This window comes from Hakea prostrata, chromosome 4 (genome assembly GCF_041222555.1).
Source record: "Hakea prostrata isolate BN-2017 chromosome 4, UWA_Hpros_2, whole genome shotgun sequence".
Classification (NCBI taxonomy): domain Eukaryota; kingdom Viridiplantae; phylum Streptophyta; class Magnoliopsida; order Proteales; family Proteaceae; genus Hakea; species Hakea prostrata.
This window is the reverse complement of record NC_142603.1, coordinates 49,362,041-49,571,852: the sequence shown is the minus strand read 5'-3', so window position 1 is coordinate 49,571,852 and position 209,812 is coordinate 49,362,041. Positions and strand designations below refer to the sequence as shown.

General features: G+C 37.6%; 8 protein-coding genes and 2 pseudogenes across 11 annotated transcripts; 1 reads left to right on the top strand and 9 right to left on the bottom strand.

Moving 5' to 3' along the window:
• Positions 1 to 7,913: 7,913 nt before the first annotated feature.
• Positions 7,914 to 28,955, bottom strand: LOC149019343 (bifunctional 3-dehydroquinate dehydratase/shikimate dehydrogenase, chloroplastic-like). Of its 2 annotated transcripts, none has more exons than XM_089153373.1 (11): positions 28,725 to 28,955; positions 28,335 to 28,576; positions 27,094 to 27,199; positions 20,213 to 20,431; positions 11,698 to 12,044; positions 11,322 to 11,385; positions 11,117 to 11,225; positions 10,893 to 11,039; positions 9,235 to 9,383; positions 8,492 to 8,654; positions 7,914 to 8,405 (listed from the first exon to the last, which is right to left on the bottom strand). In XM_089153373.1, the coding sequence occupies exons 2-11, from the start codon at positions 28,550 to 28,552 to the stop codon at positions 8,365 to 8,367; spliced, it is 1,563 nt and encodes a 520-aa protein (XP_089009499.1). In that variant the 5' UTR covers positions 28,553 to 28,576; positions 28,725 to 28,955; the 3' UTR covers positions 7,914 to 8,364. The 2 variants fall into 2 exon arrangements, with proteins under 2 accessions (XP_089009499.1, XP_089009498.1); XM_089153372.1 differs by having other exon boundaries at positions 7,915 to 8,405; positions 28,669 to 28,816.
• Positions 28,956 to 29,700: 745 nt separating this feature from the next.
• LOC149019342 (bifunctional 3-dehydroquinate dehydratase/shikimate dehydrogenase, chloroplastic-like) lies at positions 29,701 to 35,947 on the bottom strand. The gene is made up of 10 exons (XM_089153371.1): positions 35,704 to 35,947; positions 33,734 to 33,836; positions 33,112 to 33,330; positions 32,321 to 32,661; positions 32,018 to 32,081; positions 31,764 to 31,872; positions 31,410 to 31,559; positions 31,183 to 31,331; positions 30,344 to 30,506; positions 29,701 to 30,220 (listed from the first exon to the last, which is right to left on the bottom strand). The coding sequence occupies exons 1-10, from the start codon at positions 35,913 to 35,915 to the stop codon at positions 30,177 to 30,179; spliced, it is 1,554 nt and encodes a 517-aa protein (XP_089009497.1). The 5' UTR covers positions 35,916 to 35,947; the 3' UTR covers positions 29,701 to 30,176.
• A 1,248-nt stretch (positions 35,948 to 37,195) lies between these two features.
• On the bottom strand, positions 37,196 to 87,734 carry SYD (P-loop containing nucleoside triphosphate hydrolases superfamily protein). Its single transcript, XM_089153370.1, is given in 33 exon segments — positions 37,196 to 40,873; positions 40,989 to 41,231; positions 41,341 to 41,559; positions 41,665 to 44,703; positions 44,794 to 45,006; positions 45,090 to 45,147; positions 46,034 to 46,141; positions 46,250 to 46,347; positions 49,169 to 49,243; positions 49,339 to 49,417; positions 49,507 to 49,676; positions 55,962 to 56,069; positions 56,175 to 56,255; positions 56,366 to 56,482; positions 60,407 to 60,436; positions 60,438 to 60,497; positions 60,603 to 60,728; positions 61,227 to 61,440; positions 61,528 to 61,700; positions 61,826 to 61,922; positions 62,110 to 62,166; positions 62,376 to 62,419; positions 62,493 to 62,687; positions 62,805 to 62,985; positions 63,233 to 63,418; positions 63,573 to 63,670; positions 68,340 to 69,457; positions 69,529 to 69,593; positions 69,706 to 69,872; positions 75,417 to 76,989; positions 86,702 to 86,763; positions 86,866 to 86,980; positions 87,526 to 87,734. Coding segments are annotated over 32 exon segments (12,606 nt in total). The 5' UTR covers positions 86,971 to 86,980; positions 87,526 to 87,734; the 3' UTR covers positions 37,196 to 37,426.
• Positions 87,735 to 95,078: 7,344 nt separating this feature from the next.
• On the top strand, positions 95,079 to 156,429 carry DEG2 (DEGP protease 2). The gene is made up of 21 exons (XM_089153369.1): positions 95,079 to 95,451; positions 95,928 to 96,101; positions 106,624 to 106,677; positions 109,000 to 109,073; positions 109,211 to 109,274; positions 113,877 to 113,921; positions 115,251 to 115,358; positions 116,283 to 116,360; positions 126,480 to 126,546; positions 126,730 to 126,788; positions 126,972 to 127,071; positions 140,888 to 140,967; positions 145,138 to 145,194; positions 152,309 to 152,412; positions 153,261 to 153,348; positions 153,464 to 153,549; positions 154,898 to 154,922; positions 155,033 to 155,104; positions 155,308 to 155,358; positions 155,440 to 155,500; positions 155,580 to 156,429. Exons 1-21 carry the CDS (start codon positions 95,254 to 95,256, stop codon positions 155,822 to 155,824), a joined length of 1,890 nt encoding a protein of 629 aa, XP_089009495.1. The 5' UTR covers positions 95,079 to 95,253; the 3' UTR covers positions 155,825 to 156,429.
• A 1,622-nt stretch (positions 156,430 to 158,051) lies between these two features.
• LOC149019339 (superoxide dismutase [Cu-Zn] 2) lies at positions 158,052 to 162,179 on the bottom strand. Of its 3 annotated transcripts, XM_089153368.1 has the most exons (8): positions 162,028 to 162,175; positions 160,655 to 160,743; positions 160,000 to 160,101; positions 159,792 to 159,887; positions 159,564 to 159,595; positions 159,378 to 159,453; positions 158,526 to 158,579; positions 158,052 to 158,387 (listed from the first exon to the last, which is right to left on the bottom strand). In XM_089153368.1, exons 2-8 carry the CDS (start codon positions 160,728 to 160,730, stop codon positions 158,365 to 158,367), a joined length of 459 nt encoding a protein of 152 aa, XP_089009494.1. In that variant the 5' UTR covers positions 160,731 to 160,743; positions 162,028 to 162,175; the 3' UTR covers positions 158,052 to 158,364. The 3 variants fall into 3 exon arrangements, with proteins under 3 accessions (XP_089009494.1, XP_089009493.1, XP_089009492.1); XM_089153367.1 differs by lacking the exon at positions 158,052 to 158,387 and having other exon boundaries at positions 158,482 to 158,579; positions 161,973 to 162,179; XM_089153366.1 differs by lacking the exon at positions 158,052 to 158,387 and having other exon boundaries at positions 158,482 to 158,579; positions 162,028 to 162,177.
• A 2,012-nt stretch (positions 162,180 to 164,191) lies between these two features.
• LOC149019338 (histone H4-like) lies at positions 164,192 to 164,972 on the bottom strand (annotated as a pseudogene).
• A 7,806-nt stretch (positions 164,973 to 172,778) lies between these two features.
• LOC149019337 (G2/mitotic-specific cyclin S13-7-like) lies at positions 172,779 to 175,416 on the bottom strand. Its single transcript, XM_089153363.1, has 9 exons — positions 175,247 to 175,416; positions 174,787 to 174,937; positions 174,642 to 174,699; positions 174,325 to 174,543; positions 174,103 to 174,225; positions 173,769 to 174,017; positions 173,517 to 173,678; positions 173,242 to 173,426; positions 172,779 to 173,156 (listed from the first exon to the last, which is right to left on the bottom strand). The coding sequence occupies exons 1-9, from the start codon at positions 175,281 to 175,283 to the stop codon at positions 173,018 to 173,020; spliced, it is 1,323 nt and encodes a 440-aa protein (XP_089009489.1). The 5' UTR covers positions 175,284 to 175,416; the 3' UTR covers positions 172,779 to 173,017.
• A 360-nt stretch (positions 175,417 to 175,776) lies between these two features.
• LOC149019336 (putative indole-3-pyruvate monooxygenase YUCCA10) lies at positions 175,777 to 178,308 on the bottom strand. Its single transcript, XM_089153365.1, has 4 exons — positions 177,563 to 178,308; positions 176,994 to 177,227; positions 176,784 to 176,906; positions 175,777 to 176,094 (listed from the first exon to the last, which is right to left on the bottom strand). The coding sequence occupies exons 1-4, from the start codon at positions 178,172 to 178,174 to the stop codon at positions 175,930 to 175,932; spliced, it is 1,134 nt and encodes a 377-aa protein (XP_089009491.1). The 5' UTR covers positions 178,175 to 178,308; the 3' UTR covers positions 175,777 to 175,929.
• A 21,145-nt stretch (positions 178,309 to 199,453) lies between these two features.
• On the bottom strand, positions 199,454 to 200,079 carry LOC149019335 (putative indole-3-pyruvate monooxygenase YUCCA10 pseudogene; annotated as a pseudogene).
• Positions 200,080 to 201,476: 1,397 nt separating this feature from the next.
• Positions 201,477 to 204,486, bottom strand: LOC149019334 (putative indole-3-pyruvate monooxygenase YUCCA10). Its single transcript, XM_089153362.1, has 4 exons — positions 203,746 to 204,486; positions 203,249 to 203,482; positions 202,068 to 202,190; positions 201,477 to 201,916 (listed from the first exon to the last, which is right to left on the bottom strand). Exons 1-4 carry the CDS (start codon positions 204,355 to 204,357, stop codon positions 201,749 to 201,751), a joined length of 1,137 nt encoding a protein of 378 aa, XP_089009488.1. The 5' UTR covers positions 204,358 to 204,486; the 3' UTR covers positions 201,477 to 201,748.
• Between the last annotated feature and the right edge of the window lie 5,326 nt (positions 204,487 to 209,812).

Sequence of the window (209,812 nt, the reverse complement as noted above, 5' to 3'; positions counted from 1 at the left end):
CTTACAATCAAATCTTGAGGTTGTAGATTGGAAGATTAAGTATTTCTACAGAGAAACAAACAGTGTAATACTGTAATAGTTTATTTAACAAAATCTATAGCGAAGAAGCAAATGTTTATTCCTATACAAGCATGGCCGGCAGGAATGGTTAAAGAACTAGAAGGGGATGCATTCTGTTGTGTTGACCCCGTTTAGGTTTGTTGATTAAGAAGTCGACTAAATTGGGTGGTTGATGTGATCATAGAAATGTAACCAGCTTGAACATTTTTTTCTTCATTAATAATATTGATCTTTTATCTAAAAAAATTAGAGTAAATTGTACTGGCACCCCAAAATGATGGCCTTAAAGCACTAACACCCTACTTTATGTTTAAAAAGTACAAGGACTCCAAAATTAATTTTTTATTGAATATATTTGTCAAATTTATCACTGAAAACAGTTGAATCATTGTTTATTTTAAAAAATATCCCTATAATAAACGGTGTCTGAAAGGTTTTCAATGGCAAATTGCACAAATATATTCAATAAAAATCCAATTTTGAGGTCTCTGTGCTTTTTAAATATAAAATGGGGGTGTCAGTGCTTTAAGGCCTTCATTTTGGGGTGTCAATGCAATTTGCTCAAAAAATTATAACCATAAACCATAGTATAGCATACGCATACAAATCGGTGAACTGAGTTGTATCCGTCGAGTTCGTATATTTATTAATTTATATAGTCCATTTAATGCAACCCCTTGTCTAGTACTAAAGTATTAATCCCCAGCCCACTTTTTCCTTCTAGAGTAGTAAATCTGGACTTAGATAAAACATAAAAGAGAAGAGAAGAAGGGGAATCTAAATATCCTTTACCTCATGCACCTCATGTGTATTTACCTTTTTCGTTTTTGCTTTTTCTAACTCTTTTCTTATGGCTGTTATGAATGAAGAATTTCTTTACTTCTTGAGATTCTTTTCCAACATGTTACTAATAAGAATTGAACTTATCTAACCAACATAGTACTGAAACCAAGTGCATGGCTATATATATTGCTTGCATGTAGGAAGCCTTAATTGTGGATTTGTCTCTTTTACAATCGAAAAGATAACTAATGCCATAGATTTTCAATTTTACATGGTTGCAAAACTTGGTAATATCGACCATGAACAACACTAAAGGCTTCTCTATTATTGTAAGAAACCTAAAAATAAAATGATTTCCAGTGAAAAATTTACGCATATGGATCCCCCAAGTCGACCAACACTATTTGAGAGGTGTTAAGTTTGTTTGTGAAGTGACTAAAATACTTATCTACCCACACCCAGTCCCCACAACTTCACCCCCCCCAACCCCCCCCCCCCAACAAACCCCCCAAATGTCCGGTAAACCATTACTTTAAAACTAGATCCAATACTCACCCCAATAAAAGATCCCATAAAAAAAAGGTATCCCTATAAATTTTGTATTTTGGTGGGTCACCCATGAAACGATAAAAAACATGGAATATGTATTACTTGTTAAGTAGACATTCTAACCCAATTTCAGTTTTAAAAGACTAGGTATCCAAAGTGTCTTTTCTTAAAGATAGAGCACCTCATATAACCATTTATTTTTTTTCTTTTTAAAATCCAATTCTTCAGGCAGTTAAAAGAAATTGTTCTCCATAATATTTTTTTCTAATATATGAGACCATAAAAAACTGGAAAATAAAATAAAATATTTAAGCTAATCATTAAGAAACAACACCAGCAAAGTGAAATAGAAATATATTGATGTGTAAGTCATGCCTTTCACAAGTTAACTTCTAAAATATTATAAGGGAATCCAAATATCCTTTATTTCATGCACCTCATTTGTAGTTTACCTTCCTTTTTCTTATGGTTGATCAACATTAAGAATATTTTTTTCAATTTGTCACAAATACGAATTGAGCTTTTGTAACTGTCATAGTATTGAAACCAGACAGCTATATAAATTGCTTGTATGTAGGAAGCCTTAATTGTGGATTTGTCTCTTTTGTGATTGAGAAGAAAATTAAGGCCATGGATTCTTAAGTTTACAAGGCTACAAAACTTGGTGATATCACACTTTTGAGAGGTAGTGTAACGACATACTATTCGTCTGTTGAAAGTAACTAGGCAATGGAACACATCACCTTGTTGGGTTTTATTAAAAATAAGGAGAAATTTTTGTCCCACATCGGACAAGTAAGAAAAGAATGCAAAGATGAAACCCATATATAAGGAGATCTAAGCCTTTGGTTTTATTAATCCAAATTCATATCAATAAATGTTAAGCACTGTATTTGACTCTGGTTAAATTCCTTTGTTTATTTCATTGTTGGAGATGTAATGTGTGAGTCATGTGTTAAATTGGGTGTATTAGAAATGTGGGTTATTAGAGAATGTTATCTATGTGATTGCAAAAAAAAAATTTCATATAGTGATATTTTCTCTGGTTGTCTTTTAACAAAAGCTATGGTTTTTCCCTCAGTTTGAAATTTTTCATGTAAATTTTTTTTCTAATGTTAATTTTCTTCTTCATAGTTGTGCATCCATTCCCAACAAGTGGTATCAGAGCAAGGTTTGGTGGATTGTCGATGAAGGTGTGCGAAGATCCAAGAAAGAGAGAATTGATGCAAAGAGTACAAGGAAAGCTTCGATGGATTAACCGAAGGTACGATTATTTGGATTAGAGGTTGTCCAATTTTTTTTTTTTTCAATTGGTTGAATCGTTAAGGAAAGATAATTAAAAAAAGTAAGAAGAAAAAGAAAGGGTTAGAATATTAGTTCTTAGATCGCATTTTTCACACAAGGTGTGTGATGGAAAATGTATGTTGATGGATGACGAATTTTCGAAAAAACCAAACAAGAAGTTGCATCATAATCTTTTAGAAAGTTATTCGACGTGGGTGCATCATAATCTTTTAGTAAGTTATTCGACATAGGCTGAAGAAAATTCTTAGAATTGATTTATTTTAAGTGGAGATACTTTTTTTGGTAGAGTATGACTGTTGGTGAAGACAGTAATAGTTGATGTTATGTTTGTTTTTAATCAAGGTAGAGATTGTTGGGTTTGGTTATAAATAAGGAGAAGTTTTTGTTTCACATCAAACAAGTAAAAAAAGAAGGCAACGATGAAACTCATATATAAGGAGGTCCAAGCCTTTGGTTTTATTAATCAAAATACATGTCAACACGTATTTAGCATTGTACTTTGGTTCTATTGTTTGGAGATTTAAGATATGAGGCATGTGTATTAAATTGGGTGCATTAGGGATCTGGATTGTGAAAGAATGTTATCTATGTGATTGTAAAATTTTTTCACATAATAATATTTTTCCTTGTTGGTGACTAGGATATTCACTATAGGGTATTTTAGGTAAATCATTGTATATCCCTTTATATAAGGGCTTGTACTCTTTCATTTGATATCATGTAGTCAGAATTCTAATATGGTATCCAGAGCATGTTAAATCATCAATGTTTTTCTCGGCTTGTTTTTTGTGCATTTTTTTCCTTGGTTATTATGCAAATTTCACCTTTTGGTTTTTTGTCTTGTTCTTCACTATCTTGCTTCCTGTGCTAGTTCGTTTTTTTTTAATCTTTCTTTTTCACTTTACCTTTCTTGATAACCATCACTTTCATGTCTTGACTTTTCTTTTCCACCTTTTTCTTTTCATCTTCACGTTTCTTAATACCCATCACTTTCCTTTCTTGTCTTTTTCCTCTCAACCTTTTCTTTCTTGATAAACATCACTTTTCTTGTCTTCCGAAGTGAGCTGTTTCTGCAATCTTTTGTTCTTGGCCATGGCGTTTGAACCTTCAAGCTTCTCTGCGGCTCTTTACGCTTTTGACTCCACTCCATCTCTTTCCTTTGCTAATATTCATCACTATCTCTCTATTAAACTCTCTTCTTCCAACTACCCAGTATGGCGATCTCAGTTTATGCCCCTTCTGAGTTCATCTGGTTTTCTAGGGTTTATTGATGGATCAAAACCCTGTCCAGATCCGTTTCTTGAGTCTAATTTGTTCACACCTGTTCCAAATCCTGAGTTCTTCAATTGGAAACGATTTGATCAGATTCTTCAAAGCTGGCTTCTAACATCTTTGACAGAGACGATTCATTTAGACGGTTCATTCAGAGGTACTACCAGAGAAATATCGATTCGGTTTTCTGATTTGCGTGGCCTTCTGTTGTGTGAAAAAATTCGACAGGCTAATATTCTATATGATATTACAAATGCTTCGGCTCCGTTGGCTTCTTCTCTAGTCTCATCCCACCCTACTTCAATCCGTCCTAATCGCCTCTCTTTTTCTGGTTGCACTGCATATGGATTTCGTGGGGGTCGTTTTTCTGGTGGAAGATTTGTTCCTTCTGGCCGTGGAGGTAGGAGTTCTGGTGGATTGTTTTGTCAATTATGTGAAAGACCATGTCATGTGGCATGCTTTTATTATCATCTTTCAAAATATGTTGTTGCTGTGTCTTCGACGGCTCCTTAGGCTCGATTTGCCTCTTCAGTTATATCTGGTTCTTCTGCTTCAACTGGTTCTCTTCATATGGTAAATTGGATCCCTGATTCTGGTGCTACACACCATCTCACATCGGGTCTCAGTGCCATTAGTAGTCCCTCTGAGTATCTCGGCTCTGAGACAATATCGATTGGTGATAGTTCAGGTATGCTAATCAAACATGTTGGTACTTCAACTCTTCCTACCGCAACTTCTGCACTTACCATGAATGATGTTTTACATGTTGCTGTTGCGTCTCATAATCTTCTGTCTGTCAGCAAGCTAGCTAGTGATAATTCAATTTTCTTTGAATTTCATGCTCGTCATTTTGTGGTTAAGGATCGCTTCTCGGGCCAGGTCCTGCAGACCGGAGAGCTTAAAAATGGTGTATATCAATTTTGTGATGATCTTGGAACTGCTGGTTCTGTTATGGCATTTTCTGGTTGTTAAGGCGACACCGCAATTTGGCACTCTAGGCTCGGGCATGTTAATTTTCGCACTATGACTAGTGTCAGAGCAGGACCCCCGTTTCTATCATTAACACAATGTGAAGCATGAGCCATAATTAACACAACAAAACAACAATTGAGCTCTCATAAAGAAATCCATCCTTTTGCCTTTGAGATTCTTCTCCTTCCATGACAAATGCAAGCACGGATGTTTTCTTCTCTAAACCACTGCACATGGAAACTGTTGTTCTTTTCTGTTTACCTTATCTTTGCAAGAACTACAGGAGGAGAATTTTCACCCCGATAAACTAGATTCATCCAAAAAGAGAAAAAGGAAGATAAATCACTAATAGCAATAGCTACTAAGATTTAAAAAATGAATCCTTTTAGAGTTTGAGGACTAAAAGAATGCTTTTAATACCACCGACCCATTATCAAATGTGTACTAACAGTGAAGCAAAGAAAAAAATTCAATGGGTGATTTCCAACAACGGGTGGGGGAAGGTGGGGTTAGTGGTCGCCGGCAGAGGGAGGAGGTGTGGTGGTTTCCTACAGTGATGGATGATTTCGGGCGAAGTGCAAGAAGAAGATGCCCTTCACCCACCTAAAAGTTGGGTACGAGAGGGTAACTCGATCATTACACTACCCCTAAAAGCATATTTGTCATTCATATTCAAAATTTGAATGACTTGACATAATCAAGTAACTGTGGGTAACTCATAATTTTGAAGTGAGTAAACTATAACTTTGGGCGCTAAAAGAAAAAGTTGGGGCACTAATGTGGGGAATCTGGAGTTTCACTTCCACTAAAGTGGGTAAAGTATAAAAAAACTCTTCTTTTTTTTTCGGCCCAACAATCCACTAACCAATCGAATGGACACAAAGTTAGCTCATCTTCTTAAAAGCCTAGGGAAGTTGGATAACCCAAAAAATTTAGAGTATTTCAAATTTCACACTAATTAAAGTTAGAGGTTCTTTTTTTATTATTAAAAAAAATTGTGAGATTCTTCTATGAACATAGATGATTGCGTTCCCTTCATACCCCTCCACCACATATTTAAGAGAAAGATCAACTTCTAAGGGTTGATAAAGTAAACCATAAATGTTCAAATGTCAGTTTTCCTAAATGTATAGTGGAAGGGTATAAGGATTGAGGAGAGCACAATCATACCTGCGAGCAAGGGTGTCAATAAAACTACATTGACCCCGACCGGCCCAAACACGCCCTAAGCCCAGCTTGATCACAGACTGATTTTTTCAACCCGAAGGGCGGATTTGGATTACTAAGATAATCAGCCCTATCAGGATCAGGTCAGGTTCAGGTTCAGCCCTCAGACCAATCTACCCAGCACAACTCGACCGTGTGTTAATTTAATTTAATTAAAGTTATATTTAAAATCTAAAATGGCTTTAAATGAATCAAGTGTCCCTTTTGTTTTGGTAAGTTATAATTGAGTATCTCTTCTTTTTTGGTACGTAACAATCTTAGACCCCTAACCCTAAATATCTAAATATATTCTACAAATCTCACATTCTAAAATCAATAATCATGTATACTTTCCTTAGAGCAATCAATGATAGATACTTAGAATATATTTTCAAAATGCTTGCCTTAATAGGAGCAATCAATAATAAATACTAAATACGAGCAATCAATGTATGCTTTCCTTAATAAGAACAATCAATGACAGATACTAAATAGGAGCATTCAATGACGTCAATGTATGTTCTTCTTAATATAAGCAATCAGTGGTAGGTACTAAAAATATGTTTCCTTAATAAAAGCAATCAATATGTGCTTTCTTTAACAGGAAAAATCAATGGTAGATATTAAAAATATATTTCCTTGGTAAGAGCAATCAATGGTAAATATCTAAATATATTTATACAAATCTCACATTCCCAAATCAATAATCATGTAGGTTTTTCCCTAAATATACAATAGACTTCCACAAATCTTACATTCCCTTGATTGTGTGTGACTATAGGGAGCAGGGGCGGCAGCCCCCCCCCCCGTGGGAGCGAGCAGAGGCGAGCTTTGCGCCGAAAATTATTTTGGTGTACCCGATTTGCATAGAAATTCTTCATCCAATGGCCAAATTGCCTTTAGATATAGATGGTGTTGATTTATGTCTCGGTTGAAGGTTTTTTATATAAATATGTAACTCTCTTTCTCTATAATTGATTTTCAAGATTGTTGAAATAAGTGGACTGTTTGGCGGCCATGGATTTTTTTCCTTTCGGGGGTTTTCCATGTAAAATCTTGTGTTCAGTATTTTTCCTTTCTTTCATTGTGTGATTGTTACCTACTTGGATAGAGGATCCAAACGGTTAATTGTCTTTGACTCCGTCAGAGAGCTTCAACAAGATCGTATGCCTTATTATCCGTGCAAAGGCAAGCTAATCTAAGCTTTGATACTGGATAAAGATTTGAATGTCTCAAAGTACTAAAATTGATAGAAGAGCTCCTGAGATCTCCTACTTTCTCTTTGCTGAGAACAACTTTATTTTGTAAAGCCTGTTCAGCAACTTTATTTTGTAAAGCCTGTTCCATGGTCTATTCATGCAAAATATCCATGTAAAGAGAAATTTTCTGTAGTAAGAATACTTCCCCAAGATTAGGTTCTTAGCATTTCTTTTTTGTGCATCAAGGAGATTTGCCTTTGGGGCCCATCATGTAGGTGGAAATAATTCTTGTTAGTAAAACAAAAGCAGATCCTTATCCCTAGTGCTTGATAGAATTTCATTCAAGCTTGCTTCTTAGAAGAACCTTTATTTTCACAGAAACCATCTTAACTTCTCTGTCCTCGGTACATTTCCAACCTGCTACTTGTTATATTTCTTATTTCCCCAGAAACTATTTATTCTGTTTGCTTATATATTCTGGAAAGGAGATGGATTGGCAGAAGAGTATCTCTAATTCTATGATCGCAGTTATGGGCAGATTAGGATTAAGCTGCTGGGTAAATGCTATTCACTGAAGCTCTGTGACTAAAATTCGGACCGATATTGCTTCGGACATGGTTGCTCTATTGGGTTGGTTCTTAGAATCAAAACACTATCTGAACTTCAGTATCTTGTATGCAAAATTTCAAGCGAAAAGTAGAACAGAAGAATCTTGGCTTCTATAAAATTCAATGTTCAAAAAATGGAGGAGATTGATTAAATTTATTTAGGGCATATACTGAAATTCTGCTGACAATGAGGAAACAGAAGAATTACCATACACTTCTGCAGACCATTACTGGGAAGGTTGCTCCCTCAATCAATAGAAGAAAACTACAAAGAAAAGTTGTGGAGCGGGGTGGGGGAGATACAAGGGGAACTAACAGTTTCTACACAACCCAAAATCAAACAAATAAATTACAATGGGAAAGGGCTTCAGCTGCAATGTCATTATCTAATGAGGGCTGAACAAACAGAGTCACTTTTGCATCATGATTTCCCTGAACAGTTCTTTAGGTGCTGCAATTGGAGAAAAATGAAGAATCAAGGGCTGGATATGAAAGGAAACTCAGAGTTGTTCAAAGAAGAATGTTTTTCCAGCTTACCAGGCAAACCTGTGAACCTCTCATACTGCTCATATGCTTGCCCAATGAACATCTCCAACCCAGAAACAATGGTGGCACCAGACTCTTCTGCTTCTCTTAGGAGTCGGGTCATTCTTGGAGTGTAAACAGCATCAAAAACCAGAGAATATGAACTGAGACATTGCTGCCAAAAAAAAAAGTCTCTGTTCACTTATCAAGAAATTTAATGTCAACAGAAAAGGCATGCAAAGTCAATGATTATACATGACGGGCAAACACTAGCTTAGAACAATCTGCACAGACTCTTCCTTTCCATTATATGTAGAATATACTGTCAAGAATTTATGTCAGAAATCAAATCGATTAATCCTAAACTTTACCACTGTGTCATACACTCATACATAAGATTGTACCACCATTGCTCCGACTCAGGAAGACTTTTTAACAAGAAATGAACATAACCGAAGTGAAGAAAGACACCTACTATCCCACCAACAGCGTTTGTATATAGAAGGAAAGATGGAACCCAAATTTGTTAATCATACAAAAACAAAAGACTAACTTGATGCTCCTAACCATCATCTCTCTTGTTTCTACTTGTGAAAATTTCCTAGAATTCTTCTACCCGAAATATACTAATTTTCATGTCAGATACATGGAATGAAAATTACTAGGGGATGTATAACCAGGGGATATATGCATTTTACATAAGGACAAGAGGCAAGTGATGGATATGGAATATGGAAAGAGGTGTACCAACAAACCTTAGGTATGGGAGTCTCATCTACTTTTGGCTGCATTCCAATGGATGTTGTATTTGCAAGAATCATCCCATTCTCTGGATGGAAGTTTTCTAATTCTGCTATAGATATCGCTTCTGCTCCCACCTGCTCGGCCACTTCTTTCGCTCGGCCTTTATGGTCAAGAGAAAACAATGAATCACCATTGATCAAGATGAGCACAAATCAATGTTCAAATAGACAAAAATCTATTCTCATTATTATCATGGTAGAAACAAGCTGATGAATGCCTGGATTCATGGGCTCTAGCAATATTACTCTAATCTGCATACGGTTGAACAGCCTGACTAAAAGACAGCTAAATAATACAAATTGTTTATACAAGTGCCGAAAAAGAAAGTGGCCAATTGGAGCATGTCTATTTTCACAAGAGGACTAATTATTAGCTCTAATTTCCACAAAATATGTCGTTTTCGAGAGTTAAACGTCAATTCAATCTATTTTGGTGCTAGTTGTGCAATAAGTTTAGTAGATGGTGCAAGCCTTACGTAGTAACATGTCGATATGGCTACATGAACATATGATAAATGGAGATGCAAAAATCATGGTCTCAGTAATTATGATGAAACTATTCATTGATAATTGACCAAGTAAAAAAATCTTTAAATACTCACAAATACAAAATCTCCAAACCCCCCCCCCCCCCCAAAAAAAAAAAAGAAAAAAGACATGGTACTCAGCATAACACCAGACAATAATCCAGTAGAAACACAGACATATCTATTAATCTGTCAACTCCACCATGTTTACATTTTGGTCAAGACCCCATCTATGTCAAACCCACCAGTCAATTTCACCACGAATTTGTGGTGTTGTGTGTTACGTAAAAAGTAAACAAGAAAATGAGAAAACAAACTACTTGGTGTTGGCCTTTTATATTTTGCATATATAGGAGTTTTATATGGCTTGGTAAAATGTAGTGTATATAATTTAAGTAGGCATTTGCGTATATAAGAATTTTATGTGGCTTGGGACTATATAGCATATGTTGGTTAAGTAGGCATAGTTTTTCTCATTGCTCTCTCAAAAACATCATCAAATTAAAAAGATACAAAAATATGAATACATATATAGGAAAATGATGGTAAAAACATGTGAACTTCATATCTCACGATAGTTTCTTAGAGGATATTTTATGCTTAACTTATACTGAATATATACGTATAGTATCACAAGTAAGTCCGGATATTGTGAACGTGTTTGCTTCAATCAGGCACATGCATATGCCAGAGGGAAGAAAAAAACACCAAGGAAGGTAGGCATAGAGTGGTTTTGAGTGTTCATGGATGCAAGGCAAGCCATATGCCTATAATGCTGTGAAAAACAAGTCCTTTTCCATTAAAATTTGTTTCAACCATTCTATATGTCTAAGGCAACCTAAGAGAGGTGTCTAGTAAGGTTTCTTTTGGTGAAAAGTAAAGCTAATGAGACTGTGACACAGAATTGTAGCGACAAATCTCTATGCCAAGGATGGACTTAATGGTGGGATGCTGGGAAATGTAGGAAAACATCTCATGAATTCTCAGTTAATGTTTATTGACAACAGAAACAAATGGAGAAACTAATATAGCATTTCTTATTGAGAAAAACAACACGGAAAATGCACTGTCAATCTATCTTACCATAAGTGCGATTGGCAATTACAACTCTTGCTCCTTTCACCTTTGCACCATAAGCAAGTGCCTTGCCAGCACCACCAGCTCCAATGACTACGAATAATTTCCCAGATAAGGGTGAAATACTTGAATTGTTTGTAAGATGGGGAGAACCTGTAAAATAAAATAAGTAGATTTTTTTAGCAACGTGTGGATATAATCCTCCATTAGCTTGTAATGCATGATAAGACCTCTTAATCCATCCTCGATAGCGGTAATTGCACCAATATAATCCGTATTGTAACCAATTAGTTTTCCATCTGTTGGTCTCCTAATAATGCAATTAACAGCTCCAATAGCCTATAATGATTTGTCAACAGAACATATAAATCAGATACGAAAAAAAGGATTTCCAAGGTCTTCGTATTCAAAAGATGGGTACAGAATTCACATTACCTTGGCAACAGGATCAACCTCATCACAGCGCCTAAGTGCTTCCTCTTTATGAGGAATTGTACAACTACATTTCAAATTAAGAGAAGATAAAGAAATTGTCATAAGAAATTACGCAGAATTACTACTAATATGATTCTTAAAGAAAAATTGTATAAAAATTGAAGACAAATACTTAATTTATGAAGCAAAATCATTATATAAAACAAAAACTCTGACTAAAAAGAAACCAGCAAAAGAGACAACACAGACTCGAGCAACTAGAACTAAAAAGAAATAAATAATTGGAGGAAATATTCATCATACCAAAGACTACAGGGACTATTAATAACACTTCACCCATGTAAACTACATTTAATTCGTTAGAAGGAGCATGAACCTGAATCCCGCAAAATCGGGAGATGAATAAACATCAAAAAAATTTCCAACGTCATCCACCAGTAATGGTATGAAAACTCCATCAAAGCCAACTGCTTTAAATGCTTTATTGTAAAGCAGAGGTGATTTACTGTGCCCCACAGGTTTGCCAATAATTCCAAATACTTTGGTATCGGGGCCCAGCTGTCTGAAATTGTATAAATCCAATAGATCTTCGAGTGTTGGTTGCCCAGGAGCGGAAACCACTCCAGCCTCAACTGTACCAAAAGTAAGATATCCGCTGAATTTCGGGCAAAGCAATCGTGACATCAAACCCCTCTCACTCATTACCAGCGCAATTATTGGAACCTGAATTTCAATTAATGCATCATCTATAAAATGATTAAGAGGCATAATTACATAGAACATCTAAATATACGGTGAACATAGAAGAACAATAATCAATGGTATAGTTGTTATAATTATTCATAGAAGCAACTTCCTCAAACATGTTATGGTATTCAGTTCAACAAGTATCCAAAATTTAAGGCAACCATTTCCCCCTTTCAAATAGTACCAGTACTCAAGGATTGTGACAGTATGCTGCCTAACAGGCTGGGCTGCTTGTGCCGCCCAACATTCAGATGGTGCCAGCTGGACAAGGAAAATTCTGACCATTGATTTGAGCATGTGCCTTAAAACTGTCTAGGCGAAATTGAACCATATTGTATAAATAACAAGACCAAACCAAACTGTTCTTATTGTTGAAATGGAAGGTTCTCCATTTTATTTTCTCTAGGTTCTCTCATCAGATACTTAACTCCGCCAGTGTTTTGCTGCCGGTACCAAGCCCGGGTAAAGGAGGAGGGTTGGTGCGTCAGGTCGGCAGCCGGCACCGGAAAAAATCTAGCCAAACCTTTTTTCATGGATTCGACCTTATATGATAAAAGCTATGCTAGGGCGTTCCCCGACAAAAGAAGCGACGCGCTACACTATGGCCCGGGTGTAGTGGTAAGTGGGCAAGGGTTAGCTAGGGCGTCCCCTGTAAGCGACGCGTCGCATCAGCGCCCGGATGCGGTGATAAGTAGGCAAGGGTTCCCGCGCCGTGGACGAGTGCGGGTAAAGAAGCTAGTCCATAAGCATAAGCGTAGGATTAGATTGGCATCTTGGAACATAGGATCTCTAACTGGTAAGAGCTTAGAATTGATAGATGTTATGAGGAGAAGAAGGATTAATGTAGCTTGCATTCAAGAGACTAGATGGAGGGGTAAAAAAGCCAAAGAGTTGGATGACTTTAAACTTTGGTATACTGGGGATAAAACAAATAAAAATGGAGTCGGTATAATAGTGGATAAAGATTTAAAAAATGATGTGGTGGATGTTAAAAGAGTGGGTGATAGGATTATTGCTATCAAGCTTGTAATGGAGAAAGAGTTCGTAAATATAATTTGTGCATATGCACCTCAAGTAGGACTAGATGAAAGTCTAAAGCTAGAATTTTGGGAAAATATGGGTGGATTACTGCAAGGAATTCGTCAAGGAGAAAAGATTATCATAGGAGGTGATTTAAATGGACATATTGGAAAAGATCAAAGAGGATATGAGAGTGTTCATGGAGGTTATGGTTTTGGAGAAAGGAATGACGAGGGGATTTCAATTTTGGATTTTGCTACTGCTTTTGATCTATCTATTATAAATACTTACTTCAAAAAGAGAGATGAGCATTTAATTACTTTCAAAAGTGGACAGCATAGAAGCCAAATAGATTTCTTCCTAACTAGAAGGATCGATAGATTGCTTTGTGCAAGGATTGCAAGGTGATACCGGGGAAAGCTTAACCGCACAACATAGAATTGTGGTCTTGGATATGTGCTTAGTCCCAAGAACACATAAAAGGTCCAAGGTAAACTATCCCAGAATAAGATGGTGGAATTTGAAAGGAGAGTACTCTAAATCCTTCGTTAATGAAGTAGTCAAACAAGGAAAATGGGATTTTAAAGGGGATACCAATGCAATGTGGAATGAGATGGCTATGTGTATTAAGAAAGTGGCTAAAGATGTTCTAGGTGAATCAAAAGGAAAGATCCATTCTTATAGAGAGACGTGGTGGTGGGATAGTGAGGTTTAAGCTGCCATTAGGAATAAAAAAGCTAGTTTTAAGACATGGCAAAGAACTAAGGATGTTGAGGATCTTCAAAGGTATAGGTTAGATAGAAATGAAGCTAAGAAAATTGTGGGAAAAGCAAGGGAAAGGAAGTATGAAGAGTTATACAATAAGTTGGGCACAAAGGAAGGGGAAAAATCTATTTATAAGATAGCTAAGATGAGGGATAGGAAGAGTAGAGATCTTGACCATGTTAGATGTATTAAAAATGGAGATGGTAAAGTATTAGTTTGTGAGGAGGATATTAAAAAAAGATGGGAAACCTATTTCTCTAGTTTACTAAATGAGCATTCTTCAAGCACTTATGTTTCGGACGATTACACTTTTCTCCAAAGCACTGGTGTCCGAACTTATATTCGTAGAATTTCGATGTCCGAAGTAAAAGAAGCTTTAAGGAGGATGAAACTCGGCAAGACAAAAGGTCCTGATGAAATCCCAATTGAAGTATGGAAGAGCTTAGGAACCCATGGACTAGTTTGGTTGACTAAGTTGTTTAATAAGATTATGAGCACAGGGAAAATGCCAGATGATTGGAGGAGAAGTGTTGTGGTTCCAATTTACAAAAATAAAGGAGATATTCAAAGTTGTAATAACTATAGAGGCATTAAATTGATGAGCCATACGATGAAATTATGGGAGAGAATAATTGAAACCCGGTTGAGACACTTAACTATAGTTACGGAGAACCAATTTGGGTTTATGCCGGGAAGATCTACAACGGAGGCTATTTACTTAATTAGGAGACTTATGGAAAGGTATAGAGAATGTAGGAAAGACCTTCATATGGTATTTATTGACCTAGAAAAAGCTTATGATAGAGTCCCTAGAGCGTTAATTTGGCAAGTACTAGAGAAAAGAAGTGTTGCAAGTAAATATGTAGATATAGTTAAGGATATGTATGATGGTTCGGTGACTAGTGTTAGAACAGTGGGGGGACAAAGTAATGAATTCCCGATAACAGTTGGGCTACATCAAGGGTCAACTTTAAGCCCATATCTTTTTGCACGGTAATGGATGAATTAACCAAAGACATTCAAGATGAGGCCCCCCGGTGTATGCTTTTTGCGGATGATATTGTGTTGATTGATGAGACCCAAGTGGGGATTAATACCAAATTAAAATCATGGAGAGTAGCTTTGGAATCAAAAGGCTTTAAACTTAGTAGATCGAAGACAGAATATCTAGTTTGTAACTTTAGTCATGATCGGGCAGATGATGAAGTGGCGATACTTGACGATAAAGAGATTCCTCAGAGTGATTGTTTTAGGTACCTAGGTTCAATCATAAGTAAAAGAGGTGATTTAGAAAATGAGGTTTCCCAAAGAATTAAAATAGGGTGGATGAAGTGGAGAGGTGCATCCGGGGTCTTATGTGATCGGCGTATTCCATTAAAGCTTAAAGGAAAATTTTATAGGACTGTTGTCCGACCAGCTATGATGTACGGTGCAGAGTGTTGGGCTGTTAAGAAGAATCATATAGATAAACTCAGTGTAGCAAAAATGAGGATGCTAAGATGGATGAGTGGCAAAACTAGGATGGATAAGATAAGAAACGATCATATTAGAGTTGGTCTGGGAGTTGCTCCTATAAGTGATAAGCTTAGAGAAAGTCGTTTGAGGTGGCACGGCCACGTTCAACGGAGACCTATAAATGCTCCTGTTCGGAGAAGTGATATAATCCATATTGAAGGAACTAGAAGAGCTAGGGGTAGGCCTAAGATAACCTTAGGAGAAGTGGTGAGAAAGGATATGTATAGCTTAGGCCTTGTATCTAGCATGGCCTTGAACAGAACCGATTGGAGGGCAAGAATCCATGTAGCCGACCCCATTTAGTTGGGAAAAGGCTTATTGTTGTTGTTGTTTCTCTCATCAGATACTTCTCCTTCGCATAAACAATATCTCCTTTTCTACTAGAGCTAAAACCACATTTCTTAATTCACCACTATCACGCAATGAAATCACGGCCAAAAATAACCGGAAAAAAAGAAAAGAAAAGAAAAAGTACCCACAACAGAGAGAACATACAGGAGCAAGAAACTAGCGGATTTCTCCAATTTCCTTGCTCTCCCGGGGGGCCGGGGGAACTCAGAGAAGGAAGGCAAAGAAAAAACCTTCACTGTTGATTATTACATCGCTCTCTCTACTCTTTGCTACCATCCGCACACTCCGTGTTCAAACGCAACAAAGATGGAAAAGAAAAACCACCACGGAGAAGGTTGGCCCCAGAAGAAAACCAAAGAACCCTATTATGCTAGCTTCCATTACTATATATCAAAAACTAAAACAAGAGAAAAAGAAAGGGTTGCAAATGGCAGAAAGAGAAAGAAAATAAACCAAAACAAACAAGGCAGAAGAAAATTCAAGAGAATACTTTCCTCTCTAAAAAGGTAACTCCAAAAAAGGAGATTGGCAAAGCACAGAAGGTTCTTACTCCCTATAACCTGGTATTTCAGCAGTTTCGAATGTCCTACAACTGGTGTTGTCGCCGTGAGGAAGAGCAGAAACCAAGGTTCTTCAACTGGTTTCCTCTCAGCGAGGAAGAGGAAGAGCACAACATGGGTTTCAACGGTTTCTCAATTGGTTCAGTTTGGATTGTTTCTGGAATTTTAACTTTTTATTTCACTCAAGTCATCCTAATATGAACATGCTCAAATCAACGGTTTATACATTTTGTCCAGCTGGCACCATCTGAGCGACAGACAGCACAAGCAGCATACTACGACAATCCCTATGACTTGGCAGAGCTCAATTTCCCTCTGCTCCATGTTGTACATTCTAAAAACCAAATTACAAATATTTTCATACAACCTTATTACACACTATTTCCCATTATACCCATACAACAGTATTCAGACACAGGTATGAACATTAAAGAAAAAACATGACAGATGAAAAATCTCTAAGCCAAAAAAAAAAAAAAAAAAAAAGAGAAAGATGGACAGAAAAGGATTTCCCATCTGCTTCCAACAAAAACTCTAGACCAACTAAATGTTATAGACCTGATGTGGTTTTGGGTTCTGAAACCTTTAAATGGATTGCTATGGGTCCACAAGAATAACAGATGACTCATAATGAACGAATAATGACAGTTTCAAAATCTTCAGAGTGGTGCACCATCCTTCTGATCAGGACAAAAAGAATTGTGATGGAGTAATTAAAGTTCAAGACAAGCGCAACCTAGAGGTTACTTTTAGATTGGAGATAAAACAAAAAATCATTCTGGCACCAACTGTTATCTAAGCTCCTGATGGAAACCTAATTTTAGGGTTAGGGTTTCTTCGAAAGATTCCCTAAAATTTAGGGTTTGCCCATAATCTTCCAGCAACTAATCTCCAAAAGTCAATGGGATGATCTAGGTACCAAGGATGTCCCTAAAACATTTCGGAAGGTTTTGGGTAAGATTTGGTTTAACAAAACTAAATAGGTTGAAGAATTTGGTAAACAGAGAAATGTGAGATGGGTTAGAACTTTAACAAAACCCAAGATGGGATGATTTTCTGGGTAATAGGGTATCCAAACTTCCTAAGCAAGATGGGGAGGAAAACAGAAGCTTGTAGTTGGGTTGGAGAGGGTTTAGGATAACTCTTTCAGTGAAATAATTGATAAAGGGAATTTTAAGGTTTTGGGGAATGAGACTTGGATGCGGGATTGAAGTTTTTAGGCAATCTTTGAATTTTTTTTTTTTTTCCTCCTTGCTTTCTTTTTTTTTTTTTTTTCTTTCTCCTTTTTCTTTCCGTCTTTCTTGTTTCAGATATGCCGCATGATGCAGAATTAAAGACATATTTAAGAAAGAAAAGGCCCATTGGGTTAGGCCCATCAAAGGCCTAAAGCTATCACTTGAATCAGCCCATGGCTTTCATGGGCTAGGGCTGTTTTAGTGGGTTAAAGTTAACCCACATATGTATGCACTTCACAGTCTAAACCTAAGCCCAAGTTTAGTTTTTGAAAAGTCAATAAAAGGGATTATGGTTTGAAAATAAAAGAACTCATTGTCCAAGGAGTTTTCCTTTGTCAAGCAAGGTAGTAGTTGAGTTATTAATACGTAGGTGGTGTTAACTAGTGGTTGGATGTTACCATTAATGTTTATGTCTCTTTAAGATGCTATATAAAGAGACTTATGTAAGAGGTGAGGACACAACTCATCAATTGAAATCAAATTGTTTTGTTAGCATTCCTTTCCTATGGAGAGTCCTTGTGTTTGATCAAGGTAGGTTGGTGTTCGATCCAATCAATCCACCTTGCGGTGTGAAGCCCGGGTGTTACATTTTTATTCTCGATTCCCTCATATTATCCTCTCAGTTTCTTCATCATAGTTCTACCCCTGTTTTAAAGATCTATTCAGCCTCTATTGTTATGTTATTATCCTTATAATACCACTCTAGTTTCAGCCATCTTTCACGTCTGAATTATTTTTCATCTTAAGTCTATCAAATCTAAAATTAATTCCCTGTGAAAGGTCCTATGTGGCTACTGTTTTGATCAATCAAATACAGTACCACATTACCGTAAGTCAAAGAAAAGGGAGGGGAGGGTTGCGATGAAGCAATAGAGGGAAAGAAGCGGCAGCAGGGTATGGGAGAGGTGGGGGAGGGGCTGGGCAGTGTTGCAAGGGGTGAGGGAAGGATTTTAGGGTATCATAGGAGGCTGGGGGGTTGCTGTCAATGGTGCAGCAGCAAGGGGGAGCGCATTCAGGGTTGCGCAAACGGAGGAGTGGTAGGGGGGCCTGCGATGGTGGTAGAGTGAAGGAGAAGGGGGCTGGGGTTGTTTACTTGTTGAGCTACTGTAGTTTCGGGAAGAGAGTGCTAGACAGAAGATAGGTGCTGAAATTTGAAGAAGAATCTCACTCCTTGACTCAATCGTGACCCCCTCAATAAGGCCACGATCCTCAACTCAATTAATCTTTTTCAAAAAATCAGACTTAAGAGATTACAATGACTGCCTAGGCTTATTTATAGCCTACTAAAGACTCCAAACTAAAGTGGGATTCCTTTATAGATTAGGGTCACCCTTCCAATTGAACTCAACCATCCAAATAAAAAATTAAACACCTAATGGAATCACCTTGAAAATAGATTCCCCCCAAAACTCTAACACTCCGACAATAATAAAAGGAACTCTTCTTGTAAATGAAGACTGGTAAGAGTCTATCTTTAAAGAAGATTCATAAGGACTCAAGAACTCATCTTTAACTCAAACAGGACTTCTAACTAACCAAGACTCTTTTGAAAATTAAAAACTAAAATTCTGAAAATTAAATTCAGCAAGTAAACAGGACTGGAACGGACCAAACTACCCCTCTAGGAGGGTTCAGCCAGCCCTAGGAGCGCACTTGGAGTGGCCTTGGGGCCCACTCCAGGGGTTTCAGCCAGGGGTGGACCCTTGTTCAGATCAACCCACTTTAGGACTTGTCTGGAATTTCAGGGCTGGGATGAAACAAACTCTGCTAGGATTTTTCTCAAATATTAAATCCAACCAGTGGAACTTGAGAACATATTCAATATGAAACCATCCAACTGAGATTTTTGGTCAAGTGCCTAGCTCCCTGCTTTTCAGAACAACCAAATAACTGACCCAGTAATCAGGTAATAGTTAGAGATTAATTGATTGAAATAGACATGATTGGTGGTTCAATAACAAGACCCAGCTTTGACTTGGATTCTTGCTGTAAGAATAACATCAGGAGCCAAGGATATATGGTTTTAGTTTCCCAAATGGTAAATGTAACTGAAATAAAGAATCCTACCAGAATTACGCTTATACCCACCAGTGCTTATAATTTTCCTGTCTTGCCCTTATGCTTAGTTAGGGTTATTTCTCTATAAATATTGTGTGGCGTACGGAGATAATGCAAGAATTGACCTCAAACCAGGGAAATCGGTGGGAGAGATGGTAGCAGGATCAATAGAATAAGACAGGAAAAGATAAAAATTATGCTGTTTATAGGGGGATCTTGGGAATCCAGCCTCTCTCGAGCCTAGCTATCGAGAGGGATGATTCCCTCTCCTATTCCTCATAGGACTCCTTGTTCGAGTGTTATTCTGATTAGTTTAATTTCCTATTATGTGATAGACTAGTTTCCTAATCAGTCTAGGATTAGTTTTTCCATTCCTAATTGTTTTGGTATTTCATTTCATACTTAAGAGTAGGAGTTACTAAGATTGTAAACTACAAATACCCCATTGGGGCCTATGAATAAAACACAATTCTATGAGTACTAAACTCTCTATACTAGCAACAAATTAAATAACTGAATTCATTGCTTAATTGCTACTTTTCTTCTCAATTACATAAAATCTAGAAAAATTTGGTGGAATATATGAGATGAAGAAATCTCTAAGGTCATAAAAATTTGGTAAACTACATGCAGTACTTACCTGGGAATGGACGGTTATCTGGAATACGCGTGCTACATCCGTGATATCCAAGGCAGTTGTAGCAATTTTCACTATGTCTGCTCCAGTAGCCTGTATTCTAGCTACAAGGTTGGCAATATCTTCAACAGATGGTGTACTTTGATAGTTATGAGATGAAACGATGACACTGGCATTTTCTGGCTTTCTTCCAGATATGGAACTGAAGAATTCTTGAGCGACCTTCATTTAAGAAACCAAAGTTACAGTCACTAGAGTCTTGGAGTTTCTACAGCATATAAGGTAGTCTAAATTTACTCATCCATAGATATTTCTACACCAGTGATAGCTCTGCTGAGATCTAACCGATTCCATGCAGATGCATGTACAGCTTGCAAGTTAACTGTTTTATTATCTAATACTCATTTATTTATGAATAGAAGCTAGTGATTCAAATTAGCTGGCTAATTTTCTTAAAACTATTGGACAAATTTCATGGAAATAGGGTCCTCACCACTCTTCAACAGTTTAGATTACAAATTGCTTCATGCACAACAACTTGAATGATTGAATATTCAAAGATAATCTTAATTTTAAAACAAAGAAGAATTAGAAAATAAAGTAAGAACAGATGCTAATTAATCGACACGTTGATTCTTCTACCTCTTCAATATGTACCATCTCATTACTGCACTCTTCATGAACTTAATCACTATATACATTATTCAGGAGCTCAAACCAGGGTTAACAATGTCAGGCTATTGGATTGGGGAAACATAGGAAACAAAAATAGAAGGAACTCACATGTCACCAAACCTGAGGAACCACTGAAACCCTGTTTGGTATTGTCCCAACCAAAGTATAAATGTTTTGAAATTTATTGTCTATTCGGTAATTTTCAAGACATGCAAAGCCCACATGAGTGAGGAAACATATCAGAGATTAACTTAACGGACAATTCTGAGATTTATATACAAGTAAAAGAGAGACTACTTCATCTTCAGCCTCCTGACAGAGTAGTCGCAGCAATACCCAGTTACCAATTCAAGATAGATTCTCCTTGTTCAAAACAAAACAAACCTGGAAGGGACTAAACTCAGGTTTGACAATAAGCTTTAAACTAGATTTGATTCTTCAATGGAATCTCACAAGGGCGTGTCATGGGTCTTGGGATAAGGCTATGGAGTTTGAGGTCATCCTCTTATGGTGATTCTGTTCCTCAACTTCAAGGATGGATTGCTTATTTGCCAGAAAAATCAAGTCCTCTCTCAGCTGAACCCAGTTCTATGGCAGAATGAAAACAAGGAGAAACTGAGGACAGAAAAGGAACTTGAGGAGAAAAGAAAATAAGAAGAATAGGATAGCACTATAGAGTAGAAGACATAAAGAAGACTGGAAGTGGAGAGCTTGGCCAAAAGGGAGAAACCTGGATTTTTTTTTTTCTTTTTTCTTTCTTTCTTTTTCCTGGTTGCTGTTTCAGGGTGGGATGAGGGAATGGTTTGTGAAGGAGAAAAAGAGGTTTTTTTTTTTTGGGGGGGGGGGGGGGGGTGGGGGGGGAGTCACCAGCAATCTAGGCATTAACTTCAATTAAACTTCATCCCAGTTAAATTAACTTCACCAGCAGTTATTTGGTTATATGCATGGCATCGAGTAGCATAAGGAAGCACAAAACTAGGAACAAACAAGAAAATTAATAAATCAATCCAACATACCATGGAAATCCAAGTCCAAAATAAAGCATTTACAAAAAGTATCCCCAAGTAACTATATAAACCCCTCTTAACCCTTATTGGCTGGTATTGGTTTAGCTTGGTCTGGGTTTAGCAATGATAATGCAACTGCATCAGCCACACACAGCAAACATGTAGATGAAGTGTAGAAGGTTACAAATCTTTACAGATGGTTCTGGACAACTAGTTCCCCATTTGAAACCCATCATTGGCATTCAGGATAATACCCGAGATGGTTTTAAGAACCTAAAATAGTGTGACTACAAATGAATTTGTTTGGGTATCAGTAAGTCCAGTGGTATTCTTACATGCCAATTAGGGTTTACCAGAAGAATACAGAAAGAGGAACACAGTGAAAGAGTGGCCACAATTGAAAGAAAAGCATATCCTTACACACAAGAAGGAGCAAATGGTATGAATTACTTGCTAAAGAGGCGCAGGAATTTAGTTCATATCCATCTTTCCCTATCAACAAGAACTGATCAAAAAATCATTAACGAATCCTAGCTATTGGTCAAGACTGATAGTCAGATCTTGTAACTGCATTAAAAACTTTACACAGCAGCCTTATTTTGAAACGAATTAGATTTCAGATGAGAATAAGCAAACAATTACAATGCAGGATGACTAACTCACTTCTGTACTCAACTGAAAACAGCATCCACATTTTGAAATATAAGCACAAGCTGCACAACCACCACCACCAATAAGTCTTTGTCCCAACTAAATGGGGTCAACCATATGGATTTTTGCCTTCCAATCAGCTCTGTTTGAGATCACACCAGATACAAGGCATAAGCAATGCATATCCTTTCTCACCACTTCTCTTAAAGTTATCTTAGGTTTGCCCCTAGTTCTTTTACTTCCTTCAATATGGATAAATTGTTCACCCTACAAGGGCATTTAAAATCCTCCGGTGAACACGGTTGTGCCACCTTAAGTCTTTCTCATAACTTATCATTTATCAGAGCTACTACAGGACCAGTTCTAATATGATCATTCCTTGTCTCAACCATTCTAGTTTTGCCATATCCATGTTAGCATCCTCATTTCCGCTACTTGCAGTCATATAATGGGGGATGAGGGCCTTGCGCGCTCGGACCCCATTATCAATTATTAGCAAGGAGCTTAAGGCAACAAGTGGAAGGCTAAAATCAAGGGCCTAGCCTTCATCGTCAGGAACCTGTCGATCTCCCTCCAGTCTATTTCTGGGTCTTCCTCTTCTAACCAGTGTGGGCAGGTGTGTCCATCATTCCTTACCAAAGCATAAAATCTCCTTCCCACTCGTCTGATTCAAATGCATCAGAGACATCATTCCTAATTCCTATTCAACTGTCAAATGTAAATATTTATGAATGGAAGAGATTGAAGGCGACAAGCGGAAGGCTAAAATCGGGGGCCTAGCTTTCGTAAGGCCCCATCTAAGAAGAAGAGTTGATTCGTTTGGGTATTAGGAAAGTTGATTCCTTTGGGTATTCAACTCCATCAGCGACAGAGTACTTTTCATGTTCAAGGACATTTCTTGTATTGATTATTCCCAAGCATCCATCGAATGCATTCTTTGTATCCATATAACTACTTGCCACCTACGCTCTACCATCCTTTCCAAATATAGGAACCTATTGTAAGCAGTCTAAACTTCGATTTTTATTTCATTCTTCATATTGTAAAGGCAAGCAAAGCCCCTGAGTTTTTATTATATAATCCTTCTTAACAGCCCAACATCCTACGGATACATCATAACTGCTCATACAATGGTCCTACAGAATTTTCCTTTGAGCTTTAAAGGAATACGTTGATCACAAGAGACCCTAGACACACCTCTCCACTTTATCCACTCTATTTTAATTTCTTTCGAAAATATCATCTTTTATATCACCTTTTTCTAATTTATGATCAAGCAAAGTTACCTTAAATAATCGTTTTGTGGAATCTCCTTCTCATCAAGTTTCACCACCTCATTGTTTGTCCGATCACGACCAAAGTTACACGCTAGATATTACGTCTTTGTTCCACTTAGTTTAAGTCATTTTGATTCCAAAGTTGCTCTGCATAATTCTAACTTGGTATTAGTCCTTACTTGATTCTCATCATCTATCAAAATAACATCATCAACCAAAAGCAAAACTAAGGAGCCTCATCTTGAACGTCTGGTTAAATAATCCATTATAAGTGCAAATAAATATGGACTTAAAGTTGATCCTTAATTAAGACTAACTGCAATCAGGAATTCACCACATTGTCTCCCCACTACTCTTAAACTTGTCACCGAACCATCATACATATCTTTAACTATGCCCACATATTTACTTACAAGATTTATTTTCTCTAATACTTCCCAAATTAATGCTCTAGGGAATTTATCATAAGCTTTTTCTCGGTCAGTAAAGACCATATGAAGATTTGTCCCACACTCGATACCTTTCCATAAGTCTCCTAATAAGGTAACGAGCTTCCATTGTAGATCTTCCTAGCCTGAAACCAAATTGATTCTCCGTAATAGTGGTTTTTCTTACTAGAAACGGGTTTTAACTCTCTCTTCCGTAATTTCATAGTATGACACATCAATTTTATCCTGAACAAATTACACAGCACCCGCTATAAAGGGGGTAAGGGGTGTAAACGGACTGGATTCGGATCGGATAGTGGTAATACCATATCCGCATCCTATTATATTCGGACAGATTCGAATAATATCCTATCGGTTTTCGGATGGATTCTGTCAGATTCGGATGATAATCAGATATTTATTTTCTTAAGTAAATTCTTCTAAATGGGCATGAATACAAATTGAATACAAGTTTTTGACAACCTGTTTACATCTTTACCCTTCTATTTGTGAGGACTAGGTTGAAATTTAAGAATTTAACAACTTTGGTAGCTATTTTAGTAGAAAATCTAGAAAAATAGTCACATATCACAGGTAAAAAATTTATAAAAATAAGAATAATAATTATAAATAAGTAACTTAATGAATAATTTAATCGGACGGATAATAATCGGTAAGAAAGGGGTATACCATATCCGCATCCTATTACTAATCGTACGGATTCGGATACCCCTAAACGGATGCGGATGCGAATTCAAAAGCGGATTTCAGTTATCCATTGACACCCCTAGGTAAAACTCTTGACCACCTACTATTACCTCCTAAATTACATGGCACCCACACTTAAAATACTTAAAATTACAAGTTACCCACAGTTACATTTTCAGTTAAGTGGACGTGTAAAATGACCAAATACCCTTACTTGCATTCAACTCATTTAGAATGACCAATCTACCCTCATTTTAATTTTCTCACAGCCAAACCTTAGGTGGGCATCTTCTACCTATACCTCACCAGACCACCACGGCCAGAAATTGTCCCTACCGAAAAATCCCCTCTCAATTGAGAATCGAACCAACGGTGAATAAGAACTGGATCCATAGAGGTTAACACAAGTCGGAGAAGCTGATCTATGGAAGAAACTAGTAGAACTGGAAGAGAAACTCGAACTCGAGAAAGCAAAACCCATTGACGATGAACAACGAGACCTTCCCAAAGGTGAAACCGGTCTCTAAAACCCCTACGATTTGGTTCTAGAAGAGGAAACCGCCATTTCAATCTATTTTTGAATTAAAAAAAAAATCGAAAGAATCAAATCTAAGAGGGAGAAGGAAGAACAAAAGAAGAAGAAGAGGAGAGGAAACTTCTTCAAAAAGGCCCCTTTGGACTCTATTTTGTCAAACTTAGATCAGCTGAAGTGCCGCATTTATAGGGTATTCTGAGAGGAGAACTCAGCTGTAATTAGGGTTTCCATTCCCGAGTCAGGTTTAGGTTTCGGATAACCTAATCACCCAACTGTTAGTTTGTCAAGTTGAAACTAAACGTTAAAGTTAGGGGGGGGAGAGAGAAAGAGAGAGAGAGAGAGAGAGAGAGAGAGGGGATTTTCCGATACGAACAGTTTCCGGCCGTGGTGGTCCGGTGAAGTATAGGTAGAAGATGGGTGAAGGCACCCAAGGGTTGGCTGTGACAGAATTAAAATGAGGGTAGATTGGTCATTTTAAATGAGTTGAATGCAAGTAAGGGTATTTCAGTCATTTTACACGTCCACTTAACTGAAAATGTAACCGTGGTTAACTTGTAATTTTGAGTGTGGGTGCCATGTAATTTAAGAGGTAATGGCAAGTGGTCAAGAGTTTTACCCCCTTTATAGCGGGTGCCGTGTAATTTGCTCTTTTATCTTTTATGCCTATATAATTATTACAACTCTAATTATCATCTTTATTTTTGTAAATTGGGACCATAATGCTTCTCCTCCCTTCATCTAGCCATTTCCTACGCTCATAATCTTATTAAACAATTTGGTCAGCCAAGCTAGCCTATAGGTTCCTAAGCTCTTCCATATTTTTATTGAGATTTCATCAGGACCTTGTGCATTGACTACTTTATCCTCTTTAAAGCTTCTTTTACTTTGGACATCGAAATTCTTTGTATATATGTTTAAAAATTGGTGCCATGGCGAATGTTGTAATCAACTGAATCACAGATACCTGAAGTATGCCTGCTTAGTAAATTAGAAAAATAGGCCTCCCATCTGTTCTTGATGTCCTCATCACATAAATAAGAGCAAAACAGTAGGCAATTTTTACTGCAGAAATGATAGCCTAATAATAGAAATAAACAGCATAGATGCAACCAGTACTGATGGATTTCTACATGCAAATGCTTTCAATTTTGAACATGAGGATTATGCATGTACAGCTCATCCTACAAGCTCAATCTAGACATCTATAGCCTTTGGGCTTTTGTTATAACTAGCAATAATGACTTTAATTGGTTACTTCCTGTTAAAAAAAAAATCAGTCACTAGTAACCAAACTTGGACTGAATTAAATAAGTAAACCTTCCACTTCCCATTCTAATTTTTCAGGGAATAAAATGAGAAACAGAAGTGCCTTCATTTGCTTTAAAAAAAAAAAAAAAAAGGGAAAAGGTAAAAAGGTAAACCCATCAAGATATCAAGATATTTAAGTGAAAATGAGAAAGTAGCACTCAATGGAGCATATGTACTAAGGTTGTCATAATAGAAACAGCAGTATAGTCTTACAACTGGTTTTCGGAATAAGCAATGATATAATCTGCAGGAAAAAATATTACCATTACTGGGTACTGTAAACATAAAAAGTTACCTTAAGCTCAATGTCAATGTAATCAGCTCCCAATTCCATGGCTAAGCTAAGTGCATTGAATCGTCTTGTATCATCACCTTCATACTGACCACCTTCCCATTTTGGTCTGTGAAATATACTTTTCTAATTCAGAACATATATAAATGTTAAGACCTGAGAGATTAAACCTCAAATGTGTACTTAAGATTTTACATTAAAAGAAATGCATTAAGTAATTCAGAGCATAATAAAGCACCTTTTTCCGATACATGAAGTGTAGGGATAATATAGAGCAAAATATCAGCAACATCAAAAGAAGGACAAGCCTCTCAAAAACTTACTCCACCAGGATATGACTTGTAATATCCAGAGTGAAGTGTCATCATAAAATTATTTGAACAGAATATTTACCCCAGACACAGGACTGACTCATATAAATTCCCTTCAGAAATGAAAGTTAATACATATTAAAGGCCTTTAGAAAAACATGACATCAACCCACCCTTTTGATATTTAGTGTACCATATTGATGACTTTAGTGACCTAGGTTATCTGCGCTGGCAGTTTCATATTTCTCACCTCATTTGCATTCTATTATCAAATTTTTCCAAACAAAATTGATTCCTGTGTCTGGATCCATTGTTTGCATACTTCAGTGAATCAGGGTAAGGTTCAATATATCAAACTCTATTCAAAATTAATGATAGATCCTGTAAAGATAGTGGCATGCATTGGGCAATCAAAATTGGTGCTTCAAGGTTCGAAATGTAAACAAAATGATAATTGTTACATCAAACTGTTATCAGGCACAACACAAACTGCATTTATTCATCTCTGACAATTAAAATATTGGCTATACTAGCTTGCTATCAGCTATGAAGTGCACTCATTCATTTCTGACAAGTAAAATATCCTATTCAGAAATGAGGATAAGGAAGGGGCAAGCCTTAAAAGGAAAAACAGTGTCTGACGGCTCAACTGTGAATTTTCTTGGCGACATATATTATGTAAAGTACATAAGTCTAACCGTCATTTCTTACATCATATTGCAGAGGAGGATCAAAGACCTGGCTCCCTCCTACTGATTTAAAAGTGAGTGAAACCCTTACATTTAGAGGTTTAGAATAAAACCCTCTATTCAATCTGATTTCCCATATTGCCTTCTGTATATATAACAAGTAGGTTTCAGTTTGAGACAGGGGGCTCAAAAACCAAATGCTAGTACAGAATCAAATTACAAAAAACCCATCTTAGATTGCAACCTGTAAGTGAAAAGCGTTGGCAAAGGAGATTGCTTGATGAGAATTTCTAGATCTTGGCGAGGGTTAAAGTTGTTGAGAAAGTCCAACCGGACCTCGACAAGGTCAGCACCAGCGGTCTTGGCTTTACGCATCACACTCAACATATGTTCCACAGATTTCCCCATAGCAGGAGCACAAACCAGAGTTGAATTCTTCCCCATTGCTCCGCCACCCCCCATTTGAATATAACCAGAAGAAGCTAACTACAATCCAGAATATAAACATAAAAAAATCAGAAGACACAGAAAAATGGAATAAAAGCGAAGCAATAATAAACAGAAAGAAAGAGAATTACCGAGAGGCCATCGGAACCCATTTGAACAAAGCTGAGCTGAAGTGAGCTGAGCTTACCTTACAGAGAAGAAAGATGCAGATGGAGATGGAGATGGAAATGGGCAAGCATGAGAAGAGGCTGAGTGGGTTGGTGAGAATGGCCAGCGAAATGCAAGTTTGGTATATAACAGAGACTGTTCGCAGAATCGCAGGCTTTGTCAGAACATGCAAGTGGGGTGTACCAAAAAGTCGGGAGCTGCAAATAATCGGCAATTCCTCGGCTAACAGGGATTTGGTTGGTGGTTTGGTATAAATAAGGAACTGGAGGGACGGTCATGGAGACTCACGGGCTAACGGCCGTGCAGACCGACCGACAGCTCACCATGGACGGACTGATAGAGAAGACCTCTTTTACAACGCTCCCGAACTTTTATTGGTAGGTAGATGGGTAGCTGTGTTGAGTTCGACTACAATGCTACGTAATTAATGCTCGAAATATTTAAATCTCAAACGTCCTTTTCTCAAAAGTGTGAAAACATGCAATTGGAAATGTACGGTCAAAATTTCAATCTCGACCGTTCACTGCAGGTGAAGCAAAATTTCCAAACAATTTCCACTATATTTGCACAATTGACATGGTTCAGACTAGATCTTCAAGCCCAAGCCGAAGTCTAACCCAAACTATCGAAAAAGCTAGCCAACCTATGAATACAACAAAAGATCTCAATCTCTTTTTCTTTTTTCTGGTACAATTGAAGAGCCCTTTACCTTCTATGAATCAAGCATCAAGAGATCAAGTGTGAAGTGTCTCCTGAGATAATGATCCTTGTTTCATCTAGAGAGATGGGTTGCTGTATTCTTGATTTTATGTTGAATTTTGCAAGTGATGCTATTACAAATATCTTATAAATAGTTGAATGCATAACTATTGGGAGAATCAGGGGCTGTTTTATCTTAGAGATCAATTTACATATTTCTAAACTTATGCAAGAAGGTCCTAAAGGATATATTATCAAAGCCTTAGGTTCGATCTCTCAATACTCTGACATTGATTTCCAACAATTCTTACGACTGTAGATGCTTCATATGGTGCAACCAAAATTAAACTAATTAGACTTATTTTGAATCTTAAATAGTTTTAAGAACTCTTTTAAAGCTATCAATAATTTCGTGTGATATTGCCAACAGCTGCCGAAATTAAAAATCCGGTAAAACATTCATTTCTGGTTAACAAACCGTTCTGATTCTAAGCAAGAAACCATGGAGTTGATATACAGTATACACCATGGGCTTTTACCATCTTTCGACTCAAAACAGCCACTCTCAAGGACTCGAACCTGGGCATTTCCTTCACAGTCAAACATTCTTCCATTTTTGTAAGGGAGCTTCAGAGATGGTCACAGAGATTAACTGGCAAAAACAGGGCTGAAGAAAAGTTTTATTAATAAGATTCATAACTAAACAAGGTAGTTTATGGGTCACATGACAAAAGCTGTGCTGCTTTACAAATGAACAGGATAGAGTGACATGTCAGGAATGTGCTAGAACAATCTTGCGCATATAGTCTTCAGGGGCTGCAAATGGCACAGAAAAAATAAAAGTTAAGTGAAGGCAGCATTAACTTAAGGAGTTTTGGTTTTCAATTACAGGGCTGGGCATAGATCTAAAATAGGAATAGAAAGGATGGGCATGAGTACCTTCTTCACCAGTGAAGAGATTGAACTGACTAATCGCCTGCCTTATGAACATCTCAATGCCACTAACTACAATGGCACCGACCTCCTCAGCTTCTTGCAAGAGCCTAGTGTTTCTAGGTGTGTAAACTGAATCGAATACCAGCTCATATGCTCTCAATGCATCCTAAAGAAGCAGAAAGGTAACAAGTAAACAAGCTGTGATATAAGTAAGTACTATCATGTTTGGCCATTTGGGAACTATTATTATTGGTGAAGAACTATTTTGCTAAACCAAAATCGTCATCCAGGGAGGGGGGGTGTACTTTCGAGGTCCAACCAGCTCTAGCTTGTGAAAAAATGGGGGACATCACCATTGGCAATGTGTGTCATGATTAGACCATTTAGCACTTTGAAATGACTCATCGTGAGCCCCTTCAGTTAAGAGTTGGTCTCAGTGATTTTGGTGAAGAATTTCGGTAAATTGTCTCAGTCTAGGGCTTTCTCTCTGGTTGTTTGTTATAAATACATCTCTCATCTATTCAAGAGTATGTAGAAAATGTTTTAGGATGTATTTTTGCTTCTCCATCTTCTTTATGGTATAATTGTCACATGGCACATGGCTTTTTACCTAATAGACAATAAAAAAGAAAAAAGAACTACTATCAAAGAGCTCAGCCATGGTCGTAGCCTTTGGGTGCATCATATACATATATCCCTCGTGTGGTTGTGTGTGTGCACCTTCCCCATTTTTTGCATTTTTGCTATGGCTTTACTAACATTATTAACCTGACTTCAAGACTAGTGTAGTCTTCCTAAGTTTCAACCATGCATGCAAGTGCAATAGAGAGAGAGAGAGAGACCTTTGGAATAGGTGTTTTATCTGAATTTGGTTGCATGCCAATGGAAGTAGCATTTGCGAGGATCATCCCTTTCTCTGGGCAGAAGCTCCCTAAATCTTGAAAAGGCAGTGCTTCTCCTGAAACTGAAAGTGCTAGAGCCTTCGCCCTATCTACTTGGAAAAGTTTAGTTATGGCTGAACTAAAAAAATTTCATAATCATTTAAAAATAATAATTCTGGAGGCTTTACCATAGTTTCGATTAAATATGACAACCCGAGCACCTCTACTTTTGGCACCAAATGCAAGTGCTCTTCCAGCACCTCCAGCTCCAACTAGCACAAAAACTTTCCCAGCAAGTGGAGAAGTGTCGTGCATTCCCCAGTTGTCCCCCTTCCTTGCTGTCATTTGCAATTCTCACAATTGTTAATAACAGGTAGGGGCATTTAAACAAACACTGTTCAAAGAAGACCCCTATGCAGGGAATCAGAAAATGTCAAATTCACTTCACTAGAAGGATTAACTGTTCCAAACCTTTTATTAATGAATGGATGATGCAATGTACTGTTTTGATCATTTAGGATTAAATGATGAATTGATGATACCTCTTAATGCATCCTCCATTGCAGTTATAGAAGCCTCACAATCTGTATTATAACCAACCAGCTTCCCATCACTAGGCCTCCTTATAATAGTATTTACAGCTCCAATAGACTGAAAAAGAAGCATGCCAAACTTCTAAAATTAATACGGTTATCAAGTCCATGTTAATAAACTCTAGGTTAGTAATTACCAACTCAACATAAATCTATTTAACTAAACCTGAATGGAATATTTCTTGAGAGTAAATTCCAAAAACCTGAGCAAGAGGATGGACTTCATCACAGCAACCTACTGCTGCTTCCTTATGTGGAATTCCAACACTACAAGTACAATGACAAACGGCATTGGAGCCAAACATCAGGAAAAATCTAGAACAACATTATATTGGAAGCTAATGTTCACTATTCTTCACTACAATTGCTAGTTAGAACAAAATAAATTGTAAGGACCAAATTTACAAGTGCAGGCAAAGAAATAAATAAGATTGAGAAGTGAGTGGATATATCTAACTAAGAGGTACTCTAGTGCTTCTCTCTATAGATAAGTAAAAGTAACATACCTGAAACCTGCAAAGTCAGGCGATGAGTAGACCTCAAAGAATTCATTGATATCATCAACCAGCATGGGCACATAAATTCCATTGTACCCTGTATGTTGGAAAGCAGAATTATGCAGAATAGGGCCTTTGCTATGACTCACTGGATTCGAAATGAGGCCAAAGACTTTTGTGTCCATATTTAGATTCTCAACCTTGTAAACTTGTCTAAGGCTGATAATAGTTGGCAACCCCGGTACTGGTTTTCCACTCACGGATCCATAAACTAAAAAACCACCGAATTTTGCACATAATAGCTGACTTATTAGGCCTCTATCACCTACTGCAAATGCAATTAATGGCACCTGTATGTTCATACAATGAGATAAAAATCCAACATACACATTTCAAACATGGAAAAGCTAGCACAACTTCAAAGATCAAACAAAACATATCCTATTCTACTTATTAGATTTTAATAATAGAAAGCATACATAACAAGAGGGAGCAAGAAACTTGGCTGAGATGGAGAGAAATTCATCAGTTTGTTCAGTTTCTCTTCTATAATTGAATGGGAATGACTGTTTATAGTTACTTTCCATCAATATGGTCCTCAGCTAATTGATTTCATAGGGGGAAGGGGAGACCATCAATCTTTTCAAACTCCATAACTTTGTGATATATGTTTCACCTTCATACAAAATTCTTGAAATAGTGATTTTAGTTATCATTTGTTATCCTTCAATCCTTCAAAATACTAAACAAAATCATGATAAACAAAACTATAAGTTAAGAATTTGACAAACAAGAGTTACCTGACAATGTGAAATCACATGGAAAACTGACGCCACATCCGTGATGTTAACTACGTCAGTTTCAAGTTTGATGATATCAGCACCAACGGATTGGAGGCGTGCAACAAGATGGCCGAGTTCTTCTTTTGAAGGGTTCCCCACACTCTTATAGCTTGATACAATTATTTTACTATTGGACCTTTTGCTTGAATAGTCGCTTATCATGAAATCAGAAGCTACCTGACAAGTATATATAAACAAATAAATCTTTCATTTTTCTTGGGTAGACAGGAGGTTTAGAGTTAATAAAAAACCTTAATCATTGCATAGATTTAGATTAAACAAACTGCTGTTGTGGTTATTGGTTGATTTACTGACTAGAACTGTGATTATTTACTTCCTTCTTGTATTCTGTATAAGAAATTATAGGTGGATTTCTGATACTTGATTCATGTCAATTTTTATGCCATTGGAGCTCTGAAATTTTCTTTTAAAGGGAATAGGGAAAATAAGATCACACAGATTTATGGAAACTATCTTCCTAGCTATTGTAAACAATCCAACTTAAAAAGAAAAAAGATTACCTGATACACAAGGTTAGAATGCTAATGGAAAAGAAATGTGATGGACAGTTAGTTAATACCTCGAGCTCGATTTCGACGAACTCCGCGTTCAGTTCAAGAGCCAAACCCAACACACGAAAACAACTCTTCTTCTTCTGTTGATCGTCCACTGATGATTTGAGCCTGAAAAATCGCAAATTTTAAATATCACGCATGGAAAACAACAAAGCCTCAAAACGTAAGCCTGGTTATGGGCCTAAACGGTCTTTCTTGGGCTGGACTCCGGTTAACCTTTCTCAGGCTTTTCGCTCTTCTATACCTGATATTGGGCTTGGGCTTTGGGCTTCTCTTGTAGCCCACCCAACAGGCTCAAATGATCTTGTTATCCTCAACTCCATTCGAGTCACGACTTGGCGGAAATTGAACCGGTTGGAGTCAGGACTGGCAGAAATTGAACCGGGAAATTCAAGATGGGATCTATTACCCATCCATCAAGGTAGGGGTCTATCCACCTCACACCTCTTCATCACACATTATGAAGAGGCCTGCCTCTAGATTCTAAGCTTTTCGTTCTGAGCTATTGGGCATGCGCTTCTCCTCGTGCCCCCCAACATGCTCAAATGTTCATTTCATCCTCAACTAAATGGAGACGCTGGAGTCAAGATTCACAAAACGTCTTGGTACGTGAGTTGAACCAGGAAATTTGAGATGGGATGACAGGTAGAGGTCTATGTTCCCTGACACCTCTTCACCATACATTATGAGCACTCCCCCTACCCTGACTGGATGGATTAGCTTCGAGTTTAGCCATTCAGGTTTGTACCCACACAAGTATATGTAGGCCAGATCTTACCATCCATGTGGCAGCATGGATTTTACACCTCGGAAGTGGGTTCCATATCCCAATTAAAAATATAGATCTACCTACCGTTACCAAAGTATAGCGAAACTTTAGTACCTTAAAAAGCCAAACAAGGTCTTTAGTAGTCTGATTTGTTTTTCCTTTGCTTCTTTTATTCTTGTGTTTTCTCTTTTATATATTTTTTTACAACTTTTAAATTTTTTTTAAGAATTTATTAGTAAGTTTTTATGTATGGTATAAACCCGATAAGACCGGGTTCACATGGCTATGAGCCTATGAGGCCACACCACAACGGAATGGAGTTTCAAGAAGCTTAACCGTCTTGTAGCCCTAGCCTTGACCCATAAGTTAATCGTAAATTTTTTATAGATTTTTATTCTTTTATGAAGTATCCTAACCAATTCATAATGCAGATGTAATTGTGACAACATGTGCCGGTAGGGCATATTGTAGGAGAGATGGCAACAATTCATTTCCTTTCGATGGAGACTTTGATAGTGATAGGGCGTGATATGTTCCCCAATTAATCAAATTTGCTTCCAAAGATCTCTCACAAGGAAGCAACTATGTTGTGGTCTTAAAATGAAATTCTATGAAATTTTTGTTTGATAGTAATGGAAAGACCTAAGGAAGAAGAAGAAAAAAATTGTCCATTACAGTGGGGAAAAAAAAAGTGCTTATCATCTCAATTATCAGCTTCTCCCAAAATAACTTATTTACTTTAGAAATCCAATAACTTATTTTGATGATGCTGTTTTTTATTATTATTAGTATTTTTTTTTTTCAAAACAAAACTAATTATTTTGATGATTGGAACGTGATAGAAAACTTTCTAATGAATCGACGTTCAAAATCATTACATTCAGAGAAAAAAATGCGACTCAGCTGAAGTACTCGCAACAGAAAGTTTCATGAAAACGGAAATCGTGAAAACTTTGGGATCCTTTGTAATGGAGAGGAGGTCAACTCCATTATAAGCATAGCTAGTTATAGCAAATATGTTAAGGTTTAACCATATAAAATTAAACTCAAAACTGTTTAATGCTCTGGAAATACGCTATTAATTAAGAATCCAAATGCAAGAGTCAGCACCTGAAAGAGACGATCACAATTCACAAGCAATGTTCTTCGTTTTATGATGTTCTGAAGCTCTAAAACTATTAACAATTCCAGTGCAAGAATCAATACCTGAAAGAGACGATCACAGGCAATGTTCTTCGTTTTATGAGGTTTTGAAGCTCTGAAACGTTGGAGAAGGAGAAGGAATCCATTCGAAGCTCAACCAGATCAGCTCCTTCAAGCTTAGCTTTCTCCATGGAAAATAGCATTTCATTCGCTGTTTGATTCTCTAAGCTTGTACAGATAAGGAGTTTTTTCTTCAACGAAGCCATGAACGCCATGATTTCAAATCTTAGAGCTTACAAGATGTGTTGCCAAGTTGAATTAATATAAAAAAATGAAAACTGTGGGAAACTATTCTTCTTATAACTTAACCTTATTACCAAAATACCCATCATGACTGAGAAGATTATTGGTCGAAGAGAATGTAAGAAGGTAATTTCGAGTAGTGAATGATTAACTGATTAAGCGGTGCTGTGGTGGTGAAGATGTTATCATTTCCGTTCGTTTAAGGATGTAAATGGAATTAAACTAAAGACAAACCTATTTTATGCCATTTCACATTACAAACAAATGAAAAATCATTATTGAGAATGCTGATTGGTACGAGCACGAACAAAAACTAATCAATCCTCTTCGCATAGCACATGATATTTTTAATAGATGCCTCTCACGTGAATCGATACACAATTTGGACCACAACCATAAAAGGGCACTTGTCCAGTAAAGGGACAGATGTCTTTATTCCTACTGTCCATTTGGAATCTAAGATATCGATACGGTATATATATAAGATTGTGTTTTCCTCACGTCTTTTCACCAAATACGTGTTTTATCAATTTGTTATTCCCTTAAAAAGCATGCCTTAAATGTTAAATAAAAGTTGTCCTTACATTTCTCATCTGTTCGTCCCAAAAAAAACAAAATAACAATTCATTTTGACATTCCAACCACTAATTCTTTGTTCTCAAAAAGCCAAAAAAAATACCTAAATATTCTCAGAAAAACATTCATATAAATTTGCGACAGTACAACACACTTGTTCTCGGATCATGGTATGAGAATAGATCAAACGATATCTAAAGTTCTTACTTTTTATGAAATGGTAAAATACTCAGTAGAAAAAATCATCTGCAATAGATCAAATGATATCTAAAGTTCTTTTTTTCAGGTGAAAGATCAATGACCCGAAGAAAAAAAATTATCTGCTATACACAGCAGTATACTTTTACACCAAATCATAAGCTGGAAAAACAAAAAACCTATAAGACTTTTTTGAATTTTTCTAATTTAAAATTAAGCTTTAAATCTCAGCCTATGATTGTCTATGATTTAGTATGAAAGTACACTGTTGTGTACTATTTATGATTTGGCATAAAAATTCTCTGTTGTGTGAACTCTGCACAACAGAAAATGTTTTCTCAAGTCGATCATCTGTTGGTGTCAGTCTCACCAACCAAGCAAACTTATAATAGACATAATTACCATTTTTAGCGTGCTTTTTTTTTTTTGGTAAACATTTTTAGAGTTCTTTTTCTAACAACGCTCAAGACCACCGAAGCAAAGAGAAGGCAGGAACCAAAAATTGAGCGCTACTCGAAAGATTATATATACAGAGTGTCCACATTTTAAAGAAACCAGAGCATTTCATCAAGCTAAACAGCAAGAAGGATGACCAAAAATGCCTCCATTCTAACTTTTACAGTGAAACATAACAATTACAGTAAACAAATTTACACAATAAACATTTGAGTAAAACATACTTGTGTATTAACAAATGGTTGGTTGCCCCTTACTTTGCTTCATCATTTGGTCCAGCAGCCACCATCGAGCTCCCCATTGGGATGTTCTTGGTCACGTCATCTTTCTCTCTTTCACTCCCCACCTGGTCTGAGGACTGATCTCTGTCATCATCTTCAACCTTGCTACCCGGAGAAACATTGAGAGTAACACCATCATGACCCTCACCTGCATCAGGAAAACCCAGCTGAGACTTATCAGATTCTGGTCTGTGTACTTCGTCAATATTTCCGTCACACCTATCCGTATTGATTTGATCTGCTGCAGGAGTTTCAATCTCACAATGAAGATCTGCAAGAGTATCTAATCTGCTGGATGTAGCGGAGACGGATGGAATAGATTCTGAACGAAGACCATCTTTATTTTCATCCTCAGTAGACTTCTCCAGATTTAGTTCATTAGGATGGGCTTCCTGGCTAGATGTAAGAACAGTTGGCACAGTAGCACTACGGTCACCCTCAACTTTCTCATAAGGCAAATCAGCTTCTGAAGTATCACTGACCGATCCATTTTTATCAGAACCAACCCTTGTATTTTCAGCCTCAACGTGTAAGGCTTCCAAACACTGTCCATCACCATGAGAACCCAGTCCAAATGTGAGTTGAGTAGGCACAATACAGAGCTGCTCCCCAACTTCGGAAGCTTTCTCAGAGTACCCATCACCTTCAATAATAACAGCATTAGTTGCATCATCATGCACTAAGGTGTCACTGACCAATTTTTGTTCATCTGAATGAATGTCTTTATTCTCAACCTCAGGAGAATTTTCTTTATTCTGAGTCTTAGAAGAACTGGTTTCCTGATCCAATTTAACATCACGAGTATCCTGATACGATGGGAGCTGAGTTGGAACAATACTAGGACGATCTTCACTTTCATCGATTCTCTGATAGCACACAACACCTTGACTAAAAACCTCATATAGTATAGCATTGCCCACTGGGGAATCTCTGACCATTTCTTTTCCATCAAAGAGAAGCCCTGCACCTTCACTATCAACAGACGAAGCTTTCTCACCCAGAACCAATTTATCACCATGGGAATCCTGGCCAGATGCAAGTTGAGCTGCCACAATACCAGTATGATCTTCAACTTCATCAGCATCCTCAGAATTTACAGAATTTCGGCTAACAGAACCACCAACTTTACCATTGGATTCTGCAGCATTACCAGTTGATTTGTCCTCAACATCAATTGGAGCACCTAAATTTTCAGCAATAACAGAATGAACATCAAGTCCCAATTCATCACCACGCTTACCCAGGCCAGATGTGAGTTCAGTTTGCACAGCTTTATCTCCCAGATCCAATTTATCACTATGTGAATCCTGACCAGATGTGAGTTGAGTTGGCACAGTAACAGCATGGTCTGCAACCTCATTAGCATTCTCAGAATATGCAGAATCTCGAGTAACAGCATCACCAGTTTTAGCATTAGCCTCTACAGCATTACCAACTATTGTGTCCTCGGCATCAATTTGAGCACCAGTATTTTCACCATCAGAGGAATAAGCATCAAGTCCCAATTTATCACCATGTTTAGCATGGCCAGAAGTGAGTTCAGTTTGCATTGCACCAGGATGACCTCCAACTTCATCAGCTTTCTCCAAATATACAAGATCATGACTAGCGGCTTCATTACTATTATAATTAGCTTCCAAAGTATCTCTGAACAACTTTTCCTTGTCCTCAGAAGGAATCCTCTCATTTTCACTTTTGGCACACAAGGATTCCGGATCCAATTTTTCACCATCGATCTCCAGGGAAAATTTGAGTTCCGTTGGCAGAATTTGGTGATCATCTCCACTTTCACCAGCTTTCTTAAAATATACAGGATCTTGACTAACGGCTTCATTAGAATTATCATTAGAATCTGAAACATCTCTGATAAATCTGTCCACATCAGCAACAGGGACAACTTTATCTTCGACATCGACAGAATACATTTCTGGTTCTGTTCTATCACTTTGAGATTCCTGGCCAGATTTGGATTCAATTGGCAATGGCACAGCATCTGGATGATTTCCACCTTCATCATCTTTGTCAGAATAAACAGGGTCTTGATTCACAGATTCATATATTTTGTCACCATTACCTTCTGAAGCATCCATTACCAATATTTTTTCATCAGAGAGGACCCCTTTACTCTCACCCTCAGCAGAGCCTTCCAGATCCCTTTTATCACCAGGGGAATGCTGCCCAGATGTGAGTACAATTGGAACTGCTTCATTGTCAACCTCAGCAGAAGAGGTTTCAAGATACCTCCGATCACCAAATGGGGAATCCTGCACAGATACAAGTTTAATTGGCACTACAAGAGGATCTCCATGTCCATCAGCTTTCTCAGAATATATAGGACCTTGACAAACAGTTTCTTTGGTTTTATCGTTAGCTTCTGAAGTGTTTCCAACAGATCCATCCTCTGCAAAAGGAAACCCTATGTTTCCACTTCGAATAGAAGGTGCTTTCAGATCACATTCATCACCAACAGAATCCTCTAGAGATGTGACCTCAGTTAACGAAGTACCAGGATGTTCTTCATGTCCACCAGCACTCTCAGAAGATACAGGACCTAGAATAACAGCTTCATTATTTGTATTGACAGCTTCAGAAGTGCTATTGACCATCTTTTGCTCGTCAGTACCAAACCCATCCAAAACTGTTGGAATGCGGCTAGGTTCAGGGGGTGCATCACTGGGGACATCTCCATCATTGTCAACTTCCTTCAAATCTCTTGGACCCTGAATGATACCATCAAGTTCGACAACATTTTGACAAGGTCTGTCCAACTTGTAACCAGATAAATCCTGACCTGAAGCAACAACAGTACCTGTCTGATCCATATCAAAGGTCTGACGCATACCCATAGATTCATCTAGGCCAGAATTCTCAGCTTTCTCACACATCATAGAATCTTGATCCTCCCTTGTACTGCTGATATAAGAACTAGGGTTATCGTGATCTGAACAAGAAATCTGGGTGGATAATACAATATTTCCAGTATTAGGCACTTCAACTTCTTCACTTAGAGATGGCAGTACAGTGCTATCATGTTTCTCGGTCTCATCTCTCCCAGGAGCCTCTGAATTTGCAGAAACAAAATTATCAGAATCTGCAAAATCGATCAGTGAGGGATGGGAGATCTGCAGAACTGTTGGATGGATCTGACTAGATGTAAATTCAGTTGCGGTGGTATTAGGTAGCTCAGATACTTCACTTTGACCATGCACAGTAGGATTGCAGTGTATTGAATTATCTGCACTGTCAGAATTAGTAACTGTATGATGAGGGATAGAAGGATCAGTCTCTCGTTCATCTAGTTGCAAATCATCGCCACTAGCAGATATTGATGTGGCAGCATCATCCTTGTCTTGTACTTCACCCAGACAATGTGCACTAGTTCCTTCAGGTTCCTTCACATCATCACGCTCTGACTTAACCTGATAAACAGACCATCAGAATTACCATGAGCATCGGATAAATTCAGGATCTGCTTGTGTCTGAGAAAACTCATTTGATGAAACTTTAAAATTGGTGCAATATTAAGTAGATCACCTCAATTTGGTCATATGCCATCTCAGGTTTCTTAGAATAATTTTCTACCACAGGATGCTCCGAATTGGCAACACCATCAGGATCAGCATGTGTATCAGGATGAGGATCAGAGACCTGATCATCCACTCGACAATCCTCACTACTTTCGGGCATAGATGGGGCAGTATCAACTGCTCTTACATCATCACATAGTCCAGTAGTTCCTTCACATTTCTCCAAATCATGAACATGCTCTGGCTCAACCTGATAGAAAAGCATCACAAGAAGTAACATCAAAATCAGATAACTTGGGACCATTGGTGCAATGTTAGGTAGATCAACTACCTCAATTTTACCATGGCATATCATATACCTCACAACAATTTTCCGCCACAGTATGTTCTGAATTGGTAGAAACAGCAGGATCAGCAAGTGCATCGTGAGTACTAGGAAGATCAGAAACCTGCCCATCCAGTAGAACAACCTCACCACTACCACAAATAGGAAGTGCAGTATCAGGTTTTGTTTCACTCTGACAAAGTACAGTAGTTCCCTCAGGTTTCTCCAGATCATCAGCATGCTCTGCTTTAACCTGATAAGACAGAATTATCAGCAATAACACAAGCATCAGATAAAACTGAGGATCTGTTCATTTTTCAGACTGATATTGAATGGCAGCATTAGGTAGATCAAATACCTCAAATTGGCCATGCATTGTATTAGACTTATTAGAACAATCATCCACAGAATGCTCTGAATTGGCAAAACCATCAGGGTCACCATATGTATCCTGAGTAATAGGAGGACCACAGAGCTGCTCATCAGCCAGGGAAATACGGCCACTCCCATGCATAGATGGATCTGTATCACATTTTGTTTCACCCGGAAAAAGCACAGTAGCACCTTGAAGTCTATTTGCATCATCTGCATGCCATGGAATAACATGATCTGTTTCAGATGTAATACTACTACCAGTATTCAGGATCTCATCATCTGTTTGAGAGAGCTGGCCAGAAGCAATTTCAGTAGGAGTGGTGCCAGTTAGATTGGGTACGTCACCATCAACAAGTAAAGAACTGTCATCAGTATTGGTGGGAACAGAGACATGCTTAACCGTTTGAGAGGTCTGACCACTCCCAGACAGCACAGTTTGGGAAGTATCAACCCCTTGTGCCTCACCTTGACATACAATAGTTCCTTCCAGCTGCTTAGCATCATCAATATTCCCTAGATTAATAGAACCCACAGAACAATCATCTGTGCCACGGGGACCAGAAGAGTTGGGGATCTGCTGGACAGATGGATAGAGCTGGCTGGATGAAGATACGGGCAGGTTATTAGAAAGTAAGTGTGGCATTTCAGATAGAGAGCTTCCATCATCGGGTGATGAATTGGCTGTTATTGACCTCGCAGAGCTCCTCTCCAAAGAACTACTGGCACTCTCATAAATTGATGGCAATGTTTGTAGCTTGGTGCCCACATCAGGAGGACCAATCTTACCAGGTTTCTCAGTTGAGCAATTTCTTTCTGTATCAACACCAGTACAATCTGAGCTCTTCTCCAGAGAAATGACAGAAGTCTCCTGCAATATTGATGTACTTGGCTGTTGCACATTTTGGGAAGAAAGATTTGATATCTCCGTCAGCTTTGGCTTCTTGTCCAAAATGAAGTCAGACTCATGGCTGTGACCATCATTTTTAGTTTTAACTTCAGTTGGCTTCACACATGCAGCTGTATTGTCCACAGAACTGGGGGCATTTTCAGTCATTGGAGCACATGTTAAATGCAGCTGGTCTTCAGCAAATCTCTGATTAGAATTTTCTTCCTGGACAGATACCACCTTGGAATGAGGGACCTCCACAAATTGCTCAGAGGTCAAATTACTCTCTGTATTAGATTTTGGACACATGGAAACTGCAGATATCTCCTGCAATGTTGATGTATCTGGTGGCAGCTTGATCTCGGTAGAAATATCTGATTTCTCTGTCGACTTTGACCTCTGAATAGATATTAAATTAGGTACCACGCTTTCACCTTTGTCATCAATAAAATTTTCCACTTTCTTAGAATCATTATCTGGTTTATCTTTCAACGTGATGACTTTTGTGCTGCTCCTATTCCTTTCCGCCACCTGAGAACCCACCATGGGAGCAGGGTCTGAAGGTACTAAGACATTTGATCTCTTAATTGCAAGAGCAGCTTGCTTCATATCAGAGGCCCCTATATCTTTTCTTTTAGCGCCTCGCTTGACTGGGACAGGTAACTTCGACTTACCTTTATCAGCAGCCGATTTCATCTGATGCACGGAAGCAAGTTCTGGAGGTTTCTCATTCCTCACATTCTGAGTGCACATGCCAGATGCACTGCCACACTGCGCATTAGCTTCGCCGGCAACAACTTCAGCAGGTTTGATAGTAGGAAGGTCCAAAGACACAAGTTTTTCAGGAATTGAGCCACTGGTAGGCACTGTTTTTGAAGTGTCACGACTATGTCCAGCTTTCTGAGGGGATTGTGCTAAGACAGGCTCTGGGTTATCAGATGCTTTTTGCTTATCCACATTCCCCAAACGCTGGGATCTCCTCTCAATCAGATCTTGTGCCAATGCAGACACTGCCGGGGTGGATGAATGGGATACCTTAGGATCCCGCCCACCAGGTAGGACAGTGACCTTCACACCTTCTTTCTTGTTTGATGCAGCTGAACTTGTTTTTTCTGTTGAGGAGGTCTCAGCAGGAACTGATTTTGTCCCAGAAATGGGAACTTTCTCCGTTTTCTTTTCGTCCAAGCAAGGTCCTCTCAAGAATTTTTCCTGAGAAAAAGAAGGCATTTGAACAGGAACTAATTCAACCGCTTTTGGTAGCCCAGTGATTGGGTTTAACTCAAAACTAACAATAGTAGGCGCATTTGAAGTATTAGGCGGTCTACTGACTGACTTCTGTGTTGTGGAAGCAGATTGTTGAGAGCTGTCAGCCATAATACCCATCTCCTTTGGAATTCTGGAAATGGAGTTAAATTCAGGGCTGATGCCAATAGAAGCACTTGAAGTGCTAGAAGCTCTTACAACCTTTTGATTGTCATGAGATAAAGAACCTAGAGAGCTATCCAATACAATGCCTCTTTCTGTTGGCATTTTCTGAGGTGGAGCAACAGCTGGCGATACTGAATTCTGTTTCTTTCCCCTGCGCTTAGGTGCTTCTGAGTTACTTTGCGCCCTCGTGCTTTGTCCCTTAGCTTGCACAGGGACAGAAGGAAGAGGAGTAGTCACAAATGAACCAGTGGCAGCTCCACTGTTGCTGTCATGTTGTGTAGCTCCACCAAAAGCTTTTGCAGTGACAGAACCAGGAAAACTACCGTTTGGAGTGGGAGTAAGAGCAGTAGTGCTTCCACCTTGAGATTCAATGTCCGGTTTGTCAACAGTTCCAGAAGGCACAGGAACAACCCCTGAAGACGGGGAACTGTCTGCTTCTGCTGCTGCAGCTGCCACCGCTGCCCTTTTTGGCCTACCACGCCCTCGTCTAAATGTTGGTGGCAACTCTTTGCCTGGAAGATGTGATGGTTCTATGGAGAGTGATGGTGCCAAAGGTGGAGGATCTATGTTACTCACTCTTAAGGCAGTGGCATCCATTGCCATACCCTTGGGGATTGTTTCTTCCCTATGCATGGGAGACTCTGGGGGATCAACCTGACACAGCTTCTCAAATTCCTCTTCTGTCCATTGATCCTCGTATGAACGTACCTGAGGAAATCAAAGACAAACAATAAGATAAAGAAAAGAGCCTCCACATAAACAAAACTTTACTCCGAAAATCAGAAATAATCTACCAACCTCTCTAGCTCGTTTACCCCTGCCATAATGCTGGGTATCAAGTCCTCCAACAGACTCACTCTTTCGCTTTACCCCAACATTAGATGCTTCATATATCTGCATGGCCTGATAAAATGCCTTCAAGTCTTCCTCAGCAACAAGACGAGGAGGCATGGGAGGTAAAGGCTCCGAACTGTCATTATCCTGTCCCAGCATCAGTTTCTGCCATTCCGCCTGCAAAATGCCTCAGAGGAGTTATTCACTCAGAAAACACATAAAACCTTCAACCCATGATTTGTTGTCTCAATTGGACATACCATCTCTTCTTCCCGCCTTTGTCGGTCAACTGACTCAAAAACATCAAGTTCTGACTCACTGCCAATTAAAAAAAGGAGTTCAAGGTCAAGTTCCTAAAAAAAAAAGAGGGGGGTTCCTTCATAAGAAAACTAGTATAGTAAAACAATTATCTGAAAAAAGAAGGGAAAAAAATCAAGATCAACCACTACAATGGGAATATAAGGATTAGTAGACCAGAAGAATTGAACAAATATCATTAATCCTTTTATGCTAATGGCCCAAACAAAAGCATATTGAAGGATTTGTTTTCCTTTTCTCTTTCTCGGGTGTGGGATTGGTGAGAAGTAGTGGTTAACTTCATCTACTGAGTTAATAAGCTTTAATATTATGTTTTATTTATTTTGTTCGTCTGTCCTTAATTAATTAGCATGGTTCAAAGGCTTTCTCATTACCATTAACAAAACAGTGTCATCATCTCTTTCTTACTTTTCTTTCTTCTTCTTTTTTTTTTTTTTTGGGGGGGGGGGGGGGGATGGGAAAAGGAAAAGAACAATAAATTATTCTACTGAAATCTATGCAACCAATGCTACGTCCAAGTGCACACCACTGTACAATCTCTTTCTCTAGACAAAATGGGGAAATGGAAAAATACCAACTACCACTACTTTATCCAAAAACCCAATGCTGCAAAGGAAATCTTGCTAGCCACTGGGATGATAAAACCAGATGCTAGGTCTTAAGTTCCACGGGATCGGTCTTGAAAGTAAGGACTAGTGACTGCTGACACTGCACTATATTCATTCAACCAGGATTTGACATAGAAGATAACTTGGCAGGATCAATCTCATCCCAACTGCCCAGGATGTTCACTGAAAAACATGCCATAGCTGGTCCTAGCTTGACAAACACTGACACAAAAGCAAGACCACAGCCATAAAATAGCTTTAAATGTTTATCAGATCACCTGCGTGCCAAAATATGGTTAAGAGCATCATCATCCAAAACTGCAGCAACTTCTTCTTTCTTACATTCCCTCAGGAGTGCCTCAAGGTATTCTCTTCGATCTTCAGCACTGTGGTAGATATACAAAAGAAGGCTTCAGCCAAATATGAATAGATATTCTAGCAGTTCTCTAAGGTATATGAGGTATGATCTTTGATGAACAAGAATTCCCACTAACCTTGTATTGTTATCAAAAAACCCAGCAGTGATGCTCTGATTAGCAACACCAAGTTTATGCTCTGCCGAAGCTCTCACTTGTTCCTCAACAGTTTGAACCTATTCAGCATTTAAAAATAACTTTTAAAAATAGCAAAAGAAAAGAACAACTAGACATACAGGATGCTGCACCCACTATGCATAGTTTATGTTGTTCACTTTTAGCCACATGCTATGAACAAACTAAGAAGGATTAATATGGTTCAATTTTGAGGAGCTAGCTTTGATTAAGGTATCTGAAATTACTCTATATGGGCAAGCTTAAAAGTATGAAGAACAGTGAATAGCAAAAAATTCATTTCAGTTGAGTTGCAGGAAGAATCCTTGTACCAATCTACATCGAATGTAAAAGTGTTTAATCTTTACTTAAAGAACACCCCGTTGGCCAAGAGAATGTAAGCAAGGAATTTGTGGTCAATGAAACCCACTGCAACAGGCAAATTATTGGTCCAGATTCCTCATAAAATGGAAGAAAGATGAAATTTCTCCTATACTGCTGTTTTTCATTGATGTCAACTGGTACACAACCAAGGTTTAAAGTATCCCACAATACCATACGATACTAGCCGATACGTATCCATATTTGACCCAACCAATATGATACATCTCGATACATCTCTCCACTGAATTACACTAAAATACATTAGCTAGAGCGATACAATACTCGATACAAGACGATACATCTCTTAAAATAACCTGACTGATACGATACTCGATACCGATACTTTAAACCTTGTACACAACAAACATAATTTTCAGATAAAAAGCTCCCCGGATCCCCATGGAACCAAGCAGATCAAAAGAGTTCTTTTTTCTCATTTTCATTTTCTTGACAGATGAACACAGCATTGCTTCACCGACACCCTTACGGCCTTAATCCAGGCCGGAATTATGCTATAGCGTCAAAACAAAGAAAGCCTCTCCTTCACAAAAAAATGGACAGATGATGGATCACAGCTCCCCAACCCCCCCCCCCCCCCCCCAAAAAAAAAAATCAGTCTAATTGGACCCATAAGGTACTCAAAAGATTGGGTTGAATGGATATGTGACTGGTTGACAGTGGAGGTCATTCGTATGGCTTACCCCAACCCTATTAAACAAAATATACCTGTTAGGAATTCGGTAACTATAATCAGCTTATTGACTAAAACAAAAATCAGAATGAAGGGTATCGCAAGCACGAAGAGGGCCTGGTTTTGTATATTATTCCAGTCACAGGTTCTTGATTTACAGTAGATTTGAATAGCAATTAAGTCTGTTCTGCCCTACGTAAGTGAAGGTAGGATTACAATAAAAGTAGAACTGAAATAACCAAATCCAACACAAAAAGATTAATGGCAGAACAGCCCTTGCAACCGCCACTAGGAATAGAAATCCCAGCCACTGCAAACTTTAACAATCCCTCTCCAGCTGGAGCAAACAAATAAAGTGTTTCAGCTTGGAATAACAAGAACATATATCAAAAACTTCATCAATCCTAAGAATAAGTAGCAACAGCAGACACCAATAAACACTAAGAGAATTCATCCAAGAGATAATAAACAATTTTCACGTCAAACGATCCCTCCAACAATGAGAACAATATGTGGTATTAAAGATGAATCATATCCATAAGTATAGTAGCAACACTTACACCAAAAGCACTTCCCAAATATAAGACCAATCATAAAGGAATCTTCACAAACGACGTGAAACGTGCAGCTCCAATGTCCGCACATGTTGTCTTCTTATAAGGCAAGTAGTAGATAGCAGGTAGTAATTATGCTCAACCAAAGGTAGAAATAAAGTCTCAGACAAAAGTCTCAAAAGCAAATATAGGTTATTGTGAACCAAGTATGTAGGTAAAAAACAGTATAATTTATTGTGAACTAAGTGGGTACGTAAAGGACACTAAAGTAGCAAAAAGGCAATATGGGTTATTGCGGACAAAGTAGTTAGATAAAAGGCAATATGAATTCCTATGGACCAAGTCAAAAACACTTCAAACTAGTATACAATTATCCAGAAGATTATAGGTTACATTCACAACTCCACATAACATGTACAAGCAAAATTGCAACCAATCAAAATTTTTGTTTCTCATTTGAAAATTACCTTGATTGTGCTTGTGCTGACCGTTTATGGTCCCTTGAAGATACTTTAGATCTTCCTCATTCTTCCAGATCACCCTTTCATTTAACCAAGTTAATGATCAAGCACTTTCTGAACCACCCAAGAATCAAGTACTACTTGACTGTTCCATCATCCCTTCCCCATTACATAAATTTCCTTGAAATGTTCTCAATATAATCCATAACTCCCGGGTAACACTTAAAAAATGTTCCCAACCAGTTTACTTTTTGAACCCCAACCCTTATCACTTCAAAGTATGCTTATGTTTTATCAAGCCCATCACCTGTAGATTCAGTTAACTTATATATTTGACCTACATCACCATTAATACAAGGACAGCAAAAAGTGAAAGTGATTATGGAGAAACAAGAAAAGCAGGTAATGTCTCCTGGGTGCCGTAATTAACGTTCTTTTCCTCCTGGGTCAGAGTGATAATGAAATGTTTCCACATAGGAAAACCATCACTAGTTACCAAAGTAAGCCAGTCATCCCAGAACCAGGGCAACTGAAAAGCTCATTTCATGTAAGATGCCCTTAAAAAGAAAATGGAAAAAATGTGTGAGAAACAAGAAAACACAAACACATTTTTTTGGGGGGTAGAACATAAACCCATGTTCAAACACACGAAACAAACAACATGATGGAACAACCATAAAGCTGTTTGAATTATCAAAAGCTGGAAAATCCAAAAAAAAATCTTCATAATGGCATTATGTATGTCCGATCACAAGATTTGTTCATTAGTAACAAAAAGCAAGGAAATATCTACCGTTTCTAATCGCAGAACAAGCACATCCCTCTTTTGGCCAATGCGATGAGCCCTAGCTTGTGCTTGCAGGTCCACCTGAGCAAAAACCAAGAAACCAGAAAGCTTTACAGGAAGCAAATGTCTTGGTTACTGGACATAAATCTTAAAAGAAGTGAGCTTATATGTATTGCCTGAGGGTTCCAATCAGTGTCGAATATGATAACAGTATCAGCCGCTTGGAGATTCACTCCAACACCTCCAGCCCGAATGCTAAACCACAACAAGAAACATGGATGCAATTGTTGCAACAGAAAACTGAATGATACATGGACATATGTAGGGATTGATATTCATCTTACCTGAGCAAAAATATAAAAGCAGGAGAGTCTGGCTGATTGAATTTCTCAATAAGGGCACCACGTTCATTTCCTGATGTATGTCCATCCAACCGAAGATAACTGTAACGCTTCCAGTGGAGATAATCTTCCATAACATCAAGCAGACGAGTCATTGTTGAGAAGAATAAAACCTGCAGCATCATTAGAGTTGAATCAACCTGAATAGGGAAAGAAAAAGAGAATCTGCAGAATTATCAAACTCACATCAAGCTTCTGGACAATATGATCATTAGGGGCTCAAAAACTAAGCACAAAGAATCCCACAACTAGAATGAGAAATATATAACAAGCAGCTGATCATTTGAAACAGTGTCTAAGTATCATTATCAATTCATCAGCAGAACAACAATACAAACACAACTTTATCCCAATTCCCACCTGCAAAGACCAATGGTAATAAAACAGACAACATGAGAATACTAAGAACTGCAAAGCAGTTGTAACTAGGATTGGCTATCATATCAGAAATCAGACCTAAACTATGCATGTCTTCGCATATTTCTCCTATGCTCATTTTAAGTCTGCACCTCGCTCTTTTAGTACCTTCAATCTGAATGAAGTTGCTCCTCCAGGCTGAAGCATCCATAGGCCTCCATTGAACATGGCCACACCCGTCAGACGACATACTCCTAGCTTATCTTGAATGGGTGCAACTTCCAAATCAGCTCTAATATAATCTGTATTCTATCCTTCATGCTTTTCCCACTCATCCACCTCAATGTTCTCACCTCCAACATAAATAGCTTATCTACATGAGGCTTCTAAACGGCACAGAACTCGATAATGCACCATAGCTGGCCTTATGACTGTTCTGAAAATTTTCATTTAAACTTTAAAAGAATCCACTGATCACATAACAGTATAACACTATGGATGCACCTCAACTTCACAATCCTAGTTAATCTTTCTATGAGACATCATCTGTTATATTACCTTCCTCACTGAATATTTATCATACGTATGGTCTCATAAACTCTCACAGCCTCATTCTACACCATGTAGTCTTTTTTTCTTTTTTGGGATGAATACCATGTACTTTGTCTTTATTCCACTTATCTTAAAACCTTTTGATTCCAAGGTCGATCCCCATAACTCCAGTTTGGTACTAATTCCACGACGCAGATACACTAACCTGGACCAAACCACACCCAGTTGGGTATTCAGATAGAGATGAATCAGGTCCAAGTTAAGTCTTGGCTGTTGTAAGATATAAGAATTTATGTTATTTGGGAAAATAAAGCCATTTAGTTTATTTTATTATATTTATTTCAGAAGTTAGCTGCACAGGATATTTTGGTTTATGATTCTTTATAGTTTCCTTATTTGAGTTACTGTCCTAGATAGAGGGTTACTGTTATTTTAGGAGTCCTTTATTTTTCTAGATGCATGATGAAATTCTCTCATCAGTCATCAAAGACAAATTGAAGATCATATATTATGCTTTGAGAGACTACATGGCAGTGCACGTGCAGTCATTTCTCCCATCCCTTCCCTTCCTCTTATGCATTGTTCTACTCCCCTTCAATTCTAATTTCTTCAGGCCTCCACGATTCCAGTTTCTGTTCCATCCACTAAACAAGCTTAATAAAAAAACACACGAGGAACCTCAACTGTGATGTCTCAAGTTAATTTGTCCATGAAAAGCATAAACAGATAAGGGTTTAAAATCAATCCTTGAAGCAATCCAATTTGCTACTGGGAATTCACTACCTTGGGCCCCAATAGTTCACAGGTCACCAGACCATCAGAACATCAGAGACATATTTATTTATGTCTACTTATTTACTTGAAACCCTTTTCTTTGCTACCTCACACTATATTAAATCTCTAGGTACTCTGTCATAAGCTTTTCTAGGTCAATAACCTTTTTGCCCTTTCTAAACACTTCCATGAGCCCCTTAGTAGGTATACTGCTTATGTGGTGGATCTACAGGCACAAAACCAATTTGGTTGTCCAAAACTAAACGTCTCCTTTCTTGGGTGTGTTTCAATGACCCTTGCCCATGATTTCATAATAAGACTCATTAGTTTTATGCCTCTACAGATGTTACAACATTGGATGCCAAGTATTTCAACGCAACTCGGACAAAAATATCTGATGGCAGCGGTAAAGAGTTCATGCAATATGGGTAGTTTAAGAACTAGTCTATTAACTAGTTGCATTATTATGTATTTATGTAATGTTTGTTTTTCCCCTTTACCTCCCTAGGGAGGTGTACTTCAATTAACATTTGTGAAGTAATATAAGTATATTGGAGAAAATCACTCCAACACAACATCCTACCATTTCATATCTCCTCTTCGTCCCCTTCATCCCAACTCATCCTCTCTACCATTTTTTCTGTTTTCATAACTTCTAACTGGACAGAAAAGAAATTGAGAAGAGCAGAGATTGAGAGAGAGAGAGAGAAACAGACAGACAGACAGACAGACAAAATCTCACAAATATGTTTGGGAAGCGAGAAGATATGAGGCAACAACCTAATGATAATTAATTTTTCTCTGTTCAATCAACTTGTGGGTGTGCTCTAGCCTGAACTTATAGAACTGAAGACAGAAAATAAATAAAACGGAATCCTTATTGGCCCCAAGTTCATCAGCCGATGACGTTCTAACTTAAGAAAGTTCCTACTAAAAGAAGAAAAAAAGCAACTGACAAAGATCCTCCCTTCCATATGCATGCCCTGTGAGGAAAAATCCTATTCTAACCGGAAAAGAAAAACTAGAGAAATAACTCTAAAATAGATACCAAATAAGGGAGGAAAACCTCTTCCAGCGTGAGCTAGGATGGAGAATCCTCAAAAAAAAATTAGATAAGAAAACTAAATTACATCAGATTTTCAGCAAACAACTGAGCAATAAAAAAATAAGGAACTGGAATTAGAAACTATATAGGAGTCTATTACAATGAAACAAAATATAATTTCCAAAACTAAAAATAGGAACTCAACTAATGGCATCTGTTTACAGAATATACCACCAATATCCAGCAGCTAATCTTCACACCAGAAGTCCATATCTGCTCCCAAATCACTGTTCATGTGAACAATAACTCAGGTACTGTTCATGCAAACTGTAACTGTTATTCTTTTTTCTTTTTTTTTCTAACTGCCTTAATCCCTTCTATTCTTCTTTTCTGAGGTTGCCTTAAGAGATGCAACCACATCAACAAAAACTAGCCACATTATCAGACCAGGCTGCTGCTCACAGCAGTCACAGTCCACAACCTTGCTGGGCTGGTTTTGAGGCTTGCTCCTATCAGTACATGTAGACTGTTAATCTATATCAAACTCAGTCCATCATCTATTAATAGAGAGAAGTTCCACTGGACAAACTAACTCTAGTCTTGAACATAAATGCATCCAGTCTAGGTTTGGCATTGATACTGATTAAGGCAAATCAAAAGATGGTGACACAAGTCGATGGAAGAAGAGAGATTGCAAGATTGAGAAAAGAAAGGTAAAGTAGAATCTGTCCTAAATAGACACTTAGGAACTAATTCCAAAGAAAGATTGTTCAATGCTAACAACTGCGGTTAACACCTCCAACCCTCAACAATATAAATACCAGAAACCCTTAACAAATAAGAAATAAAATGGAAAGTAGAGAAGGGAGAGACAGTTTGAGTCTCTTAAGTCGTAACTGGGCCTCTCACCTCAAATAGGATTTTTGCCTACAGTGCTTCACAGCCATTCGCAAAAACTAGAAACTACTTTCATTAAATAGTCTTGACAACTCTAAATGGTTCATTAAACATATATTGGGTGTTGATATTTCAAGAGAAGGAAAGACAAAATAGGAAATCTCTTAAAATGAAATATTAAGACATACAAAATCCAAACAAGATCTTATCCATCGACAAAAAATATAGTAGTAGACAAACAATTAAATAAATAAAGCTACGAGAAAGAAACTTTAAAAACAGAAATAGAAACAACAGAAGAGCCAAAGTTGAAAGATGATGCTAGCATCTTTCCTACAAAGTAACCTGGTATCGAGGCCAGAACTGCTGTTTCAAGTGACCAGTGACACATGAACAATTCCTTCAAGTCCATCACACTTCAATCTACATCAGACGGGAAGAGGAGAGGGAAGTATTCTAATCTAACACCAAAAAAAACCTACACCACCTAACTAAGACCTAAGAAGGAAACCAAATAAATGAGGAAACCTACTTGTGTAGGCTCAGATGGAGAAGCCCTAACTAGAAAAAATAAATAAATAAGGAAATAAAATCTGATCAGATTTCTCAACCTGTCCAAACATCAGAACAATAAAGAAGTTTAAAAAGTGGCACACTATTTGTGTAGTGAACCTAGTGAGAAGGTTCCTGAAAATGAGGAAACTATAAAACCCCACATGCAAGACTGATCATGTTCACCAGTGATCATTTCAATGGTAAACAAAATCAACGAACAATTGTTCAGATCTGGGACCAAACCAGCCTAACTGCAGGATCTGTTATTTCTCTCCCAACCAAAACACCCCCCCACACACACACACACACACAAAAAAAAAAAGATAGAAAGAAAGAGGGAGAGAGAATACTACATGACAAAGACCATACCTGGATCCTTTGGAAAGTTATGCTTAAAAACAAAACAAAGTGAGACAACCAATAAGTAAATATCGATCGCCAGCAACATCTGAACTCCATCATAATCTTAATAGTTTGAATGTATAATTGGTTGCTGGCTAACCAGAATACCACGTTGCCTAGGATTTTGCCAATATGTTGGTAAGGATTGTGAATTCTTTTCATTTTTGGGGATAAAGTTTAGAATCAAAAGAGAATACAAAGAGTATGGGGATTTAAGATTTGTTGGATTTTGATTTTACCAAAACAGTTGCACTCCTTTTGGTATGAGTTTTGAAAAACAATCATGTTACAGACTAGTTCTTTGCAAAGTTCACTTGCTCCCTTTTATTTCAGAATGGGACCACAACTGGTATAGTCCAAATTCCTTAAATACATCCAAAAAATCAAAAACCCAAACTATCGCAGGATCTTTTTGGTTCCACTTCCAGATCTTTTATTAGTAAAAATGAGGATAAATTTACCAACAAATAAACCCGCATTCAAAGAGTGAACGTACAACTGGTACCTTATATGGGTCATCATACCCATACCAAATGTATTGAAGGGTAACTGTTTATGGGATGGTTCTATAACTTCTCCAAAACAGGTACTAGCATAGGTTGAGTGTCAATCATAAAATGCACATTTTAGTCTCAATTCGAACACCTTGAATTAGTCAGTATGATGTGGTTAATTCAATAAATCATTTTTGCTAGGTTGCTTGGATGTACAATGTAACTCTTTAAATGGAATTCTAATAACTAATTTATTTAACAATACCTTTTAAAACCCACACACACACACAAAAAGGTAACATTCCCATTTATCCCCCCTTAGGCTGTAGTTTATTATTTTTATATCTTACCATTGCCAAAAAACGAACGCTAATTACATACCAGATAACATGCTCACATTCATTTAGTACCAAGAAGCTACCAAGTTACCAATAATGTATGCCCAAATCGCATTTTAAGAGGAATAAACCAATACACATACCAGTTCTTGACAACCATGATTGAAAAATCCAGATCATGAACTTAGAGACCATTCCACTATTTATACTATAAAGAAAATTTGGAGAAGAAAATTAAACATGCCTGCCTGTTAAGCATCCCAATAGTCAACTTTATGGGAAAGAGCAATATGAAACATTAGCGAAGAGAAATCAATGTCCACTTTACTCCCGTTGAAATTCTTCGTCCCATTATTAGTATTAGGCTTCAAATAGTTATAGCACAACATGGAGCAGTTTTAAGAGTTAGCCAAACATGTGGTATAGATGGGACAGTTAAGAAGCTCTACAAAAGATATTAGGGTGTACAAGATTTCTAATGAGACCAAGGATAGAATACCTATCTTTTAATGTTGGATAGACAAGTTGTTTCCAGTTATTCACATTTTAGTCTTCCATCAATTTCGACTCTTTTAACCTTGCTCTCATCTTACTATGATGGATTGAGTATTTAGTCTTGAAGAAGACAAATAACAAATAGCTTCAGTACAAATACTACATAATTTGTCAATTACAGGTTCAAGGAAAAACTAGTAAAGATGAACCCACAAGACAGGATGTCACTAAGATGACAAAGGCTAACATCAAATTTAATTATAAGAGGAAGCAGTGCAGGGGAAGGTTTCCGCAACACTACTTTCAGAAGAATTTCCAAATATCCTATGATCTTGCTTTTAACTTGATTACACAATCAAGAAAGTTGGTAAAGATGGACCAACAAGACATGATGTCAGTAAGTGGCAGAGGCTAACATCAAATTTAATTGAAAGAGGGGGAGTGAGGGAATATCTCTGCAATGCTACCGTCAAAAGAATTTCCACATACCCTATGATCAGTCGCTTTTAACTTGGGTAATAACCTATCTAACATTTCAAGCTTCCCACAGAGTCTCACAACTGGTGGCAGATAATGTTTTGGTATTAAAGTATCAACCTGCAAAATATGACCAAATCAATGAGACAGCCATGTAAAAAGGACAAGAGACTCAATTATCACACTTCAAAAAAAGTTCTATGAAAGAACAACAAAAAAACATGCCTCCTCTGCATGAAGTTGGCTGAGGTATGGATGATTGCATATATTACGTAACTCCATCACAGAGTTGTGCACCGTCCGGCCCTGACCACAAAATACAATTATTATTTATCATATAGACAAGTACTAAGACATGAGTTCATTGCCGCAGATACTGATCAAGCCAAACTTTAAGTAAGCAGAAGCCTTTGAACCTTTGAACTTCCAATGGAACCAAGATTTTCTTCAACCCTCTTCATTAGAAGTTTCTGATAAGCAGAAGCCTCACATCTTACCAGTCTTTCAATCTTCTCAGGCAATTCATTTTCAACCTACCAAAACAGCATTTAGAAAAAATACTAACATCAAAACAGTGTAGAAGCTTTAGATTTCATAGAATAATATGATGCAAGACAAAATCCTCAGGCAATTTTTTTATTTTAAACAGAAAAAACTTTCATCAGATTTACTTTATGGAGAATGACACCCAAAATAAAAGGGCAGCACTAATAGAAAATAGATGGAACCTTATAAGATGAATGCAAAAGAAATCTTGATCTTGAACACAAGGCATCCAGATACAGAACCAAGTGAAAATCTTGCTTCCACGTTGTGTTTTCTTTACTTGCATGTATCATTACCATGAAAAGACCCACCCCCACCCCACCCCCAACCCCAAAAAAAAAAGTAGAAGCATATTGACAGTATCTTTTCCGGAACAACCCTAGAAGCATTACATTGATAGAGACAAAAAATGCAGATGCATAGCGAACAGAGTTTTAGGTCTTAGTTTTTTCCTTGGTTTCACTGGGCCACAAAACCAACTTTTCGTGGGATCTGAGTGAGTTGGAACACCTTTTCCCACCTAGACTTGAAGTAGGGTTTCAGTGGCCACATGGCCAGGATAGGTCCTAGAACTTTGAGTATACAACCTATTTTAGGACTTCTAAACACAATCGAAACATTAGTCTTTACAATTCAAACCCATAATGATACTTTAACCTACACTAGGTTGGTAGTTTAGCGGTGGATGAGCTCTACTTAGGCTATTCCACAAATATTCAGAACACATAATTACAAAACACATGTGAAACAACTTAATTAAGCATTAAAATTTTTTAAGAAATAAATAAACCATTTAATCAACAAAGTATAGGCATCTTATTCATTAACATAAATGATAATGCTTTGAGGGTTTAACAACAACTGTTAGAAACTTCAAAAGAGAAGCAATAAACAAATATAAGAGCTAGTATGTAACAACTTGATGTAACCAGGGTCAAAAGAGGCCCAAAAATTGGGGCCCATCCCCCTTGAGCATGGAACAGCAAAACCTGGCCTAATGCCCCTAGGGGTATTCTAGTCATTTTCCAGGCCCCTCCTTGGGGTGTCCTTTTTTAAATCCAAATCTTCCCCACCCCTTCTTCAATTCACTGAGTCAAAGTCAAGATGTTTCGGAGGCCTAGTTTTGAGGGAGTTCTGATTGGAATCTAGTTCAAAGATTCTTCTAGATAATGTTTATTCTAAAATTGATAATTTTTGTGGTCCTAGTTAGTTGGCAAGTAGTTAGAGTTCCACCAGTACTTTGAGTATTCCCTTTTGGTGGTTGAGTCCAATTAGGTTGTTAAGTTTTGGTCCAAGTCTAAGATCCTTTTATGTAAGGCCATATATAGCCCCCAAACTTCATTGTCAAATTCAGTTTAATATTAATACATTGAAGGCTAGGAGTCGTGGGAGACACATGACCTGGGTTGATTGTTTTCAGAATTTTCCAGCATTATTCTTGAGGTCTCCTTTAACTCAAAATGCAGCAGCCTCCTAAACCTGCAAGTAACCCAGCCTCATCCCCCTTCCATTCCATCTACTCTCCCCCTGTCCCTAGGCCACACAAGCATCTCCTAGCCCTTCCCTCTCCATCATAAGCCCCTACAACCCCCCCATCCCCTACCTGCGGCAGCTTTAGAACCCTTCCGCTACCCTCCTAGCTCTTACAGCAGCATTCCCCACCCTTCCCCCTTCTTCTCTTTCTTGCTGTAGGCCTTCCTCTCTCTCTCGACTCTTGCAACAGATCGGGGAGAAAAAGGGGAAAGAAAAAATAAAAAGAAAAAAAAAAGAGAAAGAAGAAGAACAACAACAAGAAGAAGACAAAGAAAGTACAGAAAAAAGAAGAAGAAATCAAGAATCTTCAAGAATTCTTCAAGATCCAACCAAGAACCCACCTTGCAGCAAGATTCCCTACCCCCTTCCCTCCCTAACCGCATAGCTTCAAACCCACCCCCCCCCCAAAAAAAAAAATTCCCATAGGCCTTCCATAATTTTCCCACCCCATTCCAAAATTATTAAAACCTTAATTCAACGCATCCATCTGATTCTGTCCTTTATTTTCCTATCCCACCTTAGTCGGGAGAAATCCTAATCTCCCCAATTATTATTCCCATCCTATTTAGTTAAGATCCAAAGTTTCCAAAAACCTCAAACCTAGTTTTCCACTTTTCCCTAACCCTCCCATAACCAAGGTACACAATATATTATCAATTTTCATCACCAAAAGCATCCCATAGGATTACCCATAAGTTTCCTAAACTCTCAAAACAAACCCATCAACAACACTTTAATCTTTTATTTGTCAAGTTACTAGCCGGTTCTAATAACAGAGGATCCTGGAATACATCACAACTCCAACCATTTGAGAAACCAAGGATTAAGGTCTCAACATTGAGGCTGCTTTCGACATCCAAAAACAGAGAGATGGCTGAGATGGGTCAAAACCACGTTGAAACTAAGAATTTTTTGGGGGTAAAACGTGACATATAATGGGGCTGGTCAACAACGGTCGAAACCAATGAAACTAGTTGAAATTACCAAAGCTACTGAAACTGTGCTGGTTGAAATTGGTTAAAGCTACTCATAACCTGGCATTTATAAATCAAGACTTCTGAAATACTGGTTGAAATTACTGAATTTTCCAAAATATTGCTAAAGTTTGTCAAGACCTGGGACTTTAAAACTAACCCATCGTATTGTTTCACTTTCTTAGGAAACTGAGATTCAACTGATATTTCAGCCCATCCCAGTCAAATCTTGAACTATGACTGAAAGTCTGAAACAAGATTCAAGCTATTCTAGGAATCTCCACGCTTTAATCATGAAGCTTCTCTCTTGATGTTGAAGCTTCAACCTTGAATTTCCAAGCTTAATCTTCAGTTGATGTGAGATTTGCCAAAAATGCACACCAAAACCCTCAATTGCAGGTCTTTTTCCTCCAAAACAGAGTGAAAGAGGTGAGATTCCAATCTAGATAGATATCTTGCCAAGAGAATGCCCTGTTATAGCCTTGGTTTGGTCCAACTTGAACTGAGATCGAGAAATAACCAAAGATTGCAGCAAGCTACCGAGATCGCAACCAAGATATTGTAAAAAACTAGTATTGCTTATTATCTCATCTCAAGACTTTAAGAAATAAAGTTTTTACAATATCTTGTGCTATGAGAAAGACAAAAATTCACTCAAAGCAAATGCACAGTAAGTACAGCACAAGTCATTTGCAATCCCTAAGACAATATAGAAGAAAGTAAAATGCGGAGTACTAACACTGCATTTTGCAAGCAATCAAGAAGTCAACTTCTATATTGTGTTGGAATGGCATGGTCACTCCATAACAATAATTCAACTTGAATATAACCTTACTAGTTGGGGTCTGTTACATGAATCATCTTTTAACTTTGATATTAGTAAAGAATCATGTTCAGGCTAATTCATACATTTTGGGTTAATAATTGTAATATGCTACAAGGGAGTATCTTTAGGATTTTTCTTCTTTCCACCCTATTCTTAGTGGCTCCTTACATTGATATGAACTGGATCCAGGATCACCCCAAAGAAGGCCTAGGGAGGTTCCATTACCCTGCAGTCATGCCAACAATCAAGGAAATTTCAGCCAACATAGGGGCAGTTTGGATGCCCCAGGTCGAACCCAACTTTATCTAAGTAGAACCAGAATTTTATTAGGATTCTAGTCCTTATCCTATTTTTTTTATTTGAGTTAGTCTTTGTTAAGTTATGAAAGAGTCCTAGTCTAGTTAGCAATTCCTTTACTTGCAGTTCAAATTCTACAAGAAGATAGTCCCACTCATGTATTGTAATTTGAATCATCCTAGGATGAGTCAAGTTAGAATCCTTGATAGACTGAGAGTCCTAAGGAAATGAAAAAAAGAAGAAAAAAAAAAAGTGATGAGCTTGGGGAACCTTGTACAAACCTTGTGTTTCAGCCTCCGGAGTACAAAAGGGTCGAAGAACTTGATGAAGTCGATTTATAATCAGAAGATTTTCCTCCTCAGATAGTAAAGCCTACTCGGGATAAGAATCAATAATGAAAGAAAAAGTAAGAAAAGTGCCTTACTTTTTAAATAATAATAATACACCAAAAAGCCTCAAACGAATGCCAATGCTTACTTCATCAGGTGAATTATCACCACTACTCTCAAAGGGTTTGTTAAACCACTGAGAAAAATCTTCGGATGAGTTGAATATATTTGGTAACAAAAAGTTGAGTAATGCCCACAACTCCTCAAGGTTATTCTGCATAAAAGACAAAGACACATAAAGAACCACCAATGGTATCCTTTTCCCAAAACAAACAGACATCTTGCAAATACTCAGGTAAAAGAGGGAAATTTATGACATGGCTGACTAAACAGAAAACCGCGATAGGAAGGGGCTAGAAATCACAGAATCAAGATAAAGGTGATGATTATGACAGTATAATCAACAAAACATAACATTATTCCAAAAAGGGTAAAACGTGATGAGATGAAGCAGGAAAAAAGAAGCAACTCATATGGTGTATATGCCAGCCAAGATATTAAGAAAATAACTTTATTTAATTACTTCTTTGGTAGAAGTATTTGATGAGGAGGTAAAATCAGAAGAAAAAAAACACCTATATTCATCTAGCTAAAAGTAAAAGATTTCATCATATGGGACTCAAAAGAGAACAGCATGACTCATCCAAGAAAAGGAGAAAATAATAGCATAAACTGAAAACAAGCCAAAGGCACAGATAGGTTTATCAGTTACCTGCAGAGGTGTTCCAGTCAATAACAATCTATGAGAGCTTTGATAGTGTTTCAAGTCTGTATTTAATTTGCACGAAGCATTCTTAATGCGATGACCTTCATCAATTATTATATAATGCCAATTTATTTTGCTTAATTTAGGTCTATCATGTTTGTTCATCAAGTACTCATATGTTGTCAGAAGGACATTGAATTTTTCTTGGATGATCCTTTCCCTGCAGGGAGAAACCAAATCAAAATCAAAATCATTATCCAAAACAATCCAAACGATAAAATAAAGTGAAAAAACGAAATGTCATTACTTGAATAACCGACGCCGTTCCTCGGGAGGTCCAGCGTATGCAATCTTGTTTATACCAGGGGCCCAGAAGCTAATTTCTGACTCCCATCCTGATAACACAGAAGAAGGCACTACCACTAAGAAGGGTCCTCTATCATTTTTTGTTTCCATTAGGTAACATATCAGAGCAATAACCTGCAAAGATGCAATTTATCAGATTTCCCTACTGGTAAACTAGTCCAAATCTGTGACAAACAAAGAACAGACCGTGGCGTACATCAAAGTATTGTGTCATTTCAGGATGATAAACCAGAAAATACCTGGACGGTCTTTCCAAGACCCATTTCATCAGCAAGAATCCCATTCAGATGATTGTTATACAATGATACCAACCACCTAAGGCCATTCATCTGGTACCTACACATCCAATCATTCAAATACATAAACATAAAAAGTAAAAACCAGAAGCATATCCCTGTTATCAACACCATCCATAAAAGTTATTAAAAATAATACACACAGAAACAGAAAATGAAAAGGGGGGGGGGTTTTGAAAAATGCAATCTAGAAGAAAACCCTGAAACAGAACCAAAATTCAACTTACTCCCTCAATTTCCCCCCCTGAAGAGAAGTAGGCTGCTCTGCTATGCTCTCTTTTATACTGCATTAGACAATGTTCCAATAGAATAAAATAAAATAAAATAAATGTTAAAAATCCTGATATTAATTTCATGAAAAAAAAAAAGAAAGAAAAAAAAAAGACAGCTAAACAGGAAAAGTCAGGCTTCAACAATAGTCCAGAATTGAAGTCAGAATAGGTATAAGAATTTCAGTGATTCAAACCAACGGATACTGGTTCGATTTAGATACCTATGAGCCATCAGATAGTACTTTTCATTGCTTTCCAGATAATGCTGCAAGAAAATTTTGAGTTAAAATCAGATATAGTATATTTCTTGAAAGAAAGTCACAAATTAGGGAACTTGCCTGTGCCTGGTCAGTCTCATCTTCAGTTTCAATAGAGATCTCATTCTTTTCAACAACATTTGCAGACCTGCTCTCATCCATCTCCATCTCAAAACGTTGTGCCATGGCTTTTGCATCCTGTAGTTTGGCACCCAGCTTCTGGAGATACTTTTCAGTCTCCTTGAGTAATTTATTAACACGATCTGACTTGGCATCCTATACAATTATATAGATGGAATAACACACAAAATTATACTCACCATTTTAAAAAAGAGTAAATAATTAGCATGACTACCCTAGAAGGACTAAAAAAGCATTACAGATCCACCGAACCTGAACCATTCGTAGGTACCCCTCCACATCATTGATCTTCAATAGATTAATCTTCTCACGCTGAATTCTGTCGATCTTCTCACGGTGTATCCGTTCCTTCCTTTTATGGAACTCCTTCACATATTTGTTGAAACCCTTCCAGCGCTCTCTCTTCATTTTAAACCACTCATCCATCCTCTCCCTAACAAATAAGTAACCTAGTTAGAGCTACCATACCAATACAAACATTAAATGAAGATTTATAAATGAGACCTGTACTTGTAACAGCAACAAAATCAGCTATTTTAAAAACAAAAATCTCTCTCCAGTCTTAGTAAAAGTGATTCTTAGATTTCCACATAAACCTTAGAACACTTTTGAACAACTGTGTGAGTGGAACATATTGATGAAAATAGATTAATAAATAAATCAAAGTCCAAATTACACACTTGTGAGCTTCTATTTCAGTAAAGAAGTCTTTCTGCCTCTCACGAATTCTCTTATGTCGCTCCTCCTTCATTTTCTGTTCAAATTTTTCAATCTGTTTTATACGCCTTCCATGTCTATATTTTTTGAATGCCCTAAGACGCTCCATGTCAGTGCTGATTGGTTTGAAGAAATCATGCAGAATATCACTGAAATAACACAAATACACTTTCAAGGGGAGGAAGAAAAGCTTAAAGCCATAAGCCACCTAGTTAGACCACAAGACAATACAAAATACAACTGAGTAAATAAACATAAGATAAGGACTTTAGAGATGCCAATTAGAATAAGATATTTAATTACCTCCGCATGCGATGTTGAAGCTTAAGCAGCTGAAGCTTTTTCAGTTCAATGACACTTCTTGTCTTGGCGGAAATGTCTTCAGATGAACTCACAGTTTCCTGCGTAAGTGTTACTGTGTTAGCACAAATGAAAGTTGAAATTGCAAATAGACAATTCTAACAGCCAAAAGCATATTCTTTCAATTCTCTCAGTGCATTTAATCAGCCACGGGCTTCAAGACTAGAAAATTCCATGTTCCTTCATCAGATCTTGTAGAGTCTTTAAGCTGTTAAGCATAGAGAATCCTCACTAGTACCAACACTTAATCCTGGTTTGGAGTCCAGACTTTCCCTGGTTTGCAAGATCTCTCCAAAACCTTATATTCTGATGTCCACATCATCCATCAGAATTGATTGAAAATTGTTGCAGATGATCCTTCCCTCAACTACTCCATTCAATCTGAATTTGGTTTCATTTTAGCAACTGGTTTGATTTTTACACACACATCCATAGCTTCTAATTTCATGACTTATTGCCTATGTTGATATTTGAACTAGTTCAGATCTAGACGCTTGTTTCAGCCTATTAAGACCTGCCTTAGACCCCTATCAGAGTGATGTAAACCCAATTTTAGGGCTCGGGCTTCTTGAAAGAACTCCCTAAAATTGAGGGTTTGCCAGAATCTTCCAGTTAATATCAAATCAGAATGGAATGGATAGTATGGTTAAATTTGTTATGGGTAGGTTTAGGGTAAGATTTGGTTTGCAAGACTAAATGGGATGACGGAAAATTTAAGGGTTTTATCAGACCCAAGATGGGATCCTTTACAGGGTAGTAGGATATCCAAAATTACAATAGGAACTAGGAAGGATGGGAAGGGGGCAGGGAAGTCTGTGATTGGGTGTGGGGAGGTTTTAAGGAAGGTTATGGGTTGGATCTTTGAAAGGGGAAGGATCCCTACTATTTTCTTCCTTGCTTTTCTTTCTCTTTTCTTTTCTCTCTCTTTCTTTCTAGATGTAAACTCAGATTTAGGGTTAAGGGTATTTTGGAAATTTTCCTGAATCTAAGGGCTACCCAGGAACTCCAGCGAAAAGGAGGACTGATTCAGGGTGTTTAGGGTATTCTATAGGTCTGAAGAACCCTGCCATAACAGTAATTCAGGTCCAAACTTTAACTAAAATTCAAAACTAGGGTTTGCAGGGAATATCAGATAGGGTGGGGGAAGACTGCACTTGTAGTTCTGCAATTTCAGAACTCGGTTTCACTGTTCTGGAATGTAGGTTAGGTTCAGGAATTGAAGTAGGTTCAGATTCAAAATTTCAAATTAAGTTGCAGAAGTTCCTGAATTTTTCTGTTTCTCTGAAATTTCGCCAGAAACAGGGGACCAAATGGAGAAGGTGGGTTTTTAGGGGGCTCACAGGCCGCGCAGGTTGGGGAAAGGGATTAGTAGGGTAGCAGGAAGGTGGGGAGGGTGCCTAAAGATCTGAAACAACCAAGGGGAGGGGTTTCTGGGGCCAGCGGCTGTCTGGAAGTGATGATTCTGCTATGCCCAGAACAGGGGAGAGAGCAAGGCGATCTCGCGGGTGGGGGAAAGGGTGAGGGAAGGGCTGAGGCCTTGCTGGGACTGCTACTCTACTTGACTGCTTTTAGGGGAAGGGACTGGGAGGACCCTACAATGGAAGGGGGAGGGAGTTCTAGGGGAAGGAAACTTGATTGCTGCTGAAATGGTACTTGGCTGCATGTGGAGTGCTTGAAACTTGCTGGAATGATGAAGAAGAATCTGAATTTGAACAAACTTTACTCAGCCAGGGCCCCCTCAACTAGGAAACCCTGATACCAAACTCAACAATTTTATTCAATCATCAAAACTCCAAATTACATAGAGAGTTGGGCTATCTATAGCCTTTACAAAGAAGAAGGAATTCACTCAAACTCAACTAAGACTTAGAGACCAACTTAACTACTTAACTACCCATTAAGACTTCTTGAAATAAAAGACTAACTTATAAGAGTCCTCTTTAGAAAAAGACTCCCTAACTAAATAAACCACAGCTACTTAATAAAGATAAGTTCTAAACAAAGGTGAACTCCTAAAAGATAAGAACCCTCTTTGTTAAAGAGTCGTATCTAACCCACAACCTAACCTTCAAACACAACTTAAATTAAGAAGTTACAATGGACTGGGACTCTTTCATAATTCACAAAATACTAACCAAAATAAAAATAAAATTAGATCCATAACAATTGAATGAGAGTCCATACGATCGGTCAAGGATTTTAAGAGGATCCGACGAGTGCGCCGGCAATGATTAGTGTAATTAATGGAGAGACGCGGATGATCGCGGTGGACATAAGACGGCCGTGGGATACTTTAAACCTTGGTTCTAACCAAACCCATCTTAAGCCGTAAAAGGGCTGGAAAATGACAAAAATACCCCTGCAGTATTCGGCCAAATCTGGATTGGACCTTTTGCACCTAGGTTTTGGGCCCAATTATAGGGGTGTCAAACTTGGACACATTATTTCTTTCTTCTTTTTTCTTTTATTTCTTTCTTTCTTCTCTTCTTTTTTCTGTTTCTGCTTTGCCGCAAGGAAGAAGAGAAAGAGAGAAAGGATGAGAGGGTTAGAAAGGGAAGGAGGTGCCATAGGGTGGGGGGTCGCCGGGAAGAGGTTAGAGGGAGTCGTAGGGGGTAGAGAAGGGGCTAGGGATGTCATTAGAGCCGGGGGAGCTCTTGTTAAGGTGCGACAGAAAGGGAGAGGAGTACTATGGCAACGCTGAACAGGGGAGGGTAGGGAAGAGTCTTGTAGGGTGATAGAGCCCTAGGATCACAGTATTATGCTATATTGGGAGGGGAATGATTTGCTGAATATTTGGCGAACAACAGTTAGGGAAAGAAATCAGATCTGGTCCTAAGAAGGAGGTTGCTGAATAGAGAATGATTTGCAGAATACTGTAGAATATTGCAGAATATTTACTACTGAATAAGAGAGATTTGGGGACAGACAGAATATTGCAGAATATTTACTACTGAATGAGAGAGATTTGGGGATATTAGGGTTGATTAGGGGATTATAAATAGGGATAAGATGTGACTAGTAGTTAAGGATTATTTATGTGAGTGTTTGGGCAGCCGTAGGCTGAGGGGCAGCAATGTGCTATGGGGGTGACTGGCACCATTGTAACCAGTTTATCATTGTTCTTCGTTATTCTATCAATTAAATAATATCAGTTTTGCATTCGATTCGTGGGTTCTTATCACAGGGGTTTGGGGAGGTGGGCGAAGGGGCTGGGGTTGCTGCAATTAAAGGGGAAGGGGTGAGGAAGGACCTGCGATGCCAGGGGAGAGAGGAGAAGGGGACTGGGGTTTGTTCACTTACTTGTAAGTTTGCTGGAATTTCTGGAAGAAGACAGAGTACTGGAGGAAAAGTGCAAGACAGAATCTTGTTGCTGATCTTTGAAGAAGAAACTCTCAAGTCTGCCGTGGCCCCCTCAACAGGAACCACGATCCTCAACTCAATTAATCTTGTTCAAATAATCAGAGACTTAAGGAAATACAAAGAAAGAGAAGGCTTATTTATAGCCTACTAAGAGGCTCCAAACGTAAGTGGGTTTCTTTTATAGAATAATCTCAACCATCCATATAAATATTGACAGATCTAATGGAATCTCCTTGAAAATAGATCCCCCCTAAGACTCAAATATTGAAGGAACTCTTCTTGTAAAAGATAAGAGTCTATCTTTGAAGAAGAATACCAATGACTCCAGAACTTACCTTCAACTCAAAGTAGACTCCTAACTGACAAAGACTCATCTGGAAATCAAAAAGAAAATTCTGAAAATAAAAATTAGTAACTAATTAGGTTTGGAATGGACCAAACTACCCCTCTAGGAGGGTTTGGCCAGCCCTAGGTGAGCCACTTTGGAGTGGCCTTAGGGCCCACTCCAGGGGTTAGGCCAGGGGCTAAGTTCTGGTTCACATCCAAGAGCCCCTGCTGTTCCCTAAAAAACCCAAGTTCAGTTGTGGCCCGAGACTAATTTCAGCTCAGATATACACCCTGACCCTGCTACTGGGATTATTTGTTGCCTGCTAGCTTAATTATGTAGGTTTAACAGGGAATAGATTGGACCAAATCTGCTCTTGTATTAGTTTGCATTCATATCTGCAGAATCATCCTTTACAACCTAATAGATCTTGATATGATTGCAGCTTCATCTGATCCTCAGAAACCATAGATTCCATCACCACATTCTTTCCTGAACCCAAAAAACCAAACCCTAAATTGCTAATATTCCAATTTCAACAATAATCCACAATCAACGAAATGCAAAACCTTCACTGATATCTCCTATGCCAACATAACCTCGTCCTACCATCAAACCTAGGTTCCACGAAACCCTACCCAGTTTTGACCTATACCCTTTTCAGACCAACCTGAGGTTATCAGTTCATTCTGGGTCCCAGATATTGGCTCCTACCAGGTTTCCCACCAATCTATAACTACATTATCAAGCCATGCAGATTCTATATCATCAGAAACCCAGTGAGATACTTCCCAGCCGGATACAAGACGCACACATGTACATAATTAAAACCAAAATCTAATATCAAACAAACATGTTAACCCGATTATAGGCTCAGCAACGTATTTATTTCACTTAATAGTGGAAACGTGTGGTTGTGAGCATTTTCCATAATGCATGGATGCAAAACATATATAATAAATACCATGAAAAATCTACAAGGAAAAAACTAGAATCAAGCAAAATGCATTATTTTCAAAGTGCACCTTCAATTTATCGAAAGAGGCATCAATTTTTTCCTCCATCTTCTTCTGTTTCAGAGCCCAATTTTCTTCCTCAAGCAGCTTCCTTTTCTGCCAGTCCATAATCCACTTCTCTGAGGTGGTGTACTTCGGAGATGGTGGAGTTTCAGTAAGTAATGATTTATCATCTTCTTCTTCCTCTCGAGATTTTTCGAGCATGGTGAGTGGATCCTTACTGAGATTAACCACCTTGCATCCATTTGAAGCAAATGGCTTTTGCATCACAGATCCCCGTTGATCATCTGAGCTGCAACTTTCACCACCAACAACAGAAGCATTGGAAAAACTATTTAAAACAAAAGGCTCAGATTTTGAACTGTGTATTACCCCCGTTGAGGCATACATGGTTAACGGATTCACATCTTTTGATGGCATTGGCATATGAGGTTCAAATCCTTTCCCTGAATGTCTACTCTGCTCTCTCAACAGGAAAGTAGATGGATTTTTATCTGCATATTGAGTTGATTGCATAACCGGAGTCTCCCCCTTAAACAATTTGTTCCCTCTATCATCATCACTATAATTTTGACAGTGATTTAAAGGATTTTCTTCTCTTTCTAAGACTTGTTTATTCTGAAACAAGGAAGTGGAGAGTGTTCCCTTAGCAGCCTCATTATGAAAGCCAATTCCTGTCCAGATTCGGTCCCTTCCCACTTGTGGATGCCCATTGTCAGGATCATCCCTATCATGAATGTTCTCAGATGATATCCTACTACCACTGTTCATTGGGGATTCAGGCTCCAACATCATAGCCACACCAACCTGTGATTCTGCTGTTGCTTGGGTAGGCATCTCAGGCTCAGGTTTTCTTGTCACAGATGGAATTCGTTTGCTTTCTTCAGTTAGCAGTTGACTCTTTTGTTTCTTTGTCTTCTTTGTGTTCTCTGTGTCCTTTGATGAGGTGTCCGTATCCATTAAACTTCCAGTAGATGAGGACCCTGGAGGAACTTTTCCAGTTTCTATTATATCATTTGTTCTTCCTGATGCAACCCCTACTTCAATACTGTTACTAGGCCCCATTAAGGACGAATCTTTCGATCTATGGTCAATTAGTTCCCTACGAGCTCCATCTGTGCTGCCACCTGCTCGAGTCAGCATGTAAATTAAGAAGTTGCCAATGTATAAAGGAAAAATAAAGTGCAGTAGTACTGACCTTCTTTTGGATGGCTTTCTCCAATCGCAATTTCAAGATGCAGTTTCCTAGGAACCATTCCATTTCTATACATAAAAAAAAGCTAATTAAGAGATTTTGATGAGAAATAAAAAAACATAGATCATTTTTTTAATTTTGAAAATCATAAAATTAGGTGCTTAAGGGTATGTGACATGCCTGAAGGCTAGAAATACAAGGCACTGGGCTCTAAGTTGTTTCAATTGCTGTTCCTTGAAAGGCATCCCAGAGAAGGAAGAAGGCTGAGATATTGGATTCTTTCCTGTATCTCGAGAAGAACCACCGTGGGCCATACTCATTTCCATGTTACTCTTTGTCTCGCAACCCTGTTGACATACCAATACCATCTTAACAAACTGAGAATTTGAAGTACAGATAACATAGCCAACATGCATGAAGTCATTTTCAGAACATCAATCATTGTTTATGTAGTAAGAGCATGGGAAAGTAGTTTAGTCAAAGCAACCAAAAGAATCTCACAAACATATCCTTTTCCCAAAAGTTAAAAGTTTTTTTCAGAAAAATAGGGTAAAAATGTAGTGGTTAGGCTTCAATATTTTATATGTCAGAAATCATAAACCCATATACCACTTCACAGAATCAAGTCAAATATCTTCTAATGACACATATTTTTACTGGTTCAAAAATTGGTTTCCGTGCAACAATTTTTCTGGGGAGAAAAATGGACTTAGGGAATGTTCACCTATGGAGTTGTGATTCAACACTACTACATGTAGTTGTAAGCAGTAACAGTTAAACATTTAACATCACTAAAGGATTTTCCTCCATTTGTAAATTGCAACTGCAAATTTTTAGTTGTTTTCATGTATTTTTTACGTAAAAGTGCATTATATTACAGTATGTGCAGCATAGGCCAAATTAGAGAAACATAAAACCACAGGTAAAACATAAAATGCTCAGCCTAGGTACAAACCAGAAGTAGCATTTTAATGTTTCAACAATTTAAAGGTTCCATAGTAAGTAGGGATTCTTAATTATGTTCTCCATGAAGTTTTGATTAAAAAAACCCTGGAAACTTGGCCACAAAAATGTCAAGAGATTTGACCAAAATTCGGTGGTTTCATGAAATATTTAGAATTTGACCTTGGTCAACAGCTACTACTGGAACCTCAGCAAGAAGTTTTCAAAGAACATCCTTGATGGCTCATGGTTGCCAATAACTACAGAAGTAAGATGTCCATGTACTGACAATAACTTGGGACTTTATTTGGCAGAACTGCAGCAGTCCCTCAAAAAATGTGTCTCCCAAATTAGGCTCCTTTCCTTTTTGCAGGATACAAAACCCAAGCATTTGACATGAGGCTTACTTGCAGAGGTGCAAATTTGGCTGTGTTGGCCGACCACTCCCTGAGCTGGCACAGGCCCTGGGATGAGATACCCATGCCCCAACTCCCAAGGACTGCTAATAGCTAAAAATTTATGGCTCTTGAGTCAGAGACTCAGAAAAGTGTACGGCCAGGGTTAATACCTGAGTTGAACCCCATCTCTCTTCCCATGGTCAGGCCCTGACGCAAGTCAGCCTGTGATCTTTCTGGCCGAGTCAAGGACTGGACCTACCTGGTCCTAAATAAGGAGACTCTCAATCAACCTGACACTTTTGCAGCCCTACTGCCTGATGTAGTCGTACAGTTGAAAGGGCACCCCCATGATCTGCAGTTAAAACAAGCTCCAAGACAAAACGGTTTAGGTTCGTTAGGGTTGGTTAAGACTTATAAGGAGATTTCTAGGGTTACAGGATATGTGGGATGATTTTTTGGCTATAGATGAGGCCTGGTTGATGTGGAAATTCCTATTAATCTCATATGGAATAACAGGGTGATGCTTCAAGGTCATTAAATTAAGTTTCAGTTGAAAAAAGTAAATTCTTCGAATCGGGGTTAGATGATGATGGTATTTTCTTTCCCCTTTCTTTCTTTCCTATTTACCTTTTTTTTTTCTTTTTTTCTTTTTTCTTTTTTCATTTAATATTGTGGAGAGGGGGCTGGATTGAACTAGGGTTTACTGTAATGTTCCTAAAGTTTGGTGAAATTCTAATGGTTAAATTTCAAAATATGGAAGATCTTGATCATAGGTTTCAAATCAAGAATCTCAAAATCAGACTGGTCAGAAATGTGTGGGGTTTCAGTCAAATGTCAAGGGCTGTGAGCAGGTAATGTGGTTGAAGTTTGAAGGTATCTTGCTGGATGGTTACAGGGTTTCTAGATTTCCAGTTCCAAAGTGATCAAATGAGGTAGAGGGATTCCAACAGAAACTAAAGGAGAGTGAGAAAACAGGGATGGGTTTTCTGGTTGCTGAATACATGTACATGGTTGTCAAGGTGACAAGGCGAGGCTAGGCAATAGAGGGCTAGTAGGCAACACCAAGCAAAGCAATAAGGCATCGCCTAAGCGACAAGGCGACACCAGGTAATGTAGTACTGTATTTGAATGATCAAAACAGTAGCCAAATAGGACCTTTCACAGGGAATCAACTTCAGATTTGATAGACTTAAGATAGATAAAATTCAGATATAATGGAAGGCTGAAAACCGAAGTGGTAGAACAAGGATATTGGTTTAAGAACAAGGACTAACTAGGTTTTCAAAACAACGGTATGTTGACAACAAAGTAACATGTAACACCCGGGCTTCTCACCGCAAGGTGGATCGATTGGATCAAACACCAACCTTCCTTGATCAAACACAAGGAGTCTTAACACCCGGGCTTCTCACCACAAGGTGGATCGATTGGATCGAACACCAATCTACCTTGATCAAACACAAGGGTTCTCCAAGAGGAGGAATGCTAGCAAGCAATTTGATTTCATTTCACAAGTTGTTTTCACCTCTTACATATGTCTCTTTATATAGCATTCTAAAGAGACATAAACACTAATGGTAACATCCAACCACTAGCTAACACCACCTACCTATTAATAACTCAACTACACAACACCACTAGTCAAAACAATAATGGAAACAGCCACCTACTACACCCCACTACTAGCTCCTTTTATTGACTTTTCAAAGCTAGACTTTGGCTTAGTTCAAAATATGTGGGCTGGTCTTCTCCCACTAAGGTAATCCAAGCCCATAAAACCATGGGCTCATTTTAACCCACTACAATAATCCTAGCCCATGCAAGCCATGGGTTGTTTTGGATCATATCTTTAGGCTTCGATGGGCTTGACCATTGGGCTTTTCTCTTCCTTGTATATGCTGCCAATTCTGCATCACCAGGTCACCTAAAAATGGGCCTAGGCGCCTAGGCGAACGCTTTGACAACCATGCCTGTATGAATCTGCCGAGGAGCTGGAGTAACAATGAAGATCAAATCCTCAACTAAAGAAGGGTCCCAGCTTGTCTCACCAAGTAACTTTTCACAAACATCTGGGAAATGAATCACCAAAGCTGTAACACTATTCTGAACTAGAACAGCAAAGACACCCGAATATGCAGCAAAGCCAACCAACTTTTGTGGGGTTTCATTTTTCTTCCTTTTTTCCCTTTTTCTTCTTCCTTTTTTCTTTTGTGTGTGTGCGCACCGGCGTGTGTGTGTCTTTGTGTCTGTGTGTGTATTTTCCCCCTACTTGAAATAAAAGGCTCAATTAAATAGAAAAGTGTAAAAGGACTAACTGCCCCTGACTTTAAAGCTGGGCAGAATTACAAAATTGCCTCCACCCAACCAAAATTTACTAGAAAGAAAAACTGGGAATGAAATACTTTGGTATGCTGGTGTAGTGCTGCTAGGCAGCAAGCTAGAGATTTCCTTGGGCACTAGGTGTAGGTCTTGGGACCTATGTCAGAGCCTAAATATATTCACCCAAAGAAGATGTGAGTCATGTGACAAGGAAAGGGACAACTATCAGGATTAAACAACAGATTAAGGGCCACAGCCAATGGAATCAAGATCAACCAACTTAACATTTTTTGCACTAACAGAGCACTGCCTAAATCAAACACAAAAGCTCTTTATAATTACACTTCAAAATTCGAAATATTATCATTAGGAATGATCTTCTATGGAACATGCTGAACCTCAGCCATAGACAAATGTATTTCAAAATAAGGAAATTTCACAATAAGATAGACATGGTAACATCAAACCTGAATCAAAAACTCAGGTTTGTACACACGGGTATGATTATTAACATGGCAGTCACTCTTTCTGTAGGGTGCCCAATTAAGCTTGTTGGTAATACCACAGGCATGCAGTTCATACACCTGTTGCTCAGCCAGCTGAGCCATTTTTTCCGTTAAACTCATTATGTATCTCTCAACCAGCAAAGGGGGGCAGCCATGCCATTCCAAGAAGAGCATCTAAAAGCCCACTCTACCTTTTTTTAACACAAGCAGTATCACTCTTCATCTACAAGGGCCTCAGTATCTCTTTATCTGGAAGTTGATATTCTGAAAACTAATAGAAAGCAATCTGCTTAATTGGTAGAACTGTAGAAGTAATATTGCTAATCTGCAACGGCAGGATCCTGTAGGCTGTTCATTGTACTGTTTGTTCCCTTCATTCTTCACTTTTTGTTAGTAACGAATATTTTGATCAACCAAAAAATAAAAGTAGATTCCAATCTAATTTCATGTCAACTTATAGTTTTCAGCCTTTAGGAACAGATATCCGTATCTTGGAATATAAGACACCAAAGGAAATCTAAGCAGCAGGAAAGACTTGTAAGTTGGGTCTCCATAAAACAGTATCTTTCAATTTCTTCCCCGGAACCCAACTCAAAGCATTACTGACCCACCTTTCCATACCATAGCTTGGCAGAGGTAAGGTAAAGATACTTGGCTCAGCCAGGCCTGGACTGGTTTGAGATTAAAGCTTCAATCAAACAGGAAACTTACAAATGCAACCCCACTTGTAATCCAGAAAGAGAATTTTCAAAAGCCAAGATCACAAATTAAATTAAGAGCAACCATCAACGTCAAGCTTGATCTTCGCCATTGGAGAGCTTTCACTTTCTTTGCAATAAACGAGTATGAAGATGAGAATGGAGATTTCCAATCTCTTAGGGTTCAGACGTCAATACATCGTCTCAATAATTTAGGTTCACACCATCAACAACCTCCCACAATTTTGAAGAACCTAGACCTAATATTTGAAATCTGAAGCTAAATATTTCAAAATCAGCATAGCATTTCTGATTTCCTTGGAGTCAAAATTTGCCAAAATTGGCAAAACAGCAAACACTCTTGAGCAAAAACCTATATAATTTTCTGGGAAATACTTATCTTCCCTGAAGTTCAAAATGCCCTCTGGTAAGATGTGGGACATTGTGCCAATGGAGGGGTAGTAGGATGGTTAGGAACCTGACTTCTCAGTGGAGAGGCGTGGGTTCAACCCCTACTGGCGGCATATGTAATATCCCTATCCCCTATATATAAAGCGCCTTTGTACCAAAAAAAAAAAAAAGATGTGGGACATTGTACAGCAGCCATCAATGGGCTGACAGACATTGGTGATTTCTAGTATTTGACTTTCCAATTGATCTCCAATAAATAACAGAATAGGAACTCCACCTTCATACATCTTTTCTAAATCCTTCAAGGCTCAAGCACAATCATCCTACTATAAACTGAGATACAACTCAAAGTATTTCTGATCAGTAAAATGTATATTCTGGTTACAAGTAAACAAACAGCTGATATCACATACTTCTATGAGTTACGATGGATACTAAGAGTATCTATGCAGAAAGAAATGGGCAGGGCACTAAATTGTCTTCTTGGAAAGGAATTGGTTAGCTTTTTTTGCCGCCAATAAATGAAATTTGATTATGGTATGGTCTTATACCTAATAAATAGGTCTTCCACAATATCATAAGGACAATTTTTTATAGAACAGAGAGCAAAGGAGTACCTGAGCAATCTTACTGGAATTCGTCATAGTATTTAAAACACCTTGATCCTCTTCTAAGACCCTTCCACTAGATAATGCCTCTTCTCGACGACCTGATGAACAAAATGGAGCATCCAGACCTTTCTCAGAAACACTTGGCACTACATCTCTTGTGAATCCTGGTTTCCAGTGTTCAGGATGAATAGCAACTTTAGCAGAAGCGAACTCAATCGCAGTAGATTTCATGGGCATGTCACCAGCCATCATGTCATTGCTCTTCTGCAGAAGCTGAGATCCAGAAGAAGCCTCTACAGTTCTCTCCATATGCAACTTTGATGCCAAATCATGATTGTTAAAAGAACTGTTAAATGGCACTGGAGCAGATAAACCTGGCCTTACCATTGGATATGAACCAAAAGAACCAGGCATGCCTCCATTAATGTTGCCAAGCCCACCCGAGATGGCAGTATTACCATGTGAGGTGTTATTGTGCACTGGTCCAAGGGACCTCCCCGTAACCCTTATTTCAGTCTCATTACCAAGAGATTCCTCTCCAATTTGTGGTGCCATTTGAGAGATTGAAGTTTCAACAGTTGAATTACTCGAAACAACATTAACAGGAAACATAGAACCTGGAGAATTTTCTGTTTGTATCCCAACTCTATTCTGATTCCAACCACCAGAATAGAAAATTTCATGCCTGGACGGTTGCATTCCACCTTTTGGTAGTCCTATGGCACCATGAGTGGAAGAAACTTCAGCCTCTTCAGGGTATTTTGGAGTCGGAGCCCAACCCATTGAATTTGAGGGTTTTGTTTTATCACCTGGCCTTTTTATTGAACTCTGGTTTTCTTGCTTAGTCCTATATATTGATCCTAATCCACTAGAAAATGATGACGGATTATTAAGGTGACCACTACTTTGAACAAGATTATGTTCACCAACTTTAAGAGTGAAACTCCCTTCAACATCACCCTTGTTCATCATATTCCCCTTCATCATATTAGATCCAATGCAAGGCCTATCATGTGGCTGGGGGTTGTCATTATGTGCTTCCATGGCTGACGCTGAATCTGCTCTCTTTCTCTTAGCACTAGCTTTCTTAGTATCTTTTTGACGTCCCTGTTTATCTGGTTTTGCTGTATCACGCCTTTCCTGTGAGTTTGCAGATCTGGTGTCAAGACTTGATGGACTTTCATGATCCAAGGATTTACCACTTCTCTGAGATGCAGATCCTTGATACGCGTCATGTCCAATGTTTTCAGCCCTGCTTGGCCCAGCAGGTGGCCTGTTTGGAACAATTCCCTCAAACCTTCCCATCTCATTCTCAGGAAAACCAGTTTTAGACTCTTTCAGAACCCCCATCCCCTGGCTCCCTCCATAAATATCATCTTTCATCTTCCCACTTGACCCAGGATGCCACGCACCAAAAGACATGTCACTGGGACCTACTGAGGACTTATCAAGCTTATCCTTGTCCACCGACCTTGCAACTCCAGAATCACCCATTTGTGTTCCACTAGTCATAGGAAGACGTGATGACTTCAACGCCTCAATGTCTATACCATTTTGATTGATTACAGTCTCCATGGCCCTGTCATGGAAAATATCAGATGAAAAGTTTTAGCAGAAGCTGAAAATAATCAAGGCATGGACATATTAAGTCATCCTCTAAAATGAAAAGGGCAGAGATTGAGTTCAACAGGCTTCAATCATCGCCAAAACATGCAGGTTCCTATTTATTTTTATAAATAATACCAAGCCAAGTAAGACTTCAAGAATGCTACAGCATGTGATATAAATGTAATTTGACAAATATGAGAGAAACTGATACAACTGATACAAACAAGAACTACAATGTGATTTTGCATTAATGAAGTAGTTCGCAAATAGTCTATTACTACTCAATAAATCATGTAAGAAGAAATGTGATGCAGGCCCAGATCCACAAAGAAGTCCAAAGGAAGAAGGCCAAGAGATCATGGCCTCAATAGACTCTATGTTGAATTTTAACTGTTTTAAGTTAATTGAATTAAACCAGGTTCAATGTTGATTTAATTAGAGTTAATTTGGTTGTCATTTGGTCCAATTTAAGTGAGGGTGGTGGAGTCTTTTGTCCTTATAATTATGCAATTAGACTATGAGTTCCACACATGGAAGGGTTATTCCCCATTAGTTACGTACTAGGCAGAGTTATTGAAGGACTGGCCTGGCTTTCATGCAAGGGAGACCTTTTCCTTTTCTCATTTCAGTTTCGAAGTCCCCAGAAAACTTTCTTGTATGGCTGTAAACAGCCCATATATAACACCCATGCGGAAGAATAAAGATAGATTGGGTTTTGCATGAACTTTGAGTGAAATGAAAGCTGAGAAGGATGCCATGTTCCTCTCTAGGAGGGTCAACAGGCTGGAGTTGGACTTGAATTATCAACCAAGCTCTGGGACCTTCTACAGCTGCTGGGCAGCCCAGTCTTGTTGGCCAAGCAATGTTCCACAGGGGAATCCTCAGGAATGCAAAAATTCTCAGATCTGGTAACCTTTCTTCCCCTTTCTATTTTTCATTTTCTTGTTAGTAGCCATTAAACCTGCATCCTATGGTCCCAGGCTGCCGCCTTTTGAAAACCCTAGTTCTCTTTCAGAAGAAGCCTTACTTTTAAGGATAACTCCCCCCCCCCCGGGCCCCAAAAGGCTGCTTAATTTCAGTTGACCTTTCCTAGCATTCCCACCCCTAGAACAGCCTGTAAACCTTGTCAGACCATTAAACCTGCAACTGCTGATTGCTTAGGATTTAACCATTAGAGTCCCTCCTCTTTCATAAGGAAACATCCACTTTAATAGTCCACCATTTGATCCTAGTTGCAGCCTCTAATCCTCAGACGTTTGACCTAGGACTCCTGATTTTGTTCTATTAACCCCTATCTTTTAGGAGTCTCCTACTGAAACTGAAATTCTAATCAGTCCTTCCTCAAACTATGCAAGTGGTTTCTATCAGCCACTTATGCTAGTCCAGTTAAGGCACAGAGACAGGTGATGTGTTATGAATTGAAGATGGCTATGAGTGTTTCTCAAGGGCCTTCGCTTGTGGTAATGGACTTCAATGATGTCGCAGCCTCGCAGGCATGTGGGAAGCGAAAGGAAGGGCACCGATATCATTGAGGAAGTGTACAGAATTCAAAGAGAATTTTAACAATTGCAATCTGATGGACACGGGGGCTACTGGTTGATGATTCACGTGGAAGAGGCCAAAGTGGAGCGGCTATAACAGTGTTTTTAGAAGATTAGATCAGAGTTTGTGCCCGGCTGATTGCAGATTGATGTTCCCTATTGCTGTTGTAAGGTTAATCCAAGGTTGAAATCCGACGACCACCCACTGTGCCTTACACATAAAGGCTTTCAGAGCACCATTATAAGTGGGTGGGATAGTGAGATGAAGCTTCTAGTGGGCTTTGAACAAGCCTCAGGATCATTTGACTCAAGTGGAATAAATCCTCTTTTGGTCGGCCAGAAACTACTAGGACGAGGTTGTATGCAAGATTAGGTGGCATTCAGAAGAAGTTAGTACTTATAATCCATTCCTTGTCAAGCTTGAGCAAGATTCGAGGAAGAAATTAGGGTAAATTCTTATGAGAGGAGATCCTTTGGCCCAGAAGTCTAGGAAGGACTAGATGACACAGGGGGACTGTAGCACCAAACACTTCCATCACTTCACCATTGCCAGGAGAAACAAGAATGAAGGACTTCAGAATGCAGATGGAGTTTGGGTGATTGAGCAAGATGCTTTACAAGAGCATGTAATTGGCTTCTTTAGAGCTTTTTGTTCACCAACTCGGATCCCACCACTGGTACGCTAGAAACTTCTCATGGCTTCCCTATTCTAGATTTTGCTTGGTTGTCTTCTCTTGCAAGTGGTGTTACAAAAGAAAGTGTACAGGGTCATCAAGCAGTTAGGCCTTGGAAACCTCCAGGCCCAGATGGCTTTCCTGCAGCCTTCTACCAGCACCCTTGGGACACTATTAGGAGCTTGGTTATGAGAATGGTATAGGAGGCCCTCATAGGTTGTAAATGCAAAGTTTATTGAAACCTGTAATAACAAACACCACGAAATTGCAAAACGAAATAGAAACAAAACGTAAACACATAGAGATTTAACATAGTTCACACACAAATGTGGCATGCTACATCCACAGGCAAAGAAGAAGAGTTTTTTGCTATATAGAAAAAGAACAGAAGGAGATCTCACAACCAATCGTCAAAGAGGCGTTACAAGCATAGAAAAAAATTCGAAGGAAACTCAAGTTTCAACCGGGTGAAAATGGGAAACCTAAGTGAGAAACTGGGAAATTTTGAGGAAACTTTGATTTTTTTCGTGCAAGTTTCGACAAGTTTTAGGGAATACTTTAGGGTGGGACTCTGCATTTAAGCTAAGTAGAGTATAAAGAACACATTAGCCACATGCGTTTTACTAAAAAAATCAATGTAGATATGTCATTCAATGTACCTAACATCAACATAGAGTTGTCCGAGAAGTACACTATAAACTTAACTACTTAAAGTACATAACATTCAATATATAATTTCTAACTTCAAACATCAAACACAAAGTAATTGAAAATAAAAGGAAAGTACAACTCAGTGCCAAGAGGAGTGCCTCGGTGGATCCTTCCTGTGAGCTGAGTAGTACTATGCCTGTAACATCCTCTCCTCCAACCAACAAACATAGACATCTCATGGCATTTTATGCCTATGGTTGTCAATGTAATCTACAACTACAACTTTATAAGTATGGTCATCGACATGCCTAAGATAACCAATCTAAGGGAATACGAAATTTGGATAGGGAAGTCCGGATGGAGGTGGTATTTGTCGTGGTATTTGGGGAAACATGAAAGAAACAAAAAAAAAATTTGGGAAGCTATGAAACTTGCATGAAAAAGTCTAGGTTTCCATGACATTTCCATGAAATTTTCCAAGTTTCCATGAAATTTCCCATGTTTCCCATGAAGTTTGGGAATTTTTTTTTTCTCATAAACCAGCTGGTCCAACTAGGTTGAACCAGGTTTTGAGGTTTCGACGGTTTCAATCATAACTTGGGATTTTTTTTGGATCCCTAGTTTTTCGTTTTAATGTTCCCAAATTTCGAAATTTCGTAAGTTTCGACCGAATTTTGTTCTATGGTTACAAGAACTCTCACCCGAAACCCTAATTAGAAAATCTCAAATCTCTCAATGATGTGGTAGGCGAACATAAGATACATATATATAGACTCCAATCGGGTAAACAAGTTGACCCATCAATTCGGGTAGTATTGTACCATGGGGACTCCGCCTGCACCCCTCCACAAACCAAGATCAGTGCTAGGCCCAAGCCCTATATTTCCACCACAGATCTCCACAAACAAGTCATTCGGTTCACCCACCAAAATATGTTGGTGCGGGTCCATCTCCCAAATTAGGTACAAAAAATTCAAATCAAAACATAACAAATCTCCACCTTGACATGAATTCTCCCACAAAACTTAATAATCTTCATCTTCTCCAATAGGCCCTTCACAAGCTAAGCTCTAGTGCGACCAATTCCAATCAAGTCCAAGCAATGTTTGAACTTGCCAATACATAAAGGCTTTGTCAACATATTAGCCGGATTGTCTTCAATACCTGGATATTGTCTTCAACAACTACCTCTCTAACATAGTGATACCGAACATCAATGTGCTTCATCCTCTTATGATACATTTGATCTCTAGTCATGTTAATAGCACTTTGACTATCACAATAGACAACAGTCACCTCCTTAACCATGTTGAGTTCTCCAATCAAGCCTCTAAGCTAAATAGCTTCTTTGACTGCTTCAGTCACTGCCATATACTCTACTTTAGTAATAGATAATGCAATTTTAGCCTATAAAGTAGGCCTTCCAACTAACCGCACAACCTCCCAAAGTAAACACATATCCTATGAGTAACCTTCTTTTGTCAAGATCACCTGTATAATCTTAGTCAACATAGCCTGTCAACTTGTCACCATTCTTCCCAAACTTCAAACACACACTAGGGGTCCCCTTTAAATACTTAAGTATTCATTTCACTGCTTCATAATAAGTTTTACCTAGACATGACAAGTATCTACTTACCACACTAACTGCCTGTCAAATGTCAGGTCAAGTGCACACCATAGCATACATGATGAAACCAACTGCACTAGAGTATGGAACACATGACATATAACTCACCTTTTTATCTATCTGAGGTGACAGAGCAGCTGAAAGTCTAAAGCGAGATGCAATTGGAGTACTAACAAGTTTTGCATCTTTCATGCCAAAACGCTCCAACACCTTCTCTATGTATTTTTGTTGAGATAGCCATATCTTCCCTGCCTTTTTATCCCTCTTGATTTCCATACCAAGAATCTTTCTTGTTGCCCCCAAGTCTTTCATCTAAAATTCAATGCTTAACTATTGTTTCAACCTGATGATCTCATCCATATCTTTAGTAGCAATCAACATATAGTAGCAAATATATGACAGAACCATCAAAAAGTCTTCTAAAGTACACACAACAGTCATACTTACACCTATTCTAACCCAAAGTAACCATGACAGAATCAAACCTCTTATACCACTCCAGGAGACTGCTTCAAACCATATAAGGACTTTTTTAATAAGCGAACCTGGTCCTCCTTTCCTTTTACAAGGCTGATGCATATAAATATGTTCTTCTAGTTCACCATGCAAAAATGCAGTTTTCACATCAAGTTGCTCTAACTCCAAATTATGCATAACAACTAAAGAAGCAAAACACAAATGGAACTATGCTTAACAACAGATGAACACACATCATTAAAGTCAACACCTTGTACTTGACTATAGCTTTTTGCAACTAGCTGAGGCTTGTATGTAGCATCTCCATCACCTGTGGTGGATTCTTTCTTCTTATAGACACATTTGCAACTAACAATTTCCTTCCCCTTTAGGCGGCTTCACAAGCTCCTATGTCTGATTTTTATAAAGAGACTTAATTTCCTCATTCATAACCAACAACCACTATAAAGAATCTACTGAAAAAAAATAGCTTCTAGTTATGTTGCAGGTTCACGGTTATCAATTGTATCTCCAACAGACAATGCATAAGCAATAATTACAGCATACTCATATTTTAGTGGTGGCCTAATGTTCCTCTGGCCTATTTCTGGCAATGTTGTACTCCTCTTCTTGTTTCCTTAAAGCACCTTTTTCTTCAGTAAAAGTGGATGGCAAAACTGGAGTTTGATTGTGCTTTCATTAAAGACGAATCATCCACATCAAACTACACCTTTTTCCTAGAATTTTTTTAACTTCCATCAATGTGAATATAGGTTTCTTTTCTAGAATTAAACATAGCAAACTCATCAAAAGTTACATATCTGCTAATAATAAATTTAGGATTATGTGTATTAGGACACCATAACCTGAATCCCTTAACTCCAAATACATATCCAAGAAAGATACACTTCTTAGCCCTAAGTTCCAACTTCCCATCATTTACATGTGCATGCAAGACGTTTAAAAATTTTTAAATTACTGTAATCAGCAGGATTACCAAACCATACCTCCTCTTGAGTTTTGCACTCAATAGTCGTGCAAGGAGACTTATTCACTAACCATGTTGCTGTGTTTCTTGCTTCCCCCCAAAACTCCTTGCCAAGTCCTGCATTTGATAACATACGCCTTGCCTTTCCTAACAAGGTTCTATTCATACGCATTGCAACTCCATTCTGCTGAAGTGCCTTTCAAAATTGTATGGTGTCTTGCAATTCAATCATCCTTCACAAATTATTAGGCCATTGTATGTTCTCAATCTTTTAATTTGCACCCTCTTTGCTTCTCAATCAAAATATTTCATTGCTTGAAAGTAACAAATACTTTGTTTTTGTGCTTCAAGAAGTAAACCCAGACCTTCCTAAAATAATCATCAATAAAGATAAGTAAATACCTGACACCGGTTCCCTTTGAAAGAAGCTTGGATGGTCCCCATAGATCTGAATGGATGTAGTCCAAAGTTTCTTTGGTCCTGAGAATAGCAGTACTTACTGAAACTGACTCTCTTCTGCTTCTCGAACACAGAATGCTCACAAAACTCCATTTTTCCTGTACTATGACCACACAATAGACCCCACCCCTTTTGCTCAACACTCAACCATCCCTCTTTTACTCATATGGCCTAATCTCATGTGTCATAATTTTGTAGTATATGAATTAGAAACTGATGAAGCTATTGCAACAGATCCAATGACTATAGTAGCTTGCAACGCATACAAATTGCCAACCTTCTTTCCTTTCATTAATAAGAGAGCACCCTTCCTGACCTTCATGACTCCACCTGCAGCTATGTATTCGCGCCCCTTTGTATCAAAAGTGCCTAAGCTGATGAAGTTTTTCTTCAACTCAAGAACATGCCAGACATCAGTTAGAGTTCTGATAATACCATCATGCAACCTGATTCTGATATTTTCCTTCCTAACTGTCTTTGAAGGAGAATTATTCCCCATCAATACAACTATACTTCGAAAAGACTCATAAGTAAAGAACCACTCTTGGTTAAGGCACATATGGTGGGAAAACCCAGAATCAAGGATCCATTCATCTTGTGATCTAACTTTGTCATTGAATACCAATAGCATCTCAAAATCACTCCCATCTTCAGCAACACTAACCTCTGCAATATTTTTCTTTCTTTGGTTGGTTGGCACCACCACTTGCTTCCTGTTAGTTTTGAAGCTTGTAGCACCCAAATTTGATATGCCCATTTTCCTTGCAATAATTACAAGTTAAGTTTTTGCTCTTTGATTATGACCTAGACTTCTTGTCACTGTCCAAATTCCTCTCAGTAGTTTTACCCCTAACCGTCAAACCAACACCTTCAGATTTTGTTGATGCCAATTCATCATCAATTTTCTGTTTACTCAGAAGATCCGTTTTGACATTTGCAACTGAGGTTGTCTCTACCATAGATTATGGTGTCTCTAAAGTGATTGTATGAAGGAGGCAGTGAACATAACAATAATAGGGCTAAATCTTCATCCTCAATTTTAAAATCTATCTTTTGCAGATAAGTAACGATAGAGTTAAAAGTAGCAATATGAGATTTGAGAAAAGTATCTTCACCCATACGCAAAGTATATAAATGTTGCTTTAACCTCAACCTGTTGGTGAGGGATTTCGTGAATGTACTACTTTCCAACGCTGACCACCTAGTCATTGTCTTATCTAAGAGAATTCTTGCAAAACTTTGTTCGACAGGCATAACTGAATTGCGGTGACGGCTCGATCATCCACACCACTCCAATCGTCTTCAGACATAACCACAGGTTTCTTTGTCTTTCCAAAAATGGTCTTTTCATTCCTTGCTCCGGACTTGCCATAAATTGAAATTGATGCTCCCGACGAATTTTCAATATCGTATTTCATTGATAGAAGACATGGATGTAAAAATCAAAAATAACCAGCTCTGATACTAGTTGTTTAAAACAAACACCACGAAATAGCAAAGCGAAACAGAAACAAAACGAAAACACACACAGATTTAACGTGGTTCACACACCAATGCAGTATGCTACGTCCATGGGCGAAGAATAAAAGTTTGCAAAAGGAGATCTCACAACCAATCGCCAAGAACGGCATTCCAAGAACTCTCACCCAAAACCCTAATTGAAAAATCCCAGATCTCTCAATAATGTGGTAGGCGAACATAAAATACATACATATGCATTCCAATTGGGTAAATGAGTTGACCCCGGGTTGATACAAATATATAGACTCCAATCAAGTAAATGGGTCGACTCATCGAGTCGGGTCGTACTATAACTCGAGGGCTTCACCCACCAAAATACGTTGGTGCAGGTCCATCGGATACAAAATTTGGGTTAGTACATAACAAAACCCTTTCTACTTTTATCCATAAAGTTGAGAAGCCCAATTTTGGCCAATATCCCTTTACAATGTCAGTCTCAAGATCATCACTAAGTGATACTAATAGGCTAAAGGAAATCATGCCCGGTCTGGTGTCACCCAATCAAGTCAACTTAGTGCCAAGTTGCCAAATATAGGAAAACATCATTATTGCATAGGAGGAGTTTCAATCGATGAGGAAGAAAGGGAAGAAGGGATATTACTAACTATTGTTAACCTCATTATTGCATAAGAGAACATCATTATTGTTACCCTCCTATTAACTATTGTTTCCTAGACTTTGATTCTATTTTGAGAGGTTTGTACAGCCAATTTTCAAGTTCCTGAGTGGAGCTTTTGACTTGGGATCCATTAAGGAGGGTTTTATAGTTGTTCCTAAGTATTCCCCCACCACCCACCCCCACTCTACCAACTCTCTCTCTCTCTCCCAACCCTCCCTCCCCCCCAAATTCTTTTCTTTATTTAGTGTTTATTTTTCTTATCCCTTCTCTCTTCTTTCTTTCTTTTGTATTATATACTAAGAAATCCAGATATGAACAAAATTTATTTATATTCCTTTCTCCTGCCCAACCAATAAGCAAATTGATACTAATTTTTTTCTTTTTAACTCTATTACCCACTCCCATATATTCAAGTTGATTAATCTACTTAAATCTAACCCTGCTCCTAATCAAAACCATAACATTGGCTTGTAATTATCTTTCATTTGTATCAATACATATATCATTGCATTTTGTTTATCAGCACCTCACCTATTTGATTACGAATTCATTCTTCAAGAATGACCAAAATTCATACCCTCTCATTGGATTGGGATTTTTTTTGCCTTGTATGAAGTATCTTAATAAATAGTGATTGTTCAAAAATAAATCACATCCACGTGAGGAAGTGAGGGGGGGACTACTTTCCATCACCTTTCTATACCTTCACTATCTGGACATCCAAAAAGTTATAAAGAGTTGGGCCTCCATATCAAGGAAAAAAGGCGATTGAAAGTAGTTTATTGAACATCCTAAGAACAGGTTACTCCTGCAGGTGTGAAGTGTGGAACCAAATCAAATTATTAACTAAAAATCATGAGTTTATCTCATGGAAGAGCTTACAAGTGGATCATATCTTTTCGCCCTCCCTAATGCAACCTTCAAGCGCTCATAAGTAATGCATTCAGATACAAAATAAATAAGCATTGCATCAACATACAAAGTTGCATTCTATACTATAAAACCTAACTTATTCCAAATAAATTTATAAAGTGAACGCAATATGCAACAGGCAGATATCCAATATGGAAAAATCCAAGGAAGACTATAAATCTCTAGAAAATATGATAATCCGGTGAGATTAGAGGAGCTGGAAATCATTCACCTTGATATCACTTGATATGGCAAGGACTGCTCCTTCCCACTCATTTTCATGTGCTGGCATATCTGATACACTCAAAACAAATAGAAAAATCTATGAATATATTATTCAGAAGGCGTCAACTGATCAATCAGCTAGCATTTTCAAGTTAACAGACTCAAACTTACCACGTATAGTTTCATTGCCAGTTTCGCAGGCTCGTCTTTTGACTCCTGAATAAGTTTTTGCAGAAACTTAGCTGCCTCCACTTCAACATGTTGTGAAGCTGCCATCTCATTATAACTGCAGGAAAAGAAAAGAAAAGAAGAAGAAAAAAAAATCACCAGTTTCGAATAAAGAGTGTAAATGGAAAATCTACCACCCGTACATTACAGGTCATTTCAGCTCAAATCATATTTCCTAGGGTTTCAGATACTTCCACAATACATTTCGGTTTTGCATGGCTCTCAAAATCGGTAATCCACAATTATCACAAGTACCTAGCTCAAGCAGATATTCCTGAAGACAAATTTAAAGGTGAGGGAAGCCGTCCAGAGTTTTGGAACCGATAAATCAGAGGAGGGAGGGGAAATAGCATACGTAAATTTATCACTGCTAAGCTGGTTGGTCACCAGGGAGAAATAAAACCCTACTCTAAACCAATAAATCCAGCAACGCGCCGGCGATGAACCAAAAGCAAATCGCCATGAATTTTCTTCTACCCACTAAGGAAGGAAAACACAGACGAAAACAAGAATTTGTCTATGAGAGTAAACCAAGTCAAAACTCATAGAAAAGCTAGTGAACTTCCAATGATCCGAATTTCAGAGAAAGAAAGTGAGATTTACCTGCAAAACGCGGATACGATCCACGCTCCTCTTGCGTTTGCTTATACTGCCTCTTCTTTCTTTTTGTGTTTTTTCTCTGTTTTTTTGGTGAAACGTTTGCTTATACTACTGCCATGAGGAAGGAAAAGGAAAGAACGAAACGGGCGAAATATATCTTTTCTTTTTTCTCTTTTTCTTTTTTTTCTTTTACTTTTTTTTAAGAGAGACACGGGCGAAATATAAAACACGGACGAAATATATCATGAAATCGTAACCCGCAAGCTATCAAATTACATGGCCTCGCAGGTTTTCCCACCGTAGATCCTCCAAATATCCGATCAATCAATACCACTTTGAGGAATTTGTCAGCATTTCAGATATGGTATCAGATCTTTCCCGGGTTGTATCAGAAAAATAAAATTCTTTTTGTAAGATCAGAAAAATAATATTCATTCATGTGGGATGTGGAGTATGTTGGTGCGGTAAGATGCATCGTAATGATTTTATTGTTTTGACCATGGAGGGTTTCTTACCTAAAATAAAAAAAAATAGACCATGGAGGGTAGCATAGTCAATTAGTCATTTTAGATGAGAAAAAGAAAGATCACAAAATTAACCAATATGGGGTTTAAGCCTAAAGGGCGTAGAATTTATCTTCATTTTTGCCGTAAGAAAATTAATCAATACTTAGTCAATGGTGGATTAGTAAAGTAGTTAAAGGCTCAACCTCCTACTGAGAGGTCTTGGGTTCACATCCATTCAACGGCATTAATATTTTCATCCTCATATTGGTATATAGAAAGCTCCTATTTCCAAAAAAAATCAAAAATGATTTTGCATATTATATTTTATGTAAGAAGCACAACAGCAACTCTTGACATAGCATCGAGGAAAAATGGTTGCGCCACCCATGTGATTTGTGGTCTTACAAAACTACATATATGCATAAATCATGCTATATAACTACCAAATTGGATCCACTTGCTAATGTAGTCAACACCACCACTTTGATTTCCCAAATCTTTACCATTAGGCTGCGTTTGTTTGCTGGAATAAATGTGGGGTGGGAAAATTATTGTAAAAAACAAATTTTTCCTACTTTTCCTTTAAATCTTAAAAGTGCATATTGTTTGATTGTTTTGGGTGAAAAAGTTAGACAATTAAATAAATTTGTCTCGATAATGTGGCAACCCAACTTTCTCACCTCAAACATTTTCAAACCCCACAAAATATATGGGACTTTATGGAAAAGTGTGAAAAAATAAAATGTGGAACCCACAATTAACACTTTTCCACACTTTCTTTTCTTTTCATTTCATTCTCCCTCACCCCACTACACATGGAGCCCTACATGTTTTCCCCCCCCTTTTTTCCCACCCCACCTTTGCAAACAAACGCAACCTTAAGGTAGTCGAATTCCATGATATTTACCTTAGTCTCCCTTCTACCTTCGGTAAATCTAGGCGAGAGACAATTAATTAAATCAAGGAAATACTCGATGCAAAAATCACAGGTTGCCAAGCAACCTTCTTTTCAGCCACAGAGAATGAAACCCTAATCAAGCATGTTGTACCTACTGCCTCTCCCCATGTATGTCTACCTCCCTCGTCCCAAAATGCATGAGCCCAAAATTAAATCAATCCATAAAACACTTTTGGTATAAAACAAAAACAAAGGGTCAAGTATTCAATTTTCTAGGTGAACAAAATGAGGAGGCTTAGGCTTTTTAGACTCATGTCTGTCTCTCTTAGCTAAACAAAGTGGAGGCTTCTGCACAACAAGAATAAACTTCGGGTTAAAGTTCTTAAAGCAAGATACTTCCTCAAAAATTATATCATGGAAGGACAAAAAGGGAGTAAGAATTCCTTTAATAGTTGGAGTTGCCTCCACCGTGGCCTTGATCTATTATGAAGAGGTACAAGTTGCGTTGTATCAAATCCTAGAGGAAGGTTTTTGCCAACTAAATGCACTATCTGAAGCAACATGTCATTTACCACTATATAACTTGAAGCCACTAGAGATACTATACTTTTTTTTTATTTTCTTTTCTTTTCTTTTTTTCTTTTTAATACGAAAAAAAGTTTAAAATTACTTAGGATAGCAACTACAAATAGTAGAAGTATCTATTACATTTAATGTCTTCTTGTATTATATGGAGGATTTTGATGCTAAATAGGTGAACCATTGTTGGAGTGTGGTATGACTAAACCTATTAAGGCTAGTACCCTTAATACAAAAAGTTAGATATACCAAAATCGAGACATAAGCTGTTGGCCAATTTTTGTGTTTCAGTGGCGAAAGTAGATCAATCACTTCTTCTTCATTGCACAATATCTCATATAGTTGAATATTGGAGAGTTGTGCTTTGTCTATTTGGTCCTTTAACCCAATCAAGAGTGCTTTAGTGGTATTTCCCTTCCCTAATCCTCCCGTGTTGACATACTTTAGCTGTCATTCCCAAAAAAATCCCACACTCCATCCGACATTGTTCAACTATGAGTTATGTACCCTTGCACACATCAAGATTGGTAATTGACTAAAGTTAGTCGAGCATTTACAAAAGTAGATATTTGGTTTATAAATCTTTACTTGTGTCCAACTGTGTGTGGTTTCTTGTGTTTTGAGTTTTAGATCTTGGATCCAATTTGAGATGTTATTTAAAACTCTATTGGGGTTGGGCACATTCTTATTAAAGATTTTGTTATTCCGTTATTTCCAAACAAAATAACATGTGATTATAAAGACCTATACCAACCATCTTTCAAATGATTTGTCAAGACTAAAATCAAGGATGAAAGATTTGCATAGGTCACTAATGGATGTATGTGTACGTCTTTCCGTTTTGAGTCCTAGAGGACCCACCACCGAGATCCTCTTTGTTCATTCACAAGAAAGAAATATATGCCAAAGAGATTCCTCAATTTCCACAAAGCTTGCATACAAGAGATATTGGTGTTCATTGAGCGATAATTGCCTTAACTAGTAGTCATGCATTTATAAGACGCCAAAAGAAAATCTTAAATTTGGGGTGTAGGGGAGATTTCCAAAAAAACTTCTACCATATGGTGAGAGTATTTGGTTGGGAAGTCATTCTTATTTGTATCAGGGCTTTCTCTACCTATTTGACAAAGAAATCTCCATTGCTCAAAATAATATACACCCAAGTATTAGTTTCATTGGATACGTTTATATTGGAAATATGAGAAAGTTGAAGGGTTCGAGGAAAAGGTAACCCCTGTTAACACTATTGATTGAATTTGCCACTTGATCCATAGTTGAATTTATTGCCCAAAGCTTGATATCAAGTGTTGTGTATATTTGATCATCTGGATTTTTTATCCATGGATCAAACCAAAACGATGTGTTAGTCCCATTACCTGTCTTTCTCCATACCATTTTTTCAAGTTTTGGAATGATCCCACAAATGCTATTCCATGTGTGAAAACCAGCCCTAAACCTAGCCTAGACACCTTGTCTATTTTGGGATAAATAAGTGTCTTGTGGATATTAGATCTATAAGTGGGACCCAGAGTTCAACGTGGATAGGTTTAGAAAATCCTAGAAAGTCAGGTTGGACATCTCCCTTAGTGTAGATCCGAAGACCTGAAGTAAAGGAAAAAGGCTTGTGGGCCATCTCAGTTGAAGACATGGTGTTTGAACCCAAACCCATAAAAAATTAATGATGGAATTCCCTATTTGAAAACCTTGTATAATTTGGAGATGAAATGCACCTTGATGAAGAGAAGATTGGTTGATGACCTTAGAGCTTGGTTAGACATGATTTGAAGGCATTTCTTTATACTATGTAAGTTATAGTTTGTGTGTCTAAAAGCTCATTCGATTTCGATACGAGAAAGGCCCTCAATTCCCTGACTTAGGCTTTGCTGACTGTTGGGTCGACTGGGTCAATCTACCCAGCCAATCAACCCAAGGATACTCAATTCGAGCAGAATCTTCTGTTTAGGTTTATATTGCTATATATACCATAGGACTTTGTATTTTCAGTATCCCTAGCCTCCAAAACACGTAGAGAACGAAATGAACTCCTCTCCAAACATCCAAGAGTGTGGAGGAAGATAAAACCATGCAACTTTCAAGTTCTCTCTCTTGTTCTTCAATCAAAGGTTAGTAATCACTCTAATATGTTATTGATTCATTCTTACTATGATCATTCTATTCTTTGAACTGAGATTATGAAGAAGATGTTGCATCCTTGCAATCATATCTTCTACAATCTCCATTCATTCTCTTATGCTATGATCTTCATATTCAATTCTAACCATGATTCTTATGTTTTCTACATGCATCTATAATCATATTCTTATTATGATTTCTCTAGCATTATAGATGCATCTCCATGATCATTCATACTCTTGATTTACTGTATTAGTCTACTAGAATGAGATTTCATCATCTTTAGTCATTCTTTTTCATTCACAGCTTGTTTTCAATGAAAACTATGATTTCTACCAAATTAGAAAGTATGATTCTAAATTAGTAAGTATTGGTTTTGATCAGTGTTTGATGTATAAACTATGCTTGATAGTCTTAGATTACTGTTTTAGAGATTCCCTCCAAGTTTAGTAGAGTTTCGAATCTCGTAGAATAGGTTTCGGATAAAAAATATAATTTTGGATGCGCACTGTTTACTGGGCAGTGCCTAGGTCGATTAGACCAATCCACCCAGCCAATCTACCCGCAATGACAGCAACTCCGTTTTTTATCCGTTTCGACTCCAATCTTTAGGAATTGCTTCTTATGACCTATACATGTTTTGTCAAGCTTGTTTAGGTGATTTTGGATATGTTCTCTAATATCTTATTTGAAGACTATAAGTTCGGATTACGAGGTGAGTATTCCAATTCACAATATGCCTACTTGCATGCCTTTATATATTATGACATGAATGCATGATTTAACTACTTATGTTTGGTTTCTTTTACATCATGATACTTCTGCAACTACAGTTGTGAAATCTAGCCCTATCCTAACCCTGACCTTGACCCGGAAACCCGGTTGTTTGTAGGTCCGAAGACCCAGAGTAAAGGAAGAAGCCAACTATGGACCATCTTAGTGGAAGACATGGTATTTGACCCATAACCCATGGAAGTTGATAATGGTGTTCCATACTTGGAAGTTTGTTCATAACTATAAAGGAAGTTGCAACTTGTTGAAGATGAGTCAAGTTGATGGACTTGAAGTATAGTTAGACATGATTCGAAGGCATTTTTCTATACTAGGCAAGCCACATGTTGTGTTGGGAGAAGCTCATTAGGTTTGGACTTGAGTTGGGCCTTCAATTCCTTGTTTGGGCCTTGTTGACCAGCTTGGTCGACTGGGTGGTCAATTGGGCCAATCGACCAACAGAGTCAGAAATTCGAGAAAATCCTCTGTTTAGGGTTTTTCACTTTCTATTTAAGTAAACTTCATATTTCTTAGTATCCTCTGCCTCCAAAACTCTCAGAGAACATGGGAAGACTCTCTCAAAGCTTTCCTTGATGAACTCGAAGAACTTTTGCAAGATCTCAAGCCTCTCAAGTCCGATTCTTCGATCTAAAGTTAGTGATCTCTTATGTGTTGTGATTTATCCTTCTATGATCTTATTCTTGATTGAGACTATGAAGAAGATGTTGCATCCTTGCAACCATCTCCTTCCATTCTCAAGGTTTAATGACATTACATTGATCTTCACCATGATCCTTGTAAAACCCTAATGAAACCATGATCTCCCTTTTCGACTCAATTTCTTAGCATGATTAGATCTGTTTTTTCATGATGGAATTGTATATGACTTCTGATTATCTCCTACTAGGATGAGATCTGATCATTTATAGTTTTCCCATGGATGCATAGTATATTTTTCATTGAAAACTAGGGTTTTTACCAAATTGGAGAGTCATGGTTTTAAATTGGTAGGTAGTGTTCTGGTCAATGTTAGTGGCTAATCTATACTCCTTCAGTGTTAGGTTATTGTTCTAAAGGTTTCCTCCAAGTTCCATAGAGTTTTGGATCTTGTAAATTGAGTTTCGGATCAAAATCCTTTTTTTTTGCTTCGTACTAACTCAGTTGGTCGACTGGGTCAGTAGACCAACCAATCGACCAAGCAAGTCAGTAGCTCTTTTTTTCACTCGATTTGATTTGTTTGATCTCCAATCTTTTAGGCCTATTTTCTAATGTTGTATCTATAATTGTTTAGGGTTTATTTGCTAGGTTTGGAACCTCTCTCTTTGATATTTGGATAATCATCAACGCTATTTAAGGTAACATAGATTGCGTGTATTATAGTTTATAATATCGGAAACTCTTAGATTCGCTACTGATATTGTACTTTATAATTATGATGTACTGCTGTAAGTACAGTAGCACTTTACTTATATTTTCTCTTTCATTACTCAAGTATATATGTATGTTGTTTAATGAATTGATCATGCTTTTACAAATTATTTTATACGATGAGATGTCGGTTATATGATGTCCCTCACTCTATCCGACTATGCATACCTTTTCTCCTTTCGCCCTTTTGAAATCAATCGATCTCGTCTTTGGCTATCATAAAAACAAATAACAAGCAAAAGCCTCTACTTGTCTCAGGCTCTCAGTTATCCTTCTCAATGTAACTTCCTTTTATTCCATTACCATATAGATGCTAATACAACTTATAACAGTTATCGGTGGAACTTCATTGTTCGTTTTAGTTTATAATGTGCATTGTAGTTTCAAATCATCTATTGTCGGTAAACTATTTGATGAATGATGTGAGGTTTTAGTTCTGCTGTATTTTTTCCTAATGAAATGATAACCAAAAGCTTATTTACCCTTTGGGCCCATTTGTTCATGTCTATAAATTAGACGGGTGGAGAAAAGACAAGAGGAATGTTAGGGCCGATAGAGATCGAGCCTCTTTGGACGGAATTGTTGAGGATGAGAAGAGGGTTGAAGATGGAACTGCTATTTAAAAGAGAAGGTCAAGGGTTGTGTTGCTGTTTGGTCAAAGACCATCAGCAACCACAACAACAATTTAGGGGTTGGAAATAGATTGCCTCAGTAGTTTGGGGTACCCAGTTGAGGTTCACCTCCACGAGGTGCCGCTCCGCCTCATGGGTTTGATGCAATAGTGAACAATAACGGCAGCATCATAGCTGCTGCTGCTATGAGAGGGCACCAGGGTCGACATCTCAAGGATCACTAGGATCACAGTGAAATAGTTCTTATGAGATTTCAAATAGACTCAAGATCGGGGGAAAGAAGAGAGAGAATGCAAAACTCGAGGAAGGGAACCCCGAGGGTGACTCACTAACAAAAGACCGACACTTCCACGTAGAAGGTCAGAGTTTCGAATCCCCTCAAGGCCAGGCGAACTGGCTATATTAATTAAAATTTCTTTGAAGATTAGTTAAGACGTGCATTTGACTTCATTGGACCTAGAATTTCCCCCAAAAAAGAAAAAAAAAAAAAAAAAAAAAAACCGTGGAAGGGCCCGGGGGGTGCCCATTTACAGTAGTTAGAACTTAGAAGGAAAGTAAAAGATGGAATACGGTGAAACGATAAATTCTTTTGGCTTTGGATCATTGAGGTAAGAGATTCGAGACGTCGCCAAGAGCTAGTCTAATCGAGCAGAGTGGCTTTGTTAAAGAGAAAGGATAAGGAGAGGGAGTTTATCTCTACGTCGTCACTTTTAATTTATATGTTCTCTGTTGTAAGTTGTAACTAACTTGTTCCGCTAATCTTCAGTTGCTACTCAGAGCTTCAATGGCGATGGCAGTCGCCAGCTGCTGGTTCTCTATGTGCACACTGAGCGACGCCTCTCGAATCCCTTCATTTGGCTGCCATTACGCCACTCCGCGGAGGACTTCATACCCAGATATACCTAAAGATAATAAATTCACGTATTCCAAACAGAGAACTCTAACAAGGTGCTCTTCCTCTAATGGCGAAACCGGAAAGGAGGTAAATGATACTCTAATCCCCATCTCTCTATCTGTGCTTGTCTTACCTTAGTATTGATATCCTAACATTTATTTCGTTTTTTCTTCCAATGGAGTTCTGGTCCCTTGTTAACAGACGCCCAAAAACAAAAGTCGATTTTTTCTTCTTCTTCTTCTTTTTCTTCCTGGGATAGGAAATCTCCTATCTCCTTCCCAGCGAAAGCAATGCTACACGTCTCTTGCACTTCTGCTTCACATAAATGATTGAACTCGCAAGCACATTTTGATTGATTGTTCCGTATATGCTTTACATGCCACTTGCTTCGGAGAGCTAATTCAGTTTCACATTATTAAAATTGTTTCTCAACCTATTCCACTTACTTCGCAGAGCTAATCCAATTTCACATTGGTAAAATTATCACTCAACATGGAACTTCTAATGAGAGCTTGGGTTAATCCAATTTCGTATTTCATACAAATTTTTGCATATGTGATCAGATGAAAGGTGTCTCTAAGAAGAAGATGGCAGGAAGATCAAAAGGTGAAAGGCCAAATTCAACTCCAGATGGGGATGGAAAGGAGACTGGTCGAATAAAATCCACAGCGTTTAAGTCGCACGGTGTGCAAAAAAAAGACAAGAAAGGTTTTGGATATGATCTTAAGGAGCCACAGGTATGGAATCCATGACTGGGAATGTTCATGGAGTGGTATAGTTTTATTGTAGTTCAGACTGAAGTTTTCTTTCTTTATTTAGCAAATTTCTGCTTCATCACATTGTTTAGTATGATGATTGCCCCTAGGGTAGGGAGCTTGGACAAATTTTACTATGCTCATGTCCATCTTCCACATTATTCATTTGGTATGGAATATTAAACAAATACACTTATGGCTGAGTCATTTTTCTAGCATATATTGAAGCTTACGTAGAAGATGGGGAGCCTTAATAATTGTAGGAAACAGAATGTTAAAACCTCTATTTTCAGCCAATTAGGAACTTCCAAGTTTGAAATCAAAACTCATTTGATTTTTATAATACTTGTTGCGTGTGTTTTGATGTACGTGTACTATGGCAATTATACGCTGGAGGTGAAGGATGCTTGTGTAACTAGTCTCCACAACCAGTTTAGGGTCTGTTGAAGGTGAGCAACTGATTTCTAGAGGGAAAGCAGAACTCCTTTACGATATATGGCTACAATTGTTTCAGTATCAATGGTCGGATTTCAATACTTGGACTAAAGACTCAAATTGTCACAGGGACTATATAACTCATCCTAGGATGATCCAAATTGCAAAATAAAAGTAGATCTGCGTTCCTTGTAATAAGTGGACTCTATATAAGGGAATCCTTCTCTACTTGTACTGGGGACTCCAACCCTAGCTGGGGCTCTTCAATAACCTGACCAAAGCAAAACCAAATTTGAAAACAAGAGTAGACCTGGATCCTACTAACATACTGGATCCAACTAAATGAATCCTTCTCTAATTAGGACTCCTAGCTAGACTAGGACTCCTAAATTAAAAACCAAGGATTCAAATTAAAAAAATAAAAGTATATCTAAAGTCCTAAGACTCCTAACAGGACTCAGAATTAAACTGTATCAGATTGGGTGTGCCTAGGGGACTCAAAATGACCAAAACACCCATGTTGGCTGAAATTACCTGTGGTACTGGTAATCTCTCTGGGCCCTCTTTGGGTGGTCCTGGACATCAGTTTGAATGCTTCAAGTCTTCCTCATCTAGTCATCTTATCTTTGTTTGAGCTTGTACTAGGACTTTGGTGTCTAGGAAGCTCTCTTTTCATCCTACCAAGCCTCCCTTGCTGAAGGTTAATGGTTTGGGAGTATAACCTCACCTTTCTGCTAGCCTGGTACTGCTGGATTATTTTATTTATTAATATTAATATTAATATTATTATTATTATTTTTGCATTGCTGCATGTTGAAGTTTGGCTTCTGTATTCTGTTTTGGTTTTCCCTGTTAAGCATTTCTGGGAGTGGTTGTGTCTCTGTTTATGTAAGAAAGTCTGCTGATCCTGCTATTTCCTTGGTTGTCCTGTGTTGATTCTTGGATCAAGTGTACTCTGTGGCCCCTAATTAATTTTTCTTTTCTGTTGGGTGTGTGGTCACTATGCCTGGGTCACAGATCTGACTCATTTGCAGTCGTTGGACCTAATACTAAAGCTGGTGTGAGTGGTGCCAACCATTGTCAAGCTGGAATATGCTAATTTCTTGGATTGGTCCAGTCGGTGAAGTTGTCCCTTAAATCCCTTTGTAGTTGAGGGAAACTTGGCTATATCACAGTTTCCGTCTATACTCCTAGTTCCAATGACCCTACCTATCTTAAATGGGAAACTGAAAATTCCATTGTAATGACATGGCTAATCTTCTCCATGAATCCTGAGATTGATCAAAGATTTATTGTGCAAGGAGACCTCATAAGGGATATGGGTGGTGTCTGCAAAACTTATGCTAGAGTCGGGGATTCAGCTGAGGTTTACCAACTTTACAAAAGGTCATTACTCTCAAATAGGACACTTTGTGCATTTCAGCTTACTAGAACACTGTCATTAGCCTCCAGGAGGAGTATGACTACTACCGGGATCTTTAGCTGACTAATCCCGATGATGAGGCCAAGCTGCACAAAGCTCTTATATGGAGAGGGTGCTGAATGCTGATTTTACATGGGGGTCTTCCTCTTGAGTTTGAACTTATTCGTGTTCAAATTTTGGGAAAGTCACCAGTTCCTTCTCTAAATGAGGTATGTAGCTATCTTCAATGTGAAGAGACTAGAAGGCTTTCTATGGAAATAGCTGGTGTCACCCCTTGACTGAGAGGTCTGCCCTTGTTTCTAGTTCTCCCGAAGAGGGGCCTGATCAAAGTTTGGGAGGAAGCCAAGGAACCACTTCAAGTTATCAGTAAGACAAGCTTAGGTGTGACCTTGTGGGAATCTGGAGCACAACAAGGACAGGTGTTCGGTCCTGGATGTCCTCCTTGGGGTAATTCCTCTAGTACACATGGTGGCAAAGAGGAGAAGCTTGGGAACAGATTGTGGCATTTGAGATTGAGCATATGGGATATAACTCAATACTTGGTGATCCAGATTGCCTACCTAAGGAAGATATTGTTACTTTTTGAAGGATGACATCTTGTCTTTGACTCCTTTGTACAGTCACAGGCAACAGCCCCAGTCCTCGACCTCCGCTCTTCAGGTCTCTACTGCCTTACCTAGTGCTTCCTCTTAGGTTATTGACTCAGGTGCATCAGATCACATGATGGGTATGTCAGTTTTTTGATCCATATTCCATTTGTTTGGGTAGGGATTAGGTTAGAGTTGCTAGTGGTTCCTTCCTCTTTCTCTGGTGAGGGTAGTGTCAGACTTAACTCCTCAATTTCTCTTATGTTCTTGCTGTCTGTAACTTTGCTACTAACCTCTTATCTGTTAGTCATCTCACCAAATCCTTGAGTTGTTGTCACTTTCTATCCCTCTTCTGGTGTTTTTCAGGCTTTGGTGACGAAGAGGGTGATTGGCAGTAGATGTGAAGAGAAAGGGCTTTATTTTTTTTAACCCCAATCACTTGCTACTCATACTACTGACTCTTATATGTGTGGAAAAAATTACAGCAGCATGGTGGATTTTGAGGTGCTTTGTCATCAACTTTTGGGGCACCATTCTTTTGCTGTTATGTGGAAACACTTACTACAATTATTTACTTATTTTTAATAATTATGGATATGATTATGGATATCATTGAAAAAGGAAGAAGAAAAAGGATCACAAGGAATACAAATCATGCACCATCATGAAGAATTTCAAGCATTATAAATCAAGTATTCTCCTCTGTGATAGGGTCCGCATGTTATGGAATCTTTGCCTATTATGAATCGTGATCCAAGAGGACTCCTCTTTTAATTTCAGGGGGAAGGAATGCTACATACCTATCTAACCTTATCTTGGGTTGGTTAGTTATTTTTATTTAGATAACTATGGTAACTACTTCTATCATGTTAATTCTATTTTATTTATTTAGTTATTGGTTTAATCCTAAAATTACATATAGCTTAAGTTATGGTGAGTAGTTAGGTGTGAGAGATGATACGAGAGTAATGGGGGGGATGGATGTAATTGCAATATTGTAGGATTAATTATCCTTGAATTCAGAATGAAAATATGAAAAAAAAAGAATATTAACAAATTTGCTCGTCGAGTAGGGAGGTAGTGGTTTCCTTGATAGAACCAAAAATCATCTATTTTCTCCCCTGTTTATCTCTTTCCCCATTTTATCTCATTCTTTATAATTTCTAAAGATATTTGTGCTCTTTAAGTCGTAATAAAATGGTCCTACATGTTATAAGACACTCATCCAATACATAGCCCTTACTAGAAAGGGGCTGTAGTTGCTAGTATGTTGTGCAAAAGCTACCCATTAACCATACATGCATACATTGCTTCTTTATAATTCTTTTCTCTCTCTCTTGTTATAAAATGTATGGCCATTCTATTAAAATGTTCTTTGTCTTATCTATCCGTTTGCATTTCACATTTAGACCATGTACATATCTCATGCCCTAGTTTGAGTAATTTAATGTTAACATTTAAAGCATTTTCATGACATTCATTCACTTGACAATTTATATAATTGATGCATAATTCGGTAATCTACTAAAAGTTCAACTTTACTAGAGTTTTTGTTCATGTAAATTTTTATTTCTTGTTACCCAAGTAAGGGTATTTATGTAATAGTGTTTTTTTTTCGCTTTATTATAAATGGAGGGCTTGAGATCACACTTATCAATTCAAGCCATTCTACTCCAATTGGCTTTCTTAATATGGCATCAGAGCCAAAAGTCGATTTGGAAAGAAAAAGAAAAAAAAAGAGAAGAAAAAAACACAACAGGGAAATCAATTCTCTCTCTTGATCTCCCTCTCTCTCTTTTCTCTTGCTTTCGTTGACGCTACATACTGCACCTCTGCCATCGTTGCAAGTCATCCTCCTCTGCCATCACCTATTCTGCTCTTGCACCATCTCTGCCAACGCCTAACCTTCCATTCACCTAATACCCATCGTTGTGACCATACTAGCAACCAGACCTGATATCAGCAACCATTGATCCCAACATTCCTGCAACCGTCAATTGAGGAACCATCGATCCAGCAACCATTCTACCTCCACCGCCTTATTTTGGTTTTTTTCTTTCTTCATCGAAAATGAGAAGCTCTTAACATGGACCAGACTAGCCCAACTTTAACCGAACCATTTATTGGTTTTTTCCCTCCTAACCTGCGGTTCTATTAGCCCAAAAATAGAAAGAAAAAGTTATTGATGTTTCAGAGGCTTCATTTGTAAAGTTGCATATTTTCAGGGACATAATTGTAAATTTGCATATTTTCAGGGATTTAAATGTAAAGTTGCATATTTTAGGGACCTATTTGTGAATTTGTATAGTTTCAGGGACTTATTTGTAAATTTGCATAATTTTACGGACCTATTTATTTATGCACCTTTTGAATCCTATTATTCCCTAGATTTGTTTGGGTGGTTTGGCTATTGCATTTTGCGACGTTTCAGTTATTTTGGAAGGGTGAAGACTGAAGAACTACAGGCAAAATTTTCAACATGGCAACTATTGATGATACTACTGCTCCCACTGGCTCCGAACATTACCCCACTCTTCATCCTCTTTTGGTAAGATTTGATGGAATAAATTATGTGATCTGGTCTCGATCTGATGATTTGACTATTGCTAGAAGGGGACTTGTTGGACACATTATGGGCGCCACTATCAAACCTACTACCACAGGTGTTTCACAGGATAAATGGATCTCGAATAACTCTCTTATTATGTCATTCCTTTTGAATTCCATGAATCCGAATATTGCCCGTGGATACCTATTATTTGATACTGCAACCCAAATCTGGAAGGCTATTACTGAAATATATGGATAGTTGGGGAATGATGCACAGCTTTATGAGTTACGAAAGAAGCTTCATAAGACTACTCAAAAGGAACTGACTGTGGCCCAATATTTTGTTGAGTTGCTATCTCTTTGGCAGTAGTTAGATCATTATGGGGATTATCACCCCACTAATCCAGATGATGTGGCTACTTATAGGAAGCACATTGATAAGATTCGGGTATATGACTTCTTGGCAGGTTTGAATGTGGAGTAGGATCAGATCAGAGTGCAAGTGTTAAGTCGTTCTCCCTTTCCTAAACTAGAATAGTCTTATGCCCTTGTTCAGTGTGAGGAAAGCCGTCGATTAGCCATACTTCATGCTCCTATTGTGGAGAAATCAGCCTTATAGTTTGTTAGCACTAAATCTGACTTGGCTAAGGAGATTGTCAAGTGTGAGCACTATCACAAACCATATTATACCAAGGCCAATTGTTGGAAGCTCTATGAGAAACCTGCTAATTTTGAGCAAAAAATGTGCACAAGGAAGGGGAAAACCGAAGGCTAATCTTTTTGAGATAGTTTCCGCAACTCCCTCTGCAGACATTGGTTTTTCATAGGAGAAGTTAGCTACTCTGCAACGTATTCTGTAGTCTTCTACTGCCGGTACAGTTTCTACTACTGCTTCCTCCACTACCTATACCAACTCCTACCTGGCTATTTTAGGTAAAACTTTTACAGGCTTCCATGTTTCTTTAGTTTCTGCTCTCTGGATCATTGATACAGGAGCCACAGATCATATGACATGTTCATCCTTTTTTTCTTTTACATTATGCTCCAACTTTCATAAAAGATAAAGTTTGAATTGCTGATGGCTCATATTCTTCCATTGCTGGAAAAGGGACTATTCAACATTCTCCATCACTTTTTTTGTCTAAAGTTTTACACATTCCCTCTTTCTCTACTAACTTGCTCTCTATCAGTAGTCTTACATATAACTTGAAATGTAAAGTGACTTTTTTCCCCATCTTACTATGTCTTCAAGGATCTGGTAACAGGGAAGGAGATTGGATGTGGTAAACTAGACAATGAATTTTATAAGTTGGAGCCAATTGGAGGATTCACTTATGCTCTGATTGCATCTTCTAATTCGATCCATTCGGTAATATCAGACCTTCATCAGTGGCACCGTAGGCGAGGTCACCCCCTTAAGGAACTCTTAAGAAAGTATTTACTGGTTTACTTTCTTCTTGTAAAAGGGATGAAATTTTTTGTGAAGCCTGCATTTTTGCGAAGCAGACTCGTTCTACTTATTTACCTTCTCTTCATAATAGAAAATCTATTTCTTTTGGACTAATTCATACTAATGTGTGGGCCCTTGCCGACTTGTTTATTACTGCCATAGGTACTTTGTTACTTTTAGTGATTGTCACTCTTGTTCTACATGGATTTATCTTTTAAAACAAAAAAAATGAGGTTTTTCGATGCTTTTGTGATTTTCATAATATGATTAAAACTTAGTTCAATGCCACTGTGAAGATCCTTCGCAGTAACAGTGGCACAAAATATATTGATGGTGAATTTCAGAGATATCTCTCTGACTTTGGTATAATACACCAGACCAGTTGTGTTGATACAACTGCCCAAAATGGGTTGCCGAAAGGAAGAATCAGCATCTTTTAAAGATAGCCCGTTCACTTATGATTGCTATGAATGTCCCTGATCAATACTGGAGTGATGCTGGAGTGATGCTATATTCACTGCCTCTTACTTTATGAATAGGATGCCCAGTAGGATACTTGGTTTTAAATGTCCTAATGAGCTTCTCGAGGGAGCCTTTTCTTTTGTTATTCCCCCAAAGGATTTTGGATGTGTATTATGCCAGAATCATAGACCACCAAAATAAGTTGGCTTATTGTGGCCTACGCTACATTTTTCTGGGGTATTTTACTACTTAGAAATGGTACAAATGTTATCATCCTCTTTCCAGGAAAACCATTGTCTCCATGGATGTAATTTTTAATAAGTCTTACCCTTACTATACACCTCTCTAGGGGGAAAGTCTTAGAGGAGAGGTGTTCTTTCCAACTCTAGACCTTTTTATCACACCACCATAACACAACTTAGGAGTTCAAGATGTATTTCCGACCAGGGGGAGACTTCGGGCCAGTATCCCTGAGGACTTTAATTCTCCCCTTCGTTTTGTGAACCATGTGAAGAACCTGGTTGGGGTAGACCACTCTTATGAGGCACACTATTGAGGTCTTTCAAAACCAGATTGACCAGAATAAAAAGATGCAGACTTATCAGAGGAAGATTTACAACCAACTAAAGCAGGTGGAGAAAGGTGACATGTTACCACCTCAATCTCTTGCTCCATAATAAGATTCCTATTGTTGTGAGAAAAAGAGTCAGATCTTGTACTCAACATCCCATAGCTAAATATGTTTCTTATAATTGTTTGTCTGACTCTTACCGTGCTTTTATATCCTCTTTATCATCTATATCTGTTCCTAAAAGTTGGCAGGAAGCCTATGTTGATAAGAGATGGAAGGTAGCTATGGTAGATGAAATGCAGACAATGAAGAAAAATAATACTTGGGAGCTGGTTACACTTCCTCCAGGAAAATAACCCGTGGGTTGCAAATGGGTGTTTGTGGGTAAACAAAATATGGATGGATCAGTCAACAAGTTGAAGGCTAGACTAGTTGCAATGGGATTTACCCAGACCTATGGGATTGATTATCAGGAGACTTTGCCCCTGTTGCAAAATTAAACACACTGTCGAGTTCGTTGTTTGTAGTTGTGAACAAAGACTGGAACTTGCACCAACTAGACGTAAAGAATGCCTTCTTACATGGAGAGTTAGAGGAAGAAGTCTCCCACATGGTTTCTCCGATGACAATACTACAAGGAAAGTTTGTCAGTTGAAGAGATCACTTTATGGGTTAAAATAGTCTTCTAGATGCTGGTTTGGACTCCTTCTAAAGGCAATGACTTTTATTGGGTACAAGCAAAGCAATGCTGATCATACACAATTTGTCAATAAGTCAGGTACTAACATCACACTTCTCATTGTTTATGTGGACGATATTGTCATCACTAGGGAATGATGGTGAAGAAATTCAAATGTTGAAGAACTTTCTTGGTAGAGAGTTTGAGATTAAAGATCTAGGGAAGTTAGAGTACTTCTTAGGGATTGAGGTGGCTCGATCAAAGAAGGGTATATTCCTATTCCAAAGAAAGTATGTCTTAGATTTATTATCATAAGTGGGAATGTTGGGTGTAAAGCAGTTGATACTCTTATTGAAGCTGGAGCTAAACTTAAGGAAAAAGAGGGAGAACCAGTGGACAAAGGAAGATACCAAAGGCTGGTAGGGAAGTTTATTTACTTGTCCCACACCAGGCCAGACATTGCTTATGCAGTGAGGATAGTGAGCTAGTTCATGAATGATCCATATTTAGCTCATATGAAGGCTGTTACTAGAATACTGCAATATTTGAAGGGAACTCTTGGAAAAGGAATACTTTTGTCACCCACTAATAATTTAAGAGTAGAAGCATACACTGATGTAGACTAGGCTGGATCCCGACAAGAAGTAAATTTCAGGTTATGGTACCTTTGTTGGAGGTAATCTAGTTACTTGGAGAAGTAAGAAACATAATGTGGTAGCTTTATCCAATACTGAAGCTGAATATAGAGCTATGGTTCGTGAAGTTTGTGAGCTACTATGGTTGAATGGCTTGCTAGAAGATATTTGAGTCCAAGTCCCGAACCTTATGATGCTCTATTGTGAAACAAGGCTGCTATTAGTACTGATAATAATCTTGTGCAACATGATCAAACTAAACACATTTGAAATTGACTGGTTTTTTGTCAAAGGAAAGCTGGAACAAGGGCTCAAGACTCATGTGCATGCCTTTTGTGAGGTCTGGGGACCAAATGGCAGATATTTTCACTAAGGGTTTGAAGGAAGGAGATTTCCTTCTTATTATAGGCAAATTGGGCATGACTAATATCTATGCCTCAACTTGAGGGGGAGTGTTGGTTGAGTTCTACTAGGTGTTCAACTTTATTTGAGTTTTTGTTCATGTAAATTTCTATTTCTTGTTACCCAAGGAAGGGTATTTATGTAATAGTGTTCAATCCATTTTATTATAAATTGAGGGACTTGAGAATCACACTGATCAATTCAAGCCATTCTACTCAAATCGGCTTTCTCAACACATACATCACACGAATTCATATCATGCTCCCCTGAGTCCCCTCACACAACGCAGATACATTGTATTATAATAAATAGTCAAGATCCCTCACTTTTGGCTCAACTTCTCTATTTCTTCTTAATTTCCTTTCGACTCACAGCTCCAGCAGCCCTGGGACTCATTAATATAATGTAACAACATCATATAGATTGTTTATCACTCTAGCTATGCAGCTCTTGGGGTACATAGGGGAATATATGGGTCAGGTACATTTTAGCTTCCTTGGGTTCTACTCTTCCCTACTGCTGGCTAGATTCTTCAATTAATTTTAGTATTTCTTTTCCATATGGAATTATGGATAGATCCAATGTTAGGAACTAGGAAGTTTCTGTCTTATTTTATTGTAGCCTCTTGTTGTAAGTCATAAATTGAGTTCAGTTAGGAGTTTGAGTCCAGTTGGGAGTTTGGTCTATTAGAGAGTCTTTATTAATTATGTTTTTTAGTCCCACATCGGGGAACATTGTACTTGCTCATTCATAACTATTATTATAAATAAAGCCCTGCCATGTCACACAGGACATGAGTCAAGATTCTCTCAAGATTTCAACACCTCTCTTATTATGAATATCATTGTGAGTGGGAGGTCTCTCCTATTCTCTTTTCTTTCTTCTTGTCCACTTATTCTTATTGTCTATGCGTCATTTATTGCTCTCTGTGACATAAGTAATACCAAAAGTAAAATATAATGACGATAAAGTGAACGTTCGCAGAAGTTTAAAAGAGGGGGTCAAATCCATTGAATGCCAATAAAATAATCATGACATGCTTGCTGGATGTTGCAGTTATTGTTAACATATTGCATCCCTAGGTTTTCTAAAATGATCGCTTTACCCACCGATGACTCACTCATTCAATTTCATGAGTAGGAAAAAGTATATGGGTTTAATACAGTAATAACAATAAGCCACCCATGTTTTTATGTTAGTACACCAGAATCCATTTCTCCATCTTGTTATCACCCATTGGTTATAGTTGCAGACCTTTGGCACTCCCATAATTATTAAGTTTGGATTATCCATTTGGCATGTGTTTTCAGGTTGGTGACTCCAGTAATCTTCAAGATGCTGCTTTCCTTAATGCTGTTGTGAAGGTATGGTTCGTAGGTTTCATTCACAGAAATTGCATAAATCAATCAATTTCAGTCATTCTGTTGACCAGTTCAAATATGTATTGGTTCATGTTTGCATCATGATGCATCTTTGCTTATGGTTCATCTGGCAGAGTACAAATATCAGACTGTTATAGCTTATCCAATCAGACTATTTTGGAGTACAAGTTTTCTTTGAAACTAGGTGAATGTGAACAGTAGGATGTTCCCACGCGCACCAGCTTGTGAATTCAGTAACAGTAAATGATGAAATTCCAAGCATTGCCTGGGAAAATGTGTATTGCAATAGTTATAATTTATAACAATCAAGTCAGCGTTGGGAATGGGTACTAATTCATATCTCCGTACTCCTCGGGATATGCCATAGTTAGTCATTCTGTATCAAAGGGCATTTGTATAATTTGAAGATATGGATTGTGAGAAATGAATATTTCAATTGGCTTAAGTTAGGAAAGACGTTTCTGTAGCAGTTCCTGCAACTGAGAAGATCAGAACAGCAGGGACAAAGAGGAGAAGGGAGAAGAAGAATGGGAAGAAAGAGGGAGAGAGCTTGCATACAGATGCTCCTCACTATGAGCCTTTGTTTATAATATAGCAAGCAATCTCAGTTTAAGATAACTTTCCTAAACTGAGTTACACTGCAAGGAAAAAGTAAATATCACATAAAATCTTCCCAAGAAGGAAACTATACATAGTAAGATTGCAATAAAGTTACTTGTCAGCTAAGCAACAAGGGAAGGTGGTAAGTAGTGAGAAAGCCTACACTTTGCGAAACCATTACTAGTGTGTACATGACCAAGAGTACTCCATGGTACCTTGGCCGTATGCAAGGTAGAGCCATTAACATTTTCAATTTGTGATTATGTGTAATTCATATATAATGCTGAGTATGGTCTGGATTATGCGTAGAGCTTGCGTCCTCTGACCAGTAATTTATGATTTGGATAGGACCGAGGTTTTATAGAAGATGCCTAAAGTTTCGTTCTTTACTGCTAACGGGAGTTTGATGGAGCTTTTGACTGGAGAGAAGTGAGAGAACCTTTAAAGAATGAAACTCTTGCAGGCAAGGTATGGAATTTCGCTCAACTCGGTACCTACTGTCGCTACCGAGATGTCTGAAATTTCGCAATTTCAGAATCTTTTTTTTTAGATTTTGACCTTCAATCTCGATGGGTTTTGGGGTCATTCTGGCCTAGTTTTTAGTGTCTAGCCTAAGTTGAGGCCAATAAACACGTTGGAAGTGTTGTTTTTGCCTAAAACCTAACCCAAAGTGATGTTCTTGATTGGGACATGCCGTACTGTATGCGAGCGAAATTGGAAGTCTGGAATGTGAATTTTAACCAATGTAAATATGGAATATTGCAAGACAACATAAGATGTTCATTAAAATGCAACAACACATACAAGAAGTAGAATTCAATATACAAGTATGTGTAGGGTTAGATCCATCCCTCGGGTTATGGAGGAGTACTTTTACTGACATAAGCATGCCATGACATGGTATGAATAAAGTTATCCAGATGTAACTAGTTATATTGGTCCTAATGGATAATCCAAAGATGGGAGTCACAAATGATGCACCTAATCCATCTCTATACCCATATGCAGGCATACTACTACAATCAGCAGATGAACCACTGTATGCTCCTCCATATCCATATCCATAAGCTTTGACCCTTGGAATTTTCAAATTTCTCCGGAATTTCGAGATTTCAGCAAAAATTTTGAAATTTCACCAAACTTACCGAAATTTCATAGAAAACTGAGACTTCATTATTTTGTTTCACCAACCTCTGAGATGCAGGTAGGTGCTCTGATAGGTGCTTTGGTGCAACTGTCATGGAGAAAATGGTATTTTGGGCCTAAGTGTGTGTGAATTAAGAGTTTTTTGTTTCTCTGGCCCAAAATTAGAAAGAGACAAGCCGATTTTTTGTGTAAGCTCCAGTCAGTGTTCTTTTACCTCTTTCTTCTGAAAGGTGTTGTGTAGTTCTTGGGTGAATAAAAAATATAAGAGATTTATCATTTATAGGTGATGGAAATTGGGATCTATTTTCCCCTTAACCATGTAGCAGATGCAAATTAATTTTGTGAGACTAAAGGTGTCTGGATGGTCCAACCAATCCATTCGGCAAATGATGGGTGCTTTGACCCTTTTTTTGCGCATGTGTTACTTCTAGATTTTGCGTAATCCAAAATTACAGATCCAAGAAGAGCATTCACCTAAAGATGCAATGTATGTTCCCTTTTCCCTTCATTGTCAGTATCTATTATTAATCTTTCAAGGTTGTTTCTTTGCTGTACTAGGTTTATTGCACTCATACAGCACCTGACTATTCCCTTCCCTGGCAAAAACAGAGACAATATACAAGTACAGGCAGGCATGTCTCAAGTTCAAGGCTATTAGTTGCTCTTGGTTCCACCCCCACCCCCCCTCTTTTTGGGCTTTTCAATCTTCTGTTGTTATTGTGTAGTGTGTTGTACTGGAGTATTTGCTGAGCTGTTACTGGTTATGCAGTGCTTTTATGATTGGAGATGGAAAACTTTTGACCAATGCCCATTGTGTTGAACATCATACACAGGTAATCTTGTACAGGTTACTTTCTTGTTTGTTGCCATGTTGTGGTTACTAGTAGATACCTGTTCTCAATATTTCTTAGATTCATGGACCAACTTCAATTCAATGGGATCCTTACTCCCTTACTTTTCCCACTGCAAACATTCTGTGCACTATTTGATCCCTAAACCTAGGAACCCTGGATTCTGATTTCTTCCTTGAGCAGCCATTTCAGAACCCAGAAGCATCTGTAAGAGACCGTTTGTTTGCAAGAGAGAAAGGGATGAGATAGTTAAAAGTGTGGGACTTATGTGAATTGGGGTGAGAGGACAGAAAAGTAAAGAAAGGGAAAGTAAAGGAAAAGTAGAATATGCGGTCTCTCAAGTTTATTTTTAGTTTCCATAAAATCCCACCCAAAATGGTGGGACTTCTTTTAGGCATGGGGTGGGAAAAAGTGGGTGCCACATCAGTGAACTAAACAAACTCAACCTCTGGGATTTCATGGGATTATTCCATCAAACATACAGTCTCTAATGGAAACTAAGGAGAATGCTGTACTTTCATATCCTTCACTTGCAATAAAAACAGGTGTAGAATTGTGCTTACTCTGTTATTGGTAAGCTACTATGTATTTAAAAGATCCATTAAATCCTCCTATGGTTTATGAATGAAAATAGTTTGCTTTGTGCAATGAGAAACTGTAAGACAGTAAGAGGCTGTGAGGTGAGAGAAGTCTGGGTGAGATGGCATTTTATCTTATTTTTCCACTTTGCTTCTCTATAGTCTATACAATACCCTGTTTGTCCCTCGTTTTGGTTTTCCTGGGTAACTGTGATGTGTATCCTTCAGTGCTGAATTGGCCTGTTTTCCTTTGAACTCAACCTAAGGTTGATAGATATGGGGGATGGGCCTTTGTTTAATATGTTAGTGTGGTCATGGCTCTATTCTATGGGCCCAAAATCAAGAAACTTAATATCTCCCAATCTATCCATCCAATATCATTAACACCTGAAGATATTATTCTGAGTATGAAATATAAATTCCTCTCAAGTTTTATCCCATTCCCCTAAGTTTTCATCTCGAATCTACCCCTTCTCAAGACAAGACCCTACAAAGCTAGCTTAACCATCAATGCCCATCAAACCAAACCAAATCCAACATAGGGAATTAGAACACAATTATTAGGAACCAATTGAGGAAACCATTTGTTAAAACCACCTATACACCCTAATTGAAACGCTAGTTTTGGGCCTGGAATCCAAGTCTAGCCCTACAGACCCTTGAACAACAGCTTATTCGAGTAGGGCTGCATCAGACTGAGGCTAACCAAGACCTCTATTTGGACTGCTGATCTCCATTAATACCATAGTTGTCACGGCAACGAGGCGATATGAGGCGGTTTAGGCTAGTTGAGGCGATGAGTCAACGAGGTGCCCTCCGAGGCGCTTTTAAGGCGGTTGAGGCGTTTTAAGTGAAATTTTTAGTGTACATCTCATTCACTCTAATCCATTATAAATCTATCATATCTTATATAATAAAAAAATTAATATTACCCTACCTCAAGTCATCCAACATACTACAAGCCACACATAGTAGGTCCTAAATAAAAAGTCGCGGGAAGAAACCAAGAGAAGAAGTCGCTTGTCGCTGGCCACTGCTTGCCGGAGTGTCGTCATGGGAATCGAAGAGAAGAAGAGAGGAAAAGAGAAGGAGATTAGGATTAGAGTGAGTGTGAGACTCGAGTCAAGAACTTATTCTCTTTCGATTTTGTTTGTTTTTATTTTTTTATTTTGATCCCATGTAGCGTCATTATAAATATGCATATAGGTTCAAACAATAGATACTTTACAATTGGAATCTAATAAGTAATTCAATATATGCCTTCAATTTGGCATATTTCATGTGATTTAAAAAAGAAAAAAAAGCTATATGCCTAAAAATAAGGCGATGCCGATTTGAGGCGTTCCGAAGGCACCTGAATGCCGAGGCGACGATTAGGCGACGCCTTAACAACTATGATTAATACCTCTATCAAGTAGCCCTAAGTTGCTGCTGCTGTTTGGAGGATGAATCTGTCACCTCTGGTTTGGGCGTTATGGGTTTCCTACTAGAATATCCATGGCGAAAATCTCCCTGATCAGCCATCAGAATCTGCCCCATCTTTTGAGGATCAAACAATCACAAAAGACCCACTTGACTGACCTATTTTGGTTTCTGAATTCTGGTTTGTGAAGTATGAGAAGTTTCCCAAATTCAACCTGATGTAAACCTGAATCTTGGGCTAGGATTAATTTGGGAAATTCCCTAGATTTTAGGGTTGCCCAGGAATTCCAGCAAGAGGGATGGATGTTTTAGGGGGGGGGGTTAATATCTTCTAGAGCTTCAGATAAGCCTACTGTAACTGAGAATCAGGTCTGAAACTTAGTGGTTTGAATTCCAGATTTGAAATTCAGATTTAAACTCAAATAGGGATAGGGTAGGTTTTGGCCAAGGTGAGGTTTGGGGTCTGTCTTGCTGGTTCTCCAAGTTCAGAGCTGAGTTTGAAGGTTTTAGAGGGTTTATAGTAGATCTGGTTTAACTAATTTAGGGTTTCAGAAGTTTTGAACATTCTGCAGAATTCATCCTAGGTGTAAGATGAAATGTAGAAATCTCTGGGTTAGGGGAAGTAGCTGAATGGGGAAGATGACAGTGGGATTATGTTCTAAGGCTTGGTGCGATCCTAGGGGAAGGGAAAGGGGTCTAAGGGGCCTGAGAGTTGGTCTAACAGGGGGGTAGGGGCTGCTGCTATCGCAGGAAGAAGGGGAAGGGGAGGGAGTGGCTACAGTTGCTAGGGGAAGGGGTAGGGCTGTACTTACTTGGAGGGAGGATTGAAGCTTAGCTGCTGCTGAAGTTTGGAGGAGGAGAAGAAGAACTAAAATCACAGAAAACACTGTCACAACCAGCTGCAGGTCACCCACCTTGGGATCCCACGATTTCTCTCAAAGCCTTTCTTCAATTCAAAAATTTCATTAACTCAAACTGTCAAACTACATCAACTAGGCTATTTATAGGCTTCAAAACAGATCTGGACTTAACTTGGGATTCCTTAGCTGATAAGGATCCAACTACTGACCTAACACCTTGGATTGGACTCTAACTAATTAAGGACAACGCTTAATCAAAACAGGTTCTTAAAGATAAGAACCCTCTTAGATAAGGAATCTTATTTTATCGACAGCTAATTAACTTCCTCTCAAACTAAAACTCTCAAATAACTTTTATTGGGACTCTAACGAACAAAAAAATAAGAGAAGGACACCACAAAATAGCTGGACTTATTCCAGATAAGTAGGACTTGATCCAGGGTGTGGATAATGACCAAAATGCCCCTGTGTTGGTTCCCCCCCCCCTGCGGGACTTGCCTCAAATTGCCAGTGGGCTTGGGCCCTCCTTCAGCCCTTTTTGGGCTGTCCTTGGCTGGTTAAATCACAACCCCAATCGAGATTCGATATATCTTAGTATTAGGCCATCACTTTTGGATGAGTTTGGATGGCTGCACTTATCCATCTTTACCTCCACTCGATGGTAGTATCTGGCCATAACCACCACTGTTACCGATCTTCCATAAATCAAATTATTTCCGGATTTAAGTTCTATTTCTGCCTGTGTCAGGTAGCTTCTTATTGATCTATATGGGCTGGGGTTATTTGTTATACGTGTTGGGTTTATTGAGAGCTTCAAGGGTGAAAAAGCCTATATATATGTATATATATATATATATATACACACCTGTCTGGCTTAATTCTGTGATCCTATCTGGAGTTTGTGTAGTACTGTAGTTCATATGTGTCTCTACATTATGCAGTGATTAAAGACAATCACACTATCCTTGGGATGTATGCAAATTCTTTTGCTGTGTCTACTGTTTTATCGTTTCTGTCATATATGTTTCATAATCTTCATCCTCATTCTCCTTGGCTAAGTTAACTTCACAGGAAAATATTTCATTTCAATGGTGTCCATGGTCGGCAAGTGATTTACCTTTTAGCAATGGTAAAAGGTTCAGGATGCCAGGGCATATACCCTGGTTTGAGTCTTGAGGATGGCCACTCTGCAAAAAAGTGCCAAAGATTAGGACCAGCTCCAAAGTCCAAACTCAATCCTTCTAGGACCTTGCATTTGCCTCTGAAAAGGAAAAAGAAAATCTAACTCCCATCTGATGCTGACAGTGCTTTCTACAGACCAACTTGTTCACTTCCTTCATCACCTCATTAATTACCCCAAAGAGACCTAGGTGTTCCATTTCCAGCCTTCTGTGCGATATTTTTTTTACTTGTTAGGCTTGCTTCTATATATATATTATATATATATATATATATCAAGGTTCTGGATTATTCAACTAGAGAGGCACATGGTGACAGTCTCAAATTGAAACTGTAATTATTCCCTTCAGAGAAAATATTTAAGGTTTTAATTATTTTAATTTGCTAGTGCTTGATGAAGTGACTGCACTCAGTAGTCAGTACCATATTTAGGAAGAAAAATAGACCGTGTCCATGTTCAATACATCTACAGGTGCTAATTGTATTTCACAGAACAAATTTTTCTTAATTTCTTGATGATCGTGTAAGGCGTTGAGTAATTGCAGGTCAAGGTGAAGAGAAGAGGAGACGACACAAAGTTTATGGCCAAGGTATCTACATCCTGTATTGTTGAGTTAAATTAATGTGATCAATTAAAGTAAGCCCTCACTCAATTGTATGGGGTTCCTATAATATTTTCTCAAATGATAGAATCATAGACTTTCATAATCATTTTCTTAACAAACATCCTCCTGAACTGAACCTTATTCCACTTGCACTTCGTTTTTTTTGAACTGTAGTTCTGATACTGACTCTGGTATGTTTTACATCAAGATTACCTGGGGACAGGCATACTGTTGTTATCTGGTCCCCTCTTAGGTTGCCTCTGTGGCGCCCCCCTTATCCCTAACCCCAACCGGAGGAAAAAAAAAAAAATCCAACCCCTTTTCCCCCCCTTCTCATGGCTTAGTAATGGATTTTCATTCACATCCTCCAGAAAAGTAAAAAAGGGAGTATTTAAGCAGTGCTACTCTGACACCATGGCTCTAAGTAGGCTGGAATGGTGAATAGGAATACAGGATTTATCTAGCCAGCTTACATAAGGCTACTGAAATTTGGCTGAGTAGTGTTGAAGTAGGACTGGAAATTAAAACCATAGTCCTTTTAATTGAGTGGTGCACTACTCTAGATTTTTTGATGAATGCCTCGCTAAAAGGCAGCTCCATCCTGTTGTTAACCTGTTACTTGACCTTGGTCAAGGGTTGAACCCGTTTTGTTAAGGTTATGATCCCCCACCTAAAGAAGGCTTTGGAACAATGTCTACAATGTTCTTGTGAGGTGCTCAGTAAGCTCAGGTCTCTGCTGATCCCCATTGTTACTCTATCACATTATGGTAGGAGTTTGGGAGGTATCCAATTTTGGTTGATTTTTCTGTTTGTCAACATTAGCAACAGCAACTCAGCTTATGCCAACTGAGTGGGTCGGCAACATGGATCCCTGTCTTTCACCCAGCTCTATTTGAGGTCGTATAGGATATAGGCCCTAAGCATGCATGTCTTTTCTAAGGTTGTTTTAGGTCTGCCCTAAGCTCTTTTAGTTCCTTCAATCGGGATTAAATCAATCCTATGTACTGGGGGCATTTAGAGGCCTACATTGAACATGGTCGTGCCACCTCAAATGACTTCCTTGTGGTTTATCACGTGTAGAGCTACTATCCAACCAGGTCTAATGTGACAATGCTTTACTTTATCCTTCCTAGTTTTGCTACTCATGCATCTCATTTCTGCTATACCAAGTATATCTATGTAATGCTTCTTTACTGCCCAATACTCTGGACAATCATATTCGTTATGCTTCTTTCTGTTTGTCAACCTATGAGCTTATAATGCTTCCTGAACTGATTTAGCCTGCAACTATTGCTTGGGTGATCTCATGTACAGGTTTTAGCTAGAGGTGTTGAATGTGATATTGCTTTGCTTTCAGTAGAAAGTGAGGAGTTCTGGAAAGGAACTGAGCCACTCCGTTTTGGGCAACTTCCACGCCTTCAGGTTTTTATCCTAGTTACTGTAGTAGTATTTGCAAACATTTTAGTAAATATTATTAAGACAATTGAAAGGCCCCTACTTCCAGCACTGCAACCTCCACAAACTTGGATACAGCACGCTTCCTTAATTTACTTAAATCAATTACCATCCAAGTAAAAATAGTAAGAAATTCAACCCCCATTCCCCCCCCCCCCAAAAAAAAAATCATCATCTGAAAAGAATGATTTAGCTGCAGTCATTCTAGAATATGTGATTAGTCAAGATTTGATTATGCAAGTATCTTTTTTGAAATATTTTTATATTGTATCAATAAGTCAATCAGTTAAAGAAACTTGCTCTGCATCTGCTATTGTAAGACGGTTTACTATTTAACTCGACTTATTTATGCTTTGAAAATACTGTTGCTTACATGGAAGGGTTTCCAAGAAAAACTGTAACAAGTATAAATTTCAAGTTTGCAACTCAGGTGGCGCTGTTGAAGATCAATAACTGTTTTGATAACTGTGTTGCTCAAGTCAATTATGGAGCCATGGTCTTAGGAGGTCTGTAATTAAATGTATTTCCTTGTTAACCCTTTAAAAGGCCATTTCTTATGTGTTTCAAATGCTTTTGTGAAAATGAAGAACTTGGGCTAAAATTACGAAGCAATATCAATTTGTAGCTTTCACCAAAAACAGTACCTCTGAAAGATAGGATCATTCTTTTTTGTCAAGGCTTGCCTACACACTCACTATTTTCTTGATGCAGACATAGAAGCATTAGAAGTGGGTCAGTAAGAAATAACAGATTCAAAGTTCATAATGCAATGATTAACATTGCCCATTAATTCTTGTTTTCATTTTTTATGGGCCTTGTTGTAAAATATTTCGTACTTCGATGCTACAGACTTGTATCTGGTGATAATATGTGATTCCTCCTGAATGGCAGGATGCAGTTACTGTTGTTGGATACCCATTTGGAGGAGATACTATATCAGTGACGAAAGGAGTAGTTTCACGAATAGAGGTATGGTCAGCGATAAGATTTTGATTAATGTTGGATCTTTGACTGATAAGTCACTTCTATTGCAGCTGGAATTTCTTGTGTTGTTTTTCCTTTGGTAGAATCTTGTATTTTTCTTTTGGTGGGCAATTTGTATTATTTTACATGTGGATAAAGCCTATCTACTTGGATGATCTAGTACAATCATACTTTTTTTTTTTTAAAATCATCCAGCCCTTCAGCCTAACTATTCCCACGGTTGTATCTGGATTCTTTGGGATCCCTCGTGATTCCAAATCTCTCTCCTTAGATCCTCTTCCCAGCTCATGCATCTCAACATTCTCCCCAATAGCTCTCCCCCTTTCCTTCTCTCTATCATCTATGGTTTCAATCGTGCCGCTGAGCGCACCCCCTTTGGGAGGACATCCGCTCTATCTCCTCCTCTGCTTTGGATACACCTTGGGGTATTGATGGGGACTTTGACATCATTTGATTTTCCCATGAGCGTATTGGAGGCTCGTCTCCGAACCTTGCCGCGATTGGAGAATTCAATGCATGTTTAGATGTTGCCGGTATCTCCGATCTTTGATGGTCTGGCCATCCCCTTACTTGGCATAATCTTCGATCTGGAGATGCCAGAATTGCCTCAAAGTTAGACCGATTCCTCTCAAATACCCCTTGGCTCTCATCCTTCCCCGCCTCCAATGCCATCATCTCCAACTCCAAGCTTTCTGATCATTCCCCTTGCTTTATTCACCTTCCCCCCGCTCCCAATTTCGTTCAGCCCAAAGCCTTTCAAATTCTTTGATATGTGGACTTTGAATTCTTCCTTCATCCCTACAGTTAAGGAAGCTTGGTCGAAGCCTGTCCATTGCTACTCTCTTCCTCTCATTGCCTGTGCTCACAGGCTTTCAAACACCAAGGAAGCTCTTCATTCCTGGAACTCGTACACTTTTGGCAATATCTCCTCTAATGTTTCCTCCTATCATTCTAACCTCCAGCGTGTCCAATCTCTCCTCCAAAATGATCGCTCCAATCCCTTCCTTGCTAAAGATGAAAAGGCCCTTTCCTTTGAGTTGTCTTCCCTCCTTACCTCTGAAGAAAGCTTTCTTCGCCAAAAAGCTAGAATCAAATGGCTCAAGCTTGGGGACTCCAACTCGGCATATTTTTCCCTCAAGGCTCGAAGCAACTTCAATTCTATCCCTTCCCTCCTCACTAGTAGTGGATCTTGGATTTCTGACCCTGCTAGCATCAAACAGAGGTAATTTCTTTCTTTTCCAACCTCCTGGCTCCGGCTTCCCTTCCCTCCCGCACCCCTCTCCCTCCAAACCTTATCAATAAATTCATTGATCCTTCTTCCGCCACTTCTCTCTGTGCTGTCCCAACAACGGAGGAGATCCTCCTTGCCATATTCCCATAGGCTCAACAAGGCCCTAGGTCCTGATGGCTTCAGTATGGGTTTTTTCCTTGCCTCCTGGGATATCATTGAGAACAATCTTGTTCAGGCCGTCCAAAGCTTCTTTTTCAACCCTTCTTAGCTCTCCTCCATTAATCAAACCTTCCTCTGCCTCATCCCCAAGAAGCTAGGGGCCTCCTCTCTCTCCGATTTTCGCCCTATTTTCCTTTGTAACCTTCTTTACAAATTCATCTCTAAGATCCTAGCGAATAGGCTAAAAAAAGCTCTCCCCTTCCTTGTGAGCTCGAATCAATCTGCCTTCATCTCGGGGCGTATTATTGCGGATAACATCCTTCTTTGCGTGGAAATTGTCCACGGTTTTGATAGTTCCACCCACTCCCTGGCTGCTCTTCTAAAGGTAGATCTTCACAAAGCTTTTGATTCCATTCTCTGGGATTTCATTAGTGATGTCCTCTCCTCTATGGGCTTCCCTCCCCCTTTTATTTATTGGATTGAGATTTGCATCTCTTCGCCCCGCTTCTCCATCATCACTAATGGCTCTCTTGCGGGCTTCTTCTCTTCCCATGTTGGAATCCACCAAGGTTGCCCCTTATCTCCCTACCTCTTTTCCCTAGCTCTAAAGGTCCTCTCCCGCATTCTCCAATCCAAAACGGACTAACACCTCATCTCTCCCATTCCCAAATGCAAATCCATCAACCTCACTCATCTTGCTTTTGCCGATGATCTTATGATCTTCTAGCAAATCACCAATCTATCTCCTCCATTCTCTCGGCCCTTTTGCTATTTGAATCCCTCTCTGGCCTCTGTGTCAACCTTGATAAGTCCACCATCTTTCTCTCTAGTATCCCAGCTCAGCTTTGAACCTCTCTCCTCTAGATCTCAGGCTTTAAACTTGCTCTTTCCCCGTTGTCTACCTCGGCCTGCCCCTCATTCCCAGTAGACTAACCCTCCACCACTGCCTCCCCATGCTTGATTACATCCACAAGAAGCTCCAACTCTGGAAGGGCAAGCTTCTATCCTTTGCCGGTAGAGTTGTTCTTATTCACTCTGTCCTTCAATCTTCGTCTCTACTGGTCGGTATCTTTTCCATCCCCAAAACCGCCATCTATGCTAGGGAAACCTTGTTCTGTGCCTTCCTTTGGAAAGGGCGGGAAGCTTCTCGTTTTCTCCACCCTATCTATTGGTCAACTATTTGTCACCCAACTTTTGAAGGAGGCATGGGAATCTGCCAAAATTTTGATGTTAACCTAGCTTGCCTCCTCAAGCTCATTTGGAAAATTGCCTTAAAGCATGACTCCATTTGGGTTAGCTGGGTCCATTCCTCTGCTCTGTGCGGATTCTTTCTGGACGGCTCCCATGTCCTCTAATCCCTCATGGATCTGGAGGAAACTCCTCTCATTGCGTCCCCTAGCTATTTCTGTTATTTCTATCACCATCTCCACTGGCACCTCCACCTCATTCTGGCTAGATCCGTGCATCTATTGGGCATTCTCTATAACCACTTTGGGCCCCGTAATGTCTATGCTTCCCGTATCCCAAAAAACACCCCCTTGTCAGCCTTCATCTCCAATGGCTCCTGGAACCCTTCCCCCTCCCCCTTCTCACATAGGTTTGGGATTCTCTTCCTCCTCTCGCTTGTTCCCCTCATGATCTCACAATTTGGCTCCCATCTCCCACCAAAACATTCTCCACCATCTCAGCATGGAATCTTCTCCGAGCCCATAACCCTAAACCCCCGTGGGTCCCCTTGGTCTAGTTTAAAGGTTTCATTCCGCGCCATTCCCTTACCCTTTGGAGAGCCTTCAACAATGGCCTTTCCACCCAATCCTTCCTTATAGCCGCCATATCTTAGTAAATCTCAACTGTATCCTTTGTTGGAATGGCCTGGAAAACCTTGAGCACCTTTTCTTCTCTTGCCCCTTCTCCAAATCCATATGAAGAAAAGCCTTAGCCTCTGTTTGTCCCTTGTTCGAGGCGTTCCTTTGGGTTTGCTCGTGATTGGTCTTGGATGGTGAGAAACTTTTCAGGCTCTTTCATTTGTGATCGGATTGGTAAGCTAGTTTTTTGTTCCTCCATTCATCATCTTTGGTGGGAACGCAATCTCGGGAGATGGACTTCCAAATCTTGCTCTTTTGACATGATTTGGAATGTCATCTATTTTGATGTTTCTTCTAGATTGATAGTTCTCCCCCACCCCCTATTGAGGATACCCCAAGGAACAGATTCATTGTTGTCTCTTGGGGTCTCAGCTCTTCTTTCCGGTCGTCTTCTTAAAGACCTTGTATTCTTGTTTTTTGTTGTTCTTTAATATAATTATTCATTCATCCAAAAAAAAACTATTCCCACGGTTCCATACGGACCCCACAACTGCATAAACCGGGTGTCATACCAGTGTTGAATAACCATCCTACTTTTGCGGAAAACAGTGAAGAGCACTAAAGAGCTCCATGTAAGTGGCCCTAAGGGAATGGGAACTTGAACTCTGGACCTGACGCTCTTAGGTGATGGTCCTTTGCCAACTTGACCATCCCTTGGGGTTAGGCACAATCCTACGGTATCAACATTGGTTACAAAATCTATAGGAACTGACTTTCTGAAGAGGACAAATGAAGTGATCAGGTCTGATCAGATATACGTTACCAGGTTGTTGTAACTTTTTCAGAAGGAAAAAAAAGAACAGAAAAAAAATAAATAAAATATAAAATGCAGAACATTGTACTTTTGCAGCAGATATCTTCAGTTGCACTCACCCTTGTTGGTTTCTGACGCCAAAAGGGAGCAAAAACCAAACCCCCCCCCCCCCCGGAGAAAGAAGGGGGGGAGAAGAAGAAAAAAAAAAAAAAAGAGGAGGGGAGGAGAGGGGGGGAGGGGGCCCCGGAAAAGGGGGGGGGGGGGGGGGGGGACAAAAAAAAAAACCCCCAACCCCCCCCCCCCCCCCCCTCTAAGCTGGAAGATAGATCTCATCCATGCCCAGCTTTGAACATCCTTGGACAGGCACAAGCTGCAAGAGGGCTTTTTACCAAACAAATCTCAAAGTTGATCACGAGAGTTGACAGTTGGAGTGGAAATTGACTTCTTCATTATTGTATACTGAAGAAAATGACAGTCCACTTCAATTCAATATGCTTTGTTCTCTCATGAAAATTGGATTACGTTTTGCATATCCAGTGCATGAGGAACACCCCACTTAGGATTCTGGGGTGGATTGCTATGTACACAGCCTTAACCCTGTTGCGGAGAGGCTGTTTCAATACTTGGAATTTGTTACCACTTGTCTACGATGGAGCAGACAAATAAACCTACCCTTGTGCCTGGGGTTGTGAATAACTGGTTTCCGAATTCCGAGTCTCTGACAATGTAAAATATGGTCTTCTCTGATCCTGTCATTGATGGTTCTCCAGCCGGGGTCTGCCCCTTTCTGTACTTTCTGTTTGGTTCATCATCTCTTAGACCTGCCTAATGGGTCTTTCATAGACCATTCCTCTTCTGGTCTTCAATTGTTGAACTGGCCCAGTGACTCTTGTTTGATCAGACCTCAGTTGACCCTAGCCCAACATTTCTCCCATTCCTGTCTGCTGGCATGACTCCATAATCGCTCCTCATTGCAAAAACCTGCCCCTGCCTACTCTTTGCTCTTTAGTTTGATGATCCAAGATCATGCCCATTGTTTCTGAATTTTTGCGCTGGTAAGAGTTTTTCTGTTCTGTTTAGTTGGGGTTCTTTCCTTCTCTTTTGCAGGCTCTTGCCCCTCTGCTGGACCTTGTAGATGGCTCATTTTCACTTGGTCTTTTCTGTTGCCAAACCATGAAAAGAGTCTTCAAATTCCCTTAGGTTGGTTCATTTAGACTGAAACTTACCACATGTATAGGGTGCATGATGTAACCCTGGATTATAGGGCAGGTTGAATACCTTTCTGTTAGGGGTGAAAACTCAGAGAACAGAAGGGATTCTAGGTTGATAACTCTGCTGTCAGCATCTGATACTAAGGTACAGCAGCCAATCCTTCAAATAACTTCCCAATAGGTTACTTAGGGTTGGGATCCTTGCTGTCCAAACCAGAATATAAATGAACAGTAATAAAACTTAACACACATTGAAAATACTCTGAGAGTCCTGTGGCTAGGGTTACGTTAAGCTCCAAGCCCTGGGTATTGAAGGTGAAGGTCTAGTGTTATGTTTGGACAGGATTAGCTCTGAAAATTTATGGAAAATATTCTGTTTTTAACAGTCTGCAATTGCAGAATTTTCCAAATAAATTAGGTCTTCTAATGTGTTTAGGACTCTTGATTAGGGTTAGGTGTGGATCGAAGGTAGGGTAGGGGCCTAGGGGGTGAGAATGCTAGTCCCAAAGGGGTTTAGGCTTTGGAATAAGGGTTGAGGAGATATTGCATTTCTAAGGGAACTAGGGTTTTGGGGTTTCAATGGAGAAAATGAAGTTGAGTTTAGAAGTAGGTAAGGGGGAGGAATGGTGCGATCCTAGGGGAGGGTTAATAGGGATGAAGGTTTAGGGAATATAGGACCTGGGAAAGGGGGAAGGCTGGAAGGGTTCTACTGCTTCAAGGGGGAGAAGAGGGGGAGGGAGCTTGCAATCGGGTAGGGTGGGGAATGGGTTGGCAATGGGGCTGGGTTGTACTTGTTTAGGAAGGGCTGTTGACTGAAGGGGCTGAGTTTAAGAAGGCTCTAGGACTGCTGCAAGCTTGAAGAAGGTGAAGAAGAAACCTGTAATTGCAGAAAGTTCTCAATTCCCTCAAATCCAGGTTGTTGACTAGCTTTCCACAGCTCCCAAGTCTCTGAAATTTTATTAATCTTCAACTGATTTGTTTGCAATGAGGTTGGGGCTTTATATAGCCTTACACTTGAGGGAAACAGACTAAGATCCTAGGAACTTAATTGGACTCAAACTGGGGAATCCACTTTGGATTGGGATAGCCTTTACAATTAAACAAACTTGTAAAAAAGGGATAATTACTGTTGCCCCCATGTACTATAGCTTAACTACTAATCAAACCCTGTTCTTTATGAAATTAATATTGCTCCTGTCACTTCTGACAGTGTTAAGTGGCTGTTAAGATTGGATATCTAATGTCTATCTTGCCCTTCATTGGAATTAAGAACTCAAATACAATACTACTCTCATTTTTAAAGACCATAATGATACTAGTTTTATCCTAATATACTTATCATGTTAGATTTTTATCTTTTAGATAATTGATTTTGGATTTGAATCCCAAAACATCATCGTCCCCGGAAACTCTATCCATTTCCTTCAAAATAAAGAACAACTCACCTCCTATCTTAGATATTGTCCAAGCAATGTTTGAAACGTTCATCCCAATAATCTGTTTCACAGTTTGACATACCCAACACAATATCATTGCTGTTACAGCCTGCTGGGAACAAAACTGCCATTATTCATCTCAATGCCTGGATCACATTTCTGTACTTGGACAGGTAAAAAAATCCTCCACTTAGATGAGAGACTGGTTCTTCACCAGCAAGTTTATCAGCATCATCTGTTAACTCAACACCTTCATCCACCACTTTTGGTTTCTCAATGGGACAAAAACCCAATATCTTGTCTCTTTAAATTGCAATTCACTGGTTTTTTTCTAGTGGTAAAGAAGAATTTTTTCCAATTCAAACACGAACTCTTCAGGGATCTCGCTACTTTCATCCTTGACAAGACCCTCCTCAAATTCTTTGGTTTGCATTTTTTCAAGAACAAACATAGGGTCTTCTTCATTATTGCCTTTGGAACGTTCATCAACCTCGAAATTATCCATCCCCTGTTCCTTGTTTCCAATAAAATCTCCAAAGCTGACTCCTTGCCTGGTGAATGGTTGCTTGCCTTTGGCAATGAAGCCTTGACCATGAATTCTTTGCTTTCTGACTTGCAGATTTCTTCAGGAGACAATGATTCTTTAACATGGGTAGCACCATCTTGATCCTTAACTAGCATTCATTCAAACAGACCATGAATCTTCTCCTTCTGCTTGTTGGTTGTCAGAGACCCACTTCCCTGAAACTTTACAGACAGAGGTTCAATATAAAAAACAACATCAACAGTGACAGACCTATTCACTTCTTCACCATCTTGAAGATTGGGACCGCTTGAATCCACTACAGAGCTCTCCTCTATATTACAAATCTCAGAGTTGTTGTTGATGATGACTGTGCTATCAGAAACCTCTAGATCAGTTACTTAATTTTCTTTGCTGACAGAGATCTCATAACCTTCTATCGGTTTCTCTTTCTCCAAATCCTCTGATTCTTCTTCAGGTAAGACTGCAATTTTTACTGCTTCTATTCTTCTTTTGAGCCAACTCATGTAATCGTTTCTCAGACAGTCTGGCAGATCTCACAATGAGAACTGGAAAACTGGGGTTTTTCCCCCCCGCTCTTCTCCAACCCATCAAAGTAACTGTTTCAGAAATCTCTTATTATTTTTGCTTTCAGTTTCAACTACTGTTCTGTTTTTGGGTTGGTACAAGAGAGCTCTATGAGATCTTTTTGGTTGCATCAAAGATTGATTCTGGGTTGTCTAACAATCCTTCAATGTGGTGAAGAGCTTTCAGCACATCAGCCATGGCTGCATTGGTCATATTCGCTGGAATCTTGTTCTTCTCGCAGAGAACTTGGAGTTCCTCCTTGTGAGATTCTGGAAATCCATTGCAGCTCATGATTTTGAAAGATTGCTTAGGGCCTGTTTGGTTACATGAGTCTGGAGATTTCAAATATCTAGAGATTTCAAATCTATAGATTTCAAATCCATGGAGTCATAATTTATAAAATTAAATGTTTGGTTGTGGAATGAAATCTGTGGATTCATCCTAAAATTTTGTAGATTTTTGTGAATGTGCAACTGTATAGCTTTTTTCAAATCTTTGGATTTCACCCCTTACCCATAAGTCTACATATTCACATTTTTAGTGTAAAAAGGTGAATCTCTAGATTTCATGAATCTCTAGATTTTTACAACCAAACGGATATAATTCTCAGATTCATGAATGGATTCATGTAACCAAACAGGCCCTTATGGGTTTTCTGAACTTCTTTACCTTACTGATATTCTTAGAGTCGTTGACAGGAAGAAGTGATGACCTTTTAAGAGAAAATGGTGGATTCAAAGACTACTTTTTCCCATAGTCAACTAAGGATAATAATGTGACTTGACATAAGTAAAGAAAAAACTTCTGGGTAATTTTGGGATCCTTAAAATATATAAGGATGCCATGTCTTCATTTAACTAACGGAGCTTAATGGTAAGGGGGCATTAGTAAATGTGGACAAACTTAAGGTTGGACGTAGTTTTAAAAAATATGGGGGATAAGATAGTAGTAGTTAAACTGTAGTACTAGGGGTAACAATAATTATCCCCCCCACCCCCCACCAAAAAAAAAGAAGCAATCTAGAAAGGAGTGTTCTTGAGATCTCCCAATAAAAAATACTTGCAAAAAAAAGTAACCAACTTCTCGAAGAAATCCTACTTGAAAATTGGATTCCATTGTGACTCTTACTCAGACAGGGACTCTTCAATAACTTGTTAACGAATGACTTAAAACAAAAATTAGATCTAGACTCCTTGTGGAAAGTGGAGTACAACTAAGGAAGATCCCTCTCTAACTGGCTTTCCTAACTAGATTGGGGCTCTAACTGGTTGTCCAATCGAAAACAGAAGGTAGATGTTGGATCCTAAAATTATTCTGGAATTAACTAGATCCTTTTTGTACCCAAAGGGTGTGAGAAAATGACCAAATTGCCCTTCTGAAGATTTTGCCAGCTCCTTGGTGCACCACCTGGGCCTAGTTTTGGGCCCAAATTCTAAGGGACCCTATGCTTGCTGGATCTGGTTAAGTCAGTGTGGCTTGTGTGTCTTTGTTGGTGCCAAGAAGTTGTCACATTATATATATGATGGCATCTTTAAAAACTTACCACATGTAAAGGGTGCAACTTGTTGATCTTTTGTTTGTGCTGAAGAAGCTGCCCCATTTTACATAGAGTGACAACTGTAGAAGCTTCAGTGGGTGTAGGTCCGAGAGCCATTATCAATGCAATTGGGCGGAGTTCTTAATTGCTAAGGATTCATTGCTGGATGGTAGTTCAGTTAGTTTGACTGTTCAATCTAGTTTGGATCTGAAAATGTTCTTTTGAAACATTTGCGCATCAATTTGAAAGGATATTGACCCATTTAATGATGCAAAGGAAAAGTGCAATTTCAGTCTGAGTAAGTTAGCTTTTCTTATCTATGCAGACGTATATACGTATGTATAAAACTGTAATCAATCCCATGATCTCTAACTAGTACTAGGTAGAGAGAAGAAGAAAGAGAAATTCAGGGAGAAGAAGAGAGAATAATTGGAGAACAAGGCTGGGTGATAGAATCTATGCATTCTACCATACCAGCAAGCATATATTTATAATAAACTGAATTAGAATTAGAGAAGGAAATGTAACTCAAATATAACTCTTTAACTCTTACGTAATTAAGGCTAAAGCTTTGTAGGAAACTCTCTTAGATTAGGACATTAATAACCAAAAATCCAAACCAATAAGGAAACCACTGATAACTTAAGACCCAAACCAATTAGGAAACCATGATAAGGGGACTCCTCCTGTTGTGTTACATTATGTTCTCTCATTATCCTTAAAAAAAGAAAAAACTGCATGCATCTAATTCAATTGGCAAGTAGGAAATATCTCAAGGTTCTTCTTGTTTGTTTTGCCAGGTTACATCTTATGCTCTTGGGTCAACTGACTTGCTTGGTATTCAAATAGATGCAGCAATAAATCCTGGTAGTTATGTCACCCAACTTTCGTTCCATTTTGCTTCAACTTCTAATTCTCCTATTGTGTCTTGTGGTTTTTAACCCCCACCCCAAGATTTCTTATAAAGGCTGAAAAACCCTATGTTCTTGATTTTTCAAATCAATTCCTGTAGGCATCTTTCTTCTTTGCTAATTAATTGTCTCATTGTAGGAAACAGTGGTGGTCCTGCCTTCAATGACAAGGGGGAGTGCATTGGGGTGGCATTTCAGGTAGATTTCCGGTGCACTAAAGCGATCATCCTCTCTTTCCATCTCCAAAATTTTCCATATTGTTCCCATAGACATGTTTGTTTAATTATAATTATGATTTCCAAACAAGTTCTCTTCTCCCAAAACAGATTATCTCCTGTTTTGGCTGTATCTATCACATTTCTTACGGGACGTTTCATTTAGGTTTACAGATCCGAAGAAGCTGAAAATATTGGGTATGTAATTCCCACAACAGTTGTAAATCATTTCTTGGAAGACTATGAGAGAAATGGAAAGTATACTGGTGAGGAACTTATCTCAAATTAGTTTCTTTCTGATTTGCTTGAGTAGCATATGTGATTCCTCGTCATATTTATAATTGGACTGCTGCATCCCTTTCTATAGTCAGTTTTTGGGATGTCTTGAACTCTTGATTGAAAATGAACTTCAGCCCCACCAAAAAAGGAGGATTTTCAGCAGTTGGGAAGACCTGTTTATACTTAATTATAATATGGAATTCCATAGGCTTTCATAAAATAGGAGGATACATGCAGATTTCCTATATGAATTAGAAAAAATTAAAGTTGTACTCTTATCACGTGAACTTTTTTTTTTTGGGGTGGGGGGTGGGGGTGGTTATTTTGTTTCGTTGATTGCTTTAATGATTTTCTCATTCACATTGCAGAATTGATCCTTAATTTGCAAATTGTTAATTGGTATCATTGCTGCACCTTTATTTGTTTTCTTGTAGTCTTGATATACATAATTAGAATAAGCCTTGTGCCAACTAAAATGAGGTCAGCTACATGGATCCTTCCTTCCAATCAGATGTATTTGAGGCCATACAAGGCCTAAACCATGCATATCTTTTCTCACAGCTTCTCCTAAGATTATCTTAGGTCTGCCACTAGCTCTTTTAGTTCCTTTAATCTGGATTAAGTCACTCATCCTATGGGGTAAAGACCTCTATTAAACATGGCCATGCCACCTCAAATTACTTTTTTGTAGATTATCATCTATTGGAGCTACTCCCAAACAAGGTTCAAAATCTTGGTTTTAAGGCTGGTTTCGGCTAGCCTCGGAACCGAGATATGGTCAACATCTCAGTGGGATGGGCTGAAACTAGTGAATTTTCCTTGTAAATTTTGGTCCCTTGTTTTGGCCCTATTTTGACTGGTTTTTTACCTGAGCTTTCACACACACCTTATTTGTAGCCTTATAAACACAATTAAAGCGCTTCTTTTGCATAAAGAAACAATGAAAGGTACTTGTTCATATCCCTTCTAATTGAGAGATTTATAATCTGTTCCTACAAATGCAAGGAGTTGTAAGTTGTAATCGATGAACGTTAAATGTTTAATACAATCAACACTCAATGAATTGATAATAAAGAACATGATAACCACAAACAAAAGAAGCAAAAATGAAACTTCTGCCAAGATCTCCACTTAATTCCATGATGACCCTCCATACTAGGATTACTCAAGAATTTTTAACAACATGGATTCATAGAGCAGGCCCCTAAACTAAAACTAAGTATATATTGATTTGAAGTTTGAACAACTAACATGTATTGTTGGGTCAACCATAAAAAATTCAAGATTTTGGGAAGAAGTGAAGAACACACATCCTTTCTTCAGATAATCTTTGGTCTGTCTTAATCCAGCAAATGAGGAAGAACCATAAAGAAGTGGAGGCATTTGAGGAAAAATAGAGGTTTTAATTTGTTGGTTGAGTTCTACTAGGAGTTCAACTCTATTAGAGTTTTTGTGTATGTAATTTTCTGTTTCTTGTTACCTAAGTAAGGGTATTTATGTAATAGTGTTCTTCCCGCTTTATTATAAATAGAGGGTTTGAGATCACACTGATCTATTCAAGCCATTCAAGTACAATTGTTTCTTAACATGGTATCAGAGCCAGTTAATTAGGGAAGAAGAACAGAGAAAGGAAAAAAGAAACGAAAAGGAGAAGAGCAGAAAAGTTGAAGAATCCCCCTGCACCACCACCGCCGCTGCCCTTCCTTTAATTGCACTACCATTGTCGTCACCGCCACTCTTGCACCACCATCGCCTTGGCCCTTCTTCTATCACTGTGATTTGATCGTAGCAATGTCAGAACCATGGATTCCTTTTTTAGGAGCCTTCTTCCATCGAGAACCAGAGACACTGAAGCCTTCTGCCATCATGCCAACTAGAGAAGCCTAAGCCTTCATCGAAAACTAGAGCAACCTAATCACAGAACCATCAATTATTTTTAACCTTCCACCATTGTCTTCCGCCGTCACCTTTTGTTGTCAAAAACCAAAGAACCAGATTCTTTTTTCAGCCATCGTTCTTTTGGTTTTTGAATCGACAATATAAAAAAGCCCTCTTTACAACCATTGAACCAAAACCATAGACCATACTAGACTAGACTAGGGGTTTGTTTGTGAATTCATATATATGTAGGGTCTCTTTAGAGAATTCACAGATTTTCAGGGGTCCATGTAGAAGTATCCATATATTATGCTGAGTTGCGATCTCTTTGGCAAGAGTTGGATCATTATGGGGATTATCACCCCACTAATCCAGATGATGTGGCGACTTATAAGAAGCACATTGATAAGATTCGAGTATATGACTTCTTGGCAGGTTTGAACGTGGAGTACGATCAGATCAGAGTGCAAGTCTTAAGTCGTTCTCCCTTTCCTACACTATAACAGTCTTATGCTCTTGTTCAATATGAGGAAAGTCGTCGATTAGCCATGCTTTATACTCTTATTATGGAGAAATCAGCTTTACAGTCTGTTCGCACTAAATTTGATCCAGCTAAGGAGATTGTCAAGTGTGAGCACTGTCACAAACCATATCTTATCAAGGCAAATTGTTGGAAACTTCATGGGAAGCCTGTTGATTTTGAGCAAAAACGAGCACAAAGAAAGGTAAAACCAAAGGCTAATCTTTCTGAGACAGTTTCCACCACACCCTCTGCAGACGTTGGTTTTTCACAGGAGGAGTTCACTACTCTGCAACGTATTTTGCAGTCTTCTACTGCCGGTACAGCCTCGACCACTGCTTCCTCTACTACCCATACAAACTCCTACCTTGCTACTTCAGGTAAAACTTTTACAAGCTTTCAAGCTTCTTCAGTTTCTACTCCTTGGATCATTGATACAGGAGCCACAGATCATATGACAGGTTTATCCTCCTCTTTCTTACAATATTCTCCAACTTTTGGAAAGGATAAAGTTCGAATTGCTGATGGCTCCTATTCTTCCATTGCTGGAAAAGGGACCATTCAACATTCTCCATCACTTTCTTTTTCTAAAGTTTTACATGTTCCCTATTTCTCTACTAACTTGCTCTTTATCGTAGTCTTACACATGACTTGAATTGTAAAGTGACTTTTTTCCCATCTTACTGTGTCTTCCAGGATCTGGTCACGGGGAAGGAGATTGGACGTGGTGAACTAGACAATGTACTTTATTTGCTCGAGCCGACTGGAGAATTTGCGTCTGCTTTGACTACATCTTCTAATCCGGTCCATTCGGTAATATCAAACCTTCATCAGTGGCACCGTAGGCTTGGTCATCCCCCCTCTAGGAACTCTTTAAGAAAATATTTACTGATTTGGTTTCTTCTTGTAATAAGGATAATTTTTTTTGTGAAGCCTGCATTTTTGCAAAGCAGACTCGTTCTACTTATTTACCTTCTCTTCACAATAGAAAACCTATTCCTTTTATGCTAATTTATACTGATGTGTGAGGTCCTTGCCAACGTGTGTCTATTACTGGCCATAGGTACTTTGTTACTTTTATTGATTGTCACTCTCGTTCTACATGGATTTATCTTTTAAAACAAAGAAATGAGGTTTTTCGATGTTTTCGTGATTTTCATAATATGATTAAAACTCAGTTCAATGCTACTTTGAAGATCCTTCACAATGACAATGGCACAGAGTATATTGATGGTGAATTTCAAAGATATCTCTCTGACTCTGGCATAATACATTAGACCAGTTGCGTTGATACGGCTGCCCAAAATGGGTTGGCCGAAAGGAAGAATCGGCATCTCTTAGAGATAGCCCGTTCCATTAAGATTGCTATGAATGTACCTGACCAGTACTGGAGTGATGCTATACTCACTACTTCTTACCTTATGAATAGGATGCCCAGTAGGATACTTCAGGAAGCCTCTTATTTTGTTATTCCCCCAAAGGTTTTTGGATGCAAGTGTTATGCCAGAATCACAGCCCATCAGAGTAAGCTGGCTCCCCGCGGCCTATGCTGCATATTTTTTGGGTATTCTGCTACTCAGAAAGGGTACAAATGTTATCATCCTCCCTCCAGGAAAACCATTGTATCCAGGGATGTAATTTTTCATGAGTTTTGCCCTTACTATACACCTCTCCAGGGGGAGAGTCCTAGAAGAGAGGTGTTTTTTCCGACTCTAGATCTTCCTATCACACACCAACACAACTTAAGAGTCCCAGAAGAGTTTATTGACCAGGGGGAGACTTCAGCCAGTATACCTGAGGACTCTAATCTTCCCCCTTCAATTTCTGAACCATGAGAAGAACCTAGCCAGGGAGAGACCACTCCTGTGAGACACACTGTTGGGGTCTTTCAAAACCAGATTGACCAAAATAAGGAGGTGCAGGGCTTACAGAGGAAGAAATACAACCGACTAAAGCAGATGGAGAAAGGTGATACGTTACCCTTGGCCCCGCTCCGATCGATTCTCGCCCTTTAAGGTATCTTCTTCTGATCTTCCTATTGTTGTTAGAAAAGGGGCCAGATCTTGTACTCAACATCCCATAGCTAAATATGTTTCTTATAACTCTTTGTCTGACTCCTAACGTGCTTTTATATCCTCTTTGTCATCTGTATTTGTTCCTAAAAGTTGGTAGGAAGCCTATGCTGATAAGAGATGGAAGGCAGCTATGGTAGAGGAAATGCAGGCAATGAAGAAAAATGACACTTGGGAGCTGGTTACACTTCCTCCAGAAAAAAACTAGTGGGCTGCAAATGGGTATTTGTGGTTAAACAAAATATGGATGGATCAGTCAACAAGTTGAAAGCTAGATTAGTTGCAAAGGGGTTTACCCAGACCTATGGGATTGATTATCAGGAGACATTTGCCCCTGTTGCGAAACTAATGGTTAAACAAAATATGGATGGATCAGTCAACAAGTTGAAAGCTATATTAGTTGCAAAGGGGTTTACCCAGACCTATGGGATTGATTATCAGGAGACATTTGCCCCTGTTGCCAAACTAAACACTGTCAGAGTTCTGTTGTTTGTAGCTGTGAACAAAGACTGGAACTTGCACCAACTAGACGTAAAAAATGCTTTCTTACATGGGGAGTTAGTAGAAGAGGTCTATATGGAAATCCCACATGGTTTCTCCGATGACAATATTGCAGGGAAAGTTTGTCGTTGAAGAGGTCAATTTAAGGGTTAAAACAGTCTCCTAGATGCTTGTTTGGACGCCTCCTGAAGGCAATGACTTCTATTGGGTACAAGCAAAGCAATGTTGATCATACACTATTTGTCAAGAAGTCAGGTACTAACATCACACTTCTTATTGTCTATGTAGACGATATTGTCATCACAGGGAATGATGGTGAAGAAATTCAAAAGTTGAAGGACTTTCTTGGCAGAGAGTTTGAAATTAAAGATCTAGGGAAGTTACAATATTTCTTGGGGATTGAGGTGGCTCCATCAAAGAAAGGTATATTCCTATCCCAAAGAAAGTATGTCCTAGATCTATTATCAGAAGTGGGAATGTTGAGGTGTAAAGCAGTTGATACCTCTATTGAAGCTGGAGCTAAACTTAAATAAAAAGAGGGAGAACCAGTGGACAAAGGAAGATACCAAAGGCTGGTAGGGAAGCTTATTTACTTGTCCCACACCAGGCCAGACATCTTATGCTGTAGGTATAGTGAGCCAATTCATGCATGATCCATATTTAGCTCATATAAAGGCTATTATCGAATACTACAGTATTTGAAGGGAACTCCTGGAAAAGGAATACTTTTGTCATCCATTGATAATCTAAAAGTAGAAGCATACACTGATGCAGACTAGGCTAGATCTCCAGACAAGAAGTCAATTTCAAGTTACTATACCTTTGTTGGAGGTAATCTAGTTACTTGCAGAAGTAAGAAACAGAATGTGGTAGTTTTATCTAGTACTGAAGTTGAATATGAGCTATGGTTCATGGAGTTTGTGAGCTACTATGGTTGAAAGGCTTGCTGCAAGATATTGGAGTCCAAGTTCCAAACCCTATGATGTTATATTGTGACAATAAGGCTGTTATTAGTATTTCTAATAATCCGGTGCAACATGATTGAACTAAACACATTGAAATTGGCAGGTTTTTTGTCAAAGGAAAGTTGGAACAAGGGCTCATCTGCATGCCTTTTGTAAGATCTGGAGACCAAGTAGCAGATGTTTTCACTAAGGGTTTGAAAGAAAGAGATTTCCTTCCTATTTTAGGCAAGTTGGGCATGACTAATATCTATGCCTCAACTTGAGGGGGAGTGTTGGATTCTATTAAGAGTTCAATTAGAGTTTGTATAGGAGTTAAAATAGAGTTTGTATTCATGTAAAATTATATTCCTTGTAATAGTGTACTTTCTACTTAATTATTAATAGAAGGCTTGAGATCATTGATCAATAAGCCATTCTACCACAATTGACTTTCTCAACACTAGCCTACTAAATAAATATACTTCTAGTTTTCATGTCTTGAAAGACTGCACTATTCACCATAGCACCAACATGTACATATACATGGAGAATTACAGTGTCCAAAGTAAAAGAAGCTCTCCGCAGGATAAAAGTAAGTAAGGCACTAGGTCCAAATAACATCCCAATAGATGTATGGAAGAGCATAGGAACCTATAGGCTAGCTTGGTGACTAACTTGGTCTTTCTTTCTTTCTTTCTTTCTTTCTCTTTTTTTTTTTTTTTTTTTTTTTTGGGGGGGGGTTTGAATAACTCTCTCCGAAGATCTGGAGATGTAGAGGATCAAACCCTGTTAATGCCAGATAAATGGAGGAGAAGCATTGTGGTACCAATTTACAAAAATAAAAAGAAAATTCAAAGCTACATTAAATATAGAAGCATAAAACCAACGAGTCATACTATGAAATTATAAAAGAGGGTAACTAAAACTCACTTGAGACATGTAACCACTATTAAAAAGAACCAATTTGGTTTTATGTTGTGAAGATCTAGAATAGAAGCTATTTACTTTATCATGAGACTTATTTAAAAAGGTATATAGAGTGCAAAAAGGATTCTTCATATAATCTTTACTGACCTAAGAAAAGCCTACAATAAAGTCCTTCAAGAGCTAATTTAGCAAGTATTAGAGAAGAGTAATGTTTCAAGTAAACATGTACATAGTTAAGGATAGGTATAATGGTCCTAAGGTGGTGAATTCCCGATCACTATAAGGATACATCAAGAATCAACTTTAAACCCTTATTTATTTGCACTTACCATTGATGATTTAACCAAATACATTCAAGATGAAGTTCATCAATGTATGCTTCTCATTGATGATATTGTTTTGATGGATGAGACACAAACATGGATTAATGCCAAGTTAGAGATATAAAAAACCAACTTTTTGAGTTAAAAGATTTTAAACTAAGTAGAACAAAGAAGGATATCTAGTGTGTAATTTTGGGCATGCTCGGATAGAAAATGAGGTGATAATACTTAATGAGGAGATTCGCCAAAGTTAAAAAAGGTCCTATAAAGGATGATGTTTATCAAAGAATTAAAATAAGGTGGATGAAGTGGAGAGGTGCATCCAGGGTCTTGTGTGATCGACGTATTCCTTTAAAGCTTAAAGGAAAATTTTATAGGACCGTCGTTCAACCAGCTTTGATGCATGGTGTAGAGTGTTGGGCAATTAAAAAGAATCATGTAGATAAACTTAGTGTAGCAAAAATGAGGATGCTAAAATGAATGAGTGGCAAAACTATGAAGGATAACATAAGGAATAATCAATATTAGAGTTGGTCTAGGAGTAGCTCCCATAAATTAAAGCTACTAGAAAGTTGTTTGAGGTGGCACGGCCACGCTCATTGGAGGCCTGTTAATACCCATGTTCGGAGAAGTGATATAATCTAGATTGAAGGAATCAGCAGAGCTAGAGGCAAACCTTAGATAACCTTGAGAGAAGCGGTGGGAAAGGACATGCATAGTTTAGCCCTTGTTTCTAGCATGGCCTCAAACAAAGTTGACTGGAAGGCAAGAATTCATGTGCCGACCCCACTTACTTGGGACAAGGCTTCTTGTTGTTGTTGTTGTATAAAGTATAATGTTTCCCAAAGAATTAAAATAGATGGATGAAGTTGAGAGGTGTGTCCGAGGGTTTTTGTGATCAACGCATTCCTTTAAAACTCAAAAGAAAAATGTTTTACGACCATCGTACGATCATCTATAATGTATGGCATTGAGTGTTAGGCTGATAAGAAACATCATATAGATAAATAGCAAGGTAACAAATATGAGGGTGTTGAGATGGATAAGTAGCAAAACTACGAAGGATAAAGTAATAAATAATCATATTAGATTATGAGCCTGGTTCAAGTTTTGATGAGATCTCGCCAAAATTTTGCTTTTGAAAAAACTGAGATGAATCTTGATAGGAAACAAAAAAAAGTCTTCTATTTCCGTTGTTTCAACCATTTCAATCCATCCCATGTCATATATTCTTATGTTTCAAATCTCAATCACCTCAACAGTTGCGCGAGCTTCCAAATTGGTTTTTTGAATTCTGTTAAGAAACGATTGTGCTTGAATGGCTTGAATAGATTAGTATGATCTCAAGCCTTCTATTTATAATAAAGTGGAAAGAACACTATTACATTAAATACCCTTACTTGGATAACAAGAAATAGAATAATTACATGAACAAAAATTCTAATAGAGTTGAACTCCTAGTAGAACTCAACCAACACTCCCCCTCAAGTTGAGGCATAGATATTAGTCATGCCCAACTTGCCTACAATAGGAAGGAAATCTCATTCCTTCAAACCCTTAGTGAAAATATCTACCACTTGGTCTCCAGTCCTCACAAAAGGCATGTACATGAGCCCTTGTTCCAGCTTTGCTTTAACAAAAAACCTGTCAATTTTAATGTGCTTAGTTCGATTATGTTGCACATGATTATTAGCAATATTAATAGCAACCTGGTTGTCCCATTCTAGCATCATAGGGTTTGGAACTTGGACTCCAATATCTTTTAACAAGCCTTGCAACCATAGTAGCTCACAAACTCCACGAACCATAGCTCTATATTTAGCTTCGGTACTGGATAAAACTACCACATTTTGTTTCTTACTTCTCCAATAACCTGAAATTTACTTCTTTTCAGGAGATCCAGCCCAATCTGCATCAGTGTATGCTTCTACTCTTAGATTATCAGTTGGTGACAAAAGTATTCCTTTTCCAAGAGTTCCCTTCAAATACTACAGTATTCTAGTAACAGCTTTCATATGAGCTAAATATGGATCATGCATGAACTGGCTCACTATCCCCACAGCTTAAGTGAAGTCTGGCCTGGCCTGGTGTGGGACAAGTAAATAAGCTTCCTTAACAGCCTTTGGTATCTTCCTTTATCCACTGGTTCTCCCTCTTTTTCCTTAAGTTTAGCTCCATCCTCAATAGTAGTATCAACGGCTTTACACCTCAAAATTCCCACTTCTGATAATAAATTAAAGACATACTTCCTTTAGAATAGGTATATACCCTTCTTTGATTTAGCCACCTCAATCCCTCGAAAGTATTGAAACTTCCCTAGATCTCAAAGTCTCTGCCAATAAATTCCTTCAACCTTTGAATTTCCTCATGATCATTCCCTATGATGACAATATTGCCCACATAAACATTGAGAAGTGTGATGTTATTACCTGACTTCTTAACAAACATTGTATGATCAACATCGCTTTGTTTGTACCCAGTGGAGGTCACTGCCTTCTGGAGGCGTCCAAACTAGCATCTAGGAGACTATTTTAACTCAGAAATTGACTCTTTAACTGACAAACTTTACTTGCAATATTGTCATTAGAGAAACCATGTGGGATTTTCATATAGACTTCTTCTTCCAACTACCCCTGTAAGCATTTCTTTACGTCTTATTGGTGCAAGTTCCAGTCTTTGTTCATAGCTACAGACAACATAACTCTAATAGTGTTCAGTTTCGCAATAGGGGCAAAAGTCTCATGATAATCAATCCCATAGGTCTCAATAAACCCCTTTGCAACTAGTTTAGTCTTCAACCTGTTGACCGATCCATTCATATTTTGTTTAACCACAAACACCCATTTGTAGCCCACAGGTTTAGGAAGTGTATCCTGCTCCCAAGAATCATTTTTCTTCATTGCTTGCATTTCCTTTACCATAGCTACCTTCCATCTCTTATCAGCCTAGGCTTCCTGCCAACTTTTAGGAACATAAATAGATGATAGAGAGGATACAGAAACACAATAAGAGTCAGACAAAGAGTCATAAGAAACATATTTAACTATATGATGCTGAGTACAAGATCTAACTCCGTTTCTAACAGCAATAAGAAGATTTGAAGACGATATCTCAGGGGGAACAATAGAATATGATTCTGGAGCAAGAGAATGAAGTGGTAACATGTCACATTTCTCCAACTGTTTTGGCCGGTTTTGATAAGTCTACACCTCCTTATTTTGTTCAATCTTATTTTTAAAGACTTCAATAGTGTGCCTCATAGAAGTGGTATCCCCCTGACTATGTTCTTCACATGGTTCGAAAAATGGAGGGGGAGAATTAGAGCCCTCAGATATACTAGCCAAAGTCTCCCCCTGGTCAAGAAACTCTTCTTGAACTCCTAAGTTGTATCGTGGTGGTGTATGGGAGTCTATGTGTGTGATAGGAAGGTCTAGAGTTGGAGAGAACACCTCTCCTCTAGGACTCTCCCCCTAAAGATGTGAATAGTATGGCGAGACTCATTAAAAATTACATCCATGGATACAATAGTTTTCTTGGAAGGAAGATCATAACATTTGTACCCTTTCTGAGTAGCAGAATACCCCTGAAATATGCAACGTAGGCTGCAGGGAGCCAGCTTACTCTGGTGGGCTGTGATTTTGGCAACATAACACACACATCCAAAAACCTTTGAGGGAATAACAAAAGAAAAGGCACATGGAGAATCCCATTAGGACATTTAAAACCAAGTATCCTACTGGGCATCCTATTCATAAGGTACGAGGAAGTGAGTATAGCATCACTTCAGTATTGGTTAGGGGCATTCATAGCAATCATAATTGAATGAGCTATCTCTTAAAGATGATGGTTCTTCATTTTGGCATCCCAATTTTGGGCAATCATATCAACACAACTGGTCTGGTGTATTATGCCAAAGTCAGAGAGATATCTGTACAATTCACCATCAATATACTTTATGCCATTGTCATTGCGAAGGATATTTACAGTGGCATTGAATTGAGTCTTGATCATATTATGAAAATCACAAAAACATAGAAAAACCTCAATTTTTTTTGTTTTAAAAGATAAATCCATGTAGAACGAGAGTGACAATCAATAAAAGATACTCATTTTTTGTTTTAAAAGATAAATCCATGTAGAATGAGAGTGACAATCAATAAAAGTAACAAAGTATTTATGGTAAGTAATAAACGCACATCGGCAGGGCCCCACACATCAGTATGAACTAGCACAAAAGGAATAGATTTTCTATTATGAAGAGAAGGCAAATAAGTAGGACGAGTTTGCTTAGCAAAAGTGCAAGCTTCACAAAAAAAAACTCATCCTTGTTATAAGAAGAAACTAAATTAGGAAATACTTTCTTGAAAATTCCTAGAGGGGGGTCACCTAGCCTACGAAGCCACTGATGAAGGTCTAATATTACCAAAATGGACCTGATTAGAAGATGTAACTAGAGTAGATGTAGATCCTTCAATCGACTCGAGTAGATAAAGTCCATTGTCTAATTTACCACATCCAATCTCCTTACACGTTACCAAATCCTAGAAGACACAGTAAGATGGAGAAAAAGTCACTTTACAATTCAAATCATGCATAAGACTACTGATTGAGAGCAAGTTAGTAGAGAAAGAGGGAACATGTAAAACTTTAGACAAAGAAAATGATGGAGAATGTTGAATGGTCCCTTTTTCAGCAATGGAAGAATAAGAGCCATCAATAATTCGAACTTTATCTTTTCCAGAAGTCAAAGAATAATGTAAGAAAAAATAGGATGAACCTGTCATATGATTTGTGGCTCCTGTACCAATGATCTAAAGAGAATAAACTGAAGAAACATGGAAGCCTATAAAAGTTTTACCTGAAGTAGCAAGGTAGGAGTTGGTATAGATAGTGGAGGAAGCACTAGTAAAGGCTATATTGGCAATAGAAGACTGCAGAATACGTCGCCGAGTAGTTAACTCCTCATGTGAAAAACTAACATCTGCAGAGGGTGTTATGGAAACCGTCTCAGAAAGATTAGCTTTCGGTTTTCCCCTTCTTTGTGCCCTTTTCTGCTAAAAAATAGCAGGCTTCCCTTGAGCTTCCAACAATTGGCCTTGTATGAAATGGTTTGTGACAATGCTCACACTTGACAATCTCCTTAGTCGAATCAGATTTAGTGCTAACAGACTGTAAGGCTGATTTCTCCACAATAAGAGCAATAAAGCATGGCGGATCAACGACTTTGCTCATACTAAACAATGGTATAAAATTGTTCTCGTATAGGATAGGGAGAATGACTCAATGCTTACACTCTTATCTAATCATACTCCACATATAAACCTTCCAAGAAGTCATATACCCAAATCTTATCAACACGCTTCCTATAAGTAGCCACATCATTCGGATTAGTGGGGTGATAATCTCCATAATGATTTAACTCCTGCCAAAGAGATTGCAACTCAGCATAATATTGGGCCACAGTCAGTTCCTTTTGGATAGTCTCATGAAGCTTCTTCCATAGCTCATAAACCTGTTCATCATTCCCCAACTGTCCATATATTTTAGTAGTAGCCTTTCAGATTTGGGCTATAGTATCAAATAATAGGTATCCACAGGCAATATTTGGATTCATGGAATTCAAAAGGAATGACATAATAAGAGAGTCATTCAAGATCCATTTATCATGTAACACCTGTGGTGTTAGATTCGATAGTGGCACCCGTAATGTGTGCAACAAGTCCTCTTCCGATAATAGTTAGGTAGGCAGATCTAGACCAAATTAAATAATTTGTTCCATCAAATCTTATCGAAAAATGATGAAGAATGGGGTAATATTTGGAGCAGTGGAGGCAATAGTACCATCGGTGGTTGCCATGCCAAAAAAAATGTTTGTAGTTCTTGAAGTCTTCACCTTTTAAAACAACTGAATGTCGCAAAATGGAATAGCTAGACCACCCAAACATATCTAGGGAGTTATAGGGTCCATAATGTAAGTAACACCATTAATTTTTTTCTCTCTCAAAAGAGACTCTTGGATATATGAGAAATCACAAATAGACCCCAGGGTATATGCAAAATCACAGATGCTCTTTCTTCTTCTGTTCACGAGGTCAAGGGGTACTTTTTCGATCTCTTCACTTTATCTTCTCCTTTGTGGGGGTGGCTTGTGGGGTCTATTCTGAGTTGTATTTGTTTTATGTAGCAACTTTAATAGAAAGGTGGGGAAATCCTTTTGTTTGGCAATATTTGAATCTTCATTCTGAGTTGGTAGATCTCTAGCTTGCTTGTGGATATTGTTGTGGGGTTGATGAGGTGCTTGTGGCCTTTTACCTTTCTTAAACAATTCTAGTAAAATCTCTGTACCAAATAAGAAGGGGGGAGGGGAAGCAGGACTAACATAGTGTCTACTTTTTTTTTTTATATTATATTCATTGTTATCGTTAAATCATAAACATCTAGAAATGCCTTTGTCATCTTAAGATTGGATACAGAATCATAGTATTGTTATGTGGGAAGTGGCTCATTCATGCATTAAGAAAGCTTAATTCCATCAAATCTCTCTCTCTCCCTCTCCCCTTTCTGTTTCATGAGCTAGGAATCAATGTAGTATTCTTTCCATTTCAGCTTCATGAGTAATGGCAAACATGAACTTTCAGGATTCCCCTCCCTAGGAGTCTTACTGCAAAAGTTGGAGAATCCAGCACTCCGTGCATGCTTGAAAGTTCCATCTAATGAGGTACACTATCTTAAGGCTGCCAATCTTGATACGCTCTTGTCAAATCTGTAGTTGTAACTTGTAAGTATTTTTTTTTTCTTCCTGTTTATCTGACTTCAGTAATTGAACTATTATTGAACGTGCAGAAAACAATTTTTGCTGATTCCATGAATAGTTTTTTTAACCTATCATGTTGTTGGTATATGAGCTTTCTGAGAGGTTGAAACTTGAAAGGGATATGAAGGATGGAGGTTCAGAAGGGCAGGGTGGGTATCTGCCTCTGTTCTGACATACATTCAGATAGAGGATTCTTTTGTGAAAATGCTGGATAAGTACAGAGAATGGAGGAGCAACAGAAGCCTTGGGTTTTTTTATGATCGACGAAGAAAAACATGGAAAGGAGACTGGGGCACATAATATGTGGGTATATGGGTACTGTTAGTGCTTGTAACCTATTCATCTACTACCTTCAAGCTCTCAGACATTAACATGCCTGCTCACAATCCTACTAAAGCTTGCAAGCTCTTGGCATATGAAGCTGAAAAGGCAAACACCAGTGTGAGCTTTGAAACTAGGCTATGATTTATTTGCTGACTTTGTCAGTACCAAATGTTTTCCCTTCCTTTGATGAATCAGTACTCAATGGTGTGTTCAACAGCATGTTGAAACCCATGGAGGGATTTTTCTCCCCTTTAGCGCAACTTTAACAAGTATGCCCCTCAGCTGTATGTCTTAGATAAGTCTGTATTTTGTTTTTAATTGTGAGCAGTTGTTTAGATACAGTCAAGTTTTGAAATCTCAGTTTGACACCGGTTGTGACCAGCCGCAAAACGGAGTTGGGGTCGAAATTTTGACCAACTCAGTGGAAACCTGGGATTTTTTCCCAGAACATCTTGATGGCTGGTCAGTGCTGCTTTGATGGGTTTTTGACTTGGGTTTTTGCATACACCCTATTTAAAGCATAAGTTACACAGTGGAAGAGGTATGTTTCATTAAAAAAGCAACTAAAAGTACTTAGTCATATCCTAGTAGTTGAGAGATGTGTGTCAGGTTTCAATAAATACAAAGAGTTGTAAATTGTAAGAAAAGTAGTATTTTAACATAACGTTTTAGTATAGACCAATTAGGGTTGTCCATCTTCACGACCACCGGCATTCCATGGTGGTGCTTTTTTTCCCAGAAACCAAACGACGGAGCCATTTGCCCCCTTCCTTTTAATTTCAATTTCCCCCCCTGTATAATGTGATACGAGTAACCCGGCTATCTCACAAATCACAATACCGATCTCTCAAAGAGGTGCCCCTAGCTCCAGGGACTGATTAACCCCGTGAGATGTCCGAAGCCACGTGACAATCTACTTTCAAAAGCAAAAGCAAAACGGAGAAACAAACAAAACAAAAGATACACATAGCCTAGTGAGTGAGGGTGGGATTTACCAAAAATAAGAGAGGGAGGGTGGGGAGAGAGAGAGGTTTGAACCAATAGATGCGTGGATATGAAGAAGAGATGGTGAAGCAAAGTACCTTCAACAGAGCAGCGCTGATGGAGGGTATTTGGAGGTTATGTTTAACCTTATAAGGGGAATGGTCCCAAGAAGACTTGACATGTAAAACTCATCCCCTATACAAAAACTGAAAAATTAAAAAGAGAAACTTCCGCTAAAAATCAGCTACCTAGTTCTGTATTTTCTTTCTTTAACCCTGCCCTTTTTTCATCTTCTTCTATTTGCATCAATTCACTAACCAGAGAAGTACAAAATACTACATGAAGAATTCGGTCTAGGAAAGCGTACAGTATTGGGCTATTTGATGGTCGAAATCTTTGAAATCCTAGAACCCATCAAGGACATCAAACAAGCAGATGGCAATATTACTTTCCCCAAAGTTATTGCTATCACCAGAATATATTTCTCCACCATTAATGGTGTCGTCATCTTCAAACTTTATTTGGAATCTCATCTGATTTTCTTTTGGAATCCCAAGCTTGTCATTCGATGCTTCAAGAAGACTTAGGTGGATGAATCCAAAATTCTCTTATTCGGTGCACAACAGAGAGTGAGAGAAGAACAGCTCAACTGCTCAACATGTCGTTGAATGCAAGTTGTCTGGAAGAGGAGACGACCCTTTTTTTCATAAGGAAAAAAAAAACTAAGATTAATTTTTTCCATTACTTAACTAAGGGTAATATTATAATTTGACAAAATGGTAAATAAATAATGAGATAATTGCAAAGTTCTTTTGGAGTTTTAAAAAAAATAGAAAGATGCCATGTCATCAGTTAACTAACGAAGCTTAACAGTAGGGGGCATTAGTAATTGTAGACAAAGTTAAAGATTGGATTAGTAATTTAAAAAAATATAGGGGATAAGGTAGTAATAGAGCTATAGTATAGGGGCAACAATAATTATCTCTTTTTTTTCTCTTTTCTTTTTTTTTTTTTCAAAATACATTATATGAAAATTAATTTTGAAGCCAAAAAAGAAAAGCACTCCACAAAAAAATGTTTAACAACATAAAGCCATAGATCATGCTTCTATGTTTAACATAGATTGATTAGAAAGGAAACAAACATTTTTCGATGCATCAACTATCAAGAAATCAAAGTTTTGGATGAATACACATGCCTAACTTCTTTACTCCCCAATAATCCAACAAAGTTTATGCTTGATGACAAAGGACTAAAGGAGTCTAGGGAATTGAGGGAGAAATAGGGATTTGAAGCCAAAAAGTTGGATCTTAGGTCGAAATATGTGGATCTCGTCCAAACTAGGTAATTTAAAGAATGAAGATGGACCAAAATGGTCAAAAGAGTCAAGATGATTGAGATGTGGTCAAAATTTCAACTGAGATGGTCAAAATTTTGGAGAATATTTTGGCCCCAAGGTTTGTCTCGGGTGGCAAAAAATCTGAACTTTCGGTGGTTTTGACTGAAAATTTAGACTATGGATACAGTAGAACTGTGATATACTTATCATCCTTTTGGAGCCTGGAAATAAAGAATACTACTTTTTTTGCCATTTCCCATACCCCACCCTACCCTACATAAGAAAAGATACTCAGGTTTTCTTCTCTAGTGCATGAGCCACATGACAAGGGCTGGCCAGCACAACTTGGCACAACTTTAAATTCAAGATGGATTTTAAGCATGAGGTCTTTCGCCAGAGCATACAGCAACACAGCCCCACCTGAGGCTTAATCTTTCTGAAAAGGGTAGCACTCATTCTCAGTCCTCAAATCCATGTTCTGAGATGGTGTGTATTGTTTTTAACTTCAGATGTTTTCTGTTGCTTTTCATAGTGTAATACTAAACAGGTTACAAGTATGCTTGAGATGTGCTCATGTTTTGATTTAGATACCTCTTAACTTGAAACTCATATTTGATCCAACTTGCTGAATTTTTAACCAAGCAAAGTTTAAACTCCTCGATACCCTTTATACATATGCTCATGTATACCTAGAGGGGAGGGGCTTGGTGCAATTGTAAGGTGACTCCGTAGTGAGGTTGTGACCATGTGGTCATGGGTTTGAGTCTGGAAACAGCCTCTTCATAAAATAGGGGTGAGGTAGCTTATGTTATGACCCATTCTCCCTATCCAAACCCGACAGTTGTAGGCTCGTGCTGTGGGTATGTGCTCTATACTCTTTGAACTACTCTCAACTTTATAATATACCTCATTTTGTCACCCCGAACAGTCATCAATATGTCTGCACTTAGGGTCAGACACACTTGTCTACATGCCCACAATGTGTTGTTACAGGCCATGGACAATAAGATGACTGTTACAGGATCGTAATGTGAAGTGGGACATGTATGGTCAAACTACAGGGGTGTCAGCTGCATTATAGCTATTTTATGTGTTTTAACTTATTATTTCTTAACTTCATAATTTATGCTTGAATGTCCTTTTATCTGTTATCCAAGTCATAATGAAGTGAGTAACTGATTAATTTATTTGGTGAAAGAGTTGCGTGCTTGAGAAGTGAACACAAAGATTTCTTTTGCTAGAATCTAAGAAGTTCTATGTTAGTGCACAACTGTATTAGACTACATTGTGAATTTCTTCTTTTTTTCTCTTTTTGGGAAGCAGTGCCTTCTGTGCAATTTCTTATTCCTACATTCATATGGAGATGTCAATCACTGTACCTATTGAACATCCTAATCATTTTATTGTTGCTGTGACTTCTGCTTCAGGGTGTTCTGGTACGGAGAGTTGAGCCCACTTCGGATGCAAATAATGTTTTGAAAGAGGTAAGCTGACTATTTTCAACTACATCCGGGATCTCTGAGTAGCAACAATAGTCAGTTAGCACAACCACTTGGAAGGAAATTGTTATTTTGTATGAGGGTACCCAAATAAATCAACTGCTTGACGACTTAGTAAATCTATCTGATGTCAGATCATGATCATTTTATGAAGACTTGTATTAAATAGATGGTCTCTATACAATTTGGAAACAGAATCTGAGATGAAAAGACAAAGGGTTGAAGTTAGTGGCTTTGGAGATTCAAGATCCGACTGTAAATGATGGCCACAGTGCTTCATTATACTTACTTCATGAAGGTGGGATACAGGAGGAACAATTTAGACTTTTAAGTCCTTCTAATACCCCAGTTCATCATTTGATATCTCTTCCAATAAAGTGCTGTTTTCGTTGGATAGTGGCTTCATTTAAATGGATTGGCTATTTCAGTTAAGGGGGAGGGTTAGTGTGACAGGTAGGCAGTCAGCTCTGAAAAAATTACCTAGTCAAACCCTTTTTACATGGATTCTACAACCTTACATGGTAAATGCCATACTAGGGCATTCCCCAACAAAATAAGTGACATGCTACACTATGGCCAGGGTGTAGTGATGAGTCGGCAAGGGTTAACTAGGACATCCCCTGCAAGCGATGGGTCGCGTAGGCTCCTAGATGCGGTGATAAATAGGCAAGAGTTCCTGGGATATTTACGAGTGTGGATAAAGAAGTTAGTCTAGAAATGTAGGAACAAATTGGCATCTTGGAACATGAAATCTTTGATAGGTAAGAGCTTAGAATTAACATATGTTATGAGTAAAAAGAGGATTAACATAACTTGCATTCAAGAGACTTGATGGAGGGATAAAAAAGTTAAGGAGTTGATGACTATAAACTTTGGTACACTAGGGATAAAAGTAATAAAAGTAGGTTGGGCATAATAGTGGATAAAGATTTAAAGAATGATGTGGTGGATGTTAAAAGATTAGGCGATGAGATTATAGCTATCAAGCTTCTACTGGAGAAAGCGATCATAAATATAATTAGTGCATTACATCTAAAGTTGGTTTAGATGAATGTCTAAAGTTACACTTTTGATAACATGTTGCTGGATTAGTGCTAGGAATTTGTCAAGGAGAAAATATTAAAATAGGGGGTGATCTAAATGGACATATAGGGGAAGATCAAAGAGGCTATGAAAGTGTACATGGAGGATATGGTTTTGGAGAGAGAAATCAGGAAAGGATTTCTTTTTTAGATTTTGCTATTGCTTTTGATCTATTTATCATAAATACTTTAAAAAGATTGGAGCATTTAATTACCTTAAAAAGTGGACCTTATAGAAATTAAATAGATTTCTTCCTAACTAGAAGGTTAGATAGACTATTGTGCAAGAATTGCAAGGTAATACCGATGAAAGCTTAAGTACACAACATAGACTAGTGTCTTACTCCACAAACTCATTAAAGGTTTAACTATCCTAGGATAAGGTGGTAGAACTTAGACAAACGTTGCTTGTATCTTTCACTAACAAATTAGTTAAAGAAGGAGAGTGGGAATTTGAGGGGTAAACTAGTACGATGTGGATTGATATGGCTTCGTGTATTAGGAAGGTGGCAAAAGATGTCATAGGTGAATCAAAACTTGAAAGGAAAATACAGTTCTTTTGAGAGACTTGGTGTTGGGATGGTGAGGTTCAAGTAGCCCTTGAGTAAGAAAGCTAGCTATAACTTGGCTAGAAATGAAGCTAAGAAAATTGTGGGAAAAGAAAGGGAGAAGAAGTATAAAGATCTATACAAAGGAAGGGGAAATTTTTATTTACAAGACAACTAAAATCAGAGCCATGAAGAGGCAAGATTTAGAATATGCTAGTGTATTAACAGTGAAGATGTTAAAGTTCTAGTACGTGATTACATCAAGAAGAGATGATAATTTTATTTCTCTAGCCATTCACCTTGGCACCAATTTGCGAACATATATACAAAGAATTACCATAAAGTTTTAGTACGTGATGACATCAATAAGAGATGAGAATTTTATTTCCTTTAGCCTACTAAATGAACATTATGTAATTGTGACTGGAATGATTGCACCATTCACCTTGGCACCAATTTGTGAACATGTATACAGAGAATTACAATGTTTGAAGTAAAAGAAGCTTTAAAGGAGGATGAAAGTAGGCAAAGTACAATGTCTTGATGAAATTCCAATAGAAGTATGGAAGAACTTAGGAACCTAGGTTCTAGTTTGGCTGACCAAATTGTCTAATAAGATTATAAACATAAGAAAAATGCTAGATGAATGTAAGAGAAGCCTCACGGTCCCAATTTACAAAAATAGAAATGTTCAAAACTGTAATAATTATAGACGTATAATACTGATGAGTCATACTATAAAATTATGGGAGAGGGTCATTGAAACTCGTTTGAGACAAGAAACCACTATTACAGAGAACCAATTTAGTTCTATGTTGGGACGATCTATAATGGAACCTATTTGCTTAAATAGGAGACTTATGAAAAAATATAGAGAGTGAAGAAAGATCTTCATGTAATCTTTATTGACCTAGAAAAATCTTATAATAGAGTACATAGAGCGTTAATTTGGCAAGTACTAGAGAAAATAAATGTTGCAAGGAAATATATAGACATAGTTAAAGATATGCATGGTGGTTCAGTGACAAGTGTAAGAATAAGAGGATAAGGTGGTGAATTCAAAATTACTGTTGGGTTACATCAAGGATTAGCTTTAAGCCCATTTTTTTATTTGCACTTCTAATGAATTATTTAACCAAAGATGTTCAAGATGAGGTTCCTTTGTCTATCCTTTTTGTTGATGATATTATTTTGGTAGATGAGATATAAGAAGGATTAATACCAAGTTATAATCATAGGTAGTAACTTCATAATAAAAAAGCTTTAAACTAAGTAGAATAAAGACGAAATATCTAGTGAATAACTTTGGTCATGATTGGACAAATGAAGTGAAACTTGATGAGAAGGAGATTCTAAACATTATTTTATACATTAACATTACATTATATTGCTAATGTCACATAACTGCATAAGACCTATTTTCACCAAAAGAGTGGTGCTTTGGAAGTCATTGAAACGACGACCCTTGTACTTTTCTCATGTGCACCTGTGTATGGACAATTCAATAACTTTAATGAGCATTTTAGCTTAGTAAATGAAATTATCCCTAAACCATACATATAGTAGCAAGAACCATATTAAAGGCATAAGTTATGATAAAAAGTTCAATTTATGAAAGAATACATGGAAAACAACACAACTAAGGTATTTCCAATAAAGTTGCCCATAGGCTTCTTTTCTTTTTCCCTTTTTCTTATTCTCTGGTCCTCAATGTGGACCTTTCGTTCAACATAGCACCTTGTTAGGGAGTGTATAATGGAGTATCTATGCCCTTCCATACTTCCTTTTCTGCTTGTATATACAATGACTCTTGTCTTTCCATTATTCTTCTTTCATGCATGAATTCTTTTGTCTTGATTTATGATGGAATCGATTCCGTTGCATAAACCTTCCCTTCTTGTATTGAAACGAATCATCGTCGTACTAAAAGGGTTGAGACCTTTCAATTCCTCACCTTTCCGTTGATCCCCTTTCTGCATAAACTCCTTCCTTTGTCTCGGTTTATGCTGAAATCAATCCCATCGCATAAACATTCCTTTCATGTACCGAAACAAACCACCATCGTACTAAGGATGATTGAGACCTTCAAGATCATTCACCCACATCTTTCTGTCACCAACAATCCTTAAAGGTTTCCTTATCTCTGTTCCTTTGGAACATATCTTGTCGCAAGAGTATGCCCTCTTGATGTATCGAAACATGTTGCCGTCATACAAAGGAGGATTGAGATTTCTTTGCCTTTATTGCGGTTGGTTTTCCCCTTTTGTTCCATAGTTGGTCTTACTTGGAGTTGGTGTTACATCATCTACTATCATCTTCCACTCTTTTAGCCTTTCAAGTGCCACACAGGAGGTACTTGTTAAATTTCCTCTATGATTTCGTGTAAGCCTATCCTTCATTCATTTAGTGCATCTATAGACAAACATGTAGGTGAGATCCTAACTCATGTTAACATGACCATGTCATTTTCAACCTCATAAACATATCTATGTCATTTCCATTCCATTAATATAACCATGCCATTTCCATTCCATAATGATGTCATAACCGTGTCATTTCCAATCCATATACATAACATTGTTATTGCCATTCCATTAACATAATCATGTCATTTCATTACATTATATAATCATAACATTCCATTTCATAAGCTTAACCATTTCATTTCCTTCTTATAAACATAACCATGTCATGACATTTTTATGCCATGAACATAAGCTTGTTATTTTACTTTTATACATTTATATTTATTTAACATTGAACTAATCGTAAAAGCATAAAGTCATACATCATTCAGGTTTCATTTCTACCCAATTATATACACATTAGGGGTAAGAATTCACTTACCTGCTATTCTAGTTCCCTCATCTCTGGGATTGCTCACGATCTGATTAGTACCTCGAGAAACTACGGAATCTCTTGAATTTCCACTTGCAAGAATCTCTTCTACTTTAGCTCTCTCTCTCTCTCTCTCTCTCTCTCTCTCTCTCTCTTTCCTCTTCCACTTTTTCTCTCCTCTCTCTTATTTGTTCCTTTTTATATTTATTCTACTTTATTCTTACAATTCCCTTGCCCTCCACATATAATTATGCATGGAATGGTGAGGTCAATGGGGGTGATGGGAGGGTGTGAGGTGTCATACTTCCTTCCCTCGACCCCATAATACTAATATATGTAATTATCAGTGTATATGATATTATATACTATGTATGACATAAATCCATGCATATATGTAGACACATCGTATAATTCCTTGTTGGTGGGTTTTATAAATCATTAATGGGCTTTAATTATGGATTTGTGGCCTAACTTGATTTCTCCTGTAAGACCTACTTGTGGGTCCAATTCTTAGTCGATTAGTTCTCCACCTATGGGTTCAGCCTAATTCCATCATATGTGGGGTTTGCAAATGGAAATGTGTTTCAGTCCAATCAAGGATTTAGATCCAATTTTATTTTAGATTTTTATTTAATTACATCTGGATTCCTTGACAATTTAAGTATGTCGGTGTCCTTGTATTGAGGCCAAGGTATTACCATTGGTGTCGGGTCTACAATCACTAGCATGATATTATAATTTATTGTTAACTCCCTCAATTAAGGTATCATGTGGTTCACTTGCCGGTTCAGAGTCATTGACTTAGGGTTCATTGGGTTGAACCAATTGATTATCTCATTAGACTGGGTTTCGGGGGGTGCATGTGTTACACCTTGGCTCAATCATAAATAAAAAAGGTGATACATTGGATGATGTTTTCCAAAGACTTAAAATAGGATGGATGAAGTGGAGAGGTGCGTCCGAGGAATGTGTATCAACGTATTCCATTAAAGCTCAAAGAAAAATTTTATAGGACCATCTTACAACCAGCTATGATCTATAGTGCAGAGTGTTGGGCAGCTAAGAAACAACATTTAGATGAACTCAGTATAGCATAAATGAGTATGTTAAGATGGATGAGTGGCAAAACTAGGAAGGATAAGTTAAGGAATGATCAAATTAGAGCTGGTCCAGTAGTAGCTCCAATAAATGATAAACTACGAGAAAGTTGATTGAGGTGGCACGACCACGTTCAATAGGGGCCTTTTAAATACCCCTCTACAGAGAAGTGATTTAATTGAGATTTAAGGAATTAGAAGATCTAGGGGTAGTCCCAAGATAACCTTAGGAGAAGTGATGATTAAGGGTATTCATAGCTTAGGTCTTGTATCTAGTATCAGTATGGCCTCAAAGAGAGCTGATTGGAAGGCAAGGAACCTTGTTACCTAGTTGGGAGTTGGGATAAGGCTTGTTGCTGTTGGTTATTTCAGTCAAGGGATTCATGAGATTGGTATAACTTGACAAGTAAGCAAAGCTCAAAGTGGAAGTATTATTCTAATATCTGATTGACATCTGAATTATATCCATAATCATTTTTTTGAGACTTTTTTAGGACTGTTTTAGACTCTCTGTATGATATAGATGGTAAAAAACTTCAACTGATTGGATAATGAACAAAAGCAGCAAGTCCTAGAAACTAGAAAGGTGGAGTGAATGAAAATGAAGGGCTGCAATGCTTAGATGCTGCAGACACCTTTGTTTTGTCATGCATATGTGTGATCATGGACCAACATTCTGAAGGTCTTCACTTCTATTTACTCCAGATATCCCTGGTAAATCTGTTTTACAGAGTGCTTACTCCAGCTATGTGCCTGTAGTTGACTTTGGCTTCATTATTGAACAATGGTTGGCCAAACCTTACAGGCCCTTTGTCCCCCTAGGAATAACTTGTTCTTATGTAATTATTAATTTTGGGTGGAAAACACCCTGTTCTCTTAAGGAGCTTGGTCAGCCAACCCCATCAACAGCGACCTGTGTATCCTCCAGTGGCTAGAATGAAATTTTTAGCTTGACATCTGGATGTTGATCTGTACTCATGGATCATGTACACAACTTCTCATATACTCATCTCTATTTGACTATTGGATAGTTATTCGTTCACAAAAGGCTTGAGGGGAAAAAAGGAAGTTACTTTGAGGCCACTACTGCAGGGTCTTGAAGGGGCAAAGGCTATGCAGCCTTTAACCCTAGTTCAGATGAGAAACTTTTTCCAAGATTTCAACCCACAAGCAAGGTTACAATAGCACAACGGCTACGCCAAGGCTTGGCCATGGATAAATATGGTTGGCACAACGGCTACGCCAAGGCTTGGCCACGGATAAATATGGTTGGTACTTGGTAATAGTAGATGGGGCAAAAAATGAACAACACTTGGGCATGCCTGAATTAGCGGGAGCCTTCTTCACTGAGATGCTCTTTTGTATTATTACTAATTATCATTTTTGATGTTTTAATAATCCATATGGTTGTCTCCTTTGGTCTTACATTTTCATTGGGCTTCTTTAATTCTTTTTGTGGATGTTTGCATAATATCCAGAGTAATCTCATCGTAAAACTTCCAAAATAATTCTTGTTCATATTGTGCTTCTCCAGGGGGATGTGATCGTAAGTTTTGATGATGTTCATGTGGGGAGTGAAGGAACTGTGCCATTTCGATCAACCGAACGCATTGCATTTCGCTACCTAATAAGTCAAAAGTAAAGTTCCTATGAACTGTATGACTAAGTAAAATTGTAAATACATTTTAAGTATTAGCTAATTTAGATTTTGTGTAAGGAAGTATTATTTACACAAAATTTCAGCCGCACACTGTTGAAACACTACTATAGTGGAAAATGACTTCTTTCATTTCCTGAACTTGCCTCATCTGATCCTTGTCTGTAATTGATCTGTTGCACTACTGCCCCATATGCCCTCTATGTCTCTCTCTCTTTATTTATTTATTTTTTCTAAAGACACTATATTTGTTAAAAATATCAATTAGATTAATTTTCTTGATTTATCTTTGTCAGAACTTGGACATTTAATGGCCCAGCTGGAGCAAAAAGTGCATCTTGTTTTCATACCCAAATTTCTAATTGTTTCATGACACTACACTAAATTCCATTTTGCTCAAGAGGACCATATGCTAGAGTTGTCAGTTAGTTAGAGGATTAACAAATAGCTTCTTGGTAGACTTGTCATTGCCATGCGCATTATCAAGGGACAGCTGACTGAGTTTGCAACTACCTAATTGCCTTGAAGAAACCACCTCAATTCACTAACATTTTAATTTGGTTTGATAAAATGGTGAATAGTGCAATGTGGATGACTGTATAATCCACTCAGATTATAGTATGTATTTTTCGTATGAAGAACTAGTTACACCTTTATAATGTGCATTCGAAGTGTAATAATGATTTAGATTCTTCTTTTACTACTTTGTTGGTTCCTGGTTCAAATTTGTAGATAGTTTACGTGATTTTGCTTCTTTACTTTCATTTCTATCATTTATATGAAGATCAAATAAAATGGTATCATGGATCCATTATGTTTGAATGATCAGGTTTATGGGCGACGTGGCAGAGCTTGGTATTATTCGGAACGGGACTTTAATGAAAGTTCAGACAGTCCTAAATCCACGGGTGCATTTGGTATGTCATCAGCACCTTTTGTACTTTGGTCAATGGTGTAGTAAGCGTTTTGCTTCATTATATTGCCATCTGAGTCTTGTGCCTAAATGTTAGTTATATTGGCAATGCCTTATAGGTACCTTTCCATATTGATGGAGGCCAACCTTCTTATCTGATTATTGCTGGATTGGTGTTCACGCCACTCTCAGAACCTCTTATTGAGTATGTCTTGATCTTGGCATTTAGCAGTCTGTTATCCTTGTGGTTTCAAGTAATGATAGCATTCTGTGTTAACTTTGTGGTTTCAATTACTGATAGCATTGGAAAGATGTATACAAGAGAAACAGTGGCATTATGTTGCAATAGGTAGAAGTAATAATTAAAGTTCACATCATGGTTTGAGATCTCAATCTCAGTCCCTCAAAAAATTGCGATCTTGGGAGATCTTGGTGAAAATCTGGTAAAAAGTCCAACCTCAACTCGAGCAAACTTGGGCCTGTCTTGGTGGGTATTAAGGCTCAGTTTGGGCTGAAATTTGGTATTTTACTTACTTAAGGTGGCCATAGATTTGTGAGAAAACAAGTGTATATATGGGTGCCAACTTGATCTTAACTTTGAAACCGATATGCTGAAGTAGTGATGCAGACTAATAAAACATGAAACACACAACTGTTACTTGACATAAATGAAAAGTGAACATGCAGACTTATAAAATACACAACCATTACTTGATATAAATGAAAATAAAAGTTAAAGTCAAAGTATGCATCAAAGATGTTTAATTATTCAAAATTTCACATTGCAACATTAGTGTACTTATAATTTACACCACGAGATTACAAGAGTGAAATCAAGGAGGCAAGTTTGGGAAAAACACTCTCCTTGCTTCAAGATTTGATTCAAAATCAATAGATCTTTGTTGTAGGAGAGCCAAATGCCCTGTTGATGCAACCTAGGTAGATATCCAGCCAAGTTTTTGGCAAAAGAAATGGCGAAATCACCAAAACTAGTGACAAGAAAGAAGCTATGTCGAGATAGGTCAAGATCAAGTTGAGATTGAGATATTTCAATTCATCTCGACCAAGAGGAGGCATTTTTAAAGGTGTGGTTCAACTGAAATCTTGGTCTTAGTTTGAGATCTCGGCCGAGATTTTGAACTATTTTGGTTTCACCTCGTATCTTGTCTTGAGGTCACGAAAAAATGACGGCGAGACCTCAAACTATGGTTCACATCAGTGTTCTCTTGAACAGTGTTTATGTGAACAGTAACTTGTAAACAGTATTTTTATGAATGTTATATTTCCTTTTCTATTGTTAGGTGTTAAATATTGCTATTATTTAGTTTTCTTTTCATATATAATTAGATTAGGACACTCCCTTTTTGGGATGTTGTAATCATGTTGTTATATATTGGAACAGTTGGGGACTTTGAGACCTCATGACACTACTTTCTAACACACCTCTCGCCCACCTCTTATTCTTCTCCTCTTCTTTTTTCCTGTTCAGTTACTAGTTACAGATCCATGGTTTGTCACAACAATATTTCTAACCAACTTGTTTTGTTAAACAGTGAGGAATGTGAAGATACAATAGGGGTAAGTAGTAAACAGTACAGAAAACCTTCACCTTCTTTAAAGGTGTTAATCGACAAATTGGCATTTTGTATTTATTGATTGGTGATTTTGCTTTTACTTTTGCTGGTCAGTTGAAACTATTGGTGAAGGCACGGTACTCAATGGCCAAGTTCAAAGGAGAACAGATAGTAATCCTCTCACAAGTTAGTGGACAACACCTTGAAAAATCTATATTTCTCTAAGATATTTATGGGCTTCCATGTGATTGAATCTTTCTCTGCTTCTCCTTATTGGTTGTGCGTTGGTGGGAATCATTCTATTCCTTTGTGTTCTGCATAGGGTTTTTCAAATTGCTGGTTTATCCTCCCAGTAATATTCATTGCTTGTTTTCCCCCTTCCTGCATAGGTGTTAGCAAATGAAGCGAACATTGGGTATGAAGATATGGACAACCAGCAGGCAAGTTCTAAATTCCCACTGTGAGTTACTTATTACGCAATTGATGTAGTGAAGAAGAATAACACAAGGAATGAATTTCAGGTTTTAAAATTCAATGGGACTCCAATAAAAAACATACAACACTTGGCACATCTTGTTGACTGTAAGCACCGATAACCTATTTCTTGTCTGATTTTTCTTTGATAATTGATATTCACTATTGTCTCTATGCTGTTGCCTAGCATGCAAGGATAAGTATTATGTCTTTGAGTTTGAAGATAACTTCCTTGTGGTCCTGGAACGGGAGGCTGCTGCTTTAGCCACTCCTTGCATTCTCAAGGGTTATGGGATTCCCTCTGAGAGGTCTTCAGATCTTTTGGAACCATATATTGATTCATTGGAATGTGACCAAGCAATGAATCTTGACATTAGCAGCACTCCAGTCTCAAATTTGGAAATTGGATCCGAAGGACTTCTTTGGGCATAAGAATTGAACATGTTTTTTAGCCAAATTAGTTTGCTTTAAGGGGAAGTCATTTCACGGCAAAGTTCAATCTTCAGAGAAACAGATACAACGACAAGATTTGAATCACCCACTGTGCCAGTGTGAGTTGCATTATTCATCTTTGGTTATTTCTTACTGTAATCCATCGGATCGGCAAATGAATCCACGGCACATGATGGTGGCAGCTCCTTGAAGGCAGTTTTTTGAGTCAACAATCAACAGAAGTCCTTCAGATTTCAAGTGCAATTATTAAAATGCATTCGTTTCTTACTGCAGTTCATAACATTAAACTGGTAGACATCATTGATTCCTCTAAATTCATATCTTCCCAATGTAGGAAAGTCAGATGGGAATGGATAAATCCTGGTGCTATGTCTGGGCTGGCTGTGAAGCTTTCTGTCAGCTTTATGTAAGAAAATTATGGAAGTTGTCTTATAAAAGTCAAGTTGCTGCTTTCCCCAAAATAATGAAGGCGTGTCTCTTTACTTTTATAACTTAAAATAGCGTCTTAGAATCTAAATTATTGAAACTCTTGGCGTCCATGGATCATCTCCATTATGTGCTTTGATTCTTCCCCTAAATAATGTACAAATGTGTCTGCAAATAAAAATTTTTAAATAATAAAGCAGCATAAAATCCCCTTCCAAAATGTCTGGTGGGAAAAACATCAGCAATTAAGAGTAGAGGATCCCAATTTGACTCCTAGTGCCCAGAGAAGCTTAGATGCCATATCAATCATGTACAAATCCAGTAAACACAACAGAACCTTTTTTATGTTAACTATCTGAATAGGCATGTAAAAGAAAACTCTAGGATGAGAATTTCTATTTGTTGAAGATAATAATGGTTAAAGAAAGCAAGAGAGAGAGACGTTGAGGAGAGAGAGAGTCTGAGTGTGCGTATGAAAGAGCACATAAATTAATAATTACATTAATTTACAATGAATTGGTATATAGCTTTATATAGAAACAGAGTCCCTCTTCATAGTGTTCTTGGAGTCCTTCTCTTTATAGTTTTAGGAGTTTTGTGGTTGTGGTGCTAGGACTCTAGTGTTTTAGATTACATAAAATATTGATTAGGAGTTTGTATCAATCAGTATCTCTTTTGGGTTGCCTAGTGTCTTTGTGAGTACCAATTGTAGAGTTCTTCTTGTATGTAATAACTGGTGTTTGTTCAATTGTGGGACTTCTAAAATCAGTAGAACTCTTGGAAGTATGATCAGCTGTGGAACTTCTAACAACAGTAGAACTCTTCGAAGTTTGATTAGTTGTGGAACTTCTAACAGCGATGGAACTCTTGGAAGCAATCCTAGCCGCATATGCTTGAGATGAAGTGGCGGCTAGGATGTTGGTTGATTTTCCAGATTTATCCTTAATACTATTGAACACACCCCACATAGAGGGGGGGGGGGGCAGAGATCAGCTATATTTCTGTTTAAGCCGAAGGTAGACTTGTAATTGGATAGCCAAAATCCGCCTCCGAATTCAGATTCGTATTTGTTGAAGGGAGTCTGTATCTGGAATTTTTATGACAAGAATATTTGTATCCGTCTACTAAGCAACCGGATTCAAATTTGAATGATTGCTTATCAGTAACCGGATAAAAAATTACCCTAAATAGAGGAAGGTATTCAACGTTTTTTTCTCTGAAAAGGAATGATAATTGGATTTAAAAACCGGCAATTGGTAATGGGATAGTTTATCAAATTGAATTACTATCGCATATTAGATAAAATTTCGGATTCGAAATTGGATGCGTTCTCTAAATTTCTGCCGGATTCTAATTTGGATATTGGTGTATCTCAACCAAATCCAATCCATTTACAGGTCAACTAGGTCTACGAAACTCAGATCATAGCAAGGTCCGGGGATCCAAATTGGATAGAGTAAGATTGGTCGATTCGGATCAAGACCAGCCAAGTCCAATCCCATTTCCAGGCAATCAATCTAGGAGTCCAGATCTGCGAAAGTGCTCCCCAAACGGGTTACCACCACAAAAAACAGGGGGGCCCAAGGGTGGTAATGGGAGGGGTTTTTTTTTTTTTTTTTTTACATTTTCAGTGGTGGGGCCCACCTCTTTTGTGGTGGAAAACCCGTCGGGGAGCACAGAGTGCTCCCCGTCGGGGGTGATGATCCAGATTCTCAATCTAGTACGTGAGATTCAAGGTCATTCTAACCTATCCTTGGGAGGAAATTGAAATCACCTTCAACAACCATGACTGGATCCTGTAGAAACAATAAAGGTTATTATTATAATTTTTTAAAAATTAAATTTCACTCTCAAATCTTGAAATTTTTTTGTACGAAGGGGTGACATCACAATTCATAGAATTGCTATTAAAGAGAAGAACCCTAAAACAACAGTGGATGAAACACGAAAATTACAATTTTTGAACACACCAAATGAAAGAATAAACACTGATTAAAATGATTGTTCACTACTTTATTCTAAGTGTCTTCTTCACAATAATCTTGCCATCTCAAAAGGAGACATTTTCTTGGTACATTGTAACAATCCGCAAATCAACCTTGGAGACCAATAACACCTACAAAAAAGTTTATCACAGTAATTACTAATTAGTACCAAATGAGTTTCAGGAGCAAATATAGTTCAAAAAATGGTTTCCTCTATGAAAGTTTAGCACCATAATTGAGTTACAAAGCTGAGGGTATGCTGTCCTTACCACAGGCAATTCTTCCACCAGCATTCCCAGTGGATCTGCTGAGTTGATGTCCACCTGAAGAAAATAATAATGATAAAGAGAACTTATCATTGCAATTCCATTATTGTATTGAATATGGACCAAAAATTAAAAATATTTATGATAACCATGAAGTCATCTCCATTTTAAGCTATATCTAGGATGGAATTGAAATAAAATCTCTAAAAGATCCAATGAAGTTCCCTGGGTTGAGATATTTATGATTACTTCTAGTGTTACTTCCCCCAATACTAACACTATTACTACTCAGGCAGCAACAAATAGAATGTTCAGTGCCAACAATTTCACCCAATCCAATAGTGGTATTAGTATATTGCAACCCTTTTGAGACAGGAGAACTTGTGACCATATATAGCAAAAGATAACCTCATTCATAGAGCCAAGGTCCAATATTTTATAGAGCAGAAAGTGTATCTAGTGTAAAATTCTACAAAGTCACTGTCGCTGTTCAATCAAGCAAACAATCTTCAGTGACAGATGAAAACAAATCAAATGCTTGTCAGCATCAACTGAATATTCTCAGATACATTGTCCTACTAGCTCATCATCAGATAATTAGCATCTTGACATACTCCACTGTTAAGCACAAGAGGCAGGATTACACAAAGCTCTAGAGCAAAAGCTACCACTACGTTATACAGCACACTCACATTGAAACTTCATGATAATTTTCAGGGTCATACCACCCTTCTGAAAAATATACATGATCAGAAACTTGAGTTTCAATTCATGCACTGACTAAAGAAAGCATACAAAATATATTTCAAACAGAAATTGGAAACTACAATTATAGGAAAGAAAATTGAAAATTACCCTTTCCAAGGTCATCAGGATCAGCATGGACAACAACGGCCCTTCCAACAATTGAGTTTGGCCCAGTGAGAGGAATCTACAAGCATAAACAAACATTGAGAACAAGAACCAATTGAAACACAAATTAAACACTTGAGATATTTTATTATTTTTTTAATGAAGAACAAGACAAAAGTAAAAGATCACCTGTGAATCAGAAAGGTTGACAGTCACAGTACCTGAAACACATAAGAGTCCATACAATTCCATCACGTGGTGAATGAAATCTCATGAAATAATCTATCTTGCCCAGGAACTTATGTTATACTACTGCACCCCAAACCCCCACCCAGAGAAAAGGAGACAGTGAACAATGGTGAAGCTAAAACGGCAGTTCATTTTTTCATACTTTAGGGCAAACTAAAGAAGGCATACCATCTTCACCAACAACAATATTTCCCAGATCACCAGCATGACGGTTCTCGTCAGTGGGAGCACCATGCTCTTTGCTCTGTGGATTAAAATGTGGCCCTGCAAATCAAACAAGAAACAATTAGAAACAATTTAGTGTGAATATCACATCTGGTCCTTTTCTGTTGGATAAGAAATATAAAGAATAAGTTCCTCGCATAGTTAACAATACCAGTTGACATGCAGCCATTTGTTGTGTCCCCAAGCGCATGGACATGGAAACCATGAAGTCCAGGTTTAAGACCTGAGATTGTTCCAGTTACTGCAGTTGGACCTGAAAGAAAGAGAAAACCAAGTCAGCATGAACTCAGTTTTGAAAGAATTTAATAATCAAAGCAATGCACCTTCGCAACACAACTACATAAGCCTAAGAAAGGTCTTAGCAAGTACCTAAGAGTATGCCTAGGTGGCCATCTTGGCTGACCAGCTGATTATACGAGATATTTGTTAAATCTAGTTATTTTACTGCTTAACCATGACATAAGTATGCTTCATGCAATACATGTACTTTTATCCTTTTCAGACACAAGAACGTAAATAATAAGAAACTTATATACTAGAAGGAGTCCTAAACTTCGTCAGTTTCTACACAATACAGAATATGTTATTGGAGATGCACGAATTAACCAAGACAAGGTTTCTTCAAAGAGTATGATGCTGAAGTTCATTTCATTAAGCAACATTGGTAATGTGGGAGTTGCCTACACTACAACTACACAATTTGCTAAGCTTCCCTGGGCATTTCAACAACACTGAAAGATAGTTATAATCATTCAACAATATTCTAACTAATATTCATCTATATGTTAAAGTATAAACTGCCCTACCATCTCCTTCCTGGGTAAAGTGGATGGTGCCACTGACACCTTCACTGCTGTTAAGAACGACAACAGCCTTCACCATTCTTCAATGTGATCTATTAAATAGAAAAATCCTCAATTAGAAAAATAAGGATAAATGAGGTGAAATTTAGGTGAAAGAAGATTAGAATTGACGTAGAAAACGAGTAAGGGAAGGGATCCATAAAACAAGGACAGATTTCATTCAACAGATGTTAATAACTCATAAAACCCAATGTTTAAGCATGCATATTCATTTGTGTATGTGTGTGTTTGAGAGAAAGAGAGAGTGTGTGAGAGCAGAGTAAATGGCAACAAAGATTTCTTTATTCCAGAATCTCATATTAAAAACATCCATCATTCCCAGATTTTCTTTTGATTGTGCTTGAAGATTAGGCGTGGAATGTAAAAGCAAAAATCCTAAGGGAAATTTACCAAAAAGGGGACATCTCAATTGGAATGAACTAGTGAAGCTCCCAGTGATTGCAAAAAGTATTTCATTTCAAGATTAATGACGACAGAAATAGTCAGAGCAAGTGAAACTAACTACAACTTAATACCCAAGAAAAAAAACTAGGAATCATACTAACGAAATTTTTTTTAAAAGAAAGCAAGAGTATTAGCATCATCAACAAAAGGTAGGAATCATACTAACGAACGCTAAATATCCAGCGGAAATAGAATGGATGAAATCAATAATGGCTACCCTTGTATCATCCAGGAACATCAAACCCAAAGATTGTCAATATAAACATGAACTTGTAAAGTAAACCAGTCAACCCTGATACAAAATTGGAAGCACTTTGAGTTCCTTAGATCCATAAAAGCTGCAAATACCCCCCCCCCCCCAACACACACACAGACAGACGGATCAGCAGTCCAAGCAAAGCCCACCATCATTAAGCCCAGACCATACGAGACGGAAGCATTTAACAATGAAAACATATATTAATATTCCAAAACTTTGGAAGCAAGCAAAAGATTAACCTCATTGGTAGCTAATGAAAGAAGCGGTAGAGAAAGAAAGACAATAATAAGAAGATCAGTAACGAAAGCTCAAGATCAAATTTTCTTCGAAAAGAACCAACCCAAACCAAAAATCTTACCTATCAGAAAAGCGATCACAATCTATACCACCATATTCACGATTACAAGAGAATTAAGTCGTAAAAAAACGAAATAAGAGTGGAAAAGGACAAACAGAAACAGCACAAATGAAAACAAAAAGATGAAATTCTATTCCAGCAAAACATAGGATCGGAAATCGATCGCGGTTTATAAAGTCAAATCAGCTATTAAAACTTACAAGATTATTAAGAAAAGAAATCGAATCAGAAAAAGGAAGAGAAGCAATGTTTCACCTCAGAACACCCCTTCGACAGAGAAAAGAGAGAAAGAGCGAAAGAGAAAGAGAATTCAACAAGAGAAAAACACACTCTCTCAGTCCTGGTGGAGTGGAGTTTAATAGAGAAGCTCTGCGATGGAAAGAACCAACGTGAGGTCTTCTCCTCCACCAACTCCGCCTCGTGACGTTTCGGTAAAAACGAAAAAAATATATCGAGACATGACGTGGCTGGTTGACTGGGTGGTAGACATTGATCCACGGTATTACCGTAAGCCCTGACCTATTGTATAATTTACACAAATTTTTATGGTGATTCCTGACAAAGACTCGCGATTTCTGTTTGATTTTAGGTTCACGAAACTGTCGGGTCGTACAGTGCACACGCTCCCCACACCTCTAACGGGCGTTATCATGAGCATTCGGGGGGTATAGTGGTACATTCACAGGTAATTTATACCCTTTAACCTATCAAATGCATTTTGTGGTCCTAATTTAAATTATAAACAACCTTGTCTACTTTAAAATGACAGTCTTGCCCCCTAACTAACATCGAATCCATTTAATATCTTTCTGGACAATGGACAACCGTATTCTACCCTCACTTGTGAAATTGTGTACGGTGGAGATTGAAAGTCGAGATTTCGATCTCGATTACTCGTTTTACAAAAATTGCTTTGAACTACTTATGCAAAGCAAGCAATCAAAATCTCGACTCTCATGTCAATCTCCACCGTACACAGCACGACGTAGCATGCAAGTTAGGCTCCTCGCATGCTCCCTTCACATCTTTTTATCATATATATTTAAAAGGAAAACTTAGCTCTGGTTTGTTTTGTCAGTATGTAAAAATGGACCCTTGAACTTTTTTTTTTTTTGGGTAAACAGACTTTTAATTAGCAGAAGGGCAAGAAAAACCCGAGACATCCTGAGTACAAACTTCAAGAAGCCAAGAAACGGAAACAGACCAGACAGTCCTACTTGCCATGGACAGGGTCTTCCTAGCTAGGGAATCGGCTACAGAATTAGCCCACCTAAAAACAAATTGAACCGACCAAAAAAGTTCAGAAGAGAGCAATCTTCTTACATCCTCCACCACATGACAGGCATCCAACTAAAGAGAAAGAAAATGATTTTCAATGCCATTGCACAGGGAATATGAATCACACTCAAAAACAATGTTCTTCAAGCCTCCGCACTTGAACTTATGGTAGAAAGGTATAAAGAAATGCACAATCTCCTCTGACCTTATGAATAGAGGAGAGAATCTTGACTCGCTAAAGTCGTTCTATAATTTAATTATTTAACTTGATTAACAATGGTGTAACTAACTAAATATATAAAAAATTTGTAGTGTGATTATTAAATTTTACTTTATTTTAAAATTAAATTCATTAGATAAGAATTTTTTTTTAAATTAGAATTTTTAATTAGATTAAATTCTATATATTCATAGTCACATAATAGTTTTCTTTTTTATTTATAAATCAGCTTTATTCTTTATTTCTTTCATTTTACATGCAACTTATGAAAAAGATGTGCGATAGAATGAAAGAAAAAAATAATTTATGTGTGGAGAGATCATCACTTGGATGTTAGCTTGTCATAGTGGAGAAGAAACTAAACGAAAGTTGACTCTTTGGCGCAAAGAGTGATGTTTTATGCCTCCAAGACGAAGTGGCATCCATCCCTTTATTTTCTCAATTGTATAATTCAGATATCTTGCCATCATACTTTCTTGAATGAATTTTGGTAATTTTCATCTGGACCCTGAGGTTTGATCTATGTCATTTTTAATCCAAATAAATGGACACTTTATATCTACTTCTCCTAAGGTATCCAATAAGATCAATTAAGGACAAATTATGATTTTTCTAACCAAAATACCCTTATGTCTATTCTACCGTAAGATTTGCATCATGTCTTCACAATTAAATCCAACGGTGAAAATTAAAAGAGGGAGTATTTCCATATTGTAACTTTATGAATTATTATACCTTTGAATATAAAATCAAATAGCGGGTATTCACTCCTAAAAACTATTTTTTATTTTTACATTTTAAGGATTTAAATTTTTTTAATTTATAAAATGAACCCCTTATTTACTCGACTCTCAAATCCCTCTTGTTTTCTCTGAATCCTTGTCGATTTTGGAGGTGATGGAATTGACGATGTTCCTGGGAGACCTACCGTTTTGACAGTGATGGAATTGATTCGTATTAGATTTATAAGGATATAAATCGATTCACAGTCAACACTTACTGAAATCGGTGAAACGGATCGAGAATTGGCCAGTGTGTGCATAAACATTAAAATTGACGGAGAAAAGATCTCGATTACTTCAGTTCTGAATCAGAAAATTCACATTCTAGGGTTTTCAGACAAACTATCGATTTTCAAATATGTGTTAGGTTTGCTGGAGTCTATATGACAACGTCCAATAAATGAAAACTTAAACGTATGCTCCATCTAACAACAGAACTAATCATAACAAAATTCAGGTTCAAACACAATTGAAATCTACAGTGAACAATGATTTTAGGGGAAGAAGAAAACAATGCAGTAGAAAGACCAAAACAAATGTCTTAACCGCCGAATCCATAAAGTGTCCTCCCCTGTCTCTTTAGTGCATAGACAACATCCATTGCCGTCACCGTCTTCCTCCTTGCATGCTCTGTATAAGTCACGGCATCGCGAATGATATTTTCCAAAAAGATCTTGAGAACAGCTCTTGTCTCTTCATAGATAAGACCACTAATCCTCTTAACTTCACCTCTCCTAGCAAGATGACGAATCGCAGGCTTTGCCTAAACCTGAATGTTATCTCGCAACACCTTTCTATGATGCTTTGCTCCTCCTTTGCCTAAACCCTTACCGCCCTTACCATGACCAGACATCTTCGAATGCTTTTTTCAGGCCCAAACCCTAGTTTAGCTTCTGAGCTTTGGTGAATAAAATGGAGGTTTAATAAGAATATTTTGGGCTTTAAATCCCATATGGTAAATCCAAACGGTAGGTATGTCGGAGAACATCGTCAATTTCATCCCTGTCAAAATCAAGAAGAATTCAGACAAAACAATAGGAATTTGAGAGTTGAGTAAATAAAGGTTTGATTTTATAAATTAAGAAACTTTAAATCACTATTTGATTTTATATTCAAAGGTATAATAATTCATAAAGTTACAAGATTGAAATATTCCATTTTTTAATTTTCACCGTTGAATTTAATTGTGAAGATATGATGCAAATCTTACGGTAGAATAGACATGAGGATATTTTGGTCAGAAAAATCATAATTTGTCCTTAATTGATCTTATTGGATACCTAAGGGTAGGTAGATGCAAAGTGTCTATTTATTTGGACTAAAAATGACATAGATCAAACCTCAGGGGTCCAGATGAAAATTACCCATGAATTTTTCTTTACGATAGACAAAACATGATAGCTCAACTTTCTCTTTAATTTTTAATTACATTAAAAGTAATTACTTAAAAGAATTATAGAAACAAAATCATTAAATAATAACAAAAAATTTAATAGATTTAGTTGGTGACCTAATTCTTTAATATTAGTTGATTTTTTTTTTTTTTTGGTATAAAGGGGCTTTATGAAGCCGGGGATGGGGATATTAATATGCCTGATCAATAATCGAACCCACGACCTCTTTACCATGAGGTGTTGATTTCACCACTAGAACAGCTTTGCGTTGACATTTTAATTGAATTTTTGAGTCGTCAAAATGTATCACTACTTTTATTTGATTTTTTTTAAAGTCAAAACTACTATTAATTTATTTAGTTCCCAAAAAAATCTCTATTATAATCTCCATGTAAGGAAATTATAGAACCACATCAAGTGACTTTTCAAAAACTACTTAAACAAAATTTAGTTGATTTTTGTTGGCAAAAAGTAATACAATAAAAATACAAAACTAAAGAAGAAATAACAAAATATTGTGGTTGAATAGCAATATTGAATATAAGGAAGATGAATGAAGCATAAAACACTTATAAGTTTGAGAATAAAACTATATACAAGATAGAAAGAAATCCTAAGCTCAAAAAATTAATGTATACTTTCGAATTGGGATCACTTCCTCTTTAGAATAGTTTTTTTTTTTTTGGATCCAAGGTTCATCCGGACCAGCTTGCGCACACCCCGACTACATTCTCAAGGGAGCTTTTAGAATAGTTATATTAGTACATAATCCTACCCTTCACCTTCTTCAGTGCACAATCAAGGAAAGTTTTCACCTTGTCAGCTTTTATATTTGGGTTCTTATCTGATTATGCGATGAAGAGCTTAGGAGGTAATATTATACACCATCTTCAAAGGAAGAAAAATTAGACTCAATACCCTTATTCATAAATGCTCTCCAAAATGCTTTAATAAAAGGTCTGCTTAAGCAAGGTTCCGGTATCGAAACCTTGTGGATGCAAAAAATCCCGCTGGGAAACTCACCCACCACAGCCAGGTGTGCGACCTGGGTCGAACACCAGATTAGTCAGGGCAAAGCCTTGGAAACCGAGATTAGCAAAAAAAAAAAGAAAAGAAAAAGGAGTGTAAACAATTATTTTGATGACCTCAAAATCCCACCACTCCATTGTTTAATGGTGTTCCCAATTTTTTAGTGTTCTGAAAAATGTTTGAATCCAAAATGAATTTAGAACATTTTAGTTTAGAATAATTGGTCTTCATCAATAAAATATTTTTCACACAAAAGTTTAAATTAAATAAAAAGTATACAAGGAACCGTTTTAGTTAAGGAGTGTTATACTTTTGCAAATTCCTTGGCAGGGAGGGCCTTGTCAGTTTCACTAACGATATGAAAACTCATTTTTGGATCCCTAGCTATAGGGTTGTCATTTTACAATCTGGACTGTTAAAACCAATCCAAATTGAACCTTAACGGGTTGTGTTTGGGCTAAGGAGCCCCAGCCTGAACGGTTTCAGGTCAACATGTGTGCAGCCCATTAGTTGGAACCGATTCAAAACCGAACTGAACCACAACCCGTTAAACCCGTTAGCATTCTTCTTTTCCAGCTTCATTTTAAAGTACATTGCCAGTTCTAATTGCTAGTGCTCTGAAATTCCAAAATCACTTTTACCTCTATGTGGGCAAGTTTTGCAGACCCAAGTCTCTCCCAACCTCTCTTGTCTAGAATTTTAATTAACAAATAAGTCAAATCTCACAAGTTTATTTGTACTTTCTATGGTTGTGACTTATGTTTCAGGCTCTACTTCGCAAATCTAAATCTTTAATATGTAACATGTGATGCCCAACATTTTTTTATATTATTATTTTATCATTGTATGAGAATGTTTCAATCCTCAAGATTATTAAAGGATCATGGTGGTTTGATCATGTGTCAATGGTTTGACCAAATGGTTCGAGTGTAATTAAATGATACTTCAAATAGAATTTGATTCTAATAAGTATTTTGATCGAGATTCGACATCGCTTATGAATCCCACAAAGATGGAATTAGATTGAGCTGAAAGCAATGAAATGATCAACATAATTTTCTGACCCATAAGTATTAATATTCACATAAACATATAAACTAGGCCCATCAGTTAAGTGTGTGTGTGTGTATATGTATATATTATACGTAATAAAAAGAGGAGAGAGAGAAGGAGGAGGTGACACCTCCCTCTCCCTCTCACCTAACTTGGTGAGTTTTCAAAAAAGGAAAAATGAGGTGCCAATGTGTTGTTATATTATTAAGATAAGAAAGGAAATGAAAAGGGAGAAATAGGGGAGAGGCGGTTTTGCGAGTAAAACAGAGAGAGAAGAGAGGTGAGAGAAAGAGAAGAAATAGAGAAAAACACAAAGAGTAAAGAGAGAGAGAAGAGAGAAATTAAGAGGAGAAAGAGGGAGTAGAAAGAGACAGGAAGAGAGAGAGAGCTGAAAGGCACAAGAGGGCACAAAGAGGAGAAGTGGAGAGGAGAGAGAAGAGAAAGAACATAGAGAGGAGAAGTGGAGAGGAGAGAGAAGAGAAAGAACATAGAGAGGAGAAGTGGAGAGGAGAGAAAAGAGAGAAAAGAAGTTGAGAAGAGAGAGAGAACACAGAAAGAAAAAGACAGAGAGGAGAGGAGAGGAAAGAGAAAGTAAAGAGAGAGAAAGAGACGGAGAGCTTGTTTGATTTCCGTATACTCGGAAATAGCCGATAATCATCATAAATACAGAAGAAATGACAAACTTTCACTAAGTCAAGATCAAGAGATGTACATGGAACATGAACAGGAAAGTGATATTGACCAACCTATGTATGTTATAAGTGGGTGATTTCACTTAGTAGACAGGTAACATTCACATCTTAATATAAAATCTATCTTATTTATTCACTGATACAATCTATAGAAAGTGCATAATATTGCTTTGTAAATAGAACAAAAATACATGGGATTGAATGATAGCTTAAGAACTTGATTGAAGTGTTTAAATTGAAATGATGATAGTATGCTTAAACTGTTAAATTACGAATTTGAAATGATGCTTATGCTTGTTAAATTTATAATTATCATGTTCTCTTATTTAAATGTTGGATTGTATGAATTGTGTCTATTCTTATTCAAATAAGGCTAAGTGATGATTAAAATGCAAGAGGTACATTGAAATGCACAGGGTATAGTAATGCAATGATGAAATTGAATTTAAAAAAAAAAAGAAAGAAAATGGAAGAAATAATAAGAATAAAAAAAGAAATAAAACGTTAATGACTTCTGCAAGTCTTGGTACTTCGTGTACCCAAAAGAGAGGGCATGAAGCAAGATTGAAAAGTAGAAAGAAAAAGGAGGAAATTCTAAGAATAAATAAATAAATAAAATGTTAATAGTTTTTGTAAGTTTTGGTACTCAGTATACCCAAATTGGAGGGCATGAAACAAGACTAAGAAGAGGAAAGATAGATTAAACTGATGATGGCCTCCTATAGAGAACACCTGGCCTTTTGCCAAAAGTCTAAAAAGAGAATCTTTTAAACATCTAAGACTGAGACTGAGACTGATGCCACTTGTGTGGTTTAAACGAAAGGTGTCCTAATCAAAACATAACTTTGGACTGTATACATATGTATATGAGACAAACTGTGAAACAAATTATATGTTTTAGTCCTTGGAGCTATTCAGTTTAGTATTATTTTTAGTTGTTTTTAAACATGTTGATAAAAAGAGAAACTATCACGTGCCCCGGTTGAATGTCCATAATGTGGGCCCACCAACCTTTAGGAACAGGGGTCGTGACATAGCATTTTGATTAACACAATCAATCTCCCTTGATTTTAGGTTTTTCCAAAGCTAGATATTTTAACAATATTCATCATATTCTATTTCAATTAACTCCATTGTATTATGAGAGCACCATCTCAGGGGACAACGCTTCCATTGAAGATGAACTTAACCTGAAAATTCATGTGATTATATTTTTTAGTACAATAGTAAGACCTTCATTAGCAAGTATCACACTGTAGCGGAAATCATTGTCATTTTGTTCTTTTGCAAAAATTCCAAAAATTACAATACACACACGTATAGATTCATTTCTTTTTTATCAAATCATTGTTCCTACTATTTGAACTTAAATTTATATTGTGAACAATTTATCTTCACCACAATGCACGTTTTGATGGAATTATGGATAAAGAAACAAGATCTTAAGAGGTAATTCATTCACAAACTTTCTTAATCAAAATCCTCATCAAATTTTAAATGGAGATAGCTGGTACTCTTTTAAATCCAAAATTAATTATAAAATATAAGATTTTAAGGATATAATTGACATTCAATATAGTTTCTATAAATGAAGGTAATGTCATTTTTTTTGAATTCTTAATTCTAATGAAAGACAAAATAGGCATTACATATTCAATGTTAGCAACCACTTAGCATTGTTAAAGCCGAGGAGGGCAATAGTAATTATCCCTAAAAAATATCTTATATAGTAGTAAAGCTTAAGGTAGGCTGGCAAGTTGAACATTTAGTTTTTTATTTATTTGACATGACAAAGTTAGCTAAAAGGTTTAAAGAAAAAAGAGATGCACATTTAGATTTTTAGTATTGCAATACTTCATTAATTCTCTTGTGTTTTTATGTTTTTTTAAACCGAAATAAAATCCTCTTCTTTTAGTAATTTTAGACAGTGGAGGCTATGTATTAACACAGCAAAACTGAAGATTATAAACCCAAGAAAGCAAAACAAAGTCTTTAAAAATCAATTTTGAGTGCTAATGCTGAAAACCCACTACAAGTAATGTAGACATTGCATAGTTGGGAAGGGTTGTCGCCACTGTCTTGATCAAAACCTCATTCCCGAAGAAGGACAACAATTTATCTTTTCATCAACTTCAAGGGTTGGCTCAGTTGGCAAAAGACCAACGCTTCCATATAGGAGGTCAGAGTACAAATCTTCTCGGGGCCAGGGGCGAAGCCTCGCCTATATTAATTATATAAAAAAGCTAACTGAGGATGTAGTCGTGGTGCGTGCAAAGCTGGCCCGAATGAACCTCAAATCCAAAAAAAAAAATTATCTTTTCATCCAACCAGTTTTCTATCCAGCTTTTTTGAGATACATGAAAACATCTAGGCTTTGGACCTATTGAAAGATGAAGGTGATCCCAGTTATATGCCATGAGTAGCAACTTAAGGGATCCTAAGGAAGGTACAAATATACTCCCGAGCCAAAGGTGAGACAACTCTACTAAACAAAACTTAGGATTTTGAAGGGTTAATGTGCTAACTAGAGACGCCTCCATATATTCTAGCAGGAGTTGCCCAATGTGAATGGCATTTTTTGTCTTCACCGGAGTGAGAAGCATACAATCATCTACAAAGAAAATATGATTGATCGCTGAAGCTGAGCAAGAAATTTGATTCCTAGCAATCTGGGTATGCAACAGAGGAAGTAAGTCTACTGGACAAAATCTCATGGCATAGGATAAAGACATATGGACTCAGACGACAACCCTGACGAAGTCCTAGCGAGGGGGTGATCTTACCATGGAGTTGTCCATTGATTTTGATTTGGAATTCCACCATTGTGAGTGAAAAATACTAATTCTATATTGTTGCTTTACATTTTCAAAAAATATTCTATATAGTGGTAGGGCTTCAGGTGATAGCTAAATCCAACACTCAATCTTGACCTAATCTTAATCTTAATCCAAAGCCAACCTAACCCATCCTCACAAACTAGAATTTAACTTCTGATCTTATATGAATTCAAGGTGGTTTTAAGCCATTCAGGCAAAATTACATCCATAATTTCAAACATATTATAATGAGATATGGATGGTTAGACCTTTTATAATAATTTGGGTCCGCCTTGTAAAGAAAAGAGAATCCTCCCAAAAGATTAGAGTTTGGATCCTCCGCCCACATAGGTTGAAAAAATTTTCAATCCATTCATACTTACTTTCTTTTTCTGTTTTCAAATTTATTCTTTCCTATTTTTTCCCAATGTTATCAAAATGCCAAATATGAGTCTTCCCCTACTACACTCTCTTTCTTCTTGACATCCATTCCTTCTCTATCTTTCATCTTTCATACATTTACTATTACTTGAAAAAGATTCAAAGCATATTTTTTTTTTATTTAGACCAATAAAAATCGAACATTTCTCATTCTTAAATGAAGTGTTGAATTGGAAGAGTTAAGATGTAAGGATTTATTCGATAAAAAAAAATAGCGATGGAAATTGAGAGAGAGTGTGTGTGTGTGTGAGAGAGAGCAATTAATTTTTCAATTTTGAGAGATTAAAATATAATCATCTGAATAGTTTGATTCCTTCATAAATGGTTTTATAGGGTTTTTCATACTACTATGCAATTTTAAAACAATAAAAATCACGTATTTGTAAGAATTGCTGCAAGTGGGGGAGATTGAAGAAGAAGAAAAATAAGTAAAGATGTGAAGGTCGAGGGAAACCACAAAAGTGGAGATAGAGGTAGCAAATTTTGGTGGATTAAATGAAAATTTTTAAATATTAAAAATATCAAAAAATAGTTTTTTTTTTTGGGGGTTAAAGATGTTGGATTTCTATTTTGGATTAAACTTCTTTTTGGTAATTAGAGATGGTTAATTCTACTTAGATTAATTACCAAAAGCACGAAGATTAACAACCAATGTGTTAATTGGAAAATTTTCCAATTCATATGGGTGGAAGAACTGACTCAAAAGATCGAGATAATAAGATTAATGGTATAGAGTAAATTGACCCTTGAATTTAAGAGAATAATTGATTTAAAGTGAGCCAAAAACAACACATAGGAAAGAAAAAACACAAACGCATCATAGTTATCAATTTGTTTCACATTTTAGCTTTCCCAAGTTAGGCAAACAATATTACTATATAAAAATAACGTGGAAAAAATTACCAGAGTTGCCAAAGAGCTTATTAGTTCTTACTGGAAAAAAAAAGAAAAAAGAGTGAGCTTTTATTTCCAAGTCTTTCCCACATACATAAAAACCTTTTGTGAAAGCTAACTCTTACCAAAAAAAAGCCTGTAGTTATAAATAATTTATAATTTAAAAATCTAATTTTAGTGGAAAATCGGGTTTTTAATTATTTAGGAAAATTAGTCATCAATCCTATAGATAGACTTAGAGACTCTTAAATTCTAATGTTGTGTTGGGTAATTTGTCAATTTTATTTTAGTTTATTTTGATGACCAAATCTCATGTCCTTATAAGGAATCGAAGGCCCAATTTCGTTGAAGGGTTTTTTTTTTTTTTTTTCTGGTAAACCGTTGAAGGGTTTTTGACTCTGTCTTGTAACACAATCCACTTTGGATACTATAAGAAATTTTTTATTAAGAACTAATTAATGAATACATCATAATTTAAATCTAATCATCTTCTCGATTTGTAACGGTAGATTTTTTCCCCCTCCCTTTGTTGGCTAAGAAGCCGGTTAGCTAATTAATCAATACATAATAATTTAAATCTAATAATCTTCTCGATTTGTAACAGTTGATTTTTTCCCCCCTCCCTTTATTGGCCGTTGGTTGATCATCATCCAGTCAAAAGGCTTTTGGCTGGAGAAAGTAAAGCAACAGCACCATATTCAGGATCTGAATATTTCTTGTAAGCTCCCTTGAACTTGCTGTCTACAGCCACTGAGTGGAACTTGGCCAACAGCTTAGCACAATCCCTGTTACAGGAAATTAGATAAGCTTACAACAGTGATTTATATAGAACAAAGGTTACAAGGAGAGAGAGGAGAATGGTTAACATACATCAATTGTTCTTCAGAGAATCCAGTATGGAACTTGAGAGTTTCATTCCAAAAGGGACTTTTGTTTAGGGTGCATCTTGCAGCATATACTGCTGAAGCTGCTAGCATTGATGGGCAATACCTTACTGCAACGTAATTCATCAAACCTACCTCTGCCATAAAGAATGCCATATTTTCTATCTGAATCTGAAGGGAAAGAAGAAAGAGGAAGTTGTTAATAACTTCAGAGCAATTCAAGGACAGCCACAATTAATAAGAGTTTTGATCTTCTAGTACCTCCTTCTTATCAGCCATTGCAGCCTTGATAAAACGAACAAGAAAGACATATGGTGTAGGTACTGTTATGCACCATTCAAGCTGTCCTAAGATTGCCTTCTCCATAGCCAAAATCTGTTCTCCAGTGTATGCCATGTCTGAAATGCTGACAAATTCATCTACCTGTGAAACCCCCCCAGAAGCATTGTTTAAAATGATTTTAATCTGAAAAGCTCAAACTTTTAACTGCAACAATGAAAATCGCAGTAGTACCTCTGGAGCCCATAATTCCTCGTATTTGCTTGCTATAAGCATGGCACCTATTCCAACCAACTGCAGTTCTCTTCTTGGGACTACTCTCTTGGAAAGAAATCTATCAACCATATTGATGGTGAGAAAAAGAGTTTCTGGTCTGAGTTCAAATTTGTAGTGAACTTCTATCAACCAGTCCACAATAATGGCTCTCATTCTCTCATTTATATCAGGTTGCATGCCCATGTAATCTTGAATATGACTTGAACTCTACAAGGGATTTAAAAAGATCCGCATATAACATAAATTGACAACATCTAACAGACAATGAGAAATTAATGGAGTAAGCAAGTACCTCTTCAAGCTTGTAAAACTTGTATAGATCCTCCACATAATCCGCCATAGCTAAATGATTTCCTGCATCTGCTGTGTCAATGTTGACAGCAGGATCAATTGATCTCTTTATACCACAAGCATCCTGAATATGAATCAATTAATTAATATATGAGAAGTTAAACTAGAAATCATCAAAACTCAAAAGGTATACTAGAAACATGGGTTCTCTCAGAAATACTACCTTGCTTCTAGCTGTTAGGATTGATGTCAAGGTCTTAGCTTTACGCCTTGATTTTTTATGGGTTGCGTTTTCCACCTTTCTTGTAACTTCTTTCTGCTCTGCTCTTACCTCCTTTTCCGTTTCAGGCTTTGGCTTCATATTAACCTTTTTCTGAGCTGGCTTTGCTGGCACAGCTCCTTTCTTTTCCACTTCCCCGTTAACAACTTTTGCAGCTGGTTTCTGCAGTTAAGATCAATTCAATTTATATTATGTATTTATGACTGCCCAATTTTCCCAAGTCAGTAGAAAGATTTCAGTTCAGTGCTAAAGAGATTTACCTTGACATTCTCTGCTGCATCAGGTTGTGCATTCAGACGTAATTGTGCAGCAAAACTCCTAAAGAAGAAAGAGAAAAACAAATCATACAGGGAAGAGAGAAGCTGATGGAAGAGCGGTTTTGAAAGAGGGAGGAAGAGAGGGTACCTTGTCAATGGACGGGAGAAATCTTGCTTGGGTTTCCCATCGATGACTGGAACGTTAACCAAATTCCCAATATCTCCAAGTGCTTTCCGATTATTTCTTGGGCCCAAAGGGATCTTCTGTTTTACTCCTCCCTCGGCAACAGCTGCACCTCCTGCATCCATCCATAAATCATTATAATCAAAGAAAACAGAATGTTTATGGTATCTGAAAAGTTAGGTCTGATATAGAACCACACGGCGAATTGAAAAACCCATCCTTTACCAAAATAAACAGATCGAGAAGAAATCCAGAAACACATAAGATACAAGATTCAGAGCCTTTCAGAGATTAAAACTAAGACCAAAAAGAAATTTGCAGGCCATCATTTGAAACAGGAAAAAAGAAAGAAAAAGAAACTGGATGCTTTGAATCAAGAGATGTTGCAGAATATCGACGAAAGAAACACGCAGCAGTACAATACCTCTAGCTTGCTGTGTAACAACTGGTTTTGATGCCATTGCTGGAGTTTCCTGATCTGTCTTCAAGGACGGCGATGGTGGGTTTTGAGTTCTTTACCCACTGGCGCGGTCTCTGCTTCCTCCTCGCTTCGTTCCTTCTCTCTGCTCTTCGTCTTCTTTCTCCTCTCTGTTCTCGGCTCATTTGTTTTTCTCCTTTTAAGCGACCATGCGTGGCATGAAGAGTTTTCCCAATCCCCATACCCCAACGGTCATCTTAGTTTAAAATCCAACCGTTGGAGAGAACAAATTTTAAAATGTTGAGATCGCAACCGTTGGATATGTCCAACCGATAAATTGCTATGCCGGTTTCCATTTGAGCCTATTTTCATAATCTCCAACGGTAACAAGATCTTGTCTTGAGTTGTCCGGTTGTCCTAATAGGAAAAGACTTTTCTGCCCCAGTTTACCAAAAAAAATAAAAATAAAATTGAGAGTTACCTTTTCCATTAGCCAAAAATAAGTTATTTTTATTTATGAAAAGGCCCATAGGGCAACAGAGAAACAAGCTCATTTGGCAAGGTTATGGTAGGCTTTCAGCATTTTCCTCAAGTCTTCACATATGCAAATACTCTTACCAAAGAAAAAAAAAAAACATATGCAAATACAGATTAAAAGCTTTAGAGCTAGGGGGTTGGTTGTGGCATCTTCAATTGAGTGTCTTGATATCATTAGCTATGTTTTGGGCATCCATGCTGAGTCCTCGTAAACCGCCCCTTCCGAGCCCGGCACAGTAGAGACCCTTCATTCCCTTCCAATGGTTAGGAAAACTTTGTTTTGCAATTCCATCATCTCCAAGAAGGTAATCGTCGCCCTGAAAATTCACATATACTTACGTTATCATCCCCAATATTGCAAAAGTTTGCACGAACTCGTTAGAATTGAGCATCCTTTCACACATACTAATCACAAAACATCTGGGAAAAGAAACCGGCGGGACCCGGGGGGACCCGAGGCAGAGATCCCCAGCGGAACTAGAAGGGGGGGAACCGAGTTCCCCCGAAAGTAAACGCCACAAAATATTGGTAAAACAAATTTCAAAAACAAGAACGAGTCCGACGGTGAGCTGATTCAGTCCGCCCTAAGAAAGTCTCTCTTGACTTTGTATAATAAGGGTAAGAGTTCGAATTCAAATCTGATGAGTAGAGAGATCTGAAGTTCCTTCACAACTCTCCACCTCACATTAAGAGGAAAACTCACCTCTTAATTTTGACAAGAAAAATCAAGGTAGAGGATCCAGATGCAGTAAGAATCAACGATGAAAATCATACTTAAATCAAGAGTCCAATCGTAGGGTTGTGATGCATAAAAAAAGTGGGCCTTGGGCTAAGGTTCAATTCAATCTCGTCATTGGTCTAACTAACCGGCCAAAATTGAGCTGGTTCAATCTTGGGTCATATTAGTAGATTGGCCAATCGAATTTTGCAAAAGAAATCAAAGAAATACCAACATAAGATTTGGTTAGACCGAAATTCGGTCTGATCGAACCACGGAAAATGTTACCTTGAGCCACTTCTTAGTTGTTCTACGAAAGCCAGTAGCAAAGAGAATCACATCAAAATGGTAAGTCTTTCCATTTGCGAAGGACACTTCATCACCTCTGATGTTATTTATGCCTGGTAAAACCTGGTTCAACAAAGATTGAATCAACCTTAGTTTGGTGTTTGGGTTATAAGAAAATACTGTTTGGAAAATAGCCGAGTAGAAGTAAACCTGAATTTCGCCAGCCTTGATCTTCTTAATGGCACCAGCGTCGATGTTTGGGTACTTTCCATATTTGTCTTTCATGTAAAAGGGACCTTCTTTGGGCCTAGTTATGCCGTACTTGCTCATATCACCAAACCACAACATGCTGAGCACAACCAGCAATGGATCCACCCAGTGAAGGGGAAAATACCTCCACAGAAACAATGTCAATTGAACCATCCACCGGGTCAAAACATGAAGCTGCACCAACCGGGTTTAATTCAAGTCCGGTTCAATAATAAAGTTATTGCATTTACAATTCTCATTACAAGAAATAAGTTCTACTAATTTTTTTTTAACTAAAAGAATGACAAAGACTAGAATCATAAATCATTATGTGTTGGTTGGGATGTCTCTTTCATAAGAACCACATTCAAGGAATGTTAGGTTGAGGTGGTGTGGAAAGTCCCTCTTCTAAGTCAAAAGATGTATTTGGTATATATTATTTGGTACATTCATGTAAGAAGATATAGAATAATCAAATTTTAGAATGCATTCTAGAGCTAAAATCTATTCTAAGAAAAGAATTATCTTACCGGGCTACGGATGACAATAGAAGTCTTGGCACCATGGTTGGCTAGATCACAAGCAATTTCCATCCCTGAATCACCACAACCAACAACCAAAACATTCTTGTTGTTATACTTACTCCCGGATTTATACAGAGTTGAATGCAAGACCTCCCCTTTGAAGCTCTCGAGGCCGTTCATCGCCGGAATGAACGGTTCGCAGTTTTCGCCCGTTGACACTATCAAATACTTTGACTTGTATTCTTCAACTTCATCAGTTTTGGTGTTTCTAACCTTGACAGACCATTTTTTCTTGGCTTCATCATATGTTGCCAACTCAATGGTTCGGTTACAAATCGGATTCACCTTGAAGTTGCTTACATATTCATCCAAGTACTGGACAAATTGCTTCCTGGGAACAAATTTTGGGTAGGACTCAGGGAAAGGCATATGAGGGAGCTCACAGTATTGCTTGGGAAGGTGAAGATGAAGACGATCATAAGCTTTCTTCTTCCATATGGGACAGTAGCAATCTTCTCTTTCAATAAGAATGTGAGGGATTGATTGGAGGTTTAAACAAGCAGAAGTTGATATACCTGCAGGCCCAGCTCCTACTACTATTGCTACCGTTTCCTTCATTTCTGATCACTCTCTAACTCTCTACTTCTTGCCTCAAATCTAACTTTCTGCTTGTCTCAACCGTACTAATTTCAAAACCCAGATTGTAGATTTATAGGCAAAGCTAGTGTTATTGACATTCGTTTCAATAATTAGATGTTCTTCTAGCTCAGACATGTAAGCATGAAGCATGCATGGGTAGCAGCAGTACTCAACTAACTCTCTGGTGTGATATCCAACATGGATTATTCAATTTATGAGTTGTGACAACGTAAATTAGGTGAGATGTAATGTGATTGTTCATATTCTATAAAAAATATCTATGACACTGAAAACAAAAGATTAATTGTTAAAGCTCACCAAATCAATAATGATTTTTTCTCTTTTGTTAGTGAGAGTATAACTTTTCTTTCAAACTTGGCATATAGTTGGTGGGCAATTTTTTTATGCATAAAAGAAGGAATTTTTGTTTGTTGCTGCGCAAGTATTATGTGCGATGCTCAAATCATGACACGTGGTATTTTTTACATCCAACAACCATGATTTTTTTAAATGCTTATAATCGATCGCATCTGTTATCAACATAGTCTACAAACCTTGAACTGGAGAATAGATATCTGAACTAGCCTTCGTGGACTACAATTGAACCGAGGACGTTCGACAGGCACTTCTCAGCCCAGATACTCCCCAGAGAACCTCCTCCTGAGAAGTCGCATGAAGAGCGTGGCTTTCTCCCAATCACTTGGGACTTTTCGGGGAAAGGAACGAAGGGAAAGCTTCCCACGTGATGACCACTCCAACATGTAATGCACCAAGGATTCTCATTATCCCACTGCGGATAGGAAAGCTTTTGATACACTCAAGGCCCTCCTCGAGCTCAGAGCTGGCGACTCAATTGTCCCCTCATTCGTAGGCTACAGTAACGTCAGCAGAAGATCAACACTGATCTCCAATTCATCGAAGAGACATTCTGACAGCGGAACCGCCTGGCAACCTGACTTGCCTCCTCTTGAAACCACTTCCATCATCCACCCTTCGTCGGTCAAACACGAATCCAAAGGCCACAAAGCCATAATAATCTGGCAAGGTATGGATCGGTTATATATATTTCATGATCATACCTCAAAGAGGGGGGCTTCTTCCGCATCTAAGAAACGAGGGAAGGTCCTCTTTGGTTTTCCTACCTGGACTGACTTTATCATCGGAGGTGGCTTCCCGTCCTCAAAGGTGGCCCACTCTCATCCTTATTTTGGTCGTAGGAGTCAGGCCCAAGTCTAGGATGAATCATGGAGCTAAAATCATATTTTTCACAATAACAACACCCATTAGATGTGGAGAATGCCTCATAAAAGTTCATAAACGAACAATTTTTTCACTATCAACCATGGTACTAAATTCCGGCCTTCTCAAGCCTACTAAGAAGCAACATGGTCCAAAACAAAATGAGTCAATTGACTAAATTTCAATGAAACTTCTGTATTTCAGTGAAATTTCAAGAATTTCGGGGGTTTGTAATTGTAAATTGTAGTTGAGATTTGACTACTTCTCAATGGTTGTTAATGCATTTTACTTCTCAATGCATCTGTAAAAATACATGATTCAATTTTGTCCACATACAATCGGGCACCTGCAAATCAAGAAAATCAGTTTATGTTAGGTGTTATTCAAAAAGTAGTGTTATCATTATGTTTATTGGCTTCAAAATAGGCTGCACACAAAAACTTAAACCAAAAAAAAAAAAAAATCTAAATCCCACTGAAACATGCAACCAAAAAATAGTATAATGATATACTATGTTTTGATGAAATTTAAAATCTTGGTGTCTCAACTTGGTCTAGGCACTAAGACTAGAAAAAAATTTCGACGTGGTTTCAACAACTTATAACCTCCCTCTTCACCAAACCCCGACCCCCATCCCTTCCCCACTGAACCCAAAAAAAATTTGAAATTTCTATATTTATCAACAATATCCGACAAAATAATAGGGTTAGGCAGAGCCAACCGAATTAGGGCAAACATCAACCTTGACCCTAACTCGATATCAGAATATTTTGAATTTGATCTGTTTGAGGGCCTAAATTTTGAGCCTAAATCATGTTTAGACTCCTAACTCAGACCTGATTCAAATTAATCTACAATCTATCAAATTGAGCGATGATGGTACAAAGGTTTCGTTTGTACCATTAGGTTGCCAACCTTTAGTAGAATAGAGAATTTTTTGGGACCAAAAAAAAAAGGAATTTAGAAAAAAAAAAAATTTCCGTAACTACACTCAATGGCTAATCTACCCCCAAATTAGGTTAATCATAATTAGTGTTCTAGGACTAATTACTAATTCTAAGTTAGGTGATTAAATACATTAGGGTAAATATCACTTACCTCCCCTCTTAGCTGAACAAATAGCACTTACACCCCCTCTTAGTTGGATAATATCACTTACCTCCCCTCTTACCTAGCAAATATATCAAACACCTCCCCTCTATTAAATTTCTCAGTTAAATTTAATTTTTATCGTTAAATATTTTTCTATAACCCCAAACTACCCTTGGCTAAAATATTCTTTTATTTTAAACCTTAAATTACCATAATCACCCTAATAGTTAAAATACTAAATTACCCTCAATTAAAATAATTGTTAAAAACCAATATACCATTGTTAAAACCCAAATTATCTTTAATTATTAAAGCCCAACATAGTCTTTTTCTTCTTCTTCTTTTTTTTTTTTTTTTTTTTTTTTTTTTTGTTTCTTTCTTTTTTTAAGGTTTTATCAAACAATTTAAAAACCCCAAAATAGTAGTACGAGTTTAATTTTATCAACATACCCTTTTTTTTTTTTTTTTTTACTTGCATTTTTAATTTACTTGATTGTAGTACTGTGTTTTTTTAAATTGTTTGATAATTTTTTTTAAAAAAAGAGTATGTTGGGTTTTTAATAATTAAAGATAATTTAGGTTTACCAACAGGGGTTGGTCCAAGTGGTAAGCAGCTTGGTTCGCTTAAGCAAGGTTCCGGTATCGAATCCTTATGGATGCAAAAAATCCCCGCTGGGAGACTCACCCACCACAGCCAGGTGTGCAACGCGGGTTGAACCATCGATTTACAAACCAGGGTTGGCAAACCAAAAAAAAGAAAGATAATTTAGGTTTTAACTATGGTATTTTGGTTTTTAATAATTATTTTAATTGAGGGTAATTTAGGGCTTAAAATAAAAAAATATTTTTAGCCAAGGGTAGTTTGGGGTTTTCGAAAAATATTTAACGGTAAAAGTTAAATTTAACCGAAAAAGTTAACAGAGGGGAGGTGTTTGATATATTTGCTAGGTAAGAGGGGAGGTAAGTGATATTATCCAACTAAGAGGGGGTGTAAGTGCTATTTGTCCAGCTAAGAGGGGAGGTAAGTGATATTTACCCAATACATTATGGATGCCAATTGATCTCCTAATTTATAAATTCTATCTATAGTTGACACCTCGATTTCAAGCTGAAAAAAATGATTAAACGCCTAGCTTAAGTTTTGATCTAACCACAAAGTACCATCTAATTTGAGATGTAATTAAATATATGATATTACCATAACAAGTTGCTAAGTTGGCAATGATCAACACATCTTATAAAGAATTTATAGGCTCAAATTTTCTTAATGATATATTTATTATATAAAAAATTATCCTGAGAATGTAGTCGGGATATGCATAAGCTGACCTGAATGATCACTTGTCTAAATGGCTCAAGTGCATTGGTTGATTGGGTATCCTCAACAATTGTTTCTCATATTCAGTCTATAGCTTCTTATTTTTCCTCTGTTCAATTCAGGTTTTTTCAACTGTATCATTTCCTGCAATAGATACATTTGTAGTTGCTTCACCATGTAGATTCCCGTCAGTTTCTTCAGTGACATTACCTATAACAGTGCTACTTTCAGTGGTGTCGCTCATAATATTGTCTTCATTAGCATCACCCCTTACAGACATGTTATCTGGTATACTTGGTAACGGGACATGAACAAATTCACTATAATCTAGCTCCCTTTGAGTTTGATTCCTGCTAGAGAAGAACATTTGAGTTTCATTAAAAGACACATCTCGTGAAATAAAAAGTTTACTAGTAGATGGGTCAAAGCACTTGTAACCCTTTTTAGTAGAAGAGTATCCCAAAAACATACATTTGCGAGCACGATGATCAAGTTTATCACCACCCTAGGCATGAACATAAACGATGCAACCAAAAACTCGAAGATGAGACATCATGATAGGACGATCATATAGAATTTCTAATGGTATCTTAAAGTTCAAAACTGACCTGGGGAAACGGTTGATTAAATAACAACTTGTGCTGACAGCATCTAACCAATAAGTCATGGGAAGATTCCCATGAAATAATAACGATTGAATCACCTCAAGTAAATGCCTGTTTTTGCGCTCAGCAATCCCATTTTGTTGAGGAGGTGCTGCGCATGAAGTTTGATGTAAGATCCCCAAACTTTTGAGATATGATTGAAATTGTCTATTGGTGGCACTTCATTCTTGGAAGACAATAAATACAACCATGTAGCCCGAGATTTATCAACAAATGAAACAAAATATTTGAATCCATCTCTAGAGTCTATAGGAGAATGCCAAACATCATAATGCACTAGATCAAATAATGCACTTGAAACATGAGTACTATATGGAAACGACAATCTGTGTTGCTTGGAAAAATGGCAGGTATCAAAACCAGTAGAATTAAAAGATAAATAAGGATTTAAAGATCGTAAAATCCTATCAGAAGGGTGACCTATCCGCCAATGCCAAAGTTGAGATTTCTCATGATTACTCATAGAAGTCAATGCACTAGTTGTAGGATCTAACATATATAGTCCATTTTGCAGTCTACCTTCACCAATCATTGTCCCGTTAAAACTGTCTTGGAACACTGCTTTGTCCTTTGAAAAGATCACATTACAATTTAAACTCTGAGTAATTTTACTAACTGATAATAAATTCACAGATAATGATGGCACAAATAATGAATCAGTCTTGGTTGAAAATAGGTTCAACGTCCCTTGACCTTAGATTGGGACAATAGTACCATTAACAACAGTAATAGGAGGATAAGATTGTAACTTATCAGTGCTCAAATCAGACAAAAGAGTGGTAGATCGACACATATTGTCTGTTGCACCCGAATCTACTATAAATGAATTCTGAAAAGTAGAGAGAGCAAGAGTAGTACGATGAGACTGAATGAAGTTCTGCAGTAAAGATATAATTTTCCAAGAGAGTGTTGTATTGCTAAAGAACTTGTCATGGAAAGATCTTCATATGAACCCATAATATATCATATACCAATAGAGCAAAATCTCCTCGATCCGATACTTTCACTGAGTCTGGAACGCCCAAAAACCGTAAAACCAATTAACCCTGTACAAAATACCTTCAAACAAAATAATGTGGAAACAACTTGTACGGTACCAATTTGAATAAAACAAAATATCTTTCTTTCCTTCTTTTTTTCACTTCTTCCACCAATTTTTTTTTTCTTCAGTTCTTCCCACGTTCCCATCTACTGGTAAACTTTTTATTTCACAGGATGTGTCTTTTAATGAAACTCAAATGTTTTTCTCTAGTAGGAATCAAACTCAAGGGGAGCTAGATTACAGTGAATTTGTTTCTATCCCGTTACCAAGTATACCAAACAACATGTCTATAAGGGGTGATGCTAATGAAGACAATAAAATGGGTGACACTACTGAAGGTAGCACTGTTATAGGTAATGTCACTGAATATACTGACGAGAATCTACATGGTGAAGCAACTACAAATGTACCTATTGCAGGAAATGATACAGTTGAAACATGAGTACTATATGGAAACGGCAATTTGTGTTGCTTAGAAAAGTGGACATCCATGATTAACGGCAACTGACATCAATACTCTTACAGTATTCATTTTAACTACAGGAGCAAATGCCTCTTTATAATCAACTCCATATGTTTTAGTATATCCTTTGGCAACAAGCCTTGCCTTATACCTTTCTAGAGTCCCATTAGTCTTGAATTTGGTTTTTGGCACTTTTATTCGCTACTAAAAGTAATTTTTTGAAGTGATAGAAATCAAGGGGGTTGGTGTCTGCTAACTGATTATCCTACAATGATAATTTTTTATGATAAACTGGGGCACATGGATTGGGGTTTCCTAATTAGAATATGATTATGTTTCCTCATAAGTCTATAGTTTTATTTATATATTTCATTTTCCTACTTAGTATATGACTTAATTAAGTTGTAACTATAAATACCCTATTAGGGTCTTGTGAATAATATACTTTTACAAGAGCAATTCCTCACATTACAATATGGTATCAGAACAAGTTTTTGTTTTCATCCTACAGAGGTGCTATAAAAAAAATTTTGAAATCGTTATTCACGTGTTTATTTTCTTTTCGGGTATCCTGGAACTGTATATTGGGTGTTAATGGGACTAATTTTGAAAATATTTTAGGGATTTTCTCGTACTGTTTTTTGGTCATTCGCCGTAAAATGATAAGTTCCACCGTTTTTCTCAACTACTGTGAAGTTAAAGTCACCACCAGGCACAATGCAATGCAATGATATCACATCTCCACCTTTTATTCTATATATAGAAATCAAAAGTGTTGATGTCTGCTAATTGATTACCCTGTAACGATAATTTTTGTTGATAAGCTGGGGCACATGGATTGAGGTTTCCTAATTAAAATAGGATTTTGTTTCCTCATAAGTCTATAGTTTTATTTATAAATTTCCTTTTTCTACTTAGTATAGGACTTAACTAAGTTGTAATTATAAATACCCTATTAGAGTCATGTGAATAATATATAGTTTTAGATGAGCAATTTCTCAAATTACAACATAGTATCAGAGCAATGTTTTGTTTTCATTCTACAGATGTGCTGTAAAAAAAATTTTTGAAGTCGCTATTCACGTGTTTGTTTTCTTTTCGGGTATCCTGGAACTGTATATTGGGTGATTAAGTACATGTCTAAGAAAATTTTGTCTAAGGAGTCCGGTATTTAAGCGAACCAGTTGTGTTGCTCCAGTCTTTTCTGAAAATTTCCTAGTGTACTTTGATTCAACAATATACCAATTGGAGGTAACCTGAATAGATACTTTTCACGTGAATTAGTGGGAATAATTTTGAAAATATTTCAGAAGCTTTCTCCGTACAATTTTTTGGCCATTCGCCGTAAAATGATGAGTTCTACCGTTTTTCTCAACTACTTTGAGGTTAAAGTCATCACCAGGCACGATGCAATGCATTGATATCACATCTCCACCTTTTATTCCATATATAAAAATAAATTGTGTTGGTGTCGCTAACCGATTAACCCTGCAACAATAATTTTTTATGATAAACTGGGCACATAGGTTGAGGTTTCTTAATTAGAATAGGATTATGTTTCCTCATAAGTCTATAGTTTTATTTCTATATTTCCTTTTCCTTCTTAATATAGGACTTAACTAGGTTGTAACTATAAATACCCTATTGAGGTCTTGTAAATAATATACTTTTAGAGTAACAATTCTTCACATTACAACATGGAATCAGAGCAAGGTTTTGTTTTCATCATACAGATGTGTTGTACAATTTTTTTTTTAAATCGCTATTTACGTGTTTGTTTTCTTTTCGAGTATCTAGAAATGCATATTGGGTGATTAAGTGCATGTCTAGGAAAATTTTGTCTAAGGAATCTGATATTTAAGTGGACCGGTTGTGTCCCTCCAGTTTTTCCTGAAAATTTTTTGATATACTTTGATTCAACAATATACCAATTGGATGTAACTTGAATAGATATTTTTCACATGAATTAGTGGAAGTAATTTTGAAAATATTTCAGGGGCTTCCCGTACTATTTTTTGGCCATTCGCCGTAAAATGATGAATTCCACCGTTTTTTTCAACTATTGTGAAGTTAAAGTCACCACCAGACACGATGCAATGCAATGATATCACATCTCCTCTTTTTATTCCATATATAGAAATCAAGGATGTTGGTGTCTGCTAACTGATTACCGTGCAACGATAATTTTTTATAATAAACTGTTAGGAATTCTAACCTTTACGCAGCGGATAATATTATAGAACAGTAGAGAGGAAACATTCAAACACACAACACAAGAGTTTTTACTTGGTTCGGTCTTTCGACCTATATCCAAGGATGAGATATGCTCTCACCAAGCATATGCAATCGAAGAATATCAAAGAAGGTGGTTACAGCACTATGAAATCTACCCAACAAGATCCCAAGCATGAGACAAGAAAAGGATTAACTAAACAAGAACGAAGGCACCTGTTTCAGCAGAGTTCCAATCCTTTTCTTCAAGGCAACCGAACCACCAATGCACCAGGGATTCTCTCAAGCCTTCAGAAGCAAGCAAGCTTCAACAACCACGCTTAATCAATCTTGTACACAGCAGCTTCAAGCACAGCAACCAGCAGCCAATCGGTTCTTCAAGTAACCAAAAAACCGAAACCAGAGAGAAGAGGAGAGAAAGAAGAAAGAGAGGAGAGAGAGTGTGTTTGATCGTATGAGATAACCAAACCCTAACCCCCAATTCTTGTATACAAATAGAAAGTGAGAAAAGACAACCCTGCCCCTTAAACAAATCAATAAGGCAAAGCCAATCCCAAAAGACTATGGAAAGACTAAAATGCCCCTGAACTCATTACAACATTCTCCACCTTGACTTAGTTATTTTGCCGATGCATACACCTGAGAGAAACACAACCCATCAAACAAAATATAAAACAATGTAAAGCAATTTATAAAGATAATAATTTCAATGAGTTTAAGGCAGACTTAAACTTATTAACAGGTACAACCTTAGTCATAATATCTGCAGGGTTAATAGAAGTATCTATCTTACACACATCAACTAAACCCTTAGCAATAATATCTCTAATAAAATGCAACTTTACATCAACATGCTTTGTTCTTTCATGAAACACACTGTTCCTAGCAAGACACAAAGCACTCTGGGAATCACAATAAACAAGAGAATGCAAGTCATGAAAACCAAGCTCCCCTAGAAGCCCCTTAAGCCACATGCATTCCTTCACAGCCTCAGACAAAGCAATGTACTCAGCCTCAGTGGTTGAAAGAGCCACCACATGTTGGAAGGTGGACTTCCAACTCACTAGATTCCCACCAAGAGTAAACAAGTATCCAGTAATGGACCTTCTCTTATCCAAATCAGAGGCAAAATCTGAGTCACAATATCCAACAATGTCTAACTTATCAACACAAGAGTTATCATGAACAATTTTATAAGATGCAGAATTTTTCAAATATCTCAACAACCACATAACTGCATCCCAATGTGAATCACATGGCCTATTCATGTATCTACAAACAAGACCAACAGAATATGCTATATCAGGTCTACAACAAACCATAGAATACATGAGGCTACCAACACATTCTTGATATGGTCTATCGATTCTACAGACAATAGAATCCATTCTAAGCTTAAAATGAGCACCAAGAGGAGTATTAACAGTTCTAATATTATCATGTCCAAACTTGTTAACAAGTTTATGAATATAATCAACTTGAGACAAGGTCAAAACACCACTTGGCCTATCTCTATGAATATCAATGCCAAGAATCCTTTTAGCAGCCCCTAAATCTTTCATTTCAAACTCAGATTTCAACATAGACTTTAATTTACAAATCTGAGATTTATCCTTTGACGCAATAAGCATGTCATCAACATAAAGTAAAAGATAAATGAAAGAATTAGTGCTAAACTCACAATAATAAATGCAACTATCATAGGAGCTTCTCTTATAACCATTCTTAAGCATGAATTCATCAAATCTTTTATACCATTGCCTAGGAGATTGTTTCAAGCCATACAATGACCTTAACAATAAACAAACTTTTGTCTCACTCCCCTTCATAACAAAGCCCTCAGGCTGAACCATATAAATATGCTCATCTAACTTACCATTCAAGAATGCAGTTTTCACATTTAATTGTTCAAGTTCAAGATCAAAGAGAGCAGCTAGTGCAAGAAGAACTCTAATAGAAGTATGTTTCACAACAAGTGAAAACACTTCATTATAATCAATTCCCTCAACTTGGGAATACCCCTTAGCTACTAGTCTTGCCTTATATCTAGGTTGCTCAACACCAAGAATACCAGCCTTAAATTTATAAACCCACTTACAACCAATTAGTTTCTTTCCTTTGAGTCTATCTACAAGAGTCCAAGTCTGATTTTTCATTAAAGATTCCATCTCATCTTTCATGGCAACAAGCCAAAGCTTGCTGTCCCCACATTCAAGAGACTCTTTATAGGTTCTAGGCTCACTTCCCTCAAGTTGGTCAGCTACATTTAAAGCATAAGAAATCAAATTTGGACCACCATTAGATTCACACATATTAGCATATCTAGAAGGTCTCTTTATCTCTCTTCTAGACCTATCTCTTGCCAACAAATAACCATCTAAAGGATCCTCATCTTTAAGCTCTTCTTTAATATCAAAAGAATCACTTCCAACTTCCAAATCATCATCCTCAATCATAGGATCAGATTCATCAACAACAGTTTTAGACTTATCCCCTAACTCCACCTCAAATATAGCCTTGTCTAGATCATTGGAGTTAGGTCTAACACTTGATGAATCAATTTTCATAAATTCAAGTTCATTGAATTTAACATCTCTACTAATTACAATTTTCTTATCTTGTAAACACCAAAGCCTATATCCTTTAACTCCTAAAGGATACCTTAGGAAGATACACTTCCTACCCCTAGGCTCAAGTTTACCCTTGTTTTGATGAACAAAACAAACACAACCAAAAGGTTTCAACAAATTGTAATCAGTATGCACTTTACTTCACCTAAAATCAGGTGTTTCAAAATCAACAGAGGAACAAGGAGATTTATTAATGACATAACAAGCTGTACTAGCGACTTCAGCCCCTGAATTTCTTACTTAGGCCGGATTCAATCAACATGCATCTAACCCTATCCATGATTGTCCTATTCATCCTCTCAGCCACTCCATTCTGCTGAGGAGTATAGGTGCATGTTCTATATCTAGTAATACCATGTTCCTTACAAAAAATCAGAAACTTTTCATTCACAAATTCAAGACCATTATCAGTTCTAAGTTTCTTGATTTTCTTTTTAGTTTGATTTTCAACCATTACTTTCCACTCTAGGAACTTATCAAAGACAGCTGATTTATCCCTAAGAAAATACAGCCATGTCTTTCTAGAATAATCATCAATAATAGGCAAGAAATATTGGGCACCAGAAAGAGATAAAGGTACATGTGGACTTCCCCACAAATCAGAATGTATATATTCAAGTACATGAGAGGTTTTATATGAAGAATGAGGGAATTTAGTCTTATGGAGCTTACCCATGGCACACACATCACAAAAAGTCAAAGGGCTAAATTTCTTAAGACTTATCTGGCCACTTTTGTACAAGTGTCCAAGCCCCTTACTACTTATATGACCCAATCTCTTATGCCATAGCTCCACCTCACTAAGAACCCCACTAGAGACTGATGCAGCCCCTAAAACCACACTTCCATTTAAGAAGTATAAACCATTCTTCAAATCAGCAGTTAGAATTACACTACTACCCCTCATAACCCTAAGAGAACCATCCCTAGAGGTATAGTTAAAACCCCTAGTATCAAGCTGACTCAGGGACAGCAGGTTTCTCCTAAGTCCAGGTACATGTCTCACCTCCTTTAAGTCTCTAACAGTCTCATCATTCAATTTAAGTCTTATTGATCCAATCCCCACAACATCACAAGCATGATCATTACCCATTAATACTTTACCACCTCTAATAGACTCAAAAGTGATAAACCACTCCCTTCTAGGAGTCATATGAAAGGTACAGCCTGAATCTAAGATCCAAGCATCATGATCACTATATGATGAAACCACTAGTGCATCACTAGTAACATCAGCTACATGTGTAGCTTCCATTCTCTCATTTCCATTCTCACTTTGCAACTTTTGAAGTCTCTCTCTACAATACTTTCTTATGTGTCCCTCTTTCTTACAAAATAACAAACCCTCTTGTTATTATTAGACTTTCCATTAAAATTTTGATTTACACTAACATTATCATTCCTTACAACAAACTTCTTCTTTTTCTTATTACTATTATTGAACTTCTTCTTAGTTTCATTCATGCCTCTACCATTAGAGTTAACATACAAACCCTCAATTGCATGCTTTCCCTTCTTCTCACATTTCAATTCTATATCCCTAATTTTCAATGGTTCCATCACATCATCAAGGGTTATAGATTGTCTACCATACTTTATAGCATTTTTTACACCAACATGAGAATTAGGCAAAGATTTCAACAATAGGACAGCAAGGGTATTATCAGATAACTCTTCATCCAAATCAGCCAAATCACATGACAATTTATAAAAGTCTTCTACATTATCAGTTAAAGACTTAGAAGCATCCATCTTGAAACTAAATAATTGTTCTTTCAATAATGTAACACTAGGAATAGAAGCAGCCATATATAATTGTTCAAGTTTAAGCCAAACCTGGGCAGTCGTCTTACATTCTCTTACCCTTCTCATCACGGTGTTACTTAAGTGCAAAATGATAGTGCTATAGCACATATCTTGCATATCTTCCTTTTCTTCATCAGTCATGGTCAAGGAGATCTCTTTATCAGTCCTTAAAGCCTTATGGCACTTGTTTTGTACAAGTATAGCATGCATCCTATTTTTCCATACCATATAATCTCCCTTACCATCAAATTTCTCCAACTCATACCGGGTTGGTGCCATGATAAAAGAATAAAGGAATATAAAATCAGATTATATCTAATTAAGTAAACCAGTAACACAATTGATATTATCTACTAAATAAATTCAGAACTTAACTATAACAGTTTCTGAAATATATATAGTAAACCAATATCAGATTTGAGACAAGAAACAAGATAACAAAATCTTTAAGACTATATATGAATATTATATTTCAATAATAATAAAGAATGATGTTAACAGTAAGTGTCAATACAAATCAGAAAATTCAAACCTATATGCAATTAACAATTTGAGAATCAATATTTGATTAATAACAGATTATAAACATGAAACTATAACCAATTTCATACAAGCAGCCTGCAAATCATAAAAGCCCCAAAAATTTACAAGCAACCCTAATGGCCGAACCTATGTACAGGTTAGCAGTACCAAAATAATTGCAAGATCAGATCAAGAATTAGGGATTTTATATACAAATCACATCATACAATCAATTACATGTAAAGCCCTAAATCAATTTAGCAAAACCCTAAGCTAGGGTTTCGGTCTGAGATCAGGGTTACCAGAAAATTGAAATCGAATGTGAGAATAAAATCAGCAGCACTTGCTAAGCATATATGATGAAAGAATTAATGAAAAGAAGCAAGAAAAGAGTAATCAAAGATAATCAATGGTTAACAGTTGCAGCCAGTGACAGAACCGAGCTCTGATACCAAGAACTGTTAGGAATTCTAACCTTTACGCAGTGGATAATATTATAGAACAGTAGAGAGTAAACATTCAAACACACAACACAAGAGTTTTTACTTGGTTCGGTCTTTCGACCTACATCCAAGGATGAGATATGCTCTCACCAAGCATATGCAATCGAAAAATATCAAAGAAGGTGGTTACAGCACTATGAAATCTACCCAACAAGATCCCAAGCATGAGACAAGAAAAGGTTTAACTAAACAAGAACGAAGGCACCTGTTTCAGCAGAGTTCCAATCCTTTTCTTCAAGGCAACCGAACCACCAATACACCAGGGATTCTCTCAAGCCTTCAGAAGCAAGCAAGCTTCAACAACCACGCTTAATCAATCTTGTACACAGCAGCTTCAAGCACAGCAACCAGCAGCCAATCGGTTCTTCAAGTAACCAGAAAACCGAAACCAGAGAGAAGAGGAGAGAGTGTGTGTTTGATCGTATGAGATAACCAAACCCTAACCCCCAATTCTTGTATACAAATAGAAAATGAGAAAAGACAACCCTACCCCTTAAACAAATCAATAAGACAAAGCCAATCCCAAAAGACTATGGAAAGACTAAAATGCCCCTGAACTCATTACAACATAAGCTGGGGCACATGGATTGAGGTTTCTAATTAGAATAGGATTATGTTTCCTCATAAGTCTATAGTTTTATTTCTATATTTCATTTTCCTACTTAATATAAAACTTAACTAAAGTGTAATTATAAATACCCTATTGGGGTCTTGTGAATAATATACTTTTAGAGGAACAATTCCTCAAATTACAACATAGTATCAGAGCAAAGTTTTATTTTCATCTTACAGATGTGCTGTAGAAAAAAAATTTTAAGTCGTTAGTCACGTGTTTGTTTTCTTTTCGGGTATCCTGAAACTATATATTGGGTGATTAAGTACATGTCTAAAAAAATTTTGTCTAAAGAATCTGGTATTTAAACGAACCGGTTGTGTCCCTCCAGTCTTTCCTGGAAATTTCCTGGTGTACTTTGATTCAACAATATATCAATTGGAGGTAACCTGAGGAGATACTTTTCACGTGAATTAGTGGGAATAATTTTGAAAATATTTCAGGGGTTTTCTCATACTGTGTTTTGGCAATTCGCCGTAAAATGATGAGTTCTACCGTTTTTCTCAACTACTTTGAAGTTAAAGTCACCATCAGGTATGATGCAATGCAATGATATCACATTTCCACCTTTTATTTCATATATAAAAATAAAGGGTGTTGATGTCTGATAACTGATTACCCTACAACGATAATTTTTTATGATAAGCTGGGGCACATGGATTGAGGTTTCTCAATTAGAATAGGATTATGTTTTCTCATAAGTCTATAGAACTTAAGTAGATTATAACTATAAATACCATATTGGGGTCTTCTGAATAATATACTTTTAGAGGAACAATTCCTCACATTACAACATGGTATCAGAGCAAGATTTTATTTTCATCCTACTGAGGTGATGTAAACAAAATTTTTGAAGTAGCTTTTCACGTGTATGTTTTCTTTTCAAGTATCCTAGAACTGTATATTGGGTGATTAATTGCATGTCTAAGAAAATTTTATTTATGGAATCTAGTATTTAAATGGATCGGTTGTGTCCCTCCAGTATTTCCTGAAAATTTCCTGGTGTACTTTGATTCAATAATATACCAATTTGAAGTAACCTGAGGAGATATTTTTCACGTGAATTAGTGGGAATAATTTTGAAAATACTTCAGGGCTTCTCATACTGTTTTTTTACCATACACCGTAAAATGATGAGTTCCACCTTTTTTCTCAACTACTGTGAAGTTAAAGTCACCATCAAGCACGATGCAATGCAATGATATCACATTTCCACCTTTTATTCTTTTTATAGAAATCAAGAGTGTTGCTGTCTGCTAACTGATTACTATGCAACGATAATTTTTTATGATAAGTTGGGGCACATGGATTGATGTTTCCTTATAATAGGATTTATATATTTCATTTTCCTTCTTAGTATAGGACTTAGCTAAATTGTAATTATAAATACCCTATTTGGTCTTGTGAATAATATATAGTTTTAGAGGAGCAATTTCTCAAATTACAACATGGTATCAGAGCAAGGTTTTGTTTTCATTCTATAGATGTACTGTAGAAAAAAAATTTTGAAGTTGCTATTCACGTGTTTGTTTTCTTTTCTTGTATCCTGGAACTGTATATTGAGTAATTAAGTACATGTCTAGGAAAATTTTGTCTAAGAAGTCTTGTATTTAAGCGGATCAGTTGTGTCCCTCCAATCTTTCCTGGAAATTTCCTACTGTACTTTGTTTCAACAATATACCAATTTGAGGTAATATGAGGAAATACTTTTCACATGAATTAACCGGAGTAATTTTAAAAATATTTCAGGGGTTTTCCCATACTGTTTTTTGGCCATTCGCCGTAAAATGATGAGTTCCACCGTTTTCCTCAACTACTATAAGTTTAAGTCACCACCAGGCATTATGCAATGCAATGATATCACATCTCCTCCTTTTATTCCATATATAGAAATCAAGGATGTTGGTGTCTGCTAATTGATTACTGTGCAACGATAATTTTTGATAATAAGCTGGGGCACATGGATTGAGGTTTCCTAATTAGAATAGGATTATGTTTCCTTATAAGTCTATAGTTTATTTCTATATTTCCTTTTCCCACTTAGTATCAGACTTAACTAGGTTGTAACTATAAATATACCCTATTGGGGTCTTGTGATTAATATATTTTTAGAGGAGCAATTCCTCAAATTACAACATGGTATCAAAGCAAAGTTTTGTTTTCGTCCTACAGAGGTGCTGTAGAAATTTTTTTGAAATCACTATTCACATGTTTGTTTTCTTTTCAGGTATCCTGGAACTGTATATTGGGTGATTAAGTACATGTCTAGAAAGATTTTGTTTAAGGAGTTTAGTATTTAAGCGTACCGGTTGTGTCCCTCCAGTCTTTCCTGAATTTTTTTTTGTGTACTTAGATTCAACAATATACCAATTGGAGATAACCTGAGGAGACACTTTTTGTGTGAATTAGTGGGAGTAATTTTGAAAATATTTCAGGGGCTTTTCCGTACTGTTTTTTGGCTATTCGTCTTAAAATGTTTCAACAATATACCAATTGGAGGTAACATGAGGAGATAATTTTCACATGAATTAGTAGGAGTAATTTTGAAAATATTTAAGGACTTTCCTATACTGTTTTTTGGCCATTCGCCTTAAAATGATGAGTTCCATCGTTTTTCTCAATTACTGTGAAGTAAGTCACCAACAGGCACGATGCAATGCAATGATATCACCTCTCCACCTTTTATTCTATATATAGAAATCAAATGTGTTGATGCCTGCTAATTGATTACCCTGCAACGATAATTTTTTATGATAAGCTGGAGCACATGGATTAGGGTTTCCTAATTAGAATAGGATTTTGTTTCCTCATAAGTCTATAGTTTTATTTCTATATTTTATTTTCCTACTTAGTATAGGACTTAACTAGGTTGTAACTATAAATAACTATTGGGGTATTGTGAATAATATACTTCTATAGGAACAATTCCTCACATTACAACATGGTATCAGAGCAAGGTTTTGTTTTCATCTTACAGATGTGCTGTAGAAAATTTTTTTGAAGTCGTTATTCACGTGTTTGTTTTCTTTTTGAGTATCCTGGAACTGTATATTGGGTGATTAAGTGCATGTCGAGAAAAATTTTATCTAAGGAGTCTGGTATTTAAGCGGACCGGTTGTGTCCCTCAAGTTTTTCCTGAAAATTTATTGGTGTACTTTGATTCAACAATATACCAATTTGAGGTAACCTGATGAGATTTTTTCACGTAAATTAATGGGAGTAATTTTGAATAATTTCAGAGCAAGGTTTTGTGTGTGTGTGTTTTTTTTAATTTAAATTTTAAATTTTTGCATATACATCCTACTTGCCATGAAACTCGTGACTCCCCTTTTAGTCAAAAAATTATAGAAATGTCTTAAAATTAAAATTCAAATAAATTTTAAAATATGACCAAAATACCTTTATATGTTAAAATCACTCAAGTACCCTTTAGTTTAAACCCTGTTTTTTGACTAAAAGGGGAGTCACAAGTTTCATGGTAGGTAGGATGTATATGTAAAAAATTTAAATTAAAAAAAGAATAAGGGCAAATTGGTTATAAAAGTGATAATTTGTCCTTAAATTGACCTTAGCTATAGTACAGGGGAGGCAAATGCAAAGTCTTAGCTTTTTTGGACTAAAAATGACATAAACCAAACCTCAGGGGGTCCAAATGAAATTTGCCCAATAAATAAGAATAAGGGCAAATTGGTCATAAAAATGATAATTTGTCCTTAAATTGACTTTTTCTATAGTACTGGGGAGGCATATGCAAAGTCTCAATTTTTTTGAACTAAAAATGACATAGACCAAACCTCAGGGGGGTCCATATGAAAATTACCCTTAATTAAAATAGATTTATGTGTTATCTCCAGTATTTTCACTCGATCTGGCTTAATTTGTGTGTCTTATATGTGGATCCCTTTTGATTTGTTTTATCATTGAATATAGTATTTCTTTTTTGCAATATATCTATTATTGACCTACAAGCATATATGTATATCTTTCTTTCAGGCTTGGAAATATGATGATGCAGTTCAATAGTACGAATTCATCAGATCCTCTCCATGAATACGTCTATTTGTTTCATGGTGGTACACCAAGTTCTCTTAACAGACTTGAACACCGGGAGGGAGGGAATAAGATGGCATATATGCATGTATTTCTCTATGTCCCAACCAACAACCAACAACCAACTGCAAGCGTCCATGAGTGTGGCTTCAAAACGAGTTTGGGCAGGGTTCCGTTGTACTCCTCTACCACGAAAAACAAGGGGACCTATGCACAAACAAGGAACGCATACCAATATTATTTCTCAGTGGCAGTTGATCATCAGCTACGTACGAGAGAGAAGAAGAAGAAGAAGCAATAATATTGACCAATCTCAAAGAGAATGCCTGACAAAGCAGAGCAACCAGGGCCTCCTGTGAGCCAGACAACAAGAGGGTCCTTGCCTGGATTCTTCCCCGACCTAATGAAGTAGTAAAACAGCTGCACATCCTCCTCCCCCACACACACGTACCTGCAGCAGTAGCAAAACCACAACCATAAAGATGTGTTCAAGGTAGATTGCAAAATATTTATTCTGATCATGATCCATCCACCGATCCCGGCAACTCTTGTGGAAGATGGAAAGTGCATGAAGAAGTAGCTTTGGAAGGAAAATTTCTGTATAACCCACTGGGAAACCCATGGTGCGTGGAACTCATGACCCTGAATATTGTTGCAGATGAGAGGCGTCACGAGAGAGAAATGCAAAGCTGGGCTTTGGTTCTTTACTCGTTTTGCTTTGGGTATTTAACATTTGTAACTACAAGGCCCAACTCATCATCTGAACAAAGTCTGACTGATGTCGCCATGAAAGACAAAACATGAACTGAGGAGAGAGAGAGATCTGCCGCTACCCTTTTGGTCATTCATCGGGGTCCACCCACAGTGCCCATCAAGCTTTATTGTTGCTTCTTCCTGGATTCACATCCTCTGTAATTCTTTTCCCTACAATTCCCTATAATTCCCTCATAGGATTGTGCCATGTGGCATTTAAGTAATCCAATGGTTATTCAATTTAAACTAAATTTGAATTTTATTTAAACCCACCCATAAATTTGAATTTTATTTAAACTCTCGTTTGTTGGGTAACCTTTGGATTACTTAAATGCCACATGACACAATCCTATGAGGGAATTGTAGGGAATTGTAGGAAAAAGAATTACAGAGGATGTGAATCCCTTCTTCCTCTAACCCTATCTGACATTAAAAATTTTCTTCAAATTACAAATATGTCCTTCAAAAGGAATATTTCCTAGACGTCATGCATGCTGCCATCAACCATTGAGGGTTAAGTGGCCAAGGTCATCTAAAGCATCGCATAGAAATATCGTCTGGTTTTCTTTGGATTAGAAAACATAAAAAGTCTAATATTACCTAATTTAATAAATTGAGGAAATGAGAAGTACATTTTCCCTTCAAATAAAAGAAGATAAATGCATGAGATCCCAATATTTTTTATAATTTCGTATCATTCTGCTTTTATAGCCAAAAGTGACCTACAAGATAGTAGGGTCAAGGTAGGTTGGTAGACTGGGCCGGGCCCAACCCACACAAGTCCAGTGGTTAACCATGACCAACTCTTAACCTTGACCGAGAACTTTTAACCTAATAAAGGATTCTTGAGATGCCAAAGCTGGTCAGGCCATACAAATTTAAACCCTTAATTTGAATATGGATTAATACATCCATGATCCCAATTCCTCCGGTTCGTTCGATTATTGGTTTCGATCATTACGGACCCACCTCAAGAATTGCTTTGGTAGGTGAGGAAGAAGACGATGGTAAGCTTTCTTTTTTCAGTTTTCTTTATCTTCTGCTTGCTCCATTCACGGTTCAAAACGAACTCTGAATGTATAAGCAAATGTAGAGTATTACGTAGGTTCGTGCATGAAGCATGCATAATTTCTTTTTCGTTGGTTGGGTACGAGCATAATTTCTTAAATCTTTGGAGATAGAGAGCTAGGGAAGAAAAGAGAAAGAAAAAAGAAAAGCTTGCATACTATTAAAATCAGGTGACATACGGCATGACCAATAATGGCTTACAATGAACACAGCCCCATTCTATTTAAAAATACAATAAATAAATAAATAAATCTCATCTAAATAAGATGTTTTTTTATTTTAAAATAAATTATCGGGAAAAAAAATGAACATAAACTTTTATATGGAGAAAGATTATCTTTTTCTATAACGCACACCCGAAGAAAACAAATAGAACACACAATACATGAGCTGAACGAAACTCTTAAGGCATGTAACATTAAGGAACAAAACTCTAACAGAGTGATGACCAGTGTGAACAAATGGACAACTGAATTATACTTATACCTTAATGATTCTATGAATAATAGGAATTTGGTTAATAATCATATACATAGTTCAAAATGCAGCATATATCAGTGTATGAATTATTTATACTCACTCACCTTATTGTGTGCAGAGGTATCTAATAAGCTTTTGAACACGATAGATTGGAGCGTGGGTTTTTTTTAGGATGGAAACATTCAAATTGTAAGCACAAGAAAAGTTGATTATGGAACAATGGAGGTGATGGGTTTTGGCATCATCGAATGCATGGACAAAGCAAAGGAATTAGGAATAGAAATCTAACACATCTGGTCATGTCATGACAAAGAAATAATTTCCATGCTATTGTACTAGTTGCATGGTACCAAGTTGGTATTAATCTTGAGGGTCAAGCCTGCCCTAAATGTAAACCAAACCTCCCCTTCTAGAGGGCAGGTTAGGGTTAGGAACTTCCATCATAAGTCAAATCTGGGTTGCACAAAACTGAGGCCTTAGGCTGAGCCGAGGCTGGCCTAGCATAGATCAGCCCCATTCAAGCTGAGGAGAGAGATTTTTCTAACCCTAAGTTGAGGCATAGGCTGAACTAAATGGACTAAAGGTTGGGTTAGGGTTTTAAAAGGAGTGGCTTAATGTTGTAGTGACGTTCTAAAGGCGAGACCTCTTCTCTTTTTCCTAATTGTTATAAAAGCTACAGTCTGAGTATTCCAAGTTAAATTTCAAGAGCATATTTTGTGCTCAAACCTTTACCGCAACAACTCCAACAAACAAGAACGGAAGAAGATGAAAATATGAGAACACTAAACCGGGTGTGTCGAATAACAATGGATCGAGGTCTTAGCATTAAAGAGTGTAAGATCATAAGCAAGCTCCATGCCAGAATTTCCACACCCAACAACTAAAACATTCTTGCTGGTGAAGGGTTTTCCATTCTTGTATTTTGTTGAATGCAAAATTTGGCCTGTGATGGTCTCCATCCCTTTGATCTCCGGCACGAATGGGTCTGTGTTTTTGCCGGTGGCCAACACAAGAAATCTAGAACAGTACTCTTCAATCTCATCAGTCTTGGTGTACCTGGTCTTGAGGATCCATTTTCCTGCAACATTGTCATACGTTGCAGACTCAATGAGCCGATTATAAGTTGGGTTGACGTTGAACTTGATCATGTACTCTTCCAAGTACTTGATAAATAGTTTCCTTGGAACATAAGTTGGGTAAGATTTAGGGAATGGCATGTGAGCGAGCTCACAGAAACCCTTGGCCAAGTGAAGGTGGAGACGATCATCAGAGTATTTTGTCCACGAGGGACAAAATGTATCTTCTCTTTCAAGAAGTATGTGAGAGGGATGGATTGAAGGTTTAGAGAAGCAGAAGTTGTAATTCCACAGGGACCAGCACCTGCTACGATCACCGTTGTTTCCTTCATTTCTTTGGATTCCCAAACTTTTGAAACTCAAAACTTAAGCTGCTGCATCTGAGAGAGAGAGAGAGATTTGATGTGTGATTCATTGTAACCCTTTATCTCTTAACTCTTTTGGCATTATTAAGAAGAAAGAAGGCAGCATTTTGTTTTAAATTACAACCCCAGAATTCCAACAACGTCAATTAAAGCTCTGCTCTGCTCCATCCAGAGACATCGAAAAGATTGAAATGATTTAGCAAGGGCATTGGATCATTTTCCTTGACGGGAAGTTTTACAACCATAAATTACCTGGGCCTATAAATAAAAAATAATAAAACATTTTTAAAAAATAAATTTCATGTTAATTTTTTAGATCTCCTTATAATTTGTAGTCAATAGGTTATAAAGAGTGTTCCCCAACAAGGAGACAATCCGGACTCATCTGGGTATGCTGTATGCCGGGACAATCCCAATTACCCGAAAGTGACCCTACCAAATAATTAATACCCTCATGTTCCTTCCTCTTTTTCCGTTTTTTTTTCCTCTCTTTTATATGTTAGAAAAAATAATGATAAAGCTTAATTATTAATTTTACATTTATTTCATGATAAATGAAACTATCACCACAGTATCCACCAGAAGAATTACAGTTATATGAGAAGTGGGTAAGTTAATTAAGAAGGGAAGGGAACAAAAGAGGAGAGGGGTTGGGGTTGGGGTTGGGGTTGGAAGAGTGTGGATCATCTCTCCTGACGGGGAGGAGAGCTCCCAATTATTTTATAATCACAAATCATGTGGGGCCCATAAAAAATAATAATAAAAAAAAAAAAAAAAAAAAAAAACCATCACCTTAATCCTATGGGTCCTCCTGTAATTTGTGGACAATAGTTGTCGAGAAGCATAGAGTGCTCTCTGTCAAGGGGAGATGATATAGACTCAGGTTGGGGCTGAGGCTGGGGTAGTTTGGTCATTATGAAAACAAAATTTTATATTTGTTGGGCAGGCATATTCATGTGTGTATGCATGATGGAGTCTGAATCAAGCGATCTGCTCATTAACAGTCGAGAACAATATGCTTCACTAACACTTTTGAATCACATATTAAAAAATAGAACCCATATGAGACCCATTAAAATTTCCATCACAGATTTTTTTTTTTTTTTTTTTCTTTCATGTCCCTAACACAACCCCTAGTTCTTTCTTCACCCAACCCAGGTCAACACCTACACCTCCACCTCCTGATTCCATTTCCCTCATTTTGGTCATTTTGGTAATACCAAACCTGGTAAACAGAGAAATAGAGAGCACAATAGCACAAGCTCTGATGTTATAAAGGCGAGACATCTTCACTTTTTTCAGATTGTTACATATTGATATGTATCAGCGTGTATCGACTGATATCAGCATGTATTGGCCAACAAATTGAAAAAATAAAACCAAAATATATAGAAATATCCACATCGTATCATGGGCTTGCGATACTATATATTGGCTGATACAATACGATACAGGCCAATACTTTAACATTAAATTCGGTTTAGTGGGATTACTCAATATTGCCTAGTAATTTAATTTTGCATACATAAGTTCAAACATAGAAAACAAACCCAATCACAATTCATGGATTTGTTCTACATTGTATGTTCTTTAAAACTACTAAAAGATGCAGAAAAAGAAGCTCCTTTGGGGGCCTTCACAATAGTTTCTTGATGTCATTAGCTATGTTTATACCTTCTTCGCCAGCTCCAATCAAACCTTTTCTAGCAAGCCCTGCACAATAAATGCCATTCTTTCCCTTCCAGTAAGGCTTAGGATCTCTTTCCTTTGCAAGCCCATCATCACCAATAAAACCATCATCACCCTGGGGAAAAAATTATTATTAGGCAAAATTTTCAGGTACCCATCTAAAGAGAAATATTACATTCCACATGAGCATCCCAACTCCTTAAAAATAAAAAACAAAAAGAAGCATCTTTAAGAATCGTTTGTTATGAAAATATCAAAAGTTTTACCTTGAGCCAGTTTTTTATTGACCTACGGAATCCCGTTGCCAATATAATCACATCAAAATGATAGGACTTGCCATCCGAAAAGAGCACTTCATCACCATTGATGCATGATATTCCGGGTAATACCTATTTAATAGAACTTAAGTTAACATCAGCACCAATAGCACAATAAAAAGGGTGGGAACAAAAGTTAAATACCCAAATGAAAAGTACCATGTGAAAACCCAAGATGTTATTCTACACACCCATAAAAGATATACAATAATAATATTGGATTTAATAATAATAAAGCCATGGCAAGTGATAATAGAAGTAATATTTCGACATGAAGCCAAACATATCCAAGCAAGTCAAAAGGCAATATGTCTAAGCATGTAGTATACAGGTGTGGATGTATTTCTAGTATAGCGATAGTATAGTATTAGCATCGTATGTAGAGACAGTAAGATCAAGAAGGTGTTAGATTCGGAGTCTGGATCGATCACCTCCCTAAAGGGAGCATATAGTGATCGCCTAACATTTTATGACCACAAAAATAGGGGGCCCACAGGATAAAATTTATTAGAAAGAATTTAGACGTGGGACCCACAGTGTGTCCCTTGATCCCCAATGATGGGTTTAGACCATAATTTCTCCTTCGATCAGTGGTCCATATTTTTCAATAATGGGCTTCTAAAATTTTAAATCCATAAATTATAATGGGCCCTTAATTTACTTAACGCTATACGTACATTTTGGCCCAAACTAACGTTGTGGGCCTCCCTTTTAAATCATAGTGACGCGTGGGTCCCAAATATGATTGTATTTGTGATAGTATTTGAATATCAATGAACCCAATTATTGCAATGCTCGAAATACCCTTTTTTACCAAAAAAAAAAAAAAAAAGAAATACCCTTTTTAAGCTTCTAGGTCTATTTCTTAGTTCAAGATTCCTCTTATTAATTGGAATCAAAGAATTTGTAATTCAGTTTCACAAACTATAAATCATCCGATCCTCTCAATTGTTTCCTCCTATTTACCCTCAAGTTCTAGGCTTCCAATCTAAATTACGTACCCACAAGTGTGAGAGTCCAGATCCTTCACCCAGAAGTCTGTACATTACTTATCAAGGTAGAGGAGTGCAACTCCTAGTGTGATGTCATGGTTCTAGGGTCCAACATTTAATAAGAACAAGGAAGTGTACCTGAATCTCGCCGGACTTAATTTTTGCGATGGTACCAACGTCAACAACTGGATACTTGCCATACTTTTCTTTCCTTTCATAAGGGCCTTCTGTTGGCTTCTTGATTCCATACTTGCTCATATCACCATACCACAACCTGCTCATTAGGGCAACAAATGCATCCCACAAGGCAAACGGAAGAAAAGGGAACAACGTCAATGCCACATACGTCATCCATCGAGTTACTACATACATCTGCAAACCAAACAATCAATCAAATTAAAGCGTTGTTGAGGTATTTGAGTTATAATCATGTATGTTCTAATAAGGTATTTTAATAGAGTCAAGTAACTGTAGAACCTAGACTTATCTACAAATATTGATGAAAGCGACAGTCTAGATATTCCAAATTAGAATTTAGAGGTGCAAAGCTTCAAGCAAATTTTCTCCATTAACATTTATGGTAACATCTGTAACAAACAAGTATATAAGGAGATGAAAATCTGAGAATACTATACCGGGTGTCGAATAACAATGGAGGTCTTAGCATTAAAGAGTGCAAGATCATAAGCAATCTCCATGCCAGAATTTCCACACCCAACAACTAAAACATTCTTGTTGGTGAAGGGTTTTCCAGTCTTGTATTCTGTTGAATGCAAAATTTGGCCTTTGAAGGTCTCCATCCCTTTGATCTCCGGCACAAATGGGTCTGTGGTTTCGCCGGTGGCCAACACAAGAAATCTGGAACAGTACTCTTGAATCTCATCGGTCTTGGTGTTCCTGGTCTTGAGGATCCATTTTCCGGCGACTTTATCATATGTTGCAGACTCGATGAGGCGGTTGTAAGTTGGGTTGACATTGAACTTGGTCATGTACTCTTCCAAGTACTGGGTAAATAGCTTCCTTGGAACATAAGTTGGGTAAGATTTAGGGAATGGCATGTGAGCGAGCTCTAAGAAACCCTTGGCCAAATGAAGGTGAAGACGATCATAAGAATATTTTGTCCACAGAGGACAGAATATATCTTCTCTTTCAAGAAGTATGTGAGGGATGGATTGCAGGTTTAGAGAAGCAGAAGTTGTAATTCCACAAGGCCCAGCACCTGCTACGATCACTGTTGTTTCTATCATTTCTTTGAATTCCCAAACTCCTGAGACACAAACTCAAGCTGCTGCGTTTCTCTCTGAGAGAGAACTGTTTGATGTGTGATTCACTGTATCTCTTAGATAGAATGTCTTTGGCTTTTATTAGGACAAAGGAGAGAACCCATCACCATCAATTAAAGGCTTAAAGCTCTGTTGCATGCTGCATTGAAAGAGATTTTTTATTTTTTGTTTCCTTTTTTTAAACATTGTCTACCTTTTTTTATTCTTTATTTTTTCTTTATTTTTTCTTTCCGGTTAGTTGGTGCAATCCTAAACCACCTACCTGATGTAATAGTTAGGTGATGGCATGCTTTCTACCAAATCTTTCAGTTGAGTTTGTAATTAATAACTACTCAAATGGGCATCAGCAGGGGTCCGGCTTCCTGCGACGGTCAAGCGGTACATTTTGATCCGTTGGATCGAGATTTTGATCTCGACCATTAAGATTCAACAGTCAAGATCGAAATTTCGCTTGACCAGCCGTCATGCACATAACTGAAGCAATTTCAATCAGCAGGAGGACAAATCTTTACTTTTTGTGAGGCTATAGAACTGTCTTTGAGGTGTGGGATTCAGAGTCGGGATTCTCTCCCCTGCAAAAGATGTTGTTCTTCCCACACTCTCCCATCGTGTATTTAAGGGGGGGATTCACTTTCAATCCTTGTCTCCTAAATGTGGATTTCACATCCTAAGTATGTGATAGAGGGGTGTGAGGGGAACATGAACCTCTACACTCGCCAAACTCCAAAATTCATGCCTTACAAGATTAGATCTCCCCTCACCGACTTCTCCCTTGTGTCTCTATGACTACCATTCAAAATAATAAAACTACAAAAATTAATCAACTGAAATGAAAAGGACACTTTGACATCATCAAAGGCCAGTCTGCAGGGTATGTAAAATCACAATGTGTTCTATTGCCCAAGTATTTGACAATTAAGATCCAACCCCAAGTACTGCATTGTGTCAAATTGACCTTATATATAGATGTGCTTCTAGCATAGTGGTGGTAAAAAAGTCTTAAGTTCAAACTTCTATCCCTCTACACCATCCACCCCCTCCCCCGCCCCAAAAAAAAAAACTTTTTCTCTTTCCATCCTTAGGCCCATGAACCCATAATCTTTGTAATGGGTTTGATAATGTCACAAGGAAAGGGAGGGAAAAATGAATTAAAAATTAAAATAAGTTGACCTAATGCCAGTGAAAATCTAAATTCATTATTTTCTTGTCCCTCTCTTGGTGAATATTCTTGTATCATGTGGGCAAGTGCAAGGGTTGAAATTTTAAATATCTTAATTACGAGTTAAATAAGGCAAAGAATATCAAAAAAGACAAAAATCCTAAATAATTGTACAAATGATGTCATAGAAATTTTTATTAGTAATTATTACAAAAAAAAATTATCCTTATTTTCATAAGAAAGGCCGTTTTAGATGTATAGAGAATAGTTTTATATTCTATAAATAAAAATAAAAATAAAAAGAGAATATTTTTATGCAAACCTTACTTAAGTTGGGCCAAAACTCATGTTAGTTTCTTTAAGTGGCTTAAATTACATGTAACATATAAATAGTTATATCTAGCACACAACTAATAGTCTTGGTTAGTGTCCAATTAATTCTCAAAATACGCTTTTAATATTAAATTACTAAAATACCCTTATGTCTCATCCCAATTCAATCTTTAGCTGGATAAAGGGATTCACTTATCTTCTTCCTACGCCTTACTTGGGAATCACTTACTGCCGTCAGCAACTACCACACCCTCTCTCCTTGCCAACCACCCCCAAAACTTGGTAAATTTTATATCCTCAATTAAGGGTAAACGTCTATAGAAAGAGAGAAAATTTTTAAAGGAGCATATGCATGGACAAATTTTTAAGAAACGAAAGGGACATTGCACCATCCAAATCTAACGTACTTACTGTGGAAATACAGATTCAGAGTTGGTCACTATTTTCTTTGTTTCCTTTCTTATCATGTTTTGATAGAATTATTATATACTGTCAGGTAAATTCCTTATCTTTTACATAAAGTTTGAGAAGAGTTAAGATCGTGGATTTTTATTTACAGCAGCCCTGCTGCCTGCAGCTGAGGGTTAGGATTTTGTCACGTATTTAAGAAAATATTCAACGGTCTTAAATCAACTAATTATGATATAGATGTAGCTTCTCATTCGTCCAAAGCCAACCTACCTGAGTACTGCACACCCACGTTTTGTCTCCCTAACTGGGGTTTGATGTTACATCAAGATCAAACTTGATGTTGACCACTTGATTCATCCACGAGATCTCCAACTATTCAGCAAATCACGCGGGTTAGCTTGCTAGGCAAGCCTCTCCAAGAAGCCATCTCTACCCTTCATCCCTTCAGATGGGTATCGTAGGGTTATGGAGCATCCAATATCATTTGAGGTATGAACCAACTATATATATCATCACTATGCACAAACAACAGTAAGACTTGGATACTCCAGCTATTACTCTCTTGCATTTATTCCTAAAGAACATTATATTTTTCAACTCCTTGAACATTTGTTCCTCAAGGGGGAGACTCTGGTTTTCTTACCTGAACTAACTTAATCATTGAAGGTGGCTTCCCGTCCTCAAAGGCGGCCTACTCTTACCCTTGTTTTAGCCTAAGGAACCAAATTCGGACCAAGAACGAACCAAGGAGCTCCCCAGCATATTTTCACTACAACAAATATGTATCAGTGTGTATCGACTGATATTGGCATGCATTGGCCAACAAATTGAGAGACATGAGAGACAAGATGAAAAAAAAAAAAAAAAAAAAAAAAAAAAACAAAATATATTGACATATCAACCCATATGGTATTATGGGCTTGTGATACTATATATTAGCCGATACAATACAATACGGGCCAACACTTTAACATTAAATTCGGTTTAGTGGGATTACTCAACATTGCCTAATAATTTTATTTTGCATATTTAGGTTCCTTTTTTTTATTTTTTTGTCAAACAGAGATTCATTGAAATAGCTCTAAACTAAATCTAGAGGAAATAACAAAAGAGTTAACAATACACAAAGGAGGAGACTCCCTCCAGACTCAAAGTTCAAACATAGAAAACAAACCCATTCACAATTCCTAGATTTTTGTTCTACATTCTTCTTATATGTATGCTCTTTAAAACTAAAAGGACGCAGAAGAAGCTCCTTGCTATGTTTATACCTTCTTTGCCAGCTCCAATCAAACCTTTTCTAGCAAGCCCCTCACAGTAAATGCCATTTATTTCCCTTCCAGTAAGCCTTAGGATCTCTTTCCTTTGCAAGCCCATCATCACCTTGGGGGGGGGGGATTATTATTAGAAAAAAATTTCATGTGCCCTTAGGTACACAAAATCCATGGTTTTATTTATATATATATTTTTTTTTTTTATCATCACCAAATCTAAGTAAAAATCACTTTTTAGCATGAAAAAAAATTTAAAAAAATTCGATATATAGATAGGGTAACCTTCCACCATCATATCCAATCACACAGATTGGGATTCACATCCTCTGTAATTCATTTCTCTATAATTTCCTACAATTTCCTCCTAGGATTGTGCCATGTGGCATTTAAGTAATCCAACGGTTACCAAATACTAGTTGAAAGCAATGGTCAAGGTATATTCCAAATTATATGCAATGCATTAAGCATACTTTATGCTTAAACCTATGCCCTAAAAACTCTAACAAACAAGAACGGAAGAAGATGAAAATATGAGATCACTATACCGGGTGTCAAAAAACAATGGAGGTCTCAGCATTAAAGAGCGAAAGATCATAAGCAAGCCTCATGCCAGAATTTCCACACCCAACAACTAATACATTCTTGCTGGTGAAGGGTTTTCCAGTCTTGTAGTTTGTTGAATGCAAAATTTGGCCTGTGAAGGTCTCCATCCCTTTGATTTCCCCGGCACAAATGGGTCTGTGTTTTTGCCGGTGGCCAACACAAGAAATCTAGAACAGTACTCTTCAATCTCATCAGTCTTGGTGTTCCTGGTCTTGAGGATCCATTTTTTGGTGACTTTATCATAAGTTGCAGACTCGATGAGCCGGTTGTAAGTTGGGTTGACGTTGAACTTGGTCATGTACTCTTTCAAGCACTGGATAAATAGCTTCCTTGGAACATAAGTTCGGTAAGATTTAGGGATGGCCCAGAGAGAGAGAGCTATTTGATGTGTGATTCATTGTACCTTTTAGTAGCAAGGTTTAAAGTATCCCACGATACCATACGATACTAGCCGATATGTATCCATATTTGACCCAACTAATACGATAGATCTCAATACGTCTCTCCATTGAATTACACTAAAATACATTAACCAAAACGATACAATACTTGATACATGACGATACGTCTCTTAAAATCACCTAACCGATACGATACTCGATACCGATACTTTAAACCTTGCTTAGTAGTGCCTACGTGGCACTGCTCCAAGCAGCGAACGGTCAAAATGAAAAATTGGACCTTTGATTAATTCGTCCTCGTACATTATACCCATGTGCCAAAAAACGATTTTAAGTGAAAACAGACTCAGTTCGGTTCGCATGATTCACAATGAACCATTACAAAACCAAACCGTATTTAAAAAAAAAAAAAAATTCGTCTTCTTCATACGAACTGTCCATCCCGTCACAATGATCATCGCATGATACATGTGGGCTTCAAGAATTTGATTTTATTTGATTGGAGAAGAAGAAGAAGAAAATGATGATGACTAATGGGTATGTAAACTCTATTTGAAATTTAAAAATAAAAAAGAGCGCCTTCTGGTCTCCTTTCCTTCCAGAATCGAATCAATTAACTGTCAAAGACCAAAAGGGTACTCTGTGGAATGCCCTTTCTTCGGAATGCCCTTTCTTCTCTTGGAACCATTGACAGGCAGATTGGTAGTAGGAGGAGAAGGTGTGGAAGGGTATATGTCCTATGCGCTCCCTGCTTCATCCATTGATCTTCTTGATATCCCATTTCTCCTTACTCCGACAAGCTAATCAAGTAACCAACAATGGATGTCAGTAATGGTGATCAATCAGATTTAAGGGATAAAATACAGAGCAAAGGAATTAGTTAAAACAGAGAAGTTTTTAACTGACATTACAACCCAACGAACAGAAACGAAATGGGTCCAAGAGACTTCTTACTTCTCCCACAAATCTCATAGATGTGTGAACCTCCTTTAACAATCTTGGGTTGAGCCTCTCGTTGAGAAACATTACTCTGCACTGTTGATCAGGTAGGTTTGCACTCCACTAATGTGTATAGAAATTTGTGCATTTGTACCACAAGGCGCTCTTTTTTATTTTTAAATTTCCACTAGAGTTTACATACTCATCAGTCATCATCATTTTCTTCTTCTTTCTCCAATCAAATAAAACCAAATTCTTGAAGCGCACTTGAAATAGGGTTTTGGTTTTGTAATGGTTCG

Excerpts from the sequence above, each read along its gene's own strand:
- LOC149019343 (XM_089153372.1), bottom strand. The coding sequence starts at position 28,689 with ATGGGTTCCGATGGCCTCTCG. Across the intron at positions 8,655-9,234 it reads ATGAGACTCCCATACCTAAG|CAATGTCTCAGTTCATATTC; the intron begins GTTTGTTGGTAC and ends TTTTTTTGGCAG. Across the intron at positions 8,406-8,491 it reads GAGGTTCACAGGTTTGCCTG|CACCTAAAGAACTGTTCAGG; the intron begins GTAAGCTGGAAA and ends CTCCAATTGCAG.
- LOC149019334 (XM_089153362.1), bottom strand. The coding sequence starts at position 204,357 with ATGATAGAAACAACAGTGATCGTAGCAGGTGCTGGGCCTTGTGGAATT. Across the intron at positions 202,191-203,248 it reads TTAAGTCCGGCGAGATTCAG|GTATTACCCGGAATATCATG; the intron begins GTACACTTCCTT and ends TCTATTAAATAG. Across the intron at positions 201,917-202,067 it reads CAATAAAAAACTGGCTCAAG|GGTGATGATGGTTTTATTGG; the intron begins GTAAAACTTTTG and ends TTTTTTCCCCAG.
- LOC149019342 (XM_089153371.1), bottom strand. The coding sequence starts at position 35,915 with ATGGCGTTCATGGCTTCGTTGAAGAAAAAACTCCTTATCTGTACAAGC. Across the intron at positions 32,662-33,111 it reads ATGTGATTTCACATTGTCAG|GTGCCATTAATTGCATTTGC; the intron begins GTAACTCTTGTT and ends ATGAACATACAG. Across the intron at positions 30,507-31,182 it reads ATAAAACACCTATTCCAAAG|GATGCATTGAGAGCATATGA; the intron begins GTCTCTCTCTCT and ends CTGCTTCTTTAG.
- LOC149019339 (XM_089153367.1), bottom strand. The coding sequence starts at position 160,730 with ATGGTGAAGGCTGTTGTCGTTCTTAACAGCAGTGAAGGTGTCAGTGGC. Across the intron at positions 160,102-160,654 it reads CTTTACCCAGGAAGGAGATG|GTCCAACTGCAGTAACTGGA; the intron begins GTAGGGCAGTTT and ends TCTTTCTTTCAG. Across the intron at positions 158,580-159,377 it reads TCCTGATGACCTTGGAAAGG|GTGGACATCAACTCAGCAGA; the intron begins GTAATTTTCAAT and ends TATTTTCTTCAG.
- LOC149019337 (XM_089153363.1), bottom strand. The coding sequence starts at position 175,283 with ATGGCATCAAAACCAGTTGTTACACAGCAAGCTAGAG. Across the intron at positions 174,018-174,102 it reads AGTTTTACAAGCTTGAAGAG|AGTTCAAGTCATATTCAAGA; the intron begins GTACTTGCTTAC and ends AATCCCTTGTAG. Across the intron at positions 173,427-173,516 it reads CAATGGCTGATAAGAAGGAG|ATTCAGATAGAAAATATGGC; the intron begins GTACTAGAAGAT and ends CTTTCCCTTCAG.
- DEG2 (XM_089153369.1), top strand. The coding sequence starts at position 95,254 with ATGGCGATGGCAGTCGCCAGCTGCTGGTTCTCTATGTGCACACTGAGC. Across the intron at positions 127,072-140,887 it reads GAGAAATGGAAAGTATACTG|GATTCCCCTCCCTAGGAGTC; the intron begins GTGAGGAACTTA and ends ATGAACTTTCAG. Across the intron at positions 145,195-152,308 it reads CAAATAATGTTTTGAAAGAG|GGGGATGTGATCGTAAGTTT; the intron begins GTAAGCTGACTA and ends GTGCTTCTCCAG.
- LOC149019336 (XM_089153365.1), bottom strand. The coding sequence starts at position 178,174 with ATGAAGGAAACGGTAGCAATAGTAGTAGGAGCTGGGCCTGCAGGTATA. Across the intron at positions 176,907-176,993 it reads TCAAGGCTGGCGAAATTCAG|GTTTTACCAGGCATAAATAA; the intron begins GTTTACTTCTAC and ends TTGTTGAACCAG. Across the intron at positions 176,095-176,783 it reads CAACTAAGAAGTGGCTCAAG|GGCGACGATTACCTTCTTGG; the intron begins GTAACATTTTCC and ends GTGAATTTTCAG.